Source organism: Myotis yumanensis, unplaced genomic scaffold, assembly GCF_028538775.1.
Source record: "Myotis yumanensis isolate MYYU_CA2020_CCGP unplaced genomic scaffold, mMyoYum1.0.hap1 SCAF_16, whole genome shotgun sequence".
Lineage (NCBI taxonomy): Eukaryota > Metazoa > Chordata > Mammalia > Chiroptera > Vespertilionidae > Myotis > Myotis yumanensis.
The window spans coordinates 44,161,144-44,391,810 of NW_027223767.1; the positions used below are offsets into that span (position 1 = coordinate 44,161,144).

At 50.8% G+C, this 230,667-nt stretch overlaps 10 protein-coding genes, 2 long non-coding RNA genes and 5 other non-coding genes across 29 annotated transcripts; 5 read left to right on the forward strand and 12 right to left on the reverse strand.

Annotated features, from left to right (window-relative positions):
* Window positions 1-6,469: 6,469 nt before the first annotated feature.
* EPOP (elongin BC and polycomb repressive complex 2 associated protein) lies at window positions 6,470-9,612 on the reverse strand. The gene has a single exon (XM_070393045.1). It carries the CDS (start codon window positions 9,174-9,176, stop codon window positions 8,013-8,015), a length of 1,164 nt encoding a protein of 387 aa, XP_070249146.1. The 5' UTR covers window positions 9,177-9,612; the 3' UTR covers window positions 6,470-8,012.
* Window positions 9,613-28,663: 19,051 nt separating this feature from the next.
* Window positions 28,664-55,131, forward strand: LOC138993689 (protein AF-17). 11 transcript variants are annotated; one of them, XM_070392983.1, is made up of 22 exons: window positions 28,664-29,115; window positions 30,305-30,384; window positions 30,855-30,909; window positions 31,150-31,259; window positions 32,044-32,147; window positions 32,405-32,498; window positions 34,913-35,083; window positions 35,750-35,848; window positions 38,552-38,771; window positions 39,431-40,045; window positions 40,468-40,649; window positions 40,907-41,015; window positions 42,506-42,572; window positions 42,749-42,894; window positions 43,383-43,580; window positions 43,684-43,772; window positions 44,867-45,216; window positions 45,613-45,703; window positions 46,607-46,966; window positions 52,373-52,408; window positions 52,925-53,044; window positions 54,721-55,131. In XM_070392983.1, the coding sequence occupies exons 1-22, from the start codon at window positions 29,007-29,009 to the stop codon at window positions 54,898-54,900; spliced, it is 3,585 nt and encodes a 1,194-aa protein (XP_070249084.1). In that variant the 5' UTR covers window positions 28,664-29,006; the 3' UTR covers window positions 54,901-55,131. The 11 variants fall into 11 exon arrangements, with proteins under 11 accessions (XP_070249084.1, XP_070249086.1, XP_070249087.1 ...); XM_070392985.1 differs by having other exon boundaries at window positions 42,761-42,894; XM_070392986.1 differs by having other exon boundaries at window positions 38,552-38,690.
* Window positions 55,132-55,351: 220 nt separating this feature from the next.
* PCGF2 (polycomb group ring finger 2) lies at window positions 55,352-66,511 on the reverse strand. 2 transcript variants are annotated; one of them, XM_070392996.1, is made up of 11 exons: window positions 66,355-66,511; window positions 60,384-60,534; window positions 59,696-59,792; window positions 59,400-59,455; window positions 59,262-59,312; window positions 58,929-59,037; window positions 58,712-58,766; window positions 58,526-58,621; window positions 57,531-57,611; window positions 56,927-57,035; window positions 55,352-56,779 (listed from the first exon to the last, which is right to left on the reverse strand). In XM_070392996.1, exons 2-11 carry the CDS (start codon window positions 60,493-60,495, stop codon window positions 56,658-56,660), a joined length of 888 nt encoding a protein of 295 aa, XP_070249097.1. In that variant the 5' UTR covers window positions 60,496-60,534; window positions 66,355-66,511; the 3' UTR covers window positions 55,352-56,657. The 2 variants fall into 2 exon arrangements, with proteins under 2 accessions (XP_070249097.1, XP_070249096.1); XM_070392995.1 differs by having other exon boundaries at window positions 55,352-57,035.
* Window positions 66,512-69,844: 3,333 nt separating this feature from the next.
* TRNAN-GUU (transfer RNA asparagine (anticodon GUU)) lies at window positions 69,845-69,918 on the reverse strand. The gene has a single exon. It is a non-coding gene; the product is annotated as a tRNA-Asn (tRNA).
* Window positions 69,919-70,695: 777 nt separating this feature from the next.
* Window positions 70,696-77,733, forward strand: PSMB3 (proteasome 20S subunit beta 3). The gene is made up of 6 exons (XM_070393923.1): window positions 70,696-70,803; window positions 71,131-71,315; window positions 73,691-73,798; window positions 74,872-75,049; window positions 76,701-76,795; window positions 77,622-77,733. Exons 1-6 carry the CDS (start codon window positions 70,801-70,803, stop codon window positions 77,668-77,670), a joined length of 618 nt encoding a protein of 205 aa, XP_070250024.1. The 5' UTR covers window positions 70,696-70,800; the 3' UTR covers window positions 77,671-77,733.
* LOC138994192 (uncharacterized) lies at window positions 74,466-76,067 on the reverse strand. The gene is made up of 3 exons (XR_011468402.1): window positions 75,814-76,067; window positions 75,478-75,605; window positions 74,466-74,693 (listed from the first exon to the last, which is right to left on the reverse strand). It is a non-coding gene; the product is annotated as an uncharacterized lncRNA (long non-coding RNA).
* An 873-nt stretch (window positions 77,734-78,606) lies between the features above and the next one.
* On the reverse strand, window positions 78,607-105,668 carry PIP4K2B (phosphatidylinositol-5-phosphate 4-kinase type 2 beta). Of its 2 annotated transcripts, XM_070395307.1 has the most exons (11): window positions 105,429-105,668; window positions 95,625-95,722; window positions 93,252-93,348; window positions 90,924-91,076; window positions 89,768-89,914; window positions 88,420-88,458; window positions 87,541-87,654; window positions 83,850-84,105; window positions 83,150-83,253; window positions 82,737-82,799; window positions 82,459-82,543 (listed from the first exon to the last, which is right to left on the reverse strand). In XM_070395307.1, the coding sequence occupies exons 1-10, from the start codon at window positions 105,585-105,587 to the stop codon at window positions 82,740-82,742; spliced, it is 1,227 nt and encodes a 408-aa protein (XP_070251408.1). In that variant the 5' UTR covers window positions 105,588-105,668; the 3' UTR covers window positions 82,459-82,543; window positions 82,737-82,739. The 2 variants fall into 2 exon arrangements, with proteins under 2 accessions (XP_070251407.1, XP_070251408.1); XM_070395306.1 differs by lacking the exon at window positions 82,737-82,799 and having other exon boundaries at window positions 78,607-82,543.
* A 1,190-nt stretch (window positions 105,669-106,858) lies between these two features.
* On the reverse strand, window positions 106,859-118,950 carry CWC25 (CWC25 spliceosome associated protein homolog). The gene is made up of 10 exons (XM_070393700.1): window positions 118,775-118,950; window positions 116,686-116,858; window positions 113,973-114,209; window positions 113,269-113,338; window positions 112,443-112,570; window positions 111,729-111,792; window positions 110,921-111,132; window positions 110,162-110,260; window positions 108,533-108,694; window positions 106,859-108,037 (listed from the first exon to the last, which is right to left on the reverse strand). The coding sequence occupies exons 1-10, from the start codon at window positions 118,790-118,792 to the stop codon at window positions 107,923-107,925; spliced, it is 1,278 nt and encodes a 425-aa protein (XP_070249801.1). The 5' UTR covers window positions 118,793-118,950; the 3' UTR covers window positions 106,859-107,922.
* Window positions 118,951-119,990: 1,040 nt separating this feature from the next.
* SPMAP1 (sperm microtubule associated protein 1) lies at window positions 119,991-122,918 on the reverse strand. The gene is made up of 3 exons (XM_070395604.1): window positions 122,712-122,918; window positions 121,001-121,100; window positions 119,991-120,148 (listed from the first exon to the last, which is right to left on the reverse strand). Exons 1-3 carry the CDS (start codon window positions 122,916-122,918, stop codon window positions 119,991-119,993), a joined length of 465 nt encoding a protein of 154 aa, XP_070251705.1.
* A 2,668-nt stretch (window positions 122,919-125,586) lies between these two features.
* RPL23 (ribosomal protein L23) lies at window positions 125,587-130,302 on the reverse strand. The gene is made up of 5 exons (XM_070393868.1): window positions 130,220-130,302; window positions 129,556-129,639; window positions 129,139-129,267; window positions 125,843-125,956; window positions 125,587-125,721 (listed from the first exon to the last, which is right to left on the reverse strand). Exons 1-5 carry the CDS (start codon window positions 130,230-130,232, stop codon window positions 125,639-125,641), a joined length of 423 nt encoding a protein of 140 aa, XP_070249969.1. The 5' UTR covers window positions 130,233-130,302; the 3' UTR covers window positions 125,587-125,638.
* On the reverse strand, window positions 129,384-129,519 carry LOC138995241 (small nucleolar RNA SNORA21). The gene has a single exon (XR_011468567.1). It is a non-coding gene; the product is annotated as a small nucleolar RNA SNORA21 (small nucleolar RNA).
* Window positions 130,303-134,422: 4,120 nt separating the features above from the next.
* On the reverse strand, window positions 134,423-134,494 carry TRNAC-GCA (transfer RNA cysteine (anticodon GCA)). The gene has a single exon. It is a non-coding gene; the product is annotated as a tRNA-Cys (tRNA).
* Window positions 134,495-137,574: 3,080 nt separating this feature from the next.
* Window positions 137,575-137,646, forward strand: TRNAC-GCA (transfer RNA cysteine (anticodon GCA)). Its single transcript has one exon. It is a non-coding gene; the product is annotated as a tRNA-Cys (tRNA).
* Window positions 137,647-139,290: 1,644 nt separating this feature from the next.
* TRNAC-GCA (transfer RNA cysteine (anticodon GCA)) lies at window positions 139,291-139,362 on the reverse strand. Its single transcript has one exon. It is a non-coding gene; the product is annotated as a tRNA-Cys (tRNA).
* A 676-nt stretch (window positions 139,363-140,038) lies between these two features.
* LASP1 (LIM and SH3 protein 1) lies at window positions 140,039-180,086 on the forward strand. The gene is made up of 7 exons (XM_070395289.1): window positions 140,039-140,262; window positions 147,773-147,867; window positions 156,606-156,690; window positions 162,464-162,571; window positions 173,535-173,682; window positions 174,269-174,372; window positions 177,101-180,086. The coding sequence occupies exons 1-7, from the start codon at window positions 140,194-140,196 to the stop codon at window positions 177,272-177,274; spliced, it is 783 nt and encodes a 260-aa protein (XP_070251390.1). The 5' UTR covers window positions 140,039-140,193; the 3' UTR covers window positions 177,275-180,086.
* A 2,533-nt stretch (window positions 180,087-182,619) lies between these two features.
* LOC138994385 (uncharacterized) lies at window positions 182,620-184,269 on the forward strand. Its single transcript, XR_011468426.1, has 2 exons — window positions 182,620-182,914; window positions 183,451-184,269. It is a non-coding gene; the product is annotated as an uncharacterized lncRNA (long non-coding RNA).
* Window positions 184,270-190,943: 6,674 nt separating this feature from the next.
* On the reverse strand, window positions 190,944-209,501 carry FBXO47 (F-box protein 47). Its single transcript, XM_070393736.1, has 11 exons — window positions 209,322-209,501; window positions 206,772-206,978; window positions 206,222-206,392; window positions 203,175-203,251; window positions 201,800-201,877; window positions 199,334-199,442; window positions 198,229-198,405; window positions 197,134-197,280; window positions 196,098-196,240; window positions 191,932-192,091; window positions 190,944-191,056 (listed from the first exon to the last, which is right to left on the reverse strand). The coding sequence occupies exons 2-11, from the start codon at window positions 206,950-206,952 to the stop codon at window positions 190,944-190,946; spliced, it is 1,356 nt and encodes a 451-aa protein (XP_070249837.1). The 5' UTR covers window positions 206,953-206,978; window positions 209,322-209,501.
* Between the last annotated feature and the right edge of the window lie 21,166 nt (window positions 209,502-230,667).

Genomic DNA, 230,667 nt, shown 5'->3' on the forward strand with positions numbered 1-230,667 from the left:
CATCTGCACAGCATATGTTTCAATGGACCTGGCATATATAGCATACTGTTCTTAATATGTTTGCTCCCTTTAAGCGCCATGTGTTTTAACCAAGGTCACCTCTCCCAGAAAGGTTGTTTTCCCAGGTAGGGATCTTTCCCTGAGGTTAGGGAGGGGATACAACCCCTTAATTAAGTGCCAGGCGGGTAGTTAAGCTACATAATCTTTACTCCCTGGAATGGAGATAAGAAACACCCTAACCTTTGTAATAGAAATTGACAGGATTAAAATCGGCTGGTATAAATACGGATGTAACAAGACAATAAACATCAGAACCTCATCAGTTCCTAACCAGAGCTCCGACCAGAAATTTGGCTGGAAATCCTGGCTATAGGTCCTGACTAGGCTGCTGATCAACTGAAGGCTGTCTTCGTGTCATTCCTTCTTCGCCGACTCCGTCCACACCTTTGGGGACCCCTGGACCCGCTGGGATTGGACCCCAGCAGGGAATGGCAAGAAATATTCAAAGTACTGAATACCAAGAACCTACAACCAAGATTACTTTATCCAGCAAAGCTATCATTCAGAATTGAAGGTCAGATAAAGAGCTTCACAGATAAGGAAAAGCTAAAGGACTTCATCACCACTAAACCAGTATTATACGAAATGCTGAAAGGTTTCCTTTAAGAAGAGGAAGAAGAAAAAGGTAAAGATACAAATTGTGAACAACAAACATGCATCTATCAACAAGTGAATCTAAGAATCAAGTGAATAAATAATCTGATGTACAGAATGAACTGGTGATTACAATGAATCAGGGACATAGAAGGGGAATGGACTGACTATTCTTGGGGGGGGGGGAAGGGGAATGGGAGATGCGGGAAGAGAATGGACAAAAATCGTGCACCTAGCCGTAGCCGGTCTGGCTCAGTGGATAGAGCGTCGGCCTGCGGACTGAAGGGTCCCAGGTTCGATTCCGGTCAAGGGCATGTACCTGGGTTGCGGGCACATCCCCAGTGGGGGGTGTGCAGGAGGCAGCTGATCGATATTTCTCTCTCATCGATGTTTCTAACTCTCTATCCCTCTTCCTTCCTCTCTGTAAAAAAATCAATAAAATGTATATTTAAAAAAAAAAAATTGTGCACCTATGGATGAGGACAGTGGGTGGGGAGTGACAGCGGAGGGTGGGGCGGGAACTGGGAGAAGGGGAGTTATGGGAAAAAAAGAGGAACAAATGTAATCAGAACAATAAAGATTTAATTTTAAAAAAATAAATAAAAAATAAAAATAAAAATCAATGGGAAAAATACCCTCAGGTGAGGATTAGCAAAAAAATAAAAATGTGACACACGGCTTTATGCATAAAGCTGACAGTGAGGCTTACCTAGACCTGGGTGGCGATCACACAGGTATGTGCCAGTGTCAACATTAATCAAGCTGGACTTTTTGTGCTCTTTAAAAAAAAGTCACCTCTATTTTTTTAATGCTGTAATTTTTGCAATAAATCATCATGGATAACAAATGTCTGTGTCTGAGAGTCACTTCCTGCTACAGAGTCCCCTGATTCTAGATGGTAATACCGAAGCCCAGAGAGGGTAAACCACTCCGCTGGGGCCACCCAGCACCTCTGTGGGGAGTCCATACCCTCAGGAGACGGCTGCGTGTCCTGCTTTTCCCATGCAACTAAAGGTCTCTCGGGGCAGGCTCTGTGTCTGTGTCTCTGGCACAGAGCTCTGTGACCTCCAAGTATTGGGGGCCACCTCTGGGGGGTGACGGGTTACTGCCGGGTTGGTGAAACATGGCCGCTGTGCGGTCATTAAGAGCACAGTCTCCAACGGCACGATTCCGCAGCTGTGTCAGCTCACCCTCTCTGTGCCTCGGTTTCCTTAGCTACAAAATGGGGATAATCATGGTACCTTTCTCACAAAGTCGTTCTAAGGCAGTGGTTCTCAACCTTGGCTGCACATTAGAATCACCTGGGAATCTTTTTTTTAAATCCTGATTTCTCGGCCTCATCCTCCGGAAATTCTGTTTCTTTGTTATTAATGTTGTGGCCTCACCCCATAACAAAGAAACAGAATTTCCGGAGGATTAGGCCGAGAAATCAGGATTTTAAAAAAAGGTTCCCAGGTGATTCTAATGTGCAGCCAAGGTTGAGAACCACTGTTCTAAGGATTAGATGAGTGACTAAGCATAAGGCACTTAGAACAGTGCCTGGCTCCAAGGAAGTGCCCTGTAAGCGTCCGCTATGATAAATGCTGTCCAGGGGAAACTCACGCAGACCAGAGTTACTCTGCTCCTCCGCTGGCTGTGTGACCTCGGGCCAATCAACTAACCTCTCTGAACCTGCATTTCCTCATCTATTAAACAGAGATCATAAGAGCTATCTGTTGTTATTAAGGCAAATTAATGTATGCAAAGCACCTAAGTCCTCGTGTGCAAGAGCATTTCTTACATATCTCTCTCGAAACCCAGCACTGGGAAGTGCTCCGTTTCTCAGAAGAATTAATCCCTTCGCCAGCCACCCGGCATCCTCCATGTAGTGCTGGCAGACAGCATCATCTAGTGGACAGCTCTGGAACTGCATTTAGCTAGTGCCACTGGCCAAGCTGCTGTGCAGTCCCTGAAGCCTTTTTAAATGCGCCCTCTGCATCCGAGAGGTATTCGTTAGGGGCCTGCTGTGACGGGACACGGATCCCGAACCTATAGAAAGTCAGGACATACAAGATGGCTTAGAGGAGTGCAAAAAAATTACAATTATCATCAACGCCCTATTTTTTTATCTTAAAGAAAATATAAACACCATGTAGCAGGACTTGGACCATGGGACAGTGTCTTCTCGGGAAGTTTTTACAATTCCAGGAGTGATTTTGAAATGGCCATTTTTGTGTCAGTGGCTCTCAGTTAAGACCAAAGCAATGAAATGAAAGCTTAGGTCAGAAAGGCGATTCCCGAGGGGAGGGGATCATTGGGGGAAAGGGGGGGGGATATCTGTAATACTTTCAACAATAAAGATAAATTTTTTTAAATGCAAAAACAAGAAAGGTAATTACCCAGGCTAGACTGACTTAGTTTGCCAGGTTCTCCATGGAGAGGGGAAGGAAAGTGTTTGGCTCTGCGTCCATATTCTTCCACCACACCCCACACTCCTCCCCCGCCCCACCACCCCAGCGTGAAGAGGTCTGGAGTTCTTCATAAAAAAGTAAGAGGGCCTGGAGGTGGCACGCTCACATCTAACCGTGGAAATCAAAGAAGGCTTCATGGAAGAGTTGGCCTTTCAAATGGGCTTTGGGGAATGAAGTGGAGAAAGGGGTGGGTGGCTGGGGAAGGAAGGGCATTCCAGGGTGATGGATCACATGGTGTATAAAGTGAAATCACAGGGATAGGAGGAGAGTTAGGGTCAAAGCACAGAGGGCCCCAAATGACAGGCTAAGGAGGAGGCCTGTAATAAAAGCAGGATCCCCACTGAGTAAGGAGGCAATCTGATCTGAGATCAAGAAAAACCAGAGACACAGAAACTAGTTAGGTGGCTACTGCAATAGTCCAGACTCGACTCACTGGGAGCTGCACTATGGTGGAGAGGAGACAGGAGAGAGAGTGGCAAGAAATGTGGTGACATCAAGAAGGTGGTGAAACAGGTGTCGGAGGGCCCCTCAGGGGCATCTGGGCTACACTGAGGACCAAGCTGCCCTCCACAACATTATCAGTGGCACCCACTCTTCCACCTTCGATGCTGGGGCTGGCATCGCCCTCAACGACTACTTTGTCAAGCCATTTCCTGGTATGACAATGAATTTGGCTATAGCAACAGGAATATCCCTAAAGGCCTCCAAGGACCACCGGCCCCAGCAAGAGGAAGAGAGGCCCTCAGATACTGGGGAGTCCTTGCCCCAAATAGACCCCCCCAACACACTGAGAACCTCCTGACGTCCACAGTTCCTATCTCTGACACCCTGATGAAGGGGAGGGACTTAGGGAGCCCTACCTTGTCATACACCATTAATAAAGTACACTAGAGAAAGACGAGAGAGAGAGAGAGAGAGAGAGAGGCAAAAAGCAGGGAGTTGTTCAGAAATAGATAGCAGTGGGTCAAATGAGAAACAGGGTGAGAATTCAGGGTGCTGAGTCTTGGGGAGGGAATGGGAAGAAAGACAAAACTGTGACCAGAACGGAGACATGACTAGGGAGGTTGATGTGGGCAGGGGATGGAGACAACCAGCTTGGTCTTTAATCGGGGAAAAAATGAGTTGCCGGTATCCCCAGGAAGATATGAGACCTTAGCTCAGGAGCGGGGGCTGGCTGGGGGAGGAGGAGGCAGGGACAGCCTGTTGGGAGTCACTTACCCCTGCACTTGCGAGCTGAAGATCTGGGAGAGGAAGACAAAGGGAATCACGGGGGGCGGGGGAGAGATGGGGGGGGTAAACCCACTGGCCATCATTGGGCTCCCCTTTTTTAAAGCTTCCTGAGGACAGAGGAGGAAGAGGAGGAGCAGAAGACAAGAAAGGGACCTTAGAGAGAGATCGGGAGACCTTGGCGAGTATCCGGCAATGCCATACCTCATGGAGAGATCCGGGGGCCAGAGCAGCCAGGAGGCAACCTTTGGATCTGTGGTTGGGGTTGTCAGGAGTGACCCTGGGAAAAGTGGTTTCAGGAGGTGGAAGTCAAACGGGAAAGATTTAAGAGGCGAGAGGCAGAAGGTGTGGGGCGGTGGCTGAGCCTCCCAAGAGAAGGGAGGTGATGGTGCGCAGGGATGGCTTAGGGTGAAGTCGGCCCCAAGGCCTTGGGGACAAAATTTAAGGAGCCACTCGCTCTTGGGACTGTGCAGGTGGCCCTCATACAGAGGGGCAGACCAAGGCCCCGCAGCTGTCGAGAGACAGAGGCCCATGAAGAGCGACCCTCTGAGCCGAAAGGGAAAGAGAGGGCCCTGGAAGAGAACTTAGAGACCCAGACAGAAGCTAAGACACCCCCCCCCCCCGCCCCCATCTGCATACTCCACAGGACACGCGTGGCCAGTGGCAGAGCCTGGAACCTCGGAGAACATGAAGGATGGGGGAGGGGCAAGTGAAAGGCTTCCCCTGGACAATCTGGGAACAGGGGTTAGGGACACCCGACCTGGAGCAGCCAGGAAGCCTGGGAGGGAGGGGGGGAGGGGGAGGGGGAGCGAGCTTCCTTGGACCTTCCTGGGGAGATTAGATTGAGCTTCCTTTCCCCGTGAGTATTGGGGGGAGGGGAGTCCCAGCATCTTTGGGGTCAGCCTGGGAAAAGCCAGTTGTCCAGCTCGACCCTTCCCCCAGGCTGCTCCAATTCAGGGAGACGTGTGGCCCCAGCCCAGAGAGGCAGCACCCCACACCAACCCCAAACACCTTTTCTTCTTCCAAAAATGACGGGCAAGCTTCTCCTTCTCCGAGTTCAGTCTCTGTAGCCGCCGAGTGGATGGTGGCACCCAGAAAGGGATGTCCGTGTCCTCACTCCCTTCCCTCCCGACCTGTGAGTGTGACCTTCTTGGAAACAAGGGCCTCTGCGGACGTCATTCCATTCGGTGTCAAAATGACCTCAAGCTGGGGAGGGGCCCTGAGCCCAGTGACAAGCATCCTCGTAGGAGACAGGAGAGGGGAAGGCCCTGTGAGGGTGGAGCCAGAGGGATGCAGCCACAACCCAAGACACGCCTGGGCCCTCCAGCAGCTGGAAGAGGCGGGAAAGGATCCCCCCTGGAGCCGTCACAGAGCCCGAGGCCCTGCCGACAGCTTCATCTCAGACTCCGGCCTCCAGAACCGAGAGAGGGAACATGTCTACTGCTGGGAGCCACCAAGTGTGTGGCCGTTTGTCCCGGCCGCCCTAGGAAACTCATACGGCTCCCTAATCTGTAAAATGACTAGAACGTTGTCAGGATGCTTCCAGCCCTGAGGTTCTCCAATTAAACCTTCAGCAAGGAGGGGAGTTCCAGGTCTGGTCAAAAGGTGTGCTCACAGCCCTGCCCCCCTGCCCCCTGCCCCATTGAGATTTCATACATTCACTTGAGGAGGAGGAAGGCCAAATTACGGGCCCAAAGACTATTTCATGACCCCCCACCCCTTCCTCCTTCGCCCAAAGCTCAGGCCATCCTCCCAGGCTGGTCAAAAGGGCCCAAGCTGACCCGGACCACACAACTAAAAGCAAGGAGCTTTTTGAAAGCAGGACTCAGCCTTTCTGGATTTGTCCTTGCAAACATCACCCCTTCTTCACAGCGACTCTCTCCCCACCCCCTCACGTCTGCCTTCTGCCTCTGCCTCCCTTAGTCTTGGGGAACAAGATAAGAGGGACACCCCCAAGCACGGGAATGGAAGGCACTCTCCGCCTCCTCCCTCTTCCCACGACACAGCTGGAGGGGGAGGGGAGGTCAGCAGGGTTCATAAAGGCCAGATGTTGAGGAGAAAGAGAGCAGGGCCCACCCCACGCCCACCACCCCACCCCCACCCTCACCCCCAGCAAAAAATAATTGAAAGACACGGTCTGAACAATGAACCGAAGTTTTGTGGTCCAACACAGTATTTATCAAGGATCTGCTCTATGCAAACAATAACTTTTTACAAAGCATTTTCACAGAAAAGGAGACAAGTCCTTCCCCAGGATCATATGTGGGAATTGTTCCTCCCTCACCCTGTTTTGTGGGAATGGGGGGCACCATTCGCTGGTGTGGACAGAAAGGTCACTGGGTCCCCATGGGGTTGGGCAGATCCTCAGCCCCCAGCTTCCCCTCACACCTAAACTTGGAACTTCCCTAAGAGCTGACCTCCCCTGACCTCACCTGGGTGGGGAAAGCAGCTCTATCCCTCCGGCCTGAGGGCGTGGTCCAGGCCTAGCTCTCCCCTCCCCCCAGAAAACAGAACCTCTGACCTCAAAGCTAATCCCCTGGCCCTGCCCCCTTCGGATCCATCAGGTCCCTGACAACTCCCAAAGTGCCTGAAGGAAGGGGCGAGCTGAAGGCACCGCTGCCCAGCTCCCATCCAAACCCAAGCTTTGCCCCTTCAAACCCCACTGACCCTCGTGTCCAGGCCGAGCCCCCCTCCATTTCCCCCTCCGCCAAAGCCGGCGTCTTGTGTCTCTCTCTCAAGGGGGCTGAGTTTCGTGTCCAAAGAAGGACCCAGGCCTCCCCTCTCCCTCCACCCCCTCCCATCCATAAATCGGTGGAGAGGACCTCAAAAGGCAACTTGTTTGGTCTGACTTTATTGATTTCTTCCACCTTCCACTACTTTCCCTGGGAGAACCTCTGGCCCCTTCCCCAGGCGCGGGCTGCGCTTTGGAGGGGAGGAGGTCCCTGGCCCTGCCCTCATCTGAGGAGTAAACTGGGGGAGGGGTTTGGTTGACCAAGGGGCATCCTTTTACCCATCAGACCCCTAAACTGCAAGCAAACGGGAAAACTGAAGAAGGAAACGCCAAAACTGAACAAAAGGGGAAAGTTGGTGGCTGAGACTGAGGACCCCAGCAACCCGGGGTCTCCTGACTTGGGGGCCCCTAGGAAAGGGGGTGGTAGTCCCCTTGCTCAAGCTGCCCCTTCCCCCAAGAAGGCTTCGTGGTGCTGAGCGCTGGGGAAGGCCTGAGGGGAGCGAAGGGTTAAAGGCCTAGATGGTAGGGGTGGGGGATGCCCCCAGGGAGCTGCCAATCACCTCCCCACCCCCATCTCAGCCCCCTCATCCCTGAGCTCGCCCACAACCACCGGCGTGTCCATCACCAAGGTCTCTCCATCCTTTTTCTGCCTCATCTCCGAGGAGCAGCCTCCTTGGCTCCCTCTGGGGTGAAGGCACTGCCCCCAGAGATCCGAGATGGAAGAGCGGGGGGACTGGCATCCAGGTCATCCAACCTCCCTTTCAGCCTGGGGTCACCTCGGGTGGGGGGGGGGGTCGCCCCCACCAGTGAGGCGCTTGAAGATCACTGTCACTGGAGGTCCCTCTGACCACAGCCCATAAAACATCGAGGGGTGAGGCAAGTGTGAGGTGCCGGCCCGCAGTTCGGCTGTGGCCCCAACTTCTCCCCTCTTGGCAGCAGAGGTCTCACGTTCAGGGGTCCTCCAGGTTGATCCCCCAGAATTTGACGCCGGGGGGCTCCGGGACAGCGGGACCCCCCATCTGCCACCTCCACAGCGGGTGGGCAGGCGGGGGCTTGGAGTCCCCCTGCAGGCGGAGCGAGGACGCCGGCCCCAAGTCCCCGTCCTCGCCCACGACCAGGGCCGGGGGGCAGGGGAAGCAGTCGAGGAGGCTGAAGGTGCTGCCGGTGGGGAGCGTCGGTGCCGGGCGGCGGGGCTGCGCCGGGCGCTGGGGGGGCGCGGGCCGGCGGCGCTTCTTGGCGGCTCCCCGGGCGGGCCCCTTGGCGGGCGGCCGGTCGGGGCCCCGGCGCCAGCTCGGCGTGTCGAGGGCGAAGCCCTTCGCGTAGCACCACAGTTTCGACCGGCGGATCAGGCGATCGAAGTGCTCCTGGCGCAGGTTGCCGGGCGCGGCCGCAGCTCCGCGGGCCGTCGAGGGGCTGGCGGCGGGTGCCTCGGGGGCGGCCGGCGGCGGGGCTCCGTGGACCGCGGTCGTTGGGCCGGACCGGGGCGGCTCGGGCGCGGCCCCCGGCGCCGCGGGCTCGAGGGACAGGCCCGCAGGTGGCGGTGGCGGCGAAGGCGGCGAACCGGGCTCCGGGTGCGGGCTGGCGGCGGCGGCGGCGGCGGCGGCGGGGCCGGGCGGAGGGTCCAGACCCGGGGCCGGCCGAGGCGGGGCCGAGGCGGGGCTGGTCGCCGAGTCCCGCGGGCTCCGGGGCGCCGGGCAGCGGCCCGCAGGGAGGCCGGAACGAGCGCCCGAGTGCGGGAAGCTGCCTCCGCCCTCTTCCTCCTCGCGGCGGGCCCGGCTCGCTGCGGCGGCGGCATCCTGGCCGGCAGGGGGGCTCGGGGCGCCGGACCGCCCGGCCGGCCCCGCCGGGGGTCTCAGGCCCTCCGGGGCCCGGCTGCCGGGGCGCGGGGGGGCGCGCGGGCCCAGCAGCAACGGAGCCCGCGGCGCCGGCTCCCCAGGCCCGAGGCCCAACGGGGACGCCCGGGGCTTGGCGAGGGCGCAGAAGGCGAGGGCGCGCAGGCAGAGCGGGGAGAACTCCTGGGTCCCCCGGCGCGGCTTCCTGGGTGTCGGGGCGCAGGGCGATCCTCGCGGGGACGCCGGCACTGCCAGGCGGGGCGGGGGGCACAGAGTCTCCATGGAGCCGCCCGGGGGGGTGCCCGCGGCGGGGGCCCGGGTCCTAGCGGCGGGATGCCCCGGCTGCCCGAAGAGCCCACGGGCGAGGGGAACATCGCCCCCCCTCGACGGGGAGGTCTCTGCTCACGGCCGCCCCCGGCCCGCACCGCTGGGCCGCCAAGCCCGGCTCCCTCCTCGATCTCTCACGCGGCCCTCCCGGCGGCCGGACTCCTGGGTCCCCGCGAGTCCCCGCGCGCTCGGCCGCCCTTCCTGCCGCCGCGGACCCCGAGCAGCCCCCGCGGGAGCCCCTCTCGAGGAGCCCGGAGCGCAGAGGCGGGGGAAACAAAGCGACCGGCGACCGCGGGCGGCGGGAAGGACCCCGGGCCCGGCACCCGGTGCCCGGGCCCAGGCGGCGGAGAGGGCGCCTTCCGCCCGCTCGGCTCCTTTCTTCCCCGCTGGCTCCCGGAGACCGCGTTCTCGAGAACTGCCCCCTCGCTGCCCCAATACCAGCGCCGGGGCCGCGAGGCCGCCGCTGATTGGGCCGCCGCGCCTGTGACGTCGCCCGGACCCCACCCCTCCGGCGGCACCGCCCCCGGCCCCATTCCGCACACAGACACACACACGTGGACCTGGCGAGGCCGGGACCGGGAGGGAGCGTGCGCGGGTGGGTGTCGGCAGCCGCGAAAGGCCTCGCTGCACGTGGCCGGGTGCCGGCAGGGCCTGGAGTCGTCGCTATGCAATTCATCCTGTCCCTTGGCAGCCGCGGTTTTCGCGTCTGTAGAATGGGAATGTTCCTATCTACGCGCTGGGGGCTACTCGAACGAAAATAGAGGAATCGCAAGAACAATGTTGAAGGGAAAGACGAGATGAGGCGAGGGTGGCTTACAAGCTCTAGAGCATGTTCCCTACCTCTCTGTTCCGGTCCCCTGGTACACAGAGGGTTCAAAAAATGTTGGACGAGTAGTTAGGAATTGAGGGAGTGTGCCAGGTGAACACTGGAAAACATAAATTCGGAGGCGGGGGGGGGGGCGGATTATTACATCACGGAAGACTTTCTGTACCTATTTCCATTTCTTCCATTTCTCTAATGCGGTTTCTAAACGGCCTCTTGACCAAATTCCGAGGGGCTATCTCTGCAGTCCCCCTCAGATCCCAAGACTCTGCCCTCTGAGTCTTGAATTTCAAAAATTGGTGGAGGAGGCCAGAGGAGGGGATGCACAGACCCCCAAAACAGCAAAGCAAAGAAAAAGTGAATCCCCAATAAAAACCCCCATCATGGAGGACCCCCTCTCTGCATCGTGGTCTATTTCTTACCCTTCTTGAGTTTCTGTGTAGCCTCCTGTGAAATGAAAGTCCGGACAAAATTATTCTTTATTGCCTGTCTCCCATTCGTATGGAATTGAGCTAATGAGAACTTGGTCGTAATCACTACTGCACCCTCACTGCCTAGAGCCATGCCCAGATGTAATAGGTGCTCGATAAATACTTGTAAGTGAATGAAGGACTCCCCAGAGTATTTTCCTCTTGATAAAAATCAGGATATTGGAATATGGCCGCCTCCCATCCCCAAAAATATAAGGAGAGCTTGGTACCATGGCTTGGAGTAAGGGTGTAGAAGGGGGTGGGGGTGCCACCAAAATACCTCATTCTGGGGCTGGGGTAAGAGAGGGCTCCTGTAAGGGTATGAGTGATGGTCCCTCCTGGCCATGGCAACAGAAGCAATGTTTTCCTACACGTCAGCAAATAACATTGGATGGAACGGAATTAGGAAGGCTGGCCTCCACTGCCCTTTGCAGAGGCCAGAGGTAAAGGCCCCAAGGTGGGGCTGGAGTTTAACGAATGGGGGAGGAGGCGGTTCTGTTGCTCAAAACTCTCACCCCCTTACAGGTTTCCAGTTCTCATGAGAGGAGAGCCCAGGGTCCTGCTGGTCTAGACTTCAGGTTCCTAAATGCCCCAAAGGTTTCCACCCCCCCCCCACCACCACCACCCCCAGAGAAAAGTTCTAGAAGGATGATGATCTTCACCACTGCTCTTCTGGGTGGCTGTGCTGAGAGCTCTTACCCTGAGACAGCAGTGCCTGCTTTCTTCTGCTTGTGAGGCAGAAGGGCATCTGCTTCAAGCCAAGGCGACTCCAGCCTCTTTGCAGCTGCGATGCCTGGAGAGAAGGCTCGGGCCCCACCTGCAGGAGCCTGGACACGCAGATCAATGACCTCCTCCCCCTCCCACTCCGAAAGCCACCAGCCCCCCAATTCTGAGTTTAGGGGCTTTATCAGCGCCCCTTGCTATTGAGAGTCCTTCCCCGGAGAAGGAATTCCCTCCACCCTTGCTTCCCCTCCTTTCCCTTCCTGGAAGCAGGCCCCGGGGATAAAGCCCAGGGGGCATGGAAGCACTTTGCAAACAGCAGGAATCGGCGCACCTGCCCAGCTGAAAGGACCTAGTACAAGCCCGCCTCCGTTTTCAGAGCCCTTGAACTGGGGGAGCCAGCTGTCCATCCTGGGCCGGTCACCTGGACACTCGGAGTCTCCGTGTCCCTATCAGAGAAAAGGGGACAACAGTAGCTGCCTCACCTCAGGGCATTGTCAGGAGGGTGGGAACATGATGGGAGAGGACTGGCCCCCGTCTTGCAATTCCCGTTACCTACAGTAGAGGTCACTCGACCCCGTCCTCAGCCAGTGGGATGAGAAGGCAACAACACCCTTCTCGGAACCCCTGTTTCCCCATAGAAAAGGGGACAAGGCTAGATGCGGGGTTCCAACGGACGCCTCCGAAATAAGGCGTATTCTATACCCCCCGAGGGACCTGGAAACCAGCCCTTCCCGGACCGTGGCCCAGAGGCCTGTGTTCAAGAATTTGGGAGCGAGGCACCTGCCAAGTTGCCCTTCCCTGGAGGAAGGCAGGGCAGGGAACTGGCCCCAGAGATCCAGCCCAATAATAACTCCTATGGCACTAAGAATTTTATGTTACTTTATCCCCAATAACAATTTTACAAGATTCTATGTATATTGTATATACATATATTTTTGTTAATCCTCACCTGAGGACATTTTCCCATCGGGGGAGAAAGAGAGAGAGAGAGAGAGAGAGAGAAACTTTGATCGATGTGAGAGAGACACATCGATTGGTGGCCTCCCGCAGGCGCTCCAACCAGGGCCAGGGATCAAGCCTGCCACCAAGGTCCCTGCCCTTGGCTGGAATCGAACCCCGACCCTTCACTCCGCAGGCAGACACTCTATCCACTGAGCCAAGCTGGCAAGGGTGATGCTATATTTTTTAAATTTTACATACCATACATAACCCAATTTCAGTGCCCAATTCAATGATTTTTTATTAAATTTGTAATTCTATGACAATCACCACCATCCAATTTTAGAATATTTCCTCATTCCCCCCCCCTCTTAAACTAACTCCTCATTCCTATCCTCAGCCCCCAGTGACCAATCTACTTTCTGTCTTTCTAGAGCTATCTTTTCTGGACATGTCATAGAAGCAGAATCACACTATGTGTGGCCTTTTACATCTAACTTCTTTCACAAAAGCATAATGTGGGGTTTTTTAATCCTCACCCAAGGAGGATACGGTTTTTATTGATGAGAGAGAGAGAGAGAGAGAGAGAGATCGGATATCGATTGGCTGCCTCCCAAACAGACCCCGATGGGGATTGGACTTACAGCCTAGGTATGTACGCTGACAGGGAATCAAACCCGCAACCTTTTTGGTGTTCGGGACAACACTCCAACCCACTGAGCCACCTGGCCAGGGCGAAAGCATAATTTTTTGAGGTTCACTCCTGCTGTAGCATGTATTAGAGCCCCTTTTTACTGCTGAGTAACATCCCATGGTGTGGAGATACCACAGTTTGTTTATCCATTCACATTCGGGTTGTTCCCACTTTTCAGTTACAATAGATAATAGTTATGAACATTTGCATACAAGTCTTTGTGTGGACATAAGTGTTCATGTGAGAAGTAGAATTTCCAGGTCACATGGTAAATCCGTGTTTGACTTTTGAAGAAACTGCCGAACTGTTTTTCTAAGCTGGCCATCCTGTGCCATTTTACATTTCCATTAATGTCCATGTTATTCACGAGGAAAGTGAGAGGCAGAGACTCTAAGTGAGATTTGCCAAAGGTCACATTGCTAGCAAGTGTCAGAGCCGGGACTCAACCCAGGTCCCAAGTCTGTGCTCATAACCAAGCGTCTGTCTACCCCATGACAGTGAATCGCAGAGGGGAGCCATTTCTTGCCCTGCCACACCGTAGCCACCACCATTTTGCCTGTCTTGCTTCTAGAATCTCCTAAGGCAGGATCTGGGTTCCAAACCCGCAGGGATGCATCACCCCCTAACCATGCCCGCACTGTGCTCTACTCCCAGAAATGTGCACCTAGAGTTAATAGCTGAAGTTCTGGATTCGGATGGGTCTATGCATATGCCAGACTCACCATTTTACCAGCTGTGTGATTTGGGGGCCAGTTATCTAACCTCTGCTTTCATTTCTTCATCTGTAAAACAGAAATAGCATCTTCCTTCATACAATTAAAAATGTTTGATTATGTAGAGTCAATAATATTGCAGTAACTACTCATGGTGCCAGATGGGTACTGGAAATATCAGGGGAAACACTTCATGGTTTTGTTTTGTTGGGTTTTTTTACATATAGTTTTATTGATTTCAGAGAGGAAGGAAGAGAAAGAAACATCGATGATGCGAGAGAACCATCAACCGGCTGCCTCCTGTACACCCCCCACTGGGGATCAACTGGGATCCAGTCCAAAACCTGGGCATGTGCCCTGACCAGGAATCCAACCGGTGACCCCTTGGTGCATGGAAAGACGCTCAACCAACTGAGCCGCACTGGCCGGGCTTAACTCCCTTTTGTTCTGTACATTCCTCCTTTATCGCTTCTTGTTTTCTCCTCGCAACCTATTCGCTGAAGATACCAGACTATCATCTAGGTTTCCCACAGTCTGGAGTTGACTGATCGTATCCCCAGGGTGTCCTGTAATTAAGTAATGTTTATTCAATAACATTTATTAAACATCTACTATGCACGGGATTGCCAAATTTAGCCCAAGAAATACAGAACATATTTATGCTAAGAAGTATTTATTATTCCTCTGTCATTCAAATTTAACTGGGCATCCTGCACTTCACCTGGCAGCCCTATCTATCTACGTGCCTAGCTAGTGTTGGAGGCACAGTGGTGAGCAAGACAAACAAACCCCACCACCCAGAAGCTTGCATTCTAGTAAACTAGGGGAGCCAGGTTATATTCAAGCAGACAGTGTTCCTCCCGGGGATAGTGAGGAGTAAATGAGAACCCCGTGTTTAGCGCCTGGTCCATGACGCCCTTGATAAATACAAGTGCTCTTGGCAGTAGCTTAGCCTTTTCCCTTCTCCTGTTTCTTCCCTTTTCCCATCCCTCCTCCACATCCCCAGCAATTACTGCAGGCTTGCCCTCCTGCTATACCTTCTTCACATGTTTACAAGGAGCCCATTCATCTATTTATCCACCGTCACTGAGCATCCACCTTGTAGCCAGCCCCAGGCCAGGCCCTGGAGCCTCAGAAATGACGGAGACACAGTCTGGTGGGAGAGATGGGTGCTCCGGCTCATTTGAGAAGTAGCAACAGAGGAATGACCATCGTCCAGACAGGGTGACCTTGAGGAGGGAAGTCTTCTCAGAGAAGATAACCTTCCATGTAGGTTCTAAAGATGAGCAGGGCCACAGAAAGGAGGCATGGGAGACGAGTCCCAGAGGCGAGCAAGCGCCTGTCCTGTTGCTGCCACCTGCAGCCATCGGCAGCCACCTACTCCTGTTAAGTGGAGAGGATGCCCTGGCAGTGGTCCTGTCCCTCTGCCCTCTCAGAGGCATCCTGTGTCTCTCTTGTATGTCTCTCCCCTTAAAAAGCCAAATCTTCCCTGGACCCTGCAGGCTCTAGCCCTCATCTCTCCTCCTCTTCATAGCCACACTTCCCACAACAGCTGTCTAGACACTGTCTTCCTTTTCTCACTTCCCACTAACTCCTCAACCCACTTCCATCTGCTTCTACCTCCACTGCCACCAAAATAGCTCTCGCTGAGGCCCGAGTGGCCTCCATCTCTTTAAAACTGGCCGGCTCTTGTCAGCCCTTCGGTCTTGACCTCTCAACAGGGTCCCACGCGAGTGGCCACTTTCTCCTTCCAGGAACTTTCTAGTCCCCTGCCTTCCAGGCGCCTGGCTCTCCTGGTGTCTTCCTGCCTCGCTCTGTTTCCCCTGGGTCTTCAGCACAGGCTCATTCTCCCTCCCTCAGCCCAGAGGTTCAGTGCAGAACTTCACCCTTCTCTCTCTGGACAGTCTCCTGTGCCCACTCCACCCTTACCGTCCGGCCACGGGGGAGCTCGGCCCTCGCCGCTCCTCTCCGCTCCAAACGTGACACCTGCTGCCCACCCGGCTCCTATCTCGGGCATCTCAAAAGCCCAGCAAGCCATTAGGGACCCCCTCCCCTGCCACACTGTCCATTTCCAAGGAAAACCTTCCCAGTGTCTGGCTCCTGCATCCACCCACTTCCACAGCCAGGGGTCATCCTGGCGCCTCCCAGCCAACGCCTCAGCCAGTCCTGTGCTCATGACACCCCACGTCTGTCTCCCCAGCTCCATTCCAGCCCACTCCAGCAGCCCCCCCACATCCTGCCATGCCCTCTGCATAGCCACCTGTTCTCTTTCTAAGCCACGAATTGGGTTGGGTTACACCCACCCACCCACCCACCCACTCCCGTTTAAAACCGTTTCATGTCTTCCCCTTGCTTCAGAATGAGGAGTGCAATCCCTCACTTGACTCACAGGTGAATCTGGGAACGGGTCCCCTCCCCTCCACCTCCCCTGTGCCGTCCTCTCTCCCTTCGGCCACCCAGACCACCTTGAGTGCCTAAAGCAACAAGATCCCTCCTCGCCTACCTTAGCACATACTGTTCCTTCTCACTGTGCACTTCCGCCCACTGCCCTTCTCCTGTGCCTGGCCCACACCTGCTCCTATTCTGAGCTCCCCTGAATCATTTCTGCCTCAGAGAAAACCTCTCCCACCCCTGCGGGCTGTGACCAGGTCAGCTTCCACCATTATCCCCCCTGGAGACCTGTGTTCCTTCCTTCATGCGTTTTCATTCACTTGTCACTGTTCATAGATCAGTGTGATGAATTGATTACTCACCTCTCCCCTGACACACTCCATGTTTCGGGGAGATAAGGACCACATTAGATTTCTGCCTTAGCTCCGTGATGAGTCCATAGTTGGCACTCAAATCCATATTTTAAATTTTTTCATTATACACATTTCAAACTGAAGAAAAAAAAAAAGTAGAGAATCATGAAATGAACTCCATATGCCCATTACCTAGATAGATAGTCGTGGTAATCATTATTAACATTTTACAAATTTATCATTTTTACTGGAATCTTTTCAAGTGATTCAGAGTTTTCACGACTGTTCGCTCCTAAATACTTCAGGAAGTTTTCTTACTACAATATCATAACCACACCTTACAAAATTAACAAGAACTCCTTAAAATCATCTAAGAACCAGCCCATATTCACATTTCCCTAATGGTGCCCCCCAAAATGCTTCTTTCGCACTTGGTTTGTTTCCACCAGGATCTAGATAAGATCTGCGTGTTGCATTTGGTTATATCTCTTAAGCCTCATTTAAATCTAGAGTAGCGCTTCTCCCCTATGCACTGAGTTGCTGAATTGCTAAATAAAGTATTTTAAGTAAATTGCACACACCATGTCCCACCTTCTAGATTTGTCTGGTTGCTTTCTGGTTGTGTTGTGTACCCTCTGCTTCCTGTCAACTGGAAATTAGATCTACAGGCTTGATTACATTCAGGCTTCCTCCCGCGCCTGAGCGCCACTGCCAGCTCCACTCGGATGCTGATTGGCTGATTGGCGGGCTCCACTGATGACCGCTGATTCCTTGGCTGAGAAGTTTCTTCTTTAGGACCAGCAAGTAATCGGTGAGACAATACTTTGAAATGACTATGTTTTTATTTGTTTTTACTGTTTTGTTAAAGAGTGTTTTATTGATTTTTAGAGAGGATGGGAGAGTAAGAGAGAGAAACATCAATGTGAGAGAGAAACATCAGTCCGCTGCTTCCCCCCACAGCCCCCACTGGGAGATCAGGCCTGCAACCCTGGCATGAGCCCTGACCTGAATCTAACCAGCAACCCTTCCGTGCACAGGACAACGCCACACCTGCCAGGGCAAACTATGTTTTTAGTCAGTGCATGGAGGAGGTCAGTGTAGCTGAGCAGTGATGAGGGCAGTGGGCGAGAAGCAGAGCGAAAGGGTCATAGGCCTTGATAAGAAATTTGGACTTTATCCTGTAGGACAGGCAATTACAAACCACTCTTAAGCAAAGGAAGTCATGTGATCACACTTGGCCAGGGGAAAGGGTGAGGAAGCATGAAGCGAACAAGGAAGGAGCATTTCCGGAACGCTCAGCCCGAGCCCAGCTCTCTGCTAGGTGTTTGGCACACTCGGTCTAAGTGAAATGTTCACTGTGTTGAAAAGAAAAACCCTATTTTACCGATGAGGAAAATGGAGGCTCAGACTCAGTCACTCACCCAGGTTCGCAGCGAAGGATGGTGACAACCTCAGGAAAGCAGTGACCACAAGTGTGGACAGGTATTCAGGCGGAATCATCAGCATTTGTAAGCTACTGGCCACAGGGAGGCGGGGAACGGAGGCCCGGCTGATGCTGACTCACGGGTGGGATGCAGGAAGAGACAAGCAGGTTGGAGGGGAAGATAATGAGCGCAGGCTCCCAGCTGCCCAGATGCCTCCAAGCCGCTCTGCTAAGAAATGATGCTGGTAACATGACAATGTCTATAAATTGGCTTCCGGCATGACTCGATAATTAGCTTAAGTTACCCCTCATTGGCATTTCCTTCAAAGCAAGGACACTCTTCCATTCATCCTGATGAGGCCTGTTTTCTGTGTTTCAGAGTGAGTGTGAACCTGGAGCTGCGTGATCTGTCACTTGGCTCGAGGGGGCCAGAGACGGAAGCCATAGGGTGGGTGGGCTGTCTGTTCTCTCAGCTGAGAGTCTGTCTGTCTCTGGGGTGTGGTCTCCCCTTCAGATAGAGAGCTGCCTGAGGGTGGATTCTGGAACCCGCCCAGTCAATGCCCAGCACACAGAGTGTGGTCCAGAGATCGGTTGAGGAGCCACACGGAGGATAGAGTGACAAGGAAGATGGTCAGTTGGGTGGCAGCTGTCAAGGTCAGCTGCAAGGATGCTTAGGGCTGAAAGGACTGTGTTTAGAGAAATCAGAGAAACTTAAGAGTGTTGACATGGTAGATTTTTTAAAAAATATATGTTTTTATTGATTTCAGAGAGGAAGGGGAAGAGAGAGAAAAAAAACACATCAACCATGAGAGAGTCATTGATCAGCATGCCTCCTGCATGCCTCCTACTGGGGATCGAGCCCACAACCCAGGCATGCGCCCTGACCTGGAATCAAACCATGACCTCCTGGTTCATAGTTTAACGCTCAACCACTGAGCCACACCTGCCAGGCGACAGGTAGATTTTAGAAAACTTGGCAGCTGATCCAGAGGAATGAGGAGGTAAAGAGCTGAGAAGGACCCTCAAGTTTGATCTCAGAAGAGAGTGAAGTGAGATGGGACCTACAAGAGGAAGGTGGGTCCAGGGATAGGGAGATGCTGAGTGCAGTGTGGGTCTCTATGACCAAATCTAAGTAGGCGTGGTCTGAGAAGACCTGGGAAGGGAGGTCTAGGACTAGAGAGCAGTCAGGACTACGTCATGGGCACACAAGTCAAGGTAGAAACTGCAGGCGCAGATAAGCTTTTCCTGGGAAAGGCATGTGGGTCCAGGTGGGATGGGCAGGGGAACAGGACCCCAGCAAAGGCGGCTGAGGAATGTGAGGTGAGACGTGCAGGCAGGTCATGGGGATCAAATGCCATGGAGAGCCCTGACTGGTTTGGCTCAGTGGATAGAGCGTCAGCCTGTGGACTCAAGGGTCCCAGGTTCGATTCCGGTCAAGGGCATGTACCTTGGTTGTGGGCACATCCCCAGTGGGGGGTGTGCAGGAGGCAGCTGATCGATGTTTCTCTCTCATCGATGTTTCTAACTCTCTATGCTTCTTCCTTCCTCTCTGTAAAAAATCAATAAAATATATATTTTTTAAAAATGCCAGGGAGAGATTAAGTAGGACAAAAAGCTACTGGCCTTAGTGATTCTGAATGAACCAGTCAGGGGCCTAGGAAACGGGCTCTGACTTATTAGCAAAAAAAGAGAAAAGAAATGGGGTGGGGGACCACATGGAGGTGGAGCCAAAGAAGCAAAAAGCAGGGCTGTCTCTCAGCAGGGCCTGGCACAGGGCACCACACCACTGGCACGGCTAACAAAGCCTCCAGAGGAATCCCACCTGCCTCTGCTCTGGTTACTTGTCCCTCAGAGCAGAGCATGAAGGCATCAGATTGGCAGGGCTGAGGTCACATGCCCACATCTCGGAGGCTCAGAATTCCTTCTTTCCGTGAATATTGATTGAGCACCTCCTCTGTGCCAGGCACAGGTCTAGGCCCTTGAAAACAGCAACAAAATCCAAAAGATCCTTGTCTTCGTGGTCCTGACATTCGAGGGGAGAGATTGACAATAAACAACAGACATAAACCGGTGAATACGTAGAAGGCTAAGAACAAAGAGAAAGCATAAAGGAGGTTGGAAAAGTGCATGTAAGGAGTGAGCAGGAAGGGCACAGGGTGCAATGCTACATGGCATGGTCCAGGAGAGCCTGATGGAGCAGGCAGGAGTGTGCCCGGGGTGCCCAGGAAACAGCACAACAGCAGGAAGCCGGTGGTGCGGCTGTAGCACCCGAGCGAGGGGGAGAGCTAGGGCAGCGGACTGGATTGGACCTCGTAGGCCCCTGTAAGGACTTGGGCTTCCCACTGAGGACAGTGGGAACTCTGGGAGGACCTGGTCGCCAGGGGTGACCTGACCGTCCTACATTTTAATAGGAGCCCATGCACACAGAGGTCACTGGTTTGATCCCCTGACTCCATGCCCGGGTTGTGGGCTCGATCCCCAGCAGGGGGCAGCCGATGGATGACTCTCTCTCATCATTGATATTTCTAGCTCTGTCTCCCTCTCCCTTCCTCTTTGAAATCAATACTTTTTTATTTTAAATAAATAATAATGCTATCAAGTAGAGAACGTCTTACACACACATTCACCCGTCCCCATCCTTCCCTTCTTCCCTTCTTTCTGGGGGAAGCAAAACGGCCCCCGCTGGTCCCCCCAAGCCCTTGTGCTGGAGACTGTCCCCCAAAACGGGCCAGGCCTCACGGCCCTCGTATCCCCCACGGCCGTCCCGTCTCCCTCTAGCTTACAACCCGGCCCCGAGGAAGGTTGTCCAAACCCACACTGTCTTCCTCTCCTACAGCTGCCATGCACATCACCTCCCTGCGCCATGCAGGGCCAGTCACCCTCTCTGAGACACCTGCCCTGTGGCCGCACCCTCCCTCCTTCCTCTCTCCTCCCCGGTTTCCACGGCACCACTTTTTCTGGGGTTCCTCTCTGGACACTCCTTCTCATGCCCCTTCCCTGGCTTCCCTCCCCCTGCCTCCTCATAAATGCAGGTGTTGCCTGGGCCTGGGCCCTCTGCTTTGTGCACCTGCAAGCCTCTCAGCATGATCTCACTCGTGCCGGGGCTTCAGTTACCACCTATTGCTGACCGTGCTCAAAGATATTTTCCCAGCGCATCAAGAATATGGCAGAAGAGGCAGACAGAATATTGCATGTGCTTCGAAAGCATTATCCAACCCTCATCTGGGACAGTCCACTGCGCCTCAAAGTCAGCAAGCCCTGACCCGAACTCACCAGCTCTCTCCTCCTCCTGCTCCTCCTCCCTTCTTCAGGAGTCAGAAACGTGGAAGTCACCCTCCCACCCCATGAAGCCAACTGCCAATCACCCCTTCTTTAGATTTCAGCCCCTGCACCGCCCCTCTCTCCACTCCCATTGACACTCCAGTCTAGGGCCCCTACCTCACTCCCAGAGACACTCAAACATTCACCCATTCACTTATTCATTCATCCACTGAGTATTAACTGAGCATCTACTATGTGCCAGAGGCTGATGCGAATGCTTGAGATACATCAGTGAACACAACACATACAAATCCCTGCCCTGTGAAACTTACACTCTGGCACTTGCAATCATTCCAGAAGTTGTTCGGTATTCCATCTTAACCCCTCTGACTGCCAACTCCACCCCCGCCACAGGGAACTTTGCAACATGTGTATCTACTCAGCATCTTCCACAGGAACTCAGGATCCTGGGGTCAACTCTGGGCCACATGAGAGGTGCCCTGATCCCTTCCCTCCCGTCTGCTCTCACCTCACCAGGCTGGAGCTCCTTCTCCAGGGCTGCCTCTGTACGTGGTCCATCCTCCATCATAACACATATCACACTACTATATGGTGCAGTTTGCCTGCCCACCAGCCAGCCTTTCCTCTCCACCCCGAGTGCCTGCAGGGCTGTAGCCGCTTTGATCCATTCTGCATCCCCAGTGCCTGGCCCGTTATCTGGCACACAGTGGAGGTCAACAAATAGTGGTGGCCTAAGTAAGTGACAGTAGGTTTGCAGTACTGTCACACAGGGAGAGGACTGGGGGAGGGGAGAGTGAGTTCTGAACTAGCCTCAGACCAGCCCCCTTCATTCAGACTGACCCTGTGGTTCAAGTCAAGGTTTAGATCCCGCTTCTGCACCTACTGGCTGTGTTCTCTGAGCTTGCTTTCTTTCCCTATAAATGGGAACAGACCCTCACTTGTTCAGCTCAGTGGATAGAGTGTCGGCCTGTGGACTGAAGGGTCCCAGGTTCAATTCTGGTCAAGGGCACATGCCCGGGTTGTGAGCTGGATCCCCAGTAGAGGGTGGGCAGGAGGCAGCCGATCCATGATTCTCTCTCATCATTGATGTTTCTATCTCTCCCTCTCCCTCTCCCTTCCTCTCTATTAAAAATATATATAATGGGAACAAGAACAGAACCCATCTCAGTGTGCGAGGAGCATGCTGGGTGCGTAGCATAGTGCCTGGCATATTGGTTCTCCTAAAAAGCGAGCTGTGGTCATCCCTATTGTCATCATCATCCCCACCACTGGGGGCCATCCTTGCCTGCTGACCCTCCCACCTCCCTAGCACTGTGCTCTACTGTTTCCTCCCTTCTCATCGCCTTGTCCCAGTGCGGCCCCCGCCACCCCCACCAGTGCCTGGAACTTTCCAGCTGAGGTCACCAGGGACCTCCTCCTTGCAGAAGGTCCCTCCCTCCATCTCTCAATAGCATGTGACTCTGGCATTGCTTCCTCCTCTTTAAAAAGATATGTTTTTATTGACTTCCGAGAGAGGAAGGGAGTGGGAGATGGACACAAACTCCTTGGCAAAATAGCCAAGTTCCCCTTAATCTGGCTCTTGCCTCACAGTCATCCTCTAGCCACCCACCTCCTGCTCTCCTACTACACATACTTCACAGACCTCTCTGAAGGCTGCTTCTGGTCTCGTTTCCCTTCATCACAGATACAGGTGAAAGGCGACACAATGTTATAGCAGGTGAAGTCCTGCGCTAAAAGTTATAGTGTCCCTGACCATATGGTTCACCTATGCACTCATGAAGTGAAGCTTATGATATGCCTTTCTTCTTACTTAACTTCAATGCACACTTTGCTGTTTCCTATCTCTGCACCTATTTATTTTTTAATTGATTGATTTGAGAGGGAGGGAGGAAGGAAGGGAGAGAGAGAAACATCGATTTGTTGTCCCACTCGTTTTTGCACTTATTGGTTGACTCCTGTATGTGCCCTGACTGGGGATCGAACTCGCAACCTTGGCATCCTGGGACGATGCTCTAACCAACTGAGCTACCTGGCCAGAGCCCTACCTCTGTACCTTTGACCGTGCTGTCTCCTCACCCCCACCCCCCAAGAATGCTCTCCTGCTCCTTATTTGCCTGCAGACCCTCCTCCACCTACTTGGTCCCAGCTCAGCCCTTCCCTGACTCCATAAACAGTTACTTCCTTCTTGCCCGTGTCAGCATCGTTCTTAGAACTATTGCCCTGAATTGAAGTTATGTCTCTATACAGTGTGTCTGTCACTCCCACCATCCCAGGTGCTTTCTATGTAGCTCCTATGGCCCGTTGATGATGACTCAATGAAGTGTTTGCTGAAAGACTAAATAAGACTACTTTCTTTTTTTTACAGATGTTTTTATTGATTTTAGAGAGAGAGAAAGGGAGAGGAAGAGAGATAGAAACATCAATGATGACAGAGAATCATTGATCAGCTGCCTCCTGCACACCCCCTTTTGGGAATTGAGCCTGCAACCTGAGCATGTGCCCTGACCAGGAATTGAATCAGTGACCTCTTGGTTCATGGGTCAACATTCAACCACGGAGCCACACCGGCCAGGCAAATAATACAACTTTTTCAATTTAAAAGATTAGACTTCAAGAGGAACTGGTGGGAAAGAGGAACGCAGCAGGCAAATTTGCTGTTCATCTGTCATCCACCAGCTGGGAAACTTCCCTAAGAGCAGAGTCATCGACCACAGAATGTGAACCCCAAGGGAATTTCAAGATCCAGTCCCCCGGCCAAATGCCAGAGAGGGCAACTGCTTTGCCTAAGGTCACACAGCTGGCTGGGAGCAGGGCTGGAACTAGTTTCCAGATAACTGTGGGAAAAGTTTGAGTAGATGGCTACCTCACACCACGAACCTCTTCCCTTTCTATCCATCTTCACTCCCTACAGGGCTCACTCACAACTCTTTTTTTTTTTAATACACCCTATTGATTTTTTACAGAGAGGAAGGGGAGGGACAGAGAGCCAGAAACATCGATGATGAGAAACACCGATCAGCTGCCTCCTGCACACCCCCCACTGGGGATGTGCCCGCAATCAAGGCACATGCCCTTGACCGGAATCGAACCCGGGACCCCCCAGTCCGCAGGCCGACGCTCCCTCCACCCAGCCAAACCGGCCACGGCCACTCACAACTCTTAAAGCACTTGCTGGGACCTTGGCTGGCTAGAGTTGCCAAAGCCTTGTAGATTGGAGGATGGGATCCAATTATCCCCATTTTACAGATTGACAAACCAAGGCAGCAAAGACTGTGTGTCACACTGCTAGCTAACGGCAGAGGCAGGATTTGACATTAAGCATTGTGCTCTTCTTTTTTGTAAAATATATTTTATTGATTTTTTACAGAGAGGAAGGGAGAGGGATAGAGAGCTAGAAACATCGATGAGAGAGAAACACTGATCAGCTGCCTCCTGCACACCCCCCACGGGGGATGTGCCTGCAACCAAGGTACATGCCCTTGACTGGAATCGAACCTAGGACTCGTCAGTCCGCAGGCCTACGCTCTATCCACTAAGCCAAACGGGTCAGGGCATTGTGCTCTTCTTGAGAAAAACACACACACACACAAAAACCCACCCCTGCAGAGTCACTATTTACAATAATCTTGAGGACTGGCCCCCTGAAGCCTGGGGAATCCCCTCACTCCCACCAGTTCCTCTTTGAGTATCCATCCCGCTTTCATAGGAAAGAACCAGTACACCCACCCTCACACCCAACTAGGCCTAGGAGAGACCTCCTCGGAGTCATAACCTTTGACGGGGAAATCACCCTCACCCTTCCCCTGCCGGGCACTTAGCAGTGTCATTGCTCACTTGCTATCACCTTCCGCATTCTGAGATGGGGAAACCGAGGGTCAGAGATGAGACATCAGTGCTCTAGCCCGTTTGGCTCAGTGGATAGAGCGTCTGCCTGCGGACTGAAGGGCACAAGCCCGGGTTGCAGGCTCAATCCCCAGTAGAGGGTGGGCAGGAGGCAGCCAATCAATGATTCTCTCTCATCATTGATGTTTCTCTTTCTCCCCCCCTTCCTTTCTGAAATCAATAAAAAAATTTTTTTTTAAAAATAAGACATGAGTAACCCATGGTCAAAGCCAGTAAGTAGCGAGGATGGGTCTCGAACCCAGGTCTCTCTGGCTCTAGCGCCGCCTCTTTCCTTCTATTAGGCCACGCCAGGCTCTCCTGCACGGCCAGGTAAACCACCTGGAGCCTCTACCTGGCTGGGTTACTTCGGGAAAGTCACTTAACCCCTCTGGACACCCCCAAGGTCAGAAGCTGTGCTTTCGGGGAAGAAATCAGTATGCAAAAGAGACGCAAACGAAACGCCAGTCCGCGGGCGCCAGCGCAGTCCTTTCCCGGAGCTCGGGGCTTTCTAACGAGAGGGTGTGTCGCCGGCCGCGGGGACCTGCGCAGCGAGCCCCGGCCGCTAGCAGAAGCGAAACCTCCACACCCTCCAGCCTCCTCCGCTTGCTTCTGGGAACCGGCGGGCCAGGCTTCGTGGAAACGCGCGCCGCGGCAGCCGGCTCGAGCCCAAGGACCTCCGGGACCACAGCCCGCAGTCCCGGGCCGGGAGCTGCGGGGGCCGGCGCGGTCGGGCCCGAGAAGCAGCGTGACGCGCGCTTCCGCCCCGCTCAGCTCCGGCGGCGGCCGCGGCGGCCCCACAATCCCCTTCTGGCTCCGGGGACGGGCGGGGCGGGGCGGGGCGGGGCGGGGCGGGGCGGGCCGAGCGGGCGGAAATAATTTTCTGTTTGGTCCTCTCGGCCCCAGTCCCTGGGCCGCGGGTCGGGCGGGGATGCGGGAGGCGGGAAGAGGGAGCGGGAACGCGCTGCCCTGGCAAGCTCAGAGGTGAGGACGGGGGGCGAGCAGGACGGAGCGCCTACTGTGTGCTTTAGCGCTTTACAGAAGGATGTTCGTTCCGTCTCCCCCGCTGCTCTTGCCAGAAGCAGCTAACGCCTGCCTTTAAGAGGGACAAGCTGAGCCTCTGAGAAGTGAAGTCACCCACTGGCCAAAAACTGCACACCCAGGGCCAGCGTGACACCTCCCATCAGCGCTCAGTTACACCACAGAGAGCACGAGGAATCTGAGCCATTTGTTGGCTGTGTCCTGCTCTTGCTTCTCTAAAATTAATTAATTAATTAATTTTTTAAAATGTGGACAGGCGCATAGTAAGTGCGCAGAAAAATACTGGAAACTGAGGAATGCGTTTGACAGCTCAGCCTTGGGAGTACTCGCCGCGAATCCAGCTCAGCCCGAGGGCCCCCGGGCCCCCCAGACCTCCGAAGGGAACCTTTGCGATGGACGGGAGGACGCCCGATTTCGACACAGGCTTTCGGCGAACCAGTGGTGGCGGAGCCCCAGCCCTGGCGGAGGACCGGCTGGGTTCAAACCCCCGCACTGCCTCTTTCAGGCTGTGTGACTCCGGGCAGGTCATTCCATCCGCTGGGACCTGTTACTCCACCCATGAAATGGGGATATAATACCCGCCCCCAAGGGTTGTGGGAAGGAGTAAACGAAACAATGTTCCCAATACACTTACTAAACGCGCAAGTGTCGTCGCGCGTTCATCCCACAAGTTCCCGGCGGCGCCTACGCACCGGGTGCGGACCCGAGACCAAGGCTCCTCGGTCCCCGTCTCCAGGTCGCCCACTCCGGGTCGCAGGGACCGACGGGCCTTCGAGCGACCCTCATCCCGCGAAACCCCGACACTGCGGCCACCTCCACCGGCCGCGGTCGGTCCCGAAAGCAAATATTCCAATATTCCGAACCTGGAGAATGGCTAGGGCTGACATGTTTGCGCTTAATGTTCTCGACGTGTTGTTCTTGTCAGTCAAGGTAATTTCCTGAGACTTCCCGTCTGTGTCGGGTTGAACTTTTCGTCTGAGCGAAGTTCACAGAGCAGACCAAGATGCCCGCGCGTGGCCGTCCTCGCAGCGACCCCAAACTGCAGACCTACCCCCGCGGCAATCCCCTGGCTGGCGGCCCCCTTCCCGGGCTCGGAAGCCGCAGAGCCCGGCCTCCCCCCCCCGCCCCCCCCGCCGGTGCAGACAGAACCTCTTCGTCCCGGCAGCCCTCCGGAACTCCCGCGTCCCTGCAGGAGAAAGGGAAGGTGGTGGCCGCAGCCCAGAACTCAGCCTCCCAACCTCCTCAAACTCTAGCTTTGCCGGGATTAAGGGAGTCAATCCCTGACGCCACAGACCAGGTCAAGGACAAGTTCTCCCCCGCCCTCCATCCCCCTCCAGGGCGGGGATTCACCCCCTCCCTTCCCGGATGAAAGGTACTAAATAGACGCGAAGGGAGGGGAGACGGCGGGCCCCGGCCCCTTGATGTTCCGGTTGAACAGGTGCTGGTGAAAAGGAGGCGGTCCCGGCGGAAGAGTCGGCCAGGGGGGGCAGTGCGCGGAGGGGGGGCCGTCTCCTCCAGCCTCAATCCCCTGCGGGTCTTCCCTCCACTGCCCGGCCGCCCATCCCCCGCAGGAAGCCTTCCCGGCCGAGAGGTCTTTGAAGTGTCGCTGATGCCCCCCAGAGCTGCCTCCTCTCCGCCGCCACCCCACCGCCCAGAGAGGGCGTGTGACCTTTGGTCTCTGCGGGCGTCAACACCCCTTTAGGAAGTTGGGCGGGGGGGTGGGGGGGGCGGTCAGATTTCGTCCCCTTTGCCCACACGGGTCTTGGGGATGAAGCCTTCAAGCTGACACCCCCTCTCTTCTTTCCAGATCCAATTTCAGGGGCTTTAATTCCTTGGGGGGGGGGGCCCTGTGTGTGTTTGTTGTGTGTTTGTGTGCGTGCCTAGAGGTCAAGGGTAGCTGGTCTGTGACCGCTTCCGTAGGCGTGAGTCTCTAACTTGCGTGGGTCTCTAAGCTCCTGTGGGACTGGACCTGGGTTTGTCTCTCCCTGGGAGGGGCGGGTGGTGTGGCTTGGAGGAGGCTGGGAGTGAGGGAGTGTGTCTGGGTGCCTCGGGGTGTCTGCAAGGGTGACGAGTCCCCGTGCGTGTGTGTCTGTGAGCTGGACCGGAAGCTCCCCGAGGGCAGGAATACCTGTTTTATTCGCTGCGCTACCCAGCGGCTGCACATAGTAAGCGTTCAATAAATACTTGCTAAATGAACAAATGTACGCGTGTTGGAGCGTTTACCCTACAGAATGGCCTCCGCGGAAAGGGCGCAAGAGCGGCCATCCGAAGAGCCTCAGACCCGGAGGGGCGAGCGACTCCCAGCGCCCCTTCCCCTGCTCTCCACCCCTCATGTCCTTGGGGTTGAGGAACGGCCGAAGAGCTGGGCGGGGGAGTCTGGAGACTCGGACCCGGAGCCGAGACCGAAAGACGGGCAGAGGGAGGGCTCGGGAGCGCCGAGTGAGAAGTACAGGAAGGAAAAGAAAGAGGGAAGAGGAGCGCGGAGCCAGCGAGCGAAAAGCTCCCTACCAAGCCGGGCTTTGTTCCCTGAACCTAAGACTTTACCCGGCGGCGGGCGACGGGCGGCGGGCGGGCCGGGAGCGAGCAGGCGGAGGCGCGCGGCCATGGCTGCCGCGGCCGGGCAGGGGGGCCGGGAGGGCGGCGCGTGAGCGGGCGGCGCGGGGCGGGCGCCCGCGATGTGCCACTCGGCGCCTCCCCCGCCGGGCCCGGGCTGCTCGGCGGCTGGGCGGCCCTCGTAGCTGGGCGCGCGGCGCGGAGGGGGCGAACCCGGCGCGCGACTCTCATTGTTGGGGGGCGGGGGGGCCCGTCGGGGCATGAGGGCGAGAGCACGGCGGGGGGGGGCGGCCAGACCGAGCGAGCGAGGAGGAGGAGGAGGAGGAGGAGGACGCCGAGGAGGAGGAAGGAGGAGGCAAAGAAAAGAAGCGGCGGCGGCGGCGGCGGAGGAGGAGGAGGGAGCGAGGAGGCGCGCGGCCCCCCGCTCCCTCCCTCCCCCCCTGACCCCCGACCCCCGCCGGCCGGCCCCCCGCCCCAGCCCCGGAGGGAGCTCATGGGAGTATGAAGGAGATGGTAGGAGGCTGCTGCGTATGTTCGGACGAGAGGGGCTGGGCCGAGAACCCGCTGGTCTACTGTGATGGGCACGCGTGCAGCGTGGCTGTCCACCAAGGTACAGGGGTGGCCCGCGGGGGGCGGCGGGACCCCGGGGGCGGCGCGCGCAGGGCGCCCTCGGCCGCGCCCTCCGGAGACCTCCCGGGGCTCGGGCGCCCCTCCCCCACCCCACCTGAAGGGAAGGGAGGCGTCGGGGGGCTCCCCCCGCCCTGTCCTGGAGGACCGGGTCAGGCATTGTTTTCTCGCCTATTGTTCCAGTCCCGCGCCCCCCACCCCAAGTTGAGGGAGTTTGGAGACAGTCGGGGGCAGCGAGCACACTCCCCGCGCCCGGAACCGCCGGTGTCCGGGCTGTTGCGGGAATGTTTACCTACGAGGTGTCCCCTCCTGTCGGGTTATTTTGGTCCCGGCTCCCGGAGGGAGAGGTCAAGGGGGAGTCACCCCCCCTCCCGCTTCCGGATGCTGGGAGGAGCGTATGGGGAAGGGAGGAGAAGGGTCCCAGGGGAGAGGGGACTCCTAAAATCCTCCCGGGAAGCGCTTCGGAAAGGAGAGGTGGTGCAAGGGGCCGGGATCGACAGGAGGGAGGTTTGGAGTTTCCCCCAGCAGCACATGGTTCGGGAGTTAACTCCTTGAGGAATCTTGCCGAGGGCGCAGGCTGGCATCTCCCGCCCGCCTGGCACGGCGGCGGCCCCCCTCCTTCCCGGGACAGCCCTAAGGCTGTCGCTGTCGGCTCTTGCCGCCGCTCTCCGAGGTTACCTGCACTGCACCTACCCCCAGCCTTGACTTTTGACCTGCCCTGTTATAGTGAGGCAGAAGATGAGGTCCCTGGACCCCCAACTTTTCGCCTCTTCCTTTACTGGCCCTTTAAGACACCCCCCCCCTCCCCCCTTAACAACACAAACGTGTTCGCCTATGGTAATGTTGTCCCTCTAGTTTTCTCTATTCCGGGTGATCTCCAGCAGAAACTGGGAAACAGGTCCAGAAAGGAGGGTCTTCTAGACTAGAGTTTAAGGTCAAGGACTCAGACTTCCTGCCCCTACTTGGAGTGCTCGGTTCTGTGGTTGAAGGCTGTCCTGTGGGCTGTTGGGCGTCCTCTGTGGTCCTGCTGGCTAGTTGGTGACCCCCAGACAGAGGAGCAGCCCCCCCTACTGGAACTGGCTGTAGTCCTTTAGAGTCACCCCTCCCCCCCTTACTCTGGGAAAAGCCACTGATGACAAATTTGCTCCATGACTCTCCTCCCCCACCCCCAGCTTGCTATGGCATCGTCCAGGTGCCCACAGGACCCTGGTTCTGCCGGAAATGCGAATCTCAGGAGCGAGCAGCCAGGGTGGTGAGTTGGAGACTCCCCTCCCCCCTCCCACCCATACACCTGAGCATCTCCCCTGCTTACGCTAGGGAACTCCGAGCATGAGACTGGGGTGGGACTGTCACACCGGACTTCCTGTTTCCTGCACACCTATCGCCTACCCCATCTCGCCCTCAGCTCATTGCTCACTCTGCCCCGCCTCAGGCAAGGGGCCCTTTATTTTTGTTTGCTTGCTTGTTTGAACTTTTTATTATGGAAAGTTTCCAACCTGTACCAAAGCAGCAGGAATAGTCTAAGGAACCCTATGTTCCCAACACCCACCGTCAACAGTTACCAGCTCATGGCCAATCCTGTTTGCTCTAGACCCTGACTCATTCCCCCCTAGACAGCTGATCATTTCCTCCCGGGGCCCTCTGCGCTTGGAGGCAGGTCAGCAGGTCCCCACCCCTTTTGAAAAGGCCCTCCTCAATCCCTGTGCCTCCTTGCATTGGCAGAGGTGTGAGCTGTGCCCACACAAAGACGGGGCATTGAAGAGGACTGACAATGGAGGTGAGGGGGGGCCCCGGAGCTCCAGGGCTCATCTGCTGAGGTCAGCAAGGCCCCCTGAGCAGGGTCTGGGAAGGCAGGGGGGCAGACACGTGTGTCTGTGTATGGGGGGTGCTGGATTTCCCTTTCCTGGCTGGCACTGGAATCTGATGGGAAGGCCATGGAGGAGGGGGCTGCCTGCAGTGTGGGGCTGTGAGGGTCTGGGTCTGGGACTTGCCTGAGGCCTGCCCCCCACTGCCCCAGGTTGGGCCCACGTGGTGTGTGCCCTCTACATCCCTGAGGTGCAGTTTGCCAACGTGCTCACCATGGAGCCCATCGTGCTGCAGTATGTGCCTCATGATCGCTTCAACAAGGTCAGCGGCCCCTCCGTGCCCTCCTGCTAGTCCCCTCCCTAGCTGGGTCCCTCCACCTCTCTCTTCATCCCCTGTAACTTGATTCTGTCCAACAGACACTTTCAGGGAACTCAGGAAGTGAGTAGGCACCTTTCAGTCATACTCTGGAACTCAAGCCCTGCCAGGGGGTAGACCTTAGCAAGCAGTCACCGAGCGCTGACTGGGTGTCAAATCCGGGGCAAGGTACCACCAGGCACGCAGTGTTCAGTACCGATCAAAACAGAGGCGCTCCCTCCCCCGTGAAACCCACACTCTTGTGTGGGAAGACTGTAAACATCAATAAACAGGCAAATAACATAAATGCAGTTTGTGATGAGTGCTGTGAAGAAAACAAGGTACTGAAATAAAGAATACCTCGTCGGGGGCTTTAATAAAGTGCTAAAGGAAAGAGACACTGAGGCTAAGACCAGGAGGCAGCCTGGCGGAGAGTGGGGGGTGTTCCGGGTTCAAGTCAGAGGCGAGAATAAGCTGCCCAGTGAGCAAGGCAGACGCAGGCCCCAAGGACTGTGCTCAGTCCCATGGCTATGCACATTACATTAAGTCCTATTTAAAGTTCAGGTCCTCGGCCACTTTTCAAGTGCCCATGTGGTTCATGGCTACTGTGTCGGACAGTGCAGCATAGAACATTTCCATCATCACAGAAAGTTCTGCCGGATAGCACTAACCTAGGGTACCGGGGAAAGGATGGAATTGAGGGGTCCCGTAGGTGGGAGGGAGGAGGGGACGAGTGCGCTGTGTCCTGCAGACATGTTACATCTGCGAGGAGCAGGGCCGCGAGAGCAAGGCGGCCTCGGGAGCCTGCATGACCTGTAACCGCCATGGATGTCGACAAGCTTTCCATGTCACCTGGTGAGACCCCTCCCTGCCCCTCGCCTCCCACTCCGGGGTTCTCTGGGATCCCCGGCCAGCTGTAGCAACCCCCCTCCGAGGTTTGCCATGGATGGCCACCCCCTGGGCTGGTCCTAGCTGCTGTCTCTTTGGTGATCATGGCAGTGCTTCCCTTGGATGGCCTTGGCTTTGCCCCAGTGGGGGTCCAGGAGGGTAGAAGGTCAGAGGCTGGTCAGGTTTGTGGCCACACCCTTCTCAGGCTGACCTCTCTCTGTTAGCGCCCAAATGGCAGGCCTGCTGTGTGAGGAAGAGGTGCTGGAGGTTGACAATGTCAAGTACTGCGGCTACTGCAAATACCACTTCAGCAAGATGGTGAGTCTCGTCTGCCAGGGCATGAATGGGTCAATCAGCCACGGTTTAGAGGGTGTGGGCTCTGGGCCAAGCTGGTGCCTGCTGCTGAGAAGACAGAGATGGAAGGAACCCGTCCCTGCCCTTGAGGAACTCTTCATTGAACGAAGAGTAAATTGAAGTAGAGCCTGAGGGGTGTGAATCAGAGTTAAAACCTAGCAGTCCGTGTGGAAGACAGAGCTCTCCTGTTAGTCTGGGAGGCTTCAAAGAAGAGGTAGCACAGAAGCTAACAGGCGGGAACAATAAGAGCCGACATGTGGGGGTGGGGGCTTACTGCGCCCCGGCCTCTGTACTAAGTTCTTTACATGTATTATTTTGTATGATCCTTCCAACGACCCTAAGAAATAGATGCACTGTATTTTCCCATTTTACAGATGAGTAAACTAAGGCCCACTGAGGTTATGTAACTTACCTTACAGCATGTATGGGGTCAAACAGACAGTCTGATTTGAAACTGGTATGGGCCATGTCCTGAGAGGAGAAAGAAGTTTGTGAGCAGCAGAACAGGGAGTTTGGTGAGGACAGAGCAGGAGATAAGGCAAAAAAAAAATCTCAGGCAGGGCCAGAGCTGGGCTTCAGGGAGCCACGGAGAGGCTAGAGAAGGGGCACTATCTCATGTTTATTGGAAAGACCTGTGTGTTCCAGAAGCTGTGGGTGTCCTGGAGAGGTAGGCTGTGGCCAGATTAGAATTGCAGCTTGGACCTCACCCCCAGGCCACAGGCTTGTCCGGCTGCTTGTAAGCGGGAGGGTAACATGATCAGATTTGTTTGTTCGGGAAGATTACCCCGGCAGGCACGGGGAAGCTGGATCCAAAGGGCTGAGGCTGGCGGCTAGGGGACAGCTGCACAAGGGGTGGGGGTGGGGGGGGGATGGAGGGATGAGGCTGGGCTCTAGAACATTTCTAGGTAGACTTGCCTCTGTGTGGGGGCAGCTGAGGAGGAGTTGAGGGTGGCAGATAAGATCCAGGCCCTCAGTGCTGGGTGGATGGGCTTGAGCACCTGGGCTGTTATGAACGGGCGTGTGTAGGGTTAGCATCTGCCCTGGTCTACCCCAGACAGTCCCGGTTTGTGCCTATTGCCCTGGTGTAATCATTAATAGTTCCCACTTTAAATTTCAACCGTGTCCTGATTTGGATCATAAGTTACGTGGTCACCTTGGTCTCAGGGTTTGATGATGACTTAGGACAAGGTAGGGAGGTCGGTTTGGTTTATAGGAGGTGCCAAGTGGGAATGTTTAGGTTTGGTGGCTGTCAGACACACCGGGCAGGGTGGCAGTGCCAATCCCAGGTGTATAAGGCTGGGGCTGGAATTCCCAGGTGCCTATCAGGGTAGGGAGGGTCAAGGTGTGGAGGGAACCATGAATGGGAGAGTCTTAAGAGCTTGGCATGGTAGTAAGATCAGTGCCCGGGGGAGCGATTGGGTCAGACGAGGTCTGAATTAGTCCTTGGGTTTGGCAATTGGGAGGCAGTGGGTGACCTTAGAGGGAGCAGCTGCAAGTCAGGGACAGGCGAAGCCATCACACTGGGCCTGGGGCATCTGTTATAGTGAAGGAAGGAAGGAGCAGGCCCTGGCTGGGGGGTGGGGGGGCAGCATGAGGGTCATTTGGGCTTTTGCTGTGGATGCTGACTTCCCCCTTCTTCAGGGTAGCAGTTCTGGGACAGAAGGAACCACTGTGTTTGGTGGAGGGGGAAGGGCTAAGAACAAGGGAGAAGGGAGAAGGGCTGATGGCCGGGGTGAAGTGTCTGGAGGGAAGGATGGGGTGTGGAGTGTAGAGGAGCAGGGGTTCCCACAAGGGTCCCCCATACATCCTCTACCCCAGGAAAGGAGGCTGAGATGGGCCAAGAGGACACTGGAAAGAGGTGGGTGGAGAGCAAGCACCTGGGCCCCAGTCCTACCTCCAGCATGCCTTGCTGTAGCCTGGCCTCTTCTGGGCCTCTTCTGGGCCTCCGTTGTTAGATCTGTGCACTGGACACGCTGGGAAAGCTCTAAGGCAGCGGTTCTCAACCTGTGGGTCGTGGCCCCTTTGGGGGTCGAACGACCCTTTCACAGGGGTCGCCTAAGACCATCAGAAAACACATATATAATTACATATTGTGGTTGTGATTAATCACTGTGCTTTAATTATGTTCAATTTGTAACAATGAAATTGGGGGTCACCACAACACGAGGAACTGTATGAAAGGGTCGCGGCGTTAGGAAGGTTGAGAACCACTGCTCTAAGGAGTGCCCTTCGTTGAGCAGAGCATCGTTGAGAACACAAGGTCCTCCTAGGGACGGGCAGGCCAGGGCAAGGGGCCCCCAGGGTCACTTGACCTTCAGGAACCTTTTTCCAAGCTAATGAGAGGAGAGTTTGGCAACTCCTCTCAATTCTCTCCCCAGAAGACTTCCCGGCACACCAGTGGGGGAGGCGGAGCAGCAGCGGCAGCAGGAGGAGGCAGCGGCACAGGGGGCGGTGGCAGTGGCTTCATCGCTGGCCGGAGAAGCCGGTCAGCCTCCCCATCCACCCAGCAGGAGAAGCACCCTTCCCACCACGAGAGGGCACAGAAGAAGGTAAAAGTCTTCTCCCTCTACCTGTCCTGCCACATTCACAAACTCAGACCTCTTTCAAGAAGCCCCCACAAGGTGCCCCACGGCCAAGGAGCCTGCCCCCTTCACTCCTCGGAGGCCAGGGAGGGGGCTGCGGAAGTGACCCGTGTGGATCACAGAGGGCGAGGTGAGGGCCTGGCTTCCCTGGGGCCCTCGTGTTTGTGTGGTTCTTCCAGTGGCCTCCCCATGACACGGCAGTGTCTCGACAGCCCCCAGTACATGGCCCTGCACACATGTCCACAGTCTAGCCTTGTGTCGGCCCAGTTTGTAAGTGTGCATGCCTGCGTCCCCTCGTGCCTCCTGTCACAGTGGGCCTGGCTCCCATCCCTCTGCACAGCTCTGTGTCCCTGCTGGACACCCTTGCAGGTGCGTGCTCCTGTGTGTGGTGCTCTGTGTCACACGTGATCATGGGACAGGCTATTTTTAGCAGGCAGAATGGACGAGGGGCTGTTGGCTCTCAGAGGAACCTGCCTGAGCCACTCGTGTCCAGCCAAAGTCCCCCAGTCCCACCAGAGGGGGAGGTGACATCCACAAAGCCCATCCCGGGGAGGGGTCCACTGTCCGCATGCACATGTCATCTTCACCCCAAATGCCCCCAACACCAATATCTGCTCTCCTGTCCTTCCCCAGAGTCGGAAGGACAAGGAACGCCTTAAACAGAAGCACAAGAAGCGGCCTGACTCACCCTCCAGCATCCTCACCCCACCCGTGGTCCCCACTGCTGACAAGGTACTGCTGCCCACAGCCCAGAGGGATGGCCACAGCAGCGGGAGGGAGGCAGGGTGTGAGGGGTCAGGGTGAGCCAGGGACCTGGGCACCCCCACAACTTCAGGTTAATGTGCCTCTGCTCCCCACCTCAACCCCCTCTACTCCTCAGCCCCACCAACCATTTACCATCAGGAGGGTAGGGGTGGGTGGGGAGCACCATCCTACCTGCTGGCTGCCAGATGTTCACATCTGCCTCTGTCCAGACACTGAGCCTCAGCACGGGCTCTTGTCTGTGGATACACACTCGGTTTTCCAATTCTCCAAGCTCTGGAGCCTGTTCTCCAGAGATAGGTAGAGAGGACCCCATCTCTCTCAGCCCCCTCCCCCTGCACCTCTTCTCCCTGTCGGGAAGACGCCCACAGCCTGTGACCTGACCAAAATCCTACTCTGTGCATGCTGGAGGGACTGAAAGTGTAGCCCTTGGCAGGTCCCTGACAACACCCCGAAACCCCACCCCCCTCATCTCACCTTCCAGGGCGGGGCATGGTATGTCAGGCCTGTCTCCAGAAACAGGCAACATCAGGATAAGCAAATAGCAGGCCCTTCCCCCGAGGCCAGGGCGTCCCTAATCCAAGCCAGAGCAGCCCTCTCTGCCCCTCCTGCCAGCCTGCCCTCCCCAGGGAAGGTGAAAGGGGCCTGGAGAAACTGCTTCCTCCTGTGGCCAGTATTGCTCCATCCACTCCCACTGCCTGAGGAGGTTGGCAGAGCTCTGGGCATCTTATTAGCAGGAGGCTCAGGTATCAGGTTTCTAGGGGGATGTTGCTGTGGCAACTACCCCAGTAACCCTCTCCCTGCCCTGCTTTCCAGGACTCACCTGGAGCAGCTTGTCGTCTCTGCCCTGTGCCCTTTTCCCTGGGGCCTGCAGACAGGTAGAGAGAGAGGGCAGAGACCTGGGAGTAGCCCCCAGTGGCTGGGTAGTCCCTTGGACATGTTGGAGGACTCTGCTCATCCCCTCCACCCGCCCCAGCATTGCCGCTGCCCCTCCCCCCACCCCCTCTCCTCCCTTGCTCTCAGAACCACATCTGGCTCCCTTCAGAACTCCAGCTGTTGAAAAGAACAAAGAAGAAGAGACAAGGGCTCCCCCCAGGGAGGGCAGCACAGGGTGGCTCTCGTTCCCCCATCCATCCTTCCTCTGGCATTGTTGGCTTAGCAGAGGTTTACGAATATCTGGTCTCCACCAGGAGGAGAAACGCCACCCCTGGCAGTAACACAACGCTGTAACTCAGCCCCCACATGCCAGCCTCTCTCCTAGAACGGGGATCTGCAGGGTATACAGGGATTCCCTTGTTTAATCCTCAAAATAGTCCAATTTTATTAACCCCATTTCATAAATAAAGAAACTGAGGTACAGAGAGGTTAAGTAATTTGCCTCGAAGTGCACAGCTAGGTAGTGGTGGAGTCAAGATTTGAACGCATGCAGTCTGACTTGAAGGCCGGTACTCTTAACCACCACAGTGAGTCTCTGCAGTATATTCCTAGCAGCCACAGCCATCAGAATCATCATTATTGACCCCGCAGTATGTACTAGTATCTGGCATTATGTTCCTCATAACTCTCCAAACAGGCATAATTAGCCCCATAAGGACACTGAAGCTCAGAGAGGTGGAGAGACCATGCAACATAAACAAGGCAGTCAATGCAGGGCCCATCCTCCTCCCACCCCTGCCCTGCCCCCCTCAGAGAGGTTGCGGGGGGAGGGGGGGGCAGAAATAGGGACAGTGTATTTCACTATAGGGTGGCAACTATTGGCGTGGCTGCCGTGGGTACACAGTGCCCTGGAAATAAGAGGACGGGTGGCTTATTCCACCCCAGGAGTCCAGGGTGGCTTCATGGAAGAGGGGACTTCCAAGCTGGATTTTGAAGGAGGGGAAGTTTTCCAGGAAGAGTAGTAGGCTCTCCTGGCAGAGGGCTCCGCACTGTAAGCTCAGGTTGTCTAGGAAAGGCACAGAGTGGCCAGGGAGTAGGGTGTCAGCCAGGTGGCGGCAGCTTGGGGAGACCAAGGAGGGAATGGTGGTGACTGGAGGGCCCATAGGTGCAGCCGGGCCCTCAGCGCTTCCCAACACAAGCCCAGCAAGTATTTCTTTTTTTTTTTTTTTTTTTTTTAAATATATTTTATTGATTTTTTACAGAGAGGAAGGAAGAGGGAGAGAGAGATAGAAACATCAATGATAAGAGAGAATAATCGACCAGCTGCCTCCTGCACATCTCCTACTGGGGATGTGCCCGCAACCAACGCACATGCCCCTGACCGGAATCGAACCCGGGACCCTTCAGTCCGCAGGCCGACGCTCTATCCACTGAGCCAAACCGGTTTTGGCCAGCAAGTATTTCTTGAATGAATGAATGAATGAATGAGCAAACGAATGAGTATATTAGTACAGACTCTGAAACTGTTTTCATCTCCTATCGGAGGTGAAGGACAGACAGCTTCTTGGGTTCAGAATGCTCAGCTCTCCTCACACCCAGAAGTTCCACTGCTGCTTCCCCATCTTCCTGGTCTAGGGACTCCCGGCACCATCTCTCTACCCGGAATCCTTCTTGAAGCTAATTGTGGACTCTCCCACTAAAGCCCAGGTCCTGCGTGCTCCTGCTCCACTCCCAAGTCAGGGTAAACCCAGGCCCCGGCAGTTGGTCTCAAGCCTTCCTCTCTCCTCCCTTCTTTAGGCCTCCTCCTCAGCTTCCTCCTCCTCCCACCATGAGGCCAGCACTCAGGAGACCTCTGAGAGCAACAGGGACTCAAAGGGGAAAAAGTCTTCCAGCCATAGCCTGAGTCACAAGGGGAAGAAGCTGAGCAGTGGGAAAGGTGTGAGCAGTTTCACCTCCGCCTCCTCCTCCTCTTCCTCCTCCTCTTCTTCCTCCTCTGGGGGGCCCTTCCAGCCTGCAGGTGAGTGTGGGCAGGTGAGCCTCCTGGAGGAGGCTGGGAATGGGACAGCCTTTGGCCCTGAGCTTCTGTAGCAAGGGCCTTTGCATATTAGTTTGCATCTCATTTTTTTGTATTTTTTTTTTAATCCTCACCCGAGGACATTTTTCCCATTGATTTTTAGAGAGAGTGGAAGGGAGGGGGAGAGACAGAGAGAGAAAAACATCAATGTGAGAGAGGCACATGGATTGGTTGCCTCCCGCACGGACCCCCCACCACCGGCGCTGGGGATCAAGCTGCAACTGAGGCACATGTCTGGAATCGAACCCGGACCCTTTAGTCCATACTCTGACACTCTATCCACTGACCCAAACTGGCTAGGGCTCTCATTTGCTTCTTAGATTGGTTCAGGTTAAAGATGGGGGATCCCCACCAAATTATACTTCTCCAAACCCTTCCCTCAACCCTTCCCTTTTGAGCTGGAACTCTCCTCTCCTCCCACTTTATGGTAAGTGGGGGAGGGAGGGCACTCATCCTGGACACACAGATAGTGGCAGAGCTGGGACAGGACACCCGGCTTCCCCATCCCCAGGACACCAGAGCTCTCCCACTAGTGCATATTGGGAGTGGGAGGCAGTGAGGGATCTGGGATGCAGCTGTAATTCTGTTTTCCTTCTGTGCAGTTTCGTCCTTGCAGAGCTCCCCTGACTTCTCCGCCTTCCCCAAGCTGGAGCAGCCAGAGGAGGACAAGTACTCCAAGCCCGCAGCCTCCACCCCTTCAGCTCCCCCCTCTCCCTCAGCTCCTGAGCCCCCCAAGACTGACCTCTTTGAGCAGAAGGTGGTCTTCTCTAGCTTTGGGCCCATCATGCGCTTCTCCACCACCACCCCCAGCTCAGGCCGGGCCCGGGCCCCATCCCCTGGAGACTATAAGTCTCCTCACCTCTCAGGGTCTGGGACCTCAGCAGGCACCCACAAGCGGATGCCCACCCTGAGTGCTGCCCCTGCGCCCGCTGAAGAGACCCCTGAGACAGGCGTGAAGGAGAAGAAGCACAAAGCCAGCAAGAGGAGCCGACATGGGCCGGGCCGTCCCAAGGGCAGCCGGAATGAGGAGGGTGTTGGGGCCCCAGCTGCTCCCCCACTGCCTGGTGCCCAACTGGCTGGCTTTACCGCCACGGCTGCCTCACCCTTCTCAGGAGGTTCCCTGGTCAGCTCCGGCCTGGGCGGTCTGGCCTCCCGCACCTTTGGGCCTTCCGGAAGCCTGCCCAGCCTGAGCCTGGAGTCCCCCCTGCTAGGGGCAGGTCAGTGACCCTGGGGGATGGTGGGCATTGAGGGCCCAGCCCGTCTAGTGATGGAACAGAGGGATAAGCACGTAGTTAGAAGGGAATGTGATAGAAACTGCTCCGAAGGACGGAGATGCAGGATGGAAGTGACAGTCACCTCTGAGACACTCCTCCACACCCACCCTCTGCATGGTTGTGGCAGGAGATGGTGTTGGCTTGTCAGTAGGACATAAACAGTTTGGTTGGGATATTAGAATAGCTGGGAATTCCCCAGGCCTGGTCAGGCAGTCCAATAAGTAGTCATGTCGAGCAGACACCACCCAGGCCACAAGGGACATCTGTGCACGGAGGAGGTTAGACTGGTGCCAGGTCCAGGGAATGTTCTCCTTGGGGAGGGGCTTGGTGACTCTCTGCTTCCCTCTGTGTCCTTGTACCCGTAGGCATCTACACCAGTAATAAGGACCCCATCTCCCACGGTGGTGGAATGCTGCGGGCTGTCTGCAGCACCCCCCTCTCTTCCAGCCTGCTGGGGCCCCCTGGCACCTCTGCCTTGCCCCGCCTCAGCCGCTCCCCATTCACCAGCACCCTCCCCTCCTCTTCTGCTTCTATCTCCACCACTCAGGTGAGGACTTACCCCTGGGCTCCTCCATCCCTGGGCAGGGGGGCGGGTGCGGGGCCGGGAGGGGGTAGGGGGAACAGGTTGCTAAAGACCCCAGCCCTCCATGGGAACTTGAGATATTGGGCTTGATCCCCAGAACGTCTCCCGGTCTCTGGCCCTCTCTCCTCCCCAGCACACCCGGTCCCCTCCACCCCGTAAGCACAGCCCTGCCCTAGATCTGAGACTAACCACCAGGCTGGACTCTACCTCCTTTCCCTCAGGTGTTTTCTCTGGCTGGCTCTACTTTCAGCCTCCCTTCTACCCACATCTTTGGAACCCCCATGGGTGTCGTTAACCCCCTCCTTACCCAAGCCGAGAGCAGCCACACAGGTATGTGAGTCTCTGACCCCATCCCCCCTTCTTCCCAAAGGTCTGAGGGGCACCCATCACCTGCATGTCTCCCCCCCCCCAAAAAAAAAAGATGGGAGGGCTTCCTGGCTGCCCCCTCCCTCTAGCCATTGCCCACTTTGCTAAAAATACTTTCACACACAACAAACCAGGGTACACTTTCAGGTTAAAACCTGCTGAGGGGTTGGGACAGGACAGGAAAGAGTTACTGCTCCATCTCATGGGAGAAGGGCAGAGAGATGAACGCTCAAGGCAGTGGAAGTTGGGAAACTCTGGGCCCCTGACTCTGACACCCCCCCCCCCTCTTCTCTTAGCTCCCAGCTGGCCTCATAGTGAGTCTTTGGGATCAGCTGGCCTCATAGGGAACCTTTGGGATCAGCTGGCCTCATAGTGAGTCTTTGGGATCAGCTGGCCTCATAGGGAGCCTTTGGGATCAGCTGGCCTCATAGTGAGTCTTTGGGATCGGCTGGCCTCATAGTGAGTCTTTGGGATCAGCTGGCCTCATAGGGAACCTTTGGGATCAGCTGGCCTCATAGTGAGTCTTTGGGATCAGCTGGCCTCATAGGGAGCCTTTGGGATCAGCTGGCCTCATAGTGAGTCTTTGGGATCAGCTGGCCTCATAGGGAACCTTTGGGATCAGCTGGCCTCATAGTGAGTCTTTGGGATCAGCTGGCCTCATAGTGAGTCTTTGGGATCAGAGGTTACTGCGATCCCACCAGCTGGGCAACCTGCCCTCCGGGTGTGTAGGAGTTAAAGGGGCGGGCCACAGGCGCCCCACCCTCTCCCTTGAGAGTCAACCCAGCTCCGGAGAGCTGATTGGTGCAGACACACCACCTGGCCAGCCAGGGGGCGGGGCCTACCACCCCGCCACCAGTTCAGGTAGGCCTTCTTAAAGAGACCTGACCCAGAATTAAAGACGTGACACGGTAGGGTGGCACACCCCTCCCCCTTAACCAATAGGAATTCTGTGTCCCAACCAAGGGTTTTGCCACCTAATTTGTGAGTTTATGAATATAAAAAGTCCTACAAAACCTAACAGATACAATTACTAAGGGCTTCCTGCATGCAGCCTAACACTTCACATTTATTTGCCATATTTGTAAACCTCATGACAATCACTTCCGAGGTTAGTTGCAAGCCCAAGTTCACAGAGCAGGTATCAGGTCCACGTTCGACCCAGAGCTGTCTAGACCCAAAATCTCTACAGCACTAAGCTTCCAGGGAAGAGGTGTGAGAGCAGCCGGGCAGAGGGGGTCTTTCTGCCGAGAAGGGAAGAGACGGGTCCATGGCTTTCCCTCCCACGGGCCGCTTCCAGGCCAGGGCTCCCAGCGCCTTCAGAGCTGGAACTGGGTGGGGAGTCCCGGGGAGGGGTCTGCTGTCAGGTGCCAGATCCCATGCCCACTTCCCCGCGGGGACCGAGCGGCCGGCTACACCCTTTCCCCGCTGACCCCCGCCTCCCTTCTCCTTCCCAGAGCCAGACCTGGAGGACTGCAGCTTCCGGTGTCGGGGGACCTCCCCTCAGGAGAGTCTGTCTTCCATGTGAGGGCGGGGGCGGGGCTGGAGGGGCACCCCGGGAGGAGGGGCACCCCGAGAGGAGGGAGGGGAGCGGGCACCAGGAGAGGGGGGTTCAGACGCGGATGACGGGAACCCCTGGGGAGGGGAGGGGAGACCGGAGCGGGAGGTAAGCCTGAGCCCGGTGTCCCCTTCTGACCCAGGTCCCCCATCAGCAGCCTCCCCGCCCTCTTCGACCAGACGGCGTCCGCACCCTGTGGGGGCGGCCAGTTAGACCCAGCGGCCCCCGGGACGACCAACATGGAGCAGCTGTTGGAAAAGCAGGGCGACGGCGAGGCCGGCGTCAACAGTGAGGAGGGGGCTCAGGGCTGGGACACCTGCCCCAGGACCCCCAGATCCGGTCACCCCTCTCCCCGAAGTTCCCAAACGTCCTTCAGGTTCTGCCCCCAGACCCTGCCCAGCCCTAACTCTTGCCAACCTCAGCCTCACCTTCAGCCCCTTCTCGGCCCTGCTCCCGGCGCCACAGCCTCGGCACCCGCCTTCGTCCCTCCCGGGCTCCTGGCCACTCCCTATGAGCCCCGAGTGCCCGCCCGCCCCTCGCCTCCCAACCACAGGGCCTCGAACCGAGCCTCAGGTCCCGCCTGCGGGCCTCACACCTGCGGTTCCCCAGGTCCCGCCTCTCCGAGCTCACCTGAGCCCCTCTCTAGCCCACGCCTTCCTTTCTCGGTCCGGTTCCGATTCCCTCCGCCAGGCCCCGCCCCGCCCCGCCCCCGACCCTCTGGCCCCGCCCCGGCCCTCTGGCCCCGCCCCCTCAGGCGCTCGGTCCTCTCTCCGCAGTCGTGGAGATGCTGAAGGCGCTGCACGCGCTGCAGAAGGAGAACCAACGGCTCCAGGAGCAGATCCTGAGCCTGACGGCCAAGAAGGAGCGGCTGCAGGTTCTCAACGTGCAGCTCTCTGTGCCCTTCCCCGCCCTGCCTGCCGTCCTGCCCGCCGCCAATGGCCCTGTCGCTGGGCCCTATGGCCTGCCTCCCCAGGGTAAGGGGGCGCACCCAGCCCGCGAGTGGGGGCCTGTGCCGGGCGGCAGGCACCAGCTCCGATTCCAGGCCTGACCGCCTTCCCTGATCCCCCCACCCCTCAGCCGGCAGCAGCGATTCCTTGAGCACCAGCAAGAGCCCTCCCGGGAAGAACAGTCTGGGCCTGGACAACTCGCTGTCCACGTCTTCGGAGGTGGGCACCGGTGGACACCCGGAAGGGCCGGGGAGGGGAGGCGCAAGGGCCTCCTGGTCCCACCTCCACCCTGCAGCCATTGGAGGTTGAACAATGGAGTGATTGGCAGAGCAATGAGTTGATTGATCCTTTCATTCCTTCATTAGATAAGTCATAATTACGAGGTTTCTACTTAATGCCAGGCACTGGCAACGCAATTAGTGAGCAAAACGGACGCGGTCCTGCTCCTGAAGATAGGCTACATCCAAGAAAACAGTCCATAATTACAAGCCGGGGAAAGATGCTAAAATGGAAATGATTTGAGGGCTGTGAGGAAGAATGGGGCTGGGATTCTTCTATAGACCTACGGTGGGCAGGGAGGCCTCTGTGAGGAGGGTTTGTGACGGGTTCATTACAGTGCCTCCCACAAAGAATTCCTGTGTGATTGGGTGGTTGGGGAAGCAGGGACTCGTTGTGTTGTGATTATTGAAATCAAGCAAACTAGTTTCTTGTTCTCTCTGCCACTTACTGTGTGACTTGGGCAGTAATAATCACCATAATAACTAATATTAACTGCATATATGCCCTTTGTCATGTCCGGGGCTGAGATTTTTAAAGCACCGGTTTGTTTCGTCTTCTCTGTGGGATAGGTGCTCATGGAATAGGTACTACTGTTACCCCCATGTTATGAATGAGTAAACTGAGGCAGAGAAGCCCCCCGAACCATTGAAATGGGGACGTAGGGTTTGAACTGAGCCTGTCACCCTAGCTGTCTACAAAGTTACTTAGTCTAAGACTGTAGAGGGAAGACGAGATAGTGCAGGACCCCGAGTCTGGCTTACTAGATCCTCACCACCGTCATTGATGTTTAGTATTAAACAAGGATGGTGGGTGCTGGCCCCCAGGCAGTGGTCCGTAAACATGATTTGTGAAGACATTTAGGATTCTTAGCCTTAACCCCTGGGCCTTGCTTCTTCCTCCTGGGTGGCTCTGCCTGGGGGTGAGGTGGGGGTGGCTGTGCTCTCTCAGGATGTTGGTGGGTGCTGGGCTGGGGGCCAGAAATGTCACGCTGGCCCCCTGCCCCTCTGACCCCTCCCTTCCCCCTCCCTCCCCAGGACCCACACTCAGGCTGCCCGAGCCGCAGCAGCTCGTCGCTGTCCTTCCACAGCACGCCCCCACCGCTGCCCCTGCTCCAGCAGAGCCCTGCCACCCTGCCCCTGGCCCTGCCTGGGGCCCCTGCCCCGCTCCCAGCCCAGCCACAGAATGGGCTGGGCCGAGCACCTGGGGCAGCGGGGCTGGGGGCTATGCCCATGGCTGAGGGGCTGTTGGGGGGGCTGGCGGGCAGCGGGGCCCTGCCCCTCAATGGGCTCCTGGGGGGGTTGAATGGGGCTGCTGCCCCCAACCCTGCAGGCTTGAGCCAGGCTGGTGGGGCCCCCGCGCTGCAGCTGCCAGGTTGTCTCAACAGGTGAGGGAAAGCTTAGCCTGGGGAAGGGAATGGGGAGGCTGGCTACGGGAGGGACTCCCCCAAACACCCACGGTCCCCCAAAGGGGAAAGTGTCCTCCAACCACACAGAATTTAGTCACCTCTTGGCCCCAGGTACTCCCTAGATGTGAGTGCCCTTCGGATGGCAACTTTCTAGGACAAAGCTGTCTCTTTCTTGTACCCCAATCTAGGTTTTCCTTCTGGGGAAGTTCCATCTAACTTACCTCCCGCTGTACTCTCTGAGCTGTCTATCTCTCTCTAGTCTAAAGTCGCACATCCCTGCCTCTCTCCACCTGGGTCTGAGGGAGCCTGGGAACTCGTGGGAGGAGGTGTTTCCCTGTCCCTTCCCATGGTCTGTGTTTTGTCCCCCTGCCTCAGCCTAACGGAGCAGCAGAGACACCTCCTGCAGCAACAAGAGCAGCAGCTCCAGCAGCTCCAGCAGCTCCTCGCCTCCCCACAGCTGACCCCGGTAAGGCCCTCCTTTCCCAGGCCCTTCCCCCACCCCCCTACCCCAGCTCTGCTAGAGGGGCCCATGGCAGAGGGTCTGGGGAGGGAGAACAGCTCCCGGCTGGGCTGACAGTGCACCTGTGGGACAGGAGCATCCTCTATGAGAGCAGGTCTAGAGGGTGGCAGGTCCTCAGTTACTGAGCATTTCCAATCCCAGCCCCAAGGATCTTCAGGGGGAACAGAGTGTGTGTGGAGAGGGGGCTGAGCAGGTGGCACCCCTCAACCAGAGCAGCCCCTTTTGGGTCTGCCTTGTATGTTGGGCTCTGCCAAGGTTTCCTTTCAAAAAGGAGGGAGCTGGAACTATATAAACAATAGTCATTTTCACATAAAGAAACATTAGAAAGAGACACAAGAAACCAATTCAACTGGGTATAAGGGCCAGATGGGAACGGGTAGGAGCAAGATTTCCTAAGGTAAACCAGGATATATTGTTTTGGTTTTCAGAATACTTGAAAATGCTTTGCATTCTCAAAGCAAAAATCAATGAATCTTACATTTAAGAAGGCAAACAAAAAAGAGGGGGAGTTGAACACTATTGACCTAGTTTAATGTTTCTCAAGTTGGGGTCGTACCACCCCTGGGAGCATTTGTTGTTGTCGTAGTGACTGAGGAACTGGCTTGAGCGGGGCGGGGCCCGGGATGTTGAACACCCTGTGGTTGGCCAGTAGTGCCCCACTTGACCAACGCTGACGCTGTGCAACCACTTTCTTGTCCAGATGGGGAGACTGAGGCCCAGAGTGGGGAGTTAGAGACAAGAGAACCTTGACCATCTCCTGCCTCCACTGTGAGGGGATGGGGCCTGGGCCTAGCAGGGCAAGTTGGCCTCGGGAACCACTGGCCAATGAGCGGTCTGGCCTGCTTGCAGGAACACCAGACCGTTGTCTACCAGATGATCCAGCAGATCCAGCAGAAGCGGGAGCTGCAGCGGCTACAGATGGCCGGGGGCTCTCAGCTACCCATGGCCAGCCTGCTGGCAGGAAGCTCTGCCCCCCTGCTGTCTGCGGGCACTCCTGGCCTGCTGCCCGCAGCATCTGCCCCACCCCTGCTGCCCGCAGGAGCCCTGGTGGCTCCCTCCCTCGGCAACAACACAAGTCTCATGGCCGCAGCAGCTGCCGCCGCCGCAGCAGTAGCAGCAGCAGGCGGCCCTCCAGTCCTGACGGCTCAGACCAACCCCTTCCTCAGCCTGTCGGGGGCGGACAGCAGCGGCAGTGGCCCCAAAGGAGGGGTGAGTAAGGGGGCTGGGGCTGTCCTGTCTTCCTGCTCTGGGATAGGAAGGTCCATCATCAGGTGCATCATAAGGAGGAGGAGGAAGTGACCCCTAGGTCAGCAAAGCACCCTGCTCCAGACCCCAGGGCCTCTGCAGGCACATGGGTTCCCTCCTGCAGATCCAAGAAAGATGCGCTCTGAGCATGCGCTAATAGTGAAAGGACCAATTACGAAGCAGCATTCCTCTGGGAGGACCAATTAGAAAAGGCCATTTCCTCTCTCAGTAGAAAGAGATGATGCTCTGAGTGGGCCTTTCTGGAAATGCCCACTTATGCCACTCTGCGGGCATAAAGACAGCATGGGTGCTGGCTTAGGCTGGAGCATGCCCGCCTAGCCAGGCACCCTTGTGCAGAGCACACTCCCCTGCTCCCCCCCCACGTTGTTGACTTTGATGTATACCCATCAGAGCCCAGGTCAGGAACTTGAGCTGGGCTCCCTCACTGCACCTTTCAAAAGCTTTCTTAACCCAAAGAGCTGTTCTCAGCTGGGTGTTAGGACCAGACACCTCCCAAACCCCCAGCCTCCCTTCCTCTCTTTCCAGACCGCTGACAAAGGAGCCTCAGCCAACCAGGAAAAAGGCTAAATCCATCCACACCCCTCCTGACCCCCAAAGTGGAGGGGGCAATCCTGGCTTGAGGGGGTCCTAGCCTGGAGCAGGCACCTGCGCCCAGATCCTGGAGAGTCCCAGCCCAGAGCACATGCTGAGACCTGGGGAGTGTGGGGTGCGCCTGGTGCTGAGGACTGAGACCGGGAGGGGAGCTCCTTCTCTCTGGCCCCTTTCTCCTCTGCAGAGACCCTTTGTGAGGGGCTCAGAGGGAGGTCGGGCTCCAAGCTGACCTAGGAGCCCCTCTCAGCAAACGTGTTGAGGTCCTCCAGGGAGCACAGTGGGCCACGGCATAAGTGGGGGGTTGGTTGGACCCACCACATAAAATGGATCAGCACTTGATGGGACAGGTCCTGGGCCTGCCCCTGCGCAGAAATCTGTTAAGGAAGAAGGGGTGGCCCTACTGGACCTGCAGTTTCTTCCCAACTTGGGCAGATGGCAGGAGGGATCCCTTAGACTGTTTCTCACCTGTCTTCTTCCCCTGCCCCCCCCCCCCGCCCCCCAACAAGGGTCACAAGCTGAGCTTGTAAAAGCCCACAGACTAGGAGGCTGAGGAAGGGGGCAGGACGGCCTCAAACTCAGCCCAAGCCTCCCCACCTCTGGGGGAAGCCCAATGATGGGTTGGGGAGCGGAGGCCCAGCCCCCTGGGTGCCCTGCCCCTTTTTGCACTATTGGATATTGGATTTAGGAGTGCCGAGGGTGGGGAGATGGAGTTAGCTGCGTGTGCGTGTGCGTGTGCGTGTGTGTGTGTATGTACACGTGTGTACGTCTGTCTCCCTTGACCTGGGGCAGCCGAGGACAGGGATAGGAGCAGTGCTCAGAAGGGGGGCTCCCAGCTCTTGTTTGCACCCTCACCAACTTTGGTCCCTTTCTGGGGCATGCGTGGTTAACAAAAATCAGAACAGTACTCCAATACTGGAGAGTAACTGGGGGCTGAGGGCTTTGAATCAGGGTGAATCCTGCCTTCCCTTCCCCAGATCCCTCATGGTCTTAGTGCGCCCTCAGAGCTCCCCTTCCTCCACTATAGTTGGTCCTGCTTCCCTGGCACAAGGGGAGCCCCAGGGATGGGGGGACAGAGCAAGGGAGGGTCAAGTGCCACTTCCTTTTGTGAAGACCCCCCTCCCAGAACTAGCCAGCCTACTTCCTGCACCAGACCGCCACCTCCACCAACCAGGGGAGACTTACGCTTAAGCTGACCTACAACTGTCCCTTCACCCACCAGCTCTTTCCCCTCGGGGTATAGTGGGCAACGCTTAGATTCTCACCTGCCCAGAGCCTTTGGTGGCAAAGGCCTAGGAGCCAGTGGGACAGCCAGGAGAGGGGCAAGGTTGAAGCCTGTGTCTGTTTCAGTTGCACTGGGGTTGGAGCCAGGAGAAGGCATTTCCAGCTTTCCCTGATGCTCCTGTCTTGTCAGTCTCTTTGCATGTGTGGATGTGTGTGTGTGTATGTGTGTGTGTGTGTGTGTGTGTGTTCCTGTTTGGGTTTTTGTTGTTGGTTTTTTTTTTTTTTAATAAAGAAAAGAAGATGTGTATATTTTTGGCAATGACAGAAACGTAGTGCAGATATATTTTTGCCTGTGCTGCTCAACTGGTTTTTTTCTGATACTGAAAATAATATTAATATTACTGTTGATAAGACTTTGTAATATGTTAGGGAGCTGATAATGGAGGGGGTGGGTGGGAATCCTTCCAAGGCAATTTCTTAGGCCCTTGCCAGGGCTTGGGGGGGGGAGGGGTGGCAGTTGTGATGACCTCAGAAATACTCACTTTTTATTAATGCTAAATATCAGGAAGAAATGATAGAATTCAGCATTGTATTAATCTTCATCTGTTAAGCTATCTAACTCCCTGCCCCCAAAATCACTGAGAAGAAAAACAACTTTTTCAGAGATTCTTAGAAGAGTTGTTCATTCACACCCACGCCCTTGCCGAAGGCCAGCCCACTGAGAGCTGAAGTCCACTTCTGTTCTGGATGGCGAGGGATAAATCCCCGAAGGCTGTTGTGGGGGAGAGAGGTCCCATGATTTAGTGCACTGGAACCAGACCTCCTCCTCCCTCCCCCACCCGGAGTCTGGGGTTCTCACCTCCCAGAGTCTGTTTTCCAGCTTTCCCCAGGCGGGCGCAGCAGTGGGTAGTCAGGTTAGGTTTGAAGATGGGACCTGGGCTGGGTATGGACTGGTGCTGTCCCCCCACTGGGGATGGGAAGGGGCCGGAGAGAGGTAGTACCTTTTCATTGTTTAGGGAACTTTATCATAAGAAAGGCCTAGAGATCTTCAGGAAGGAGCAGGGTCCCAGTGTGTGTGTGGGGGATGGTTATACTGACCTAACCTCAGTCCTCTTTCCAGGGAATTTGGATGGGGAGTGGGAAGGGATGCAGATTTGTAGAGCACTCTGTCTAGGGGGGCTGGGGGGGGGGCGGGAAGGATGTGGTTTGCAGGGCGGAAGTGGAGTTTGAAAATGCATGCAGGAGCTTGTGTGTCATCACCCTCAGCGTGGAGATGCGAGTGGGGTGTGCATGCAGAGCCGCTGTCTGGCCTCGGGGTCACAACTGGCGCATGAGTGTCAGGACTGGAAGGGACCTGTCTTTAGGGGTCCTTGGAGCCAGATGCTCTCTTCAAAGGTGATACCTCCAAGCCCAGGAGGGGCAGGGGCTCTGGCAGAGCCAGGACCAGCCCTCAGGACACTGGCCTCCTGGTCCTCCCATCTCCCCCTCCACTGCACCACCTCCACCTGGCTTCCTGGCTGTCCTTGTGTATGTGATGTACGTGTGAGTGCAGGGCTGTGCCGGGGGTGGGGGTGGGGGGGGACGGGGTTATCTGTGTAGCACTGACTGTCCTAGCTCAGAGCTGATGGATCCTCTCCACGGACAATGACACTTTAAACGTTGCTTTTAAAAAGACTTTCCTGTGTGCGAGTTTTTTCCCTCGGGCTCATGGGTCTACTGTCCCTCCAGGTGCCCTTACCTTGAGGCTGATGAGAGCGCCCCAGCCTTTCCTGTTCTGAGTTCCTGGGAAGTACTCCTAGGAAGAGCCCAGACACGTGAGGGGCCAGCTCTGAGGAAGGGCGATCTTCTCCACACCTCTCTTTCCCAAGCTAGAAATGCAGACAAGTTTTCAAAGGCACAGCCTCTTCCTGCCAGCTTCCAGCATCTTCCTTGGTGTGCGGTAGGCCAGTCAGGGGTAGGCAGCTTCCTCCCATTCTCCTTTATCCCAGCTTACTTTCCTGGGGAGAAGTGTCTGGTGGGATTTAAGTCACTTCAGTTGGGAAGCTGGGATCCAGCACCCTGACCCCCTACGGTCACACCCACCAGACTACAAGTGTCTAGTCTAGCTCCTGACCACTCCGACTTGATCTACTGAGAAGTTGGGGACTGAGGGGCTCCTTCATTGCCCTTTGTTTGCTTCCTCCAGCCCAAGGTGGGACTTAGGTGGCAGGACCTGAGACTCCAACCTTGACCTCCCCCACCCCCATTCCATCCCAGCCTGTCTCAGCGTAGCAGACCCTTCCTAGGGGAGCAGGAAGGGGAAGCCATGGTTTGCAAACCCAGGGCTCCTTTTTCATTCTTTCTAAAACCTCCTTTATATTCTCACCCCAAAAGGCAACCCCCCCCCCTCCCCCCGCACACCCGCCACCTCCAAGCCTGGAATTGTGCATAACCTGGATCTTGTATCTTTGTATAACGGATGTTATTTGTACGAAGGGCAGTTCGTAAACAGCACTTGTTCTTTTAATAAAAGAATGTTTTACAAAAAAACCCAAAATCAACCCTCCAAAGAGACCCTGCTTTGTCTGGCTTTACTGAAGGGAAAGGGAGGTGGCCTGCCAACTGTGGGAGCCTTGGGGGGGGGGGGGGGGTTGGCATGTCTAGTACAGTCTTCAAGCACTAGAATAGTTCACCAGAATGCACAGCATCAAGGCTGCACCGCGAACACTCACATACCTGCGCCCACCCACGAGGATGTGGTGCGTAGGCCGGGCTGGTGGAATCTTAAAAACAAGCTCCCTAGGTGTGCCCGCCCCGCTCCTAGAAACACTGCCAGGCTCTGCAGGAGAAACGGCTCCCGGGCGGGTACGGCCCCCGCCCGCGGGTGGGGTGGGGTGGGGGTGGGGTGGGAGCGCACGTGGGGAAACGAGAGGCGGTGCTCCGCGGCTCACCCGCAGACTTGCGGGTACCAAAGGGGGCGCGGGGAGGGGGCCCGCGGAGGCTGCCGGACGGGCCTCGGCTTGGCCCCCGCGGTTGGGGCGGTACCGGACCGCGCGGACCTCCGGCCCCACCCGCGCGGAATCCCGCGGCGTCTTCCGGCCGAGGCGGGGCCGGGCGGGCCGGAGGCGGGAGTGAGCGGAAAGGTGACCCGGAGCGGGGCGGAGCCCGAGCGGCGCGGCTGCGAGGCCCAGCATGGGTGGCGTGGGCGCGCTCCTGCGACCAGCGGCCTGGGTGAGCATCCCCGGCCCGGCGCCGCCCGGCCCTCCGCTCCGCGCCCGGTGCCCGCCCCCCCCCCAGCCCCGCCCGCCTGCCCGTCGGCTGCGCGGCCCCCCAAGTCCCCGCGTCGCCGCGCCGTGCAGCCTCCCGAGCGCCTGCCGCGGGCCAGCGCCTCTCCTTCCTGTCTTGTGACCCCATTCTCTTACCCTCGCATTTCTCCTCCACCCAGAAGCGGTCATCTCTTCCTTCCCAGCTGACTCCTCTCTGGACGCCCTCCGCTTTCCATTGACTTTATTTTTCTGTTTCCAAATCACGGTACTGTGATGACTGCGTGCCTTGCAGAAGCTGAACCAGAGGCGTGACATCTCCTCCTGGCTGGTAAGTGCCCCCCGTTTCCCCTTCTCTCTGCCCAGGTTCCCCAGGCCCCCCAGGTAGAGACCAGCGAAGGGAACCGGGAAGGGTCAGCCCTTCTTTCTAGACTCCAGCCTGCGGTTGTCTTGCCTGTAGCCACCTCCTGATGACTCAGGGGAGGCAGGCTGGACCAGAGGGCGCAGGGCAGGGAGCCAGCGATGCCTGATAAACCCAGCCCCAGGTGCCGTTGGCCGCTTAGGCTGGCAGGATCCCCGCCCTCCCCTCCCAGCACCAGGTGGAGCCAGGGTTTTGAGAGAAAGCAGCTGGGTCTCCAAACCTGCATGCCTATCTGGAGCTCAGGGTACTTAGTGTGTCTTGGGGGGGGGGGGGGGGTAGGCGGAGTGGGGGGGGCAGGAATGTCCTTGCTGGGTGTCATCCGAGGAAGCCTGCCACAAACCAGGCCAGTGAGACACCGGCCGCCATAGGACCAAAGTGCTTCCAGGACCTGGGCTGACCCCAAGCCCCTCATCTTCCCTGCCACAGGCCAAATGGTTCCCCAAAGCCCCAGCCAAGTCTGTGGTGGCCCTGAAAACACCCATCAAGGTGGAGCTAGTGGCAGGGAAAACCTACAGGTGGTGTGTGTGTGGCCGCAGCAAGAAGCAGGTGAGAGACCCTACCCCCTCCCATTGACATCCGACACCCCTGGCTGGGAAAGCAGGGTGTGTCTGAGAGCTCCCTCTCAAGAAAAAAAATAATCAGGCTGGCGCACCCATAGCCTTGAGCTCTGTCTATATCAACCCTTTGAGATGAGTCCGGAGATACAGAAACTCAGTCACACAGCCAGGCGGGTGGAACCCAGGGTTCTGGTTTCTGTGGTTTAAATCTACTTATTTTTATTTTAGATTTAAAAAATCTTTGTTGAAAGTATTTTTTTTAATATATTTTATTGATTTTTTACAGAGAGAAAGGGAGAGGGATAGAGAGCTAGAAACATCGATCAGCTGCCTCCTGCACACTCCCTACTGGGGATGTGCCCGCAACCAAGGTACATGCCCTTGACCGGAATCAAACCTGGGACCCTTCAGTCCACAGGCCGATGCTCTATCCACTGAGCCAAACCGGTCAGGGCTATTGTTGAAAGTATTGCATGTCCCATCCCCCCGCCCCCCCCCCCCCCCACACACATTGACCTCTTCAATGCCCCCCCCAACCCCCACCCCCGGGTTCTGGACTTTGCTTCTGGTGCTCCCTTCTCAGAGGCTCATGCCAGGGTCTGTTCGAAGCAGAGGGGCTTGCCTGTCTCTCTTCCTCTCTCCTTGCTCCTAAGAAGCATCTGGGCCAAAGGTTCCCAGCCTGGGACCCCATCGTTGGGAAGACTGCCAAGTTTCGCTGCCCCCCAGTCTCCTGAAAACCCTTCCCTTTCTGTTTATCTGACTTTCCTGGCTGCCGGCGGGCCGCAGCCTGGCTGCCTGCTCCCTTCTGCCCCAGGAGCCTTTCATCCCGCGGGAACCTGCTCCATCTTCTCAGCCTCCAGGGCCCCTTTCCTTCCTGTGCTGAGCTCTGAACTGTGTTTCTCCATCAGTGTGGCCTGGTGTCAGCAGCCCTGCATGGCCGCTGATTCGATTTGGAGCAGGTCCTCATGAGGGTGGAGCAGGGCTAAGGGAACTTCAGCTGGAGAGTGGCTGGCTTCCTCCAACCCCACCCTGACCCCAAAGTCAAGAGGGCCCACTGACAGCAAGTCGCAGCACCTCCATGGGCCTCGGTTGGTTTCCGTTACCCGGTTCTGCTCGAGCCCCTGCAGGGATGGACGATGGACGGGGAGTATATGCTGGCACCAGGCAGCCAGTTCACTACAGGACACCCCCTTCCTCCCTGGTACACTCACTCCCTATAATACGCCCTGTTGTTTCCTGGAGCCAAAATATTGATACCCCAGTCTGCCTTAAAGCCCTGTGATGCATGCAGGCTCTCTCCAACCCCGTTTTCACCAGGATGGGGAAAGAAATGAATTTCATGAGGCAGTGGAGACTGGGCCATTAAAAACAAAAAACTATTGGTGTAAAACCTAAGGCCCATTTCACCTTGGAAATTCTGTCCTTGTGCCCTGGAGACTAATGCTGTAATGGTTCAAACTTACTGACCACTTACTGTATGCAAAGTGCATAATAAATGATTATGATTTCCTTAGGACAACTCAACTCTTATCCTCACACTACAAATGAGAGGTAAACTAGTGTCACTCGAGAGCGGGAGCCCTAACCACTGTGCCCTGCTCCTCCCAGACCTGCTCACCCCACAGGTGGGGCCAGCGCTCTTAACTTCTCGCTTTCCCTCACCAGCCCTTCTGTGACGGCTCCCACTTCTTCCAACGCACTGGCCTCTCCCCACTCAAGTTCAAAGTCCAGGAGACCCGAATGGTGGCCCTATGTACCTGCAAGGCCACTCAGAAGCCCCCGTACTGCGATGGCACCCACAGGAGCGAGAGGGTGCAGAAGGCAGAAGTGGGCTCCCCACTCTGAGGGGCGGCTGCTCATCAGCCCCAGGCCTCTCTGACAGGCACCCCCTTTGTGGGGAAGGAAAGGGCGTGCCAAGCCAAGAAGTGATCATCCAGGGACCCCAGTACCCCGCTGGTTTATAAAGGACTTACTCCCATAGCCTGACGTCTCTAACCTGGGGCAGCCAGGAGCAGGTCCCTGGATTAGCACCTGCTGGTGGAAAAGGTGGCATTAAACAAGCCTGCCCATCCAGAATGGTATTCTTGTGGTCACTGGGGGGGCACGGGGCATACCCCCGCTCTGGCTCCTAACCCTGGTCTGGGGGCACCAGACCGGCCACAGGAGAGAGGCCATTCTGGTTTATTCCATATGGGGTCTCCCAAGGCAGGCTGAGCCTAGAGGCGAGAGGTACGAGGAGGCCAGGGGACCCACCCATCCTCTCCCTGTCCCCTCTGCCCCAAAGAACTAGAGGCTCTGGAGAATATGCAGCATTTATTACAAAGCCAGGAGATGCAAATGTCCCAGGGTAGGAGGAGGGTACAGTCATAGCACCTCAGACAACGGACCAGGTGCAAACACAGACAAACCCACTGGGGGGACCCAACCCAGACACCTAGGTTGTGACAGAGTCTTGCCTCCTCCCCGATCTGACCTATGTACATTGGAAGAAAACAGGTAGGCAGGGAGATCCCGGGGCCTGCCCCTCAGGAGTGGTCCACTGACCTCTCAGGATGGAGTTGAGGACAGAGCTTACAAGTGTCTGTCTTGTGCTTTCAGGTGCCCCCGAGGCTCTTTCCTGACTGGGCCTCAGCTGGGGGTGGGGAGAGGACTGGAGGGCTGTTTGCCTTTAGCAAAATCTGGGGTCTGTGCTTGTCTGAGGTTAACCCCACTCCACCTCTCCACTCCAGGTCCCCAAGTGAGACTTTACCACCAGGCTGGCTGATGTGGGGGCCTGGGTGGGGGTAGGGGAACCCGGGGGGTGAAGTGGTTCACAATGCTAGAGCCACAGTGGGATGTCAAGGGCGGAGGCCTCCCATGGCCCGAATCTTCTCTTCCACAAGGAAAACGGTGCAAAGGCCACACACACAGGGAAAAAAACAAGAAAGGGCAGAACTAGCTACGCTTTGCACAAAGTTTCCACTGCACGAGGAGGAGGTCAGGGAGATACCATCTCCACCACCCACTCGCTCCCCAAAACCAGGGGATAAACTGCATTTGTAAAAGGCACTGTCTTAGCAAGTCTCTGGACATTCAACATGAGGGGGTGGGGGGCTGGTTGGGTCGGGCCCCGACAGCAGCCAAGATGGAGAGAGAGAGAGGGTGGACCCATCCACAGCCAGTTAAGCGTTGTGCCTAAAGCTTTGGGGGCTGGTGGGCCCTGCAACACCCCATCTGCCTTGGGAAACAGAAGGAGGATGGGGCAAAGCTTTACTGAGCCTCAAGCGGCCCCTCCAGTCCACTTTCAGGTACCCCCAAAAATAGAGTAGAGCAAATTACACAAGACCCCTTCAGAATTAACACCCATCCCCTACACATACACACACACATAAAGTTTGTTTCCTGTGGCATTTAAATTAATCTGGTTGGTCCATAGAAAATAAGTATGTATATTTGGTTTTTCCTATGTACATATATATATAGAGAGAGATTTATTTATAAAACCCACCCGCCACCCCTAAGGTGGGAGGAGCTGAGGAAAGTAGAAGAGGTGGAAATAGGAGCCCAGAAAAAGTGGAGGGGTGGAGAGGCATGGCTGGAAGAGGAGGGAAAGGTCCCTTTCCTCAAGTTAAGGGGGGCACAGGAGCTCCATTGACAGTCATCTTGCGCCCCCTGCTGGTGGAGGATGGTGTCTGCAGGCAGTTCGAGGCGCCCCCGTTGGTAGCTGTGCTGACCCCACTGGCTGCTGAAGGGGGAGTCGGGGAGGTAGGATGGGTGGCTGGGGGCCCATGGGAGCTGGGAGAGCCATGGGAGGGGGTGGCTGGGCTGGGCAGGGAGGAGGAGGTGGCCGGCAGGGTGGCAGGGCTGGGAGCCTTGTCGCTGACTGACTCACACTCTGACGCCCCACTGGTGTTGGTGCCCTCGGAGGGGGTGGGTGCTGTAGGCAAGGTGAGCCGCTTGCAGGCTGGCTGGACCCGGTACTTGAGAGGGAGAGGGCCGTTCTGCAGGGAGAGTGGGGGGAGAGAGGCTAGCCAGGCAGCCACCCACCTTCACCCCCTCATGCCCAACGAGGAAGAAAGGAAAAGCTCAAGCCCTAGAGAGAAAGACCCAGCAGAGTAGGAGGACCGAGGGAAAGCGAGACCTCGCAACTGAGAGAGCCAGGCCGGAGAGCCGGGCACCAGACCCAGAGAGAACGTGTGAGACCAGAGACTGGAGAGAAGAGAGGAGGCCGAGCAGAAAGCAACATTTACTCCTCCACAGCCACCAGACCCTCTTTCCCGACCCCAAACTGGGGCATGTCATCTGCCCAAAGATCCTTTCCTCCCGAGTGTGGGCGCTCCGTGAGAGAGAGCCCGAGGCGGGCTCCCCCGGACATGGCCAGCTCGTGGGACGAGAGATGAGCTGTCTGTCTGTGGTTAGAGCAGGGTGGCTCATGCGGTCCCTGCGGGCACAGACCAATGCCCGACCTGCAGGGGTCCCCTCCCAGCCCTGCTCACCCGCCGCCAGGGGTAGATGTAGGCGATGTCCATGAGGGTGTAGTATTCCTTCAGCGGCTCGTCCTCGTAAAGAACCTCCACCTGGAGGAGGGCGAACACCACAGGCAAAGGAAAGGCCCAGGTGAGAAGGGTCTGGTGGAGCACGGCCCTCACCCAGGGAGCTTTAAAAGACTCCAATGCTTCGATCTAGAGCCGTGGTTCTCAACCTTGCCTGCACGTTAGAATCACCGGGGAATCTTTTTTTAAAATCCTGATTTCTGGGCCTCATCCTCCGGAAATCCTGTTTCTTTGTTGCTAATGTTGTGGCCTCACCCCAGAACAAAGAAACAGAATTTCCGGAGGATGAGGCCCAGAAATCAGGATTTTGAAAAGATTCCCAGGTGATTCTAATGTGCAGCCAAGGTTGAGAACCACTGACCTAGAGCTTCTGTTTAGCTGTTAAGATAGGAGTTGAGTTTTAAAGCTCCCCACGTGAATCTGACATAAAGTTTGGGGTCCACTGTCCTAGACCCTGGAAACTCAACGTGTGCTCTGTAGACCAGTGGCATTGGCAGCACCTGGGGAGCTTGCTGGAGATGCAGAATCTACTGAATCAATCTGCATTTTAACAAGACCTCTAGTCTAAGGGCTCACCAGCACATTCAAGTTTAAGAAGCAATGCCCTGGAGTTCTGTTAGAATTTCAGACTGGCCTTCCTTCAGCCAGCTGGCCCCAGATAAGTCCCTGTGTTTTTGCGCGCGCGCGCGCACACACACACACACACACACACACACACACACCACCTGGTTCCCATGTAGTCTGCACACTGGTTTCAACAGATGCAGACTGCCCCACCCTAATCTTGGTTTCAATTACCTGTCTACTTGGGCTCAATTACACAACCAGGTAGGCCCTTGGTGACACCCAGCCCGCCCTGAACAATGGCTGGGATGCACAGACTGTCAGACACACCCGCCCACAGACACTCACTTTCTTCCAAGGGCCCAGGGACTCACCTTGTACTTGCTGGGCACATCCATCTTGTTGCGGAGAAACTTGGCGAGATGCATGACGGTCATGGCTGCTGGACATCGCAGGAAGCGCACCCCTGTCTGCCAGGGGAGAGGCACCCAAGGGCTATGGGCCACCCAGGCACTCTCCCCCAGCCCACACCCCACTCCTGGGCAGGCCCCAGCGCTCACCTTCTCCTTGTCCCCATCTCCATTCTCCAAGGGGCCCTTCTTCTCCTCCCGGTCCCTGGGGGAGGAGGTAGAACGAAGCTAGGGAGACCCTGGTTCAGGCAGGATTCCCCAGGACACACATTCAGAAGGCCCTCCCTTCCAGGGGAGTGGGGCTGGCTGGGAGAAGGGGGCAACCCAGCCTAGGACCCCAAAAGGACCAGGCATAGGACAGACTTGCCTGACGGTTTCGTAGAACTCGATTGAGAGGCTGACAATCTCATCATCACTCAGAGCCCCCTTCTCCTGCTCCAGCACCTCACCACGGTCCTCGTTGGAGCCGTTGGGGACTGCAGGAGGAGAAAACCGGGGGGCTGCCTAGGGTGGGGGAGAGGAGCCCCACCAAGGGCCCAGAATCTCAGAGCCCAGTGGGGTGAGCCCAGCCACCCTCTGAGCCAAGGAGATGGCATGGTTGTGCATGAAGGATGGACAGCCCAGTGCACCGGGCCCTCAGGCCTGGGCAGAGCCTCACACTCACACGGTCCCAGGCCTGGGAGCACACACATGAACTCACCTTCCGTCAGGGGGTACGCGGCATAGAAATCCCGCCGCCGTTTCATCTCATCTGAAGGAGGGAAGGAAACAGGGTGAGGAGGGAGCAACAGGCTGGGAAAGGCGGGGCGGGGGCAGGAGGAGGGAGGTGTGTGGATACCTTTAAAAAGCCCAGGGACCAATTTGTAGACTATGTCTTGGAGGGTCTTGTCAGCTCTGGAAAAAAACATACAGGACCCTATCAACAACCCTCTTACCCCGATCTCCCCAGCCAGGGGTCCCGCTGCGCACCTCCCTTCCTTAGATTCGGAGCCTGGTCTCTACCCTCCAATACTTCTCAGCTGGATACAACCCAGAGGGAGGGAACAGACCCTGGGCTACAGGAACAAGGAGGGAGGGACAGAGGGGAGCAGACCCGGAGGCCCGCAGGGGCTGGGGGGGCAGTGCCAGGCCCACCTGATGCTCAGCAGCGGCCGGGTTTTGTGGACCTGCACGTCACACATGGGGCAGTACTTGTTGGTCTCCAGGTAGCGCACGATGCAGGTTTTGCAGACTTGGGGGATACGGAGAGAGGGAGGAGTCAGAGCCCCCTTGGTAACCAGGCCCAGCCCCCGGCCCCTCCGTTCGGGTCCAGGTCTCCCTTCTCCACCTTGTCCAGCAGTTTGGGCCCGTTCAGAGCGCCAACGTGGTGGTGTTCTCAGAGAGGGCGGAGGACAATCTTATGTGTCTATGTGTGTGGATTAGGCCAGTGTCCTGTGTCGTGTATATGGTGAGCCCCAAGTCCCAAGCTCCCCTCATGGAGTACAAAACAGCAGCCAGCCGGCTACACATCTCCGGCTACACATCTCTGGGGGCCCTTGACCTTTACCCCCGAGGCCACAGGGCACACCAGGGGGCACCTGCGTCTTCAGGGGGTGACATTTCAGCCACGGAGATTTCAGATGAAAGTCCCTGGAAGAACTCTGGGTCACAACCTCCAGCCTCCCCTCCCAGGCAGCCTCCCTGTGACCTGGGGACATGTTCACTCTTCAGGGCAGGGTCTGTGCTCCGCCTTCCCTGGGCAGTGCCCCCTCCCCTCCTGCCCCCCCCCCCCAACCTAGGCAGAAGCTGCCCATCCTGAGAGGCAGCCCCTCCCCCAGCTCACAGGAATGCAAGCACTCCACGATGGTAGTGGCATCGATGAAGTACCCCCCGCAGAGGGCGCACATGAGGTGAGGGTTCAGCTCCGTGATTTTGATCCGTGTGGTCCGATGCATGATGCCGGGGAGGGGGCTGGGGGGCTGGGGAGCGTCACCCTGGGAAGTAAAAGTGGAATTAGCAACCCAGAGATCCAACATCCTCTCCGAGGCCAAGGCCCTTCCTCTCGGCCTTGGATTGGGTGCACGTCAGCATCCGGTTCTTTTGGCCCCCTCTGGGTGTTTACTGGGTGCCGGCGGCTCTGGAGGGTCACCCCACCTCGAGCAACAAGATCAGCTCCATCTCAGGAGCAGCAGGAAAGACTGAGGTTAGTCCACAGGAAGTACTACCCAACTTTCCAAAGGCCGGGGGGAGGCAGGAAAATGGAAGAGAACAGACTTTTTAAATATCCCCGTAATCCCAATTCATGTTCACTCAAGTGAGTGCTAGGAGCGAGGAGGAAACTCAAATAAGCTAGACCTCCAGAAAACAAAAGAAGAGAAAGAATAAACTGCCCCTGCCCCTTTCACCCCCTCCAGACGCAAGGCCCCTGACTTGGTCTTTCTACTCCATCCTACCCTCCTTCCATCCCGTATGCTCCTCCTCCAGGCAGCTGGAAGTTTGAAGGGGCCCCCCATCACTTGTCCTCTGGCTCTGCATCCAGCCCTGGCCCCAGAGCAGCAACCTGGAAGTCTACTGACCACGCCGGTTCCAGGCCTGACGCTCACGCAGGAAACGCTGAGGAACACACAGCTCCACCTGTGCCCACAAGCACACACATCCAGGGCCCCCGCCCCATGCACACGCAGTGATGTCCCCACGTGGGCACTGCCACCCACCACTTCCCACCTGGTGACACCTCCTCTGCCACCTGCCACAGGCTCGGAGATGCCTGCCAAGCCTGGGCACAGAGTTCCTGTCCCCAGCCCGCCTGAGCACCCAGCCAGGCTCTGGCAGGGTCCCGGGAGGTCAGGCAAAGCCCCGCTCTGGCTTGGCTGATGTTCTTCTTGACATAAAAACATCAAAGCTGCACAGAGAAGGGGTGGCCCCTCCCTTCTTCCTCTTTCCCAGAGTGAAAGCCCAAGGGGTGGGGCTTGAGAGGGTGGCCAAGTCCGGACTGCTCCTTTACAACACACACCCTTCTCTCCTTTCCAGAAACATTTCTAAAGACACCGCATTGGGTTTTCTAGGACCAGAAATTCACAGCCGGGATCAGCAGTTTCTATAGAGACCCCAGGATGAGTTTGGCCAGGACCCAAACAGCCCACAGAGGCTGGCCAGAGACCGAAAGAGATGGAGAGACACAAAGGCCACACATGGGAGGAACACCAACTCGCAGGGCAGACAGAGCGGAACAAGCAAGCGAGCCAGCCCAGAGAGCCAGCCAGCAGGGAGGCAGCGGCTGAGGCCTGCAGGCCCGGCCAGCGGAAGGCGGCTCTGGCCATACACAGGGTGGACGCCTTCTGCCTTCTCTGCACGGGTTCCCCCTTCACAATTATGCTGCTGGTGACTCCACTGTTTGGTTGTTTCCATGGTAACTTCGTCCCTGGCAAGATGCCCAAATATTATTACAACCATCCAGAGGAAAGAACAAACTCGGAGTGGCTGTCTCACTGGGTGTGTGTAATTTCAGATGCATACGTGCTGTCTGGGCCTCCAAAGGTACTTTGTATGACTACGTGTCTGTGTCTGTGTCCAAATGCACCCGTGTGCGTGCACAGCCAGAAACAAAGCGTTTGGGGCTCTGATAATGCTGGGGGGTCCAGGTTGCCATCAGTGAATGTCACACCCCCTTCTCCTTCTCTCACACACACACGTACATGCACACAAACACGTAGCGCTTCACATTGCCCGGCCGCCTCATTCACACACTTGTGTTTTCAGACACTTACTGTTAAGAATTCCCATCTAGTTGCTGCCAAGCAGACTATGGGCTCAACACCCAGGAGCTCCCGGGCACATGGCCTTAACCCTCACCCTCTCCCTCCCATGAGCATTTGTGAGCCTTCAGACTGAGTATCCCTCAGGTCCTTCTAGATGTGCAGGTGAAGGAAAGAGCTGTGGCACCTACAGAGGAATGAAATGTTCCCGTATCTCCCGTTTAAGAAATGAGCTCCCCTGTGACTCTCCTTGCTCCACCCACCCCATCCCCAGACTCTCAGATTGTTACCTCTGGGGCTGGGGAGAAGCCATGATTGGTTCCTCACCTGATTGCCATGGTTACCTGTTCCCCCAAGGACCTCCTCCCCATCTCATCCCCCCACCAGGAAGCCTCAGGGCCCTACAACTGACACCCAATTCCTCCCCAGCTGCAACTGGCTGGTGTGTTGTGAGAAGCAGAAGGAAGTGGGGTGATAGGTGGCTGGACCATCAGCATCATCACTTTAAGAAAGAGGCGGGGAGCCCTGGCCAGTTTGGCTTGGTGGATAGAGCATCGGCCTGCAGACTGAAGGGTCCCAGGTTCAATTCCGGTCAAGGGCACATGCCCGGGTTGCGGGCTCGATCCCCAGTGCGGGGCATGCAGGAAGCAGCCGATCAGTGATTCTCTCTCAACATTGATGTTTCTATCTCCCTCTCCCTTCCTCTCTGAAATCAATAAAAATATACTTTTTAAAAAAAGAAAAAAAGAAAGAGGTTGGGAGATGGGACTAGCCCAAGGGGAACAGAGAAGGAGAGAAAAATCCAAGAAGCAGAAAAGGGAAGTGGCCTGTGTGGAGTTCTGGGGGCTCTGCCAGGTCAGCCCCAACCATATCCCTACAGTGGGCCTGAGTACCATCACCCACCTCCACTGCCTTCCCCCAACCAGGGGCCAAGTCCCTCAGTGTCTCCTGTCCCCAAACCACTGACTTTACAAGGGCACAACCCCTGGGCGGCCCATGCTTCTGGCCTGGGAGTCCCTGGTCTCGGCTACAGAGGCAGGAAGGGAGATTGACCAGCACCCAATTCCCACTCCTCCTTGCCTCTCAAGCTTGGCATTTGTCTTTCCTCGCCCTCAAAGTCCCCTACTAATAAAGACCACCCTGCATCTCTTTGTTTTAACCAAGCTCTTTCCGGAAGCTCCCCCAAGATTTAGGCCTCTCTTGCCATCAGTTTCTTTCACGCTCCCCTGCAGAAACAGCCGATCTCTGACAATCCAGAGGCCCCTCTGCTCCTTTGGATGCACAGGTGCAGCGTTCTTTGCTCTGCTTTTCCTCCAAATGAAAGTAGCCCGACTCCCTCACTAGAAAACCCCCAGGTCTTGGGAAAAGTCACTCAAGGTCACACATCCAGACGTCTAGAATCGCAGAGGGAGAAGGAGTCTTAGAAAGCACCTTGTCCATCATTTCATTTTACAGATGGAGAAACTCAGAAAGCAGTGGCTTGCCTAACGGTTACACAGCAACACAGTGGCAGTCCTAGGACTAGACTGGCTCCCAGTCCGGTGCTCCTGACACACTGGCACCTCGGCCAATAAGCCTGGCCTTCCTCCACCCAGGAAGGGGGATGTAGGACGCCACGTTCCCTGGAAGACAGACCACTCAGTGAGCCTCCTAGGACGGGTCACAGTCTGGCCAAAGACGACAATCAGCACACATTCTCACCTTGAAGTACCAAGAGGGAGCAGAGCCCTCATCCCCCTTCCATGGTGCAGATGGGGAAACTGAGGCCGTACAGAAGCACAGCGAGCCAGAGTGCACTGTCAAGACGCAGACCCCAGGATCTAGGAGTCCTTTCCTCTCCCAACAGTGTAGGTGCAACTGTGTAAGCCCCATGGATGTGGGAGGAACATGGGCAGTCCACCTGGGAGCACGGTTAACCCCTCAATCTTCCTGGATGAGGATCTGCTCCCCAACAAGAACACTAAAAAAAGGCTTCTAGCCTCCTGGTGCTGGGCTCACTCCATCCTTCCTCCCTTCCCCACCTCCTAGCTTCTGAAGATCAAACAAAGACAAAAACCCAAAATATACACACACAGCCAGACACACCTCCTCCATCTCCCTCACACTCACTACACACAAGGCCAGAGACACAGCACGTGCGCGTGCGCGCGCGCACACACACACACACACACACACAGCCAGACAGATACTTGGCCAGACACACACACAGACACACCCACACAGAGAGCCAGACCAGAGCCCGGCCCACATCTGCCAGATGCATATAGCCACCTCCACCCCCATCCAGGAGCACACAGTCTGACATCCATCCCCGGCTGAAACCAGAGCTGCAAACACACACTAGCCTTTTGTGCATCCCTGGCCCACCCAGTGTAAATTATAACACAGGTCTCCTGGCAACAAAGACAGTGCGGCTCCTCACCTCCACTCTGGGGGCCAGAGCCTGAAAGAGTGGGGGTGGGCGTCTGACCTGCACGAAGATATAACCTCTTCCTCTTCAGATTGTCTCCATTCCCATGGCAACAGCTCCATCCACCAAGATCTCTCCGGCAAGGGCAGGGCAGCAGAGAGCCCCCTTCCTGCACCCCCACCCCAGGACTTCAACTTGAACCCCACCCAGCTACACAGTGTCTGGATGCTAAGCCCCAGGTCTGTTCCCTGCCTCATTCCAAAGACGGCTCTAAGAACGAACGCAACCCCCAACTCCAAATGAGGGAACCCCTGGGAAAACCTCACCACCAAAACACTGCAACAGAGCCGGCTTTATGCTTCTTTCCCAAGTGCTAACACCTTGGAACAGAGTGGAAGGGGGAGGAAGGCGAGAAAGAGTTTCAGGAACAGATGCAAACTGCAAGAGGCCCAGAGAGGGAGCCATCAGAATGAAGTGGGAGGCGACCAAGGGACGCCCCCTCCCCTCCCCGCTACAGGAAGCCCTGGAGAGACTGAGGCAGCAGGGGTGAGGGTGGGGGATTAAGGGGTAACTCTTGAGAGACGAAGACCAGGGGCACTTCCACAATATTTACAGGCACATTCACCACCCCGGCCTCTTCCAGCCATCCGGAGCGATTCTGGGCAGATGGGGGCCTGGGGGAGGGGGGGAGGCATGCCTGGGCCCAACGCGAAGACAGGAAGGACAGGGGTGTCTACTCGCCCAGCCCCCCCCCCCCCCGCCCCCCGAGCTAGCAGCAGGAGGACCTGGGGAAGGAAGGGGCAGTCGGTCAGACCCCTCCCGCCTCCGCTGGCGATAGGAAAGGCCGCGATCAACCTCCCCCCGCATTTCCATTCTACCCGCTCCGCCCCGGCTGCCCCCGGAGCTGGGTCAGAGGACCAGAGACCCCAGTGGCCGGGGGGCCGCTGCCGTCCTCCCTGGAGCCAAACTTTCCGCGGGGCCCAGCTTAGGGGGTTGGGCGGGGGCGGGGCGCCCAGTCCAGGGATTGGGGGGAAAGGGACCGGCTGGGGGAGGTGCCCGAGAGCACCGGGCCCCGGGCAGGAAAGAGCGCCCTCCCCCGGCCCCGCAGCCATAAGAAAGCATGTCCCCTTCCTCCCGGCCTCAGGTCTTTGCACGTCCACGACGCCCGGGGGTCCCCCGAAAAAAACAGAGAGCGACCCCTCCCCAGGCCGCGGGGGGCCGTGGGCCAGAGCCGGGGAGCTCCGGGTCTCGGGGAGGGCCAGCCGGGCAGAGACCCACCCCACACGGAGCCCCGAAGCCTTTGTGGCTGCCTCGGACCCTCCCCCTCGCCACCTCGGGGGCAGGTTGAGGACGCAGCGGCGGCACAAAGAGGTGGTGGTCCAGGGAGACGCCGAATCGCGAAAAGGGGAATCGGCTTCGGCCATCTTGGAAGGGAAAGAAGGGAAAGGGGAGAGAAAAAAGGGAGGAAGGACGGCGGGCCGCGCGAGCCGGACCAGGGCTGGCGGGGGTGGGACGCAGACCGAGCAGCAGGCCCGGCTCGCGGCGCCCTCCTCCCGCGGGGATGGGGAGAGGATGCGCCGGCCCCGGCCCATCCCCAGACGGTTACGGGGTCGGAGGCGGAAAGGGAAGGGCAGTCCGTGTCCGCTTACCTGGGCGCGGGGTCTGTGGGTCTCGGGGAGGGGGGATGGGAGGGAGGGAAGGGAGGGGAGGGGGACCCCAGCCGTGCCGCTCGCTCGGGCGGCGGGAGGGGAGAAACCTTCGGTAAGAAAGGAGTTTGCGAAAGCGGCTCGGGGTGGGAGGAAGAGAGGGGAGGGGAGCGGAGGGGGAGGGGAGGGAGGGGGAGGGGAGGGACCGGGGCTAGGGGGGGGGGACAAAATGGCTTTTTTCCTCCAGACAAGAGTAGGTCCCGCCCACCACCCACCCACGTGACCTCATTCCTTTAGGGTGTTTGCGGAGAGGGGCCGAGGAGGAGCGGGTAGGGGCTCTCGCGCCTGCACCCCCCCACCCCCGGGACCAGGCCCCCTAAAGTAGGACAGCCCTTTACCCTTCCCAGACAGCCCGACCCTGGAGGAAGGAGCCTCGTCTCTGCAGCTCACTCCTCCTCCCGGAAAATGCGTGTGCGCCCCCCACCCCCTGACCCTGCGATCCCCACCCCTAGTTGGGGCGCCTAGAAAATGGTGACATCAAGACGGGGCTCCACGCGCGGTGGCTCGCTTTGCCGGCCTCCTGCCTCGGCTAAGGGGCGCTGGGCTCGGGCGAGGGACGCGACGCCTCCGCGTCCACGCGTCTGGGCCCTTTCCATTCACTCGAATAAGATTCCCTTAAAAATAACAGCTGCATCTGCAGGCGCGCGTCCTCCCCGCCCTCCTCGCCCCTCTCGGCGGCCCGGTAGCCGGCTCTGAAACGCAGCACCCGGGCCCCAGCCGGGGCGCCTCGAGGGAGCAACCCGCCTGGGGACGGAGGGCGAGGCGGCGGGGGTGGGGGTGGGGGTCGCCGTGGTGGAGGCTGGCGCCCCGGGTGTGGGGGAGAGTGGTACGCAACCTGGGCGGGGAGACTCAGGCCCCGGGCCTGGGACACAATCACCGGGCCGAATGCGAGCGGCCCGAATAAACTAGAAATCCCGGCGCCGGGCTGGAAGGTGGGCCCGCGCTTTTCCACGCCTCGCGCCGGTGCCCGCAATGTGCGCCGCGGCGTGGACCGCGCTGCGCGCTCGGCGCGGTGGGTGCGCCTCCCTCCCGGCGGCGGCGACCTCGCTCCCGCCGAGGGTGCGGGCTCCGGTCCCCAGGGGATCCCGCCGGCGGGGGTGGGGGGCGGAGGAGGAGGAAGGCTTGGACCAGCCGGGAAGCGGGGGGCGGGGGCGCCGGGGGGAGCTAATCAATACTACGTTTCGGCGACGCCCGCGGGCCTGCCTCTTGAAGACGGTCGATTCGCGTATTCGTTAGTCGAGATTTATTGGGAATGTTCACTGTGTCTGTCCCTCCAAAGAGCGCGACCATCCGGCCAGAAACGCCATTAAGTGCGCTGGCGGTGGCTCGCTCGAGTTAGCAAACTGGGAGACGACTCTTCGGCCAGCCTCGGAGCGCCTGCCTCCGCCTCCTCCCCTTCTCGCTCGCAGGCCAGGCCGCCCCGAAGCTGGCGTCCGCGGGCTGCATGCTTTCACTCGCTGGCCAGAGACCAGGGTCACCCTTTGGCCGCCAAGTGACCCCAGCTTCAGCCTTCAGCCCACCCTGGCCGAGTGGGGGCGGGGAGAGGAGGGCGGGGGGCGGGCTTGGTTACCTGCTCCACACTGTTTGCATGCACAGACCAGGAGTTCGCCACTCATCTGGGAAAGGGGGTTCTGGGGATGGACGCACCCCCTGTCCCTAGGGCAAGTGTGTCGCCTGAACCTTGGACTCTGCCTGGGAAGACCCAGGCATCCTCTTCTGTCCCGGAGTCGCCCTTTGGGGAGGGGAGCGCAGCAGGGACGCTTGGTCTGCCACTCCTTTGGGGCTAGAAGATCCGGAGCAAGAGCAACCTGTAGGGGCTTCGATATCTCAATCCCACCCACAGTGCACACGAGCATCCAGGGACTGGCCTTGGTTGTGTGTGTATTTGGGGCGGGGAGGTATCTGCTACTGCCTCTGAGCCCTACTGCGGTTCTTTGATCCTGGGGTGCGGCTAGAAGGGATACCGTGCTCGGTGCTCACCTGGGATCCATTCACTTGTTCCTCAATTATCAAGCACCAGCCAGGAGCAAACCACAGGACAGAAGGAGCAAGCTGAAGACCCCATTACCCACGAACACTTGCATCATTTCTGTCCTAGGCAGCAGGTCCCCATATCCCTGGCCTTTCTGGTTTAGCAGGAGAATCTTATGTCCCAACCTTCCCCACATCTGAATGTGTCTAGTGTTCGGACAAAGAAGCACCTGTAGTGTCAATGCAAGTACTGCTCTGGGCACAGGGCACAGAACGCTGATGAGCCGGGCTTTCCCGGGCTGGGTACTCACAGCCCCATGGCGGCAAATCCGGAGGGTCACACAGCCTGTCTGGTGAGCTCCCATGGCACTGTGTACCCTTCCGTGTCCCCCACCAGCGGTGTGAGAGCGGGGCAGGGAGGGTGCCCACTGGCAAGGGCTTTCAGAAGAGGCCTCCTGTGAGCCCAATCTTGAGAAGAGACCAGACGTGGAAGAGAATGGCTTGAGAGAGTCCTTTGCTTAGCTCTTTCATAAAAGTGGAGGCTCCTACCCCCTGCCCTTGGAACGTGCTTCTGGGAGAGGTCAGGTGCCAATTCTTTATCTCAATCTTAGTTGTAGTATCGCAGGTGATTCTCTTCCTGACAAGTACTCATCAGAAGAATCCACTTCCATAGGGCAGGGACCCCGGAAATCGGGGTGATCATTTCTGGCTCATACCAAGAGCTATTGCCAGGTCAGATTCCCTCGAAGATGAGGACAGTGGTGGGAGAGAGTGGCTCCTCTCGGGATTTTATGACTGCCTTTCCTTCTTTTACCCACGTCTCCCCAAAACAATGTCCTTTGTCAGTTTCTGCTTCTATTTCCCAATCCTCCTCACTTAAGTGGGTGTATTTCTAGAAAAAAAAACCTGTTTTGTTGTTTTCCCTTTTTTAATGCTTCTCATATTAACTGCTCTTTTCCTTCTCTCCATTTCCTCTGGGTCTTCCTTCCTCTGACCTCGCCTATTTCCTCTGTCATATCCCCTCTTCCTGTGTCCGCATATCACAGCGATGTTCTCCCTTTCTCACCTTTCTCTTCATCCCTCAGTTTGTCTCTGCCTTTTTCTCACACGCTTTCTTCCCCTACAAATGTAACAGTTCAAGATTGTAACATTGACTGAGACCGACAATGGAAAACTATCTAACCTCCACTGGAAATTCGTTCTTAATCCTACAAAAAATGCAACCTGAAACGTATTGGTATTGCCCGGTAAGACAAAAATCTGTTATTCCTGCCGTCCAGTTTTGGGGCAGAGTGGTAGAAGAAAGCGCGGAGAAATTATCCCATCACTGAGTAAACAACAAATTTCCAATCACAGTGACCCTTTGAGGTGCTATAGAAAAAGTGTATCTCTGCCATTTCAACACCAAATTTGGGGACTCTAGCAGTTAGGATAATTACGCTTAGGAGGGAGGAAAACAGAGCGTCCCTGGGTGGGCTCGAACCACCAACCTTTCGGTTAACAGCCGAACGCGCTAACCGATTGCGCCACAGAGACTGTCGTGTCTGTTGAGGTGGCGGCGAGTCGAGTCAATAGGAGTGAGCTTGCGACGAAGCAGAAGTCAGAACAGCAACCCTCGCAGACGTGCAAAAACGGACCCGAGGGAGAAAGGGCAGGGTCTTGATTCGTGGAAGAAAGCTGGCAGGACAGGCACGCCTTCCTCCATTGGCTCTGTAGGGGTGGGCGCCGGCTGCCTCCGGATCTTAGATAAGGGAAAGCTCGGAACGTCCCTTTTTAGAGTGAGCTGAGATTTGGGATACTTGAAATCGACCCCAGAGAACAATGTTCGGCCTCCAAACCTCCCCTTTGCGGCTGAACCCCTGCAGCTGAACACTCGCGACGCCCACCTACTGCCCTCCCCTCCTCGCATTATTAAATATGCACTTGATGGCGCCTCTTAAACACCAGGCACCGTTAATATCCAGAGCTTGGCACACAACAGATGTAAGGGTTTCTGGAATAAATAAATGAAACCAGCTAAGATGAGTGATAAGCTCGACAAGCAACACTGCAGCCCTTCAGCTGCGGCTGCAGCCGCGTATCTACGGCTTCAGCAGCCCAAGCGCACGCAGATCCCGTCTCCAGTCTGTCGGGTCCCGAGACCGGGTCCGCCGCGATCCCAGCCTGCACCGCGACGCCAGGTCCTTCCGCACTCGCCGTGACTTTTCACTTTCCGCTTTATGGTCCCGGGTTTGACTTCTCAATCAAACTTCCCGTGCGGGTGACTGACAGAGATATTCAGCCAATAGAAAGCCAAAATATCCCGGAAAGACCGGCCTTCCAGCCAATAGAGAGAGAACAGCGAGGGTGGTTGCGCAGTGAGGTCCCCGGCCGGTTTGCTGGAATTGTGGCGGTCGGAGGTCCTACTACACCGCAATCATGGTGAGATGGGAGCGAGGAGTAGGGGCTCGGGGTAGCTACTGAGAAACGGGGGTCATGGGAGGTTTGGGAGGCAAAGAGGGCCTGGTGGTCGACTGAAGGAAGCGGCTCCAATTTGAAGGGGAGCGCACCGCGGTGAGGACCATGGTGGGTGAGGCGAATGCGGCTCCTCGCAGCCCCGTAGGGCTGATCTCAGATCTGGAGTTCGAGGCCTCCAGGCGCCTCCAGAGTGGAGGACGGTGTGGACGGGAGCCTCCGGATCAGGGGCTGGGCCGGGGTCTATGGCCGCCTTTGACCTCGCGCTGAGCCCTTCCCCCCTGTCTGCCCCAGTCTATTATGTCCTACAATGGAGGGGCCGTCATGGCCATGAAGGGGAAGGACTGCGTGGCCATCGCCGCCGACAGGCGCTTCGGGATCCAGGCCCAGATGGTGACCACGGACTTCCAGAAGATCTTCCCCATGGGCGACCGGCTGTACATCGGCCTGGCCGGGCTAGCCACCGACGTCCAGACCGTGTAAGTGTCGGGGACCCCCGCCCACATCCCGGCCTCTCCATGGACCAGCCTGGCCTGGCGTCGTGAGTGGCCCGGGCGTCAGCCATCTCCCCAAAGCTCCAGTGAGTTCGAGCCTTTGCGGGACACCACGCATGACAGAGCTGTGTGCTAGTGACTTACACGGCATTGACTCTGTGCCAGGCTGTGGAAAGCACCTGACCTGCGTGGGCTCGTTTAGTGACATCACCACGGTGCCCTCGGTCCTGTGTTGCAGATCAGGGAGCCGAGGGTCTCAGAGAGCATCTTGCCCAAGATGCAAGCTGATGAAGTTCAACCAAGATCCCAAACAGGCCCCTCGGAAGCGAAAGCCTGCACGCTCCCTCTTTGAAAGACTTGAGGTCTAGTGGGGACAAGGCAGGCATACAGATAGAGAACTGACCCTGGTGCCGACCGGGTGCTAGATTAGCTTCTAGTTGGCAGTGGTTCTGTGATTTGAGACAAGGGAGGGTCTGGGAGATGAACTCGGTAGCCGTTGCGATAGTCCAGGCGTGCTCCTTGTGGTCCTGGTGGGGTGGGGGTGATGGGAAAGGAAAGGAAAGTATTCCTGAGAGTTGTTGCTGGCCAGCCGTGGTGGCTGCTTGGATATTGTGAGGCCAAAGAGTCCTTCATTGAGGTTGTGGTTCCTCCCTTTTGTCCTTACTAGTGTCTAAGCTAGTACCCGGCATGTAGGCCGTCCAGAAATGTTTTCAAGATGATTTCTGTGTTGAGCCTGTTGACTGAAACATGGGCATTGGGAGGACTTGCAGTGGTTCTCAACCTTCCTAATGCCGCGACCCTTTAATACAGTTCCTCATGTTGTGGTGACCCCCAACCATAAAATTATGTTCGTTGCTACTTCATCACTGTAATTTTGCTACTGTTATGAATCGTAATCTAAGTATCTGATATGCAGGATGTATTTTCAGGGGTCGAGACCCACAGGTTGAGGACCGCTGTTTTAGAGGGAGGTGACGGCTTTGATTTTGACACTAATTTTGAGGGGACAAGGCATGCCAAGTGGAAACATCTTGTGAGCATTTGGGGTATGAAGCGCTATCTCGGGGCTGGAGAGGTGTTGGTGAGCTGTCAAATCTATGGGAACGGATTTTGGAGAGACAAGGGGGAAAAGTAAGCTGAACTGCATAATGTTAGCAGCGGGGTCAGATGAGAAGCCAGAGGAAAAGAATCAAGATTGAGTTTCCAGAGGGAAGGTGTGGTCACAGGTGCCGGGTCCTGCAAGAAGCTGGCGGCCTAAGAAGCGGCGGTTCCTGGGCTTTGTTTCTGGAAGACCGAGGGACCAGTCCGCTAAAGTGGGTGGACGCTTGGCAGAAAACGTTCTCTGCCGTGTCCCTGAAAGACCCCTAAGTCTCAAGAACATAGAACTTGGAAACTCCTCCTGAGATCTAACTGAGCCAGCCGACCTTTTTCCGGTTCTGGTGGAGTCTGGGAATGGTAGCTGAGAGTTCCAGCCGGTGTGACGGCGCCCACCCGCCGCCCTCCCTCCGGCCACGGGCGTCCTCACACCCTTCTTTTCTTCGGGAGGCGGTTCTCACGGACTTTGCTTGTTTGTGGGCGGTAATGGCTCCCTTTGCTAGGCCGTTGCTTCCTCGCCTGTCGGATGAAGCTTAGCTCGTGTCCGAGGCTCCTTGTCCTGGGGGCCTGTGTGGCTCTTTGCTTTGCTTCCGGCAGGGATGCATTAGTCTGCTCCCGGCAGGGGCCCATTCCTGGGCTTGCAGATGGCACTGGAGGATTTGTGGCCTTTTTTTCTTAGTCACTTTCCGGTCCCTTAGTGTGGCTGCTGCTTAAGACATATCAGACTTTGCAGTTTTCCAAGCACCTTGTCATATGCTTATACATTGTCTCACCACCAGGTGATTGACTTTTTCCTCATCTTGAGGATGAAAAAATTAAGGTGGAGGATGAAGGCTTAGCCCAGGTCAGCTCTCAGTCCACTGCTCCTTCTGCTGTGCATTTTATTGGGTTTGATTCCAGTCAAGGGCACATGCCTTGGTTGCGGGCTCCATCTCCAGTAGGGGGCGTGCAGGAGGCAGCCAGTCAGTGGTTCTTATCATTGATGTTTCTATCTCCCTCTTTGAAATCAATAAAATATATATAAATCTCCCCTCTAAAAAGTATTCGGGGGGGGGGGGGGAGGTTATTAGAGTGGTGTGTCCAGGTGTTGTGTTGGGCAAGTCCTGAAACATGGACATGAGGTTGGACTTCTGGTGAGAAAATCCCTGGGAGGGGAAGGGAGGAGCCATGGCAGGGCCCAGGTGGTGTCTTCCTATGTCCCTCCTGACCCCCGCAGGTTGGACACTAGGGGACAGTGGCTTACTAATTCTTCTGCCCTTCCACAGTGCCCAGCGCCTTAAGTTCCGACTGAACCTGTATGAGCTGAAGGAAGGGCGGCAGATCAAGCCTTACACCCTCATGAGCATGGTGGCCAACCTCTTGTATGAGAAACGGTGAGTGGAAGTATCGCAGGTCCTAGGATGACATTTTGCTCAACGTCGCTTTGTCATAACGATGAGATGCCATAGGAACTTGTTTGTATCAATTGATCTATGGTACATTTGGTTTTGTTATATATCATTTCACTTAAAGTCACAGGATCTATCAATGATGAACCACCACGGTGCATATTGGTAGGCCTGCCTGGTGTCCCTCACCAAGGCCTCCTGAGCACAAGTTCATTTCCGCCATATTGGCACAGTACGTTCCTAGCAGTTTGGTAAAAAATTAACCCAGAAACTAGGTCACATAAAACTTATTGAAAATGAAGAAGAAGAAAAAAGAAACATCAGTGATGAGAGAGAATCACTGATTGGCTGCCTCCTGTACTGCACGCCCCACACTGTGGACCAAGCCCGAAACCTGGGCATATGTCCTGAACGCGAATCGAACCATGAATTCCTGATTCATAGGTCGACACTCAACTACTGAGCCACGCTAGCCAGGCAGGACTACCATTTTGTTTTTAGACATAAGTTCATTTCCTCGGCTGTGAATTGTCTGGTATATAGTAACCACATTTATCAAAATCCCACATTGAGAAAGGCTTAACAAAAGATTTTTTAAACTGATTCATATGACGGGGCTTTATAAAATTTAACTCACATTAAGGTATATATTTAATGGCTCATGTTTATTGAAAATAATAAAAAGGCATCGAGGTCCAGCCAGTGTTGCTCAATGGTTGAGCATCAACCTATGAACCAGGAGGTCACGGTTCGATTCCCGGTCAGGGCACATGCCCGGGTTGTGGGCTCGATCCCTGGTGTGGGGCGTGCAGGAGGGAGCCGATCAATGACACTCTGTCATCATTGATGTTTTGATCTCTCTCTCCCTCTCCCTTCCTCTCTGAAGTCAATAAAAATATAAGTAAATTTTTAAAAAGGTGGCCACAGGAAAAGGAGATTTTCCCAAACAGGCCCTCTGTTTTCCTCCCTGGGTCTGGGCCAGGGCCTTGTCTGACTAGACCTGAACAGGAAAGGACTTGTTCTTAAGTTCTGGTTTCTCTCTGCTCCTGGCCCTACAGGTTTGGCCCCTACTACACTGAGCCAGTCATTGCTGGGTTGGACCCGAAGACCTTTCAGCCCTTCATTTGCTCTCTAGACCTCATTGGCTGCCCCATGGTGACTGACGACTTTGTGGTCAGCGGCACCTGTGCCGAACAGATGTATGGGATGTGCGAGTCCCTCTGGGAGCCCGACATGGTAAGTTGGTGGCGTGAAGTGGGGTCGGGATCTGAGGTGGCCTCCTCTCCTTGATCATCAGGGGAACATGTGTTTGCCTTGCAGATACTGGGGGAAATGGTGTGGGTAGGGGAGAAAGCCACAGCTGCTGAGCCAGAAACTCCATCTGCCAGGGCCTTGGTGTGGGCCGGCGGGCTCCAGGGACCCCAATTAGATATTTGCTACAACAAATAACTCCTCACACTGGGTTTTCAGGGTTCTCACATTCATTCAATTAACAAGCATTTAACAAAATGTAAAGTGTAGTTTTAGAGGCAGCTCAACAGAATGGGTTCTGGGTTGGAATACCAGCTGCACCAACCGCTTAATGAGTTCTACTCTTGGGTAAGTCGATGTACTTCTCTGCCTCCATCTCCTCAGCTGTAAAATGGGGTAACAGTAGCACCTACCTTATCCATGGAGGTGTGAGGAAACACGAGAAGGTGGAACAGTGCCTGGCAGTGAGGGTTGTCTGCTGTGCCGGCTTGGTCAGACTCTGGGGAAAGCAGGAAGTCTGTCTGCAAGGGCTCACTGCAGTCTAATGAAGCAAGGCAGACACCCAAATATTTGTTAAAATGCGTTTGCTAGGAAGAGGGGGAGAGAAAGGGCCTGGTTGGCAGAAGGAACAGCTTGTGCAAAGGGGCCCCGTGGTCAGAGAAGAGAGCTCGCTGTGGCTGCAGGAGTGTGAGCGGGATGTGGGGTGAGGTGATGAAGGAGAGTGAGGTTGGGATGAGACTGTGAAATACCTTGAATGCCATGCCCAGGAGTTTGAACTTTTCCTTCTGGTGCGGTGTCAAGGGCAGGAAGGAACCTTCGGGAACCAGAGGCCTGCAGGTAGAAGGGACAAGCTGTTGTGGTGACCGGCAGGAGGCTTTAAGGTCCTGAGCAAAGATTGTGGCAGTGGGAGGGTGAGGCAGCCGTGGTCTAGAGCAGTGGCCGGCAAACTGCGGCTCGCGAGCCACAGGCGGCTCTTTGGTCCCTTGAGTGTGGCTCTTCCACAAAATACCACGTGTGGGGGCACATGTACAGTGCGATTGAAACTTCGTGGCCCATGCACAGAAGTCGGTATTTTGTGGAAGAGCCACACTCAAGGGGCCAAAGAGCCACATGTGGCTTGCGAGCCGCAGTTTGCCGGCCACTGGTCTAGAGGACTTGGTCATTTAAAACAAATGAGGGAGGTGGAGATATTAAGGACTCCTGAGTTTTCTAACTAAAACATCAAAGATAGAGAATGAAGAACAGGTTTGGGTGGAAATGTGTTGTCATGGCTGGACAGGTTGAGTTTTGAGTACGAATGGGACACCCAGGCGGAGAGCCCATCAGACAGCTGACAGAGCACATGGGAGCCAGATGGGGAGTCTTCTCCCCATTGTACAGGCGAGGAATTGAGGCTTAGTGAAGGGAGGTATGACTTGCCCAAGGTCACACTGCTGATGAGTGGAGGAAGTGCAGGGCTTGAACTTCCCCTTATATAACCTGCTCCCTTCTGGGAAGGAACAGAGGGGGCCTTTCACTTGAGGCAGAGGAGGGCCACAGCTGGGGTCCTTGAGCCTAGAAAAATAGAGTGTTAAGGAGCCAGACCACGTTGGCGTCCGAGGTTCTGGGGATTGAAAGGCTTCTGCTCTGTTGGCAGGATCCAGAACACCTATTTGAAACCATCTCACAAGCCATGCTGAATGCTGTGGACCGTGACGCCGTGTCAGGCATGGGAGTCGTCGTCCACGTCATGTGAGTATGAGCTGCAAGTCCAGAAGCTTTGCAGACACTTCCCTCTCCCCTCCCACACAAACACCCCCATCTTCCCAGCGCCCTGGCAGATGCGGGAGAGCAGAAATCCCTAAGGGTGGCAGCTGGGAGCCTACCCAGGTTCCCCTGGCCTCAGTCAGGTGAGGCTCCGTGACCCCGAGTCTCCCCTTGTTCACAACAGACATTTCTTTCTCCCTTTAAGTGCCCCCCAAATCTCAGGGACCTGTGTGGTGATGAGCCACAGCAGAGCTACTGCAGACAGACTGAAATACTGGGTGGCTCCCGCATCTCTCCCAGTTCCCACCAGTGTGGGACTCAGTGTGTGAAGTGCTGCGCCCTGGGAACTGTTTTCCTGCCCTCTGCCTGCCGTCCCCTTTTTCCTCTTAATAGTTTGGGGCTGTCACCAGGAACCTAGCTGGATGGACTAGGTGTCCTCCCAACTGCTTCCCTTCGGTACAACCAGAACAAGTATTTGGAGCCTTTTGTTATGGGATATCCTGCTTAATCACCATAGAAACAGACTGGGACTGACAGTGTTATGTCCATCGTGAAACCCATCGCATGTCCTTCCTAGTTCCTCGTTCTCTAGGCCTTGGGGGAGCGCCTTCTTTTCTTTGGACAGCTTCTCAGTCCAGCCCTGAATCATCTCACCTCCTGATGGTCCCACCTATGGGAGCTTTCACCAGTTTCCCCACTTCTCCATGCTCCCCTTCCTCAGCACAGGCTCCATTAACGTACGTGAGCAAAACAGTTAAACCCAGTGAGAACGCCACCTGTTCTGCAGTCTTAGGATTTTCTCCCCCTGCAGTGAGAAGGACAAAATCACCACCAGGACCCTGAAGGCCCGAATGGACTAACTCCCGTTTCCAGAGCCCACTGTTGTTTTTTGTTTTGTTTTTTAAGTAAAATTTTTTCTTTCACTCCTGTTTCTTTGATCTCTGTCCCCAGCTGGGAAGTTACAGATAGGTACTCAGGGTCTAGCTCAGCCCGCAGGTGGCCTTGACTTACAGCATCTCCACCGATCAGAAGGGATAATGTCTGCACATCATTTGTGTGCCTGTTATAGGCCCTGCACAAAGTGCTTTACACATTTTGGAACTTAAGTTATTTAATGACTTAAGGTAGTTAAATAACTTGCGCAAGGCCACTGTAGTAAGTGGTGGTGCAAAGGTGTAAAAACCCACATTCCATTTGACTTCAAAGACTAGACTCCTTTTCACTCAACTCAACTAGAAACCCCTTAAATCTTCTTTCATTGTTTCAGGTAGAAATTTGGCCGAGTACCCACAAGTACTAGCCTGTAGATCCGTGTTTCCTAACCTTGGCTGCACATTAGTCACCTGGGGTGCTTCTAAAACAGATACTTTGATCCCATCCCTCAAGATTCTTATTCAATTGGTCTTTTAAAGGGGCCTGAGCACCTGTCTTTTCTGAGTTCCCCAAATGAAAGAGTCTAGACTGAGAACCTTGATACAACATGGAGGTAACTTGTTCAAAGCCAGCCTTAGAGCTGGTGTGTCAGGTGTGTGTGGTTCTACAACAGCTGGAGAAGGGAGGGCGGGGGTCTGTCCATTTCCCAATGTGCGCGGGAACGACAGCTGACAGACGAGCTCCCGTGCCTTGCTCTTCATAACCACGTCTGCAAGTAGGTGACCAGAATCGAGTCTTTCTCCAAATGCAAGCCATACATTAATTTAGCCCAAGCAGCCTCTGACACTGGGACCACAGCCTTTTAATTTTGAAAAAAAGGAATGAAAGGCTCATTTCCGAAGGACTCACACATGACAGATGTGTACACAAAGCTTTTTAAGTTTTATTTTCCTTGGGTTGAAGATTCATCGTAACACGCATGCATTTTAAAACAGTAACAGGGTCTCGACTGTTCTGAGCAGACATTAGACAAGCACAGGGGGCTGAAAATTCCTATTTAAAAAATGGAAATCGCAGTGGGAAATGGAGGTCACACACATATGGTGGGGTGATAGTTTATCCTGCTCCCCCCAAAATTGAATCTATACTTAATTCACATTTTTTATTACAATGACCTGACCTGGTGCTTGGGTGTGCTGAGCAGCACCAGGCCTTCCCTCAAGGTGGTTGGTTCCTACTTCCTCCTAAGCAAGAGGAAGGGGCTCCTCCGGAAGATCCCTCTCCAGCCTCCGAGGATCTCAGCACAACCCGCTGGGAAAGCCAGTCTCTTCCCTTTGGAGGCACCCTCATGAGTGGCGCATCTCAGGGAGGGGAGGGCCATGTCCCTGCCCCTCCAGACCGTGCAGATGGCTGGTACATTGAGGGGCAGTTACTTGAATGTTTTCCCTTTGATTCCTGTGCTTAGAGTGGACTCCCCCTCCACACATTTCTGACAGAAAGAGGTGAGGTCCCTGTGCTGAGGGAGGCCAGAGCTCTAAGGGTTGTTGAAACACTCCCAGCCCCTAACCTAATAGCTCCAATGTTGGGGAGTGCTGAAGTCTTCCTCCCAACTTGAACTGGTAAAAAGACTAGGGGGTGGAACTGGCTACTGAGAAAAGTCCTGGGTCTTTGGTTCACCTCCCCAGGGCAGATCCTGGCAGTCTGTGAAGAAGGGAAAGCGCTAGGGCAGGAGTCTGCAGTCCCCAGTCCTGAGTACTACGAGGGGGCCTGCTTGAGGCCTAACGCACAGGCAAGAGGAACAAGTGAAGTAGGAAGAGCTGCCTGTGATGGGAACTTGGGGAGTGCCTCTGAGAATAGCCACAGGCGCGACCTGTGGCACCCGCCACAGACCAGTAGCTCCTGAGCAAGATGAGGATCGATGGAGCACTGCTTCAGCTGTGCTCCTGGACCTGCGGGCTTCCCAACCCTCCCGTTACTCCCACTGCGGGGCATGGGGAGGAGCGCCCACCGGGAGGGTAAGACTCAGTGGTTCACGAACAGGAACAAGGGCCAGAGGCCTTCATCTAGTAGTCTCAGTGGAGCTCTCAGACAACCCCTCGCTTTGGCTGGGAAACCTGGAGACTAGTCTCTTAGCTGTAGACGTTCAGAACAGGTGCAGGATGGGAGAGACTGGGATACAAGTCCTGCCCTCCAGGCCTCACCCAGTCAGCCATGTCCTATTCTTACACCTTTGCTCTTGGGAGGCCCAAAACTACTCTAGGATGCCATAAGGCAGGTGAGTTTCATAGCTCCAAAGAGTGAGGTTGGGGGTAGTTACATCCCCCTCAGATGCCTTCTGCTCAGAAGGGGAATGGTGGGATTTGGGGAAGAAAAGTGGGGACAGACAAAAGCTTGGGGATCAGTTCACTTTTCTCTACATTCAGACTGCAAACCAAATATAACATCTTCATCATTATAAAAAGAAGAGAAAGAAAACTTGCATAAACCAAGATCAATAGCTTTTAAACATTTGAATGCCAAAAGAATTAGAGGGCCAAACCCAAGGTTTTGAAAATAGCACAGAATGACCTTTAAAAAAAATCTACAGTTCACCAAACCACACCTTAAATGTTCCGACCCAATCAACAACACTGTCAGAAACACAAAAGAGCATTTGCAATAGGATGCTACCTCTCAAAATGTAAACAATGTACAAAAAATAAACCGCACAAAATCACAAAAACTCAATGTTAAACAAGTCATACTTGGTAGCTCATCTTTCACTGATAGGATTATTACATGATTCATACACATCATGGCAACATGATCAGACCAAATGCAGGGAGCCAGTGGGAGCCCGAGGCTACGGAGGCTGCTGGGAGACAGCCTGCCAACCTTTGGAGATGCTGGGCCTATGAGCAGATCCAAATTTCTATTCTTGATTAGAAGGTGGGGAAATCAAGTCCAAACCTTATTCCTATAATCCCTTCCTAAGTCAGTTTTTTTCCACGTGCCATTTGGTTTCAAGTCCTTCCTCGAGTCCCTTCATGGTCTTACTGCTGATGTTTAGAGTTACCTATGGCCCCTTCCTGGGGCCAGGGCAGTTGTCTGACCCATCTGCTGCTTCCAGAGGGGTCCCCGGCCCCAGAGGAGTCCAAGATGCTGTCTCCATTCCCTCCTGACCTAAATGCTGCAGGTAGGGCAGAGACGGTGATGGTTCCTGCTCCAGAGGCTGAGCTTGGCCAAGTTTGGAAGGAACCATAGGAAACCAATCCATTCATTCAAAATGCTTCCACAAACTTCCTTCGAATCTGTGGGGTTACCTACATGTTTTAACATCTCTCATCCTAAATCCCGTTCCTGATGAGGGGTTGAGAAGGTGTGGGAACGTACCTCCTCCAGCACAGGGCTGTGTTCTCCCCTAGCCAGACCAGACGGCTCTGATGTCACCACAGAATGACACAGCTCAATTCTGAGGCCTGGATAGCAAGGCTCAGAAGGCGGGTGGAGATCCTGAAGGAGGCCGAGGATGCCACTCCTCGGGACGCCTGTAGGTGGCAGATCTGTTAAAATCTAGATGGGGCACCGAGGATGGATCCAAATCCAATCCCACCTCCAGCCTCCACACTGGATTCCGCGGTCACATCCTCAAGCGATCCAGAAACGATCAGGCTTGGGCGCCACATCCAAGGTGGGAGGCGTCACTCCCTGCTGGCCCTGACATCCAGGGACAAACACAGGCACGGGGAGTCAGGTCACCTGCATGGCAGCCCTGGGACCCAAGGCGGAATCTCAGCAAGAAGCACCCCGGCACCTGGAGATGTGCCCCCAGCTGAAAGCTCACCTACAGTGAGGGTGCCTGGGAAAAGGTCAAAAGGAAGTAAGTGGATGGAGGGCACGGCCCTCATGTGATACTCATCAGCGTCTGGGGTTTCTCCAAGGGGAAGAAAACCATTTAAGCGCAAAGGTCCTTTCTTGTTCCTCTTGACCAAGTGGGAGGCAGGCTTTACCGAGAAGACATCTGAACTCCAGGGGCCCAGAGAGCCCAGCGGCTGAGCGGCACGCCCAGGTTCTCTGAGAACCGGCAGTCAGAGCCCAGCAGCAACCCCCGCCCTCGCCAGCCAGGAGGACGAACTCACTCCCCTCCGAGGTCTTTGATTCTGATCCAAAATGACCGGTGTTGGTCTGGAGTGTTCCTTCAGGACAGCGTTTAGGTGGAGGCATCACTTGGATCCGATGAGGAAAGGTGAAGGAGGCTGTGCACAATACTTCATAAAATTAAAAGTTAATCCAAGAGGGATGAGGCGTCTGACCTCTCCTCTGGTGTCAGAGCACTTGGCTCTGAGAGGACCCTTGGCGGGGTCTGCAGGGTGCCTGTCATTGAAGGGACTAGGGCAGGGATGGGAGGGTGGATAGGGTGATGACATAATCATTATAAATAGCAAACCTAGGGCAATGACATTTCAGAAAAACCCAAATAAACCCACAGTCACCTCTAGCCCCAAGGTATTTTAAAAGGCTACAAGGTAACAAAAAGGAAACCCCTTTTTAACCTGGGTCAAATGGAGTGGGGGCGTCAAAGGTAAGAAGGAGGTGAGGCTACATCCTGTGAGCATGAGCACACAGCACATCCCCCTCCTGAGAACCTTTCAGTGTCACAGGCTGCAGTCTCACTGCTAAAGCCCTCCCCGGCCCCCCACTCTGCTCCCACCCCTCCATCGAGCCCAAATACACCCTCTCCCCCTTCCGATCCCCAACCCCATATCTCATTCTCTGGCTGTGGCTGACGGCAGAAGGTCACTACGTCAGGATGTTGGACATGAACTCGTTGAAGCGCTTGGAGTACTGCTCAGGGTTCACAGTCGAGATCTCGGCCCCCGCCTGTAATACAGAGATTGATTCAGGTCCAGCTCCTTGGCCCTCCTCAGCAGGCTGCACCTGGGACAGGCCTGGGTGTTCAGGAGCCTCTGGATCAGCACTAGAGCTGAATACAACGCCTTGGACTGGAGAGGTGGCAGCTATGTCTCAGAATTGCCCTGGCCCCCTCCTCTGATTCCCAACCCCAGGGACGCACCCACTAAAGTCGAGGCCAGTGGTGGGGAGGCAGCAGAGAGACTCCTGATCTCTGTGGGAGCCGCTGTTTGGAGAAGAGGAGCTTGAAGTCCATGGGGAAATGGGCCTCTGGGGCGCGGTGTGGACATGTAAACAAAGCTGTTACTGGCAGTCAGCAAGGTGCTCCGCGTGCCCACAGCCCTCGGAAGAGGCACCAGTGGCTCAGTCCCGAGGGCAGAGAACAAAGGGAAAAACAAGTTGGCATGTTACCCAGGGGTGGGTATAGACGGCAGAGAGTGAACACCAGGCAACCAGGCAGGCTGCTCTTCCTGTTCCCTGCCCTGGGAGAGGGGGCGGGGGAGTGTCGCCTTAAAGCAGGAGGCCTGAGAGTCAGGGCCCACCCACTGGGCCTGGCTGGAGACACGGAGAACTCACCCCGTGTTTCACCGTTTTGGCTGCATGTGCAGCTTTCTTCTTGGCGTCATATGGTGTGAGGATATCAATGATGGCCATGAAATAGACCTCCTTCTTGGGGGAACCTGGAGGGGAAACAAGCAAGGAGGAAGAGGTGGGTCCATAAACCTTCAGACAGGAGATCCACATCGATCCCTATCATTTTGGATCTGAGAAAAAAAAACGGTTAATGGAATCCTCAGAAGCTTTTTAAAATTATTATTATTGATTCCAGAGAGAGTTCAGGAGAGAGACACACATCAATGTGAGAGAGAAACATCGATCAGCTGCCTGACTGGGAATCGAACCCTCCACCTTCTGGTGTATGAGACCACCCTCCAACCAACTGAGCCACACTGGCCAGGACCTCACAGCTCCCTGTGGGGTTGACATGAGAGTATTTATAAAGTTTTGTCCATCCCATGAGTCAGAGAACTATGCCTCAAATATCCAGGACAAGCAGAGAGGATAAGAAAGGCCTAATGGAGAAGAACCCCAAGGCCCAGAAGACAAAGTTACTGGTGATGACTCAGTGTGGGAGCCTGGAGGCAGAAAGAGGCCCAAGTCAGCTATTAATTAATGAGGTGGAAACTCAGAGACCCACAGGGACAGCTAAACAATGGGCCCAGGTGGGAAGGATGAGAGCCAGCCGTGGGCAGGGCAGGCACAGGCTCCTACTTACTTTCATGGCTTTTCATGGCATAAACATCCACAGAGGGATCGAATTCCCCAGGACCGAAGAACCGAGGAAAGCTGAGGAGGTTGCCGGGGCTGTCCGGAGGTGTGCCGTAGGAGCAGAGCAGGTTGCCCACCCCGTCATTCTCACACTCCTCGTCCTCTGCCCGCTCCTCCACCTCCATCTCCTCCTGCTCTGCCCGGTCCACATCGTGGATGCCCACCAGCAGACTGTAGTCCATGATCTTCAGCTGGGCCAGGAACTAGGGGAAGGAAGACAGAAGTTATACAGGGCATCTCAGGGGCATCTGGAAAGGGGAGACAAGGTGTTCCTTTCAACTCAACTCTCCAATTTGGAAACACAATAGAGAATGAGACATCAGAGTCTGTGCTCAGTGGGGAAGACAGTCATTCCACAAGGGCACGGAGCTGCGGGGTCCACAGCAGTGGAGAGAAGGCCTCCCTGGGAAAGGGCTGAGGCTGAGCCTGGAGGGTGAAGAAGAGTCAGGCAGGCAGAGGCTGTGGAAGGAAAGGTAGAACAAGCACTGCAGGAAGAGGGAACAAGGGAACATGTGGTCTGGGACCAAGAGGCCACGGCCGGTGTGCGGAAAGACACCATGGAATGCTGCACATCATGGGATCTGCATGGAAGAGGCTAGATGGATGCAACATAGCAGTGTCTTTCAAATCATGAATCTCATGAATCATTGAGTCCTAAATCCAATTTAGTGGGCTGAGACTAGGACTTTTAAAATTATTATTAAATATTATAAAGTAGAAAAAAAGGCTCTGGCCAGGTATCTTAGTTGGTTAGAGGATCATCCTGATACGTCAAGGTTGTGGGCTTGCTCCTCAGGCAGAGTACAATACAAGAAACAACTAATGAATGCACGAATAAGTGGAACACAAATCAATGCTGCTCGCTCTCTCTCCCTCCCCTCCACCTCCATTCTGCTATCTATAAAATGGATTAAAAAAAATTAAAACATAGTGAAAAATAGAGTACATAACATGAAGTAAAGGTAGATAGTATTTCATTGTGTGTGTGTGTATATGTGTGTGTGTGTGTGTGTGTTTTGAGTTGCAAGGTAAAATGTACTTCCAACGGGGTAATAGGCAAAGTTTGAAAAAAAATGCAATTCAGCTTCTTTCTACTCAGGGTAAAAATGGGGAGAAAAATAAAAGGAAACACGATGTAAGAATGACAGAGCCAACCAACATTCTGAACTCTCCCCTCAAGGTCAGAAGGGCTGTGTGGTGCAGGGGGAGGATGCTGGCGCCCTCCCCTTGCACTGTGGCTTCCCCTTGCCGATTCCCAGTCTCCCATCTATATAATGAGTGTTGTGAGCAGACGGTGTCTCAGGACTCCTGATGTAGGACTCCAGGTCTCGGAGAAGAAAAGAGTGTGGGAATAATACAGGATGGAATGGTCAGCAGCATTCCAGTCTGGCTAATAGCGAGACCAGAGTCGCTGGTCCAAATCCTCCATGAACCAGCCAGCAGCCACCAGCAGCCACGTGCCAGGCACTCTACCACGGTCACAAACTGAGCCCGCAGCACCTGGAAACTGTCGAAGTGACCACTGTGACTGTGGAATGAGGAGGAGAATGAGAACAGGACCAGAGAGGCTCTGCACACAGGCCCAGAAACTGAAGGCACAGGAAGCCCTGACAACAGAGATCAGCAAACTCTCCTCGATGGAGAAAGGTGGGGGCACCATTCCAAGCACCTGGACAAAGCCTTCCCCAGGCCTAGGGAGAAGGGGCCGGGATCCCGGAAGAGAGAGAGTCCCTGAACCACACCCCCTCCCATCCACTTGAGAACATTTATCAAGCAACATGTAAGTGAAAACAAATGAATTCTGTAAACTGCCTTTAAAAATTCTTAGAAGCAGAGTAAGGAGAAAAGCAGAAAAGGGAGGAGAAAGACTGAACCAACTGAGCATCAGAATAAAGGCACAAACATAGCAGGGAATGATCAAGGAAAAGCTTCCCAGCAAAAGAAGTCTATTAAACTCACGTTCACAGCAGCATTAGTCACAATGGAGCAACCCAAGTGTGATGGTTAATACCACGTGTCAACCTGACTGGGCCACCAGGTGCCCACACATTCGGTCAGAGGTTACTCTGAGTGTGTCTGTGAGGAGCTTATGGATGAACTGACATCTGAGTCGGTAAAGTGAGTAAAGGGGATTGCCTTCCCTAAGGGGGGTGGGTCTGAGGCCTGAACAGAACTAAACAGCGGATCCTCCAGCAAGTAAAAGGGAACTTCCTCTGCCTGCCTCTCAGCTGGGACACCATTTCTCCTCTCTTCAGACGTGGACTGAAACATCCACTCCTCTGGGCCCGAGCCTCCGGCCTCCAGACTAAAACAACACCCGCAGCTCTCCTGGGGCCCGACCTGCCAGCTGTGAGGGTTGGGACTTGTCGGGCTCTGTAATCACGTGAGCCAATTCCTTATAATAAACATCTTTCATCCGTCAATCAATCTGTCTATCTACTTACATTCTACTGGTTCTGTTTCTCCGGAGAATCTTAATGTACCGAATGGCCACTGGTGGATAAATGGGTACAGAATGCACCTGTGCCGTCAGGACACACAATGGAGATCTCAGCCTTCAGAAGGAAGGCCATTCTGACACAGGAATAAAGAGCAAGTACTGCATGAGTCCACATGTACACGAGCTTCTAGAGGAGTCAATTTCATAGAGCCAGAAAGAATGGTGACTGGGATTAGGGAGAAAGGGAAATGGGAAATAATGTTTAATGGGTATAGAGTTTTCGTTTGGGAAGAAGAAAAAGTTCTGGAGATGGATGGTGATGGCTGAACAACAATGTGAATGCACTTAATGGCACTGAAATGTACACTTAAAAATGGTTAAGCCCTGACCGGTTTGGCTCAGTGGATAGAGTGTCAGCCTGCGGACTGAAGGGTCCCAGGTTCGATTCCGGTCAGGGGCATGTACCTTGGTTGTGGGCACATCCCTAGTAGGGAGTGTGCAGGAGGCAGCTGATCGATGTTTCTCTCTCATCAATGTTTCTCTGTATCCCTCTCCCACTCCTTTCCTCTCTGTAAAAAATCAATAAAATATATGTTTTTAAAAAGGTTAAGATGATAAATTTTATGTTATGCATATTTTACCATAATAAAAAAGTAAAAACAATTTTTTAAAGTTTATAGGGTTTGGTTTTAATGAGCAGGCTCCCAATTTATTTAAGTAGAAGGAGACTGGGTTATCAGGTGGTCCAGATATCGCAATCACTATTGAGCACATGTCCTCGAAGCTTCGCCACAAGAAGTGCCATCCTAATCAGGTTACCAGGTAAGTGGAGAATCAGAGCCAGTGCCAGGCGTGGTTGGTGGATCTCACAGCTGGCTTCCTGTTGCTCCGATGGCTGGTTGCCCCCTCCACTATGGGAACCACCAGAGAGGAATTGTGAAGGAGTCTGAAGAAGGCGTTGGGCAGATGAGGGAAAGCATTCCACCCTAAGTTACCATGGTGCTACTGGCACAAATTGTGTCCCCAAATGGAACGCTCATTTGCACTGGCTTTAGGTGCACGTAACGACCCACCTGCTCAAATCCCCACTCCTTCTGTCTACACTCTTGGGAAGCAGTGAATTCAATTTTTCTTAAAGAGGCACCTGCTCTGGGGACCAGAGGCCCTGCTCAAACAGGGGGGAACGAGCTGCTTGTACCTCCACATCCCGCTTCAGCTTCTCCAGGAAGTTCTTCTTACTCTCCTCGCCCACCCGCAGCTTCTGCCCTTCGTTGAGGAAGTCGTTGTCTTTAAACGTTGGCAAGTCCTTGGCCTGGGGGGACAGCCGCAGTGTTAGCTGAGCAGCCGATTCATTCACCCCCAGGATCCCTGCTGGGGGCCATGGCACAGAAAGGGGAAGGGTCTACACCGCACAGACGGTCAACCTGCCACATCAACAGCTCAGCACAGGAGGCTGCAGTCCCAGGCTTAGGGCAGACAGGGATGGCAACTGCGTGGCATCTGCCCAACAACGAGGACTGACCACAGCATGCCTTCCTGCCGAGCCTGGCCTACCGCAGGGGTCAGGCAGCCACCCACTGACTCAGGATGGACCATGACGTGGACACCGCCAGCCCTCCAGGACGATGAAGAGCCCAGCAAGGGCCAAGCTAAAAGGCTGGAGACCGCCTGGCCGGTTTGGCTCAGTGGATAGAGCGTCGGCCTGCGGACTGAAGGGTCCCGGGTTCGATTCCCGTCAAGGGCATGTACCTTGGTTGTGGGCACATCCCCAGTGGGGAGTGTGCAGGAGGCAGCTGATCAATGTTTCTAACTCTCTATCCCTCTCCCTTCCTCTCTGTGAAAAATCAATAAAATATATTAAAAAAAAAAAAAAAAAAAAAAAGGCTGGAGACCAAGGCGAGGCTGAGCGGAGGCTGAGGCTGAGGCTGAGGCCAGGCAGGTGCTTAGAGCTCTGGCAGACTGCACATCTGGGAAGTGGACTAGGGACTGTGATGGAGGAAGGGACAGGATGGCCAATAGGTGTTTCGCATTCCAAGCCAACCCATTCTACGCTTGATCAGCACCAGCCACAGCATACCTTCTCCTTGTCACTCGCTTCTCTGGCAACAGTAGAACCCTGAAAGGATAAGAGGCATCAGGAAGGTCCAGCTGAGGCAAATTCCATTGAGCGAGAAAACATGCCCCAGTCTTTGGGGAGAGGCAGCAGGTGGACGGAAGTAGGCTGGTTAGATCCCTAGAGGGGCCAGGAGGCAGCAACTGGTTCACTTCCTCTGTCACAGACGGTTCACAGAGCTCTGACCACACCCACGTCCTGCTCAGGAAACAGGACTGTGCCAGGGGTTTCAGTGCCTGCCCGTGAGGAACTTCCCTTCCAACAGGGGAGACAGGCACTAAGCAGTAGCTACACATGAATTAATCCATTAACCACAATGGTGCTGAGTGGTCCAGGAGAGGACACAGGATACTCTGAGAGCCCGAAGCACAGGGAGGGGCCTGGATTGGAGAGGGACGGTGGCCAAGGCCTGCTTCGGGGAACAAGTGATACCTGTGCTGAGCTCAGAGGGCGTGTAGGAAGTAATTAGATGGGGGAAGGTGGAGGTAGACAAAGGGCAGGGAGGGAAATAATTCAGGCAGCCTGCGTGGGATCTCGGGGAGGAGGGGAGCACAAACTCTGCAGGGATGGACCGGAAACCAGTGCCGCTGCAGCAGGGGGACAATGGTGCAAGGCAACTGGTGAAGTCAGGAAGTGAGGTGCCAGCACAGCGAGCGCTGTGGTTCGCAGACAAAGTGTGCTCTCTTCAGTGCCTAGAAAAGCACTTGTGCTGTCAGTCCACGGGGCCTGGGCAGATGCCAGTGTGTGTGCATCTAGAACAGCCTGTCCCATCCCACTGCCAGGAGTCACAGAGCATCAGTCTATATATGTAAAAGCCTAAGCAACCAGCCGACTGGCCAACCGGCCAGTAGCTATGATGTGCACTGACCACCAGGGGGCAGATGCTCAATGCAGGAGCTGCTGAGCTGCAGTCACTTGGCAGCTGCAGTTCTTGGGTGATGCACCCGGAACCAGAGAGGAGGGAGCCCGATTTCAGGGTGTGTCACCCGAGAACCGCCCTCTCACAATCCGGGACTCCTCGGGGGATGTCGGAGAGCCGATTTTGGCCGGATCCCCACTGACCAGGCCAAGGGACCCCACCTCTAGTTGTTACATAGATGTGGTACAGTGGGGGCTTAAGTAACCTCCTGTCACTGTCACCTGGACGTCACACAGCCTTTGGCCCACAAGAACTAGACATAATCAACTCCAGAGCTGCCTGTCCATGCCGCAGATGTTCTGGCTTTCCCATTATGTGGCAGCTGGAATTGCGGCCCTTCCGAGCCCCATGGGGGAGAGCAGCCACAGAGCTGGGAAACGCAGAGCCCTTTACCTTGAGGTCATACTTGCGGTGTACAGTGAGCCGATGGCTGAACACGTTCCTGGTGACCACCATGTAGGTTTCCACACCATCCACGGTCAGGCGGTACATGCCCAGGAACTGTGGCAAAAGGGTGTTGCCGTGACACTCCACTATGAACTAGAAAGGAAGGCAGGAAGGCTAAGGAGCGTAGGAAGGTGCCAGGATGGACGGGGCTCTCCCCAGGCTAAAACGCTCCCTGCCTGGGACTGTAAACTGGGTTATGTGAAGTCACGGGTTCCTTAGACTTACAACAGGCAGCAGCCACCCCCACCCTCAACTGGCATAGCAGAGCGAGAGGCTGAGCAGGCAGTGCAGAGCCCTGTGGTTTCATATTGCTGGGGTTCCTCTGTAGGAAAATCACCAGTCTAGGCGGCATCTCCTCTGCGGCCTGAAATGGGGAAGCCACAGGGCAGAGAGGCTGCAGAGGCCGCTGTGACTGGCTGCTGGGAAAACAGAATGCTCCCGACCACACGCTCTCACCCGGCCCGGCCCCAGGGTTTCTGGCTGTAATTCCCCAAAGACTAGACGTCCCTGTCACTTCTCAGGTGCCCCAGAGAGCAGCCAGCTTTTCCCGAAGACGCAGGCAGGCTGGGGGCAGGCACTCAGATCATGCCGCCGCACTGCCCGCTTCTCTCAGGGACCGGCTCCAGATGAGTGGGGAGGAGGAATGGGAAGAAACGCAACCCTGCTGGGCCGAGGGGACCTCTTTCAGAAGAAATGAGTGTGAAAACTTCCCAACTCTGGCAAGAAGCAGCAGAGATCGACCAAAGGACTTGAATGCACGCATATAAGCAAAACCAATGGACACAGACACCAGGGGGGTGAGGGCATGAGCGGGGGGTGGGGTGGGGGGGCAACAGGGGGGTGAGGACACATACGTAATACCTTAATCAAGAAAGAAAACAAACAAACAAAGCAGCAGCTGTTCAGCTGGGACAGAGTCAGGAACATGCCTTCGTCCTTCCCTTTAAACTTCTCCTCACAGACACGGGTGCCAGGAGGGCCACGTGCCTGGCTGTCAGGAAGCAGCTCCGTCACCAGGGGACCCGTCTCTCTCCAAGAAGCTCCCCAGGGCTCGCTCCCTCTCCCAACCCACCCTGCGGTCCAGGCTCGGGACTCACCATACCTGGTGGTACTTCTTTAAGATGTTGTGCATCTCCGCCACATCCTCACTGGAAACGGTCTTGATGACGAAGCGCCGGTCGTAGGTGGTGAGGAAGCGCGTGCCACAACGGCCCTGGCTGTCACTGTTGATGGGGGCGCTGCGCGTCACTGAGTTCTGAGGGACCGAGACAAAGAGAGCTGGTCTTGGGAGGGGAGCAGGACTCTGACTGAGTCTCCTGTTAGGGGCCGTTGCTCTGAGGCCAATGACACGGAGACAGACGGGACCTTACTCGCCCTTTTACTCATGGGAAGGTCACATCTCTCCCAAAAGTCTTCCCCAAGAGTGACGAGAGCTGGTCCCCATCTTTGACTGGGACGGGAAGAGGATTTACTGTGAAATACTTCCTTTCTTTCTGATCCCAGACAGCCACCCCCGACGGTAGGGACCTGGGTTCTAATCTTGCCACTCGCATGTGATGTGACCCACGTAACTTCTCTATGCCTGCGTTTCCTCACCTGGCACACCAGGAGGCAGAGCGAAGGGATTTTCCCGGTCTCTTAGGATGACAAAAACAAAGCTCAGGAAATATTGGAGAGGCCTCACATAAATGAACGATAGGCAGTGGTCTCTCTTCCCTGTGTGTGCCCTGCAGCTAGGAAACCCTTCCCTACGCAGGACGCTGGTCCCACCTCTCTGCCCAACACCTCTCCCTTCGCCTCACACTCCTGCTTATCTGTGCAGGGCGGGGCGTTTCTGGTCTGTACCTGCTCCTCCTCGAGGCCCCATCCCATTAGGATCAGAGAGCTGTGGGAGCCTCAAGAGGAGTAGGGGGAGGTGAGGCAACCCAAGGGGATGTGTTCACCAAGCAGACACTGGGAAAGACCTTTGGGAGGCAAGGCAGGGACGGAAATGCCAGGAAAACACAGAGATCTGCTCACAGAAACGCCTCCTCTCTCAGCCTTTTCTCATCTCTTACCTGGGACCCGACTCTAAACCTTCACCTCAAGCCTCCTCATGAGAAGGGAGCACCACTAAAGTCTGACGTGGTGAGAGGCGCTCTAAACTAAAGGAGCACGCCCCAAAACAGGGTGTCCCAGCCCTACGTGACTGAGGGCCTCATTCTCCCAGCCTGGTCCTCCACCAGGAAGACGGAGAGGCCTCAAGCCCAGTGGGAAGACTAGCTGCATCCCTGCCTCTTTCTCAGGCAGCATTTCTGACTCTAAACCATTGGCAGTCCCAGAGGACAGAGTCCCTCATTGAACACCATCCTCCCTGCCCTATTTCACTTGTGAGCACAATCATTTGCCCACGAGGCTATTCGAGAAAAAATGCAGACACGGAGAGGGTGTGGTTAGATGGCCAAGGGGAGGGGAAGGAGCCGCAGTGGAAGGGAGAGGTCCGAGCAGGTGACCTGGGTTGCAACTATGGCAAGAAGTTTTCAGAAAGTCTCAGGCTCCAATCGGTCATGATTTCCTTTCAGATTTGCTCCTAACCGAGGGAGCTGGAGGGACCTCCCAGTACCTCTTAGAGCTTCCCGCTCGCCCAAGCCCCTGGCATCTCCTCCTCTCACATGCTCTCACCCTCCCCTTCAGGACACACATCTTTGCAGGAGGCCTTGCAGCGTGGAGGAGAGAGGGGAGGGAGGCTCACGCATCTGCTTGTCCTGAACTACGCTGGGGAAGGCGGGCTGGGCGTGGGGTGGAGGACTTAGTGTTTTAAAAGACTGGGGCATCGGTTTTAGATTTCGGCAGGGGAAAGGTACACTCCTTTCCCCCCAGACAATGGAAAGTCAGCTGAATGTCTTACTGCTACAACAGTGAAGGGGAAGATTCTCCACCAAAGGCTGTCTACCGAGGGAGGAAGGTCCAGGAAGGTGCTAGGTGGGGAAGTGACAGAAGCCACAGACTGTACGTTACACTCAGATGTCCCTGGTATTGGGATTCATTCCTCCCAACAGGACCAAGTCCTCCGTGACAGGACCACCCCCTGAAGGAGGCAGTTTCCTGCCATGCCCTGCCCCCTCCCAACATCAGGACAGGGGCAAGTTTAGGAGGGGGCACTCCGACCTGGCAAGAGATCACACTGCCCTTAAAGTCCCCCTTTTCTAATCTGTCTTATGTGCTTTAAGAGGCAAAAAGTGGTTCCTGAGCCTGTGAGGCATCACAGGAAGCACTTCGAAGGCCCCCCCCTCCAAGAGCCACCAGCACGGAAAGAAGACAGCCTGGGCTGGAGCGAAGCGTGACCGGAGGCACAGCCCAGGAACAGTAGACACTTTTGCTCGACTTGTCCTGTGGCTTCCTGGCCCCACTCCGCTCGCTAATCCGTCCGATTTTGCGAAGACACCTGTACCTGGTAATCCTGATCGTCAATCCCAAATCTTTCCCGAAGATTTCGAAACACCATGGGGCAGTACTCCTTAAACTTGAAGCGGCTGGGGAGGTTCTCCCTGGGGAAAAGCAGAGGCAGGTCTTTGTGAACATCTTGCTTATCTTAATTCTCACATCAGAACTCTCAGAGTATGGTCCATGGATCACCGGGATCTGAACAATCTGCAGTGCTTAAAATGGAAGGTTCTAGCCTCCAGAAATTCAGCAGGTGAGCCTGGAAACCTTCTTTTTTTTAAATTTATTTTTTTTAATATATTTTTTTGCCCTGACCGGTTTGGCTTAGTGGCTAGAGCGTTGGCCTGTGGACTGAAGGGTCCCGGGTTCGATTCCAGTCAAGGGCATGTACCTTGGTTGCGGGCACATCCCCAGTAGGGCATGTGCGGGAAGCAGCTGATCCGTGTTTCTCTCTCATCGATGTTTCTGACTCTCTATCCCTCTCCCTTCCTCTCTGTAAAAAAATCAGTAAAATATATTTTTTAAAAATATATATATTTTTTATTAATTTCAGACAGGGAGAGGGAGAGATAGAAACATCAATAATGATAGAGAACCATTGATCAGCAGCCTCCTGCACGCCCCCCATTGGGACTGAGCCTGCAACCCAGGCATGTGCCCTTGACTGGAATCAAACCTGGGACCCTTCAGTCTGCAGGCCGATGTTCTATCCACTGAGCCAAACCAGGTAGGGCATTTTTAAAAATTTAAACATTTAATCCTCAGCCAAGGATATGTCCTCACTAATTTTACAGATAAAGGGAAAGGGGGAGCGAGAGAGAAACATCGATGTGAGAGGAACCTTGATCGGTTACCTCCTGTTTGCACCCCAACTGGGAATCAAACCCACAACCTAGTTATGTGCCCTGACCTTTCGGTGTACAGGACATGCTGCAACTAACTGAGCCACAACGGCCAGGGCCAGAAAGCTTCATTTTTAACAAAAACTCTAGGTGATTTTGTGCATGTGAGTTTATTTATTTTTAAAATATATTTTTATCGTGTTGTTGTTGTTTTTTTGAGAGAGAGGAAGGGAGAGCAAGAGAGAGACAGAAACATTGATGAGAGAAAAACATCAACATCCATCGGCTGCCTCCTGTACGCCCCCAGCTTCTAGAATAAGATGATGTTATTACTACGGCAGAAAGAGGTCACTAAGGGACATTTTCAAATCAAGCTTCTCCTCCCACCTAACAGTCTGAGGCTGGAGGGGTGACAGAGCCCCGCTGGTGAGGTGGTGAGGACTGTGGAACAATGGAGAGTGAAACCAGGATTCAAATGCAGAAAGGAAGAGAGTGTGAGCAGAAAACAGTTCCTGAGATGACCCATCTATATAAATAAAAGCCCGATACGCAAATTGTCCCCTCAGGAGTTTGACCCAGAGACCAGGATTTCGATTGCTTGCTATGACATGTGCTGACCACCAGGGGGCAGTGCGGAATGAAGGAAGGCCCCTGATAGCTGGCCAGGCCTAGGGACCCTACTAGTGTATGAATTTCATGCACCAGGCCTCTAGTAATAGGATAAAAAGCAAAGTCTCCAAAGGGCTTAGAGCAGTGGCCGGCAAACTCATTAGTCAACAGAGTCAAATATCAACAGTACAACGACTGAAATTTCTTTTGAGAGCCACATTTTTTAAACTTAAACTATATAGGTAGGTACATTGTTATTAACTTAATTAGGGTACTCCTAAGGCTTAGGAAGAGCCACACTCAAGGGGCCAAAGAGCCGCATGTGGCTCGTGAGCCGCAGTTTGCCGACCACTGGCTTAGAGTAGACCCCAATCTGTGCCAGGTGAGATGGCTGCTTCAACAAAGCCTGAGACAACTTTCAGGCCCTAATGTTAATCCAAGAAGCCACAAGGAACAAAAATGGGAAGAATTACTTTGGATAGCACCCTCGGGCACCATGCTCAGCCTGTTGATCACACACAGTTGGAGAGAAAAGAGCTTGGGTGCATCCCAGGCCAGAATCGTGGCAGGCAGCTTCTTGCCTCAGACTAAGCTCAAGATAGGGCCACTACTGTCAGCCTCATACGAGATACCTCAGCTCCTGAGCAGCTCACTTCTCAAACTGGCCCTGGATGAATCACGCTGGGCAGAGCCACATGCCCTGAGGGACACTGGAGGTAGCTGATAAAGGATGAGATGACAAGACAACTGGGAGAGAGGTCCATAATGAATGCATTTTTCCAGCCAGTTTTTCAGCTCTGTCATCCAGGTGTCACTATTACACCCTGCCAGGTGCTGGCTTGCCCCGCCTTACACAAGGTGTCAGAAGCTCTTTGCTTTAAGGGAAAGGATTGCCCACAAAACTTGAGTCCACTCAACAGGCAACTTACTTATTGAAGAGATGATTATCCACCTTGATCTTGCTGTACGCTTTGAAGTCATCTGGCATCAGCATGACAGGAACAGGGACATTGCTCAACTCATTGATCTGTAAAGCAAAGGAGAAGTGAGGTCCGCAGCTCGGAAGCCTCCTGCCTCAGACAGACACTATGCTACAATGTGGATGCCACCATCTCACCAAAAGAACATGTCCAAGGATTCCCTCCTTGTCTTTATTTCTGCTCTTCTCTTCCCAACCTCATCTCCATCTACTGAAATTCTCCCCACCTGATAGGGTCCAGCTCAAAAGGCACCTCTTCCATAAATCTTTCCATGATTCTAGACCATAAATGTTCTTTCCCATGTTAGAGTTCCTGGTGTGTCCATCTTTTGGCCATCTCACAGCCTCCCTCATTTGTAGTTAATGCTTATTAACCTCATAAGTCTGCTAGACTATAACCTAGGCAAGACTGTAGTATTGATCTTTGTAAGCAAATATCATCTAACTGATCTTTAGGGGCTCTGTAGTACTTGGTCCCAGGATGTGCATATAGCAGGTACTATATAAATATTTGTCAAATGCAATAATGGATCAATGAATAAATGTCACCCAACCTATGTGAGTATCGAGGCCTTTGAACACCTTCATACAAATTGTGGGTCACTCAAGAAATCAGCTTAGGCCCTGGCCAGGTAGCTCAGTAGTTTAGAGCATTTTCCCGATATGCCAAGGTTTTGGGTTCAATCCCCAGTCAGGGCACATACAGGAATCAACCAATGAATGCATAAATAAGTGGAAAATGTCTCCACCCCCCACCGCCCACACACACACACACACACTCACTCTCTCTCAAAGAAAAAGAGAGAGAGAGAGAGAGAAAAATCAGCTAGGGCAGGAAAAGAACTGGGTATATAACTCATCTCCAAAGTAAATTTACAGCGAGCAGAAGAGGTAGAGATAGCTGGCCACTGTCTCACTTTACTCTCCTGATTAGAACAGGGCCGGTTCTTAAAGCTGTGTCCTGCCTTATGGTAACCGGGGGGGGGGGGGGGGGGGGGTTCTTTGCCCCCACTGCAAACATTCCTTCTCCTCCTCTTTCATCCCCCTTGAGGGAGCTGAAGCCGGGACAGGGAGCTGGCTTCCCATTGGTGCAGAACTGAGGGTGAATCCTTCACTGCCCCATTCCCAGTTTGCCAATTAGTGGGCTAATTAGCCACAGATGTCCTCTCCCATCACAGCAGAGTATTTGACATTTGACCCTCAACTCAGTTGCCACTAATGCATTCAGGATTTACACTGGAAACCTCAGTCCTGACTTAATGGATGGCGGGGAGGGAGCGCATAGCCTGGGTCTCCCAGATACTTCCCTTGCAAACCTTATTATGTCAATGGGGCCCCATGTGGCAACCAGGGAAGCACCTAGAGTCATTAGGCCTCCTCCAGAACCATAAATGGGGGGAAATGGCATTTAATTGGCTGCCCCTTTTGTGTTCCAAACCATTTTTATTTAGAAATATCTGAAGAGAGAGGAAGTTCAAGTTAATGCAGTAACCGGGCTGGTGAATACCTTCCTGGAGTTGGTGAAATATCCAATTGACACGTGGGGAAATTAAGAAAGGCAGAGAGTGTGTGGGGAGGAGGAGGGACCGTAGGGTGGTGGGAACTGGCAGTGGGGCAGAGACACGATAAACAGACTAGCACAGACACAGGGGTATAGACTGTATGATTCCGTCGATACGACGTTCTAGAAGGAATCCACGGTGGGAGAAATCCACTCCGAGGTGGCCTGGGTTGGCTTGGGAGGGAGCTAACTGTAAGGAAGCTGACAGGTGGGATTCTGAGGTGACAGGAATGTTCTCTGTCGTCTGGAGTGATGATTACACGGGTAGATGTACGTCTGTGGAAACTCATCAAACTATACTTAAAATGTCCAGCATCCAGCTCTGCGATGCCTGCCATCGGCTAAAGGGCCTCGCGCGCGCACACACGCACACACACACGCACACACACACGCGCACACACAAAGCCACACCAGCTCCCACTCCCAGGGTGCGCACAGGGACCCTGACTGCTAAGTGTGTGCCTACGGAGGAAGCCGCTCCACTTCCTTGCTTTTCTGCCAACAGAAACAATTCATGGTGACCGTCCCACTTCCTTTTTCCTGGCAGGGTAAGCTTGGCTCTGAGAGTTGAAGAAGTTCGTGGCTCTTAGCAATTCTGCCTTTCCTAGCTCATATCATCAAGCTCGAAAGAACGTACCACTGGCTCAAAGAGTACGGTTTTACACCAGAATGTTCTAGCACGTGCTACGAATTGGTTCTGGGTTGGTCTCATGTCCAAGCTCGGTGCCGAGGCCAGGGCTTGATACTGGAGAACTAGAAAAGACTAAAACATTTGCCCGAGAGGGGCCAATGGCCCCTCAGCCAGGAGGAACTATTCTAACAGGCGCTATTCAGGAATGCTCTATTCACTAATCCTCTCGGTGACTCTTAGTGCAGCGCAGTTTGAATGGTTGTGAAGCCGGTTAGTTTTTGGCTCTCATTCCATCTCGATTCTTGACCACACAACCTAATAGTGGGAGACTTCTGAGATAATATATTGGTCAACAATCCATACATCTGAACTATGTAGATGCCGCCTCATTCCCCCTGGACCACATGTGGATGATTCACTCCAGGGATTAGCTGTACCTCTTTATTTTGGTTGTGCTAAATTTTTTATCCTCAGAGTCCTATTCAATTTCAACTGAACAAGCACGTACTGAAATACCTACTACATGCTTCATGTATGTTAGGGAAGAGGGGCCACACAGTGGGGGGGAACACTGTGCACACCAAAGTAGGCAGCTGAGCCTCTTATCAGGGAGACGAGACAAACCCATGCTCAGTGGACGTGGAAGTCAAGTAGAGTACAAGCCAGTGAGAACGAAGGGACGGGCATCAGGAGCAGCTGGTGTTCAGAGGAGGGCGAGGTTGGTATGGGCAGTCAGACTCCTTGCCTCACACATCAGGTTGGAAACAGGGCACCTCATGCCCCTCCTGCTATTGCCAAGAGCACTTGACACTGGAAGCATCTACAAGATCATGTTACACCCCAGCTTAAAAACCTCCCACGGCTCATCCACCTCAGGGCCGTTTTAACTCCTTCCCCTCTAAGGCCTTTCCTGATCTGGCTCAGACTCTGCCAAATTTCTTTCTCTTCAGTTTACTTTTCTACTCACTGTATTGAGGGCCTTACTACAGGCCAGTCCTGTGCCAGAAGCTGGGGACACAAAAAGTGGTAAGATGTGTCTCTGTTTAGCTGGGAAGACAGACAAGTAACTAATACAATGTGAAGATGCTGTAGCTATAAAGGGAGATGGAAAAACAGATTAAGAAATGATTGATTCATCCGGCTGACGTAGCTCAGTGGCTGAGCATCGACCTATGAACCAGGAGGTCACGGTTCCATTCCCAGTCAGGGCACATGCCCAGGTTGCAGGTTTGATCCCCAGGGTGGGGTGTGCAGAAGGCAGCCCATCAATGATTCTCTCTCATCATTGATGTTTCTATCTCTCTCTCTCTCCCTCCCTCTCCTTTCCTCACTGAAATCAATAAAAATATATTTTTAAAAAGAAAAGATTGATTCTGCCCTAGTCCGGGTTCTCAGTGGTTAGAGCATCGGCCTGAGAACCAAAGAGTCTCGGGTTTGATTCCCAGTCAAGGGCACGTACCTGGGTTGCAGGTTCAATCCCCGGCCCCTGTTGGGGGGCGTGTGGGAGGCAACTAATTGATGTGTCTCTCTCGAATTGATGTTTCTCTGTCTCTTTCCCTTCTTCCCTCCTTCCCACTCTCTAAAAATCAATGGAAAAAATATTCACAGGTGAGGATTTAAAAAAAAAACAAGTGATTGATTCTGACTGAAGAGAGAGAGTTGGTTGCTAGAGGAAGTCACAGAGAAATATACATAAGAAAGGTCTAGACTGGTAGATCTCAAAAAAATGAGAGGAAGGGAATTCCAGGCTGTGAGAACAGTCGGAACCAAGGCTCAGAGTTGTGTCCAGCCAAGGTGGCTCAGTGGTTGAGCGTCGACCTATGAACCAGGTCAAGATTCGATTCCCAGTCAGGGCACATGCCTGGGTGCTCGACTTGACCCCCAGTAGGGAGTGTGCAAGAGGCAGCCAATCAGTGATTCTCTCTCATCATTGACTTTCTCTCTCCCCCTCTCCCTTCCTCTCTGAAACCAATAAAAATATTTTTTAAAATATATTGTTTTTTTAAAAAGTAGAGAGATAATACAGGAAAGATAGGTGATGGTCTAGCATATTATCAATTAATAAATAACATCTGCTTCTATTTATTGAATGCCTGTAAGTGCTTTATATTATTGTATATTATATGTCATAATGTCATTCATATTCTGTCTCTGCTATTATTTCTATCCTTAATAGTTACATAAGGCATTAATTTGATTTTGCAAAAGAGGTTCAAGGTACCTTGCTCAAGGTCACACAGATATATGTGTAGACTCAGGATTTGCTCCCAGGCCTGTCTGGTGCCAACACCTGGGTTCTTCATACTGTGTTGTTCAATCCTTCTCATGGACAGCTACCTCGACTAAGGTAGTGTTTTCCTTTCCTAATAATCTTCAGGAAAAGTGTGGTGCTCATTTTAGGGAAAATGAAATGCAAGAGAGAAAAATTACTACTCAAAAGCTATACCAACAACCAGGGGGAGAGCCTGGATTTGAACTTAGGCTTGTCCACTAGATGATAAATTTGGACTCAACTACGCAGGCAATGGGGAGTCCTGTCAGGTTCAAGTCTGGCAATTCACACAATCAGATGGGTGATACAGAAAGGTAATTCTGGAATCAAAATCAAGTAAGGACCGGAAAGGGCAAAAACAATAAGCAGTACAATCACTTATGGGGCCATTACTATAGTTTAGGCGACAGACTGTGGCAGCAAGAGTAGAAGAAGGACTAAAGCTAGAGAGTCATCTAAGATCTGGCTAAGTGACACTTGCTCTGCAAGAGCTTCCTTGCTCCCCCAGGTTGATTTAGTTGCTCATTCCTCTGTGCACCTTTATATTCTAAGTGTCACATTCACTTTGGTAATTATTTGTTTACATGTTTAATTTCTCCACTAGGCTGTGAGCCCCTACAAAAGAAGAGACTATCTTACCCATTATTCTGACTGGCACATAGTGGTTGCACAACAGACGCTGGGTGGAGGGATGGATGGCTAGAAAAAGGGGATCGAAGGATGGCTAACATTAGGATAAAGACAAAAAGATACCGCAAAGCTGGTGTGACCATGCCAGGGGGTCATGGTCCGGAGGATGGGAAAGAAGATTAACATTAGTTATTGAAGCTATGACCAGACTGCAAAGAATCTTAAATGCCAGGGAGAGAATCAACTTTGTTTGGTCGGCAAAGGGGAGTGACTGAACGTCTTGAAGCATGAAAGGTCATGACCAAAGCAACGTTACAGGAAGATGCGCCCTTCCTTCACTATCTGCACATTTCTGGACCAACCTCTTGCACCTTCAGCAGAAGTGCACTGTGGAAGGCTAACGCATTCGAACGTCACACTAAATATAACATGTGAGGACGGTAAGTTTGTTGTGTCTCTTTTCATAGAAGTGGTTTTGGATTATCCACATGATTAACTCCATGAGCCATTAGCATAAATACAGAGGAGGTTAACCAAGCTGAATGAGGAACAACTTAAAAGCAGAGTTCACTCTATGCTGATCCGACTGGAGATGAAAATTCAGCCACCAGTTCCAGTCTGATGAATTGCTGATCCCAGAAGCCTCCACTTCCCTGTGTGACCTTCACTGGAACTGCTACCCAGGAGGTGTGGGCTGGGCATACAGGAATCCTGACACGTCCCAGGGTTCCGAGGGTGACTCAGCTATGGGCTGGCTACCACTGACAAACATTTGTTACCTGCCACCATCCGAAAACATGACGTATTGGGAACCACACTCTCAAGACCAAGAGCCCCAGCAAGACCTGGAACTCCAGAGAGCCACAGAGGCCAACAAATTCACCCCTGAGTTAATTCCTTGTTTTTATACCTTGGCTTTCCTTCTCCTGTTGAATCCCACTGTCCTCTATGAGGTCGGAAAGCCTGCTAAAGGACAAATTCATCCAAAGGCCTCACTAGAGCAGAAGTATTTCCTAAGATTTTTAAAGAAACAGGTCAAGAGAAAAAGGCAGGAAAAGTAGGTTCTGGGTCTACACTGAGCAAGTAAAATGCATGGACAGAATGGGAGTGAAATCTGGGAGAGGAATGAGCAAACTTAGGAATGAATCTGGCCCTGGCTGGTTTGGCTCAGCAGATAGAGTGTCAGCCTGCAGACTGAAGAGTCCCAGGTTCAATTCCGGCCAAGGGCACATGCCTGGGTTACCAGCTCGATTCCCCCCCAATAGGGGGCATTCGGGAGGCAGCCAATCAATGATTCTTCTCTCATTGATGTTTCAATCTCTCTATTCCTCTTCCTTCCTCTCTGAAATCAATAAAAAATAAATAAATAAATAAATAAGACTTAAAAAAAAAGAATGAATCTGTTCCTCACAGCATACATAAAATTAATGCAAAATGGATTACAAACCTAAATATAAGAGCTAAAACTATAAGAGTTGTGTTTTTTTAAAGAGTTTTTCTTAGGAAAAAATGTAGGGGAAAAAATCTTCATGACCTTGGGTTAGGCAAAGTCTTCTTAGATATGGCACCAAAAGCACAAACAATCAAAAAAAAATAGATTAAGTTTGAGTTTATTAAAATTAAAAACATGAGCTTCAAAAGAAAACACCAAAAAAGTGAAAAAGATAACCCAAAGAATGAGATAAAATATTTGCAAATCATATATCTAATAAGTAACTTGTATCCAGAACATATCAAGTACTCTTACAACTCAGTAATAAAAAGACAAATAAACCAATTAAAAGGTGCAAAAATGTTCTTTTTTCAATGGGCAAAGGGACTTTTTTTTTGCAAAGCATCTTAATAGACATTTCTCCAATGAAATAAAATATGACCAATAAGCACGTGAAAAGATGTTCAACTTCACTAGTTACAAAAGAAACAAATTGAAATCGCAATGAGATAACATTTCACATCCACTAGGATGGCTACAATAAAAAAATACAGACAGTAACAAGTGTTGGCAAGGACCACACACACACACACACACTGCTGGTGGAAATGTAAAATGGTGCAGCCACTTTGAAGACCAAGGCTGATGGTTAAACATAGTTACTTCTAAGTGGGAAAACATAGTTACCATCAATTGCTCCTATTCCTTCTGATCACCTGGGTGAGGATTCACAGACGCCTGGTTCCTAACATGGGCAACATGTTATCAAGTCAGGTCTGTCTCTTCTGGTCTCCACCCCCCCCCACCCCCGCTCAAAAGCTACCTCTTCCGTAATTCCAGACCCTTTGAACTGTTTCATCCATTAAAACTTCAGTTCTCCCTGACAAACCCAAAGTCTCTTGATTTTTCTCCCTGTTTCCTATACAGTCTTCCTCCACCAAATTCATGGGCTTCATCCTAGCTCAGTGGTTCTCAACCTTGGCTGCACGTTAGAATCACCTGGGAATCTTTTTAAAATCCTGATTTCTGGGCCTCATCCTCCGGAAATTCTGTTTCTTTGTTATGGGGTGGGGCCACAACATTAGTAACAAAAGAAACAGAATTTCTGGAGGATGAGGCCCAGAAATCAGAATTTTAAAAAGATTCCCAGGTGATTCTAATGTGCAGCCAAGGTTGAGAACCACTGCATTACAGGCTGAGTTGAAGCAACAACACTTGGGACTAAGTGACCTCTGAAGCTCACTCAGCCGGTCCGGGGCTGTGGTGCCTCCAGCATTTCCCCTGAGGTGCCTGCTCATTATGCCCAGAGGCATGGCTCTTGCTTACAGTCAACGCCTTCCCAGCTGGCCCTCAAACAAACTCTGAGAGTTAGCAAGAGGGTGACCGCTGTGCCCAACTGAGTAGGAATCACAGATACACCTGTCCACCCGCCAGCCCGAGGCTTCCACCTGATGCCCCCACTTGAGCCGATTACTTGCCTATCAGAAAACCAAGCACCACGCACACGCCCCTGCACAGGTGCACACAGTGGAGCAGACACTCAGGTTCTCTAACAAGACTATAATTCCCAGCTGTCCCTGGCACTCGGCTGAGACAGGACAAGGAACAGGAGGCATAGAAAAGGAGACACGCCACGCAAGCACCACCACTGGCCAGCACAGCCCACAGCGCCGGACACACGAGCTGCGTCTTCTGGTGCGACCACAGCGCTCCTGGCTCAGATCTCGACCAGCTCTCTGCACAGAAAGGATGCTTTCTAGCGAGAGGCAGGCAGCAGGACAAAATCAAGGACTGACTTCTAGGCAGTGACACGGGGTTCCCATTTTGATGTCACATGACCCCTGAGGTAGCACGAAGCAGGAGGAACAAACTCGGCTGGACTATTGGCCAGAAGCAGTTCCCAGAGGCCTGGGCATTAAACCCGCCGCACTCCCTGCCGTGGCCAGGGCCCTCACCTCAGTGCTGAAAACAGCATCCTGCCCAAGAACCAAGAAAGACCTCGCCATACACAGGTGCTTCCCTATATTAGAGGTAAAGGTCTAAAATCATGGCTCAGGCTATGGGTTATCCATCTACCAAACCAAAGCAAAGTCCTGCCGGGCCTGGGGCCCTCCATCATCATGTAGTCTATTGGCCATCTCAGGTGTTCAGAAAAGCCAGGGGGACTAAAGAATGGAAATGCAAGCCATTAGCTTCCTCCTCCTCATTGCAAACTTTTACTTGGTGGAGCTGGTTGTTTCGGGTCCTTTGACTTCTTTTGCTCATTCCTGGCCTCGGGACTCACAATGAAATGGTCAGAGTGCAGGGGGGCAAGTCATTGGAAGAGGAAGAAACATAGACCCTAAACGCACAGGACATAAACAAAGCCCTCCAGCTAAACTCTGGGCTGGGTCCCAGCTTCTTGACAGGGAGCGTTGGACCATCTCAAAGCACCCCAAGGATCCAGGGGACCCCTCTCTCATCCCAATCACCACCCATTACCACACCCTGCATGGCCATACAATAGAAAGCGAAATAAATGAGAAGTCAAAGGCTTGGACATGAGCAGCATAGGTCCTATGCCATCGGAGAAAGCAGGAAGGCATTATTTCTACCATGAACGGTCCTTAAAACCCGGCCTCACCTCTTCTCTTCTCCCTAACCCGGGAAGACCCTGGTCAAGTGTCTGCGGTTCAAGGAAGCCTGTGCTTCTCCAGGTGGCACATCTTGTTCAAGTAGGAAAAAAGGAAACCCAGGAAGGACTCCCATAGCCAGGAGGACGGGAAACTTTGAGGAGCCACACCAACCAAACGACCAGAAATAGAGGCACAGGCGGGCAGGCCAATGCCACCTGCCCTGTCACCTAGACAGTGAGCTGGCAGCGGGTTATAAGGAGCCGGGGTGAGACACATGCAACCCACCGGGCAGGGCGCAAAGAGAGGGAGAGGGGATGGGGGCGATGGCCCCGCACCCAGGCCTTCCCTCTGCGCTCCAGGGACGGCCCGAAGCGAGCACTCCCGACGCAGGAAGCCAGCGGGGCCGGAGGGAAGGGGAGGCGGCCACGGCGTTCCACGGAGACACCAGGCCTCGCGTGGCGCACGGGGAGCGCACACCCGGCCGGGACGGCGTGCAAGGGCGGGGTGGGCGTGCAAGTGGCTGGGCGAGGGGTGGCAGGCGTCGCCGGCAGGGCCCGCGGGGCGAAGGCCGGGGGCGGCGGGGGGCGTGGGAGCGCGCCGGGGAGCTGGTTACCGTGTGGTTCACCCCCCACATCAGGACGCTGAGAATCGGCTCGCTGGCCCGGAATAGCTTCACTTTCTGGCACACAAAATGCTTCTTCTTGGTCTTGGTCTTGCTGGCGCTCAGCGGCGCCACCGCCACCGCCGTGGTGCTGGTGCAGTTGGACGACATGCCCGGGGCGGCGGCGGCGGCGGCGAAAGGGGGGGCGGCCGAGACAGCGCACACGCCAGCGGCCCCAGGCCTCCCCCGGACCGATCCCCACCCCCGCTCCCTCACCGCTCCATGGTCGCGCCCGTCCCGTTACCTCCCCACCCCGCCCCGGTGGTTCCGTCCGCCCCACGCCCCGCCCTCCCCGCCCCGCCCCCAGGGAGCCGGCCAGCCCGCTCGGCACCCCGCCCCCGGGCGGTGGGACCGTCCGGCCGTCCCTCGAGCTCCCGGCCGGGGTGGTACCGCCCGTCCCCCCGAGGCTGCGGCCGCCCCGCCCGCCCCTCCTCCCCGGGCCTGACGGGAACCCGGCCGAAGCCCCGCACCGGAGCGAGGAGGGGAGAAGGGCTGGGGGGAGGGGTCCCCGTTCGGGCCCCCAAAGCCAGGGTTTGGCTATTTCCTGCAACCTGACGTGCCAAGATGGCGGCGCAGGGAGGGGAGGAGGGGCGGGAGGCGAGGAGGTGGGACGTACCATCCCCACCCCGGGGGGGAGGAGGAGCAGCGGAGGGAAAAGGAAGTCCTGCAGGGAAAGCCGAGGAACGCCCCCTCGCCCCACCCCAGCGTGGGTCTTTCCACTCCCCCGGGCCGAGGCAGCGTCCCACCCACAGGACACGCCCCTCCGCCCCAGGGCCAATGAGAAGAGCCGGCCGGGAGCCCAGGGTTTTATGAATGGGCTCCCCACTCACCCACCTGCTGCCCGGGCCTCCTCCCGCCAAAGGGTCAAGTTAAGAGACTGCTGGCACCTTAAGACACCTGTCCTACAACAGTCATAATCATCTTATTCTCCGGCTCACTTCATGAAATGTTACATAATTCCTCTCGGACCAAGGATCTCCAGGTATTTGACCTAAATGATGGGTCATAGTGCTCTGAATGGAAATATGCAAATTTGCTTCTCAGCACGTGGTAGCTCTTTAAGGAGTTACAAAATAAATGTAGCCTTTATTACCAAGTAATATAAGATACATTATTAACCCTATCATAGGGGAAGAGAATGAAGTGATTAAATAAGTAACAAGTTTGTTACTTTCTCTCTGGAGAAGGACTAGGTTTTAAATATTACAGTGCCTTGTGTTATAAGTGCTCAAAAATATAAATCCAAATTTGTTTTAAGCAGAATTAGGAATTAGTAGAAAAGGAATAGCTCAGCTAATGTGTGGGTCAAGAGTGCCTCTGAAAGAGTTCATGGTTCAAATGGCTTGTGGTGAAAGAATAGAGAAGGGAAAGAAGACAGGAGATTGGAACCATAACTTTTTGGGTTTTTTAATAACTGACTAAAAAATAGTAGCAAACAACTTCAGGAAATCTAGAATTATTGTAATAGGATTACTACATGATAAAAGGAAGCCATAAAATATAAACAGCTTCCATTTTTTTTTTTATTTTTTAAGAGCCAGGGAGCATACTGCCAATTTGGTCCTGACTCATAAAATCATTTGACTTCATCATTGCACTTCTCACATCAAAGACTCTAAGCACCCAGCCCCTCCTAAACTAGCTGGATTTGCAAAGGGGGAAAAAAGCTGACCTGCTTACTGTATTACTCAATAACAAGATACAATGCGGTTCCGTTACATAGTAAAGTCACTTACCAAACAAGATATTCTCACAAAGCTAACATTTTTTAAAAAGCATGTAAAAATTACCATTTGTATGTGCTATATATATATATATACATATATATACATACATACATACACACACACACACACACACACACACACACACTATACTTTTACAGTTTGAAAGATAGTCCAATGGTTCCAACAGTTCACTTAGGGATTTTAAAAATATTTTCCCCTTCCAGATTCTTTGTCATTCCCTTGGCTCTGCCCTAACCTGGTCTCACCCTGTCACCTATCTACTAAATCAAGTAAATGTTCATTTATCCTAGTAAGCTCAATCTATCTCAGTGCCTGGAGAGTGAGGTTCCTAAAAGGACTGGTATATGCCGAGGTGGTAGAATAGGTGTGTTCACACAAGTGGGAGGAAAGAGGCATAATACGAATCACAACCACAGGAAGCAGCCCTCCAGAGTGGCAGGAGTGCTCACACCTACATGGTCCAGTGCCCACCATTCAAAACAGTCCAAACCCACTCTGCACCCAGCAAAAGTTGCTGAGGGTCCCCTAAAGCAAGTTCGCAAAGGACGTAGCTGTTTCAGGAGTCAACGGAGGAGAGTCACTTTGAACAGTGGTGGTCTGACGTCTGTGGAAGAAGTCACTTGAACTCTTATAAAGAGAATTTTTAAGGGTCAGCAGCTTCCCTGAACATTCAGGAAAACCAGCAAAAGGGGATGGTTTCATCTTTTCATAAAGTTCTTCTCCAGGGCTACCGAGGTTCTCTGTAAAGAGTAGATATTCCGCTTCACCCGGTCCTCCAGGGAGGAGGTGGACGCACTCTCTAGCTTCATGCGGCTGGGGAGAGAAGACAGACGAATGTAAGTGACAAACGTGTCAACTGGTCATCTAGCAAAATTAGAAGAAACAGGTTGCTAGCCACAAAACAGCTGTAAAAACACACCCTCTTCTAAGCCCACATATATTACTTTTGCCTCCATCTGGAACTCAGTTATTTAAACCAGATTCAAAGGGAAAATTTATCTGTTTTGGAAAATAGTCAAAGCCTCATTGGAAAAAGACTTCCTCAGCCATGAATTCTTATTTAAAAGGCAGGCCAAGGAGATTCAGTGAAAATACCAATTCACTTCTCCTCCCCTCAAATTAAAAACATCCTGCTCTCTGGCCAGCTCTGGCCAGAAGCTAGGAGTGGTAACAAAGATGGTCTGGAGACTGAGCTCCATGTTCTCTCTACACAGACACACTGGGAATACAAGGAATGAACCAGCTGCCCAACTGCCTTCTTGGGATCATCGCTACGAAAGCCATTGGGCAGGAAGCAGATGCACTCACTGGATAAACTTCCCGTCCCGAGAGTCCAGCTTCTCCAGCCTCTGCTCCCTCTCCTCATCCTTCGCGTGCTTCTTAAGGATGTTCAGCCTCTCTTCCTCCCGCCACTTGGCATTTTCCATCATTTCTTGCCGTTTTCGCTCAAGTTCCTCTGATGAGAGCTTTCTGTTGAACACAAAAATCATCCCAACATGTCTACTTCTCTACTAACAAAAAAACCGGAACCACCTCGGGGAGAAGAGAAATCAGGTAGGACCTCAGGTTCTACACCTCCTGCTCTTTCCACAGACATGCCTAACCTACTGTCAAACTCAGGATGAGTTTCTTTCCTTCCAAATACCTTGCTTGGTCAGGCAGGAAGTTGCCAGTCAAAAATAAATCTTTTAGCCCTAGATGGTTTTGCTCAGTGGATAAAACATCGGCCTGCAGACTGAAGGGTCCCGGGTTCCATTCCAGTCAAGGGCACATGCCAGAGTTGTGGGCTTGATCCCCAATAGGGGGAGCGCGGGAGGCAGCCGATCAATGATTCTCTCTCATCATTGATGTTTCTACCTCCCTTCTCTCTGTCCCTTCCTCTCTGAAATCAATAAAAATATTTTTAAAAAGAAATAAACTTTTAAAAAAAGTTTGTGCCCTGGAAACTTAGAGAATCAGGCAATTAATAGTTAAAAGGGACCTAATATCCACCTCTCTTCTAACAACATAGTGAATACAAGAAGTTGTGGACTCTCAGTGGTTCTCAACGTTGGCTGCACATCAGAATCACCAGGAAGCTTTAAAAAAAATACTGATGTCTGGTCCTAGCCAGTTTGGCTCATGGATAAAGCGTCGGCCCATAGATTAAAGGATCCCCGGTTCGATTCCGCTCAAGGACACATACCATACCTTCAATTGCAGGCTCGATCCCTGGCCCTGGTCAGGGCGTGTGCAGGAGGCAACCAATCGATGTGTCTCTCCCACACTGATTTTTTTTCTCTCTGTGTCTCTCCCCCTCCACTCCATTCTCTCTAAAAGTCAATGAAAAAATATCCTCTAGTGAGGATTAACAACAACAACAAAATACTAATGTCTGAGCTCACCTCCAGAGATTATGATGGGGTGTAGCTAGGTAATGGGAATTTTTTTTTAAGCTTCCCAAGTGATTTTAATGTGCAGCCAATTTATAGGGGCAGTAAAAGGAAGTTCATAAAAGTTGCTCATTCATCTAAACTTCTACTAAGAGCAACTGCAACCCCTAGGGACAGCCTTTCATGGGCACAGCCTCAGATCCCAGGGCTGCACGCCTATATTCTGTCTGGCCCACTCCACACCCAACTCAAACACAGAGTCCTGTCTGCCCTCAGGAGAGTCCCCTGCTTCCCTTTCAGCTGATGCCTCAAGTAAGGGACACACTCTCAAGAAAAGCTTTTCTATGGAAATCTTTCAGAGAATTTACAGATGTTGAGAGACAATTAATTTGTCCTTTCAATGTGCCTCCCACTGTGAGGGGCAGACGTTTCAAAGCTGACAAGAAGAATAAAAAAAGCTGGTTGGGCAAAAAGGTGATAGAGATGGTCCGCTTTGCCCAGGTTTGAACCGCTCCTAGACGCAGGCCTGCAGGGCTGAAGTTTATCTGCTGGGCTCTTGACTCACCTGGTATATCCAGGTGCATGCCGCCTTTGGTAGACCTCTTTTTTAGGTGATGGGCTCCTAGTTCGGCCTCTCTCTCTCCTGTTTACCTTAGAGTTGTGCCTGTAACAGACACAGAGGGCAGAGAGGAGAAAAGTTTTTTCAACACAAGGGCTTTTATCATGTTCCTCAAACGATGGAAGAAAAGCTAACTGTGTTAGAATTATAATCCAAATTGAAGAGAACAGAGGGCAGAAGTGGAAGGAAAACAAAGGCATAAAGGTACATAAGATTTGATATTAAACTTGCTCTAGAGATTCCAAATAGATAAATATGTAGTTCTAGCCTGGCCAGCATGGCTCAGTGGTTGAGCATCGACCTATGAACCAAGAGGTTCACAATTCAATTCCCGGTCAGGGCACATGCCCGGGTTGTGGGCATGTCCCCAGTGGGGGCATGCAGGAGGCAACCAATCAATGATTCTCTCTCATCATTGATGGTTCTCTCTCTCTCTCTCTCTCCCTCTCTTTTCCTCTCTGAAATCAATAAGAAATATATATATTTTTTTAAAAAGTGGATTGCAACCACTTTAAAACATTAAAAAAAATATGTCATTCTAGAGGCCTGAGCTTTACATTGAGGTGAGGGGCAAATGATGTAAAGGGAGTAACAAAGCAAAGACATTTAGAAAAATTAATAAACAGATATCACCAAAAGCCAATCACCTGTTGTGACCAGCCCCCGGCACGCACCGGTTATTTCACAGTGAATTCCAAGACTCACGTTTTGCTTGGCCGTGGGGACCGTGACCTTCTGTCCGGGGATCGAGACCTCCTGTCCCGGGACCCTCCTTCTCTGGTGCTCTTCTTGCTGGCATGTCTGGGAGGTGAGGGGGAGGAGCTCCTGGACCTCGAGTGATTCTTCCACCCATGCACTCCTTTTGGCTCAGCCATCAAAGGGCCCTGCAGACGCTGGCTATGGTCAGAGTCCCTGATCTGTATCATCAAAGAAAGGAAGAAAGGCTATTCCTAGGAAAATCCAGCACTCAGGAGAAAATGCAGTGAGACAAGAAAATGGATGAGCACTGAGGTTCTGTAAGGAGACAACTGGGTAAACCAATCCCTTCACAGTGAAACTTAGGAAAGTTATCTTCAGAATTATTTAAAAGAGTGTACCCACCCAACCACCTAAACTGGCTTGGTTCTTCACCGCAGCCTGAGGAGCAGCAAGAGGCAGAGCATGGAGCACAGGGCCTAAAGTTAAACTTACTGAGGGGAAAGAAGGAATCCAGAGCGGTGTGCATTTGCTGAACATTACCAACCTGTACACTTAAAATATATGCATTTCATGTAAATTATTTGCAGAGGGATGGACAGAATGCCTAAACACTCCCCTGTGGTTTAGCCTCTCTGCCCAGAGGGCCCTCAGCTCAGGGCTAAGGCATGGGCCTGTTTCCCAGCAGCCCCAGTCTTGGCTGCTCAAACTCGCTCCTTCCCACGTTTGATTGGCTGCTAAAATGCTCTATATCTAAAAGGCTGTCAAGTTGGCACATTCAACAGTCCCACTCCCTTTGCAAAGCCCACGTCCTTACCTGTAAACCATACCCAGGAACTTTGGATAAAACAGAGGAAGAATTTACCATCTTCTTTTGAGACCTAAAAGATTAAAACACACACTCATTGAAAAAAAAATGCAAAAAGGTCCAGTTTACATCTCTTGTGCTGAAATGTGCTTCCTGCTTCAATGGTGACCTTTCCCACCTCCCAGCTATGACCTGGGAGTGTGTCTCTCTATTTGGACTGTCTGCTGGAAGATGCATCAACACAGTCATGTTTTTCCTGTAGAAAAAAAACAAAAACAAAAACGTGGGCCCAGCTTTTCAGCCCTGATGCCTGAACACATTCTCCTCTCACCTCGTGCTGCTATTCCAGGGACTAAGAGTGAGTCAGCAGTGACAATGCTGACTGCTCCCACAGAGAAGATATACAGAATGGGCCGAGATGGGTCCATTAAAGCATTAAAAAAAAAGCCTACATAAAACTCGCTTCAGTCTCAGAGAAATCACCAGCTGAGATGAAAGTCATACCCAGGCTGTCTGACCGAAGACCCACAGGGCTATGGGGTCACGCCAAGATCTCCAAGGAACTCCAGTGCTAGATGGCCAGCTCTGTGGGCACAGGGCCGTGTATGAGTTCACCGCTGAAACCTCGGGCCCTGGCAGTTCCCGGCATGGAGTAGGCGTTCGGTGTCTGTGGAATGAATGAGTGAATGAATCCATGAGGGAGGCCCGCCTCCACATGCTCACCTCCCCGAGCTGCGCTCGTCCTCGCTGCTGCCACGATCGCTACTCGAGCTTCTGTGCTTATGTTTCTTGTGCTTCTTTTTCTTCTCCTTCTTTTTCTTCTTCTCCTTTTTTTCCAGACTCATTTGCAACTAGAAAATGCCCAGAACATAATCACACAAGATGACTGAGACCCCTGTCAATCCTTCTGAGTGGACTGGGTTATGCACAGACTACCTAACTCCAAGCCTCTGGATCCACAGGGGGCCAGGACATTATCAGGGCAGCCCTGTCAACAGCGGGAGGGGCTTACCCCTGGTTGTACACAAATGCCCCAGACTAGTGAACAGAATCTCTGGTGGGTGGGCTAGGAATCTGTGTTTTTAACCAGTCCCTGGAACCACTGCCTAGCACATCCATCTGTCAAAAGAATTCCAACTTCACTGAAAGCATGTGGGAACGGGAAGATCAATCTTCACATTTTCCTTGCCAACTGATCCAAGAAATAATCACATAATATGTCATGTGAATGCTGCATGGACCCTAGAAAGTCTGCCACCTGCTCTCCTGAACACACTGGATGATCATGCTTTCCACAGCCATAACCCATACCCCTCTTTTTCTGGAACCATGCCATCACATGGTACTTTCCCAACCAAAAGACATAAAACAGAAAATCAAGCTTAAGCTTGATAAATTGAGATTGCATAAAATCACCAGGAAAGGTCTCTAAAAGACAAAAATTTTTAAAGCCAGTTTTCTTTCTCGTAAGGTAAGAGTAAATGGAGTGAAGTTCTCATGTTAAAGTAGCTAAAAGATACTCCTGGTGCTCATTTGATACACTACTTACCAATTCTTTGATTTTCTTCATTTTCACAGGATTATTCAATACCTCTCTTTTTTTCTCTTCTTCCTTCTTCCTAAAGAGAGAAAATTATAAAAATCATAACAACTTATTTTAGGAAGGAGATTAAGTCACTCATTCCACTCTCCACAATTCTATGTAGCAATCTTTTTTCGAAAGGCATGTAGGCAGGTCCTAGGTTGAAATCTACATGAAGGTTTTGAAAGCCAGAAACCTTCCCCAAATCTGCATAAGGGACTGAATATTGTGAGGAAAGTCCACGCTGGTTCCCTGTGGTGCAAGAGAGCTGGTGTGTTTCTTGTTAGGCTTCACCCTCAAGGCTTCCCAATAGTCCGGTAAACGGGGTCAGCCTGTGTGTCAATTGATGGCCGCAGATCTCCAAATTCCCAAGAAGCTGCCCTCTTCCTCACCTTGCTTCTACCTCGCATTTTTTATTAAGGGACAACAGTAAATGAATAAATCTGGTCTGGTTTAGTCTGGTCTGGTCCACTTGCTAATCTCTTCCCATATGGCCTATACCAGGCACCCATAATGGAGCCTCCTTCCCAACATCAAGCCGCCCAAATGGAGACAAATTCTTTTACATGATATATAAAAGCTAAGAGGAAACCAGCTGTGAAGTGAGAAGCTAAATAACACTTCTACTAAGCATCTCTGTAACAAAACCCCTCCCAGCTCCTCCTCAGTACCTGATGATGAAGAGTGGGTCCTCCCGGATCTTGCTGGCCATGTCAAGGAGGGAATTGGCACCCGAAGGGGCAAAGATAGAGCCTGGGAGGAGTCCTGTCTCAGAAGAACAGCCTGCCTCCTTCTCCTCCATCTTCTCAAAAACGTATTTGTCAATGGGGCGCCCCAGCAAGTACTCATCACGGTTCACCATCCCACCAGGACCCTGGTACATCCAGTCCAATTTTTCTTCTTTCTTCCTAGATCAAGAAAAAAATAGAAAAGAAAATGTAGACACCTACACACAAAACCTGAACACAAAGGATAGATAACCATAGCTGGTCAGAGCAGGACTCATTCTCCAGGCACCTAAGATGGGCTAAACACAGTACTCCCCATGGCACACAGGGAGAAATGGTGCCTGCCAGCATGAAGCTTACCACTTAGCGAAGATCACTTTCACCACCTAAAGCAATTTATGAGGAAAAACTGTGTTCCTCAACCTGGGGCACAGATCTTTTGCCCAGGGCTTCTACAAAGCTTTTATATTATCCTTTCATTTCTAGAATAATCTGAAGCAATAAGCATGTTCTGATAATCTCGTTACCAAGACCAATTTCAGTGACCACATATGCAGTTGTGTTCACTGTGTGTTTTGGTGCTCATTGTCATATTGGCACAAGCAGTGACACTACATTTATGGAGACGGTGAAAAAAGACCAGAGATAACCTGATCACAAAATTATGCTTTCACGCCAAAAGAGGGGGGCAATTATGTCACAGTATCATGCCAAACAAATATTTCCCTATAGTTCTGAGAGAAAAAAGTGGTGAGAAAACTGAACCCTCATACAACAGACAACAAAGGCACGCTGAATTCATAAAAGCTTATGTTGAAGCAGCTAATACCCCATTCACACTGCAAACAGCAATGTTTTCTCATCAAAACAGCATTATCTATAACATTAAATTAACTGTTTTTTAAATATGATTTTTTTTTGTTTTTGTTAAAATTATATAACAACCATGAGCATAAAGAACGTCTTCTTGGTTACATCCTTGGACATTTTAAAAAATATTTTTACTGATTTCTGAGAGAGAGAAAGGGAGAGGGAGAGAGAGAAACATCAATCCAAGAGTGAAGCATTGATAGGTTGCCTCCTGCATGCTCCCTACTGGGGATCGAGCCCACAACCTAGGCATGTGCCCTGACCAGAATCAAACCAGTAACCTTTTGGTGCATGGACAACGCTCAGCCAACTGAACCACACTGGCCAGGGCCTTTGGACATTTAATTTTTTATTTTAAATATGTTTTTATTGATTTCAGAGGAGAGAGAGAGAGAAACATCAATGATGAGAGAGAATCATTGATTGGCTGTCTCCTGCACGCCCCACACTGGGATCGAGCCTGGAACCTGGGCATATGCCCTTGACTGGAATCGAACCCAGGACTCTTCAGTCCACAGACCAATGCTCTATCCACTGAGCTAAGCCAGCTAGGGCCGGGCATTTTTTTTTTAATATACTTTTTTAATATACTAGAACCGAACTATGGACCTCCTAGTTCATAGGTCAACGCTCAACCACTGAGCCACTCCAGACGGGCTAATAAGAATAATTAATGCCCAACCAGTTTCATAATTCCATTTCCATTAACTGAAACTAAGTCTCACATGCACACAACCTTGAATGTCACAAATCCTCCTGTCATGAAATTATTAAGGAAAAACCCTGTGTATCCAATGGGGGGACACATGCTACACACTACCCAGGAGACGTGCCCACGAGGACATAAACAAGAAAAATGATAGATGGCCCTAGCCGGTTTGGCTCAGTGGATAGAGCGCCAGCCTGCGGACGGAAGGGTCCTGAGTTCGATTCCGGTCAGGGGCACATGCCCTGGTTGCAGGCTCGATCTCCAGTAGGGAGCGTGCAGGAGGCAGCCAATCAATGAATGATTCTCTCTAATCATTGATGTTTCTCTTTCTCTCCCTCTCCCTTCCTCTCTGAAATCAATAAAAATATATTTTAAAAAAAGAAAGAAAAACGATAGATTACTCAATTTTAGTCTCCTGTAGCTTTTATTCAATTCTGATTTAGAAATGCCTGCATATTTCATGATTTTAATTTTTCTCAGAACACATTTACTCCCACCTCCTTTCACAAGATGGGTAATTATTACCTGCTACTCCTATCCTCTATTACACAAGAGGAAACAAGTAGGGTAACATCGAGTGGGACTGTCCACAGTCACACAGCTTTCACTGACAGACACACTATCCACCTCCTTCCATGCGACCTCACTGACCCCCCTAAAACGAGCCTGCAATACGTAAACAAACAAAAGCAGGAACGAGGCCTTGACACACACCAGAGGCAGGTAGTAGCAATCACCCTCAGCTGTGGTTATTTGCCAATCACCTACCATGAGCTTGGCCTACACCAAGCCCTCTACATGTTATCTCTGTCCATCCTCCACAAACCTTAGAAACTGGGAACGCTCACTCTCCTGGGTCTAGTGAGGTAACCAAGGCTCCCAAACTTGCCCCAATTACATGGTGAGGCTCGTCCATGCAAAGCCAGCCTCAGAACCCAGGTCAGTCTGACTCCAAAACCCCTGCTTTTAACCAGCTACTGTGCAACAGCTGGATGCTGCACCTGTGGGCTGGTCCTGTCGTTCCCCACACACCAGGACACCTGCAGCCCCCCATGCCCACCCTCAGCCCCGGCTCACTTGACAGCGCCAACATCCTCCGCGTAGCGCTGCATCTCCTCCCTGGCCCTCTCCTCCCGCAACTCCCGCTGAAGCTCCTCGATCTTCTTCCGCTCAGCCTCATGCTTCTGCTCAGCCTTCCACACTTTCTCCACATTGCGGAGTGTCTGCGGGTGCCAGCTCTTCTTCAGGTTCTGTGGTAATTGAAAGGAGGGAGAAACAATTCAGGGAGTGTATGGGTGGTAAATATAACTGGCCCTGCCTCACCCACCCCTCTGTACCCTAATCACACCAAGGCAGGCGTATGTAAGGTCAAGACTGTCTTTAACAATGACAAGGTTGGCACCCACAACCTCTCACACACCAGGGGGTTTTTGGTCAAGTGCATAAAGCTTCAGGATACAAAAGGCCCTTCCTGAATTCCCTTCTAATACTTTTAGCCTGAAATGCATATAAGTCTGACTTCCATTCGCTATGTCTGAAGTGAGGGTTGGTGATGACAATACAGGAGGAATGGGGCAAGGAGATGGAAGGGTATAGACTCTGCAAAGCAACATTCATTGTTATGAACACAGCCTTCTTTTTTCCTTCATTCAGCTCACTTAACCTGCCTCACACTTGCACGGTTTACAACCCCACCTAGTACCTCTTCCAACCTTCCTTCACAGGACTCTCCCCTTGGTTCTCAGCTCCCCCCACCCCTCACCCTTCTCCTCTCCATCCTCCCCAAGAGCCACTGCTCTGGCCCAGCTTTCCCAATCAGGGAGAGTTTCCTGGAAAAAATGACATCTCAGAACAATTATAAATTAACCTGGCAATGTAGAAAGAGGGGAGGCAGGGGTAGGATTTCCAAACAGAATAGCACACACAGGTGAAGGCACAGTGGTGAGAAAGACTATAGCACAAACAGTTCACGTGGCTGGAGATGGAGTGCAAGCTGATGGGGAGGCAATGTCTAGAGACATTTTTGGTTGCACAACTGGGGGAGAAGAGTGGTACTAGTGGCTAGAAGCCAGGGATGCTGGTAAACATACTACAATGCACAGGAACACACACACACAACGAAGAACTATCCAGCCTTGAATGTCAATAGCACTGAGGCTGGGAAACCCTAGATTAGAGCTTTCCTGTTCCACATACAATTAGGTGGTGAGAGCCTGGGGCGGTGGGGGCTGAAGGGAGTTAATGGGGTGAAAAAAGGAGGACATATGTAATAGTTTCAACAATTTTTTTTAAATTTGCATTTTCCATTAAAAGAAAAAAAGAGCTTTCCTGTCTCTAAATGCAGTTTTCCGAAGAACACACCAAATTCAAGGAACCTTGATGGAGTACTGGAACTCAGTAATATCTGACAAACTCTAACAACTACTGGACAGGTGACTTAATTGATGTGCTGATTCGATTAGCTAAACTTCCAAGACGTTAGCATTTTCCTGGTGTTGCACCATGCTCTTGTGGGTCACTGCCCAATTTAGGGCCTCAGCCCTCCACAAATGAACTATTCTGGTTAAGAGCAATGGCCACTTAACGTATATTAAGTGCTATAAATTCAGGAGAAAACTCTGACACTATAGATAAGAATGCAGCACTGGGGGGAAACGGAAAAGGTGGACATGAACATCCTTTCAGGCTTAAAATGGACCCCAGGACATGGCTCAAGGGAAAGAATGGGCATAAACCACGCCCACTACAGCCCAGGACGTCGCTCTGAACTCCTAGCTGAGAAAGACAGATGTGTCCCCAGACAAGATATACAAAATAATGCCTGCGGGACCCGTCCTCGAGACCTGCCTCCTTTCCTACCCATGATTTCAACCCTGGCCCCCGGGCCTTCCCCTGGAGTTTCCAGCCGAGGGCCCCCCTAACACACACACAAACAACACCTGCCACCACTGGGGACACACCTGGCCCACCTCCCCAGGTCTCCGCTCAGTCCTTCCGTGGCCTTAGCGATCCGTCCCCTCTCCAGGGCTACGGCATCCCCACCCCCCCAACTTCACCCCCGCGAAAGCGAGGCTGCGTTGCCACGGTTACCCACGCCCACCAATTCCGTTCCCAGCCCAACCCTGTCTCCAGCCCCAGTACTCCGGCCGAGGCCTCCCTCACTTACCAGGTCTCCGCCCCCCATGATGGTGGAGACGTGTCCTCACTCCGTGGACCTGGAAGACTCAGGGAGGAGCGAGAGGAAACGTAGAGAAACAGCTCAGGTGCGACCGCCCCCGGTCTGCTCTCGGGGGCCACCGGCAGCCGCTTTCACAGCCGGATCTACATTCTACTTCCGGGAGGGCGTACCAATACCGCGACGGCGTCGCGGGGTGATGACGTTGTTACTCTGTGACGCTACGTAGCAGGAGCGTCACGTGTGGTGTTGCAGTTCGAGGCCCTCAGGTCGCGGCATCCGCGGCCTCGTTTTGGGCACTCGGGTTGGCACCACGTCTGCCATCGCGATGGGTGTGTTCAGACGCCGCCGCTGTAGTCAGTTACGTGGCTAGTAGGCCTCGCCCAGCAGTTCGGTTGTCATGGCAGCGCGCCGCGGCGTCCCTCTCGGGGCTTCCATCGTTGTCTCGCGGGGAGGCCCCATCGTGGACCCCCCAGCGTGGACCAGCTCCGGTCGCCTCGCCCGGCACCTCCCCCACACACCCCGGTTTTCCAAACGGCTTTTCAAACCCGCACTCTCGGGGCGGGCGGGGGGGGGGGGGGGACGGGGAGGGTGAATAGTCAGTCGGGGGAAAAGAAAACAAAAAAAAATTGAGGATTTTTTTTTTTTAAAAAAAAAACGCATTCTCCTCAAACCTCGACACAGCGCCGACTGCCTTAAATCAGATCTACTTTATGGAGGTTAAGCAGAAACAAACCGAAATTCCATCAGCCACCCTGCACCAAACCTTCGGAATGTGCCAGCTTCCCCATTTCCTTTCCCTTCGTTTGCTGTGGCCACCCTGCTCGCTCCATTCGTGGTGGAAACAGTAGCCAGCTCTGACCTAGCCCTGCAGATGTCTGGGGGGGAATTGTTGAGAGCTAGGTCCTGTGGTTCCTCCTTATCACACTGGCAAGGGAGGACTGAGCCTCGCAAGCCTGGCACTGGTTGGCATGGAGTGTACAGGCACAAGCCTGAGATGCACTTTCTCCTCTCACCTCCTCTCCACTGGGGAGAAAAGCTGAGACTAGAGAAACTAGTCCCGTCCCCCCCCCCCCAAACTCAGGGAAGAAACAGCACACTTGGAGGCACCGATTAAAAACAATGTTTATCGAAAATGGTATTGGGAGTTCATCTAAGCACCTGTCATAGAAACTCAGTTCAAGGGGTATGAAAGGAAGAGCTGCTGTTAGAAGAGAGGGAGTCGGGTGACCTCTCCGAAGACAGATGGGCACTGGCGGAGGGCTGGGGTGTTTCTGCGGTAGCCAAACAGACCGTTGTACCCCCTGATCGCTTTCACATCAGCATTGTAGTAGTCATGGCCGATCACCTGCTGGAAGGAATGCCCTGGCGGGTGGAGAGAGAGGCCTGAGCCTGCGGGCAGCCCCCTCTTGCTTTCTTCACTTCCACTGGTATTAGGAAACCAACCCAGCTACAGCTGCTGTGCTCCCGGTGTCTAGCGGAACCTTCAATCCTCAAACGTCTCAAGCCTCTTTACCGAAAAGCCAAGGGTTGGTGAAGTCAAGGAAACAGATGGCTGCCTAGAAACCCAACCTCATACCAGGAGGAGTATGAGTAGCGTGCAGGAGGAGTATGAATGGTGCATGAGGGTCAGACATTTCTGGGCTTGGCCAAACTTGCCTTGCTCCTAGAACTGAGAAAATTCCATCCTTGCCTCTAACCCATCTGGAGAACACTGATGTGCTCAGTGTGGCCGAATGTTACAGAGGGTCATGTGACTATAGAGCGTGGCTACAGGGTGGTGGGATTGGGGCGGGAGGAGTGTTTACCCTTTCAGAAAAATCTCTCTCAACTCTCCCATTCCTGTTGCTGCTTAACTGTGCCTGTAAAATAATCAGGAGACAGCCTGCCCAGGAGCAATGAGAGGAATAAAGGCTTTAGAGTTAGAAAAGTGGAATCCCAATCCTTGCTCAGCTCTTCTGAGCAAATCACTTTAACTCCCTCGGTCCTAGTTTCCCAGGTTGTAACATGGGGGTAGTGTGAGGGTAAAAAGCACCTGACATGCAGTAGGTGCTCAATAACTACCTATGGGGAGTACTGTTTCAGCTTCTGCTCTTATCTAAGAAGAAAAGCTGGAGGATGCAGTCCCTGGCCCTCTTCTCCCCAAACAGGTCTCTCTACACCTACTTTCTCTCAACTGTGGGATGCACACCACTCTTCCTAGGTGGGACCACTTGCCTGCCCCTGCCCAGTTTCTCCTGTTGATGTATTTCTGTTCTTCCCCGAAGATGTGGAAATAATCCACTACCCAGCCGTCCCTTCCTGTACCTCCACGATCCTGAGAGTGAGGGAGAGAATACAGAAGACGGTTAGGAAAAAAAAAAGGACTGTCAGCCACCATGCTGAGACATGCACAATGCGGACTCCGCTGTGGCTTGTGGGGAGGGTGTAGGGGTCACAGCCAGGGGTAAGAGGGCCAGAAAGATTAAATATACTTATGATCTCTATTGCCTCGCAGGGAGAGGCTGTGTAGCTTGACCCTTCGGGGCTCAGTGTCTGCTGCCAGACAGTTTCCAATTCCAGCTCCGCCACTAACAAGCTGTGTGACCTAGGCCAATGACACAGCTTTTCTGGACCTCAGTGTCCTCAATCAGTAAAAGGAGGGTTGCTGTGAGATTTAAGTGAGATGTTTCAAATAAAGGGCCTGGCATAGTAAAGGTTCAATAAACCTTATCTTTTTTTTAACCTTATCTTCATTTAAATGAAAAAAATACCTACCACAAATGGTGGTTATGACAATTAAACTACTTACAAAACGGAACAGAAAATTTCAAAAGTGTGTAAGCCATATTCTTTTCAAAGGTCTCCCCATATGACAGCTCCTTCTGTCGTAAAAGCTATATGAGTAAACAGCAAGTACACACTCAAACATGGCATGCACAGACGTGTGTCCATATATACTTGTACTAAACATGCACGTGCACACACAAACACCTGGGATTAAAAAAAAAACCCTAGATTTGTTCATGGAATAACCCCCATTAAGTCGTATTCATACCACTGTGACATATAGGCACCAATATTGGAGGCAAAAGGGGTGACAAGAATGGAACCAGCCCAATCAGTGTGGCTCAGTAGTTGAGTGTGGGCACATGAACCAGGAGGTCACAGTTCGATTCCGGATCAGGGCATATGTTGGAATTGCGGGTTCGACCCCAAGTAGGGCGATCAATGTTTCTCTCTCAGCGATGTTTCTAACTCTCTATGCCTCTCCTGTCCTCTCTCTCAAATCAAGAAAAAAATATATTTTTAAAAATGAATGGAACCATTAGCAAATAGCCTCAGAATCTTTGACCCCAGGGAAGTAGTCTGCTGGGGAGGGGCAAACCCCGCCCTTTCTCCCCGGAAAGGCCTGGGGAGAAGGGAGATCCAAGGAGGGTTGGGAGGTTTCAGCTAGAGGTTCCTTGGAGGGAGCCCCACTGTAACTATGACATCACCGAGCAGAGGGCGTGGCACTTGGTGGGTCTTTGTCTTGTTCACTGAGGTCACAGATTTTCAAGCTTTTAGAGAATTTGCAGTGTGAGGTCACCCCAAAGGGCAGGTCCATGACGTCAAAAAGGACAATGAAATCGGTTTGGGAGAAGCGGACTTGGAGCCAGGTTCCCTAGGCTTGCAGAAACCCAAAATGAGATCATTCTCAAGTTCAGGGATAGAAGGTGATTCTGTGAGCCCAGTGAGCTCACGCTCAATGCCTGTCATCACCTGGGCCAGGTCCGTGTGTTCATGAAGAAAACTGAGGGGCGGGGGGGGGGGGGGGGGGGCGGGGGAGAAGTGGGAACCTCCCTGGTGGGAGGGCGCTGGAGTGAGACGCCAGGATTTGGGAAATCAGTCCGCCACCAGGGACAACCTCTGCAGGCAAACAGTGGGGTGCTTTGGGGAGTGCCTATACCTGACCGGTTTTCTGCAAAATGGGCGGAACCACACGGCTCCTGAAGTACCGACGGGCGTGGTAGTCCTGCTGCGCATTGTAAGGCGGAATCGCAGACCAGACCTTGGGCTTCAAGTGCTCATAGTTGCGGGCCATGGTGCTCAGGGCCACCCCATCCAAGATGAAGCCCTTCTGCAACCGCAGAGGATACTCGCGCAAGTGCACCATCCCGACCACCGCCCTCCAAGGACCCCTCTGGTGGGAGTGGGAGGCGCCAGGCAGAGGGCTCCCCCGCGCATTATTACGTGGTCTCAGGACAGGACGCCTGCGACACAAACCCTATTGTCCCATCCAACCGGGTGGGCGCTTAGAGCTGTGGGGGAAGTTGCTTGCTTGGCCCAGCGGGATGAGCAGGAGGCCATGCACGAGACTGAAGGGGAGAAGGGATTACTGAATGCGGGCCCAGCTTCCCGCTTTCCTTTAAGAACAAGGTTCTCTGTTCCCACCTTATATGCATTTTCCCAACTCAGTTCTGTTGAAAATCATGTGCCCAGATGAATCAGAAAGAGTTCAAATAGCATCTACTTCCAACTCATTTTACAGAATTGGAAGTTGAAGCTAAATTCATTTACTGGTGGATCCAGAACCAGAATTCAGTCTCCTGACTTCTAGTTAAGTGCACTTAAAGCACTTCCTCCCTCCCCACCCAATTCTTTCCATCAGTTAGTATTTCTCTTCCTGTCAACCCACCTAAAAAAACAGGTTGACATATTGCCATACTTTTCCCTCTGGCTAACTTAATGTATATGATAGGATAGAGCAAAACCTAAACAATGATTTTCTTTAGTTATGGCTTCAGGTATTTTTTACTTCCCAAATTTCCCCCTTAAATCCATATAGGGTGCTTATATATCAAAGCACCCTATACCGACTGTTCACACCAGCTCTGAGGTGCTATTCATCCTTTTACAGGCTCAAGGAGGGATTATTTTTCTATTAACTTATTTATTTTTTAAATATATTTTATTGATTTTTTACAGAGAGGAAGGGAGAGAGTTAGAGTTAGAAACACCGATGAGAAACATCGATCAGCTGCCTCCTGCACATCTCCCACTGGGGATGTGCCCCCAACCCAGGTACATGCCCCTGACCAGGATCGAACCTGGGACCTTTCAGTTCGCAGGCTGACGCTCTATCCACTGAGCCAAACAGGTTTCGGCAACTTATTTTTTAATAAATATATTTTTATTGTTTCAGAGAGGGAGAGAGATGGAAGCATCAGTGATGAAAACCATTGATCGGCTACCTCCTGCACACCCACACTGGGGATCAAGCCCATAATCTGGGCATGTGCCCTGATCAGGATTCAAACCGTGACCTCCTGGTTCATAGGTCCACACTCAACCACTGAGCCATGCCTGCAGCAGGGTTTTTTTTCAATAAAGGACCTGGGGGCTTGTCACAGATTTGAAGTTCACCAGGCTGGAGAATGCAGTAGCAGAAAGTCTATTTTAGAGACTTCAATATTCCTGAAACCAAGGCTCAGTCTAAACAGAGCACTGGTTCTTAGTCTTGGCTACAACTTGGGAATCTGGGCAGCTTTCAAAAGTACTGATGCTACCTCCAGTCTGACTTTTAATTGGTCTGGGATATGGCCTGGCCACATTAAAAAAAAATTCCTCCAGTTGAAAATGACTGCTCTGCAATCCTGGTACGTTCCATCCCTCTTCTTGGACAAAAGGTAGATCATCTCAAGTGACTGAGCTAGGCAGGGTTTCATGTACTCTAAGCTTCAGCCTTACAGTATACCCAACTTACAGATAACATTTAAGGCAGAGTATTTTCATATCCAAATATGAAGCTGCATTATTAATCCAAACCAGCAAAGTGTTCTTTCCCCATACCCTAAATATGTCACCTAATTCAGTTTGGAAAGAAAAGCTACAATAAAGGTCAATACCTTCAGGCACAACTTGTCAGGATTTATGCCTATTGTGCTGACACAATTATATCCTCTCCTTTTATTCTCAAAACAGAGGTTGGCATATATATGGCCACCCTGTCAAAACATGGCAGCCCTAGCTGGTTTGGCTCAGTGGATAGAGCGTTAGCCTGCAGACTGAAAGGTCCCAGGTTTGATTCCAGTCAAGAGCACATGCTGGGTTGTGGGCTTGACCCCCAGTAGAGGGTATGCAGGAGGCAGCTGATCAATGATTCTCTCCCATCATTGACGTTTCTCTCCCTTCCTCTCTGATATCAATAAAGATGTTATGGAAAAAACTGCTGCAGATATTAATCATCTACCACAAGAGGCATGGCATTTACCATGTGTTAGGCTTTACAAATATACTGGTTTACATGCAAATCTACAAGAAAACCTGTCAATGCAAGTGTGCATCTAAGTGTGTACATGGTTCCTGACATCACCCCTTGGGCTCCATAAGCATGTCTAGGATCTGAGCAGTCACTCTACCTATCTATAATAATCAAAGCATAATATGCTAATTAGATGTGACATCCAGAAGGACAAAGCCAGCTTCCCGCTGGTCCCAGGTGCCGGCAGCCAGGGGAAGGCCTACCCTTGCTCAAATTTCTGGCATCAGGCCTCTAGTCTTGAATATCTTTCTCACTGCAGTTTTCTGGGGTATCCTATCATCAAGCAGTACCTGCCACTTATTTACGGACTCCAAACCCAAATATCTAGTGTGTTTTTTAATAGCAGAAATTGGGATGTTGCAAAAGTTCTGTACACTCACCACAGTGCAAAGACTATCTTTTTTTTTTTTTTTAACATACATCCATGGAAAGTTTGCGGAGTAGTTTCTGTTTTACAAAGGAGGGGAGAATTACATGGTGTCAAGAAGAGTGCCATGTAGAAATGAACAGAAGGCAAGCATTTCATGTCATCAATTTTTAATCGGTTTTTCCTTTACAAACACACCAGAGAATCATGCAATGCTGCCAGCATTGGATGCAATCCTGGGCCACAAGTCTGCACACTCTTTTGCAACTGGTCCTGTGATGGCAGAACCTGCATGAAAGAAGAAAGGTGTCAGTAAAGTCAGAGGGTCCCTCCTTTGCCTGTACTCCTAAACCCAAGAATGAAATCACCCAATCTCAAAGATCCAAGGAACAAGGTGGTCCTTTCTTACCTTTCATTTCCCCTTTATTGTTTACTATGACCCCCGCATTATCCTCAAAATACAGAAACACGCCATCTTTTCTCCGGTATGACTTTCGTTGTCGAATTACCACCGCTGGATGTACTAAGGAGGAAAAAGGCAGCATTCATTAATCCATCAGGTCAGGTCCCAGTGCCACCATAAGCAAGCAGTTTACACATCGTCTAGTTCCCCAACATTTCCCATTTGGACAGATGTATGCAGGAAGCTTGCTAGACACTTCCTATACTTTTCCCCACTTCACCCAATGGGTGGATACTGTCAAGACCCTAGTATCATAGAGGAGGGAATAACCTGCCCGCCCCCCCTACTCCAGACTGAATACGTGGAGAGGCCAAACTGTTAATTCATTAGGCAATATTCCAACCAGTACATATCAAACCCTCAAGTACATACCTTGATCTAAAAATTACTGCATCCAAGAATTTGTTGGAATTTTTTTTTTTAATATATTTTATTGATTTTTTACAGAGAGGAAGGGAGATAGTTAGAAACATCGATCAGCTGCCTCCTGCACATTTCCTACTGGGGATGTGCCCACAACCCAGGTACATGCCCTTGACCGGAATCGAACCTGGGACCTTTCAGTCCGCAGGCCGACGCTCTATCCACTGAGCCAAACCGGTTTTGGCGAATTTGTTGGAATTAAGTACATTCCATACCTTAGGTCAGGGGTCCTCAAACTACGGCCCGCGGGCCACATGCAAATACAAATATTGTATTTGTTCCCGTTTTGTTTTTTTTACTTCAAAATAAGATATGTGCAGTGTGCATAGGAATTTGTTCATAGCTTTTTTTTAAACTATAGTCCGGCCCTCCAACGGTCTGAGGGACAGTGAACTTGCCCCCTGCTTAAAAAGTTTGAGGACCCCTGCCTTAGGTTTTCCAAATTCAAACTCGTAAGTTTATTGTACAAAAATGAGGCCTTCATTTTTCATAGTTCACCAAGGCTAGAGAAAGTCTAGGTCATTTTTTTAAAAAACCTGCACAAAAAGTTCATTATCACTACCCCACCCCCCCCAACTATTAAGATGGCCTGACCAAATGGAATATTACACCAAATCCTTTAAAGACAAATATCCCAAATGTTATTTCTCAGCATAGGCGCTCTTCATGGCATAGGACAGCATGATCTTAATGAAATCCTTGTAAAGCATCCTTGTAAGCACCAGCTTGTCGTTTCCAAATTCAACAAATGCAATGCCATGCCTCTCAGGCACCCAACATACTTCCTTGAAACCAGGTAACCAATTAAACAGCATAGATAACATCTCATTAGCCTCTTTTGCTAAATTATTAATAAATAAAATATAGTTTGGAGGGTAATCAGGGACCCGAGTGAGAACTTGATGTTGCATTTCCTTGGGTATTAGCTGAATTTTGTTTTCCCTGACCAGGCTTTTTCTTTGCAGTCACTGCTGTCTGTTTCAGTTTGGGCTTTTTTCTTTGTCAGCAAAAGTACCACGAATTTTTGGTATTTTATCAGGATCTGTTTTTGCATGCTGGATTCGATTTGCATTCCTTGTAACTCTCGAGATATTCCAGTTATTTAAACATAGTAAGGTGCCCTAGCCAGTTTGGTTCAATGGATAGAGCGGCAGCCAGCGGACGGAAAAGTCTCAGGCTGGATCCCCAGTAGGGAGCATGCAGGAGGCAACCGATCAATGATTATCACTTGTCACTGATGTTTCTATCTCTTCCTTCCTCTCTGAAATCAATAGACACACACACACCACACTTGGTCAGGGAGCCTGACAATTCTTGAGTCAAGTTCTATGGACATAGACAGCCTTTTGTTCTTAACAAGAATACACAGAGCGACAGGCAAATAGTATTTACTGAGCACCACCTGTTGGACCCTGACCTACTTATAAACCATTTACATTATCACAGGTGAACCTACAGATCTAACCCAGGATCCTGGACTTCCAGTCAGCCCCTTTCCACACTTCTGCATTACATGCTAAGTCTAAGGTGAGAAGTATTTGGTTAGCAGAAATAAGGGCCAAAGAAGACATTCACAGAGTGGAAAATGCACAACTATTTTTGGAACCATGCAGTAGTCTCTCGTCTGTCCCAATACTGATTGAGACCCACAGCACATCCTGCTGCCATCTCACCCACAGCCATGGCCAACTGCTCTGCCCTTCCCTGACAGCCCCCCAGGCCACACACCAGACCCAGCAAGTGTTCTAAAAGGGAAGCCTGTCCACCCCAATCCACACACTGATTAATCAATACGCAACCACAACGCTACTCCTTACTCCTTGCCCACCAAACCCACATAAGGACATTAAAAGTGAACCAAGTAACGCTTCTGACCAAAAAGCTAAAACGGGAGTGGGGAAGGGCGTATGCAGGCCTACAAGGAGTAACTGGGACATGTGTCTGAGACGTGTCATATTTCTAAGAGATGGCTAGGACTTCTCAGGAAAAGCAAGGCAACCCATGGCAGAGACACACCGACACCTGACACGCGAGGGGGAAAAAAAAAATCAGGAGCTGAACCATGAAAGCGCACCAAGTATCAGAAGCAGTAAAGCCAGATAGGACATCATAAGTGCTCTGAGACCATCCCCTTTAATTCATAAACCTCGCAGGAAAACTTCTGGGAAAGGCAGCTCCCTGTTCTGGTTTCTATCAGAAAAGATTCGGAAGCAACCACAAACGTTTCATCTCATCTAAAAAAAGAACCTGTCTTAAAGAATGAGAAATACCATGTGATACTGATACCTACAGAGTGCTAGGGAACAGGCCCGATGCTCACGCTCAGCACACTGCCCGACTGTACCCACTGGAGGAAGTACCACCATACCCTTTGAAATCAGCACTTCCAGGAAAGGGAACCTGCCTGAGGACAGGTCAGGTCCTAAGGCTGTGATCTCACCTGGGTGAACGCCAAACCAGCATCAAAAACAGGTATTTACTCAATACCACCATACCCACCTGTAGCCCAGGGAGTCAGCAATCAACTCAAGGCCTTAAGAGACAACCCTACATGTCACACACTCAGGGCTTTTGTTTCCATGTGTGTAGGTGACCTGTAATTACCAGCTGAACTTGCTGGGGGAAATGGCAGAGTAAATATTTGGGGGATGGAGCCCCTAGTGTACATGGGAAGTCAATGCAGAACTTAGAATATTGATCTCACATTGCCTCTCAAAGGAAGCGAAGCTTTAAGAGGCCTGGAAAACGGTAAAATTATTCGGTAAAGGGAGAAGTCTCCGGCTGTCCAACAAGCAATGAGGGTTCGGTCACTCACTCACCCTTCTTTCTGAGCTCCGGTTTGCCTTTTTTGACTGTGGCCATCACCATGTCACCCACACCGGCGGCAGGAAGTCTGTTCAGTCGTCCCTTGATCCCCTTCACGGAGATTATATACAGATTTTTGGCTCCTAGAAAAGAGTGTTAGCAGAAGTGATGTTCTTCTGAGGGTCTATTAGGCAGCTCGGCCTTGGTAACGTTTCCCCCAACACTTCCCGCCACACTCACCCCCACCCCAAGGCGGACACCTTGTCACACCACCGATTGAAGCAAAGCAGCACAACACGCTGCCGCTTCACCCAAAAGCGGTGTTTTTCCTTTGCCCTTTCTTGACGGCTCAGTGGGTCATCGGCAAGAGGCCCAACGAGTGCTTTTAAAAGGGGCAGGTGGGCAGGGGCAGCCGAAGCCGCAGGTCTCACCGGTGTTGTCAGCACAGTTGATCACGGCTCCTACCGGAAGACCCAGGGAAATCCGGAACTTCGCCCCGGAGGACCCACCGCGTCCTGTGGATGAAACAGGAGAGCGCTCGCTGTCCGGCCATGGCTCGGAGTCCCCTTCATGCTCAGGCTTTCAATTCACGCGCATATGCTCTGCAAACTGGACACTACGGACTCGCTCTCTCTAGGGCTCCACGCACTCCCTTCCCCATGTGCCAACCAGTCCTCAGGGCAAATCGCCAACTCATTACAACCACCTTTACGTTGAGATTAAGGGGCCTGTACGACTCAAGTCTCGCTCCGACTTTTGCACCACGGCGTTCTCCCTGCAAAGCGGGGGGCCGCGCAAGTCCCCCCACTCTCGGGCCTAAGTCAACCGGGATTCAAGCCCATTCCCGCAGCGCTGGGAGCGCAGCGAGCACGCGGGGTGCGGTCCGGCATCATGTCCGAATCCCGCAGCTCAACTCTCCGGGCCCCCCGACCGCCTCTTTCGGGGGCCCAGCCAGGACTCTCGCGGGGCCCCTCCTCACCCTCTCCGGCTCGGACGAGAGCCAAGCGCCCCAGCTGCCCATGGCCGCCGCTCCCGGCGAGGCCAGCAGCCACCACGCAGCAGATGGAGAAGGATCACCCAGGGCCAAAACCTCACCTCTCTTCGACATCTTGGACGCCGGAAAGGGATGGAAAGGAAGTACTCACAAAGGATGCTGGGATATGAGCCTTTACGCCCCGCCCACGATCGTCACGTGGTCCGGAGTTTGCTCAGCCCGCCCCTTCCCCCAGCGCGACGTGCTATTACGTAACAAACCCTGGAAGTGGGCGGTTCCGGGGTTGAGGGCTGCGGAAGCGAATGAAACCTAGTCTCCCCTCCACGAGTTCGAAAGTAGTTGAGAACACGGAAACGTTGGTTTGTTAACTTACCCAACAGCCTGTTTTTGAGCACTTAGTGCCAGGGACCTGGCTGGATACTACGTTCTGAAATGGTTAAAACATCTGTGCTGTGCAGGGGCCCCCAAAGATCAGGGTGTGGGAGGGCTAGGGGAAAACGCTAAATGGCTTCATTAGGATGTGATTTAATTGAGAAGTGCCATTCTAGCACTACAGATCATTACAACTATAGGTGTGCCTGGCCCCATACCCATCTTGCTTTATTAATTACCCCTTTCACAGCTTCAGCCTCCTCCATTCTCCTGGTTTCTTTCTGTCAATACTACATTCACTTAAATATTAATTGAGTGCCCACTTTATGCCAGATACTGTCCTGGGCATACACTAGACTACATCAGAGGACAAAACAGATCAACATTCTTGCCCTTACGGAGCTCACTGCTGGGTGGTGGTGAAGATGGATATTAGACACTGAACTATCTATCTATATATAGAAATCTTTCTATATAAAAGGCTAATATGCAGAGTGTCCCCTTGGGAGTTCCAAGGGGAGACCAGAAGTTCAATCGCTCGCTATGATGTGTGCTGACCACAAGGGGGCGGCACAGAACAAAGGAAGGCCACGGAGGGCAGTCAGATCACCCGCCAGGCCCAGGGACCCTACCCATGCATGAATTTTGTGCACCAGCCTCTAGTAGACACAATAATTGCAATGTGTAGTATGTTAGATGATGTTAAGTAGTATGAAAAAAATAAAAGCAGAACAAGGTAAGCGACATCAGGAAGTGGGAGGAGGGGCAGCTTGCAATTTAAAATAGAATGGTTAGTGTGGGCTTCATGGAAGGAGGTGACATTTAGAGCAATGACTTTAAGATAAGTGAGTTAGTAATACCAATGTCCAGGGAGGAGCGGTCTAGAGCAGCGGTCGCCAACCTTTCGGACCTCACAGACCACCAATGGTCCTTGGACCACTGGTTGGCGACTACTGGTCTAGAGTCATTAGCTAATAAAAAGCCCTAAGGCAGGAGTGTGCCTGAATTATAGGAACAGCAGGGAAACTGGGTGTGTCTGGGCAGAGTAAGTGAAGAGAAAAAGAGTAGGACACAAGGTCAGAAGCTAAGACGTAATGGAATCATATCCTGTCGGGCTTTGTATACCACATGGACTGAGAAGAGGAACCATTTCCCTGTTTAAACAGGATCTGACTAATATGACAGAAGGATCTCTCTAGTTGAGACTAGACTGTGGGAGAGGACACAAAGATCCAAGTAAAGAGATCTGTTAGGAAGCTCTGGCAGTAACCCAGGAGAGAGAGGATAGTGGTTTGGACTCAAGTGGTAGCAGTAGAGGTTATGTGATGTCATCAGATTCTGGATGTGTTCGTGGGGTGTGGAAAAGAGAGAGGAGTCAAATGTTTCCAAGGTGCCCACTGGTGTGGTCAGTGGTTGAGCATCTACTCATACACCAAGAGGTCACTGGTCTGATTCCTGATCCGGCAGGGCACATGCCCAGGTTGCAGGCTTGATCCCCAGTAGTGGGTATGCAGGCGCCAGATGATGTTCGTCTCTCTCTCTCTGTCTCTACTTCTTCACTTCCTGCATTAGCACATTACTTAAAGACCTGTAATCTAGTTTTTATACTCACTGTATGACTGAAGTTATACTAGAAATTATATATTCACTGAAATTGTACTAGAAAAGTCACCATGACCTACTTGTTTTCAAAACCCAAGGACACTCCTCTGTCTTTACCTTACTTGACCCACAGCATTTCACACTGAGAATATTCCCATCTTTTTAACACGCTTCACTCATGGTTTCCATGATACTAATAATAATAGAAAAATACTATTTGTGGAGTGTTAATAAGTGCCAGTCGTTGAGTTTAGCATTTTATAGGAATATGCCTTCCTGGATCCTCCCAACAACCCTGTTATATAGGTAGCATTCTCATTTTACAGAGGAGAAAACTGAGCAGTATGTCAAGCCATGAGTACAAGATCACACAGATCATGAAAGGCAGAGCTGGAATGCCACCCAATCTGGTTGATTCCAAAGCATAGGCCCTAAGTCACTATGCTACACTGCTCTCTCCTCCTGACTCATGGTCCCCTCTCATTGTATTTCTCTGGGTGATAATACCCACCCAATAGCTTCAATTACCGTCCATATGCTGATCACTTTCCAGTCTATATCTCCAGCCCAGACATTTCTGCTTAGCTGTGGCCAATAAGGATTGTCCCAGATTTACAATGGTTCAACTGAAGTTTTTTTTTTTACTTTACAATGGTGCAAAAAGTGATACATATTCAGTAGAAACCGTAGTTTGAATTTTGAATGTTGATCTTTTCCTGGGCTAGCGATATGCAGTATGAGGCTCTAGGGCAGGGGTCCTCAAACTTTTTAAACAGGGGGCCAGTTCACTGTCCCTCAGACCGTTGGAGGGCCGGACTATAGTTTAAAAAAAAACTATGAACAAATTCCTATGCACACTGCACATATCTTATTTTGAAGTAAAAAAACAAAACGGGAACAAATACAATATTTGTATTTGCATGTGGCCCGCGGGCCGTAGTTTGAGGACCCCTGCTCTAGGGATGCTGGGCACCAAGCCATAGCTTCCAGTAAGCCATGTGATCATGAGGGTAAACAACCATACTCACCAATTGTAGTATTAAATGCATTTTTTACTTAAAATATTTTCAGCTTATGATGGGTTTATCAGGAGGTAATCCCATTGTAAGTCAAGGAACATCTGCCTATGAACTGATGATTGGGACACCTTCACCCTACAGGCACTTGAAACCCAAGCTGTCCAAAACAGAAACCACAGTTTTCTCAGAAAACATGCTCTTCTGCCCGGATTAGTTTTCTGGGCTGGTGCTACCACCAGTGTCTAAACCAGAAAGCAGGGGCAAAATGCATTCTCTTCACCCAAGTTCATGGACTTAATCAGCAAGGTCTACTGACTTAACTCTACTTCCTAAGTTTTTCTATCCAAATGTCTGCCTTTTAGAGGCCATTGCAACAGCATCTAAATGGCCTGACCATATCTCTCATTGCTTAAAACCCTGTGTTGGCCTTCTAGTGCTTACACAGTCCGAGCTCCTTAGCACAGTGCGAGAGACTTTCCTGAAATGACTTCTCTTCTTCCTGGCCTCATCTCTTGTCACCTTGCCTCTTACGCTTCACACTTCGACAATACCAAACTGCTTGGATTTATGGACTCTTTCTTGGTTTAACCAGTATTTATTCTTTATAACTCTGTTCAAATGTTATCTTTTCCTGGGTCATCTCACAACCCCAACATTCTCCGCCCTGAGCCACCTCTTTACTGAGAGCAGTGCTTCTCAAATATTTTCATCTGAGGACTATTTTACATTCTCAAATTATTGAAGACCCCTCCCCCAAATTTTTGTTTTATATAGGTTCTGTCTATTGACAGTTACCAGATTAGAAATTGAAATTGTGAATGTTTAATTATTTGTTAATTCATTTAAAATAGTAAGCCTGGAAAATAACTACAATTTCCCAAACAATAAAATTTAATGAGAAGAATGGCTTGGGGGGGGGGGGGTTAATGGGGGGATGAGGACACATTTGTAATACCTTAACCAATAAAGAAATTAAAGATTAAAAAAAGAAGAAGAAGAATGGCTTCATACTACATGCTTTTGGAAATCCCTCTAATATCTGGCTTAAGGAAAGACAGCTGGATCTTCATATTTTTACATTTCATCTGTTGTGATATCAAATGTCTTGTAGCCTCTTTAAATAAAGCTCCATGTATAAGAACCATCGCCCTAAAGTTGTAGATATCACATTGTACAGTACTCCTATTGTTTGCAAATTGCCCCTGATACTGATTGTGAAATCTGTAGGACACATCCCAGAATGAATTGGTTAACATTACCTTTATTTCCTCACCCTCTTAATGGTTGGTAAGGCTTAAAAGTGACACAGTGAGGGGGCACCTGGATTTGAACCAGGGACCTCTTGATCTGCAGTCAAATGCTCTACCCCTGAGCTATACCCCCTCTGCTGGGAAGGGTGAGATTTACAGCTTAATTGTAGTGCTTACTGACCAGACGTGTCTCAGCTGATTAACAGTAGTCTGGCATTTATGATCAACTGCTTCGGTTTTCCCAGAAAGATACTAAAGAACCAAGAAAAGATTACAGAGGCAATCAGGACTCAAGTGCTAGGGGAAAAGAGCGAAGTCCACTTTGACCTGTGCTTGAAGGTGCTGGGGGTGGGTGTGTGTGTGGTGGGATTCCGCTCCTACATTAACTACAGCCTTCTCTACCTCTGGCATCTGGGAGTTCTTGAAGATTCATTTCCATCCCAAGCGGAAGTGCTTCCCTTGTCTTTCTCAAGACCCTCTCTGCTCCTGTGCCAGAGGTGCCCCTATTGTTTCTATTCTCTCCAGTCACTTCCTCTGCTTCCTTGGCTCCTTCAACTTTCAACAGGCTTCCCTTAAATTAAAAAAAAAAAATAAAATAAATCCTTCCTAAAAAAAACAAAAACAAAAACAAAAAAAACCTCTCCCTTTAGCTGTGATTGCCTGTCCATTTCTTCTTTCTCACCAGCGATTTTAAAGGAAGTCTATACTTCATTTTTCTCATTATCAACTACCTGTCTCGCAGTTCTGCTGCTCTCTGTATTAGCGTTGACTGTCAGTTATCTTTCTCCCCTTGCTGTATATGTATTGTTTCTCCAACTGGAGTCTAGTTACTAGACTGTAAGTTCCTTGACGGTAGGGCCATGTTGCATTCTTTTTCGTATTCCCCGCAGAGGTTGGCACAGTGCCTCGTTCACTATACTAGTAAGCCTTGGGTTGTGCTTGCCGGCCAAACCACAATCCGAATTAAACTCAGCTATCTGATTACACCCAGCCCGCACCCAAAGCAGCTGAATGTTGTTGGAAGAAAGCTTACATGTTTGTGTCCCTCCAGGCTCTCTGTCTAGGACTCCAGCGGCTGATTAGGTTCCCTTTCCCAGTCTCCAAAATGACTAATTCACATACTTTCTCCTGTTCCAAATCTTCCACACCTTATCTCTCCCCCTCACTCTCTTAGCTGAAGAGCTTGACTCTTCCTTTTTAGAGAAAATGAGAACCAGCGAGAAGCAGTGGTATAGTGGTCAATGGCTAAGAACCAGTCTTGGGGGCCCTGATGTCCCAAGGTGCAGACACTCCCACCTGCCAAGTTTCAGTTACCAAAAAGAAGTCAACTGGCGCCCGGTTGGCATGGCTCAGTGGTTGAGTATCATGCCTATGAACCAGGAGGGTCACTGTTTGATTTCTGGCCAGGGGACACGCCCAGGTTTTGGGCTGCATCCCTGGTAGGGGGGCATGTAGGAGGCCGCTGACCCACGTTTTGCTCTCACATGGATGCTTCTTTCTCTCCCTTTTTTTTTTTTTTATATATTTTAATAATTTTTATTTCTTAAAGTATTACAAAGAGTATTACATATGTCTCCTTTTTTCCCCCCCTTGACATTCCCCCGGCCCCTACCCCCCGCCCCCCCCCCGCCCCGTGTCTTGTGTCCATTGGTTACTCTTATATGCATGCATATAAGTCCTTCAGTTGGTCTCTTAATCCCCCCCCCAACCCTCCCCAGGCTTCCCACTGTAGTTTAACATTCTGTTCAATGTTGCTCTGCTTCTGTATCTACCCCTGTTCATCAGTCCATACTGGTCCCCTTTATTTGTCCCAACCTCACTGGAGTAGTCTCAACCTCACCAGGGCTGTCTGAGCCTCACCAGGGCCGTTTCAACCTCACCGGGGCCGTCCCTACCTCACGGGGGCCGTTTCAACCTCACCGGGGTCATCCCTACCACACCGGGGCCGTTTCAACCTGACCGGGGTTGTCCCTACCACACTGGGGCCTCTTTCTCTCCCTTTTACTCTCTCTAAAAATCAATTTTAAAATCTTAAAAAAATAAAGAAATGAAAAAAAAAAAGCTTGATTCTTTTTCTAATCATACAAGGCCTTCTCCAGCTCTCTTGAATCGACCTCTGCTTGTCCACCTTCCTCCAGCCCCTCTAGGCCTAAGGCCTTTGTAGTAGCCATTTTCTTTGCCTGGAATATGCCCTTATTCAGGTCTGAACTCCAAAATCACCTGCACACAAAGGCCTTCCATGATTCTCCCACCTGAAATAGCACCCCTCACAGCTTCCTAATGCAGACTCGTAATTTTTAAAATTTTATTTTAGCTCTAGCTGGTTTGGCTCAGTGGATAAGAGTGCCAGCCTGCAAATTGAAGAGGACCCAGTTTCCATTCTGGTCAAGGACATATGCTCGTGCTGTGGCTTGATCCCCAGTAGGGGGCGTGCAGAAGGCAGACGATCTATGATTCTCATCATTGATGTTTCCATCTCTCCCTCTCCCTTCCTCTCTGAAACCAATAAAAACATATTTTATAAATAAATAAAAAGTTATTTTAGCATTGGCTGGTTTGGATCAGTGGTTAGAAGTCAGCCCACGCAAAAAAAAAAAAAAAAAAAAAAGAAGTCGGCCCACGCACCAAAGTGTTGCAGGTTGGATCCCTGTCCTAGACTAGGGGTGCCAGTGGGAGGCAACCAATCCATGTCTCTTCCTCCCTCTCCCCCTATCCCTTCCTCCCACTCACTCTCCCTCTTTAAAAAATCAATGGAAAAAAATATCCTCAGGGAGGATTAAAAATACAGTTTTAATATTTCCCTTATCACTACTGTGCATTTTCTTGTTTATTCACTTGTGCATTTATTTCTAGTCTGTCAGCAAAGAGTCAGAACCTTTGTGTCTTTCTTTCGAAAGCATGTTCCGTACCTAGAAAAGGTGGTTTGGTACCTAAGTTAATGTTTTCAAAGGGCCATATTTTCAGGTGGTCTTTTAATTTCGTTCCCCATCATAAGTGAATTTGATATAATTTAGGAAGAAGTACTTAATTTTGAACAAGTAAACAATTCCAGTACAAAAAATTAGGATTGGCATAAAAAGACTGTATCAAACACTTACCAACAAAAGAAGGTGGGGCTTTAGAACACAAAGCTTGCCAGCACTCTGGTGTGGGTGGAACCTAATTATATTGAGTCACCACAAGTGGACAGGGAGGACAAACAAAAGACGTCCTGGGGGTATAGCTCAGTGGTAGAGCATTTGACTGCAGATCAAGAGGTCCCCGGTTCAAATCCGGGTGCCCCCTCACATGACCTTGATGTTTTTCTCTCCTCACTCAAGCGTAATCCCATAGTAACACGAATGCAATCCCACTAACACAGGCATTTCTAAGCCAGGCATTTCTAAGCCGTCCCCCACTCAGCAGGGAGAAGCTTACTCTCAATAGGTGGAAAGGAAGCAACCAACTCTTTGAGACTATTCAACATCTATCGGCCTTGGAGGTGTGCAGAGCAGTGTTATTTTGCCTAGTTTATACTCAGACAGGGAAGACTAGGAGAATGAGTCCAAAGTTCAATAGGTTTATATAACTGCAAAGTTTAACAAGACATATACAGATAGCCCAGCCGGCGTGGCTCAGTGGTTGAGCATCGACCTATGAACCAAGGTTTGATTCCCGGTCAGAGAATATGCTTGGGTTGCGGGCTCCATCCCCAGTGTGGAGCGTGCACAAGGCAGCTGATCGATGATTCTCTCATTGATGTTTCTCTCTCCCCCTCTCCCTTCCCCTGGTGGTGGTGGTGTGTGTGTGTGGGGGGGAATACACAGATAAAAGGTGAAAAGTGGACAGCTTTCTCCTCCATATTAGCTCAAAGGAAAGCCTTAGGCCTGGGGTAAGTTTGAGGCCTCGTGTCCAGGAGGGTCTAGGTTTTGAACCAGGAGGACAGCTTTGCCCATGTCCAGCCTCAGACACATCAAACAGTAATGGGAGCCATGGGGAAAATGCACTGGAGTATTCCCCAGGGCCCTGGAGGGATGACACAACCAAATTCCGGGTTTAAAATATCGCAGGTGCCCTCTGACCCTAGCAGCATGCCTTTTCCTTTCTCCTTCATTTTTCCTTTTTTGGGGCAAAGCCTAGTCGAAAGGACTGCCCTTACTCCCTTCACATTTACTGTTTTCCTCTGGCTTAGCAACGATACTGTCAGTGAGGCAACCAACAAATATCTGTCCCTACCTTTAGGCTATGGAACTCGATAGCCTTGAATGACTGGTTTAGTGGTTCTCAAAGTGTGGCCCCTTGACCACAGCATCAGCATCTTCTGGAAACTTGTCAGAAATGCAAATTCTCTCGGGAGCCCACTCCAGGCCTATGGAATGAGAAACTGGGGGTGTTTTAACAAGCCCTCCAGGTAATTCTGATGCACATTCAAGTTTGAGAACCACTGCATCAGTTTAGTCAGTTTGTATTAGGAGGTAACTTTATTTTTGTAAATTAAAAGCTTATGGATGTGCATGGGGCATCTTAACCTTCTCAAAAGTGCTTTGACTCTCTACCTGTGTTATGAGCAACAGCACCTTCATGTCACCGGTAATGAAAAAAAAAGTTGAAGTTTGGAGAAAGGCTGTGGGTTTCTTCCCCTTGACCCACCCACATCCCCATCCGAAACGGAACGCCAACTGGGGGTAGTCATTTTGTCCCCGGAACCCGTGGCCGCGGAAATCCAGACACCTCCGGCGCCAGTAATCTTACGCCAGATTTGCGCACATGTCCACCCTTCCTCCTTCTGCTAGGTGCAAAGCAAAACCGAAAGCTTTCCGCTAAGGTTGGAAAACGAGAAATGCATCTTTGAAAAATCGTTTCTGTTTTCTTTTAATCCAGGACTCAATGTTAAAACAAAAAAGTCAAGAAAGGGGGTGCTATATTAGTCACAGGGAAGAAAAGCCACCAAGGGGGCACCCGGATTTGAACCAGGGACCTCTTGATCTGCAGTCAAATGCTCTACCACTGAGCTATACCCCCGCACCGCTCTGGCTCCTGGAGATGGTTCTTTGGATGCACCGAGGGTGGGAGAAAGGAATAAAGGAGAAAAGGAGGCCAAGCAGAAAGCGGAAGGTGCCCGAATCCAGGGAACTCCGGGAAGGCTGCGCGAAGAGGGAAGAACCAGCCCGGGCTGCGAGGCGCTGAGAACAGGCGGGAGGGACAGGTTCCGCCCCGCAAAAGTGGGAGAAGATATGAGGGGGCAGGGAGGCTCATGTAGGTGTGGGGCAAGGGGTTCCCATTCCGTCCGTAGGTTCATGCCAGGTAGCGACGGGTACAAAGGAAAGTCCCCGAATGTGGTGAATCTGTTCGGGCCTTCAGGAGTGTTCCAACCCCACCCTGGACGGGAGGCGCGAGGTTTGCCCGCCTCCCGGCTGCCCCAGATGTCCCGCCACACCGGCCCCGAGGCGCCTTCAGCGCGGGAAGGGATCCGGGCATAGCCGGCGTCTCTCCAGGGCGCCTCCAGCTCGGGAGCACCCGGGCGCCAGGAGCCCTCGGGACTCACCTAGGCACGCACCCCGCGCCCCACACCCCGGGCCGGAACCCGCCTCCGCGCAGCACCCCGGCTCCAGGGGAGCGCGCCTGGCCGCGCGCGCCCCCGCCCGCGCCCGCGGCGCGTCCCCGCCCCGGTGCAGCCCCTCCTCCCCGCTGTGTTTATTAGGGGAAGGAGGGCGGAGGCGGAGGCCAGTTCCCTTGCTCCAGCCGCCGCCGTCGCCTGTGTAGTTGCATCCGCGGCCGCCTGCCGCCAGCTCGCTCCGGGGAGAGAGTGCGCGCGCGAGCCCGGGCGTCCCCGCCCCAGCCTTTCCCGGAGCCATGAATCCCAATTGCGCTCGGTGCGGCAAGATCGTGTACCCCACGGAGAAGGTGAACTGCCTGGATAAGGTGAGCCCGGGACCGGGAGACGCGTGTTTGCCGTTCCCGACCAGTGCTCCGGATCGGGGGAAGCGAGAGGGGCCGGGTCCACGCCGCCTCGGCCCCGCGATCCCGGGAGGAGGAGGGAGGGCGGTGTCATGGGGTGTCGGGGGACAGACCCCAGTCTGGAAACCCGGAGATCCGAGGCGAGGCAAGGAGTCCACGCGTGCCGGGCAGCCAGTATTGAAGAGTGGGCTCTGTGCCCCGGGGTTGGGAGAAGGAAGAGGGGCAGGGAAGCCAGGCCACGGGGTGGGGGCTGGGGGAAGGTTAGGGGTGCCGTCCCGCCCCCTAGGCCCGGGAGAGTGAGAGAGACGGCCGCTCCCTCTCCCGGCCGCCCGGAACGCCAAGTAGGCGGAAGCTCGGGGCTCTGGGGGAGGGGGCGGCGGGGCGGGGGGCGGGGCAGAGGCTGGGGGGCCCCAGCGCAACTGTCCGCTGTGACCGCGAATGGCTGGGCTTCCTGGCCTGGAGCCTGGGTTTGGGGGCTCCGGCGGGCGAGTGTTGTATCTGGTGAACTGGGCTGCGGATAGGACGTGAGCCCCACTGCGAGACCCCCTGTTTTGGACGATCTGTAGTCCCCTTGGCGGCTCGGCGGCTCCTAGACCGCGGGCTAATGGTAGCTTCCCAGCCCCCACCTCAAATTAGAGGCCAACTCGCGGCGCTGGGCTGCTCCGCGCGAGCGGGGCGGGGTCGGGCGCTGGAGTAGGGTGGATGGCGGGTGCTCCGCGGAGATCCCCTGAAATTGTGCTCAGAGCTTGAGACCGGCTTGTAGAACAAAGAGCTAACTTTTCAAAGCAGGTTTCCCCAATGGAGGGTGCGGTTGGCTGAATTCAGGGGAAGGCAAGAAAAGGGGGAGGTGTTTGGGGGGAGGGGAGGGTGGCCTTCTGGAAATTCACTGTCCCCTGGGGCCCTGACGATTGCGCCCCCCCCCCCCCCCATGCTGGACTTGTTCATCTGGTTGCCATTAGGCTTTTGGAGGGGGTGGGGGTGGAGAGGAGGACTGGGTGTTTCCAGCAACTTGGGGAAGGATCTGGTCCTCTTTTTAGCTTCCTTAGATCCCGAGGCAAAATGTGTCTCCTCTGCACCCCTCTTCAGTCTAGAGGAGGGGGGCTTTGTGATTTTGTCCCCTTCCTCACCCGGGCCACTTCCCAAAGCTGGCTCCAAGTCCACATACTCCCTCTTTCTTTTCTGAAATGGCAGGAATGGGGGGCATGGGATGGAAGAGGGGTGCAGAGCCCTAGGGCCAAGTTCATTGCTCACCTGACGCCATGTTGGGTTGGGAAAGGACAGTTCATTGGATACTTAACTCTCCCCTTCCCCTTGGGGTTGGAGCTTCCTCAGTGACCTTTGGCCTCTGCATCAGGGTGAGAGGGTGTGGGGTTCCAAGGTTCTGAAATACTTTTGAACCTGTTCTAGCAGGAAGGGGCATGCAGGGCTGTTGCAGTTTCACTGTCCCTCTTGGGCTTGGCCAGGCAGGAGGAGAGGAGGGCCATGTTGTGGACACAAAGGATGTGGGCCCTGACCTTCCCGGTGACTGTGCCAACCTCGGGAGGGTAGGACTTAAGCTTGGAGGCACTAACTGAGGAACTGTTTGTCCTTGCACACGGGTGTTTGCCCTTCCCTGGTGGTGGGGATTTTGGCCTCTGTAACTTGAGTTCCCTGTGCTCTCCTCCATAGTCATGAATTGGCAAGAGGCTGTGGGCACTTTTGCCCATATAAGGCAGAAGCAATATAGATGAGGAGACAGCTAGCCCATCCTGATTCCAGGTGTTTTCCCACCAGCTTTATGAATGGCTCTAGGCCTCAGTGTTCCATATCTGTCAGGTGGGTATGATGTCATTTCCTTGGAGGAGGGGCAGTGCACTAAAGCGCCGGGATGTGGTAGAGGCTGTGCATTCCCTGTCTTTCTGGGGTACTCTATCTGGCCCCACACCTGGCTCCTCTTGTAAAGAACGTTGGTGCTGTGTGTCAGAGGGGAGGAGGGCAGGAATCCTGCAAGGTACCCTTTCCCAGTAGCTGTTCTCTCGTCCCAGCTGAAGAGGACAGTCAGGTGGGGGTTGCCTTGGGAAGTGGGGATTTAAATATGTTTTTATTGATTTTTAGAGAGAGAGGAATAGAGAGATAGAAAAACATCGATGAGAGAGAAACATCCGTCGGCTGCCTCCTGCATATCCCTTCTGGGGATCGAGCCTGCAGCCTGGGCATGTGCCCTGTCCTCAAATCGAACACCGAGATCTCCAGGTTCCTGGGTCGACACTCAACCAACCACTGAGCCATACCTGCCAGGCGTCCTCCCTCTCTTGTAGAGCTTTCCCTAGAGGAGGTGGTCCTGGGGGAATCCTCACCCCCTGCACCCAGCTGGAGGCCTGGAATATCCACGTATCAGACCTCTTCCTCCCACCTCTCTCCAGGCAGTAAGGATTGGCACTTCCTACTGGGAAACTGGTGCCCCAAGGGCTGAGACTTGCAGAACATTCAGTCCCATAAGCAAGGTTGCTAACCAACTTCCCCAGGCTTTCGGTTTACAATAGGAGAGAGTCAAATTAGACCCACCCAGTTCACTATAATTTCCCTACAGCACTCAGCCCACAACCTGACCCAAAGCACAAGGTATATCCTTGGTGTTAACCTTTTCTCCTCCCTGAGCCTTATCTCCCAAAGGCTTAGGTGAGTGAAGGCCATGTTATCCCTGATGGCCACCCTGCCCCCAACTTGCAGTACCCAGTGTGTTCTGCACGCTGGATAAATATGTATGGCTGATGACGGTGTTTGAGCAAGGAGATTGAGGTTTCCTTCCCCAGAGGACTTCTGGGATTAAAGCTGGGGGGGAAACAGGGTGACCTCATTGGCTCATTCACTGGACAAATATTTATCGAGTACCTACTTCGTGCCAGGCACTCTGAAGGGTTGCCCTTGCAAGGCCTTTGGGAAAGGAGAGCGGGGCTGTGCCTCAGAATGTCCTCTGGATTTGGAAAGGTGGATTTGTATCCCAGACCCTGTTAGGGAGCATTTGTAGGTGGGAACCTGTGTTGTCAAGAATCTTGCCCTGCCCCTGTCCCTGGGCTTGCTTTCCTGGGCTCCTGAAAGCAGGTGGAGACAGCCTTTCTGGAAGGGTAGAGGACTGGTGGGTGCCAGCTTCCCTGGAATCCCCCAGTAGGAGGGCTCTCTGCCTCTGCTTGTCTAAATTGCCCCCTACCCTGCCCTCTCGCTTCCATAGGGGGCAGCAAGATAGGAGACTGGGCTGGACACACTAAAAAGACAAGTCCTTGTACTAGCTGTGGTGCCCCATTTTACCAGCTGAAGCTGAGTGCCCCACGATCACCTTGTGGCCACCCATTCATAGTAGCTACTACTTACTGCGAGGGGCCAGGCTCCGTCTTTGCAGCAGCTTCACACCACAGATGTGGTTGCTCCTGTAAATGATGGGCCCCGTACATGGAGGCTCAGACTGTGTGTGCGGCTCATTTCCCTCTCAGCCAGAGGTGGAATTCAAATCTGAAGTTCTTTGTGCCTGTTATGTTGGCAAAAAGGTACTTTATTGCCCAGCCAGCTTGGCTTAGTGGTTGAGTGTCGACCTATGAACTGGGAAGTCATGGTTTGATCGCCCGGCAGGGCATATGCCTGGGTTGTGGGCTCGATACCCAGAGTGGGGCATGCAGGAGGCAGCCGATCAATGATTCTCTCTCATCATTGATGTTTCTATCTCTCTCCTCCTCTCCTTTCCTCTCTGAAGTAAAAAAATATATATTTAAAAATAATATATATATATATATATATATATATATATTTTTTTTAAGTACCTTTATTTACACTATCTTGTTAGTGTCCCTGACCCTGGCCTGAGGAATGCCCTTGGCCTTGGCCTTTCCAGGAGCTGGGATACTAGGAATAATCATCTCCCCTGGGAATATTTGGAGATGTAGCCAAAATCTATGACTTTAAACCAGCGCCCAGGTGACCAACTGAACTAGGTTGGTGACGCAGCCAGGGTGGAGCTGGTGTTACCCCTAGAGAAGGGAAAAGCCGTAACCCTGGGGGACAGGAAAGGGGAGGAAGGTCTCATCCTCCCACCCTGAGTCTGGTCGCCTGGGTGCAGAGGGCAGGATGCCAGGCTGCAGGCACAGTGACCCGAAGCTGGCCGCGTTTCCCTCACCCAGGGCTGCGAGCAGCACTGCCCCACCTCCACAGTGATTACAGAGAGATAGGAGCTGGTCCAGGCCACGCCCAAGGGCGGGAGAGCTTCCTTCTGCCCCATCGGCCTCTGTTTGTCTTTCTGTGGAGTGGGTTTTCTGTGGACTGGGCTTCAGCTTTGGAGCTGCAGGCAAGGAAGACTTGAGGGCAGGGCTGGAGCCTTGGGGGAAGGGCTGCCAAGCTTCGAACAGAGGCCTCATTTTTTGCGGAAGGCAAACCAGTGGCCTTCAGGGCAGTGGGAAGGATTAGGGTTGCCTGCCCCGAGGTGTACTTTGCTCCAGATCCTGAATCCCGAGTCTCAGCAATGCTTCCCTGACATCTTCTTCCTGGGGCCTTTAAGAAAGGGGGACAGGAGAGAGAGGCAGACAGAGAGGGTCATTGTGGGGTTTTATTGATTTATTTCCCTGACTGAGCGGCTCACCGACCTGACTGAGACAGGGAGGGGTTTCCTGGGGCTGCCCGGTCCAGGCTTGGCCCTGGGCTGTTGAGTGACTTGCCATATTCTGTCCTCCTGCCCTCCACTTTCCCACCATAAAGAGGACACAGGGGCAGGCGCTGCTGATTGTCCTGAACCTGGAGCCCTTCTCCGGTGAGGGAAGTGACCTGACGCAGCAGCCAGCTCCCAGTGCAGCCAGCTCGGAGTGTGAGTCATCTCATCACTCCTCCCCGCACCTCTGCGGGACCCTGGTTTTAGTTCCACTTTACAGCTGCAGAGTTTACTCCTGACCCTGAAGGCACTCGGACCACCTGTGCTTTTTATTATTCTGCTCTCGAGCCCCCGTAAGGGAACAGAGAGCATCACCCCCAGACCCTAGTATATCTAGCTGAAAGCAAGGGGCGTCTGGGGGTGAGGTGGGGAAGAGCTACGGATGGAAATGGGTACCATCCCTTCATATCGGGGCTCCCCTACAAATGGCAGCCGGGAGGGGCCTTGTGGAACCCCTGGATTGGGTGTTGGCCCTGAACCCCCAGCCCAGTCAATATACCCTGCCCCTTCCCAAGGGGCTTGACACCAGGGTGAGATCCTAGCCATCTGCTAGGGTAGGGGTATCTATATCCTTTCCTTTGCCTTTGTCTCCCCCAAATCAATCAGGAGGCAGCTTTGGAGGCCCCCCAGTCGTAGGATAGTGTGTATTCCTACAGATGTGTGTGTGTGTGTGTGTGTGTGTGTGTGTGTGTGTGTGAAAGTGGGTCATGGTCTGGATTCCAGAGAATATTTTTCCTGGCAGGCCCCTGTGGGGGTGGGAGGAGGCAGGGGCCTGGGCAGCTGAGCAGGCAGAGGCCAGCAGGGTGGGTGGTGACAGGGTTGTGGCGCTCTGCCAATGCCTCCCAGGTATTGGGGGAGGGAGAGGGGCTGCCACTGTGGGCACTGACCGGGCAGGGACTACCCTCTTTTATTTTATTTATTTATTTAAATATATATTTTTATTGATTTCAGATAGGAAGGGAGAGAGAGATAGAAACATCAATGATGAGAGGGGATCATCGATTGGCGGCCTCCTGCATGCCCCCTACTGGGGATCGAGCCCGCAACCCATGCATGTGCCCTTGACCAGAATGGAACCTGGGACCCTTCAGTCCACAGGCTGATGCTCTATCCACTGAGCCAAACCAGCTAGAGCAAGGACCACCCTCTTTTAGTTTTTCTGGTGGGTTATGTGTTGGGGTTTTGCGCCTGGAGTCTGGGCTGGGCTGTGCGATCGGCCTTGGTTGGGGTGGGGGCTAAGCTGAGATCAGCCAACCCTTTGCCTCCAGACTTCCTGCTGGCCTTCTTCCCACAACAGTGGTTCTTCTGTCACTTCATTTACTGTTGTGACCCTGGGGATTCCTCGGGTCCCCCTGGCAGGGGAGCACCCTATTAGAAGGTGATTACCTCCCAATTTACCCCTGGGCCTCTGGTATCCCAACCTCCCAGCTTCTTTTTTTTCCTGTCCCCTCCTCCAAGGTGGCAGGAAAACATTTTGAAAGGCACTGCCTTGGGGGAAATTCCTTGGCAGATGGCCAAGAACCAGCCCCGTGCTGGTCACCTTAAACATCTCCCTGGGCCCTCCCCTGGCTTCTGGCCTTCCCTGCGGGCTGAGGAGTGTCTCCCTTGACTTCTGGGAAATGGGGCAGAACCAGGCCAGTTGGGTCACCCAGGCAGCCTGGATTCCGGGGTCCTGGAAGCTGGACTCCTGGTCAGTGCAGATCCCAGGGCCAGACTTAGATCGCATGTGTGTGGGTTTGGCCCAGCGTCAGCGTTGCTCAGGGTGAGGTCCCTTGTGTTGCATCCTTTCCCCTCCCTCCTGTTCCCCTCCATTGGCCATGCTGGATTGGCGCTGGTGGCTCTTTGCTGGGTCTCTTGGCTTTGCTGGAGTCTTACCTGTCACTCACCCTCACCCACATTGTAGCTGTGGCTGGGCACAGTGAAGCCCCACCTGCACCCGACACACAGAAAGTTCCCGTGTGCGTCCCCGAGCCCTCTTGGTTGGGGTTCATGTCTGCTGTGCCCCGCATCTAACATTCGGGTACTTAGAGGTGCCAGGTGCTGCGCTGAGGGCTTTGCAGGTGATTTCTCATTGAATCCCCAACAGTCCCAGGAGGAACAGATCTGGAAACGGCTCAGCGGTGTGGTCCCTGGCCAAGGTCACATAGCCGGTCAGGGTGGCGCTTCGATGTCCACTATGAGGGCTCCCCTTCCAAGGCTTTTAGGCTGAGCCCTTCAGTGCCTCACAGAGAGCTGCTGGGCGCTCTCCTGAGTGAGGGCCTGGGAGAAGGTTGCGGGAGGGAGAAAGGGTGCAGGCGTGGTGGTTAGAGCTAGGGCACCCACTCCTACCCTCTGGTGGGGGGGTCCCACAGGAAGTGGGAGGTGTCAGAACTGGACCCCCTGGTGTGGGAGTTAGGAATGCTTGGGGGCTCCGGGCCAGGCCCTCCTCCTCTGCCCCTCATGTTCAGTAGCGGCCTCTTAGCAACCCTGGTCCAGCTTTGCTCAAGCAATGAGGCTACTCCAGCTTGGGGGCAGCAGGAGTGGTCTGAGAGGTGGAGCTGACCTTTGGGGACAGCTCAGCACTACTATTACTGGCCTCTTCCCCACTCACCCTACACATCTGCTCTTCTCCCCATCCTTACAGCTCAAATGACTGATTGTGGGGGGAGGTAAAAAGGGGGAGAGTGTCATTAGCTGCCAGAGCTGTGACCTGCGATGTCCCCAGCTCACCTGGTGGAGCTGGAGGGAGTGCTCCTTCCTAGGGCCTGAGCCCCCTTCCTGAAGTCCTGTGTCTGACGGGTGTCCTCCCTCTGCCTCTGTCCCCAGTTCTGGCATAAAGCATGCTTCCATTGCGAGACCTGCAAGATGACACTCAACATGAAGAACTACAAGGGCTACGAGAAGAAGCCCTACTGCAACGCGTAAGTCCTGCCTTGGGCAGGAGGCCGGGCGGGTCCCTGGGTGGATCCCCGGGCGGATCCCTGGGCCCCCTTCCTCATTCTTCCTTCTGTTCTAATAACCACAAGGGCACATTGCCGAGCACGTCCACACTCTGCTTGATCAGTGTCAGTCCCATGTCATCTTCACCACAGCTGGATGAAGTCAGGGCTCTTATTCCCATTTTACAGAGAAGGAAACTGAGGCTTGGGGAAGGGAAGGGACTTTCTCAAGATTACATGTCTAGTGAGAGGCTAGTTCAAACCCAGTAAAATAAGAGTGTTCCTCCCCCTGCACCCGCGGGGGAGGGCGGGATCCAGAGGAAAAAGCTAGCGGCCCTGTTTCTGCCTATTTTTGTTCTCTGTGTCTCCTTTCTCCTGTCTCTCAGAATAGCCGTTGAGTGTCTCCATCTCTCTATCTGCCCCCTGCCAGGGCCTGGGCACTAATTCTTTGGGGGCTCCTGGCTGAGCCCTTCCTGGTGGGGCAGCGGGAAGGGGTGGCCTGGCTCCGGGCAGAGCTCTTCCCCGTCTGGTGAGGGAGGCTGTGGAGACCTCAGTCTTTTCCAGTGGTGTTGGCTTGGACTCCCTCCCCTCTGCACGGGGACCTGCAGCCTGGCCTGCTGCGGGGAGGTGGGCAGGGTAGGGTCCCCCAATCCCATGCTGTTCCAGAGGGTACAACACCTTCCACCTTCAGGGTGACCTCGTGTGCGTAACAAGTGCAAACTCATGCCGGGTCGAGGGCACATGCAGCACCTCACAGCCACTTGCCAGGTAGGGGTTTTCGAAGGTCAGGTCCCTTCAGGTAGGTGGCAAGACCAGTATTCAAAAACAGTTCGGCAAAACTCTGACTTGAGTCCAGCTTTTCTTTAAAATTCCCAGTCAGGAGGCTCTTTGCAGCTGAAGGAGGGGAACCTTGGGACTTGTCTAAGTGGGGTTGGGGTCTTAAACCCCTTTGAAAGGCTGCCTCCCCCTTTTGGCACCCCCAGTGCCCTGCTGATCCCACAGCCTCCTCTCCTTGGTGTTTTTTTTTCACTCATTAGGTAAGGATTGCCTGCCCGCTGCTACATGCTAACCTGTGCCAGGTGCTGGGGAAACAGATTTCTGATAAAATCTTACACTCAAGAAACAACATGTGCGCTGTCCCTTCTGGGAGGGCTCGGGGCACTGGGAAGGTTGCCTGGGTCCCCCTCTCTTCCCTCAGCTGCTCCTTCTCTTCTATTAACTTACCCTGGTCCTCTCCCCGCAACCTCTCCCCGCCCCCCCAAGGGAAATGGGACATTCCTCGAATTCTTAAGGACTCACACAAGCCCTGATTCTCTGCCACTTCCTCCCTCTGTTGGGGAGTGGGGTGGGGTTCAGCGAAGCCAGAGGCTGGGGCAGTTTTAACCCCTTGATGGCTGGACCACTTCAGGCTGGATTCTGGGCACCGAGGCTCCCCTGGGGGCAGCCTCTGACCCTCAGCCTCTCCAGGCAGCAGCCTGGCTGAGCCCCCAGCCCCGTGGGTGGCAGGGACCGGGGCTTCTCTGCGGCTCTTCCCTAAGACTGCAGTAGCCTAGAACTCAGGGAGCACTGGGAGTTGGAGACAGAAATCAGAGGCGTGTCCCTATTTTCTCGGTATTGCCTCAGCCTCGAGCCACAGTCCCAGCTCACTTTTCTCACTGTCTTCTGGGGAGGCTGCAGGAAGTGGGGTGGGGGGCCCCTTGCATCGGTGGGGGCTCTGGGGGAGGCGGAAGACAAGCGCTCCTCCTTGCTTGGATGCTGCTTCCAACCTGCCTAGGCAGGTCTGTCTCCTGGCTTCCAGCCAGAGCAGCGGGTTGACCCCTCTCCGTTCCCCCAGCCTTTACGGGCCTTGGCCTATGCCCGGCCCAGTTGACCTTTGGCCCAGCTGGGATGTTACCTGGGCAGGAGAAGACCTGGGGGCTGTGGTCCAGCCGTGTTTCACTCCAGTGTAGTAGCACCTTGCCCGCGGCATTCTCACTCCTCAGCCAGCTTCCTCGGAGCGGTTGTCTGTGCCAGCGATCCAGACAGGGAAATTCCAGGATAAACCCGGTGCAGGCCTGGCCTTCAGGAGCTCCCTGTCGACCTGCCCGAGCCTCGGTTTCCCCAGGGTTCCAGCTTCCTACCCTGGGACGCTGGCCCGGACACCAAAGGAGACTGAGTACCTGCTCTGTGCCAGGCCCCGGGCTGGGGGTTCACTCTCCTCCCGTCCTGTTTTCTCCCTGCCTCTGGCCCCCTCCTCCAGGGACATTCAGGTTCCGAGTCCTGGGGCGTCCAGGGTGTAGCTCTGCCCTTTGCTTTGTGGACCAGGCCTGGCTTCCTTCTCAGCAGCACCTCCCGCTCGGAACCCAGAGAGGCAGGTGGTTCCTCCTGGCACTTTGCCAGGGAGTTGGGCCCACCCAGTGAGTGAGTGTGAGGCCTCCGCCTTCTGCCCGCCTCTGGCTCGTCCCTCGGCCAGGATCTTGCAGGGGGATGATCAAGGGAGAAGAAGCCTGTCTGTCTTTTCCCGGCGGCATCTCAAGACGAATTTAAGTTCGGGAAAGTGACTGTAAGCAGCAAAAAGGCCTCTTCTCTTCCTCCCCTTGCGCCAGACTTGTGAGGCATGGGGGAGAACACAGGCCAGAGCTCACAGCTGGGCTGCTGGGCGGTGGCGCACCCCTATGGACACGCACTTACACATGTGCCTGGTATGTGTCCAGACATACACGCTGCCGGACGTGGGGCTGGGGAGAAAAGCCAGGGAGGTCGACTGGATAGGGTGTGCTTGTGTTCACACTTCCCAGGCCACAGCCGCCCATGCGTTGCTGTGCTGTGGGCAAGGGAGAGGGGGTGCATGCCTGTTTTTGCACCGTAGCCAGCAGTAGGAAGACCTATTCATTGAACTCTTTCTTGAAGTTTCTAGGTAGGTGGGGTGAGTCTGCTCCATTTTGGTTAGAGGGATGGTTATACCCTTGGTTATTTGTTTTCTAAGCTACGTTTTATGAAAGTGGGGCAGCTCTGTCCCCACTGCAAACCAGCTGCTTTGTTTTCAGGCAAATAGTCTAGGAGTCTGGAGGGCAGGGGCAGGGTGGGGGGTGGGGAGAAATGTGCTGTTCTCTCCTCCTTGGGGGCATGACTCATGGAGGCTGCAGATTGTGGGGTTGGGGGGTGGGGGGTGAAGTTGCAGGCCAGGCCGAGAGGGGAACTGGCTTTTAGGGTGTCAAGTGGGGGAGTAGACATGGGCCGGGGAAGAAGGAGGGGTGCTCCATTGTATCCTTCCCCTCTTCCCTGACTGCAGATATTGGGGCCCATCCTTCAGGTTCCTTGAGCTGTGGGCTGAGGGGCTGAGCAGGATGGAGGTGTGCCTGGTTCTGGGGAACAAGGGACTGTGGTCCTGCGCCTTCCACCAGGCCTCAGGGAGTGGAGTGGGCCTGTGCAGGGACTTGAAGTGTCTCTGGATTCTAGCAGACTCTCCAACCCCAGCTGCTCTTGGGGGGGCGGGGGGGCACAGTAGCGGGCAAATCCCGGTCTGTGGCTTGGGGCTGTTCCCTCTCCCCAGAATTTTCTGCCTCTGACTGAGCAAAATGGGATCAGATGTCTTAGGGAGCCAGGTTGGCTCCAGGAGTGGGAAGGGTTTGCGTGGAGTGTGTTTGGGACAGGGAGACATCCTCAAAGGGGCATCCTCCAGGCAGCCCCTGCCCCTTGCACTCAGAGATGTCAGGGCCCCCAGGAAGCTCAGGGTTCCTCATACTCCCATTTCATAGATGAGGAAACTGAGGCCCCGTGTTTCCAACCCTTGGCCAACTTGGCAGAACCATTCCTTTTTATGTATTGCCATCAGGAGCAGTAGCTGGCTTTGATTTTGCAGTTTGTCTCCAACCCCTGAGGGCTGGTAAGTTCTTCTTCATGTCTAGCCTTGATCTTCTTGGCTGCTCGTTTTCTTCCTCTGGTCAGACAATGCCTCCTTGTTGCTTCCTATCCCCACCACTTCAGCCCTGAAGCCTGGGGGACTGGTGAGAAACTGGGTTAGACAGGAGCCCTCCCTGCGCCCCTGGGCAGTGTTCCCAGCTGGGGATCAGCGGCTCCTTCCAGAGGCAGGATGTTGGGACTGGTGTTTCTCTCCCCCCACCCCCTCCTTTTGGTAAAACCAAAGGCTCCTTGTTGCTTTTGTTGATGTATTTTTGTTCCTCTTTGAACAAAAAGCTGTGGTTTTTGAATGAGTCTGAGGCTGGAAGAGGCGAGGGTGCGTGCAGAATGGGGCGCGGGTTTGCTCTGCCTCTGGAACAGCTCATGGCAGGACTGGGGGTGGGGCTCTGCCCTGCAAGCGGTCCCTGTCCCAGGAAGCCCATAGCCCAGCAGCTTCTCAGCATCCTCCCTGCCCTTACCGGTGGCTCAGAGGCCCTCAGGCATAACCCCGCTCCTGGGGCAGGCCCCTTGTCCTGCATCCCTGCAGGTCATTGTTTGGACTCTGACACCCTCTTTAGAAAAGTTATAAGGAGCAGGTGGTTTCTGACTGGTGGTGACTGAGACCCCAGAGGGTCTCATCGTGGCCACGCTTGGAAACAGGTTGGGTTTGAAAGATGAATCCCTTTGTTCTCCACCCACCCTGCCAAGCACATCTCTCCCCAGAGGCCTGAGAGCTGGGGCTGGACTGGGGTCCCCTGAGAGAGAGAGAGAGAGAGAGAGAGAGAGAAAGAGAGAGAGAGAGAGATGTCAGCTTGCCCTCAGCTGGCGGGGTAGCGATGGTGGAGGGGAGAATGCACTGGGCAGTGCTCCTGGACACGGAACCTCCATTTCTTTCTCTGTAAAATGGGCACATTGATCACACTGACTTTTCTAGTCCGTGGCCTTGTGGCAGATTTCAAGAGGGAATATGCATGGGACACAGTCCCTGTTCTTGCCCCCATGGATGCAAGATCCCGTCCCCTGTCCTCCAGACTCCCTGTCCTGTGCTGTGCTCTCTCTCAGCCTCTCTGCCTCCGAGCAGCCGATCCTGCTACCGAGGGTGGGGAGGGACGCTGCCGAGGGCCCACCGCTGGGAATGATCAGCGTGGAGGCTGGCCACGGAGGGACAAAGAGCAGCTGTGCTCTGGGCCCAGCTCCAGGCCAGGGTGAGGACGCCCGGTTCTCCCCATGCTGCCCCTTGTTCCCTCACCAGGGCCCCATCTGTTGGTGGGGCTGGGGTGCCAGTGGGGTCACTCGCTGGGGGCGGGTGGCCCCTCTTTCAGCCTCAGTGCCCACAATGGCACACACACACATCCATTCATCTCTGGGTGAGGGTAGTGGGTGAGCAGAGCTTCAACCTGAGGACGGAGAGGGAGGGAAAAGGTAAAATTCCCAGCAATTGTTTCTGGAAGGAGGTCAAAGGAGCCCTTTCCAGGGCAGTCGTGCTGGCGGGGGAGGGGCGCAGCTCTGCTGTTGCTGTGTCCACCCCTCGAAAGACAAATTTCTGGCACCTGTCCTCCTCGCCTAAATGTCTGCAAGGATCCTGCAGACACAGTCTCCTGGCGTTGTCCTCAGCGGTCCTCTGCAGTTGAGGACACCCTTGCTGTGCCTGTGTCCTCCCCACCCCCACAGACCCTCTCTCTCTGTCTGCGCTCCCTGCTCTCCTGCCTGGAGCTGAGGATGAGGTTGCCATGGGAACCTGAAGCGCAGTGAGCAGGGGAAGGGAAAGGCAGGGTTGTCAAGCCAGGGCTGGGGGCTGTGGGGAGGGACAGGGTTGACCCAGCAGGGGGAGGACAGCCCGAACTGCATGTCTGCCTGCCTTCCTCTGGCCTGGGGTTAGGTTTTAGGAGGCGGGGGTAAGAGATGGGAGGCTCTGCACTCCTCTTAAATCTGGTTCATCTGATGCAGGATTAAAATCCCTTCCCTTCTCCTGCCACATGAAACGAGTCCACATCTAGGCTGGTTACCCCTTCCCTTCCGACGGGGTTAGCGTTCGGCCTTTGGGAGGACTGATATCTGGGGGTCATATGACTCCAAAGAGGGAATGAAATACCTGCCAACCCCACCCACAGGTTCTTGCTGCATGTGGGGGGAGGGGGGCTCCTGAGACCCTTGTGGGGGAGTGTGTGAGTGTGGCCTGTAATGTGCCCTGTCCTGGGTGGACCTGCTGGCCTCCGTGTCTAGGAGACGCGTGTCACCGCGTCAGGCTCATCCATAGGTTTATGGCGTGTGAGGAACGCGGTGCATGGAGGACCCTCGGAACGGCGAGTGGGGTGCGTGTCAGGTACACGTGTCTGGCCGTCCTTGGGCCACCGGAACCGGCACTCTGTTTTAACCGTGTCCACTCAGGCGGATGGGAAACCCCGGGTGTGCAGACTGGCTCCCGTGCACATGGGTTTGCCTTTTGCCGAGGCTGCTGGCTCCCCTTCCCCACCAAATGCTGACCGGTGCCATCTTCTCAGGGTTAACCCTTCAAGTTGCGGGCCAGAGCCCCCCGTAGTCTCCCTGGTCCCCCTGCTTTAGGTCCCCCTCCTCCCCGCCACAGGAGTCTGTCCTTACAGATGCTCTCCTCACCGCCACCCCACCCCACCCCTCGATGCCTTCACAATGGCTCTTCCTTGCTAGGAGGGTCGTCTCTGAAACTCTCCCTCTGAGGACCTCAGGGCCAGCCAGTTCTGCTAGAGAGCTGACTCGGATCCCTCTTGCTGTTCTCGTCCTAGCCTCTGGGAGCAGAGTCCCGGTGGATCCTCCCTTTCCCTGGAACAGCTCGGGAATTTTGAATGGCGCTCCTCAGCTGTGGGTGGCCCTGGTTTCGTGGAACTGGGCCAAGCCCGGGGACTGGACCCACAGCCGTGGCCCCACATTCATCCGCAGGCCATGCCAGCTGCAGGCACCTGTGTTTACTCTTCAGTCTCCTCTCCTTCCTCCCTCTGCTGGGGCAGCTGCGGGCCTGGGCTGACCTGGGAGGCAGGAGCCAGGCTGGGCCGGGGGGCTAGGGGTTGGGACACAGCTAGATGCACTTAGGTCCAAGATGGTGAAATGAGCCCAGAGGGAACAGGGACTTGCCAGTCCGCCCAGCGAGCCCGTGGCAGGGCCAGAGTCCAGCACTGTGCCCCATCCCCTTGGCCCCCCTCCAGACTCCAAGCCCTGCTCGTCACTGAGGGAAGTCACGTGTTCACCAGTAGCTCTGGTTCAGGGTGGGGCGGGTTTGGTGAGGACACCGAGACCCGAGGGCTGCTCACGGCCAGCTCTAGGTGTGTCACCGACTGGGGAGGACCGTGCCTGGAAGGGGGCAATCCTCCTGACCCGGGGACCTGCCGGTGGTCACAGCTGTGGTGGGGTGTGGTCACTCAGGGCTGAAAATGCCCGGATCTCAGCTTCTGCTGAGAGAAGCCACCCGCCATTCCCAGAAATAGTTGGGGCCCATGCCGATCCCCAACGGTTTCACATTCCAGCACATGTACACGCACCACAGCGACTCAGGACCGCCTCCCCTTCAGCCGGTGTGCTGGGGACTTGGTGATGCCCTCGTGGGACGTAGGAGACCCGAGTTCTAGTCCCGGCCCAGCTCCAATGCTTGGTGTGACGTTTGTTTATTCAACAAATATTTGTTGGATACCAGGTACTATTCTAGGAGCCTGGGTACGTCAATGACCAAAAGAGATAAAAAAAACTACCCCCTCACCTCATAGAGAAGCAGTGGAGAGAGAAGACAATAAACCGATGGGATAAATAAGTTAATTATAATGTCACCTAAGTGCTGAGTACTTGGTGCCAGTGCACTGTGTGCGTGTGGGAAATGAGGGGGTTGGGCCAGATGGTCTGAGAGGCCCCTGCAGATTAGCTGCAAGGGCTTCCCTGGCTCCTGCTCCCTCCACGGCAGCCCTCTTTCTGGGGGACAGGACTCTGGTCTGTCAGGTGCCTGGAGACCAAAGGGTTTGGTTCAGGGTGCTGGGTCCGGGGGAGATTGTCTGGGTGCCAGGAGACCAGCCTTGTGACTTGTGCCTTGGCCACATTCTCTAACCTTTCTCAGTTCAGTCATCTGTCAGAGGGGGACAGTAGGGTGCGTGTGAGAATTTGATGAACTGAGGCATGCATGCCTTTAGCACAGGGCAGACATGGGCCATGGTGGCAGTGTTATCTGTCGCCCGAGGGGGGGGTGGCCTCTTTTCTGGCATCAGGCTGATCTCTCATCTGTACTCCCTTAGGTTGGACCTTGTTGGCCCTTTGAAATACCACTCTGGATGTGTGCACTTTCTCTCACTGCCTCTTCCTCCTCCTTTTTCCTCCTCTTCCTCCAGGAAGCCCCCCTGGATATGCATGTCCCTTTCCCCTTCATTTCGGGCTCCGTATCCCTCCTGACCTTCCTCTCCTTGGTTGGCCTCCATTTCTGGTTTTAGCTGAAAGCTTTGTCCTGACCCCATCCTCATCTCCGCCCCCTTCTGGCCCAACGCCCTTGACTTCCCTGGTCGGTAGACTCCTCAGGCATGGATTATCCCCAAACAAGGGTGATCTGCCACCCTCAGGGTGTCCCTATGGCCTCCCTTTGGCTCAGGTTAGTTCTCCATGGCCCGCCAGCCACTCAAGCCATTTGTGTCTCTCAGTTCTGCTCAGGCTGAGTCTGAGCGACCCTTGCCTCCCTCTTTGTGGCTGGTGGACACTGGTCCTGCTCCGAGGGCAGGGGCAGGACCTGCCCGCGGGTCAGAGGTAGCAGCCAGGAGAGAGTCAGGGGTCTGTGAGAAGCCCAGAGGTTCCTGCCCTTTCCCCAGAGTGACCTCCACTTGTTCTTTTCTGTCCTGCAGACACTACCCCAAGCAGTCCTTCACTATGGTGGCTGACACCCCTGAAAATCTCCGCCTCAAGCAACAGAGCGAGCTCCAGAGTCAGGTGAGGGGCGGGCTGGTGCGGGGGCCTGGCGGGGAGGGAGGGCTGTCGTAACCCCTGCGTTTGGCAAGGGCTCCTTCCCGCTGGGGTTACTCAGCAAGGCCAAGCTGCTGACATCCTGGCACTTGCCGGGTCTCCCTGCCCCCAGCCCTGTTACTTCATATTTCCTGACTTGATCAAAGGAGGGGAGAGCTGCCCCCCTTCTTCCCTAAACTGGGTTGGAGAGGTGTCGGTGTCTGACTCCTTCTGCTCTGGGAAATCTCACGTGGGGCCCCCGAAGCTCCTCCCCACTCACCCCCACCCTCAAAGGAGGGAACTCACCTCTCCAGGCTCATGCCGGTCTGAGGTTACCAGCCCAGCCTCTGTAGCCATGTCCCGAGGATCCTCTCTCATCATTCATGTTTCTGTCTCTCTCCCTCCTCCTTCCTCTCCGGAATCAATAACAATATATTAAAAAGAAAAAAAAGGAGAGAGGCAGTCAGAGCCCTGAGGAACCTGGAGGAAGAGGTGTGGGCGGGGAGCGGGGAACGGTGCCGGTCCAGGGGTGAGGGTGTGTGTGCACACCCTCAGGTGGAGGCAGGGGAGACGCACACGGCCAGACTCTCAGGAGGAGAAATTCAAACCGCACTAATTCCCCAGCCTTTGTTGGTCTCACAAAAAGCTTGGCTTCAGGTCTTTTTTTGTCCCTGGAATCCAATCCCTGAGGGGAACCCCTTGCTCCCCAGAGGCCCTCCTGAGTCATCCGGGTTCCAGGCCTCCTGACTCTGAGGCAGGCTGGGGCAGTCATGAGAACGGCCATCACTCTGCGGTAGGTCCAGGCCTTGACCTCCTCTAATCCTCACAGCCAGCTGATGGAGGGACTCTTGCTGTCCCCATTGTACAGATGGGAACACTGAGGTTTGGAGAGGCCATGCTACTTGCCCAGATGCAGATTTCAAGCCCTTTGCTCAGAGCAGTTCCGCAGCCTGCTGTGGCCCCCAGCCCCATGCTCTCAGCCGGCAGGATGCACCAGAAGGGACTGGGGCCTTGTTAGAATGCACCCAAGGGGCTGGATGGGGCCCAGGAATCTGTGTTTTGACTGCCCTGGTGATTCAGGTGAAAGCTTTTAGTCTCACAGACATAATTTGAGAGGCTTAGAGCTGGGCTGGGGATCAGGTGGAGCTGAGGGACCTGAGCTCACCCTCTTTCTGCTGTGACGGGCGGGTGGGAGCCCTGGGCGTTAGGGCTTGGCATTGGGGGCATAGCTCTAACCTCCTGTAGCTGGGCTCCTGAGGGGCTGGGGCTGGGGTAGCAGAGGGTGGAGGCAGGACCTGCCCTCTTTGCAGGCCCCTCTCCTGCCCCCAGCTGTGTGGTGGGAGCTGGCTGCTCACCTCCCCTGGTAAAATGGGGACAGCAAACCCCAGTTGCCTACAGGTGGGGGCTGGGCCTGCTGCTCTGAGGCTTGGAAGGGCTGAGCTGGCCTGGCTGGGGGTGGTGACAGGTCTGGTTCCTGTGGCCGCTGTGGGGGCAGGGCCTGCTCTAGCCGCCTGCGGCTGGCGGGAAGGGAAGTGGGAGCCTCCTCTGCTTACCCTGCCCCACCCCCCGCAGGGCATCAGCTGGGCTCTCTCCAGGGGCCCTTCCTGGACGGGCATCCGTGTGCCTCAGCCCTTCTCAGTCCCCGGGAAGCTGCCTGTGCTATTTCAACTTTCTTTTCCCGTCTCCAGATGGGTTCCCCAAATGGTTCTTCGGGTGTCTGGGGCACCTGGAGCCTTCCCTCGGGGTGGTCCAGACACGGCTGGGCTGAGGCAGGGAACTGGCAGCTCTCCCAACCCCCACCCCAGGCTGAAGGGAGGCAACAGCTTTGGGGTGGGGCTGAGCTGGGGATGTCTGTGTAGCCCCTGAGCCCAGGCAGAAGTGCAGAGAGAATGTCTCTCATTTTCCCTCTCATTGTCATACCTCCAGGACTTGCCCAGGGGGACAGGAGAGCCCCAGGCCTGCCCTGGAGCAGGGTCCCTACTCCCTTCTGTTGGACCCAGTGACCTCAGATAGCATATCTGTGTCCTGAGCCGATGGCCAGAGGTGACCTCCTGGATGTCCCACTATTAGCTACTGTGACCCTGGGCTCGTTATTTCAAGTGTCCGAGCCTGAGTGCCTTACCTGTAAAATGGGGATTACCTATAGGTAGTCTCTCTCCAAAGGTTGCTGTGAGGATGTTAGTATACAGCAGGCATTGGGGACAGTTCTGGTATACAGTCAGCACTCAATAGCAGCTTGCATTCCTATTGTCCTGGGAAGGAGAGGGAAGGGAACTTGGGCATGATGCATCCGAGGCACAGACAGGGACCTGCTGCCCTCGTCCAGCACCGACCTTTCTCATCGGGTCTCCTCCCCTTCTGTGTGTGTCGAATTTCAAACCTGACTTCTTTTTTTGTTAGAGGGGAGTGGGTTACATAGTACATGGGCCCAGCAGGTAGTGGGCACAAAATAAGTGGTAAAATTGTTGGTATTATATTTTTTTAAATGAATTGTTAAAAAATATATTTTATTGATTTTTTTACAGAGAGGAAGGGAGAGGGATAGAGAGTTAGAAACATCGATGAGAGAGAAACATCGATCAGCTGCCTCCTGCACACCCCCTACTGGGGATGTGCCCGCAACCAAGGTACATGCCCTTGACCGGAATCGAACCTAGGACCCTTGAGTCTGCAGGCCAACGCTCTGTCCCCTGAGCCAAACCGGTCAGGGCTTCAGTGAATTTTTTAAAGTCCCGATCTTTCCTCTTACGTTGGGTCAGTAAAGGCAGTTTTTTCCAAACTGTGCTGCATGTTTGGAAAGTTTGTGTCTCCATTCAATTCATTCATCATTTACTCGACAGATCTTTCTTGGTACCTGCTGTTTGCGGGAATAGTGATGAACAGGATAGACCCTGGGAGAAGACTGAACACATCCTCATATAGAAAGCAGAGTTGCATGGTGGTGGTTGTCTGGGCTTGAGGAGCCTCAGGCATCAGTCCTGGCCCTGCCTTGGGGGTTTGTTTCCAGGACGCGAGGCCCAGGCGCCTCCCAGGCAGAGAGTCGTCCAGTCACAGCACGTAGTCTCCTGTCCAACAGCTGGGCTGAGTGAACTTGGGCAGGTCCTTTCCTCCCCAGAGACCCTCATTGCATCCTGGTGAGCCATCCCAGATGCGGGGAACACTCCTGAGTGGGTGACAAGGAGCCCTGAGGAGGGGCTCCAGGCAGAGCCCCCCACACTCCTGGCTCCTCGCTCTTTACCTCTCACCCACTCCAACACCTAACAGCCTTTCAGAGAACCTTCCCCACCTCCATTCTCCGTAGCTAAGGCCACAGGTACTTAAAAATGGTCACAAATTCCAGAGCGTGGAGGGCTTTTAGGAATCAGCTAACTAGTCTCTTGAAAGGGGGGCTGACTTGTCTAGGGACACAGCAAAGTGGTGCTGAGCCCAGGCCTCTGCCCTTTCTCAGCGCGGACTCCATCCCAGCCCTGCCCTCTCGGGACCCCCTGGGCCAGGAGTGAATGAATTACCCTCCCCAGCAGGGGAACTCGCTGGGAACCCGCTGATGTCACCACCGTGTCGCCATGGCAATTATTCCCCTGGATTAGGGGCCTGGCCCTTGCCAGGCCAGGAAGTGGAGGAAGGAGTGGGGAACTGGCATTTGTTCAGCACTTCAGCGTTGACAAAGCACTTTCACAACTGCCCTTATCAGAGTGTGGTGAGCCCGGCCGCGTGCTCCACAATGTGTTGGCTGCTGTAGAGCAACTGTCTACCATCTGCACCATTGATCGGGACGGGTGGTATGATTGTCCCCTTTCACAGATTTGTAAACCGAGGCCCAAAAGGTCACGTCATTTGCCCAAGGTCACTTGGCAGATGGAGGCTGAGCCTGTGCTAGTACCAGCTCCCTCTGGCACTTTGCCTTGGGGATAGGAAGCCCCCTCCCCATGATCCCTATGATAACCCTTTTACAGGTGAGCAAACCAAAGTCAGAGGCCTTGCATTTGGGGCTTCTGTATCCAGAGCTACATTGTTCTGGCTCTAAGTGCCTTACCTGCCCTGCTGCCCGCTTCTCAGAGCGTTTCTGCTCCCCACCCCAACTAAGAGGCACCACGCTAGCCCAGGTCTTCCCGGATGGGCCGAGGCCGGGCAGTTCTGGGCCCCTGGGTGGGTTGGTAGCTTTATCATTGTTAATTTTTCTGTCCAGGCCTTTGTTTTCAGTCTGGAGCAAAACAAAGGAATTTCTGGAACCTTTTAGGAAGAAGCCCGTGGACGGATGAGTTGGGGCGCTAGGGGACAAACAAGGACGCCTGAGCTGGGGGGTGGGCAGGGTACAGAGGAACTGACAGGTGTGGCCGTGGCTGCAAACATGTGTGGCCGGTTGGGTCATAGTGCAGCTCGGCACTGTGGCCAGATGATTCCATGCCGGGAGCTGCCTGGGCTCGTCATCCTGGAAACGGCCAGGGTCCTGGGCCTCATGTCCTGGGCTGACCTTCCAGGACAGGGCAGCCCCCGTGGAGGAAATCCAGGCAGCTGGTGGGGTTTGGGACAGCTGGCTGCGGGGGTGCACAGGGAAGTCCCTGGAAGCCAAGGAGCAGTTCTCCGCCTCATGGGCATTTTCAGCCTCCATTCTGCTCTTTAAACCACCAGGCGAGGACAAGAGAATCCTCATTATTTCAATGCCTCGAGTGTTTGGGAAGTCCTTTCTGCTGTCTGACTTGAGTCCCTCTCTTGGAGGATCCATGGGATTCCCAAGAGAGGAGGGCAGTGGTGGGGTGGCGTGGCGCCCTGTTGTGAAGTGCTGTCTGTCCCCCAACAATTTCATCCTTTCCTGTGGCGCTGACCCCAGAAGCCGGCTCCAGGAAGCCGCCAGAGCCCGTCAAAGGCTCATTGATCGAGTCTTCCGAGTGGCTGTCTCCCTGCCCTCCTCTCTGGGCACCAACTTTGTCCCTTGGCACAGCCCTCACTTAACTGGTCACTCAGAAACTCCCCTGGGCTCTCGACCTCGACGGGCAGGGCCACATCCTGGCGAGGGTGAGGGCTGGGGCAGGCTGCGGAGCTGTGGGAAGAGCCTCCTTCCGATAGCTGTGTGGGAGGAGGGGTGGGCGGGGAAGCGTCAGGAGTCAGGCAGATGAGGCTTTGCATTTTGGTGGCTCTGGACTTTTGCTGCTAAGCTGTGTGACCTTGGGCATGGACTCTGTGTCTCTGTGGCTCAGTTTCCTTACTTGAAATGGAGTTAATAGCCCTGGCCAGTGTTTCTCAGTGGTTAGAGCATGCACTGAAGGGTCGTGGTTCGAATGCGGGTCAAGGGCATGTACCTGGGTTGCAGGTTCGATCCCCAGCCCCGGTTGGAGCGTGTGCGGTAGGCAACCAATTGAGGTGTGTCTCTCACACCAATGTTTCTCTCTCTCCTTCCCTCCCTCCCATTCCTTCTCTCCCTTTGCTCTCTAAAAGTCAATGGAAAAAATGTCCTCGGGTGAGGATTAACAACAACAACAAAAATGGAGCTAATAATAGTATATGGTAAGATTTAAACGAGGCAGTTCGTGTAGAAAGCACTTGGCACTCAGAATGCACTGAATATGTGTTGATGGATTATCATCCTTATTTTAATATTTTTTAGTTAAGACTTCTGCTTTGAGTTGGGGGGGTGGATGTCACTACAGGGGGAGTTCTGGTCAGGATCTCTCTCCTAGCGGGTTGCTACCTCAGGTGGCCACAGGCTGGGGCCCTTTCTGTCCCCCTGGCTTGACTCTGGCCCCTCTCCCGTCTGGTCCTCCAGGTGCGCTACAAGGAGGAGTTCGAGAAGAACAAGGGCAAGGGCTTCAGCGTGGTGGCGGACACGCCCGAACTCCAGAGGATCAAGAAGACCCAGGACCAGATCAGTAACGTAAGCTGCCCTGCCCCTGTGGGGCCACACCACCTGCCCCCCATCTTCGCCGTCTCCCCCCTGCCAGCCTGGCATGGGGCCCGTGGGCGGGCCTGCTGACGGCTGCTTGAGCAGAGGGAAAGGAAGGGAAGGGTTTGGGGTACAGATACCTTTTCTTTGTACCCCAAACTCTCCCTCTGCCCACAGAGCAGAAATGGACTGTACGTTGGGGAGGGTGCAGGGAGGCCTATGTTTAGCTCAGTCATGCCCCTCTCTCTGAAGTTCCGTGGGTTTTTTCCTGGCTGGTGGGTGTTAGGGTCCAGAGTGGCTGTTTTGTCTGAGCACAAAGGTCAAAACTTCAGAACTGGGTGGCAGGGAGGGGAGGGGCCAGCCGCCCCGTCTGCCTTTGGGTGCTGACACTGCAGTCATTTCCGCCCTCCTCAGCTTCCTCCCCCACCGTGGCTCACTCTTCCTTCCTGTGTAAAAACCCCAGCCAGCACGGCCTGCTGGCCCTGCACCCCTGGGCGCAGGATGGTCAGCAGTATGTGCTGAGGCCAGGCTGGGTGTGGAGAGTGGGCGGTGGGTGGCTGGGCCCCCTGAGACCTGTGGCCAGGGAACAGGCCTCAGTTTCCGGCTTGGCTGAGCCATAGACCTGCAGCCCGTGCGGCTTTGGGCTTGTGGGGAGGCTGTCTGGGGGGCTGTGAGCATGTGGGGGTGGGGCGCTGCTGTGAGCCTCAGCACGGAATCTGGGCTGCAGCCCTGTGCGTGGGGTGTGGGGCACGGAGCTGCAGGAAGTGCCCCGTCCGCTGGGCCAGGAGATCCTACAAATGAACTGGGCAAGCGGCCGTCTTCATGTCTGGAACGGGAAGGGGTTGGCGTGTTGCCCGGTGTCACCCTGGGCTGAGGGACTGGAGATCGAGGCTGTGGGGGCCTGGGTTTCAGGTGGCCCAGCCGGCATCCACCCCTGGGCTCCCCATCCTTCTCCCTGGCCTCGTTGTCAGGACGCCCTTAGAGCTTGGCTGGGCTCCAACAGTGGCTCAGGTGGCTGTCAGGAGCCAGGGCCCACGCCTCGAGGAACAGCTGTGCCCAAGACCATGGCTTTCAAACGTTGACTGCAAACTGCCATCTGGAATACATTCCACACCGTGACCCCTACCCAAACCGGCCTGCTTATTTATTTAGAGGGAAAACAGAATCGAAACTTTCATGGAAGAGTCCTTACTACTGGAGGGCATTCAGATATTTTCTATTGTATTTGGTAAAGATGCTCGTTGCAGACTTCACTGAATGGGTTTCACAACTAGGTTGTTGACCTGCAGTTTGAAATTCGAGGCTTGGGGAAAGGAGGGCTTCCCTTGGGCTGGGAAGGCGTGCCTCACAGGGCTGGAATCCCACGCCCTCCCCCCAAAAAGTCTGTCTCAGTTGCTGCTCTTCAAGTCAGGGCCTGGCCAGAGGTAAAGAAGAGGGACAGAGGGTGTAGCTTAGAGCTCACCAGGGGGAAGCTGGAGGGAGGTGGGGGGGAGGGGGGCGGGCGGGAATTATGGGGAAGAGCAGGAATGGCTCACAAAGCTGGAACCTTTTTTTTTTTTAATGGTAAATTTTATCTTATGTTCTTTTCTTTTTAAATATATTTTTATTGATTTTAGAGAGGAAGTTAGAAGGAGAGAGAAACATCAGTGATGAGAGCGAATCATTGATCGGCTGCCTCCTGCACACCCCACTCTGGGGATGGAGACCACAACCCGGGCATGTGCCCAGAATGGGAATCGAACCGTGAACTCCTGGTTCATAGATCACCACACTCGACTACTGAGCCATGCTGGCCGGGCAAAGCTGGAATCTTAACTCTTTTTTTTTTTTTTTTTTTTTAATATATCTTTATTGATTTCAGAGAGGAAGGGAGAGGGAAAGAGTTAGAAACATCAGTGATGAGAGATAGAATCGTTGGTTGGCTGCCTCCTGCATGTCTCCTACTGGGGATCAAGCCCACAACCCAAGCATGTGCCCTTGGCAGGAATTGAACCTGGGACCCTTCAGTCTGCAGGCCGATTCTCTGTCCACTGAGCCAAACCAGCTAGGGCTGGAATCTTGACTCTTAAGCCTCTTTGGCTTTTCATTGTGAAGACTCTTGCCTTTTATCATTGATACTTGTCTCCCGTCTATAACCCTAATCTCCGAATACCTTCACTCATTGCTTCTAGCCCAGCGGTTCTCAACCTGTGGATCGAGGCCCCTTTGGTGATCGAACGATCCTTTCACAGGGGTCACCAAAGACCATCCTGCATATCAGATATTTACATCACGATTCATAACAGTAGCAACATTACAGTTATAAAGTAGCAACGAAAATAGTTTTATGGTTGGGTCACAACATGAGGAACTGTATTTAAAGGGCCAGAAGGTTGAGAACCACTGTTCTAGCCTGTGGGTTTGAGCCAGATATGTATGTGGGGGGGGGGGGGGCGGGGGGGGCTGGGTGATGACAAGCCCAGTGTGTGTGTGTGTGTGTGTGTGTGTGTGTGTGTATGGGGAGGCAGGGTGATGACAAAGCAAGCCTCCCTTTCTGGAAGGCTTCCAGAATATTCCACATCCAGACTATGGTACCTGCTCTTCTTCCCTCCCCCACTGACCAGTTATTGGAGGTGTTACTGTCCCAGGAGTCCTGGTAATAGAACTCAGTGTGGCCAAGACATTCACACCTAAGCAGATAACTATCTTATCATTAACCACAGGACTGCAATTAGCTGATTGTCCTCTGCTCTGAGGTGGGGAGAGGAATTGAACCTGACCTGGTTCTGCTTTTGCAGCTTTAGCTGGGACGTGTGAGTTGTGACCACAAAGATGGAGACTTGGTCTTAGTGAATGCAGTCAGAGCCTGTCAAATGTGGGCCTCCCACCGACTGCACTAGAATCCCCGGGGAAGGCTTATTGAAAATGCAGGCTCGCAGCCCTGCTCCCCAGGCTGCCCGAATCAGTGTCTCTAGGGGTGGGACCCAGGGACCAGCATTAAAAAAATCCTTACTGGAGGATATTTTTTCCATTTATTTTTTGAGAGGGAGAGAGAAAAAACACACACACATTGATGTGAAAGAGACACATCGATTGGTTTTCTCCCAAACATACCCCAACAGGGGCCGGGGATCAAACCTGCAACCCAGGTATGTGCCCTTGACCAGGAATCAAACCCGGGACACCCTTTGATTCGAGGGCCGGTGCTCTAACCACTGAGCATTCTGGCCAGGCCTTGGGAACCAGCATTTTCTGTTCACCTACTGAGGTGCGTGGGCACCAGCATTCTAAGCACAGTCCTTGGGCTACTTTGGTGCTCACTGAAGTGTGAGAACCTTCACCTAAGAGTCTGGAAAAAACCTCAGGCCTAGATCAGAGGGTGCCGAGCCTGGCTGTGTCCCACACCCAGAAGAGTTTTGGGCAGGATGGTGTTTAGAGCCACACCTTTTGTTTTGAATCCATGGATATAGCCTGTCGCTCAGTTGCCAGGTCAGCACCCAATGACTCCTAGCTGTTTCCAGAGGGCAGACCATCTTGCAAAGAGATGATTTGCCTCCCTGGAGGAATAGACTAGGTTTACCAGTGAGAGCATTTTATTTTATTATTATTTTTTAAATATATTTTTATTGATTTCAGAGAGGAAGGGAGAGGGAGAGAGCGATAGAAACATCAATGGTGAGAGAGAATCACTGATCGGCTGCCTCCTGCATGCACCCGACTGGGGATCGAGCCTGCAACCCAGGCATGTGTCCTTGACCAGAATCGAACCCAGGACCTTTCAGTCTGCAGGCCGACGCTCTCTATCCACTGAGCCAAACTGGCCAGGGCCAGTGAGAGCATTTTAAAAACGAGTGTCTGCTTTCCCCAGGTGATGTTAATGCTTCGATATGTGTGGTCTGTCACCCGTCCTGCTGAGAGGCAAGATGGTGAGGTGGAAAGAGCCAGTGAGAGCAGAAACCCAGCTTCTAGCATTCAAGAGCTGGGCGGGCCTCGCCGAGCCTCGGTTTCCTCATCTGTAAAAACGGGAGCACGGGCCCTACCTTAAAAGGTGGACGCAAGGAAACTGTCTAGTCCTTGGCATTCGATAAATAGTGTCCATTATTATTACTTCAAAGGCAGGCCTGTTTGCTTTCTATTTTGTGGCTGAGGAACATGGAGTAAAGTTTGGCTGAAAAGTTAGACCGTTGTCACCCTGGCTGGGTAGCTCAGTTGGATGGACCATTGACGGATACGCCGAGGTTTTGGGTACATACAAGTGAAACAAGTTGATGTTTCTCTCTCTCTCTCTCTTTTAAATAAATAAATAACTTTTTAAAAAAAAAGTTGGGCCATTGTTTAGTATGGAGAATGTGTGGGAAAATTTTAGGCAAGATACTGGGAAGTTATACATCTGGTGAGTGATTGTGTCATCAATTAAAGGTACCTAAAGGGATGAGAGGCAGGGCCATATGCTATGGGGTGGAATTTGTCCTTTCAGAATCCTGGCCTTTGGCCGTGAGCTGTAATGGCTATATGGATGGGGAACTCTCATAGCTGAGGCCCCTTTGTGGGAGCCACTGCCTTCAAGCAGAGGAGCTATGCTTTCATTTACCTACGTATTTACGTGTGTAGTGATTTTGTGTATACAGTGTTATGTCTTTCAGTTTTATTTTTTGTCTGTGAAATAGAACACCCAGTCACCCGCTCTGTGTATACTCAAGATGCAAGTCAAGAAACCGAACATTCCTGCACCCCTGTGAAATAGAGTTTTCAAAGTTAAAAAACATCTCTCATGCAGTGAGCATCGACCATACATTTAACTTATTTGCGAGGAACCAGCTGGAGGAGATGACAGGCAGAGGTGATGCCTTGTCAGTGAAGGAAAGTGCTGGGTACAATTAGATACAGACCTGGCCAACAGGACCATAAAGGCATAAACCTCAGAGATACCCTTGTTCCAGGCAGAAATCCTTCACAATTCCACAAAACAGAAATAATTAGTTGCTTATATTCTTAGGTTAGCTGCAGTCTTTAGAGCCTGGGCCTAAGCAGTGGTAAACAGTGAAGTCAATTAAAATTCCAGCCCCAGACTCAAATGGCCTGGAGGCAGGCTCATTGGACAACTCTGTAGTTTAATTTTTGAAAGTGGGTGCTATCCTTTATAATGTTAATATGTAACTATGTATTTCTAGAAACGACAGTTTTGTTTCGAACTGATTTTTTATATATAACATGCACACTTTTATATCTTGCTGGGCAAAGTTGGGTTTAAAGAGAAATTTACACGTTTGTGTTCATCCCTTTTCATTGCTGTATAGTACTCCATTGTAGGGTTATGCCAGATTTTGTTGATTCTGGTGTTGATGGGCATGTGGATCATTTCCATAGGCTATGAACATCGTCATGCAAGATGCTCCCCGGCCTTCTCCCAGCATGCCTCCTTGCCTTCTCCCAGCATGCTCCCTGGCCCTCTCCCAAAATAGAATAATTAATTAATAAATAAAGACATCCTCATTCTTTTTCCTAGTGTGAGTGTGGAGTGGAATTGCCTGGTCTTAGATGTGTTCCATCAACCTTATCGGCTAATGTTGAACTGTTTTCCAGGGAGCTGTGCTGATGTACTCTCTACAGTGATGAGCGTTCCCCTCGATCTGCATTCTTAGACTTGTTCACCTTAACCATTTTGATGGTGTGGAGTGGTTTCTCATTGTGGTGTTCTCTTGCACTTCTCTGATTACTAATGGGATTGAGCACAGGTTTCCATTGGTTTTAAGAACAAAATATTGTTAGCCTCGAACAGGGAGCTGTATTCGTGGAGAATTAAGGATCTGATGTTAGAACTGGATTCTGACTTACCCACCGTTTAACCATCTCTTGAGCCCTGGTTTCCTCATCCGTAAAACGGGGATGATGATAAACATTTTTCTTGGGCTGGCTGAGAAAGGAAGGTGAATAAAGCATCTAAGGACACAGAATAGGCCCTCAACAAATGGGAGATGTTGTAAAAATAGACCCTGGCTGGTGAGTTGATTGTTCCATTCACAGCCTGATGCTCCCTAGTTAGCCATGATGTGGAGTCATGTGAGAGCAGCATGTGGAGTCAGACCTTTGGTTTTCACCGCAATCGGGAGAGCAGGGGCGCTCAGGAAAAAAAACAAAACAAAACATCAACTAGCAGAGAAAGTGTCTTGTCTTTAGTTTTGGACTGGACCCTCAGTTAGTCATCCTGCAGTCCTGGCTTGCAGGGCCTGGATCAGTGGGCAGGGTCCTTAGGCCTGGGCCCCTCCACCCACGTTCATTTGGACGTCATGGGCACAGTCAGAGCCTGGTGTCTTTCCACGGGCCCAGGATGGTTCTTAAACTGGGGCTCCGCTGACGTTCCTGGACTTATGGGGGTTGCCGTTTGGAGCTCTCAGAAGATCAGAACTTTGCTGAGCTTGGAGCAGGCATCAGCCAGGCCCTTGGAGTCTAGAAAGTGTTTCTTTTCCTTTCGGATGTGCTAACACCCTTTCATGTGCCTGTTTGATTCTCAGACCATTGGGTGGGTCAGCAAAATAACGAACTCCGTTTCCTCATTTGCTGGGGAGGGGAGGGAGCGGAGGTTGAGAGCACTGGGCTGACTTTTATCCAGGTGGGCCCAGGCGGAAGGGAGCTGCGGCCTCCCTCTTCTCACCCATCACCTCCTCTGGGCCGCCTCTCCCGAGTTTGCCTGCCTGGTGCTCTCTTCTCTCAAAGTTTGGGTGACCTTATGATTATCATTCCTGTTGAGAGTGAGAGGGGTGCTGTTCATATTTATTCCAGACCAGGAGACATGATCCAGGGCTAGAGGCAGACGTGGACATGTGGTCACCAGCCTCCGCTCTTACTGAGAAATGAAAGCTCTGCCTCACAAAGTCATTTAACTGCTGAGCCTCATCTTCCTCTTCCGTAAAATGGGAATTGAGGTGTACCTGTCCGACTTATTCTTTAGGGCGATTGTCGTGAGGGCCAAGGAAGATCATGTGCAAAGAGCATTTATGAACTTAATGTGAAGATTATTAACAGCTAGAGGCCCGGTGCATGAAAAATGTGCACGGGTAGGGTTCGTAGGCCTGACCGGTGATCAGGGCCGACCTGTGGGGTGACTGGCAGGGCCATCAGGGCCCCCGCTCACACCTGCTTTGGCTGACCTGGTGCTGCCCACTCACCAGCCCCGCCCCCCTGCCACCTTGGGTCGGGGCCTGCGGGCTGGGGGCAGCTTCTGCATTGAACATCTTCCCCCGGTGGTCAATGCGTGTCATAGCGACCGGTCGTTCTGCCATTCGGTCGATTTGCATATTAGGGTTTTATATAGATAGATAACAATAAGAGGTGGTACCCACAAAGGCGGGGGGCGGTTCTTTCATGGTCAGGCTGTCACTATGCCATCCACGTGGGTCAGCTGGCCCTAATTTTAGAAGCATTTGTCTACATGTAGTGGCTTCTTAAGGAGCAAGATCAAGCCCACTAGTTACTTATGAGGCATACACATCCGTATCTGCTTTCAGCTCTAGTTTCATTCGGTTCCTAGAGATGCTCAAGAGCCTTAGGGCCACCTGGGAGCAGATGGTATCATGGTGTTTACAGATGAGGAAACTGAGGCCCAGAGGGGAAGGGATTCTCCCAAGGTCACACAGCAAAGGTCACAGGGATGAAGCATGAGAGGAAGGCTCCGCTCCAGCTTGCGATGAGTCTGTAGGACCCAGACGGGGGCTAGCACCAGGCCGTGGCTCAGATGAGCTGGGACCAGACCTACACTCTTTCTCAGGGCTCTCTGTCACTTCTCTGCTGATGCAGATAGAGAACAGGCCCCTAGCCTGAGGGATACTGTCCCCCCAGCCCACCTCCTGGCACCCTCGGGGCCCATGGAGCCCTCTGTCCGCCTCCCCATATGCACTCTCCCTCCCCTGGTCACCGGCTCCTGGTTAGGCCTCTTTTCATTAACAGAAAGTAAACATGGGAAGCTGACCTTTCCCACTCCCAGGACAAAAGTCGGAAGGGCAGCTGTCTTGTGAGCCCAGAGGCCTCAGAAGGGGTGTCACCCCCCTTTTTGTCCCCTCCACCCTACCCATCCCTGGATGGGGGACAACTGAGGGAATGGGGCTCAGGGAGACTCACCTCCTGTCCTCCCTTTGTTTTAGGAACCTGAGAGCAAGGCACAGACCCTGTGTCTGAGAACTTCATCCCTGGGTGCCCTCCTCAGAGGGAATTGGGAGATCTGATGGGTTTTCTAGTCAAGGCTGGCTCCTCCCCCTCAGGGATAGACTCAGCCTATTCTTTTCCCATTTGGGCACGGATCCCTGCTTGGGCAGGAAGGGAAAGGGCAGAAAGAGGAGGGGCTGGTTCTGACCCAAACCCCTAAGAGAGGCTCTCTCTGCCTTCAGACTGGACCCATTCTGAGCTTTGATGGTGCCAGCTGGTCCTTCTAGCCCAGGCTGCAGTGAGGAGCCATCATTGGGGCCAGCAAGAGGATGTAGGTGTGCCCAGTGGGCCACCCCCTCGGACCTTTCGCCCATACTTTCCATATTTGTGAAATGATTAGCCCGGTTGCTAATGTGTTAGCCCTGCCCAGCCTGGTGTTAACTCTTGTCCTGTGGGAGGGGATGGGCAGAGGGGACTCCGGGGGCTGGACAGCTCGTCGGGCCTTGGCCAGGGGTTCCAGGGCGCAGGATCGCAGGTTCCTTCTGCTCCAGGACTCAGGGCAGGCTCTGCCCCCGTCCTTGCCCATTCCTCCTCCGCACCCCATTTTCTTTAAAAAAAAAAAAAAAAATTTTTATTGATTTCAGAAAGGAAGGGCGAGGGAGAGAGAAGGAGAAACATTAATGATGAGAGAGAATCTTTGATTGGCTGCCTCCTGCACGCCCCTCACTGGGGGTCAAGCTCCCAACCCAGGCATGTGCCCTGACTGGGAATCGAACCCGCGATCTCTTGGTTATTCGGTCGACGCTCAATCACTGAGCCACGCTGGCGGGGCTGCCACCCCATTTTCTACTGGGAGAATCACAGGGCAGGACCCTGGTGGACAGGAAGTGAGAACCAGCTCCTAGGCAAGTGGTCTGAGGCCTGGAGAGAATTCAGGGTCTGGGCCTGCCTGGAATAGGACCAGCTTTTCTCAGTGTCCTGCTTTCTGAGTTTCCTCTGGGGGTGAGGAGGGCTGGTCTGTGTCTCGCTGTCCCACTTCCTCCCCCACACCCAGGCCAGCCCAGCCCTCCCGGAACACTCAAACCATGGGCCCTAGCACCCACAAGTCTCCTCTCTGACAAGCTAACACACCCAGGGGCCTGCAAGGTGGGGTGTGGGCAGCGTGCCACTGAGGGTGCAGGGAGAAAGCCTTACCGGTCGAACTCCTGGCCCTTGCTCTTTCTCATCTAATACCTTCTTTTATTCGTATTTTTTGTGTACGTTTTATATTCTACTTTCCATATTTGTAAAATGATATTTGTATTTAATTTATAAACCAGAGGTCATTTGAGAGGGTTGTGCTAAAACCTTTTACATGTTGCATCCAAGTACTGGGGCAAGCAGGGGTCAGCAGACTTCTCCCGTAAAGGGCCAGAGAGCAAAGACGTCAGGCTTTGTGGGCCATTTGCTTCTACCACAGCTACTCAGCTCTGCAGCGATAGCGCGAAAGCCGCCACAGATAATAGGGAAACGAATGGGTGTGGCTGTTTCAATAAAACTTTATTTCTGGGCACTGAAATTTGCATGTCATAGGAAGTTCATGTGTCACAACATATTATTCCTCTTGGACCCTCCCCAACTCCCAACATAAAAAAAAAATGAAGTAAATTATTCTTAGCTCACGGACCCTGAGCAAACAGGCCGAGGCCCCTGTACTGACCAGTTTGCCGACTTACTAGTGAGCCTGCTTCAGGCTCACCTGGGGAGCTTTCAAAAATGCATAGTCCAGCCCTGGCCTGTTCTGCTCAGTGCATAGAGCATCGGCCTGTGGACTGAAGGGTCCTGGGTTCGAGTCCGGTCAAGGGAATATGCCAGTGTTGTGGGCTCGATCCCCAGTAGGGGGCGTGCAGGAGGCAGCCAATCAGTGATTCACTCTCATCATTGATGTTTCTGTCTCCCTCTTCCTTCCTCTTTGAAATCAATAAAAATAGGTTTATTTTAAAAAAGGCACAGCCCAGAACCCCAGCCCTGGTTTTGTGGACGCTGTGGGAGGCCCTGGAGCCTGCGTTCTGACCAGCGGCACAGGTGGGCTGGGAGCAGCTCACCGGAAGCGCCGACTCTGAGGAACGCAGCTCTGGGAGGTCTCCTTGGCGTGTTCTTGCTGAGTGGTGGGGCCTGTGACGTCTCCAGGCCTCCTTTGCCCATTTTTGGAATTCAACCAGCGGAGGAATGCATCTCCAGGAAGACGTCGGCCTGGCGTCTCATCTCCCCGGGGGCCGGGGTCCTCAGCAGAGCATTCTTCGGCTCTGGCCTCCACGGCTCATGCCTGTGACAGGCAGAATCCCCTAGTGATGAAGGACACGGGCTCTGGGATTTGTGTGCTCTTGGGCAGTTCTCTTTGCTGGTCAGTTTCCTTGTCTGTTGAAGGGGGACTGTAATACACCCCCCGGGAGGCGCTGACAGGTCAAATGAGCCGCGATGTGGAACCCGAGGCACAGTGCCTGGCACCTAGTAGGTGCTCAGTCAGCAGAGTGGCTGCTATTGCTGCTCTTCACCAGGTGGAAGCGGGGGAGCCCAGCCCCTGCCACGGCACCATCCAATTTGTCTGGTGCCGCAGTGCACATGGCCCTTCCCATCGTCATCTCATGGCTTCCTCCAGCTACCCCTGGGGCAGACACCCATGTCCCGTTGGAAACTGAGGCCCGGCAAGGTTATGTAGCTCGTGCACCCCCATGAGAGCCTGGCGCTCTCTGCCTGCAGCCCTCGAGTCTCTCTCATCCGGGATCTCGGGTGACCATGGGAGGAGCTTAGGTTGGTTTTCTGTGGGTCTTTGACCCTGTGCTTTCTGCCCTTGCAGATAAAATACCACGAGGAGTTTGAGAAGAGCCGCATGGGCCCCAGTGGGGGTGAGGGCATGGAGCCCGAGCGCCGAGATTCCCAGGACAGCACCAGCTACCGGAGACCCCAGGAGCAGCAGCCTCACCACATCCCGACCGGCGCCCCCGGTGAGCATGGAGCCTGTGGGGTAGAGGACCTGAGGCTGGGCCAGCTACCGGGTGGGGAGAAGCCTCATTTACACACACACATGTGCGCACACACGCACACACACACACTGTCAGGTGTCAGGTCTCACCCCCCCTCCCCCGAGGGCATGAGCGCTGGGGGCAGGGCCTCTGCTGGGCCCCAGGGTGATGAGGGGGAAGTACCACCTTTGCTGTAGAACAGTGGTTCTCAACCTTCCTGATGCCGCGACCTTTAATACAGTTCCTTTTGTGGTGACCCCCAATTTCATTGTTACCAATTGAACATAATGAAAGCATAGTGATTAATCACAAAAACAATATGTTATTATATATGTGTTTTCCGATGGTCTTAGGCGACCCCTGTGAAAGGGTCGTTCGATCCCCAAAGGGGTCGCGACCCACAGGTTGAGAACCGCTGCTGTAGCATATGGGACACCTGCACGTGTGCACACTCAGACTTCGCCTTTGAGAAGTGGGCCTTGAGCAGGCCTGTGGGCTTCCGGGAGGCCCTGGGAGGGGCTGTTTTTGTCAAGACAGTTTCTGAGCCCTGCCTCCTCCCATCTTGCAGTTTACCAGCAGCCCCAGCAGCAGCAGGTGGCCCCCTCCTATGGTGGCTACAAGGAGCCTGCAGCCCCAGTCTCCACGCAGCGCAGCGCCCCGAGCGGGGGCGGGGTGAGTAGCCCCGGCCCAATGGAGAGGTGGGAGGTGGGAGGTGGACGGTTGTGAGGCCTGGGGCAGCCAGAGATGGGTGGGCCTAGGGAAGAACCTAGGTCATAGATTCTTCTTAGAAACCCTGCCCAGCAGGTCTGGCTTTTCCTGGCTTTTGACCCCAGTCTCTACATCACCTGCAGGTGATAGGGATCTCAGCCTCTAGAGCAGAGGGTCAGTGTGGGATAGTGGGCAGAACCCTGGGCTGGGATAGGGGCCCTGGGCTCCAGCTAGGCCCGCCGCCCCGGGTATCTTACTCCGGCTGCCTGGGAGCACGTGAAGCACCTTTCTGCGTGGGGCCCCCCAGACCTGGTGCTTGGTCCCCCCTCTTCATGAGGATGACCCCCTCTCCCCCCGTGTTCTTCAGTTCTCAGCCTGCTCCTTCCTCAGAGGGGCCCTCCCAGACCATCTCATGTCAAGTGGAAGGTGGACGGTTGTGAGGCCTGGGGTAGCCACTCTTTCCAACATAAAACAGTTCTCTGTTGATTAGCTTCTGTCTGTGTCCTCCACTGGACTCGAAGCTCTGTGCAGGCAGGACACCGTCCCTTTGGTTCACTCGCTCTGAGCTGGGCACAAAGCGGCACTTGTCAACTTTGCTGAATACGTGATGAGTAGGAAGCGAGGTGTTCTTACTGGTCCCTTAGAGTTGAGGTTCCTGGGCTGTAAGTCCTGCTGCTCACAGGTGTGGCTGAGCCGCCCTTACTCAGCTCCTGGCTGAGCTCAGCTCTGTTCTGGGTGCCTGGACATTTGAGTAGCTCATGTAGGAGCAGGAGGGACAATACTTAGAGAAATAAAGTAGCCAGTCCTGCACATACTAAGCATGTCCTGGACAGGACAGATATAGCCTTAACCCGGTTTGGCTCAGTGGATAGAGCGTCGGCCTGCGGACTGAAAGGTCCCGGGTTCGATTCTGGCCAAGGGCACATGCCCAGGCTGCGGGCTCGATCCCCAGTAGAGGGCATGCAGGAGGCAGCCAATCAATGATTCTCTCATCATTGATGTTTCTATCTTTCTCTCCCTCTCCTTTCCTCTCTGAAATCAATAAAAAAAGACCTCCAGTCTGAGATACAAACACCGAAAGGTCAGATACATGAAGAAAAAGATAGCAGGGTAAGGGGAGAGAGCAGCAAAGTCCTCAATAAAGTGAAGGAGCGAGTGGTGAGCGAGTGGTACAAAGGCCCTGGGGCAGGAATGTGCTAGGAAAGTTCAAGGACCAGCAGGAAGGCTAGGGGGACTAGAGAGGGCAAGAGGGTAGGAGATGAGGTCAGATTATGCAGGGACCTGGGACTGGACGGCCTTCGGGACTGGTGAGTTACACAGGGTGACGGGTTTGACCTGTGTTTTTTTTTTTTACGCTAACCCCTGTGTTGAGAAGAGGCAGTAGAAAGTTGAGGGTGGAAACAGGGAGATGAGTTAGGAGGCTGTTGCAGAACATGGATATAGATGGTGGCTACTCAGCCCAAAAGATACAGGCAGATTGGTAGTATGAGAGACCAAGGTCACCATGTGAGGGCTGGGATGCTCATCCCATAGACGTGGGGGCTAATGGAGTAGGTTTCTGTTGCTTGGGGGGAAAAGTTTGAAATTTGGTGCTAAAAAGGATGGGGACCTTTGAAGGACTTAAAGCCAGGGAGTAACAGGATCAAGTTTGCATTTTGGAAAGTTCCCCTGAAATGACAATGGATGAACAGTTGGAGGGGGCAGACCAGACCAGAGACTGGAAAGAGGTCTGAGCAGGGTCCTGGCAGGGGAGTGGAGCAGTGGACATGGGAGGTCCCCCAGGGGCACCTAGCCCTCGACCAATTGGCAATGGCCCCATGCAGTTCCCAGGGCCTGGCCTGGGGGGCCACCAAGGCTGAGCTGACCTCCAGAGATAGGTCAACTTCAAGGGCAGTAAGGTCAAGAGTATGTTAGAATCTTATCCACCTCCAAGACCACAGTTGGATTTCACGTGCTTTTACTGGACATTTCCTAGAGCTTAAGGAGGATTTGGCTGAAGTTGCAAGGTGGAAATCTCTTGTGTCACCTGGAGATTTTTCTCCCAAGAATAGGTCTTTGTCCTGAGCTTGGGAGTGAAGCCAGACTTATCACAACTTCGAAAAAAGAAGACTGGCGCTCACGATAACGCAGATAATAGGGTACAGGGCATAGCCTATTTCGCAACACTAACTGGCATCGTGTCCATGGGACCTCCCTGCATTCCTGTTTTGAGAGGTGGAGCAGGGCTATTGTAAACTCAGATCCTGTCTTGTGCCTGCCTTTATTTTATTTATTATTATTTTTTAATTCTCACCTGAGGATATGTTGTTACTGATTTTAGAGAGAGGGGAAGGGAGAGGGAGAGAGAAACACTGTTGTGAGAGAGAAGCATAAATTGGCCGCCTCCTGCAACCTGGGTATGTGCCTTGACCGGGAATCGAACCTGTGACCTTCCGGTGTTTAGGGCAGCGCTGTAACCAACTGAGTTACACCGGCCAGGGCGTGCCTGCCTGCCTTTTAGCAGATGCCAAATAGATTGGACACGCTCAGAAAGTGACAGTGAGAAACCCAAGGCAGGGCCCAGCCCTTCCCTGTCTCTGGCTCCCGGGTCCCTGCTCACCCGGGCTCTGCTCCTGGGTCCCGGGCAGTTAGGAAGGAAGGCTGGGCCGCAGGCTGGGCCCAGGGCTGACTGTGCGCCCCCCGCCCCCGGCAGAAGCGGTACCGCGCTGTGTACGACTACAGCGCCGCGGACGAGGACGAGGTCTCCTTCCAGGACGGGGACACCATCGTCAACGTGCAGCAGATCGACGACGGCTGGATGTACGGGACCGTGGAGCGCACCGGTGACACAGGGATGCTGCCGGCCAACTACGTGGAGGCCATCTGAGCCCGCCGGCCCGGCCCGCCCCGCCCCATCCTTCAGCGCATTCCACGGCATCGCATCTGTCCTGGGCGTGACCTGTCCACCCGTCAGTGTCTCTGTGTGTTTAAATCTGCGACAGCTTGTTTCTTCCCAGCCTCCTCCAGCTTCTTTTGCCAACCGAAGCCTTGTTCTGCCGCTTCCTTGGGCTCCTTCCTCGGGCCGGTTTCCCCCTGGACCGACTTCTTGGTTTTCTCTCTGGGCGGAACAGGTGTGGGCCTTCTGGGGGTGGCCGAGGCCCCTGGCCTGGTCTGGAGTGGGAGGTCCATCGGCTCCCAGGCCTCCGCCTTCTCTCTTTCTCGGCCCCCTCAGACCCTCCTGCCCCCCTCCTCACACAACCGACATTCCAGGGCTGGGGTGAGCCCCAGACCCCCAGGACTCCAGGGAGGGGCTCCATGCATTCCCGGGGGTGGAGCCCCACCGCCCTGGCCCCTGGATGGGGACAGGCCGGGGACTGCCACTGTGTGGGCACCAGTAAGGGGCCTTTGCTTCTCAAAGATGGGGCTGCTGACCCTCTGGGGGGTCCCCTCACCACCCTCTCTTTTCTCAGAGACAACGAAAGAGGGTAAAGTGCCCGCCCTGGGGTTCATTCATCCTCCCCACTCGTGTTCTCCTCACACTGTGATTTTGCTCTCCTGCCCACGGAGACCCGGTGTGGGCCAGGAGCTCCCTAGGAAGCACGGCTGGGTCACGGTCTGGCCTTTCTTACTTTCGGGACAGCTGCAGGAGCGAAGGGGACAGGCTGTTCTCTCCAGAGCCCCTTTTTCTCCGCACTCCCACCCCCAGCCCCCGGGAGCCCTGGCTCTCCTCCAAGGTCCCTGACAGGTGGGGCAGGAAGCCCTGAGATCTGGGCTGGGCGGGCCAGTCCTCCCTACTCCTCCAGGGAAGATACCGTGTCCCCTCTGCCTCCCCCCTCCCCCAAGTGCATAGGAACTGCAAAGCCACAGGACCCTCTGCATCTCCAGGACTAGCGTGTGGGGGAAGGAGCGTGTGTGTCTGCAGGAGTGTCAGCTAGTGTGAGTGTGAGCGTGAGCGTGAGCAAAGGCACAGGGTGTGGCCTGCAGGAGTCTCTGGGCTTAAATGAGGATGCACAGAACTGTTTCCCCCTGATATTTTCCTCAAAACCCACAGTGAGGGGACAAGGGAGGCCCTAGGGGACAGAAGTTCCTTATACTTTCTTTGGAATGAAAATTCCTCCTCTGTCCCCCAAATGGAGGAAGCCCACCTGCCTCCACTGCAGTGTGCTGGGCGGAAGTAAGGGAAGGACTGAAGATGGGTGGGGGCTGATTCAGCCTTCTGGGTGGGGTAGGGAGAAGGCTCCACGCCTCCAGGCATATTCTCTCCCCCATCCCTGCCCTGCGCTGCAGACCAGGGGCCAGAGGACCCTGTGTTACCCACACTGTGGGTGCCTTACTCTGGGGGCTCTGCCCCCCAGGCCTCTCCCTTACTTACCTAAAGCCCCCTTGAGGAGTTAGGAGAGGGTCCCAGGGCTACAAAACTGGAAGCACAGGCCCCGGGATGCGGAAGGAAAAGATGGTGCTATCTCCAACCCCTTCTGTCCCTCGCTGGTGGCTGTGACAACCCCTGCCTGGCTTTATTCATCTCTGGGAGTCCACTCAGGCCCCTGCGTTAACATCGTTGCATCCTTGTTCCCTGCGGCGCTGGCTGCAGGCATGATCGCTTCCTCTCTGCTTGTGGGTTCAGTTGGGAATATTTAGCCCAGATCAGAGAGCTCAGGAAATGACTGGGGGGGACAGGAGTGGACCTTTCTGGGGGAGGCCGAGGCTCGGCCCCAGCCAGGTGAGGGTGGATGGAGGGTCTCCCACTGGCCGGTTTGGGGGTGAGGGAGCAATATTGGAAACCTGGGGAGCGGCGCCGGTCCATTCCATTTCCTCTTGATCTCAAAGCACAACATGGATTCTGGGACCGAAGGTCGGAGACACATCCTGTTGGAGGACCTGCGGTTGGGAGGGGAGTGAGAGGTGGGAGGGGGCCTGGAGGAGCGAGAAATAGCCTTTTCGCTCAGCTTAATTTTCCTTCCAAAACAAGGCGAGCCAGCCACTGGAATCTTGCTGCCCGGCTCGCTGCTCCTCCCGTCCTAAAAATAGGGGACCTTTTTTTATACAACCCACAGAGAGGAGGGGCTGTCACACTGGTGCTGAGGGACCCAGGGGCTGCTGGGAGTCCTTGTTCCTTTCCAGAACCATCCATCCCTAGAAGAGCACAGAACCTGAGGGCCGGGCGGAGGCCCCGGTCTTCTCTTACAGTTCATAGAGGTCTTTTAGCCAATATCCCAGGAAAGAACATCAAAGCTAGAATGTGAATATGACGTTAGTGGACCAATAATTGCAAGAAGCCCAATGGTGAGAAAAGTGAATTCTCTCAACACTGCTTCCTGTTTTCTTCCTCATGTCCCTCCAGGGAAAACTACTTTATTGCTTAATTTCTGCATTTGTTTTCCCCTTCACGTATGCACTTTTGGGCCTTTTTTTTTTTTAATAGCTGGAAAAAATATACCACCTCACAAACCTGTATTTAAAAAGAAACAGAAATGACCATGTGAGATTTCCTCTGTCCGAACATTTCATCCGTGTGTGTGGAGCCGTCATTCATCTTTTTATACGGGGTGGTCGTCTCTCCTTGGTTTGTTTGGTCCCCTCCCTCGTGGGCTTGTGCTTGGGATCAAATCCTCTGGCCTGTTATGATTCTGAACGTTCGACTTGGACCACAAGTGAATCTTTCTGGTGACTCAAATAAAAATATAATTTTTACCTGCGGACTTCGTTTTCTCTCTGGCTCTGACAGCTGTTGTGTGTGTGTGTGTGTCCCTCTGTTTGGGGGCGTTGGCCTGAACCCCTCCTGGGAGCCCTGCCATCCTTCGGGGAGAGAGACCAGTTTGGAAGCGGTCAGTCAGCCTAGAGTGGCAATTTGCCTTGGCACCTACTCCCTGTCGAGAACTCCCCACCCGTCTGCCCCTGGCTACATCCCTCTGCCCAGTTTGGTGACACTCCCAGGAACTTCCGAGTTCCCATATTCTCTTACTGTCTGACTAGCTTCACTATGCACCTGTCTCCCCACTAGCCAGTGCGCTCACAGGGCAGGTATTGGGTCTAACTTATCTTTAAACCCCCAGTGTTTGCCCAAGGCCAGGCACAGAGTGGCTCAACAAACGTTTTTGAATTAATGAATGAGCTCAGCTGGTGGGCCGTTTTAGCTCTGCCTGCACCTTGAGGAATGAAAGGACAGAGAGACTGGGACAGTTTGCGGTGGGATAAGCCAGGGATGAAGCCATCTGTTGGGTGGTCTGACAACCCAAAGCACTATTCATGATGCCTTACAACTGTGATCTTTAACACACATGTTTAAATCTGATCTCATTAGCCATGTGAGAGAAAGAACTACCGTGGTGTCCATCTTATAGATGGGGTTCACTGAAACCCAGAAAGACAGTGGTTTGGAGGAAGTCACAGCTGGGCTGGAGGTCTTAGGACCCCCGATGCGATGCTCACAGTCTCCTGCTACCTTGCTAGGGTGGGCTGTCTACCCAAGCCCTTTGCTCGTCTCATTTTAGTATCTCCTGTGCGTTGTTCTTTGCTCCAGGAACCCTGGGTCTAACGCCTAACCAAAGGCCTCCTCTCCTCTGTCGGGCTGAGGAGAGGGCAGTGGTTAGAGGAGGAATCCAGACCCTCCCCCCCTGGCTCAGTGCCACCAGTAGCCTCCTGTCCAGCTGTTTGGGGGGGGGGGGGGGAGGCATTTCCCACCCGGGGCTCAGAGTGAAGGCATTCCCTCGCTTCAGGGTAACAGCAGGGTGGAGAGGAAAAGGGCCTTCGAGAACTGAGCCTGAACTGAGCTTCCTAATGAAGGGAATGGTGACGGGGGAAGGACAGGCCGGGTCAGCAGGGCTGAGCAGCGTGGGCAGTCAGGCGGCAGCGGGTGGGATAATTAAAGATAATACTGACACCTGCTTCTCTGAAGGAGCCGGCTGCCTCGTGTGTTCCCACTGGAAGGGAATGAGTTGGCAGATCTTGCCTCCTGTGGGCCTGGCCCCTTTTGTCAGAGAGCGGAGCCCCCTCTCCCCAGGAGGCTGGTTCCCCTGAGCAATTAGAGGGGGCAGTCCTGCTTGGGAGGGGATCAGCGTGCCCCCTTCTGGGCACAGGCCAACGGGAGGAGTTTCTAGACCTGCTTCTAGAAGTGGCCTAAGTTCCCGAGACCTAGCATGAGGAGGGGGGATACTAATGCTTCACCCCCAGGCCCCTCCCAAAGAATTACTTGGAGGTGGAGCCATGGACACTAGGCCTCAGAGATGTCACAGGAAAATTTTTTTTAATTTAATGGGAAATAAAACATAAAAAGGCTTAAGAGCAACACAATACATAACTGAGCACCCACTACCCAGCTTAAAAAAATAAAACATCAATTTTTTTCCCCTTTCCCCTCAGAAGAAGCCACTTGAACTTGCATTTCTAGGCACAGGGGTGGCCTGAGGATTCTTTGCTGCCCTTCTGGTGTAACAGCACGCGGGACTCTCAGAAGAGGATATAAAAGAGAACAAGAACGTGGGCGATGACCACAGAGAGACGGGCAGAGAGACGGGAGAGGCCTCTGGCGCTCACCCTGTAAATGGAGTGACCTGAGCAAGTGCCTCACAACCCGAGCCGAGGGGCAGTTCAGACTGAGAAGGTGGGCCGGTCTCGGGCGTGTGCAAGCCGAGTTCTGAATCCTGGTCTCTGCCATTTCCAGTGAAACACTGGGCAATTCCTGACCATCTCTGAGCCTCATCTATAGAAGACCTGTAGGGAGGTTGAAATTACACCATCTGTGCAGTATCTGGCATAGTCTAGAAATCCCGCATGTGTTAGCCCATCCCAGAGGTGCCGGCTGAGACTCACATGAGACCTTTTCCCACGTCCCTCCATAACGGGACCGTTACACCTTGCGAATGGCCCACCCAACTCCCAACCATTATTCTTCTGAGATAATTTGCTGGGGGCGTGTGAGGGGAAAGGGGAGAAGAAAGGCAGGACGATTCATTCCTAAGGGATCTGCCTAGAGATCAGATCTCCTCCTCCGTCCATATCATGCAGACTCCACTTAGATACAAAGGGGTGGGATTGGGTTCCTGGGGAGAAATTGAGCCTCTTAGGTTCTGCTTGGTCTCAACCCAGCAGTTCCTTGGTTACCCACTCCCGGGCTTTCTGATTGGCTGGCTGTGGTGTATGGAGGGGTGGGGTAAAGCAAGCTGCTGATGGAATTGCAGCATCCCTTAGTCTCCGGCCCTGGAAGGGGGAGGGGAAAACGAGGGCTGAGCAGTGGAGGGAGGAGGGAGCCATTTCTCTCCACTGACTGCAACCTCCGTGCTCACAGCTCACATTTCCCTGCAATCCAGAGGCCTCCTCGGCCAAGGACTCCATCATGCTGGATATTTTCATTCTGATGTTCTTTGCCATCATAGGCCTGGTCATTCTCTCCTACATTATCTATCTGCTCTAGTGCCTGCAGCTGCGGAGCCCACAGGAGAACAGCTCAGGGGAGAAGGATGAAGCTGACTGGCCGAGCATCCTGCTTGCTGACGCACCGCTGGATTTTTGCTTCTGGTCATTATTTCGGGTATTGATTCAAAAACAAAATTAAAAGAGATCTTGTTTTTGTATTTTCCCCCCTCGGATGCATTGATGTAGCATTTCTCAGACCACTCTGAGAAGAATAAGAAATGCCGACTTTTTTCTTTGCGACCTCATTTAAAATAGGATTAAAAAAAAAATGAAACCCACTCTGTGAAGGATTTTTAGGTAGAATGAGTTGGGAGTGGTGTGCATGGTGGGAGGGACTATAATTTTGTAGTTTTTTTCTTCAAGTTGCTCAAACTCCAAGTTATCCGTTCTCTTCCGGTAATTAAAGGTTAAAAACACATCATTATATGCCAGCAGAGTGGTTTACAATTATGCTTGCACAATTGCATTAATGAGTGACTCATTCTCACTTGAGGATGAGCTAGGAAATGAAATTCACTGAGGAGTGGGGTTTTGGGGGAAAGGAGAGAGGAACTCCTATTTCTTTCCTTAGTCCCCAAAGACTAAGTACTAGGAACTGAGACCTTTGCTGCCATTCCCATCTGAACCTTGTTGTTTCTGGGTTTCCCACAGTTCCCGGTCTCCAGCCAACAAGAGGCCTCTTATCAACAGCAGCTGTCCTGCCGCCCAACAGACCTCCGCCAGAGCCTTCCGGAAATGGCTAACCCCTGTCAAGCAAGGGACTTTTTGAGTTCAGAGTCTGAGGCACTCGGCTGGGACAGGAGGAATTCATGGCATGGCTGGCAGGTGTGCGTGCTTTTGAGCTATAAACTGAAAAGGACACAGAGAGCTGAAATGTAGAGTTACTAACATGCTCACGGAGAACTTCTCAAATTCATTTTGATAGGAGAGCCTTTCCTTAGGTCTTTTCTGTCCCTCACACGAAGGTGTTCCTTTGTTAAGTCCAAGACCACATCGTCTCTCGTGACCGAGTCACTTTGTCACTGTCTGTGGATGGTATAATCTGGGGTGTGCGGTTTCCTTTGACTTAGTCTCTGGCCAGAAGGAACTTGTCATTTGAGCTTTTAAGATTTACTTTCCCCACTCCCTACCCTACCACTTGCGCTCCAGCTTCCCATTTAAAGAGAGAAACAGTTGGTTCTATAGTTCTCATTCTTTGTGCTTGGCTGAGTCATAAATTATTGAAACAAGATGGCTATGCTTGTTATTTGGGAGAAATCTCTTACTGCAAAGTAAATGCTTTTTTAAGTTGTCAAATGTTCCTTTTCTGGAAAAAACCTTTCAACGTATTTTCTGTCCAATTAAGGTTGAAGAAACCATATATTTTGGGGTCCAGAAAAGACTTTGAAAAATCCATCATAATTGTTTTACATTTGATTTTTTAGCTTAAAAATAAACAAGAAAGATGAACTTAATAGTTTTTACCCATAACATTGTGTTCCATTTCCATGTTTTAAAAAGAAATAAAATTGAGGCAGTATACTATAACGTCAGTTAAAATGAAAAACTTTTAGAATTCTGGCCAAGAAAAAACACTGTTCTAGAAGCTTTTTGTCTTGGAAACAAATTATGTGACTTTCAAGAAGTCATTGAACCTTTCAGGGCTTCATTTTATTCCTACAAATGGAAGCAATGGACTAGAAAATTGTTAATATCCACTTTAAAGTTCTACAATTCCAGGATGCATTATCTTTGAAAACTACATCTTTGAGAACAGAAATCCCATGAAAAAAACTCTTAATAGTTACCAGTAGTCCACTTTACTGCTCTCTCCAAATGATATTTTATGATGAAAACTCAACTACAAGACTTTTTTGGCACACTGTGAAGGAAAAAATGACTATTTTTTACCCCAAACATATATCAGTGATACTTTGCCTAAGCTGTTTACATACTACATGGTGATATGTGACAAAAATAGGTAATCTGACAGACACACCAATGCAAAAACCTGGCTCTGAACATTAATACTTTCAGGAATGATCTTTAGTTATCTGTGGAGTCCTTGACATGACATTTCCCAGTAAAACATTCCTCTGACTCTTTGGCATAGCTTTTCTTCTTCGAGTCAAGATAACAGCTCTATGTCCTTACCTAGGTAATTAGAGAAGTGTCAGTATTTTGGAGGGGTCCAAGTAACACAGTTAATTATTGTGGTCTAATCTTCATGGTATAGTCTCTAACCAAGCTCGCTCTGAAGTTTATGAGGTCAAGGCTCTTTAGTCTGTATTCATACAAAGTTGAAGTGACTAATCAATTCAGTGAAAACAATCAGCCAATTTTCAGTTATACACCAGTGATATATACCACTGGCACTGGGCACAATATAAGGACAGAAAGATTATCCATATTTTCAGTTACTTGTGAAATAATTACATTTTGGAAGAAATTTTATGACTTTGTGCTTATATCCATCCTATAATAATGCCAGTTTATAACAGTGTTTTATAGTGCTCATCATTTTGATAATTTTTAAAAATTTCATATTTAAACTTTTTGTATATAAAACACTGGAAAACATTACTTCTGTAATATAAGGTTTTGTTTTGTTTTAATCCTCATCCGAGGATATTCTTCCATTGAATTTTTAGAATGAGTGGAAAAGAGAGGGAAAGACAGAGAGAAATATTGATATGAGAGAAACACACTGATTGGTTGCCTCCTGCTTGAGGCCCTACTAGGGCCCTGGCCGGGGAGAAGCCTGCAACCAAAGTACATGCCCTTGACCAGAATCAAACCTGGGACCCTTTGGTCCACAGGCTGATGCTCTATCCACTGAGCCAAACCAGCTAGAGCTGTAATACAAGGTTTTGGATAAATTTTACAAATCTGTGTCATAGGGCAATCATGTCCTATGAAATGGGGATTATACTTGGCCCACACCAATGCAATAAAAACATCTCTAAATAATTGTAGATTACTTAGAAAAAATTAATGTGGCATAATGCTAAGAATTATTACACTAATACCTGCTTTCTTGATTAAAAATAAGGGGTTTGTATGGAAAAGGGATGTATTTTATTTCAGGAGAAAGAGGATATATTTTGGGAAACAAATAATGGAAAGATAAATGTTACTAAGCTAGAATCACCTAAGACTCATTGCTCTGGGTATATGGAATCAAATCCAAACTTTCAGAGTTTGAAGCTTAGCATGACATTAATGTATTAATTTTCAGAAAATGTTTGCTTTTAAGAGGATTAATATTAGCATTATTCAAATTTCAAAATCCCTTGAATATCATTTTAATTTGAATTATTTTAAAATAATGGTAATTTCCCTTAATAGAATACTAAAGAATAGTTGAAAGGAAAAATTATCTTTGTAAATTACATACTTTGCCTTTATCAACCTCTAAATGTTTGTTACAATGGCCTCTTCTAAGTTAGTTTTGTCCTCATCTATTTTAAACAAAAATAAAAGCAAAGTCATATATAAAGGGGGAAACAGAAAAAGTCATTGACACAACTTCCATTATCAACTCAAACATACTAAGGAAGACATTTAGAAATAGTTAACAACTTTTTGTTCTTAGAAAAACACTGCAAGATCTTGTAGTCGTGGGAAATAACAGGTAATACACAATACTTAATTACATATTTTGTTTTTTGAAATTAGTATTAAACTCTGATAATTGTAGCATATCTATTTTAGCAGCAATTGAAATATTAATTGGTTGGGAATTTGGTATCTGAGTTAGATAACAGAATAGTATAGAATACTGTTGTAGTTACAGATTATTATACAATTTATGAATTGTTGCTAGCAAATGAAATTATTTAATTTATAAACTATAATATTAAGTATATACATATACATAAATATATAGCTAAACATTATTTTATGTTAAGACATTTATATTTTGATCATGGTAGAGCTTTAACAGCTTCAATAAAAACAAGTTCCTCCACAAAAAATAATTTAAAGGAATTTATACATTCAATGACTTGCATAATGACAAACTCTGGACAACTTAGAAATGTTTCTAATTTTATTTTTATTTTATTAATATAAATAAATAAATTAAATAAAAATGAAAAATATTAAATATTTACGTATCAAAGACATTTTACCATAAACACAATACTTTAAAAATAACAATCACACTTTTTAGTTTGTGCACCTTGAAGCAATGATCTTAGAATACCTATAAGCATTTATTTTGTTTTGTTTTTAAAAGGCTTTCAAGGGTTAAACTAAGTTTGTTTTTTTTTAAGTCTCTAATTACTTAAAGAGTTTTCTGGAGTTATATTTGCTTTCTTGATGAAAAAAAAAAGTCTTCTTAGTCCTTTGGCACTTTTTTTTTTAACCTAGAGAAGACTGTCCAAAACAACTATATTTGAGATCATCTTTCTTATTCTAGTAATGTTTCAATAAACCAAGGAGCCTATGTCCACAGCCTGATTTCTTACAGGGTTCACAGCTGCCTGCTAATGGAATTGGTAAAGAAGTTACATTGCTAGTAAGGTATTCAATGACATATGAGGCTCTTATAGCAGCTTTGTGTTTTAATCCTTCACAATATTTATTGACATAAATATTTGTAATCATGTAATTCAGTACTATTCACTTAAAGAGGTTAACTCAGATAATAACCACATAAAGAGATTCATGTTTGTTTTTTGCTGACATAAGATGGTTCCTCCACTTGTACCTTCTGCTGGGCACATCACACTTGCTCTAATTTCCAAAGGTGAATAATTATCATGGCAATAAAATCTTTGTTATTAACAAAACAACTGGAAGCATGAACTAAGTTATCAGAGGATGGGAAAGGTGTGAAATAGGTGCCTATTGTTCATGCTATGGAGAGCAGCCTTGCACTCTTAAATGCCTGAAAGGCTTCCCAGGTACAGTAATTTACTGCTGGGATTGTGAAAACAATAAAGTTGAGGAGGCAGAAGGGCATGAGAAGGAATTCTCCAAAAAAGTGTTAAGAATAGATGTTTTAGCCAGCCTGGTATGGCTCAGGGGTTGAGCATTGACCCAGGAACCAGGTGGTCACTGGTCACTTGCCTGGGTTGCTGGGCTTGATCCCCAGTGGCGTGCATGCAGGAGGCAGCTGATTGATTATGTTCCTCTCTCATCTATGTTTCTATCTCTCTATCCCTCTCCCTTCCTCTCTCTCTCTCTCAAAACAAAATCAATAAAGACATATTAAAAGAATAGGTGTTTTATGGTTTCATAAGGTACAGAGTATTTATCACAAGAAATAAACTTTAAATTAGTGTCTAAGAAATGTGGCATCATTAGTTTGTTATTAGTACTATTATGGTGTCGTGTGTGTGTGTGTGTGTGTGTGTGTGTGTGTGTGTTTAGAAACAATAGTAAAGTTAAATGTAATGCTGTCATTGAACTTTTTGGGCTTGCCTTCTAGTGGAAGTAAAAATCATCCTACAAATAAAAGTCAAAGAATTCTGAGGAAATCACTACCAAAAGGAAAAAAAGAGCTAGAAGCCCAGGCTAATCTTCTAATTCAGAAAAAAGTATAGGATAAATGAATGATTTGAATTGCTAGTATTGTTATGTTATTATGACTGTTCTAGAGTCAGCTAGAAGTGAACAATCTCCTAACATCTTTAGGCTATTCATTTTGCACATGCACCTTTTTTGTGGCAATATGATTGCATATACCATCACTTAAACATCAATATTAATGATAATACATACATATATGCTTTTACAATTTAGCCTCCCACTTCAAAATTTGATATCACACTTTATTCCTAATGACAAATATATTCAGCAAAAAACTGGATTGCTGTCCAGCTGGGCTCAGGCTTCATTCACCCTTTGGAAAGATAACCACCATCTACCTTACTCGTGTAGACTTACTGCAGCCTGGTTTCTCTGTTACAATAAAATTACTGTTGACCCAAAAAGTAAAAAACAAAAACAAAACACAATAAAAAAAAACAAAACTGGATTGCTGAATTAAGGAAACTGCAAATTTTGTCTCAAAAGTTATTTTTATCTATTGATAATTGAATGAAGAATTTTTCTATTTACTTTTTATTGGTAGCAAGATGATGTCATTTATCTACTGTACCTAAAGAATGAATCAGATTTTTTATGTCCCAAATTTCTGGGGACGGTGAGACAACGATCTCACAATTATCGAGAATAATGCAATAATGTGTTTTTCAAATTTTACAGCAGCAGTCATGTCAAGTGTGTGAAGAGATTCAAAATCCAGGTCAAAATCTTTTAAATTAAGCCATTCTTCTTTTGTAAACTTCTGAAAATAACTGCTGTAGAGACTTAGGTAATTCAAGGAACACAAGGAAACTTCACAATGCGAAATTGCTTCTCTAAGAGAATGAAACTTAACATCTATGTAGTAAACTATTTAAAATATTCACTATTTATATTAAAATTTTTACTTTCTTTCCTTCATTTTTCTTCTCTACCCACCCCCCCCCCCGCCCCCAAATAATCTAATGGAGTATATTCTCAACTTGGAATTACTAATATTTTGATAAATAAATGGGTTAGGTTTTCCAAAGCATGTAAGAGAAAAAGAGTGAGAGAAACAAAAAAGCTAATTAAAATGTTTTGTACTCTGGTATCTGCCAACTTTTAATCTTCATAATTTAGTGGTGAACTGGAAGGAAGAAAACGAAATTAGAGGAAGAAAATGAAACTAGGATAAAAGCAAGGACTTGTTTTTTTGCATAAATATGTAAATGCTAAACTCTGGAGAAATAATTCCTGCAACCGATGGAATTGCAGTCCAACAATCCATCAAAGAAAGGCAGTTAGTTTCTGACCATCCATAAAAGAAGGTTAAGTGCTTATGCTACTGAAATATAGTAAAATCTTGTTATCAAAATTTACATTTTCTCCACAAATTTCACTCTTCCTCAATCTTATTAAATCTCTTACTAAACCCCACTTGCCAAATACTTGAGAATTTTCCACAATTTCTATCCTACTTCTGCAGGTAATTTCTATATCGTCTAGTTATTTCTCCCCTTTATCAGCTCAAGAGGTGAGTTAAATCAAGGGCTTAGAAAAAGAAAGCCAGTGTCTGAAAAGTCGAGTGGGAAACGTTGTGTGTTCAACAGAAGTAAAATGATCAAACCCAAGGAGAAGAAAATGGAAAATCCAGGAGAGTTCCAGCATTATTTCAGCCTCATTGGGCGCTATTGTTTTCTACTTTAATAGTAAAAGTGATGCTAGTCAGACTGAAATAGTCCTGGAGCTTCTTAGAATTCATTTACTTGAGTGAAGAAAAACCCCACTCCTGGGCTGCTTTAACATTCATGCTTCCAGTTTCTTCAAGTTCTACTTTTCAAGACAGGGAGAAAAGCTTTAGGAGGAAGTGCAAATTATTTGTGCATATTGTGCTGGCATCAGAATAGGTACTTTTCTTTCATTTTATATTTTCCCTTATTTGCAACATTTTACTCTAATCCCCAGAAATAAAATATGATTTGTATTAAAACTATATACCCCTCTCTCTTTATAGACTTTTTGTATGATTTGTCTTAAAGAAACATATATATATTTGTGTATATGTACATATATACATATTTATGGGTATGTATATACATATACACACATACTTCCTTTGGTTTTTGATCTGTTCATACAAAACATGAACAAAATATAATGTTCTTTGTAACTACATGCCAACCAGGTGGTTTAAATGTGATTTATATCTGCACATTCCAAAACATCATATTGCAAACCTTCACAAAACATTCTAGGCTAGGTCTACACAATCTAAGCACAGTGAACAGATACATACTAAAGTTGGGTCTGCTCAACTATAAAAGAAAATTTTCTCTTGCTTCAAAGACCCATACATACAGGCTGGCCGGCCCCAGACTCTTGGAGACTAAATTTTGGTGTGAGGTTTATAAATTCTGGAAGAGGCACAACTTGTTTTCCAGAGAAATCTCAATATATTCTTGGGTTTGCCTATAATTTTTATATTAATAATGATATAAGGAGTTGCCACTAAAATTCTGTGCAACTTTAGAATTACTTGGGTGAAAAAAAGTTCTTTGGGTGCTATTTTTTGATTGTGGAAAGTAGCATTCTTCTCATTGTTAGTTCAGTGAGGTAGTCTCTAAATGCACGCGTAGCTTTCTGAGTATTTAGGTAGAGATAGAATTGATGGTCAAATACAGGACCTCCTTATGGAAGTTAGCTTGAGCATGCACAAGATGGAACAAATTCAAAAAGATTCTGTCCTCTTCATCTCGATCTCCTATATGCCATACACAGGAATGGACAGTGGGGGGAAAAATGACAGTTAAGTTTTAAAATATATGATCTATTTAAAACATAAGATGTCCAAATTTTTTCTAGCAATATGTAACAGAAGACTAGTTATTGATCTTTATTTAATCAGATGTTAACCACTGAGAGCATGGAATTCTGTAACAGCACTGAATTAGAAGTCAGAAGAAAAGGATGCTGGTCCATGTTACTTTTAACTTTATGACCGCGGGTAAGTCAGATATTCTCTAAGCTTTAGTTTTTTCATCTATAAAATAGGGTTAATTATCATGTTGTCTACCTAATAAAACTGTAAAAAATATACATTAAAACTATATAAATACAGGATATTATGATGAGTATGATAGTTGATTAGTGAGCAAGTTAAAATTTTTTGTTGTGCAGAATAGAAATTGGACCCTTTCAGAGCAGACTCTTTGACTTTGTTTTCCATTAAAACTAATATCAGATTTAAAAAGTGACAAAACCAGAAACTAAATATATCTCATGGAAAAACAAACCAAATTATCTACTCCTTCTATTCTTGGTTTAGAACAGTGGTTCTCAACCTGTGGGTCGTGACACCTTTGGTGGTCAAACGACCCTTTCACAGGGGTCGCCTAAGACCATCCTGCATATCAGATATTTACATTACGATTCATAACAGTAGCAATATTACAGTTATGAAGTAGCAACAAAAATAATTTTATGGTTGGGTCACAACATCAGGAACTGTATTTAAATGGCCAGAAGGTTGAGAACCACTGGTTTAGAAATAAAAGTCTATACCGAATTATCCCTATCTCAAGTGGAGACTAGAATGCATTTTATTCACACCTGTGCACCATCTACATGCATACTCACCAGACATAATTGACTGCAGCATTTCCATTATAATACATGCAAATGCATTCGCCACATTCTGCAGGAAGTTGTTTTTTTCAACTGAGGTACTAAAGACTTTACAGACTTTTTGCATCATTTTAACTGCCCAGTCCATGCAGTATAGTTCTTTCTCGCACACCTGATTTAGACATACAAAGCATTATGGAATATCTTCATTTAAAGAAAGCTATACATGCCCTAACCGGTTTGGCTCAGTGGATAGAGCGTCGGCCTGTGAACTGAAAGGTCCCAGGTTCTATTCCGGTCAAGGGCATGTACCTTGGTTGCGGGCACATCCCCAGTAGGAGGTGTGCAGGAGGCAGCTGATCGATGTTTCTCTCTCATTGATGTTTCTCTCTCATTGATGTTTCTGACTCTCTCTCTCCCCCCCTTCCTCTCTGTAAAAAAATCAATAAAATATATTTTTAAAAAATCTAAAAAAAATAAAGAAAGCTATACAATTTGAAAATTGTATTAACTATGATGGTTTATGATTTTTTAAAATATATTTTATTGATATTTTACAGAGTGGAAGGGAGAGGGATAGAGAGCTAGAAACATCGATGAGAGAGAAACATCGATCAGCTGCCTCCTGCACACCTCCCACCGGGGATGTGCCCGCAACCAAGGTACATGCCCTTGACCGGAATCGAACCCGGGACCCTTCAGTCCACAGGCCAACGCTCTATCCACTGAGCCAAACCAGTCAGGGCGATGGTTTATGATTTTATATAATTTATTACACATGGCATTATATTGAGTCTATAAGTGAGAAATGTTTCTATATCTAACATTCCTTTGCTTTCAAATGAAAACTCTGGTTCAAGATTATCATAGAATATATTTAAAAATTTATATATATTGTTAGTCCTCATCCAAGGATATTTTTCCATTGATTTTTAGGGAGACTGGAAGAGAGAGAGAAAGGCAGAGAGAAACATCGGTGTGAGAGGAACACATTAATTGGTTGCCTCCTGCACACCTGATCAGGACCTGGGCCAGGGAGGAGCCTGCAACAAAGGTACATGGCCTTGACCAGAATCAAACCCAGGACCCTTTGGTCCACAGGCCAACGTCTATCCACTGAGCCAAACTGGCTAGGGCAATTTACTTTTCAATTACAGTTTACATTTAACATTATTCGGTATTAGTTTCATATGTACAGCATAGTAGTTAGAAAGTCATGTACTCACTGGTCCCATACATAGTTATATTATTAATAGACTATATGCTCTATGTTGTAGTCTACATATCTGTGACTATTCTGTAATTATCAATTTGTACTTCTTAATCCCTTCAATCATTTTTACACAGACCAACTGTCAGTCTGTTCTCTGTATCTTATCATAGAATATTATTAATGTAAGAACTAATATTGAAAACAATTATTATTTTTATGGAAAATAAGACTTCTGCCCATTCACTTATGCAATAGATATTGATTGAGCACATGCTAAGAGGTGGAAATACTATGATAAGCCATAAAGACGGGGCTTCTATTTTGAAGGAGTCTAATCAGGGTGACAGACAAACAAGAAATTTCAATAGGCAAGAGAACTCTATAGTATTATCAACTTTCCATCTTGAAAGTTATAGGAACTATTTATCTCTTTATTGTTTAAAAGATAAATATTTAAAGAAAAGACTACATGTTAATAGTTAAAACTGAAAAGAAAAAGGTTTACTTACTAACATTCTAAATGGCCATATTGACACATTGCAAAATAATATACAGCATGGAAATAAACTTTATAGTAGTGTCACTAAATAATATTAATCTGACAGGAAAGATGTATTGCCTACTTATGTATAAGGAATGGTACAAAGCACTATGAAAAGCACGTGACATAGTCCTGGATTTCAAAGAACTTGCAATCTGTTTTGGGAGATAACTTACCACTCACATAAAAAGGCTTAAGAACACTAGGTAAATGAAGATAAAGAGAAGACAAATCTGAGGCAGTTTAGGGAAAATTAATGATCAGAGTTGAGATGGTAATCAGGAAAGGCTTTCTGGAGAAGGCTTCTTCACCCAGTGACTGCCTCTCCATTCTGTTTGCTATGGTGCTGTCAAAGTGACCTTTTAAAAACTTGAAACTGATCACATCACTCCCCTTCCTAAAACTTTTCAGCAGCTCCCTGTTAGAGGATGTGTTCAAGCTCCACAGAAAGTCTACCAGGCCCTTCATTGCCTAGCCTTTCCCTTTCTGTCTAATCACGCTTCCTCCTCTTCCTCTTCTTTACATTTTACCCTTCAGAAATACTACTGAGCTACTTACAGTCCTGTGAATATAGCCATGCAATTCTCTTTCTCTTCCTCTCTCTTTTGGAGAGAATCTGTTTAATTATTAAAATAAATATTTATATTGAAATTACAGTTAATTTAGTAGCTTTATTCACATTTTTAAAAGAGCCACAGAGGTTTCATGCATGTTTTAAGCAGTTGAGTTGGTAATGACCCTGTCTCCATTTCCTAGGAAATGAATTATATTCAATTATTCCTCACAACAGCCAACTTGAGATTACGTCATTGCTTTTGAAGCATTGGTTGAGCTGGCATCTGCGATGGTAGCCAAATAAGTGATTTGCCCTCTCTATCTGCCTTGTGAACTTCTATTCATTTTTTAAAATAAATTTGGCTTGAGAAAGCCCTCACTATGCTCTACTGTCATCCATATTGGCTCCTCTTTGCTACCTCTGATTGTATCTTTCTGCATATATAGTTTTGCACTTATCTCACTGAATTTATTTACATATACCTTAATATCACTTAAAACACTAAAAGCAGCTTTCTGTCAGAGAACTGTTTTATGAATTTCCATAGTCCTAGAATCTCACATAATGTATGGTCTATAGTAAAAACTCAATTTTTGTCAAATGAATATTAAATATATTTTTAAATGTTTTGTTTTGAAAAACATTTTAACTATAGAAAGTAGAGAGAGCCCTAACCGGTTTGGCCCAGTGGATAGAGCATCGGCCTGAGGACTGAAAGGTCCCAGGTTCGATTCTGGCCAAGGGCATGTACCTTGGTTGCGGGCACATCCCCGGTGGGGGGTGTGCAGGAGGCAGCTGGTCGATGTTTCTCTCTCATCGATGTTTCTAACTCTCTGTCCCTCTCCTTTCCTCTCTATGAAAAATCAATAAAATATATTTTTTAAAAAATAGAAAGTAGAGAGAATAGTATAATGAACCCCGTGTATCCACTTTCCAGCTTGCCAATCTTGTTTCACCTTTACCTCCATTCACTACCACATCCTCTCCCTGCTGTCCATTGATTATTCTGAAGCAAATCAAATAGAGTACTTTATTTTTTATTTATTTAATTTTATTGATTTCAGAGAGGAAGGGAGAGGGAGAGGGAGAGAGAGAGAGACATCAATGATGAGAGAGAATCATGGATCGGCTGCCTCTTGCACGCCACCCACTGGGGATCAAGCCACAACCCAGGCATGTGCCCTGACTAGGAATTGAATCCAGGACCCCTCAGTCTGCAAGCCAATGCTCTATCACTGAACCACATCGGCCAGGGCAAGTACTTTATTTCTTAATAGAATTTTTGAAAAAAGAATATAACTTTCAGAGCTGTATGATGACAATCTAGACATAAAGTGGGGAGAGGTTAATACAGAGAGTAATTCCAAATATGATAGTTTATTAATATTTATTTATTTTTTGTTAATCCTCACCCAAGGATATTTTTCCATTGATTTTTTTTTTTTAGAGAGAGTGGAAAGGAGGGAGGGAGAAGAGGGAGGAAGAGAGATGAGAGAGAGAGAGAGAGAGAGAGAGAGAGAGAGAGAGAGAAGAGATATATGAGAAAGATACATTGATCTGATCGGTTGCCTCTAGCCCTTGCCCCGACTGGGGCCTGGGATCAACCTGCAATCCAGGTACTTGCCCTTGATGGGGTGAATGGAACCTGAGACCCTTTGGTACATGGGACGATGCTCTACCACTAAGCCACACTGGCCAGGGTTATTACATATATTTTACAATTTTATAAGTATATATTATAAGATATATACTTATATACTTATTCTTTCAAAATATTTTGTACATATTTCAGTTCCTTCAGGGCAGCTTCCTGGCAGGTCAACTATAATGTTAAACAACTTGTTAGAGAAAACTTATTTTTTACTTACCAAAGCCAAAAAGACTATCAGTCTTGCCAGCTCAGCGGTCCGTCCATTCACAGCTTTACTAGCCATGAAAGTGAAACAGATGTCGTTCCCACTTAGGATTAGGAGACGTGCATTATTTTCTAGAAGCCACTCACGAGGAACCACTTTTATTAGAGGAAGAACAGTTACTTAATGAGAAATTGCACAATAGCTATAGTAAACATCATTAATTACATGCAATATTACATCACTTCATTGGAAATATGATTATTGCCAAGGGAAAAGCTCAGAAAAAAATGCTTTAGTTTTTTAATTACAGCATTTAACTGGAGACAGAGATTACTGCCATGTCATGGCAGCTCTTATACATGTACTAGTAATACAGTCAAAGCATTTTTCCTACAGATAGATCAACAAGCAAGGTGGTCTAATCCTGTGAAAGGAAAGAAATCTTGAAAACTTCAGAATCTAAAGAATTTTGCATAAATGGGAAAAACTGTTTCACCTCTGCCATACCATTAAGAGAGGGTTTCTTCTTATACAACCAAGGAAGGTGTTTTTGAGAACTTGCAAAATGGGATTAATTAAATTATGAAGCTTTCAAATAATAATGATAATAAAAATATACCTATAACATTCACAATTAAAAAAAAGTAAGTTAATTATATCCAGTCTCTTCAAACAATGCCTAATTCTTTAAATATTTTAAAGCATTTAATGGTAGGCAAGTCATTTCTTACCTGTAGAATTACTATTATAATTTTTTAAAAATATATATTTTATTGATTTTTACAGAGAGGAAGGGAGAGGGATAGAGAGTTAGAAACATTGATGAGAGAGAAACATTGATCAGCTGCCTCCTACACACTTCCCACCAGGGATGTGCCTGCAACCAAGGTACATGTCCTTGACTGGAATCAAACTTGGGACCCTTGAGTCCGCAGGCCGACCGACGCTCTATCCACTGAGCTAAACCGGTCAGGGCTACTATTATAATTTTATAACTGTATTCCAATAATAAATTATGTTACTCTGTGTGATAAATATGTTATTTTACCTGATAGTTCATCTATAAGACTGATAACATCATCTGCTGTCCACTCTTTGATGCCTGTGTCATATAGTAATTTAATGGCATCAGCCAGACCTTTCAGACTAGATTCATCTGTAGGTTCTTCTGTCATTTTCTGCCAAACCACTTGTCCTGAATGATAATTGAAACAAAAATTAGGTTATGACAGAATAGTTGACTTTGTGATAAAGACTTCATGGATTATTTAAAAAGCAAATTGGATTGCATAATGGAATTCATTACTTATATGTGCTACTTTCATAATGAAAGTCAATTCCGATAACAGTATAAATTTGAATGTCTCTGACTGATGTGATGAAGCACAGCCATAATAGCTAAATGAAGTAAAGAAAAGGTAGTTTCACCAAGCAGAACAGTACTTTTAGTTAAAAGATAATGCTACTCTGGTAGAAAAATTGGAATAAATAATTAATGTAATTTTACTGAAATAAAATAAAATCTGAAAAAGAGAACATGCTATATTTGAGGATCTCCCAAACACTTATATCAAAACAGAGTAATCCAGTTGATTTTTTATTATTTACCTATGATCAATTCTCTTTGTGAATTATGCAACAAAATTTAATTATAGATTGGCTTCTTGCTGCTATTCAACATAATTTAAACTAGTTACCTCCTGATATAAGGCAATGTGAACTAAAGAACTGCATGCTAATTTTAATATTAATCTAAATTTAATTAGAAAGGCAAAAAATTTTTTAAAAATCATATGCACCCAAAATTAAGTAAAACATCAATATCAATACACTACTTTGATTTAATGGCACTTAGTCCCCTCCGGCAGCAAACATAATCTTGAATTAAGATAATGTTTAAAAATGAAAAGCAGCTATTTCCTATCCAGAGATGATAGGAAAATATTTGGTAGTGGCCTGCAGGGAACAATTTCCATCTTGAAGCGTAAGTTACGCACAAGTTAATGTAGTATAAATTCATGAAATCATGAAACATTTTAGTCATTAGGAATGATGAAACTGAGCAGGTACAAAAAGATATGCTTCCTAAGTAAAAGTAATTAACCAGTTTTATAACGTATCTTGCTAAAAAATAGATGCTCACCATCTTGAGGAGATATTGGTCCAAAGATGATATATAGTAATCTTGCCTGATTCACCATTGGCCATGGTTTTAATATACGTGTCAACCAAAAAGCAGAATCACTTCTATGTGTCCAATGATCAAACAGGACATTCCTACAGAACAGTCTGATCCTTAACTCTAGTTTTCGGGAATTTCCTATGAATACAAAAGGCTTGTAAACCATTTTTCCTAGAAAGGTTGATGTGCATAATAAATAAGTCAAATTTATTATTATACAATTGTTAATATACTAAAAGCATTAATTCGCTTTCCTCTGTAAAATTTTTAGATTATTAAGGGATTGTTTTTTAAATATATTTTATTGATTTTTTACAGAGAGGAAGGGAGAGGGAATGAGAGTTAGAAACATTGATGAGAGAGAAACATCGATCAGCTGCCTCCTGCACACCCCCTGCTGGGGATGTGCCCACAACCAAGGTACATGCCCTTGACCGGAATCAAACCTGGGACCCTTCAGTCCACAGGCTGACATTCCATCTATTGAGCCAAACCAGTCAGGGCTAAGGGATTGTTTTTAAAAAGCTTTATTGAGATATGATTTACATAGCATACAATTTCCCCATTTAAAGTGTACAATTCAATGGTTTTTAGTATATTCACAGATATGTGCAGCTATCATCAAGTGAATTTTAGAATATTTGAGCATCTCAAAAAAGAAATTCTGCTCTGTTAGTTACCACTCCCAGTCCTAAGCAACCAATAATTTATTATTTGTCTCTATAAATTTTCCTCTTCTGGGATTTCATATGAATGAAGTCATACAGTATGTGGTCTTTTGTGACTAGAACCTTTCACTTAGCATAATGATTTGAAGGTTCATTAATATTATGGCATGTATCCAGCTTAATAAAATATTATTAATACAATTGAAGCCCTCTGAGTACTTCTCTTTCTCTACTCACATGCCACTTGAGCCTCACTATCCAATTCAGTGTTTATCATTCTCTTATATTTGTTGTTTTACTATAAACAGATACCACAATTTATTTTTAAATATTCTTTTGAACTGTGCTTTTTTTCTATTTTAACTTCTGTATGTTATTTCTGAATTTTGGTTCTTTACCTGGTTTGCTGAAGACAATGGTCTGCATTTTGCGGGAGAGATCAGTCAGCTCACATAAAAAGTTAAAAACACGATGGCACTCAAGTTCATCCCAACCTGCTGTTAAGGTCTGAGGATAATAAAATAAATGAAACATTGCAGATGTTTAGACCTCAAATCAAAACATAAGTCACTATTGCCTTATGAGCACATAACTGTCATAGCACGTGATCCAGGTGATTTGTAATTTTTATCCACTATGGAACTATTGACATTAATAAGATATTTTACATAAAATATAGGAATGCTCCAAATCCAGTTTCTTTTTCATTGTAAAGGGAGTATGTTTTCAGAGAACTTCTAAATGATACTGAATCTTGAACTCTGACAGTATGAGGAAAATAACAAAGGCCCAAACCCTCAAACACAGCTTTAGACATCTGACTCATAAGCATACTGTGGCTTAGTTTTAGACTACAGTAGAACCCCTTTAACCCCCTCTAGTTATCATTATGATATTGCTTACAAAGGATAATGATTTCATTTTAATGTGACAATTATGAGCATTTATGACATTTGGATGTGAACAAGCAAAAAAATTTATTAGAGCAAAATTTAGTAATTATTTTTGAGCAAATCCAAATGTATAGTTAAACATCTATGGAAAGGAAATTCAAATGCTATATCACTATACAGTTGACTCTTGAACAACACAGGCTTATAATGCGCAGGTCCTTTATGCAGATTTTTTTCAGCAAATACCTGTAGTGTTTTCAATGTGAGGTTGGGAGTACACAGATATGGAGAGCTGACTGAATGCATTGATCTATGTCATTTTATATAGGAGACTTGAGCATCATGGCTTTTGGTATCTGTGTGGAGTCCTGGAACCAATCCCCCTAGAATGCCAAGAGACAACTTACATTTTGGGAGAGTCAAAAGTTATACACAGATTTTCAACTGTGTGTAGGTTGGTGCCCCTAATGCCTGTGTTGTTCAAGGGTCAACTGTAATTAGATTTTTAAGATTTCTTAAAATAGTTGACCTGGATTTCAGTAGTGTATAAATTAATCTATTATCTCTGGAAGGACATACAAGAAACTGCTAACATTGGTTAATTCTATTGAAGGGCACTCAGGGGACAAGGGACAGGTCTTTTCACTTTACACCTTTTTTATTTTATATAAATACACGTGCTTACATTACCTGCCCTCTAAAAGAAGAAAGAAAGAAAGGAAAAAAATCTATCTTGAAAGAAGGCTAGTAGAAGGGCCTACCCTGGGATCAGAAGGCGGCTATCAGGCTGGGACATAAGCAAGATTGTTGTAAGACTGCTGTAAACCTCATAAGGTTGTTGTAAGTTTTAAAAGTTAGTACATGTAAATTGCTTAGAATCGTATAATATATTATCAATATTGAATAACATTACATTATGTTATTATCTTCTTTGTTTATAATAAAAGTTTAATTAAGCCCGGGGAGTGTGGCTCAGCAGTTGAGTGTCAACAAAATATTCTTAAAATAATACAACTGATTTTTTTCTTTTTTCCTAGCTCTACTGAGATATTACTGACATGTAAATTAAAGACATACAATGTAGTAATTTTATATATGTGCATATTGCAAAATGGTTACCAAATGGGGGTTAGTTACATCTATCACCTTAGTTACAATTTTTTCATACAGTTTATTTCTAAAATCACATCTCAAATAACTAGCCCAAGACTTAAAACTCATTACACACACATACACACATACCTCACCTCACACTATTTCTAGTCTTTACAACAGTGGCTAGAAATGTTGAGAACATTGGTATAGAGCAGGTAAATGTTAAACATTTCTTACCAGTGAGAAACCCAAGAAGAAAATTTGAGGTGGCAAACATTATTAGACTAACACGTCAAATTTTTACAATTTTATTTTGTTCTTTTTAACATTTTTAAAAATATACTTTTATTGATTTCAAAGAGGAAGAGAGAGGGGAGAGAGAAACATCAATGATGAGAGAGAATCATTGGTCGGCTGCCTCCTGCACGCCCCCTGCTGGGGATTCCTTTTACTGGAATCAAACCCGGGACCCTTCAGTCCATAGGCTGATGCTCTCTATCCACTGAGCCAAACCAGCTAGGGCTATTTTGTTCTTTTTTAAGATTATTATTACCTTTATTTTCCCATGGAACAATGGATTACATGCTCTACTTGTCAACAATTCAAAACCATTTTCTTCTTTCATTAAAAAAAAAGTATTGCCCTAGCCAGTATAGCTCAGTGGATAGAGCATCGGCCTGCAGACTCAAGGGTCCCAGGTTCAATTCCAGTCAAGGGCATGTACCTTGGTTGCGGGCACATCCCTAGTGGGGAGTGTGCAGGAGGCAGCTGATTGATGTTTCTCTCTCATCAATGTTTCTAACTCTCATTCCCTCTCCCTTCCTCTCTGTAAAAAATCAATAAAATATATTTTAAAAAAAAATTTTTAAAAAGTACCTGTAAAAGCATGCCATAACATGATAATCCTGAACACTGCATAGGAGCTGCACAGCCATTGAATTTAAAACAGGGAACCTGTAAAGAGAACAACTATTCATTCCTTCTTTTCAGTGGAACTGTACAATGATTTGACGTTTGACATTCAAATTTAATGGAAATGTAAACATTTTTTTCAGTATTAAGTGAAAATAATGTTAAGTAAATAACATTAAATAACACTGATTAGCATTGTTATATAGGTGGGGATTATGAAAGAAATATAAAGCAAAGGCTGCTTTCAAGGAGCTCACAATTTATTTAGGAGAATAAGATATACACATGTGAAGTTACTTTGATGATTTAAGGTTAGAATATGTGTAAATGGCAAAATGACCACAAAAGTACACCAGTTATTATGAAAACAAGGAAATGATAAATTTGATCAAAAAAGCTTATGAAGCATGTGAAACAAGCAATGTCTAAAGTAGGACTCAGACATAACAAATGGAAAAGATTGGTGAGGGAAACAATAAGGGCAAAATTGTATAGAGGTAGGAATAAAAAAACTTTATTTGGGAATAAAAATACCATCAACTTAACTAGACTCAAAGTAATAGGAAGTACAGTTGCATGTCAGGGAGAACCTTAAATACCAACTATGAACTTTGGACCTTATCTTGCTGAAATTGAGTAGCCACTGAAAGATTTTTAAGCAAGAAAGTTAACTTGATGAAAGTGATGCTTCAGGAAGAATAACCTTGATTCATTGTCTTGGGGACTGAAGAATTGGATGGCAGAAAGGTCATCTGGGAAGCTGCTATAATAATATAGACCTGAATTCAATGCAAATATTGACATGAAAAAAGCTAGTGCATGAGAAATAGTTTGCATACTACTGAATATAGAACTGAACCATCAGTATTTGTATGTATGTTTGGGTTTCTTACATAGAGATTATGATACATTGATACGCATTTCCAAGTCATAAATTATCATAAAAGGGTTATTTTATATATTAAAATACTTTCCTATGTTTTTTGTATATTTTAACATTCAGAAATTACTTCATTTTAATAAAATATCTAAATCACCAGTTTAAAACATCCTCATGATTCTCATGTGGGATAAAAATACTTCTATACTCTGATAAACCTAATAACCTTAAGTGATGTATTTAGTTATATAAAAATTTTTTTACAATAAGTAAAAGATTACTATACTACATTTTGGTGTTTTATAATCTTTGAGTGCTTGGTAAAGTATTAGATTATCATCAATTAATTTTTTAGTACTAATTCATGAAGTTTTACTAATTAAGAATAGAACTTAAATGAGTATAAGACAATCTTACTGGAATTCAAGATTGCGAACTAATTCAGAAGTATAATCTTACTTCTGCGAGTATCTTGTGAATGTACTTTAGTCTTTCTTTTGTGGGTAGCAACAATGTACATCTTTTAAACAGTAAACCTGAGAAAGTAAAACAAACACATGTAAAAACAGTGACAACAATTAAAAAATATCTATAAAGTGCAATCAATTAAAATATATCTATTAAGCACTGCATAATGTTTCCTGAAAGTTAAGTATAGTATACCACAGTGAACTGTGAGCTGATAGATTTTTTTAAAAAGGAATTTTGGGAGGAAGGGTATAACATTTATATGTTGAATACCAAGTGACTCTGATGTCTACCTAAGAGGCACTGATATAAAATCTTATAAAATATTATGAAATTGATACTATAGGACAGATATGGAAACATTTAAAATTATTTAGATTTTAAAAGATACAAGACAAAAAATACACTAGGAAACTTTATATTGTCTTTATTCCATAGAAAACATATTACAATATCTCTTGAAATCAGCCTCATGTCCACAAAGGAAAATGTTTTGAATTGCAAAACATGGAAAAATGGGAAAAGAGATTTTGTATTCCTTTTGGAAAAAAAAATTAAAGTCATAAGTCCTTGAAATTTCAGAGGTTTGAAGTCATTTTTGCTCACAGAAAATATCCAGTTTGGATGAAATATCTATTTCTTCCTTCAAAGATATCCTTTTATGGTGTTTGCATGTTAAGAATGTATAGAATTTTGTGTTCAGATATTTAAAAATGAAAAAAAGCTCTTCAATTTCCCAGAGAGATCTGTTACTTCAACTACAGTGACAGGAAGTGACTGATTTGTTTCCTCGAACTTTAAGTGGTCTGTTTTCCTAAAATGGCAATACATAGTTAACATTCCTATGAGGGCAAATATCCTCAAATTAAAAATAAGATATATGGAAGGAAAATATATGCCTGAATATCATGGCTCTATTCAGTTTTTATTTTCTCTGCATTTACTTTTTTTTTTAACATAATATAATTACTACTTCATATAATTCTGTAGACTATATGAGAATCTAATTTATTTTTAGAAGTTGCTATGTTTGGATAACACATGACCAGAATTGACTTTTAAACATAAACCCTCCCTATTTTTGTACATAAAAAGACATTTTCAGTGTTTGGTTTTTAGGCTGAGTTCTTTTCCTTTCATGTTTTGGCATTCAGTCCCATGGTATATCATAGCTAGGGAATTGCAAGCTATAATTAACGTTGGTTGCCTTTTCTAATGTAAAACTCCTCTATTTTTAAGGGTTGCAATTCACCATATAAACCAATACAGGCTGACATTTTTTTTTTTTTTAAACACAAGTGCTCTGCTATATCCTTTGGAGACCAACTTCTTTAATTTCTTCCCACTAAAATAGTCAGATGTAATGTTCTTTCCCCACTGGCCATCTGCTCTGTTTTGTATGAAGAAGCAAATTAAAATTTATAATATTCAAAGAGCAGGAATCTGAAAATGTTACATTAAAGTCTGAAAATAAGAACAGATCAGATAGGAATAGCAACATGAGAAAATGTAAGTAAATCAAACATTTACCTAAAGAATCAGTCATAAGCCAGATATCTCCATCAAAATTAAAATAAGGTTACAATCATTACATGACTAAAACTGTTTTAAAAATGTAGCTATTAAGATCAATACACATTTGTGTTTCTTGAAAATATACTTTTATTGATTTCAAAGAGGAAGGGAGAGGGGAGAGAGAGAGAGAAACATCAATGATAAGAGTGAATCATTGATCTGCTGCCTCCTGCACGTCCTCTGCCGGGGATCCAGCCCACAGCCCACACATGTGCCTTTGACTGGAATCAAACCCAGGACCCTTCAGTCCGCAGGCAGACACTCTATCCACTGAGACAAACCAGCTAGGGCACACATTTGTATTTTTAACTGACTTATCCATATAATTGTCTTAATGCTTTGTTTGTTTGTTTAAGCAATTGAGCCTTGGTCAGGGGAAAAAAACTTTTTCAGATCAAAACCAAGAATAAGCTCATTACCTAACCAAGTACCACTTTCTCTGCAACTAATGATGCTTGAAAAAAGATATTTACAATAACAAGTAGCAAAAAGTAACTGCATATTCTGTTACAGACTTTACTAAGCCTAATCATAAAAGCTGAAGCCAATAACACTGTAATCAAATTATATACCTTTCATTTAGTCTTGTTAAATATACCTGTCAAATACAGTTTTATATATTTACACATCTATATAGTCTTATTTTATTATCTTAAAGCTAGGCATCCTTGGGCTACTAAAACATAATATTCATTAACTCACCTGTATACCTTTATTTAAATCTTAAGATCACGTTGATATTTGGTTTTATTGTCATGCTTTGGTTAATTATAAAGTGATTTCATAATTAAATTGTTGTCATTAATTAAGTAAATATAGAATTTTATTTTAGCACTCTTAGGAAAAATAAAATCAATAAATGGAGTGAAAGACAAATGAATACAAATCAAGGGGAAAAAGATTATGTAAATTTCCTTTGGTAATATTAATTTAATCATAACATAATGACTTGTTAGTAAACTGTACAATGCCTAAAAAAAAGCCATTGTTTCTGATAAAAGAATAAGTGATCTTCCACAATAAAGTGTTTAAATTTCTTTTCTATTTTAAGGACCAGATTATGGTTGAAAGGGAAAAGAGGTATAAAGATGAAACTCATTAGGATTATGGTTGAAAGGGAAAAGAGGTATAAAGATAAACTCAGTAGATCCACAGGAAATAAAATACAATATACATCAATTTCCCAAACTGGTAAGCCACCTAGAAAAAAAGCACAGGTGACATTGTATCCACATGAAATCACAAGGGCTGACACTTTACATTAAAGGGCATTCTCTTGTCTTTAAAGATAAGTGTAAGAGACTGCTGTTAAGAGAAAGTCCTCACATTGAAGAGTAAAAGCATCATAGAAATCGGCACATATTAGGAAATATTTCATTTCCCATTGAGTCTCACAGAAATGTATAATAAAATCCCATTAAGTATAGTTCTTTGCTTGTTACAATTCTTATTACACAAATTACCTAGAGATCTGTAGTGTTCCAATACAGCGGAGTCTTGTCTCTTGCCAGGCAGCTCAAGGTTATGAAAGTCCTGTAGTAAAAGTCTCTTGCTTCCTGATGAGGTTGAGATATAATTAATAATGTGCTGGCTGACTGTTTTGGACACCATGCTTAGCATGCTGACATCCTTCACTACCAAAGGAAAAATATATACAAATATATGAACGGCTTAAAGACAAGAACGTCACTGTTAGTACAGTGTAATAATTGATAAGTTTGCTCATTAATAATGATACTAAATAATAGTGAAAATAAAGAGGAAAATCTTAAAATTGTTTTAAATCCAGTGCTCAATAAATTAGGAACATTTTGGGATGTAATAGTCAAGTTACCATGTCATTATAATTAGAAGCATGCTTAGAGAGTTTGAGTATTGTACTTTCTCATTGTATCTCTTACCTAACAATGATGAAACTTTGGAAAATAAACTTACTGTGAACACCATTAATTCTAGCATGGCCAAAGATGACAAACTAGTTATTGGGAAAAACAAAAATATAGTCCCCCTCACCTGATAAATATCTTAAGATTATTTGGAATATTTCCAATGGCAAGGCTCTAAAATTTCCAAGTGCTGATAAGGGCTGAGAATCTGAGTCCAGGGTGTTGGAAACATGGCTGGGTCGACGACTACTACGTCTATATTTCTGGTTGGGAATCAAAGTGAAACTGGTATTTACTCTAGATGCCATCCTTTTTCTTATCTTGTGAATTTATCCTGGTTAGAAAAAACAAAGTACAAGAGACAAAGAAGAAAGGAAATTATACTGATGAAGAACTGTTGTTTTTTTTTAAATGAAGAGGTTGATATTTTGATGGGAAATAGTGGCCTCTCTATATATTTACAAAGATTTTTAATATGGTGTCCAATTTATGGAGTTCCCACCAGTACAGTCATTACGGCATGATAGGAAATATTTAAAAATATTTCTCTCTTAGCAAAATATTCTAAAGAGTTTTAGTAGAAAACGAGAATGTATTTGGATGAAATCTAGTCTAATATGCAAACATTTTATTATTTTATTTTATTTTATTTTTAAATATATTTTATTGATTTTTTACAGAGAGGGATAGAGAGCTAGAAACATCGATCAGCCGCCTCCTGCATGCCCCCTACTGGGGATGTGCCCGGAACCGAGGTACATGCCCTTGACCGGAATCGAACCCGGGACCCTTCAGCCCCCAGGCCGACGCCCCATCCACTGAGCCAAACCAGTCAGAGCTAATACGCAAACATTTTAAAAAGAAAGACTTAACACAAAAGAAAACAATATAACAAATTCAACACATTCCATTTCTGTCAGTTACTATGTTGCTTTTATAACCTTTACATGAAAAAGTCAAAATATTGATGTAGCTTTAAATTTTTGTAGTAATGTTTTTTTTCTATTTCTTTAAAACTGGGCACTGACATCTTTTGTTGGAAATAATAAAAACAAAGAGATAAAAAAATAGAGACAAAGTTTAGAGCTTTGGAAGTTGTACTCGCTCTACGGGACTCAGAAGGTGGCTCTGCCACGAGCAGCGACACGCTGTGTAAATCTATAAATAAGCAGTGAAATGAAAGTCTTGTGATATTAACAAGACAAATCAATCCATGAGTCACCACGTCCCCTCGATTTCACTTTTGGTTAATCAGAGTCACCGATCGGCCTCAGGAAAGGCCTACGACAACCTGATTTCAAAATGAACATTTCTTAGGGGTAACGAAAAACCACCGATATTTACTGATACGAAATAATAATTAAAACACACACACACACACACAGTGACACGGCCACTCGCTCCCGTTCGGAGAAACACGGTCTTTCACCGGCGGACGCGCAGCCTCGGCCCCGGGCCGGGGCCCCGGTCTCCGGAGGGACAACCGAGGCGCTCCGCCCGCCGCAAACTCTCTGGCCAAAGTGCATGTCCTCCCTTGGCCAGAGAACTGCCGCAGCCACATGGTGACTTATGCGGCCTGGAAGGTGCCGGAGCGGCCTCAGGGCAGTCACACATCCGCACACGCGGCCGGGAAGCCCCGGGCCTCGTGCAAAGCGGAGACCCGCCCGGACCGGCCGCCATCGGGGCCGCGCACCGCCGACACGCGCACACCACGCGGCGAGACAAAACTAGGAAGACTCAGTCTGCTTACAGACGCGCTGGTTTATGTCATCCCAGAACCTCACGTATATATTTCTTTATATTAAAAAAAAAGGGGGGGGGAATCACTCTTCATACTATTTTGTAACCTTTTTAAAATTGTAATTAAAATGGTCATTTCTTCCCATGCCCATAGATGCACGTCCACAGGGAACAGATCCAAGGGCTGCCTGTGGTCCACCCAGTGGGAGAGTCAGTTCCTTCACCCCGAGCGGGGGGTGGTGGTTTCCCTCCCAGGGGGCATTTTAAAGCATTTTCGCTTGTTATCCAGACAAATCGGGCCCGGGGGTCGCTCCTCCGCGGGCCTTGGGAGGAGGGCGGAGGGTGGGCCTGTGGGCGCCTCCGATTCACGAGGTTGGAATATAAATATCGTGCCTCGCAGGGACATTCGGGGCGCCAGCGGGTGGAAGCACCGAGCCCGGGGCCTTCCAAAACCAAAGCCTCTTCTCACCACCGGGTCTCCTCTCACTCAGACCTGAACGGGTAAGACTTTTCTGAAAAAGCTACCAGGTGTCCCCCCCAGATTGTTGCTGGGTTCCCCTCGCCCCTCTGGGGAGCGAGAGCCACACCCCGAAACAAGAGCAGCACTGGTTCCGTGCCCTCGGCCCAGCCCGACTGTTTGCCAAAGGCTTGGAGCGCCCTCTTGGCGGAACTTTTTCCTCCCTTTCGGGGAAAGTCGTCCCACAGCGATTCGCCGGGCTTTCGATTTTGTTCGACCCTCAGAAAACCTTCTGAAGAGGCGCACCCCGTCTCTCCGGGGATGAGCCCCGAACACCTCCAACGCGGCCAACGAGAGGCCACGCGAGGGGAACCGCGGCCCACGGACCACGCCGCACCGGGTGCATCTCTCACCCCCTTCAGTCCGTCAGGAGAGGGAAACTACCTCAAGAAAAGACGGGGGAAACAAATCTCTTTTTACCACAGAATTTGACCGTTTTCCGGCTAAAGAATCACAGGAAGATGGGAGTTAGTCGTTGTGCCCCACCATCCTCAAATTTCTTAAAGTTTTTTAAGAAAAAATCTCCTCAAGGTTTTCCGGCCGGGAAGAGAGGTCCGGCTCGGATCCGCTCCGGCGCTGCGGTCGCGCCTCCCAGGAGCCCCAGTGGCCTCGAGAAGACTTTAGAATCCTCCCAGGAGCCCCAGCGGGAGGGAGGCCCCGCCCCTCATGAATATTAATAAGAGTGCCTCCCCTAGTGTCCTCCTCCATCTTGAATAATTAACGAGTATGAGGGCCCTGGCGCCGGAACCCCGGACACAAGCCATCCCTGGCTCCCAGCGGAAGACAGGAAGGGGTGGAGCCGTTAGAGTCCGGGGGCGGGGCTGGGACAAAGGAAGTGCCCCGACCTGGGGAGCCATCCACCTGCCCTCAACCACTTCCTTCCCTTTCAAACTAGTTTTGAGTCCATTTTTTAATTTCCCTCAGCCCCACCCCAATAGGGTAAGTTACAGGATCTTTCATCAGAACTTCTGCGGGGGAAAAACCTCCAAATGTTCCTTTTGAAACCCATCTGGGGGCCTAGAATCAGAGGAAGAAGAGTGCCTCCAGCCTCCCAAGATGGAGCCCACGGCAAATCTTTCCGGCTTGGCCCTCCTCCCTCGAAGATGAAGTTCTCCTTCATTAATCACAAATTCAGCGGCTAGTCATTGAGGCCTGCTCTGCACCAGTCACTAGAGTAGGTCCTAAGGATACAACAGAGAACAAGACAAAGTTTCTTGCCTTCATGGAGCTTATTGGTGTTATGGGAAGATAGAATAAACAGACAAAATAAACTACAGATGGAGAGCAATGTTATGGAGGAAAGAAGGCGACAGAACAGGTGGTTGGGGGGGCACCTGTGCCTACTTTAGATGGTCAGGTCAGGGGGGTCCCCTTGAGGAGGTTACTAAGTGGAAAACGAATAGGTGGGAAGGAGCCAGTCAGGATGAGTGTTGGTTGGCGGGAGGAGGGGACACGGGGAAAGGTTTTGGTGCAGCTTAGGAATTTGCAAGGCTGGCTGGCTGAGTTTAGCGAGCAAGTAGGAGAGTGGCATCACGGAGATCATGGAGACGCAGGCACAGATGGGGACGTGCAGGACCTTAAAGGCCTGAAAGGGTTATTTTAGAACCCCTGTCGGCCCTCGGTAGTCCTGTTTGGGAGGACCTCCTCCACATTATATTCAACAAAATACCATGTACCCACATCCCTCATTAAAATAAAATATACAAGTAACTACAGAAAGGTTGATTTGAAATTTAGGATTAGTTGACATATTGTTATATTATGTAGTCACACACATTTATTAATTTTGATTTTGTAGTTTTTTGGAGTCCGTTTCCCCTCCTCCACCCCCTCCTGTCTCAAATACTTGTTATAGGCACTTGACAACACCTCAGCCCCTAGGGCCAGCGGTTCTCAACCTGTGGGTCGCGACCATCGGAAAACACATATAGCATATCAGATATTTACATGACGATTCATAACAGTAGCAAAATTACAGTTATGAAGTAGCAACGAAAATAATTTTATGGCTGGGGGTCACCACAACATGAGGAACTGTATTAAAGGGTCGCGGCATTAGGAAGGTTGAGAACCACTGCGGGCCTAAGCAGTAGGCCATGAATGAAATGCCTAGTGGATACAAAGAGCCTGAGTGTTGAGAAGTCTAGATTTCATCCAAAGTGCCATAGAAAGTCATAGAAAAGTTTTAGCAAAGAGTGATATGAATCAGAGTTACATCATTTAAAGATTTCATGGCTTTTATGTGGAGAATGAATGAAGCACGTAGGAGAGGAGATGAGATCTGCTAGGATGTTTTTGCAGGACTAGGGTGTTGGTCCTGGAGACATAGGTTTGAAATGTTTTGGGCACAGAAGTAACTAAATTTGCTGATGAGTTGGATGGCGTGGGGGAAGGAATGGAAGGAGATAGGGATACATTTAAGAGGTTTTTTTGCATTTGAGGGATATTGACATTCAGAAATTGGGAAAAGGAGGACAAGGTCTCAAAGAGATTGAGGAGTGTTTAGTGGAGTAGCCTGGAGAAAAACAGGAGAGTAGGGAGTCACATAAGCCTGAAATGAAGTGCTTCTAGAATGAGTTGTCAGCTGTGACAAATGCTGCTGAGTTCAGCAATGTGTCCCTTAGAAGTATTGCGGGTCTGCTGTGTCATTTCCCAGCCCAGGAACCTGTGGTGATTTTGCCTTGCCAGCTACATCAAACTCAAATCCCTCTGACATTTCTTCAATGTCCTCTATTCTCTGTTCCTCCCCTATGTGTTTACTCATTTGTTACATTTGTCTGATGCCTATTTTCGGCCAAACTCACTGTTAGCTGCAGGATATGTATAGTTTCTGCCTTCTAGTGGCTCATGGTCTACAAGCACCATCACCCCTGGACTAGTAGGTATTCTGTTTCTTCTTAAGGAAACAAACCTGCTACTTCAGCAGGAATGAGGGGAAGAAAGGGAGGAGGTGGGGAAGTGTCTCCTCCTTAGCAGATTTACCCCCGACCTCTTTGGGCTGAAGCATCCATCAGAAATGACTTTCCTCCTTTACAAATCTTCCACCAGGTCCTTAACAATTCACACACCATAAAGCTTGTTTCTTCTTTAAGCATGCTTTCTCTCCTAAAGGACAAAGTAAACTCCTTGAGATGCTTTGTATCTCTTTTGTATCTTTTACATGCAGAAGAACAACAGAGATGGATCTACCACGAGGCATGGAATCTTAAGCTTTAGGGCCTTCTATTTGCATAGGCCCCTTCCAATTCTGTATTCAGAAACAGCAGGTGGAAATTGAAGACATTTTCTGGTAGACTCTAAATGAACTAACTTAAAATATTGGTTGATTTATTAAGCTTGTTTTGCTTGTAAGGATTTATATGAGAATTCTAGTTATTGATTGTATCATTGCCTTGCCCAAAAGCTAAGTGCTGGCCTTAATCTTTTTACAGACAGACTTTACTTTTTAGAGCAGTTGTAGGTTCACAGCCCCTCTTCGGGTAACCGGGATCAGCAGCACCCATGGAACTCCAGGAGCTCCTTCAACGTCATGCCGCTGAGGGGCCAGGGACCAGGAACAGACAGGTTGCGACTCCGGCCCAAACTCTGGCTCATGTCTTTTATGTAATTGACAAGAATTAAAGCCACTTCTAACTTCCCTTCTTTAGACAAAGTAATTTCCTTTCTAGTTTGCTTCCCTTAGAGTTTCCAAATCCTATTCCATCCTTCTGAGATATTTCTTATCTCGTATTGATGTTGCTTTATTTTGGTTCCCTACATTTGTTACTTTTTCTTCCTACTAAATCATAATGATTTGAATTGAATGGAAATATAGCGATTTCTATGCTACACTTTTATGCACTTATGTATTTGAATACTTAGAGTAAAGCCCAACCATAAATTATTTTTAACTTCTCTTTTGTCCTTTTTTTTTTTGGTGAAGAAGTGGAAAAGGAGTGTTTAGTGGAGTGGCCTGGAGAAAAACAGGAGAGTATGAAGTCACATAAGCTTGAAATGTTTTCTTTTTCTTCTTTATTTTTAAAGACTAGTCAGCTGAATCCCAAAAATTGCTAGCAAAAATAAAGTGATTTGCATAGGGGCAGTTGGAAAAACATATACTAACACAAACATTTAAAAAGGTATGCAGAACTAAGAGCTGTTACATAGAGTCCTTAGGATGCAACATGGTGACAAGATTTCATCCAAAAATTGGCTTTGCAGGAGAATAGCAAGAAATGGTTCACTTTTTAGACAAGGACACCAAGGTCCGAGGAGTAAGCGTCTTTCCCAAGGTTTTCAGCTCCAGCATCTTAGCACGAAGCCAGTTTGAGAAATTACATTTAGGTCATGCAAATTTTGTCTGAAAAAGTGCTACATTAAAAAGCCTACTATGAAATAATATGTACAGTATTATACTATTTTAAAAGAAACATGTATACAGGAGCATGTTAAATACTAGAAAGAATGGCACTGTTCACATGACAGCAGTAGTTATTTTTGCACGGCAATATTGTTTTTCTTTTGTATTATTAGAAAAACGTTTAAAATATACAATGTTGCATATTAATGTACCACAAATGAAAGAGAGGGAGAAGGTTTGGAAAGTAGTTTTGGATGTTTTTAAATGAATCTCATCATACACTGAAAGATGGTAATGAATAAATGTACTCAAATGTTGAAGCCAGTTCATAGGCCTGTCTGGGACATTCTGAGGCAGAAGGAACCAATAGCACGGCAGTGAGTGGGTATCACTTCCTCTCGCAATCTTTCGCCAAAAGAAGTCCTGCCCCAGGATCAGTGTTTAGAAAGGTGTAGGGTCCTGATTTTGTTACCCCTTAGCGTCAGGCTCCAGGCAGTTCTACCAGAAAACCCTGAGAAAATGTGATTCATATATAAAGGGCCTGGCTATTGGCTTCCACCCTCTGGAGCCAGCTCAACCCCAACTAGCAATACATTTAATCCCATATTTTATATTTTGTGATTGAAATATTTGGGCTTAACTTTTAGCTTTATGCTGGGAACTCTGGAAAGTAATTTTATTTTATTTTATATTTTTTGAAAGTGATTTTAATTGTTTTAAAAATTCAGGCCAATGACTGGGAGCAAATACCTGCAAAAAGACAAAAAAACAAAAAACAAAAAAACACACCCATATCTGATAAAGGGATGTAATCTAAAATATATTTTAAAAAACCTCTTAAAACTCAACTATAAGAAAATGAGCAACCTACTTAAACAACGAGCAAAAGACCTGAACAGATACCACACCAAAGAGAATACACAGATGGCAAAGAAGCATCTGAAAAGATGCTCCACATGATGTCATCAGGGAAATGCAAATTTCAGTGAGATCCCATTACACACCTATAGCACCAAACGCTGGTGAGGATGTGGAGCAGTAGGAGCGGTCATTTATTGCTGGTGGGAATGCAAAATAGTCCAGCCGTTTGGGAAGACAGTTTGGCGATTTTCACAAAACATTTACCCAAAGGAGTTGAAAACATGTCCACACAAAAACCTGCACATGGATATTTATAGCAGCTTTCTTCATAATTGCCAAAATTTGAAAGCAACCAAGATGTCTGTCAGTAGGTGATTAGCTGAATGAGCTGTGGTACATCCGGACAGTGGAATATTATTCAATGCCAACAAGAAACGACCTATTGAGCCGTGGAAAGACACGGAGGAACTTGAAATGCATATTACTAAGTGAGAATCTGAAAAGGCTACATACTGTTAGGGTTTCAACTACATGATGTGTGAAAAGGCAACACTATGGAGACAGTAAAAAGCTCAGTGGTTGCCAGGAGCTTTGGCGGAAGGAGGAATGAACAGGCAGACTCTAGCGCACAGAGGGTTTTTGAGGCAGTGAAACAATTTTGTATGATACTATAATGATGGATATATCTCATTATGTTTTTGTCAGAACCCATAGAATGTACACCAAAAGTGAACCCTAACATAAATTATGGACTTTGGGTGACAATGATGTATCTATATAGGTTCATCATACTCTGGTGGGGTATATTCATGCTGGGGAGGTTGTGCATGTGTGTGTGGGGGGTGGGGGCATGGGGTGGTGAGGGGGGAATCTATGTACCTTCCACTCAGTTTTGCTGTGAACCTAAAACTGCTCTAAAAAGTAAAGACTATATGTAAAAAAAAGTAAGGCCAACACTTAGCCTTTAATTTAGAAAAAATGTTTTCCAGTTAAAAATCTAGACTTTCTAGCCAGAAAGCAGTCATATTTTTTTTTAAAAATGTGTTCATTCATACGAGGTTGTGTGTGTATGTGTGTGTGTAAGATGAGCCATTGTATCCTTGTCTTCTCGAAACACAAAAATGAAATGTTTCAAAATCTTAAAAAGATACTTTAAGAAAAAGAAATGTTTTGTTCTGTTAAATAATTCTTATCAGACCTCATGAATGTGACACCAACAGCAATGAAATGAAATTCCGTGTGAGTAGTTTGGCAGGTCATTGCAAAACACGGGACAAGTATGACTAATACTCGCCCGTGGGATAAGCTGCTAAAAATTTAATTTCCAGATGGCCAAAGTGTAGGCTTGACTTATTTGGAATTCTTTACAAATTGAAAACCCAGAAAACCCAGAACACTACAATTTTTGTTAATTGACTGAAATTACTAAGCAAATGAGCCACAGGAACAAGGGGACTGACTAGGTGCTGTAATTTTCCAGCAGGTGGCAGCAGAGAGCTGTATAAGATAAAATCTGTTTTCTCTAAAGAGGGGTAGAAACCCTTAAGGTAGAGAGAAGTGGAAAGCACTTTAGCTGTCACAGAACACCCTCAGTTTTCAGATGAAGAAACTGTAAATCCAAAGAGATTACCTGAGCTTCCAAAGGCAAAACTCTTCACTGAGATAAATTTCTTGAAACATGTCTGGCTAGGCAAATTTCACTTACAATGACATGACACTCAGGCAAACAGATTTAGATATGAAAAAATACAGCATTTCCTATAAAATATTATTAGGCTAGAAAAGCCTTTGAAGTATTTCCAGAAATCTTCTCCCTTTTTATTAATACCTTTATTTTAAGTCCATCTGAATGTTTTCTAGGGGAAAAGTACACATTTGGGAAGCAAACCTGAATTTGATTCTTCAACTCATGTCTGCTGTCTCACCTTACATATATTATTCAAGCTTTGTGTTCACTGTCAACTGCAACAATAATGTATACCCCATAGGGTTGTTGCAAAGTTTAAACGAGACCACACCTGTAATGTTCTTGGCTCATACATAACAGGCACTCGATAAATGCTATTTCCTTTTTCCCGCTCACTCTGGGGAGCACAGAGGTGTGCAAGTCAGGTATGTCCATTAATAGAGCTACCAAATAAAAATGCAGGACACCAAGTTAAATCTTAATTTCAGGTAAACGACCAACTCTTTTTTTGTGTGCAAGTATGTTCCAAATTTTGCAGGGAGATACACTAAGAAATGCTAATTAAAATTTTAATGGACTGTCCTGCATTTTTCTTTGCTAAATCTGGCAACCCTCATTTTTTAAAGTTCTTGATTTATTACAGAATGAAGAAGCCCCAGAGCATTTAAAAAAATTATTGATAAAATTTTAAATATTTATACTTAATAAGTTAGAATGCCAAACTAAGAAATACATTGCAATATAACTGCCGGTCACAAATAATGATAATAACAAATATTAACTCACAGGGCACTATAGGAAGTGTGGTCTGGTATCGGGACATATGCTTAACGCTCCACAGCAACCATCTTCATTGAATCTTGTCTATGTGTCTTTGTGACTGTTACCTCATGTGGCTCCCAGCTCCCGAAGGCCCCGCACTCTTGCACCGTTATAAATGCTACTGCCCTCACCTCCTTGGAGACAAGGCCAAGGATCTAAACTTGAAGTCCTTTGAAACTTGAGGGCTCAGCCAAATGGCCCTCAGCCCCTGTGATAAGCCCTACTCAATGTTCTAATATAATAGTAGAGACACCTCGTACTTTATCCTAGAAAAATATTTCCTTTGTCAACTATGACAGGATCATTCCGTTGGTTGTATCATGTGCATTCTTCCTTTATTGATGTTGGGCAAGGCAAAGGAAGCTAGTGGTCTGAAAGCAACCACAGGACCTAGTGGCCCAGTTTCTACCCTGTAAGGAGCCGGAGAAGCTGCAGCAAAAACCTTAAAATACCCCACGGCAGGGCACGTTCTCCTTGTATCGACTTGCATACAGGAGCGCTGGGGTGTATTATGTGCTAAAGTTGTCTGTTCATCACATCACAAGTACTTTTCCGACCACTGTGGTCATCTGATGGCACCGCACGGCATCAGGAAAGAAGTGGCCTGGACAAGTCTCATTAAGGAGCTGTCCGCAGTGTTTGTCACGGGGCCAGATTTACAAACAGAGCCAAAACTTTAAAACATGTACTATCAGGGTTTTCTTTTAAATTACATTTTATTAAATATGGCATAAATAAAAAGAATACTTGCAAAGTATATGTAAGAAATAAGGGATCATGAGGTATTGAACTCTCGTGTATATCCACCTCTCAATTTTTAAAATATATATTTTTATTGATTTCAGAGAGGAAGGGAGAGGGTGAGAGAGAGATAGAAACATCAGTGGTGAGAGAGAATCATTTATCAGCTGCCTCCTGCATGCCTCCACACTGGGGATCAAGCCCACAACATGGGAATTGAACCATGACTTCCTGGTTCATAGGTTGATGCTCAACCATTGAGTCATGCCTGCAGAGCCACCACTCAGTTTTAGAAGGGAAAAAAAATCATCATGATCTCTGAAGTCCTCTGGGGTCCGCTCCCAGAGGTAACCATTATCCTGATTTTGTGTTTATAAATTCCCATGTTTTTCATAATAGTTTTACCATGTATGTTTATATTCCTAATATTTATATGTATATACATGCTTAAAATTTTAAGAGCAATACATCACCCATGAAAACATATGTTTAGTTTTTTAAAAATATTTTTTATTGATTTTTTACAGAGAGGAAGGGAGAGGGATAGAGAGTTAGAAACATCAATGAGAGAGAAGCATCGATCAGCTGACTCCTACACACCCCCTACTGGGGATGTGCCCACAACCAAGGTACATGCCCTTGACGGGAATTGAACTCGGGACCCTTCAGTCCCCAGGCTGACGCTCTATCCAGTGGGCCAAACCCGCCAGGGCATATATGTTTAGTTTTTAAAAATAATGGTAAAATGAACACTTCTGAATCTATTACCAGGCCAAGAAAGAACGTTATCAAGACCCATGTGAGCACCTCTTCAATTGTATCTCCTTTCTTCATCCCAGAGATGAATATTATCTGGAACTTTGTATTAACTACTTTTCATAGGTGTCAACTGTGCCTAACATGTACCATTTAACCGTTTTTAGGCGTACAGTTCAGTGGCATTAAGCACATTCGCACTGTTGTGCAACTGTCACCCACCCGGCGTTAGGGCCTCACCTGTCGGGGAGAGTATCCAGTTAGACTCTCCACCTGGGCTCTGCCTCCTGTCCTTGGAGCTCTGTAAGTCCTTGAAAACTGAGAGCTAACTGGTTTGGCAATTGCTCCATTTATCTCTCTGGGATCCTACTGTCATTTGGTTTTGGCTGATGTGGGAGCCCTTGCCAGGTCCTCGGACAGTCAAGGCCGGTGGGAGCACAAAGGCCTTGTTATCAATACACCAGAATGGCCAAGGGTCCCTCTGGGCATGTGCCGGAATGGGAATCCTAATCAGGCCGAGATACCACGAGCGGGTGCAAGGACACAAGGTACACGGCGCCCTTCTGTAGCAAATATGATGGATGTCACTGTTGGCACGAAGCCTTCTTTGTCTAAATGGTATAAAAGTAGGTTACTGACCAGCTAGTTGGCTGGTCTAGGCTGGGGTAGGCTGGGGTCGGCTGAGGATGGAGTGTGAAGAAGTCTGCTAGAGAGAGCAGCTGTGCAGGAGAGTCAGGAGAAGCTGCTGAGCCAGAGAGCTCAGGTACCGCTACAGTGTGAGGCGGTGAGTCTAGGAGGCAGCGCACGGCTGCTCAGATAATAGCTGTGGGTACAGAGATGGATGCTGCTTTATGGGAAAGATATGCATTCACCATCCAGTGTCCTGCTGCCTGCCTGTGTGGACCTCGCTGAGGACTGTTCTTGTCTAATGACTATATGGCCACTGGCTTCAGTAATAAAGACTCATTCTTACACACCTACACCTTCTCCATCTCCTTCTCCGTCTCCCAAGACACTCTGCCCAGCTCGGCCCAGACTCAGGACAGCTCAGAGCACCAGCCCTCGTGCAGAGCTCCTGCTGTGTGCTCCGACAGCTGGCTATTCCTCACTTTAATTCACGTACTTAGAAGCAGATGCAGTGGGGCCTTGACTTACGAGTTCAATTCGTTCCGTGACGGAGCTCGTAACTCAAATTACTCGTATGTTAAATCTTAAAGTGAACGAGTGAGACACGTGGTGCTGGGCTGATGTTGTGGCGTTCACTGTGACGTTCGCAGAGCCAACTAGCGGTGGGGTATCTGAAGCTGGCTGATGTTGTGGCGTTCACTGTGACGTTCGCAGAGCCAACTAGCGGTGGGGTATCTGAAGCTGGCTCGTAACCCGAATTTTAGCTCGCAACTCAAAGCAAAAAGTCGGCTGAGAGAGGCTCGTATCTTGAAAAACTCGTTAGTCGGGACACTCGTAAGTCAAGGCCCCACTGTATTTGTAATATTTTATCCATAACTTTTAGTTGTGTTCAGCAGGAGAGTCAGGTAAGGTGCCTAAGCTCATTATATCATCTAAAATGGAAGCCTGTGTCACTTATTTTTTAATAATATTCTTAAAGTTTTTCAAACAAATACTCAGGCCTTTATATGCATTGCTTCCCAAGTTATGTGTGTTGCTTCTCTTGATGTCATTCTTTCCCCTCAATACCCTGTCCTTTAAGTATGACACATACTGAATTCTAGCATGTGAAATTGATATCTTTGGCTGGTGAAGAATTATGTAATGTTAGGCAGAGAAAAAGAATTTAAGGGCAGCTGAGGTCTGCAATGTTCATCCAGTTTTGGATTATTTTTGTTTCTTGTTTTCTCTGATGGTTTCCACTTCACTTTTTGAAATGCTCCTAAATAGCCTTATTGTTTATCTTCCTCATTAACATTTCTGGTAAACAGAACAGTTTAATGTTTATCAAAGGAACGTTTTTAAGGACAGCATGAGCACATTGGATGGTCTCCCTTTTCAGCATGTCTGGTCCTGAAGCACATAATAGACACATTTCGAACATCTGATTCTCCACATTTCATCACGTGACGTGCTTTATTTTCTATGAATGCACTTGATTATTGCAGCAAGAGTCAAGAAAACACAGCCAAGAGCAGATGGACTCACTCTCCATTTCTCATCTTAAAAGCCTTTTCTTTTTCTCCCTTTCCTTCTATTTCCTAAAGCCTCTCTGACCAGCCTGGAGGAAGCCATCCGCCCTCCGTCTGAAAGAGTGAAAATAGTCCTCTTCCCAGTCCTCTAGCATCCTCTCAGGCGACCCGCTTCGTCGCAGTTTTCTGGAACATCATTTTCCAACTTTTTTCCTCTCTTAGTTCTCTGACATCTCCTCACCTCCTTCTCAGGTCTATACTCTGGACCAACTTCTTAAATGCCATTGCTCCTTAAGGCTGTGTGAAAGACCATTTTTTTCTCCAAATACCTCCACCCTTGACTCCAACCACTACTATATATATATATATATATATATATATATATATATATATATACACACACACATGTATATGTATATATATATATCACAAAGATGTATCTCTAGGTCAACATCCCCATGAGCTCCTGTACCTGGATGCCCCCTGGGCTTCTTAGCCCATTATGTCCTGAACTCATTTGTCTACTCAACTCCCCACCTCCACCAATATCTGCTTCTCTTCCTGCCTCTGTTCATCCCAGAACCTGGAATCACCCTCTGTTTCCTTATTTCCTTATCTCCTTTTCCCTTTAAGGCTGGCCAGTTCTCTCTTCATACATACATACATATATACACACACACATATACTTATACACATATTGATATACATACATGTATAATATAAATATAATATTACACTGTTACATTATATTATATATTCATTCTCTATTCCATTATAAATGCTACTGCCCTCATCTTCTCTTGCCTAAACCACTACATTTGCATCTTAACTGGTCTCCCTCCTTCCTGTAACATTCTCCCTCTAATGCATCCTTTACACTGCCTCCAGGGGTCCTCCAGGTGATCACTCTGATGATACCTTTCCCTCACTTAAAATCCCTCACTTAAGGACTCAATCGAGTTCCTCAGAGTAGCATGCCACGCTCCCCCACGCCCACCTTGGCACATGCCGTGCCTGTACCTTGCCACGCCTGCCATGTGTTCCAGCAGAGTGAGGGGCTCACAGCTCCCGAAGGCCCCACACTCTTGCACACAAATCTCCTTTGCTGGGAAGGCCTTGTTGCCCACTGCTCATCCATCTCATTCTTGTTGATCCTTCCAGACTCAACCCAACATCCCCTCCTCTTGAGAGCCTCCCTTGGATCTAATTCATCTCTCTTCCTTAGTCTGAATCAGTGTCCTCTGGTGAGTACATTCAGGTCCTGGAGCGTATCTGTCAGCAGCGTGGAGCTCAGTCTACTGGATTGTTTTGGGGGATCTTTGGCGCCTAACACTCTACCGCAGTGGTTCTCAACCTTCCTCATGCCGCAACCCTTTAATACAGTTCCTCATGCTGTGGTGACCCTCAATTTCATTGTTACAAATTGAACATAATTAAAGCATAGTGATTAATCACAAAAACAATATGTAATTATATATGTGTTTTCCGATGGTCTTAGGCGACCCCTGTGAAAGCAATTGCAAAGGGGTCATGACCCACAGGTTGAGAACCGCTGCTTCTCCCGGCATAGCAGGCATTTCATCAATGAACGTTTCTTTTTTTTTTTTTTTTTTTTAATATATTTTATTGATTTTTTTACAGAGAAGAAGGGAGAGAGATAGAGAGTTAGAAACATTGATGAGAGAGAAACATCGATCAGCTGCCTCCTGCACATCTCCTACTGGGGATGTACCCGCAACCAAGGTACATGCCCTTGACCGGAATAGAACCTGGGACCTTTCAGTCCGCAGCCGACGCTCTATCCACTGAGCCAAACCGGTTTCGGCCAATGAACGTTTCTTGATGGACTTTTTGATCCCAGGTTCTGTTTATTGGATGTGTGATCTTGGGTGAGTCATTTAACTTCCTGCGTTTTTGTAAAAAATAATAATGTGCCCATCACAAGAACTAAATGAGATAAAGCCTATATAAATGCTTTGTTGATTGCATCCTACTGCTTTTCAAATGGAAGGACTCAGGACTATCACCACTCATGTACTTCTTTGATCTGTAGGCTTTCAAAACGCGTCCTCTCTCGGTTTCCCCTCCTTCTCTGGGACCGTGCTCTGCTCCCCCAGTGTCCCCTGTCTCCTTCCTTTTCCACCTCACTGCTTCCTTCTCTTCTGCCTGAAAATCTGTTCTCATCTCATGCATTCTGAAAGCCCGTCTTCCTCCAACCCTACCTCCCCCTCAAGCCGTGGCCCTTCCTTTCTGCTCTCCACGGCTGCCAAAGCCCTTCAAAGCGAGTCTTAGCTGGCCGCCTGCTGCCTCTCACCACCCACCCCTTTCTTACCCGGCGCAATCTGGACGCTCTCTCAGAGCATCGCAGTCCTTGCACCCTCGGAGGGCGCTTGTGACCCCCTGTTGCCTAATCCAGCGGGCTGCTCGTCAGCCCTCCTCCCACGGGGCCCCTGGAGCGTCTGGCCCTGCAGCTCCCCTCCCCTGCTTGACACCCCCTCCTCACTATCCCCATCCAGCACTTTCTCAGTTTTCCTGTTCCCTTGTTCTCTTCCCATAAGTGTTGGCTTTCCTCGAGGCGCTGCCCTCCAGCTTCTTGTTTTCTCTCTTCTCTGCTGGGCGCTCTCACAAACTCCCCCAAACTCCCCTCTTTGCAGATGCATGCCTTCTTCAGTTCGCACGTCTAGAGCAGAGGTTCTCAACCTTCCTGATGCCGCGACCCTTTAATACAGTTCCTCATGTTGTGGTGACCCCCAACCATAAAATTATTTTCGTTGCTACTTCATAACTGTAACTTTGCTACTGTTATGAATCGTAATGTAAATATCTGATATGCAGGATGTATTTTCATTGTTACAAATTGAACATAATTAAAGCATAGTGATTAATCACAAAAACAATACGTAATTATATATGTGTTTTCCGATGGTCTTAGTCGACCCCTGTGAAAGGGTCGTTCGACGCCCAAAGGGGTCTCGACCCACAGGTTGAGAACCACTGGTCTAGAGCAAGTGCCCCTGAGCTCCCGGTGGCGTGCTGCTGGCTGGACAGCTACCTTTGGTGGCCCTATCAGGACCTAAAGCTCAAAATGTCCAAAATGAAAATTATTATTTTTCTTTCCTCCTATTTTATTTCTATTAATGGCCCCATCATTCTCCCAGCCACCCTACATTCCTCATTCTTGCTTTCCTTCCACCTCCAGTCACTTGCCAAGTCCTACAGATGCTCTAATGGACATATCCGAGGCTCCCCACCTTACCATTTCCACCACCCCACCCCTACAGAAAGGCCTTTATTATCCTCCCACAAACCATCTCCCTAGCCTATCACATTTGCCTTTTTCTCTTCCTTCCGTCCCTCCCTCCCTCCATCCTTACCTCTCTTTTTCTTTTTCTCAACAAATATTTGTTGAGCACCTGCTATATATCAGGCAATAGGGGAACAAAAAATTTCTGCAGGGCAGGCCCATTCCTCAAGATGGTTAGAGCCCGAGGAAGGCTTATTTCTAGAGGCCCACATTCCAACGGGGGGGGGGGGGGGCTGGATCAGGAAGCAGCTGATTACTAAGTGTCCCCTTCTAGCGGGTCCCCTGGCCTTTCCCCGCCCCACCCCAGTCCGTATGACTTGCCGTGCCAGGTGCACACATTCCTAGGGCACGGGACCTGCTGCCAGGTCTTTCCTTAGCTCCCCGCTGCCCGCTGGTCCGCAGCATGTTTTTAGGGGTTTTCACAAAATGCCCCAGGCTGCTTCTCCAGGCGCACCGCCACGTTCTCCCACCCCCCCTTGCTCTCCACCTCCGTCCAGCCTCCAGCTGGAGTTCTCAGAAAATACTCTGTTCCCCGCCTCTCCTTTCTTCTTCTCGTTCCCTCCACCATCACCTCTGCCTGTAAAAATCCCAACCCCAAGTCCATGTCCAGCCCTGACCCCGGAAGGTGTAACTCTTTCTTCCCACGGGGCTTCAGGTCCCCCGTCGTCCTCACGGTGCCCAGAAAGCGGGTGACTGGGTGAGCGACCCCATCTGCTGGATCCTCTCGGCCTCACGCGCCTTTGAAAGAACACGAAGCCTTTTTGCCTTTTTTCTTCCCGTCAAACTCCCCGCGAGAGGGACTTCTCCGTCGAGGAAAAAAAGCGCTTCTGTTTGGGTTAAGAGGCACACCTCTTGCTACAAACTCGTCCTTTCTGCAACTATGCCAAGTGCCCATTAGGAACCAGATCTCACTGTAGGTGCTTTATTAGCCTAGCCTGCTTTTAAAAAGGAATTGCAACAACTCGTCGAATGTAAAAGGAACAAGAAGAGTAAGCCCTGTGCCTCATTGATGTACTTACAGCCAGCCGTGGGTACGAGATCCTCCTTCCAAGTGAAGCACTGAGGCAAGGTCCCAGGGTTTGACTTCTGCAGGCTGAAGGCTGCAGTATTGTTTCCTGATATCCCCCCACCCCCACCCCAAAGAACATGGAAATGAGTTAGTGTTTTGAAGGTAAATGTAGAAAGCTAAGGATGAAGAGTGATGAGATGTACGGTGCCTGTTTCCTTGAGTACGTCCTTGAGTAATGAGAGTCTCCCCGCTACCCGCCCCCCCCCCCCCCCCCCCCCCCCCCGCCATACACACAGGGGCACAAGGGTTGGTGACTTGTCTCCATTCTGGGGTGAATGGGAGGCTTTCTCAGAGGGAGATGCCAACTGGCTGCTGGGCAGAGCGCCCTCTTCTGGTGGAACAATGTCTAAACATGAAGACAGCAGAAATCGCCCGAAAATCCATTCACTGCCCTGAATCACAGGTCGCACTGTGTCCGGTCATTAGCAAGTGGAAAAGAAGCCAAGACGGCTGCAGCACTTCGGAGTGCATTGCTTGGCTCCAGGCACCAGAATGTTTGATCTTCACAAAGACTGATGGGGTGGGTGCTAGTGTTGTCATCGCTCCCATTTAACCAACGCTGAGAGGGAGCAGGGACACCGCGTAACTCACTCGGGTGAGGTCACAGAGGTGGGTGTGGCATCACCAGCATTGAACCCAGGCTGGTGGCAGCTGGGCCCACGTGATCACCGTCATCACCGGCCACCCACACACGCCGGCCCCAGAGCCAGCAGCCTGGGCTCTCCCCGTTCTGTGTGGTCATGGGCAGGTTGATCTCGACTTTCAGGAGCCTTGGTTTTCTCTCTGTAAAATTAAGGGGTTGGAGGATTGAACAAGAGAGCCATTCCTGTAGACTGAGATAATAGACAAGAAAACAGGGAACACCCTCTAAGATGTGTAGCCCAAAGGATTCAGGGAGCACTTGGTCTATGGGAGCTGCCACCGCCACCACCACCGCCGCTGCTGTCATCGGCATCTCTGAGAACACAGGTAATAGACCAGGCCTTTGTCAGTAACTCTGCGAAGGCCCGATTTTATTAGTTTTGGTTCCTCCTTCCCAGTGAAGAGGCCTGAGTGCTTGTCTCTGGAGGCAGAAGGGGACATTTTGCTCGGCCCATGGAGGGCTTGGGAGAGAAGAGGCCCCAGGAAAGGCGGCTCTGGAGAAAGAAGAGGGTGGGCCCTGGGCCTGATGCCTTTGGCATGGAGGAGGGGCCCTTGGAGTTACGTATGGTTCCCCGAGAGAGGGGGTCAAGGCAGAAGGTGCCTGACCCACTGCATCTGAGTCTATTGGGAGCAACGTCACTGAATTCAAACTGGGATCTAACCTGAGGGGACTGGAGGGCAGATCAATGGAGGAAAACTATCTGTTCTTTATTTGAGGACTAGAGGCCTGGTGCACAAAATTTGTGCACTCGGGTTGGGGGCGTCCCTCAGCCCGATTGCGAGAGAGTGCAGACCAGGCCAAGAGACCCCACCGGTGCACAGTTGGGGCCAGGGAGGGACGCAGGAGGTTGCCAGCCAGAGTGGGATGGCAAGAGGGCTCCAGGGCATGTCTGGCCCATCTTGCTCTGTCCTAATCAGCTGGACCCCAGCAGTAAGCTAACCTACCGGTCAGAGCGTCTGCCCCCCGGTGGTCAGTGCAGGTCTTAGCGAGGGGTTGCGTGGCCTTAGCATATCATTAACATATTACACTTTGATTGGTTGAACGGATGACAGGACGACCTGACACTTAGCATATTAGGCTTTTATTATATAGGGTATCCAGACTTTTCTCAGCTGGACATGGTGAGTCTTATACCTTTTAGACATTCCACCTGATCCCTTGGTGGTGACAATATCTGGGAGGCGGGGGTTGCAGGGGGCGGGGTGGTGGTCAACAAACTTTGAAGAGGAGAGACTGAAGCTGGCGGGAAGGTCTAACCCAGGGCTGGGACTGTGTGATGGACTGTTATTGGCCTATATTCAGATGTCTCTTCTCTGGCGCTTTCGTTTTGTGGGAAACTATGGTCATGGTTTCGCTGTCTCTAGAGACCAAATGTAACAATGTTTTAAGAACATCAGGAAAATCGTCCCCCAAAGAAGTTCTCTTTTGTTTTTGCAACTCAGATGAGCATTCCTCCCTTCCCACTTCCCTTCTCTCCCCCTCCTGGCTAAGGAAGTAATTAATTGTCCTCTCTTCTATTCAAGAAGAGAAATAGCACAGAGGCCTGGCCTTGGTGTTCTGTGAAGCCTTATGGAGAGTGCTTCCAAATCTACCCGGGGGCGGGGGTGGGGGGGGTGGGGGGGGAAGGGGAGTGTCTGTGAAGGAGGCAGCAACAATGAGGACATTTTCAAGCTCCTGGGGTGTGGAAATAAATAGACTATAAGCTCACAGTTTCAAGAGCCAAGAGTGTGTATCTGAAGTCATCGCTGTGCGTACTGAGGCTCTCCACAGGCCTGGGCGGCCCCTGTTTAATCTACAGCCTGTGTCCATGTTAAACTGTGGCCATGAGGTTCTGGCGCGGCCCCATGGTCCACAGGGAATAACAGCAGATGGCACCTTGAAGACCTGGGTTTGGGGGATTGTCTGGGCTACTGTACTTCCCACTGTGCGACACTGGGCAAGTCACTTACTGCTGCCTGGCACACAGTAGGTGTTCAATGAGTATGGACCGAAATTAGTAAGTAAGGCAGCAAACCACCTGTGTGATCCTCAGTGTCCTCATCGGGGAAATGGGGCATGATATTCCCCAACAGGCTACTGTCCTGTCGGTAAAACTACCTCCTAGCAGTGCTTCTCCCGCTTGTTCTCATTTCACGGTGAGTCACCCGGGGCTGCTCCAATGCAGATTCCTGCTCCAGGCATCTGGGAAGGAGCTCTGCCTTTCCAACTACCCCAGGGGATCCCTGTATGGGTCACACTTTGAAGACTCTAAAATGCTCGGAATTAGTAACATTACCTCTTCAGCCAATGGGTCTGGATAGACTCATTGTGCCAGTGCCCCCCCATGGAGGGGTTTCCTGGGACACGGGACTCTCAGTGGTAGAACTAGAACGAGTCGGTCGCCCTATGAAGATACTGGAAAAGAAAGGGATGCTTTGGTCTGAGCTGCTGTGGGAGCTGAAAACCAAACCAAACCAAACCAAACGAAAAATAAACCGGCGAGGCTGTTTGCGAAGGAGAGGAGTATATCCCCATCTCAGGTCAATTTGTTTTCTCACCCCCTTATTTCTCAGAGGCCCAGAGAGGTTGGGTGGCTTTGCTCACATCACACAGCTCCTGGGGGGGGGGGTGGGTGGCGGGGGGGGGGGACAGGGCTGGGGCTACAGCTCTTGCCTCTGCCTCCCCACAGAGCCGGGCGCTCTCTCGACCAGGACCAGTCCACGTTTGCGTCTCCAACACATTCCTCTATCTGGCAAACACGGCCTGTTTATTTATAAATTGGCTTCTTTGGAGACTGAAATTTGGCATAGGTGATGTTGGCTGTGAGGAGTTCACATTTTTCCTCTTTGTTTTGTGTTGCTTAACCATGTTTGTGAGCAAAAAAACAACACAAACACAAAAATGAAAACACAGTAAGGCTGCTCAAGTGGTTTGAACACAAACCTTCCAGAATTCGGCCCTTCAGCTTACACGGGTTTAATTTGTAACTCTAGAGAGCAGACTGGAAACCCAGGAGGGTCACCTTCAGGGGTTGACAAACCCCCAGTCAATGGCTGGGTCTGCCTCTGTCCAGGCTGCTTCTCCCCTCCACCCTCCCCGTGTGGGACTGAGAGGCTGGGAAACCCCCCTGCCGGGCAGGTTGCTGGAGGCTGCTCCCAGGCTCCTTAGTGAAGGTCCTTAGAGAAGAGGTCTGTCATCAGGACTCTGGTCTATGAGGCAGTTTGCAGAATGTCATTCAAAATCCTTTGTCGTTTATCTTGCACACGGCAGAAATCATAAAAGATATTATTATTAACACTTGAGCATCCGTGCATAGAATTCACACTAAGCACGTGAATACATTGCATTTAGGAGAGCTAGGTGCCCTCAATAGCTCTCCAGATCCTCCTTCGAATTGTGCTGTACATTCAGGTTGGTTTTTGTTGGGAGGGTGGAGGAGAAGAAGTTGGGGGGGAGAGAGAGAGAGAGAGAAAGAGAGAGAGAGAGAAGCTACATTTTAACTGAGTCTACCCTCTGCCTGGGTGGCTTCTCCAGGCCGGGAAATCTGGGTGTAGCCCCATCAATATTCTGAGCAAATCTGTTATCTGTTCCAGGACACAGAGGAGAGCATCTTGGCTCTTCTCACCCTGCTCACAACCAGAGGAGAGATGAGCTCAAGCGGTGAGCGCTCTGCTTCTCAAATGGTGTGGTTGGCTGGCGGCTTTGCCACTGTCTTAATTTCACAAGCCCAGCTACAGGCTGAGCACACTGCAGCTTCATCCAATGTGTGTGTGTGTGTATATATATACACACACACACACACACACACACACACACATATGCATAAAAATATACACACACGGGGTGCATCACACAGGGGAGCTCTGGTAAAACACAAACATTGAAACACTTGGTTCCATGGGTCCATAGATAACTTCTAATAGTGACAGAGGGACACTTCAACTTCAGGCTTCAGGCTGAGACCTGCAGAAGTGGCCCCCAGAGCCAGGGGTCTGCTGGGCTGAGTGGGTGACGCCTGATCATGGCGAGAGGGAGGCGGGCAGTCAGTCACACTTGGAAATGCGGTCGGCTGCCCGGGGCATTCCTGGGTGCTGCGCTCAGATGCACTCGTTCTGGGTGCAGAGCCCCCTGGGACCTCACTGGGGTGGGTTAAAGACGAATGAGGTTGTTCTCAGAGCCTGGTCCAGGGTCCCCTCTCACACTGGCCTCTTCACTCCTCTTCTTCTTCCCACGTTTTTGTTGGCTCTCTAAAGACGTGTGTAAAACAGAGCCTCCCTGAGAGCTCTGGTTTCGGGGTCCAATGCAGACAGCTCTCCAGGGCCCTAGCTCACAGGGTTAACACTTCCTGTCGCAGTGATGAACTCTCATGGACCCTGCCCTGCCACCTCCCAGGGGGATCACGGTGGGGATGCCCAGGGACACCTTGTGGAGAAGGTACCTGCCAACCCCCTGCTTTCCTCGGAGATTGCTTAAGCCTGTGGGGTGGAGGGACGGAAGCTAGGAGCTCTCTGTGGTTGATCGTGCACAGTACATGAAGTGCTACTCTAATATATATATATATATATGCCAAAAATATACACACACGGGGTACATTACACAGGGGAGCTCTGGTAAAACACAAACATTTAAAAACTTGGTTCCATGGTGTGGGAAGCCATCCATTGTCAACATTATCGTGAGAGTGCATCAAGGAACTAGGAAGGCTGATGAACCTTGAGCTTTAGCAGGGCTAAAAGCTATGCACCGATTGTCAGCCAAACCTGGAGGGTTGACCATGAGACCCCGATGTCTCCTTCTGGTCACTCTCCACAGCTCCCCAGCCAACCCGCACTAAGCCTCAGAGTAAAAGCCCAGGGTCCTAAGCATAGCTGGGACCCAGCCTTAACCTCATGAGTGCCTAGCTCTCTTTTCTGGGGCTACATGTTCTGGCTGGAGACATCCAGAGGCTCTTAATGCCCGGAGGCCTCTCTTAATGACGGATCTTTAGTTCTTTTTGCTGTAAACCAACCAGGCCGCCCGCTGCCAGACAGCTCCACGGCCATGCGCCCTGTCCTCCCAGGGGCTCGCCAGGCTTCTCTGACCCACCGCCAAGAGCCCGGCACTTTTTCTCCACCTGCAGTGGTTATGACAGTGGCCTGAGCGCATCGCCGCCCCTTTCTCCAGTCTCCCTGTTCTTTCCGTTGGGGAATCCAGAGCGGCTGGCGGAGCTCCCACGGGGAAGAGCGTGCTGGATTGGGAGTGGGACACTGTGCACTGCATCTGGCCACCACAGAAACCGCCCACAGGCCATTTAGACACATAACGTTCTTTGTGTCCAGATGCTTTGCTGGTCAGGCAAGGGCAACACTCACCCTCCTGCCAGCCAGGGCCCCCGGCGGGGAGCCCAGATCATTTCAGGACCCGGCTGGCCTGTGCGTCTCTCAGTGA

Coding starts and splice junctions, on each gene's coding strand:
- EPOP (XM_070393045.1), bottom strand. CDS start 9,176: ATGGAGACTCTGTGCCCCCCGCCCCGCCTGGCAGTGCCGGCGTCCCCG.
- LOC138993689 (XM_070392983.1), top strand. CDS start 29,007: ATGAAGGAGATGGTAGGAGGCTGCTGCGTATGTTCGGACGAGAGGGGC. Junction 38,772..39,430: donor GGGGCCCTTCCAGCCTGCAG/GTGAGTGTGGGC, acceptor CCTTCTGTGCAG/TTTCGTCCTTGCAGAGCTCC. Junction 46,967..52,372: donor GCAGTGGCCCCAAAGGAGGG/GTGAGTAAGGGG, acceptor CGTGCCTTGCAG/AAGCTGAACCAGAGGCGTGA.
- PCGF2 (XM_070392995.1), bottom strand. CDS start 60,495: ATGCATCGGACCACACGGATCAAAATCACGGAGCTGAACCCTCACCTC. Junction 59,456..59,695: donor CGGCCGCTGCTGAGCATCAG/GTGGGCCTGGCA, acceptor GTTTTTTTCCAG/AGCTGACAAGACCCTCCAAG. Junction 58,622..58,711: donor GAGATGGGGACAAGGAGAAG/GTGAGCGCTGGG, acceptor CTCCCCTGGCAG/ACAGGGGTGCGCTTCCTGCG.
- PSMB3 (XM_070393923.1), top strand. Junction 73,799..74,871: donor AACCTCTTGTATGAGAAACG/GTGAGTGGAAGT, acceptor CTGGCCCTACAG/GTTTGGCCCCTACTACACTG. Junction 75,050..76,700: donor CCCTCTGGGAGCCCGACATG/GTAAGTTGGTGG, acceptor CTCTGTTGGCAG/GATCCAGAACACCTATTTGA.
- PIP4K2B (XM_070395306.1), bottom strand. CDS start 105,587: ATGTCGTCCAACTGCACCAGCACCACGGCGGTGGCGGTGGCGCCGCTG. Junction 89,915..90,923: donor TCTTAAAGAAGTACCACCAG/GTATGGTGAGTC, acceptor CTTCCTTTCTAG/TTCATAGTGGAGTGTCACGG. Junction 88,459..89,767: donor ACCGCAAGTATGACCTCAAG/GTAAAGGGCTCT, acceptor TTATCCTTTCAG/GGTTCTACTGTTGCCAGAGA.
- CWC25 (XM_070393700.1), bottom strand. Junction 110,261..110,920: donor TCCCCACGGCCAAGCAAAAC/GTGAGTCTTGGA, acceptor TGTCTGTTACAG/GCACAACTCTAAGGTAAACA. Junction 108,038..108,532: donor CGGGACGGGAAGTTTATCCA/GTGAGTGCATCT, acceptor TTCTCTCCCCAG/CCGCATGAAGCTAGAGAGTG.
- SPMAP1 (XM_070395604.1), bottom strand. CDS start 122,918: ATGGTGCACTTGCGCGAGTATCCTCTGCGGTTGCAGAAGGGCTTCATC. Junction 121,101..122,711: donor TTTTGCAGAAAACCGGTCAG/GTATAGGCACTC, acceptor CCTCACTCTCAG/GATCGTGGAGGTACAGGAAG. Junction 120,149..121,000: donor GAGAAACTGGGCAGGGGCAG/GCAAGTGGTCCC, acceptor TCCACCCGCCAG/GGCATTCCTTCCAGCAGGTG.
- RPL23 (XM_070393868.1), bottom strand. Junction 125,957..129,138: donor ACCGGAGCTCAGAAAGAAGG/GTGAGTGAGTGA, acceptor TTTCCTCCTTAG/TACATCCAGCGGTGGTAATT. Junction 125,722..125,842: donor CAATAAAGGGGAAATGAAAG/GTAAGAAAGGAC, acceptor TCTTTCATGCAG/GTTCTGCCATCACAGGACCA.
- LASP1 (XM_070395289.1), top strand. CDS start 140,194: ATGAATCCCAATTGCGCTCGGTGCGGCAAGATCGTGTACCCCACGGAG. Junction 140,263..147,772: donor AGGTGAACTGCCTGGATAAG/GTGAGCCCGGGA, acceptor CTCTGTCCCCAG/TTCTGGCATAAAGCATGCTT. Junction 147,868..156,605: donor AAGAAGCCCTACTGCAACGC/GTAAGTCCTGCC, acceptor TCTGTCCTGCAG/ACACTACCCCAAGCAGTCCT.
- FBXO47 (XM_070393736.1), bottom strand. CDS start 206,952: ATGGCATCTAGAGTAAATACCAGTTTCACTTTGATTCCCAACCAGAAA. Junction 199,443..201,799: donor GTTATGGCATGCTTTTACAG/GTACTTTTTAAA, acceptor TATTATCCTCAG/ACCTTAACAGCAGGTTGGGA. Junction 198,406..199,333: donor CATTGTCTTCAGCAAACCAG/GTAAAGAACCAA, acceptor TTGTATTCATAG/GAAATTCCCGAAAACTAGAG.